A 251676-nucleotide genomic window follows, 5' to 3' on the forward strand; every position below is an offset into this window, starting at 1 on the left:
CAGTTATAATTTTGGTTCAATGAGCTAAACTGAGAGTATCATTTGCGAAACGATTTTTGCTTTTTTGTGTGTTTTTCAAAACGAAAATAAAAAGAAAAATATTTAATAGGCCGCTAAATGAAGTAAAGCAGATAGACAACATGACACCATTTTAAACGGCAAAATGTATTAAATTGCATTTCGATGGTTTTCGACGAACGAATCTCTCCGCCTCATGAATCCATTCAGCGTACCACTTAAGTGTTTCATTCACAGTAGACGCAATATCTGCTTCGACCAAGAACAAGGACACTTTTTGTTTATCTAAATCGATGATAACCAAAAAAAAGGTTTCTTTCTTCTTCTATTTATCTAAAGTAGTTTTGTGACATGTTTCTCGAACAGAAGTGGCTTTCACTAACCCTTAATAATTTCTTAGATAAAAACTAATTGATAAGTAGATGGAACATAAATTTTGAAGCATCTCATTTCCTTCATCATTTCTCTCTTCTGAAATAGAAAGACAATTTTTTTTTCGTCTTTAAAGTATTAATGTTATTAGTCGTCAACCAGCAGTAATAGTTCTTCAATAATTATACACAGACGAATCGTGTATGTGTATACTTTCTACGCGCTGCAAGAATGTAACAACTTTTAGATAAACATTTTTTTTTGTTAACACTTACAAGGAGCTTCATAAATTAAAAAAAAATTCTTTCTGACAGATAAAATAAACATTAAATCTCAACTCTTCAATTGGTTTCTGGTGCAGACAAACGTTCCATTTATTTATCTGTGACGATTACGAGAAAGAGTGTTCGTAGGATTCTTTTCCCACATGGTAAAATGCTGTTCCAGTATCACTGCTGTTGCATAGTGTAATTAAATGTTGATCAATATTTTTAATGTTGATGGTACCAACTTGCGATATCGAAGCGTGAGAACCATTATACAGTTTATTTCACGATTTTTGGGACTGAATATTTGAGTCTCAGGTAATTAGAAAAGAAAGTCAAATTACTGAATACTGTTGAAAATTTCAATCTGTCAGATAGTAAAGGATGCGTTTAATTAACCGGCGCATTAACAGATTTGAAATTTGATGGTTTTTTCCACAGCTACAGATTTCTGCATGTTAAGTTTCTTACATTTTTTGCAAATAGCATTTTAATAGTAGGAAACTTAGATTTCGTCAGAAGAATTTGCGAACGGAAAAATTTAAATTTATTTTAGTCTGAGTATTGTTCTACATCTATAATTTCTCTTAGATCGTGTCTTTATTCAAAGAAATCGATGGTGTTGTACAGCGGCTAACTGTGCAACTTCAATTAGCAGCAAAAAATCATCACGGAAAAAAAATTCAATTATTCGAAGCAAATTTAATGTTGAAAATTTGGTTCGAATATTTAAATATTTGTCACAAACATTTCAAATATTTATGAGAAATAAATTCAAAATTATTTGTGACAAATATTTTAAATTATTTGTCACAATTTTTTTAAATATTTATGACAAATAATTTTGAATTTATTTCTAATAAATTTGGAATTTATTTGTCACAAATATTTAAAATATTTATAACAAATAATTTAAAATTATTTTATATTTTATATATTTGTCACAAATAAATTGCGAATTTATTTGTTACAAATATTTACATAAGGTAAAAGCAAAATAAAATGATCGAGTCTGGTTTTTGACAATTGAAATTCAATTGTCAAACACCAGACTCGATCATTTTATTTTGCTTTCATTTTATTTGTTCCAAATATTTATATATTTGTAGAAAATAATTGTTGACAATTTTTTTTCCCTGATGCTTATTCGTGTTTCCAATATCGTCATTTCAAGTGCTGATAAAACTTCTTGTAAAAAATTTGCTAAATATATGAAGCAGACGGTCTTTCTACAGATTTGAGTATTCAAAGATTTGTTTGAATAGAAACACGATCTAAGAGAAATCATAGATGTAGAAACATACTCAGACTCAAAATAAATTTACATTTTTCCGTCCGCGAATTCTTCCTACGAAATCTAAGTTTCCTACTATTAAAATGCTATCTGCAAAAAATGTAAGAAACTTAACATGCAAAAATATGTAGCTGTGGAAAAAACCATCAAATTTCAAATCTTTTAATGCGCCGGGTAATTAAACGCATCCTTTACAATCTGACAGATTGCAATTTTGAAATGTCTCGAAATACTAAAAACTGTGCATTTCATTTTTGAACAAACAGTAACAATTTATGGCAATAATGGCTAAGCATCGTAATATCGAGCCGTAGAATAAGGTATGCTACACCCCTCAAACTGATGATGCCAAATAGTTTTCAAAAGTGGTCAACACTATTTCATTTTGCCGGAAACGTACACAAAGGGAAAGAATGGTATGGTATGTCGCTAGGACTAAAAAGGAGTATTTCTGACCCAGGTGATGAGGACGTCTAACGCTTTGAAGTAACGATAAAACAATTTTATGGCGATTGTCACTCTCATTCATTTCACACCATGAGTAACAGCAATGTTTGTGGCGTTTGCTTATAAGCCAGACTGATATTAGGAATTTCCTGCGAGTTTCTCTGACTTTGTTAGCTCATAACGTATTACAACTTCTAAAATCCTAGTGATTGAATGTTCATGTACTAAAATCTACTTTCATTTTTTACGTCAACGGTAAATGTCAATGAAATTTAGACATGAATTTGGTTCGAGAGTCTGAACCAGCTGAGCCAAATTCATGACTAAATTTCAGTGATGTCGACTGTAACAACTAAAGTGAGAATCACAATATTGTTTACTCTACCATTGTGCGTCTGGGGGTTTATATGAGACGTTACTTCATACTGTCAATGCTTTTTTGGTTTTTAGTTTTGTTGAGGAAAATGTTTCCCGTTTCTGCATGCAGGAAAATCGGAAAACTCGGGAGATTATATCTCTATTTTCAGGTCTGGATCTAAGCTGAATAATCCTGCAAATAATGTGCTGCTATTCTATCAGTTTCAGTTTCATACTTCGAAAATAAGAGCAAAATGGCTCTGTAAAAATTTTCATAGAATTACCGTAGCATTTTCATACTTGCTGATCTATCTTATCATCGTATTTTTCACTAATTACGATTACGATTGTTCATCAGTGTACAGCATATTGCCTTGTTGTGACTTCCTTTTTAGAAGTTCCACCAAATTACAAAGCAAAGTGATGTTATCGCGTCGAATATTTGTTACTGAAACTGAAACATTAATCTCCAAATCAAACTATCAGACGACCGAAAAAAAAAAATGAAATAAATTTATCCGTGATCACGTTCGTCATAGAGATATTAACGCGCTCTAATCCCCAACACTTCATACAAATTAGTTCTCAACAAAGCTGAATACAAATAAGAACCGATTTCGACAGAAAAATTATTACCATCAGGCCCCATTATTAGTTTACGTGTTTGCGTAACATGCACCAATTATGTAGCCCAAAAACAAGTTGATATTTTAGCTGCAAATAAAGTCATTCAAATTCATTATTGAACGTAGCTAATCCGGCCATGTGTTATATACGATGTCGAACAGTATTAAAGAGGACGAGATTATAAATTAGTGTGTGCTGTAAATCCATTTTGTTTGCATTGACACAATAGATAAACAATCCAATCGATTTAACGAAATTATGATATGCGTACATCACCAGCACCATGAACACATTTTGAATGGAAATACATGCGTTGTTATTGCTCTATGGTATGAGAGTATTTTATAGAGTATTGATGGAAACAATATCCACATACAAGCCCCTGTTTGAATTATCAAAATTTGTTTTGCCAAAGATATTTACAGCGAACTATCAAACAAAAACTGAAACAATTTTATTTGGCTTGCATGCACTGCACACATAATATTTGTTAGATTTTATCTTTATTTATGCTTTAAGAGACGAGTACTTGACTTATTGCATATGTTCGATTTGATCGGCCATGCGGATAAAAGTTTAAAAAAAGGGAGTGAAAATCTGTGATTCAGCTCAGAATTATCTTTATTATAGAAAATTGCCAAGATTATCCGGACAAACGAATTGTCAACTCAAAAATTGAAAGTGTTAAACAGATACAATTCCAATTCAGGTAGAGAGAAAATTGCAATGGACCAAATGTTATTCGCAAGACAGTGGTGGAGGAGATTTGGTTCTTTTTGTGGACATAATGCTAAACATTTGTCTTCTACTTGTTGTGATAGGCAGCCGACGTTTGGAGTTAAGAAGGATGTGTGATTAAAAAAAGAAGAAGAAGAAAAATTTGAAAATAATAATCAGAAACATGTTGAAACAGATGCTGGTTGAAAAAAAAAATCGAAATTTAATTTCAAATTGAACGGTCAAGTATTATATCCTCTCTTTAGACTCACACGAAGTGTCAGGATTAAAGAGTTCAAAATGAGTGATGTATGGTATGTACGTACATTCGCTTACGTGTATCCCTTGCCGACAGGGTGTAACTTTTAAGCTTTAGACGTGTAAGCGTCGAGTTCATAATGATTACTCTTTCACAGACGACAGGCTTTCGACCAGACATCGAGCCAGAGATTTATTTTGCTCGAAGTATTATCATCTTAAAGTAGGTTCTCATAGTTTCGAGTGAATAAAAGTGAATGACAAGTTTTCGATACTAGATATGTTAAGACCAAGCAAGGATAAAAAGGATATGAGAATGTCATAATCCGTAAAATGTATTTTTGGTTTTAGTAAAACGAATTGAAAAATGAAATTTTTGAAAGTCATGACTTTGTACATGTTGACTTATCCTGTGGTTTTGAATGGATTCAGCTGAATGTTATTTACTGTGATGTCAAAATATTCATGAAACATTCATTCATTGAAGCACCTGTTTCAATATCGACACAGGCTTTTATGATGAGGAAGTGTTTTGAAGGGGTTTGATTTGAACAAAGAACTCGCCGGAATTTCTCCTTCATTTGACACTCACTTCTCGCAAGTTAGAACAAAAGACATTACTTACCAATGGGGAAATTGATGAAAATGGTAACTCTTGTGTGAAATTTACCGATCGAGGCATAGCAGAGGTAAAGTTTTGGCTCGTTGAAGTAAAGTTACTTTACCTCACGTCGTTGAATAAAAGAAGATTTACTCGTCATAGTAGTCTATGGAGTAACATACTGACAGATCCATTGTGGTAGATTCGATGTTACATATTGTAGTTAATGCTACACATATCAGTGTGTAAATGGCGTAAATAATGTATTTTTGCATGAAAATAAGAATCTTTTGACCAGAATTGAGTTATTTTGTGGTGATTTTGCATTTTGACGTTACAGCAGATAGAGTCTTGTTACCAACACGTTAGTAAATGAGGAGTTTACGCACACGAACTCGCTTCGCTCGTATTGACAATCTCACATCTAGTGCGCAAAACAACCCATTTACTAACTAGTTAGTAAAATAGAAGGTTTAAAAAAAACTTATCTGAATGCTTCAAAATAATTCATTAAATCTTCCTAATAAAATGACGCCAACCAAATTTAATTGTCGATTTTGGCTCATATATAATGAAAATTATTTGATGACTTAAAACAATAATTTTCAAACAATTAGCGTCGCTATCACTTATACCACATTATTCCCTTGACTGAAAGTCAAGGGTCTTACGCCAGAAAATACCCTAAAATGTTGGTTACCACACAATGTATGAAATGTTATCAAAAACGTAATTGTTTGCTACCATTTTTTTTTGTCATCACGATAACTTGAGTAATTCTTAACCGATTTTGATGATTTTCTTTTTAATCGACGAGGAATGGGATTCCTGAGGTTAAGTTCGAAGATGGGCCATCTCGGAATAAGGTTCTGGAAATTATTCCAGAAAAACAGGATTTTACTCTGTTGATAATTGATAATTTAATGTGTTATTCTCCAGTGACTGGAGAAAATAGTGAAAAATTTAGGTTCCCAAAATTATCGATTTGACATTTGGAAGGTCAAGTTCGACGATGAACTATGTGTGAACAATTCGTCAAAAGGTTTGCCAGAAAATATAAATGCAACAAAATAATCGATTTGATAATTGATAATTAACAAGCAGCAGATACCTAAAATTACATGTACAGGGTAAGCAAATAGAATGCTGTAAATACAGCTAGGTCTTTTTTTGATTTATGTTGTGATTAATTCATGCCACACATTCAAAACTACAACGGAAGCATCATTTCGTCTAAACAACTGCAAGCAGAGATGAAACAATGTTTCATGATCAAGAGGTGCTTTATGCACGACGAGCAAATAGCAGCGGCCCAGAAGTACAGCACTGTTTGAAAGTTGACCATACTTTGACAGAGATGGCTCAATCCTACAAAGTTTTAACTTATTTGCTTACGTTTTTGTTACAATTACAAAAATCTATTGAGAAAATATCAGTCACTCAAAAGGTGCATTAGACAAAAAAATAGTTGAAGATCTGCAAATCCACACATCAAATAATTTTCCTTGGTGCTAAATCGCTTAGTTCTCTTCTTTCAATCAACTGTCTTCAATTTTTCCATAATTAGTGATCCTGATCCTTAATTAGTAATCATCCGTCCATAATTCCTTTCGCCTTCTCGCTCGTCCGTCGCCATGTAAATAAGCATCTAACACACTAACGCTAAATTAAGTTGGAAAGCCGTCCGTTGCTGCAAGTGAAATATTATATTATATTTGTAATTTGTATTTTTTTGAATAATAAAGTTCGTTAAGTTAAGTTAAGTCATCCGTCCATAATATTTAAATGATTCAAAGTTATTTGTAAGCTAAATTTTGGTAAAATAAAATTTCAAGAAAAAAAGAATAAATAATTTTTAATTATACATAAAATATGTCCTCAATTGTCCTTTCCTTCCGGACCTACTCTTACTTCACGTATTGTTAGTTAAAAATGTTATTTTAGAACAAAAGAAATGGTTAAGCTTAAAGCTTTACATCGCTATTTCATACATATTGTTGTCTAATGGATTTTTAATTAAACCAAAAATTTGTCCTTTCTAAGTACATTCGACTAAGTATTTTTTTCTCAAATTATTTGATTCACACGCAGAATGCGTCACCACAAGAGATATCAGTTACTTTGTAAGTTATAACACAAAGAGGTGCGTCACCTTCACCCCAGATTTTATATAATATTGACAATTATGACGCTTTTTTTTATTAGATAAATATTTCATGTACTGATGTTGAAAAAGATTGTTCACAGTTGAGCGCACTTGGGAACTGCCCCCAAGGCCCTGCCTGTGCCCTCTTTTCTTCCCGTAGGAATCGGCGAGGAGTTAGGTCCGAAATGTGGCAACTTTAAGGAGAGTTTGCTTATAACTGATACACAATGATCGCATAAACAGTTTCTCATTGCCTAACAAGGAGTTAGGTTAATTGATCACCTATCGAATGATCGCTAACCCGAAAGAAATTCAAAACTAATGTGAACTATATACAACGTATACCGGCGGCAATGAGTGGTAAAACAAGACACATTCGCTACACATGTATGTGCTATGCAAATGGATCAAGTAAGGACACCTATCTTACCAATACCGGCGGCAATGAGTGGTAAAACAAGACACATTCGCTACACACGTATGTGCTATGCAAATGGATCAAGTAAGGACACCTATCTTACCAGTGGAAAGTTCACATTAGATACGAATTTCTTTGTAAAATTAGCTGTTACACATCGATGGGTGACAGAGAAATGACAACAGATGGTGGTGTCCCGGCCCAGACATCCGTTATCATTTCTCTGATGGCTTACAATTGACCTAACGTAGCGTCCTATCTACCCCACCTAATGTGGCAATTTTAAGGAGAGTTTGCTTATAACTGATACACAATGATCGTATAAACAGTTTCTCATTGCCTAACAAGGAGTTAGGTTAATTGATCACCTATCGAATGATCGCTAACCCGAAAGAAATTCAAAACTAATGTGAACTATATACAACGTATACCGGCGGCAATGAGTGGTAAAACAAGACACATTCGCTACACATGTATGTGCTATGCAAATGGATCAAGTAAGGACACCTATCTTACCAATACCGGCGGCGATGAGTGGTAAAACAAGACACATTCGCTACACACGTATGTGCTATGCAAATGGATCAAGTAAGGACACCTATCTTACCAGTGGAAAGTTCACATTAGATACGAATTTCTTTGTAAAATTAGCTGTTACACATCGATGGGTGACAGAGAAATGACAACAGATGGTGGTGTCCCGGCCCAGACATCCGTTATCATTTCTCTGATGGCTTACAATTGACCTAACGTTGCGTCCTATCTACCCCACCTAATGTGGCAATTTTAAGGAGAGTTTGCTTATAACTGATACACAATGATCGTATAAACAGTTTCTCATTGCCTAACAAGGAGTTAGGTTAATTGATCACCTATCGAATGATCGCTAACCCGAAAGAAATTCAAAACTAATGTGAACTATATACAACGTATACCGGCGGCAATGAGTGGTAAAACAAGACACATTCGCTACACATGTATGTGCTATGCAAATATATCAAGTAAGGACACCTATCTTACCAATACCGGCGGCAATGAGTGGTAAAACAAGACACATTCGCTACACACTTATGTGCTATGCAAATGGATCAAGTAAGGACACCTATCTTACCAGTGGAAAGTTCACATTAGATACGAATTTCTTTGTAAAATTAGCTGTTACACATCGATGGGTGACAGAGAAATGACAACAGATGGTGGTGTCCCGGCCCAGACATCCGTTATCATTTCTCTGATGGCTTACAATTGACCTAACGTTGCGTCCTATCTACCCCACCTAATGTGGCAATTTTAAGGAGAGTTTGCTTATAACTGATACACAATGATCGTATAAACAGTTTCTCATTGCCTAACAAGGAGTTAGGTTAATTGATCACCTATCGAATGATCCCTAACCCGAAAGAAATTCAAAACTAATGTGAACTATATACAACGTATACCGGCGGCAATGAGTGGTAAAACAAGACACATTCGCTACACATGTATGTGCTATGCAAATGGATCAAGTAAGGACACCTATCTTACCAATACCGGCGGCAATGAGTGGTAAAACAAGACACATTCGCTACACACGTATGTGCTATGCAAATGGATCAAGTAAGGACACCTATCTTACCAGTGGAAAGTTCACATTAGAATCGAATTTCTTTGCAAAATTAGCTGTTACACATCGAAGGGTGACAAATTTCCCTAACGTGATGTCCTATCCTTCGCTAAATTATTCATAACGAACTAAACCCTACAAATACCCTACTCTACCCCTCTGCGTTTTCACGGGCTTGGGACCGTTAAATAGCATGTGAAGCGTGCTATTTAGCCGCATTAGTAGAGATTGCTGTCATTCAAGCGACCGACATTAAAACCTAGAGCGCAACATAAGTATGCACACAACACATATCAACTAGCATAGCAAACAATATCAGCACAACCAAACATACCACACAGTGCAACAATTCTCTTCTGTATCCTTATTATACATGAGTGGCTCTCCGGATAACAAAAACAGCAGTACTTTGCTTTGATTGGTTTACTCTTTGACAGCTTTCAATCATCGAATGAAGTAAACCATTGTTTTTCAGAGATGTTTACTCTTTGACAGCCAATCATCGACTGAAGTAATCATTGTTTTGGCAGAGATATTTACTCTTTGACAGCTAATCATCGACTGAAGTAAGCCATTGTTTTTCAGAGATGTTTACTCTTTGACAGACAATCATCGACTGAAGTATGTCCTTGTTTTGGCAGAGATGTTTACTCTTTGATAGCCAATCATCGACTTAAGTATGTTCTTGTTTTCAGAGATGTTTGCTCTTTGACAGCCAATCATCGACTGAAGTAATCATTGTTTTGGCAGAGATATTTACTCTTTGACAGCCAATCATCGACTAAAGTATGTCCTTGTTTTGGCAGAGATGTTTAGTCTTTGACAGCTGATCACCGACTAAAGTATGTCCTTGTTTTGGCAGAGATGTTTACTCTTTGACAGCCAATCATCGACTAAAGTATGTCCTTGTTTTGGCAGAGATGTTTACCCTTTGACGGCTGATCACCGACTAAAGTATGTCCTTGTTTTGGCAGAGATGTTTACTCTTTCACAGCTGATCACCGACTGTAGTATGTCCTTGTTTTGGCAGAGATGTTTACTCTTTGACAGCTAATCATCGACTGAAGTATACCATTGTTTTGGCAGAGATGTTTACTCTTTGACAGCCAATCACCGACTGAAGTATACCATTGTTTTGACAGAGATGTTTACTGTTTGACAGCCAATCATCGACTGAAGTATACTATTGTTTTGGCGGAGATGTCTACCCTTTGAGAGCCAATCATCGACTGAATGTCCTTGATTTGGCAGAGATGTTTACTCTTTGACAGCTCATCACAGATTGAAGTTAGTTTATAGCATATCAAAAACTAAATTATTGTATCGGTGATAGTGATTTAAGATGCTTAGGAAGTTTAAGAATGAAAAATAAGCTGATCAAAATTACATTGCAATAATTGTCAGTCAAGGGACCTGACCCACCCAAAAGGTGGGACCTAGTTGTTACAAAATTTTAAATTTATTTCGAACACGATTGGCGCCATTCGATAACGCAATTTCGTACAATCAATTTATTTATCTAATTTGTCGTTATTTGAAACCACCAACAATTTGAAGCAATTAAGAAGTCTATCGATGTAATCATTATCCATTTAAATCAAATTTTTGTGGAACATTTACGGAATCTCAATTTTTTGGCGACAACGTAGACGCGATAAATGTTGCACCAGATAAAATCTAGGCACAAAAACCCAACTGAATTTCGAATCAATCAAACGTGCAATATAAACAGAACGGGCATTTTAAACATTTTATTATAAATCATTTCGTTTCGATTTTATTGACAAAGTGTACGGAGTAGTTACATTTATCTCCATCGAATCGATATAATATGCTCGTTATCACACCTCAACAAGCAATTAATGGCTTCAAAAATACGGTGTATTGCCTGTGGTAAATTATACTAAATTGGTTCACCTTTTTACGATGTTACTTATTAATTTTATCCATTTGGCCATACGATATTGTAAGTGTATTTGAACGCAGCTTAGTCCAACAACACAAAAATAAACAAAGCACAAAATACCGATGAGCTATCTGTACACACTTTTCGTATATTCAGTTTGTTGTGTGTTTTTTTTCAACTCCCTATATATCAAAAGATATTGGAAATATAAATAAATTGTGACAATCGTAATCCGTATATGACTACTCTATACTTGCTGATAACTATTGTCGGTAAAATCCACCAAAAGTTACCGCTGTTTCTAATCTAACCAGCAAACGACAAATCGTTTGATGTTGAGCCGCTATCATCAGGATATCATCAGATAGTAAATTTGTTTGATGAAAGAAAATTGTAATTTTGCTAATAAATTTTGTTCTGAGTAAAATTTACTGTTTCGAGTTAATTTTCATTTTTTCCATTTATTGAAATTGGGAATCGAATTTTTTTTTGGTTTCTTTTTAAAAAGATGTATAATTTTGGTGTAAGAAATTAGATTGCGTTTTTACGTCATACTATAGAGTGAGTGACGGTGGTGAGTATAAATCGTTATCAAACACTTTTGCTTCCATTATTCCCTTGACTGACTGATATGTAATGAAAAACGGAATTGTTTGTCCCAATATTTTGCTTGTAAACACGATAACTTGAGTCATTATCAACAAATTACTAATTTTATTTTTTTAATCGACACAGAATTGAATTCCTGAGGTTAAGTTCGAAGATGGGCTATGTGGGATCAGGAGGTGATTCCAGAAAAACAGTATTTTCCACTGTTGGAAATTCAATCAATCGAAAAAGATTACTTTGATGGAATTTGATTTCGTCGGTCAGTTATATCCATCTATCACGCATAATAGCCAGCTATCACGGTGATAGTTGGCTTTAGTCAGGGATAGTCAGGTGAAAGTCAGTTATCACGGTGATAGTTGGCTATAGTCAGGGATAGTCATGTGAAAGACAGCTATCACGCATTATAGTTTTCTATAACGGTGATAGTCAGCTATCACGGGAAAAAATAGCAGATTTCACGCCGTGACATAAAATATTTATAAAATATGAAAAACCATTTTCTGAATCGTTATTCAAATGTATTGAATGACACTAAAAAACAATCAAACAGAAAACTTGAAAACTCCCACGAGTCGTGCTATTTTATTCATGATTAAAGGTTTTGTGAATGTAGTAAGTACCGGGGGGCTTCCTTTTTGTACATAAGTGTAAGCGAAGAACGTCTACCGTACTATTTTATATTGTACCAAAGTGAAAGAGTCCTCTAGTCGTTCCACATTCGCATCTTTTACTTTTGCGTTAACAATAAGACTATGAAACTGAATAATAGAAGTTTGCGTGCAGAGCGGAGCCAGGGCCGTAATTGACACGAGTCCCTGTCTATTTATGATTTATTGTTGATTAAAAATCTGGCTGCAAATTTACAATATAGAACAGAAACAGTACTTTTCCAAAGAATTTGTACTCAAGCGAAGGTTTTTATATCAGTTATTTGTGATGTTACGGAAGTTTAACAACGGAAAATAAAATGAAATTGATTAAAAATATATTGAAAAAATCGTCAGTCAAGGGACCTGACCCACCCAAAAGGTGGGGCATAGCGATAATGTGATTGTTTTAAATTGAATCATCATTTTTTGTTTGTGGTTACTGGTGCTGTGATAATTTTAACCTTACACAGACGGCATATGAAATTGTCAAATCTGTAACTTTTTCTGATCGAAATGTTTTTCAACAAATTTTAACAGATCTTTTACTTCATTGGACAAGAATTTGTGAAAAAAGGTTAATTATCCTTGTTAAACTGACAGTAATGCATTACATTAGGCGTGAGTACGAAAACAGCCTTTCTACCTAGCTCGCACAAAAATCGTATCAAGGTACTTTATCGCACTATAAGCAAGATTGTCAACCCGAGGCAAAGCTTAGGTCAATCACACATCGTGTGCGATAGAATGTACCGCTTGTATCATATGTTGCAATGAAATACGTTCATATGACATTGCACATAGATGGCGTAAGTAACGAATTTCCTCTTCGAATTACATAATAATTAGCTTCTCAACTCAGTGACGGATAGTAAAATTTTCGCTGCTAGTTTTTGTTGAGAAAAATTTTGTATGCAACTCGGTGTTTAGGCACACCCGGTGACATAATAGTTATTTTAATCAATTTATTAGTTTCTACCTGAAACCATCACTGGTGGTCCACCAATTAAATTTTGTCATTAATGACAAGAAGTAACTTTTTTTGAATCTAGTTGCAATAAGTAAAGCCTCCACTAAAAAAAAAAACCTTTGCACGTCACCCAAATCATGAAAAAGTTCACATTTCGCAACTTGTCGCATAATAGTATGTTGTGTTACAAGTATTGTAATGTTGATTTTTTCAGCACTAGACCCAATTTTCCTTACGAGCGGAGCGAGCTGCTAGTGCTGAAAAAATCAACATTACAATACGTGTAACACATCATGCTTTGTGCCAACCGAGAATTGAAATAGACAAACGCACAAAAATTCAGAATTTTCATTGTAAACAATCACTCTTCGAATTTGATCGATCACGTTGCTTTGCATTTTTTTTAAACGAATGCTGTAATAACTCATACGAATTTCATTTCAACACTGGTTTGAGTGTTGTAATAAGCCATGAAAACGGGTGTTGTAATTTTGGACATTTCAATCTAGTTATCGATATTGAAATCCGTCGTATTTCAATTCTCGGTGGCACAAATAATTATTACGCAACCGAGTGCTGTTTGTGCTAAACAAAAAGAATGACAAAGTATCATGACGTAGTTTTGTTTTTGTTTAGTTGACAACCGTATCTGTGATAATCGATTTGTTTACATAAGTCTGTGTCTTATTAGACCATAAGTTTCGATGTGATTTAATCGAAACTGATAAGAAAGGTGACTTGACCAGATTACTCTGTATTTAGCTTATATCCTTACACTGAAAAAAAAGTTTTCCGATTATTACCTGTGACAGATAATCTTTCCCCAGGTAATGTAATTTCTCATACAAAAACAGCATTACCTGTCACAGGTAATGTGATTTTTATATGAAAAATTACATTACCTGGGGACAGAACTGTCAACGTTTTTCTCAGTGTACGATGTTATTTGTGTTTATAGCTGAAGATGGATGACAAAATAACATCCGAAATATATTGAAAAGAAACAAAAAATTTTGTTTCTTTCATTCATGATCAACACTGATCCTAGCCGATCCAATCTCACAATCAACTCGAGAAAGTATTACCCGAAGACATGAAATTCTCGCTAACTATTTTGAGGTGACTGTAGTACGGAAAAGAGGGGAACAGAATCTACAACAATTTTCATCGAATTCGCTGTACAAATTGTTTGTTTCTATACCGGAACCGGATATTTAATTCATTATGAAAAATTAAACTAATAACAAAACTAATGCTCACCCGATTGGAGTCTATTTTCAAACTGTAATTCGTTCGATGACCAATATTTATAAAACATTTCAGCTCAAACAAAATTTAATTGAACTATCGCAAAAACTGACGTCCACCACCATCTCTAATATAAATATACCTTTTGATATCGTCACACCGAAAATATGGAAATAGTAAGTTGAGCCATCACTCTTGCACGAATTCCCATGTTTTAAAATTGGTTTATATTTTCTCATTATCATGCCCGCACGTTAGTAAGCGGGCGTGACGCAAGTCCACTACCAAAAATGTTTTAACCAACATTTTTTGAGGACGGCGGAGCATATTTACAGCAACTTTTTGACTTCTACCCCTTAACTCCAACGACCCCCAAACTAGGATACCTTGAATCTAGGAATCCATACGAGTTCAACGAGCTATCACACGTTACTGCAGCTTCAAAATTGGCCGAGATATTGAACTTCCAAATATTGATTTTTGTATGAAAATAAGCAAAATTTCGTTTTTTCAGATAATTGAAATCGCCTACGTTAGTTAGTTAGTTAGTTACTTAGTTCCTATGGAAATCCAGCAACTCCTAAACGTTTCTATAGATTTTCCTGAAATTTTGGTTATAGGCTAATAATGGCCCAAAAATAAGAATGGAATTTTCAAAAGTTGGAAAAAACCCATATCTTGGGAGGTGGAGCTCCCCAAAGTCTCCATACAAATGCCATATAAAAGCCAATTTGTATGTGTGTTTTGTATATTTTGGCACATGAAATGGATGGCCATGTGTGTTGTTTTGGGATGTGTTTCTTGTAGAAAATTGTGTGGATCCACTAGGTTGGTTCCTAAAATCGTGGTATGGTTGGGCAGCTGGAAAAATTTAGTCACTTTCAGTTTTGATACTTATCTCGGGAACTGTGGAAGATGGAAGGTTGGTTTCTTCGGCAAAGTCTCAGAGTTTTGGGAGTAGAATAGGGCAGTATTGGAAAAGTGTTTCAATTTTGTGTTTTTGGACTTTTTTAGAAATGTATGCTAGATGGAGAATTGGTGTCTTCGGCAAAGTCTCAGAGTTTTGGGAGTAGAATACGGGCGAAATGACCAAAACTGGAAAAGTGTTTCAATTTTAAGGTCGGTGTCTTCGACAAAGTCTCAGTGTTTTAGAATCAGAAAACAGTGGCAAATATGAAAATTATCTTGTAGTTGGATTTTCCTGTTTCAAATGTGGTTTTGGTATTATCTTTTGTGTTACGAGACATATAAAATTGCTTTCTTCGTCTCTAAAAAAAAAACTTTGGATATGTTATAACTGGCGCTTTATCCTTAAAACTTACAAAAGTACTGATATCAGTCAAAAACCCTTAAAGGGTAAATGTGACGCAAGTCCTTTATCTTACTTTTAAAATAGCTGATATCGCTGAGGGTGACGCATTGTGCGCCGTACGCAAAAAATTGACCCAAAAAATTGACCCAAAAAATTTGTGAAAGAAAGTTTTACAAAAAGAAATTTGCGTCACAAGTGTCAGATGTTGAGGAACGTATTGTTAGAAAAATAGTTAAAAATGTACTGAAAGAATTTACACGGAAGAAAGCCGAATGATTTTTTTTTTTAAATAAATATCAATTCTGGAAAAATATTCATGAAAATTGGTAAGTAGTTAACATTTGATATATGCAAATTGCCTTGGGAATAAATAGACGAAAATACATGCACAAGGAAAAAGTAGAAAAACACATTGCCTCAACAAAACTGAACATTATTATTAGCACAACGCCCCTATTCCATTTGAAATTCTTCTTTTTTTGTTCGTTGAGCTATTGAATCCACTATGTGTGTTTGTAGTGTGTGATAATTTATGCATAACACATTTTTTTAAAGCATGTGTGCCTTGTGTTACTTGATGATATTGATATTTTGGAAGCCACCCAAGCATTCAGTAGCTGGGATGTTAATAAACATACATCATCATGATGATGACATATTCCACTTTCGTGTATCAATTGGCACTTGTTGTTTGACGCAAACCTGATTACCAATTTTTCTTTATCAGGACACATGCAGCGCAGCTACAGCAATTTTACTTTTGCGTTTTATACCAGTTGATGCAAAATGGCTGACACAATTTTATACCAGGGCACAAACATTTGTCAGACAACTTTCAACAACTTTTCTGTTCTGGATAGCTCACAGTATTCCCAAGAATGTAATTCACCAACGCACTTCAAGTATGAGTGGTACTCTAAATAGGGTGCTGAAATTTGACAGTGTGTCACACATTTGTAAAACACTGTAAGAAAACCATTTCATACAAAAAAGTAATTTTTGGCAGCTGTTTGTCGACTATGATCACTTTTGCTTGAGGTGCGTTGAATTCACTAAATTCTCCATAGTTGTCGTATTGGCAGAGGTTGTTTACAATTTAAAATTCTCCAATAGAAACGAAAGTTCTGACTGACTTAAACAGGTCCATTCAAAATTCATAAAATGGTTCAGAATTATCGTTGACAGGACGATATTATCGTAGTTGACGATATTGACCGTGTACTAATGTCGCCTCTCACTCGCGACAACGGATGAATGAGTTCTTCCATGATCGAGTAAAGGATAGACTCATACCTGTGCCTCAAAGTAGAAAATGTTCAATCATATTTCAAGATATTGACTGGCATTTTTCCCTTCGATCTGAATCAATTCAATTTTTTTAACGGTCTTCTTGTGATAGTCTAGAGTATTTAATAGAGACTATCAGTTACCATTGTCCGTACTGATCGATGTTTCAGTATTCCATGAAAAGGAAAGGTTCTCAACGTGAAGGTATTGCCAAAACATTTAGCATTCATAATTGAGTGTCCAGTGACGAACGATAATTGATTATTACACGCATGATATGTACAATCCGCAAGGATAAACAGATTAAACTGTGAACAAATCTATTTCGAATGTAACCTTAAAACATTTTTAAACAAACAAACAAGCATTCAAGAGAATGTATGAACGCACATATTCGTTTTTTTTTTAAGAAAATGTGTTAAAGCATGAAAGTACACCTACGTGCACAACACTGGGTTCGCACCAATGCATCAGATGAAAAAGGAAAAAAAAAATGTTGTTCAGTCGGTACCCCTAAATATGCGAACGCAATTAAGAATTGTCAAAACATTGAGTGCAATAAAACTGTTCCTTTCCTTTATTATTTGGAGAATGTAGCTCCATGTACAGTATGCACATCAAAGCGAGACACACTTATGTTCTTTCCTTTAAAATTTCATTGCAGTTTCGTTCGGTTTATGGTATTTATTATGTGATTTTATTATTCTAAAAGATTTTTTCATCAGAAAAATTGACCCAGTCCGAAAACAGGGTTTGAGAACCCCGATGAAATCAAGTCATTTTGCTGCAGACGAGAACATACTTATTTGTTCAACAAGGGAAGAAAAGTTGGAAACTGCACTTCGAGTGTGTTGTTCGTCGCAACACGTCACCCAAGAAAATACAATTTCCAACTTTTTTCCATAATGTTTTTAACAACAAATGCTGCCGAAGTTTCAGCGGACGGTAAGAAAATGACTAATTTCTCGCCTGCGTTGTGAACAAGAATAAGTCACTACATGAAACTTATGCAAAAGGTTCGCAACACCTACCTTGTCTTCCAGTCGTGTGGCATGAGTTCTTGAACTTCAACATTCATTTTGTTGTAGGAAAAAGTAACAAGCATGTGAATACTTAACGCAATTGCACTTGCAATGGGCATGACAAATCGAAGGACAACGTTATAATGTACTATTTGCATGCGGTGCATTAGAATTAGTTAGACCATTAAACGATTCAAGGAATTGTGTACGCGTGGCTTTTAATGTTTACAAATAAATCGGCCGGGCTTTTAACTTAACGATATTCGAGGATGGAAGGAAAATGTTCCGAAAAAATGTTGTTCGGAAAGGAATATTGATAGACTGGTCGGGACACAAAATCTCCGAAGAGAACAGATTTCATCAATCGTTCTAATTTCGCATTAGAGTTAAACATTCTATACTATTGAGGGAAGGTGATTGCGATTTTAACTTATACAGTCGACGATAATTAGGGTGTTTTACTCAGCACTATGTCTTAAGAGATAGCCAGCACCCCTTTTATTTTGAGCTCAATCCACGACAGAGTAAAGTTAACTAAGGACCTGAATAATCTAGTAGCCCAACATTTTTTGCGGATAAAATTTTTCAATTTATGTCAGTGTTCATTTGAGTTCATTTTCATACAGTGTATTAGGTTCATTATTTGACATTTCGAAAATGAACCGCTCCTGCCTGGTTTATTTTACTCTTCCGTGGCTCAATCACATAAATTTTTTCAACAAAATATGTGACAGCAAAAAAGAGACCATTTATAACTATTGCGAAAGCTGTGGTAAGCCCGCACTAGCTACCAAAAGGTGCGTCGGAAGAACTGTTCAAAACGTGCATAGCCTTGGTAAAGAGCATAAATTCTACTCGGAAAAGGAGTTTCAAGTTAAATTGGCCATATACATCGGGACTTGCCCGATATGCCCATATGGCCAGTCCTGTGGTTCAACGAAGATTTAATGCCAAGTCATCAACACAAGAATGTAATTCTCAAAAAGCATGATTCTGATTTAACGATTGCGAATGACAAGGTGGTCATCGCAACTTAATAAGGTATTCATTACAATTAGTAATACAAAATAGTAATCTATTTGGCAGCTGTCACTCGAAGCACTTTTGCATGAAGTGCGTTGATATTTATCATTTCGATCTAGATTGATATGATCTCTGAAATGACGAAATATTCAAACATTAAACTAAACGATTTGGACATAATACATGTATGAACTATGTACTGCAATTCAGCAGCAAAACGAGCGAATGCATGCATATATCGGAAACCTCAAACATCCTTTCTTATTGTACAATATTGACGCAACGATATTATTGGATTGAGATGAAGCATCTTCCGGGGTTGCTAGGACATAAAAATGTGTCGTATTTCAATAATATGGCTGCTGTTAGCTCGTTGCCATGATACGGTGATGCTTCCAATTTGGTACACCCAATCCTACTTATACATCGTGAAAGTATTGTACATTGATATAATATGGTTGTGTACGGTCGTTTGCCGTTTTATCGAAATAGATTATGCAAACACAACAACGCCATGTCTTTTCTGTGCATATACTTAGATATACAAACGTTAAAGTAAATCTCTTTTCCCAACGTAATAATTTTTTCTGTGAAAATCTGCGCAGCAGTGGTTATATAGCATGGCATGTTGTCGTTTTCACTTATATCCTTCAAATATGGAGAGTTGTAAAACAATTTATTGCCGGCCTTATATGATATTTTTCTCCTGCAGAGGACAATTATTTGATTTTGTGTACAACACTAGCAAACTTTAATAGGACTCTATTCAGAGGGATAAATAGAGAGGAAGAAAAAACAAACTTTATTAACGGACACAATTGGGTTGTATAATCATTTTTTATGAGTTTGCTTTCTTCATGAATGTTTTGTGACTGGCACAGACTGAATAAGAATTTTTTTTTATGACTCCGATGACGGACAAAAAAAGGCTGTCGTGTGTCCTCTGAATATTTACTGAAAATTTACCTAATTATTACATTTTTTCAAAATAGTTTTTTTTTCGTGAAATGGATGAAGAAGAAGTAGAAACACTTTATGCTGTTTTATAGTAGCTCGTAAATGTTTTTGATTTTATTAATTTAGTGAATTTTGCTTCCAAGAACAGTTTATTACGCTCGTATTCATAATAACTTAATCATCACTGCTAATGTGACTTAGAATTTATAAATTAAAAATTGTCATTAACATAACAGGAGAGTTCTTTGAAGGAATAAAATGTTGAACAGTTCAGTTTTCTTGTGAAACTTTCCATTTTCGAACCTACAGAACGAAATTATTTGAAAACTTTAGATAATTAGGTAGTTTGTTCCAATGTCGAATTTAACCTTCCTTGGTCTTATTATATTACCGAAAGCAGATCAGAAAGTTCTTTGTCAACAAAGAAATAAATCCCAACATTTATCCCAAAAAATTCTTTCCAACAAAAAAAAATCCTGAATTCGAAGATTCGGGTCGGTCTGTAACACCCCACTTATCAAATACACAACTTGGAACCTCGGAAGTAATATACTATTAACGTGTACCACTCGGTATGTACGTTGAATTTACATCACTGATTCATCGCTATGTAAATAATCAATCACAGAACACACATTACGCCCTTTAGCCCGTAATCATTACCGGCCAGTTTATTTTGGATGGAACTTATTCGAAAATTAAATCGTTTTCACACACTGAAATTTAGTTGTTTTTCATAAATGAAACATTCAATAATCACCACTAGAGTAGCACTTTTGATTTGATAACATCATCCACTCAAGTAAACGACCTTTTAATTAAGAAAAAACAAATTCGCTGCGCTCCGCCCGCAAACTTTTGCGCTTAACGTAATCAGCCATTTACATGGTCTATGTTGTAATCTACTAATACATGCTAGTTGGGAAATTTTTATTTTGACTTGTGGGATTATAGCCCTTGCCTTCGGCATGTAATGTACTATATGCACCTATTGCCAGACTGTTATTTGACGTGTAGGCATTATGACCCACGCCTTCGGCTAGGGCAATAATGTCCTACACGTCAAAATACCAATCTTGGCAACAGGTGCATAATATATATTATCTGTCTAGAACGATAATCTCGAGCTTATCCCTCTAGGTAGTTTTTGTTTATCTCGATATATCTGTTCTCGACAGATAAAATATGATTACTCTTCTGTACGTCCGAGCGTCCTTTTTTGAAATGTTTTTTCAATCAACTATTAAGAAAATGTATGCTACGCCTATGATTGGGAACTAAATTCGAAATTATTTCCTTTACGTGTAGCGTCAGATTTTTAAATTTTTGTTTAAATGTTTCAGTCTTGATCCATTTTACTAAATAAATCTCATCTCAGCGATGCGTCCTTTTTTGATATGTTTTTCATTTAACTATTAAGAAAATGTAAGCTACGCCTATGCTTGGCAACTAAATTCGAAATTATTTCCTTTACGTGTAGCGTCAAAGCGTCCGAAACAAACAACACCCTCGAAATGAAATTTCATACTTTACTTCCCTTGGGTAACAAATATACCTATTCTTGGCCGCAAATATCTCTATCTGAAAAATACAGAAAAATTTAACTTTTCGATCATATTTTGCGTGTCGAAATCCGTCGAATTTCAGTCTTCAAGGGCAAAAAATATTTTCATGTGTCAAAAAGTTTCTTTCAAAAATATTTACACGTGACAAAATTATAGTCAAAGCGTCAAATATCAGCATGAATTTGCTTCAGCTGTTGATCGACAAACAATGAACACGGTTCATACTTATGTCATTGTGTAATGCTTTCCTTAACATAGATTGTGAGAGCAAAAATCATCGGTTTTTGAAATTACAATTTTGTCTTTACACTACAAGCATTTTGAATTCGCCAAGAAAAGACCACGATTTTTCCATTCAATTTGAAAACAGCCTCATTTCATTCCGTAATAAATAAAAAATGAAAACAAATAAATATCCAACGAACAGTCCGAATTATTCAATTAATAGTAGATTATTGAACTGGTCTACTTAACGCGTTATTAAACGAATGCTCTTATGTGTACAAGAATACAAGTGCAATATCTTGCTTAATCTGCCTAGAACGATAATCTCGATGTTATAAATCTCTGTTGGCTCGGACAGAGTTACAAAATCTACTATTAACTTGTAGGCGAAACCGTCTTTTATATCGATATCTTGTTCTGTAAAAAAATTATTACAGAACAAGATTTAAGTGTTTAATGGTTCATTTAGTGTCCTTTTACGTTGTTCTGAAATGTAGACTTTTCCGACCACCGACAAGTTAAAATGAATAATTTCGTGGACCGGGTACACACAGTATACATGTGTATGGCTGTTGAATAGCATCTCAAATCCAATAATTTATTATTCAAAAATAATATTACAATCCAAAGATGTGTGCGCAATTGAACTTGTTACCTCGACTGGTATAAATACCGTGCTGTTGTTGTTGATTCATTCATAAAATTACTGGAAGGTGTACATATTTTACAAAATGTGTTGTGGGAGTGAGTTAAAGTTTCATTCAAACTAGAATTCGAAAATGCATAACCAATTTGGTTTGGGATTTTTTTTCTCTTCTCTTCGTTTTTTTTTTGTTTGTAATGATTAACATGAATGAAATATAAATATAATTAAATAACCGTGAATCTTTTGAGTTGTCTCTAAACAAAAGAGATGTAACATGTAACAAGCCTCTGAAAGGTCATGTACGTAAATCCATTTTGAATATGATTAACCTCAGAAATAAGCAATTGTTAATGTGCTAGTGTAACTTGTTCATTGCTACATTTATTTATGAATTGATTTATTTATCATGAAAAGAGACTGAATATGAAAAATGTAACGACGAATTTTTAATACACAATAGGTGCGGTATTGTTTAATGCATGGAATACAATACACTCCGACGGCGACAAAGAATTTCTTTGAGAAAAAATACTGAGAAGTAGATAAGGTTCCCATTCATAAATAAACAGTAAAAGGGCATTTTGGCTGGAAAAGTGTTGAATGAGAAGTTAGTTAGCTAATTGGTGCACTAGGGGTAGTTGGTGACAAGTCGAAATCATTAAGAGCCTTTCGTAATGAGTCATTTGAAAAATGGTAGAACATGAAATGTCTAGATTTGGCTTTCAACAACCACACTTTGGGTGAGGGGACACATTCGCGAAAAGTTATCTCCGTGTGAATAACATTCCAGGACAGGCCTCAGAAATTGCCGCAAAGAAGAAACATGACCGGTATGAAGAAATTAAACGCAATTACCATTTCGTTGCGTTTGCAGTCGAAACGATTGGTCCATGGGCAAAGGAAACAATAAAACTTATTCAAACAATTGGGCGCAAGTTAAATGAACAAACAGGTGATAACAGATCGAGACATTTTTTCATACAGAGACTGTCTCTTGATATTCAAAGAGGAAATTATGAATCCATTTCCGGCTCACTTCTAAAATCAGAAGGTTTAAAAGAAATATTTTATATATATAATCAATACAAACGATTGTAGTATATACATTTCAAATTGTTGAATATAAACTTGGAAAAAAAAACTAAAAAGACCCCATCAACACTTCGGCCGAAATATTATCGTACACGCAAAATGCCAAATGCCCCCTGTCCATATACAGCAAATGCATTGCATTCTACAAGAAGAAATATATTTGCGTTTGAAGAAACAAATTGGAAAGTTCGTTGACTGTGGTTTGACAGCTGAGGAACTTTTGGAAACTGTGTGATTGAATTTTCCGATGTGAAAATGATTTGAATTTTATGTTTGTATTGATGATATCCTAGGATCCTAGGAGCAAGCAACACCTTTATTTTGAATAAATTTTTCTCTTTTGGGCTCGTTGATTTCTGCAAAACGATATAAAAGAACTTCGATAAAATTTGTTTAGAGATGGAATTAAGCAAGAACCTGACAAAAAAAAATGAATGATCAATTCAGCAGAATGCTATTCTTTCGTAATGTTGAAATACTACAAACAATACTTTGTGCATGTTATATCGCAATTACACCCCAGTCGCTTTGTAATATGCCTCGAGCAATTTTTAATGATAAACTTTTATTCAATTGACCATAACTCCAATCGAACATTTTTTTTTTATCAACAGTAAAAGCAGCAACGTTGCGTGTACATAATTACATAAAAGTGTTTTGACATCTCTCTGGGGTAAGCTATGCCAAGAGTGTCAAATCGATAAAAGTGTAGAATGACAGTGCAGCAAAATTACCTGGATAAATGATCAAATTGCATGATCATAGTCTCCACATGGTAATAATCAATATCTTCTTGATATATGCTTATTATTCAGATACTGGGCCAATTATAGAAAACATCACTTGCATGGAGTTTTTTAAAGCTACCTGTAGCATGTGTAGCATGTGTGTATGAAGTATTAGATTGAAAATTGAACATTGAATGGTTGTTGCAATACCCTCTTTAGCAACCTAACGTTATTCTATCATTAAAAAGGTAAAAATGCAACATAGCCTTTGCAATTTACATGATTCTACAAACAAAGAAATAAGTTATTTTGACAACGTCAAAACGAATTTTGTTTGCTTGAGAGAGTATTGGTTGCTGGTATTGCTGTTAGGATATTAACATGTTGACGATTAGGAAAGATTTTTTACAAACACTGATTTTCACTGAATTCTGTTGAATCAAAATAGTTTTCCAAATCGATAGCTAGTAATAGCAGTGGACATCGGTGAAATTGAGACGAGTTGGTATGTAACCTCTCTTGGTCTATAGTTTATTGTTATTTTCTTTTTTATTTTATTTCCCCTAATTATGTACCAACCACGGATTGTATCCAACACACCCTAGGTTAAGTGATGATAATAAATTGAATTATTAATAATAGGTAAACAAATTTGCTTCAGCTGGTCCACTGCTGTGGTAGTGATAAAACCGTGTAAAGACTTGTGAGCAGTTTTGTATGTGTGGATGTTCCTGTTCCAGATAAATTTATGTCTAAATTTCACTGACTTCGACTGTACTTTATCTCTTTTAAACTCACCACTAAAATAGAGTTGATATTCTTCAGAGCTACAAATTGATTATTGTATGAGAGATTACAATGATAATAATTCGTCACTTATGGTTTGTACAATTACCGTCTTATCACAGCATTACCCATCTGTCGTTCTTTACTGCCTTTGAGTCATCCGAAGAATCATTATTTCCTTGAACAGCACAAAAAATTACAGTAATCTGAATCTCCCTTTTAACGGTCTCACTTTTTCTAAAAATAAGGAAGTAGAAGCAAAATGTTTGACGGAAAAATTATTATTGATCTATTCACAGAACCACTTCTTACGATAAAATTTTATGAGTCAAATGTTAATCTTATAAATAAAAAATCAGAAATGAAAAAGTGGAAAAGAATTTCTTTCACTTTTACTTCTACTTTACTTCTACCATAATGATTTAACAGTTATGACAAGTTATGCTTTCAATTTTAACCGACGATGTTTTCAATTTTTTTTATTGGACTCACTACCCGATAGGGTCCAATATTTTTTTTCCTTACTTTCCAATGCCGAGTTTTACAGCACAAAAAAATGGTTCAAATTTTTGTAACTGAAGAGCTGAACCAGTTAAAAAAGGGTTAAATCGGTAAAAAAAGATTTATTGCTTGAAACAGTTAAAACTTGCCACATGCTAATTTGCCGAGAGTTTTTAAGTTCTTGTCGTCATCAGCTGAGTTTCTGTCGCACTGCTACATTTCTGCTTGGTTCATCAAATTGAACACCGCTCATGTAGCAACAATAACCAATATTCTTTCATGTCAAAGTTACGATTTTTGGCATTTCCCATTCGCGTTGATATTGCGAGTAAAATGAATGTGGAGCCTTTGATTCCCATAATAATGTAATTTGCACCGGTGAATTGGTTTTTATGACTCGGGGCATAAAAAGTTGAAATTGTTATTTTGTTTCAGTTTCCATGAAAAATACGGGAAAAAATCGGATAAATTGACAATTTCACTTTTAGTGCGCTGTCGCTGTGCGTTAAAGTGGATGTAGCGGAGAACTAATATTGATGAAAAACTGCTACGTACTGGGCGATATATTTTTCTTTCTTATAAATAGAAAAACTACGTATCAACTCACCCCACTGAAATTGTATTTCCAGATTTCTGGAATGGTAATAACAGCAAAAATTGCAAAATTAACAAGGGAATGTTATATTATTAGCGTATGGTTTTATTGATTGTCAGCCGTGAATAGGCCAACAATTCTACAAAGTTTCAATTTTTTGGGTTATTTTCCTCAATTTATTGTTAAACGAGCCGTCAGAACAGTCGGAGCGTTTGCTGCGACTGAGCCCCGTACAAACCCTAGTTCGTCCGTCGCCCTACTCTTACCGTAAGCCTACTGCGCCCGTAAACGTCGGTAAAGTAAAATTCTTATGAAATGTGTACGTCTTAAAAATTGCGCATAGCGCAATTACGAAGCCCCGTACGACGTTCCTTTCAAATGTAACACAAATTTCGAATTGACCTAAAATTAAGTAAGTATCATTTTCACCGATTTATATTGATTTTACAAAAATCCAAAATGGCAGCCGACGGCCATTTTGTTAGGAGGTGGAAAGTAGTACGGCTGCTTTAAATTCGTTAGTACCTTTCAAACAAAAAAAAAATTTGAAATTCGGTCAAAGTTTACTCGAGATATTAACAAAAAACACCACCTTCACTGTACGGCCGAGTAGTCACATATAAGCTCACTCCAAGAGACCTAGCTCACACTCCGGTGAATCGAATTTCATAAACTTTTTTTCCCCTGATTGGTACGGTCAATACCTATCTAATAAAGCAAAATCCATCTAAATACGTTCAAATTTGGCCAACCTAGAAGCAAAAACGGCTTGCCGCCCTGTACCTAGTTCACACCAAGGGGTCTAACTCACGAGTCGGTCATCCAATTTTCATAAACTTTTTTTTTGTCGATCGGTATTGTAAATACCTTTCATTTGACGTATCACTTACAAGTGTAGTGCTTAAATGTCTGGAGATATCGTCGAAAAACAGTTAGGCACTTATTGGGCCCCAGCTCCGGAAGGGTCGACCCAAAATCGCCCATTTTCGAACTTAGCCTCACTATTTTGACTATCTTTCAGGGAAAAAAAAATTTGAAATCGGATTTGATTTACTCAAGATATCGACGTGACAGACGGACGGACGGACGGACGGACAAAATTTTTATTGCGGATTCGTTATCTATGAACATAGGCAAACACTTTGCCCTTACCGTCTGCTTCGAATTCCATCAATTACACACGGCATCGTAATCCTATAAGCCCCTTCGTACTTCGTACGGGGCTAAAAAGTGTTTTGACCACGCTCTGACATCACATGACATTTAGACACATTACACCCAAAATGACAGATACCTGTTAGCTGGAATTGAACGACGAATCGAATGAGGTATAACTCAATAATATCGGGGAGACCTTGTTTAAAAAGTTGAAAATTTGTCTGACGAATTGGGGAATTGACTCTTGTGTCGGAGTAAAACTTCTCGCAGAATTGATTGGCGCGGAACTCCACATCATCGGAAGCATTTTTCGAAATATTCTCGAGAATAAAGATGAACTAACTCTGAATTCGTTACAAGAACTCATATTAAGCTAAGGGTTCGTGCATAAAGTCATCATTTTCTGTATATCGACAATTTAAAATATCTTTCAGTTGAAGAGACGCTTCGACCTCCCGACAATTCAATGGCGACTATTAATCCGACGCCGAAAACAAAGCGTCTCGACGAATTCAACGTAAAAAATCGTCAGAAAGACTTCCCAAAGATGTTTTTAAAACGTCGAGCGTGCTTGTTTCAAAAATTGAAAATTTGTCTGACGAATTGACTCGTAATAATTTAGATGCAGAATCCTTTTTAGCAAAGCGAAGTATTACATTACATAATGCGTTATCTTTATAAAAATTTAATGCTACGTTCAGATGCGTTGTTGTGGTTCAAGCTATCAAATGTGTATTTATACATATTTATATATAAATCAACTGGTCATCAATTGTAAATAATAGCTAAATTTCGTCTTTTTGAATTCAATGGCCTTCAATGTCTTAAATTCACACTAAAGTTCGTTTCAAATCCCACCTTTTTAGTACACAAATGATTTTTTTTTAAGTGTAGACACATATACTAAGGTAACATTGTCAATAGCTCCATCTACCAAAAAAACGCAAACACTTTGCTGCGGTCTACACTGTTATTTGAAAAACAACACGTGCAGTGTTCAGAGCTTTCTTCGCTTTCTCACAATATTCTCCTTCGTTTAATTTGTTGAGTGCAGATGGCATTGTAAACGACAACATGTTGTCAGTACACCAAAGAGCTGTGTTTAATAAGCTTTTTTCTGTGTTCAGTAAGCCTTTTATCCATAATGTATAGTCATTTGTGTACCTGTTTTGGACGATTGATTTTAGGCAATTTCGCGGATTGTAGGCCGAACGAAGTGAGGTCTACAAGCGAAAGTGCCTTAAATCAACCGTCCCAAACAGGTGCACATGTGAGTTTTCATGCAGAGGGCCGGAAACCCGAGAAAATTCGAAAAATTGCCCTCATTTTCGGCCCCGAAGCATGAAAATATTGTTATCAATCCATTGAGACTTTATCCGTGACTTTACATTCATCCAGGAGTAGTAAAAATCAGTCTCTTAAATACACTGTTGAAATAAGTAATATGCAGAATGAGGAACTAGCAAGAGTCACAAAAGTCACTTAGAAAGTGTCACCATCTGTAAATGAAAATCGCCTATGCAATGTATACAATTCACTTGCATTTACGACGATAAAAGTTACGGAGTGCAGGAGAGTGTAAGAAAGACGTACGGAAGAGCTTTTTTTCATAGGTAATGGTAGTTGAAATCGAACCGACTTTTGTTTCTGATTTTGATTTATCAATGTTTGAATAAAAGAAGCAGCAAAACCAACAACATCCCAATCGTCAACAATAATTTATTTGTTTTAGTTTCTTTTCACTTGGTCATGAACAATTACACTGGGCTAGGTAGGTAGGTTTTATTTTAAATTTTTAGACCCGTACGAAGTACTGGGGTCTTATGGGTTTACGCATACGTTTGTAACACGTCGAATTGGACTCCCTGAGTAAGGGGAAACCTATTGTGGTTGTCTAGAGATGCCAAATCCGCGAAAAAAAAAATGTCCGTCTGTCCGTCCGTCTGTCCGTCTGTCCGTCTGTCTGCACGATAACTTGAGTAAAACGCATCCGATTTTGAAAATTCTTTTTTTTCCCGTTTGGTAATGTCAAAAGACAGGCTAAGTTCGAAGATGAGTGATTTTGGATCGACCCCTCCCGAGCTGTGGCCCAATAAGTGCTTTACGGTTTTTCGAAGATATCTCCGGACATTTAAACGTTAAACTTGTAAGTGATACGTCAAATAAAAGGTATTTACAATACCGATCGACAAAAAAAAAGTTTATGGAAATCGGATGACCGACTCGTCAGTTAGACCCCTTGGTGTGGAACAGGCACAGGGCGGCAAGCAGTTTTTGCTTGTAGGTCGGCCACATTTGAACATATTTCGTCTGTTTTAGCTTTATTAGATAGGTATTGACCGTACCAATCAGGGAAAAAAAATTTATGAAATTATGTTCTCCGGAGCGTGAGCTAGGTCTCTTGGAGTGAGCTCTTATCTGGCTACTCGGAAGTACAGTGAACGTGGTGTATTTTGACAATATCTCGAGTAAATTTTGACCGAATTTCATGAATTTTTTTTTGTTTGAAAGGTATTAACGAATGTAAAGCGTCGGTACTATTTCCGGTCTCCTAACAAAATGGCTGCCGGCGGCCATATTGGATTTTAGTAAAATAGAAATATCTTGGGAAAAATGATACTTAGAGAGTTTCTGTTAACATGGAAATAATTTGTTATGTGTGTGGGGTTTCAGGGATTCCATATACGGACATCTATATATACCTATATACAGCTATATTGAGCTATATACAGGCATATAGAGCTATATAATAGCATATATTTATCTGTGAAATGTTTATTTATAGTGAAATATAGTTAAATATAGCGGTATATAGCTGTTTAAATAGGAATTTATGAAATTTGTCTTCGTACGGGGCTGTCTATATTGCCTCCGGCAATTTAGTTGTATATGATAACAAGGCAAAGAGTGGATAATGTAAGTGATTTTAAAGGGAGAATAGTTTTTCAGCAGAGAAGAAAATGAAGTAAGAGAAATGAAGAGTTTCACATTAAAGGCTTTTGATACGAATAGGTGTTTCGTACGGGTCGGCGTTAGCTATGTTTATTATATTCGTTGGTTGTATAATAAATTTCAAACAAAAAACGCTTGTTCGAAATGCGTCATTTGGTACATAATATGTGTAATAAACGTGCGATTCTGTAAATTACCGCGACAATTCACTTGGTGTGAATACAAAATACGAAAAAAGTCATAAAACTTTTGTACGAAATATTCAAGGTAACAGCCAAAAAGATTCTCAGAAAAAAAAATCGGAAAAAATGGTTTACGTGATGTGTTTGGTAATTGCAATTAAAAAGATCTGATATGAGTAATCGGACGCGTTTTCCTCACTCTTATTCTATTTGAATTAATAAAATGTTGTGTTATTCAGTGAACATTCCATTTTGAGCGTAAGCTCACATCGATTCATCTGCAATGAACATTATCAAAAAAGCGAACAATCTGATTTGGTTATATAATGGCCTTGGTTGCAGCATTTTTATCGTCGAAATAGCGCTACTGGGTAACAGTGGAGAGCAAATAAAAAGACTTTTGACTGTGTATGAATTTCGTTTTACATGGCTCTCGATCCTTTAGATTTGAAGAGCGACGTCGATGCAAAATGTAACATAAAGGCAACTTCGAGATTCGAAAGTGTCCATTAACCATGTCTAGAATCACGATTACCTGACTATCCGCGTCACTTCGTCGGGGAGATATTACTCTTCGAAATCGGGGAAACTTTTAGCTCCTCGACTAGATGACCGAGAACAATAATTTTTACAGCAATATTGATGGTCGACGGTCTTTACTTAAGTTCTTTTCTTCAAGCAAACCATGAAGATTTATAAACCGTCGATATGGAAGATGTATACTGAGCGAAGTGTGTCGCACAACTTTAAGACACTGTAAACAACCACTTCATACAAAATAGTACTATATTTGGCAGCTGTCGATTTTGATCACCTTTGCTTCAAATGCGTTTGTACTGAATCACATTTTTAGTAGAGGAAAACCGTTTCAAGAGGGCAATATTTAATGAACTCTATCACATCTCTTGCAGAGTGGACTTTAAAGACATAAAATCGTTATTTGTTTACCAAGGGGAGAAAATGGGAAATTCTAACAAGAGCGAAAGTTTGCGACCAGACCGAAGCGTACATGGCGTGATTAACCGTTTTTATACACGAAACATCAGTTAGTTTCAGCATTTTTCAAAGCCAAAACAAAGTGACAGTTGCAAAGAGAAAAAACGTTTGTTCGTCCCATGGGAAATGAAACGATGAGAAAATAAATAATTGAACTGTCATCAGAGATAGCTCCAACAAAACGCCATCTTCTAATAGCCATGTGGAAATTGTTATCGTCACAACCGCAAAAATCCAAGGCTGTATACTTTGGGGAGGTCACGCAGATCGCCATTTTATTAGATACGCGGGAACACACCTTTTCCATACAAACAAATTCACCAAAATTGAATTTGTATGACGTGGTGAATTTTTTGTATGAAACGTGGTGTGTAACCCGCGTATCTGCATCTGCGTGACCTCCCCAAAGTATACAGCCTTGCAAAAATCAGCGATGGCACTGCCTTTTAAGATACGAAATTTAAAAATCAAAATAATTTGTTAGGAAATTAAATTTTCGATCACATTGTCCGTGAAAATATTGTTTCATGAAGTGACAGAAGTGACCGACTTGCCGACAGCGTCAATCATTGAGAGCACGACAGAGTAAAGTTAACCAGGCAGTAGCGCTACTTTGACTAAAGACCTAAATAATCTAGTAGCCCTACATTTTGTGCGAATAAAATTTTACAATTTATGTCAGTGTTCATTTGAGTTCATTTTTATACAGTGAATTAGGTCCCTTATTTGACGTTTCGAAAATGAACCGCTCCTGTCTGGTTTATTTTACTCTGCCGTGATTGAGAGTCCTTTGAAATAGTGCTCAAGCACACAATTTATTGTTTGAGAAAATTAGGGCTATTCACGCCGCACGGATTAAATAAAACTCATTTGTACAGATTTCTCTGTTACCGGAATTTCTAATTTCACATATTATGATCTCACGAGTTACGTGGTTTTTGTTACGAAAATCTTTTTTAGCTCACGGACTTAACATCATAACATGTCCATTACATTTTACAGAACTAGCGCTTCAAATGATCTCCTTTGCAGATAAAAACACTCCATGAACCATAAAATTGTCAACGAGGCCAATTAAATTATTTCCAGTTAACAAATAAATTTAAATTTAATCTAATAACGCAACGACACACACCTCTCTCGTCTGTCTATTTGTAACAATTTTAAAACATTAATTTTTCGGTATCGTGTGGGTTTTTCCATAAATGATTTTAGCGAAAATGTGCCTACCAGTTGACAATTTTGCTACCGCATGAAAAGTAATAAAAAAGAAAGATGGAAATATAACTGTAAGATTGTAAGACGAGAGAATTAAGTGCAGTTTCTATCTATGTTATGTGGCGATAAATTATCATGAATAGATGGAATTTATACAGCAAGACCACAATAAAAACGTGTGTTGAATGATACGAGTCTTATGACACCTATTTCCTAAGGATTTTTCATTTAAAATTAATTTTTTTAAGAGCATGCTTAAAAAATTGGGACCTGAAAGCCTCCGAACGACCTCCGATATCAACATTTTTTAACGGGTGGAAACGGATTTGTTCCACAGATTTTCATACTTTATCCATCGCCGAGTTTCTATGAGCAACGAATAAAACTTTATAGAGACGATGGAGCGTAAAAAACTATGAAAAAATCCGTTTCCGCCTGATAAAAAATGTTGCCAGCGGAAATCGTCGTAGTATATGCGTTCAAAAATGCAGACCTCCGCCTCTTGCAATAGTGTTGCATGACCAGGTAACTGAGATCAAATTTTCAACAGTTAATTCAAATTGAAGCAATAGATGAAGGATCAATCTAATGCCTGAAACTGCAATTCTTTCCTGAAACTAGAGTTTTGAGCTTGGTTTTGAGTCTTCTGAAAATTTATAAAAGTCCTTCAACCATTCGCATGAATTCATTTTTTTTTCTCCAAATATTGAAATATAAACCCTATGTCCGTAATAATCTGTTGTTACATTTTACTCGCACCTTGTCAGTCTATCGTAAGTTATAATTTTCGGAAAGTTGGCAGCTGTGAGTCAGAGCAAATGACTCAGAGGTGTAGCGTGTAGGTAATTCCATTTAATCATAATTGACAACCTTCAAAAACACAACAATGATAAAGTACGATACGTGAAATTTTTGGAAATGTGCACGAAGTACCCTCTCAGCTAAAACAAAAAAATAAGATGTAATTTTAGGAAACAGTCTGCTGCCACCTCAATAATCCCAAGAGTCCAGAAGGGAATCCAAAATAATTTCATCATTCGAATCTCTCGAATTCTGGAACGGGGAAGATGTCAAACTATGTGGGGTGGGGCAAACAATTATCTGAAAAGTTTAAAAACAAACACAAAAATACTCACAATCCTTCAAATTCCTTGAATTCTAAAACTGGTAGGATGGTTATCACAAAAATCCAGAAGGGAACAAAAAAAAACTCAGAAATCCTTCAAAATCCTGAAGTTGTAGAACTGGGAAGAAGGTTTACTATCTCGCTATCACACTCAAATATGAGTGGTGGTGAACCTAAATAATTCCAAAAGCTGCAATTTTTTTATAAGAACCGATTTTGTCTTCAGTTACATGCAAAAGCCATCTCCTATCATTCTACGGCGCGTGTAAATACCCTCGATAATTGCAATAAATCTCCGAACATACTCGACCGATTTTTCCCTTTTTCGAATCGATAATTCATTCAATTTCTAACCGGCATTCCAACCAGCCATTTTTCTGATTTCTCAATAGCACATTTTGGTCGTCAAACTTATGAGACCCTACACTTCGTACGGGTCGGTTAAGAAATCAAACACCGTTTGTTTATCAAAAACGATTTTCCTCTCAACTATCTATTACCAATAACTTAAGTTTGTAAAAGTGTTAATAAAAATATCAAAAAAAAACTTTGTCAGGTGTGGGGTTCGAACCCACGCTCCCCTTCGGGAACCAGAGCTTAAATCTGGCGCCTTAGACCGCTCGGCCAACCTGACACACTAAAAATGCAAGACAAAATACACATGTAAGCACTGATGCTATTCATATACGAAAACAGTTTGAGAACCATTGGTTAAAACAATTACAGTCAAATCACACAATCTACTATATACACTACACTCATACAATTCAGTGTGTTTCGTTGGTGTGTGAAAAATTGTAGAATAGACTTGAATCGCTTGTAATAAACTAAATTGAGTATGGTTACTGCGAAATGTAGTCGAACTTATATTAGGTTTGAACAATATAAGGGCAATGTGTGGAATGTGTGGTATGGTGGTGATGTTATCGTGGAAGTAGAAATTGATTCAAATGAATCAGAAATAGTAGTTTGAATTGAATGCAAATATCGACTCTAACGCTATCTGCTAATCAATAAAAAAACTTATAAATGCAAGCTTGTACTAATGGCGTGTGGGAAGACTCAGCAATTGTCATATAGCTGTAGACCATTCAAAGGTCCTGTGATTTTTATAGTGAAAATAGGTGAGATGCTTCGTAGCGTGAGATTCTGACAAGAAATATTGTTTGAGGAAAGTACAGATGTGGCCTAGAGCTGAGGCTCCCGATTCTTTGATATGTCAGAGCTTGGGCAGCTATCGTTTATAGGGTTGAGATTATTGAAAAATATTCAGACTTGACAGAGATATCTAACTTTGATTCCTCAATCACATCCAATCGTTAAAATATTCCCATAAAACAAAAATTGAGTTTTCCGTAACAATTGGTGCATTTTGGGTAGATATATCTCTCTCTCACTCTTAATTTATTTCTTATGATTTTAAAAGGAAGTGTTATTTGACACGGATAATAAGTATAACGAACATAATGCGTTGTCATACAAAGGAACATGACTTTGATTGAGTGTTTCAAGTGAATTTCAACAAAAAAAAAAGAAGTCGTGACAGAGTGTATCGTTAACCATTTATATACGAAAATACGGTCCATGCCTTTCACAATGTAAATCGATAAACCAAATCTCTGATATCCATCTCTGCTACACTTTAAAACTCATAAATTTGAATATTAAACTTTTATAAGAGTTATATCCGAGATCTATTAGATTATTATAATAAGATTGAATCATACTTACTGGTTGGACTATGAATTGAATATTATGTATGTGTAGTGTATATATATATATACGCGCACGGCATATGTGAATAGGGAACAACATCTCCCATTACGTATAGTAGAGGAAATTCGATTTAATGTACCCAGCACGAGAGATTTTATAAAATAACTGAAATTAATCAAAAATATCGATCAAAACTAGTTTTTCCGTACCCGATGTACCCGACGTTAACGATCGTTTTATTTTTATTTTATTTTTTGTATTTTCGTTTTTAAATAAAAGGCTTGGTATTATACGGAGGTAAAACGATGCAATCGATTCGCTGTTCCTTCAATGTTACAATAGGTTAGGTACAGTAAATTGCTGGGTGTTAAACTTAACATGCAACTTATATCAACTAATTGCGGGTATAAGTTCAATGTGCTACAAAAGAAATAAGTAGTTCAAACATCTCAAAAATATGAGCAGAGCAGAGCATTGAACAAAAATTCGGTTTCATTTGTCCTCAGAAAAATCTGTCCGTTTTATTGAGCAAAGAAGGTGATTAAACTTTCGGCTCAAAAGATTCTAGGTTCAGTGGAACCATAGCACTGTTCAGTGATATGGTGAAACGTATAGTTCGTATAACTTTCAGTAAAAAAAGGCATTGAAAGAGTTATCATTCTGGTTGCAGTTCCATCGATATTCGTATCGTTTCTTGCGGAACAATTTCTTGATAGATTCTTTGGTTGTTGTGACCGTCATTTTCGCCAGGAACAATATTATCGTCCTGTGAACGATAATATCGTTTTCTAAACAGTAATAACGTTCAAACAACGAAGTTAGCGTATGGACACACCAAAACATCGACTGAACAGAGGAAACATCTGTTTAATATTGGAAAACCGATTTATGTAAATTGCCTGCTGTTCGTTGCGGTCGTGGGCTACAATAAATCTCTCTCGTGCTTTTTTTATATAAAAAATAAATTCATCAACACTTTGAACGAACCAAAATGTAAAATATTCGTTGGTCGTTCGTGTTAGTGTTTCTTCTTCTTCAGAATTTTCAATATACTTACTGCGACTGTTCGATGTGTATAATATTTTTGGTGATGGACGTTTTTATGTTTTGTTTTTGTAAGAAGGCGAAGACCACCCTGTGATTATATGGTAGTTATGTGTGTCGATTTAATAGATCATAGTTGGTTGGATCCCAATTTTTTTTTTTTAAATAAAATATTCATAAGCATTCTATAAACCGACTTATTTGAATATGGAGTGATGCATGAGTTCAATGATGTTCCACCACCACATTTTATCGACACTAACGACAAAAATAAGCTCTGTTGCTTTGGCTAGGGGTTTTTTTTTAGTGGGAGAATGAGGTTAAGTGTTTGGTATTAACACTTTACAACATTCTAAACAAATGGCAATCGGTTTACAGTTTACAGTTAATAGTGCGATATGCTTACCGTTTCAAAAAGGCTAACAAACTTGCAAAGCACTGAAGAAGGAACGAAAAATATTTAAATGATCTAAATAATTTAGGTTTTTTATTATCTTCAATTTCACAATCTTTGGCGTCGTGGTTACCGGCTACATACAGATTTTGTTTTTAAAGAAAACTTCTCTAGAACCGAAAGTTCAATTCCGCCTTCGTAAAAGTCAATCATCTTGTACACTACCATTCCTTCTTACGATTTCTTGGATTTTAATGACAGCCAATTTAGCACGCTTCGCCGCTTCAGATGCCAATACGGTGGCTTTCTGTGTGTCTTCATTCGCTTCCGCTATTATTTCTTGCAGATCGTCCATGGTCTGACCGCTAAGCTCTGACAGCAGATCACTTTCATCATAGTCGCTGTGCCTGGACAATCGAATCTTCTTACCTCCATCAACTTCCGTTTGCGGTGATAAGTTAATTTTTCGCTTTAGTGTTCTGCTGTCGACGTCACATCCACTGTCCACATTGAACAAAAAGTATTTCTTGCCATGTCTCTGAAAAAATCCGTTTGCAATACCACGGCGTAGTACATGACTCACTTCCGCTTTGACAACGTCTTGAGGTTGATCTATCAAATCGCCGATATATTTAGCTAATTCGTCAGCCGAAGCTGAACCACCCAAAGCGTCTAGTGCTAACATTATGCTTTGACCGTTAAATTTTCTGTATTGCTGTGGTGTAAATTCCGGGATATCCATTTTGTTTTTGAAAAAAAAAACTAACAAAAATAGTTGTGCGTCCGAATCGGGTTTATAAATGATTCTGTTTGTCGTTAGAATTGAAAATATGTCTACTATGGTTTACGGGTCCCTGTCGAAGGTTCACATTCTTTCTTCTAAATGGTTTAATTCATGCTTCAAACGATTTTTGACAAACCGAGCCGTAACCTCAACGCTTTTGTGAACATTTTCTCAATAATTTTTTTTTCGTTTTGTTTCTATGGATATCGTTTCGACGGCTGAAATAACCTTGGAACAGACGTAACAGACCTGTATTGACTTCTAAAACTATAAGTGAGAGTAGCAGGGTGATCCAAGAAAATGCTTTTTGCTTAGCTGGTGTGCTAGATTTCGAGTAGATTGGCATCAGAGGGAAAATGGTTGCAATGCTAGCATCGCACGCTTGCTGGTATGAAACATGTGGTATCATTCAAACACCTCACGCGTCATGTACGTCCGTACCGAAAAAAATTGTACATGCACCCAATTTGTAACTCTTGTCAGCCTCTATTATTTCCGATAATAACCACAACCGCCTCAGCAACAGTTTTCCCCTGAAAATTGACTTTGGAACGTCGTCGTAGCCAAAGTGTTTGCCAAAGTGGACGCATAGTACGTTCTTTGCATTCCTTGGCCACTTGACAAGTGGCACTTGTACATAGTATAAAACCAGTAAAGAAAGTAAAAAACTAGATAAAGGAGCCGATTCCGATAGTTCTGCATTTGAAGCCAATTTCGTTATCTGATTTTGCGCTGGTTTAAAAAACGATTTTTTATGCCGACCTTATTTTCTAGGCATGACCATTCATTGGTAGGGTGATCTGAACAAACCATTAAGAAAAAATTCATACAAATTTGGACCACCCTAGTGAGTAGCATCTTTCGGTTTATTTTCAACATATTTTGATGTGAGTTTCATAGGGTGAATTGAAAAAAGAATTTGAATAGAAAAATATTCATTCTCTATTTGTTCATAAAATGTTTATCCCCAAATGTTTTCCTGTTTCATAGACCAGATTTCAACCAGTCAGTGTCTATCATTAAACTGTAAACGATAAATCAGTATCAATAAAATTAATTGCTAATTATAGTGATTTAAACGTTGATTAAAAAAAGGAGTAGCAGCAAAAAAAATAGTCTGTGATGACCAGGCAACAATCCGGTAAAACGCATGAGAAAATAAGAAATCGACAAATAAGAATTAAAATATTCCAACAAAATAATCCTTTTCTAAAATTTATCATCATCAATGGAATTTGACAATTTTAAAATGTTGAAAATTTGGTATAAGCAACGAGCTGTTCTATTTTAATCCGCTTAAGGTAATATAAAACCTGTCACGGTTCAGCTTTAAATTAGTTATGTAAAGTTGATTCTGTCGAATGGAAAAGTTGAATAAAACTGACCTGTGTTTTGGTTTGGACATTTAACTCAACAATCGACTTAATATGGCTTTTTCCTTAACTTAAATCACTTTTCTTATAATGGTCCATTCTTCACGGAAACATAATTCAGATATGAAGAAGGCAAAGATCGTGTTAACATTATATGGACAAGCCCAAAATTCATGTGATTTCTAAAAAGTAAATTCATTTTAATGTCGTATGAGATTGAACGAAATCGCGTGACCTTTGACCCTAATGTAAAAATAAAATCGACAAAAAAACTGAAATTAATTCATCTTACATTCACATTTGGTGTAACTTACATTTCCGCAGGGCTAACGAGCGAGTCAACTCACTTAATTTGCTGGATATTGTTATATTGACCGGTAGGATTACAGCCCGAGTGTTCGGTGATAAGAGCGTGTGACTCGTCAAAAAAGAAAATACTCGAACAAGGATGTAATCTTCTGTTCGTATCTCTTGCAGAATCTGTTTTTAGGAATTTAATTCCATAAAATTCTTTAAAATTTCCTAGATTTAACCCTTTGAATATTAAGGAATTTTAAGGAATTGTTTAACGATTTTTAGGATTTTTATGCAATATGCTATCTTACCATCGTTGTATCATCGACTATTCCAAACTTTTCTACACTTATGATTTTTTCGATGCAGTTGTACACTGGGTTGAGGAACGACTTAACATAAATAACTGAAAAGAACTGTTGTGCTACGTGATTCCGTAAGCTATAATACAGAATATTGTTTGGAATGAAAAAGAGCCCATACAAGCGCTCATTAATTCTGGTCGAAATTTCCTGAATCCCAAAAACCACTATAATAGGATATGTCAAGGTGCTTCAACTAATGATGGCGTTGCAAAGCTTACCACGACTGACCATAAAAAAATTAATTCCTTTTGGTGGGGATGCACACACATTTAAAGAACTGCGTGCCCCCCGAGACGACAACAAGCGAGAATTGACGATTGCCAAGGTTATAGAAGAAGAAGAAATGAAAAAAAAAAGATTTTGGCATTCATAACTTAAACCGTAGACGTTCGGGAGTAACATCTATTCTGTTCGGCCGAGTTCGAGTATTTCGAGTATTTGCAAAGACTTTTGTGAACAAGAGACACCGTTTTCAAAATTCTCCATACAAAATGTTCTCGCGGCGGTTGTTTTGGACCGTTTTTGACAGATAAAAATAAGGTTAAAGATTCAAAGAATTTTTTTTGAATTCTGTAGAAATTGTAGAAATTTCTTGAATTTTCTAGAAACTTTTTTAAAAAATTCTGTAATTTCTATAAATTCTATAATTTATAGAAACTTTATAAAGTTTTACAGGAAGAGAAAAGTGAAATTCGACTCGACATGGTTTCTAATCTGCGAGTAGCTGTGGTTTGTAAATCTGACGAAATATAGAATCTCCTAGAAAATCTATAAATAAATAAAAAAAAAGTTTTCTAGAAAATGGTAAATCTTCGTAAATCTAGTAAATCTTCGGTCGATAACATGTCCCCCAGCAAATGTTCGGCATTCTTGGTTTAAGGTAAAAGGCACAACTTTTTTATATTCTCTATTTATTGGCTGATTTCAGTGAAATGCAAAATTAACTTCGAATAAAATATTTTAACCGTAAAAGTATCCGTAAAATAATATTGTAAAACCGGTATTCTAATAAAAAAATATCTAACAAAAACTTATCTCGCCTCCTTTTAAAACTAATTAAAATATTCAGCGTTTTTTGTTGTTAAAGTAAACATTCAAATTCAGACGAAAAAAAAATCTTTTTCTTTTCACATTCATTAATTAGCTTGAGATCCTTATCACTACAATATATATGCATTCGCGATACATTTATTTTTTGTTCATTTATATTCCTTAAAGTTAATGTCTAAAATAAGAACATAAATCATTTTGTTTAGAACACTTAGTATTCAATTGCAATGGAATTATAATATTGGAATTACAGTTTTAAAAAAATAAACAAAAGGAAGCACTTACTTCTTACGTCTACTAAAATATTTTTCATACTCCACATACTACTGCAACCTTCACTGGTTTATTTGTTAATTTTCTGATTCACACAAAAGCTGTTTTTTAGATATGTTCACTTTTTAGCCCCGTACGAAGTACGAAGGGGCTTATAGGATTACGATGCCGTGTGTAATTGATGGAATTCGAAGCAGACGGTAAGGGCAAAGTGTTTGCCTATGTTTATAGATGACGAATCCGCAATAAAAATTTGGGCCGTCTGTCCGTCTGTCCGTCACGTCGATATCTTGAGTAAATCAAATCCGATTTCAAAATTTTTTTTTTCCCTGAAAGATAGTCAAAATAGTGAGGCTAAGTTCGAAGATGGGCATATTCGGGTCGGCCCTTCGTGAGTTAGGGCCACCTAAGTGATTTAAGGTCTTTTGGTGATATTTATGGCAAAATAAACGATGGAAATGTAAATGACACGGCAAATGATAGGTATTGTCAATACCAATCCAGGAAAAAAAAGTTTTTTAAAATTGGGTGAGTGGACCGTGAGTTAGGGCCTTAGAAGTGAAAAGCTACTAGGGCCCTATGTGTATTTTACATAGAACTCAAGTAAATTTCATCCGTTTTTCGTAATTTTTGTTTCATTTGGAAGGTAATCAAATGCCGAATAGAATGTTGTTGAAAAAAAATTAAATTTGGGTCCTTGGACTAAGGCCGCTACTAGGGCCCTATGTGTATTTTACATATAACTCGAGCAAATTTCACCCGTTTTTCGTAATTTTTGTTTCATTTGGAAGGTAATCAAAGGCCGAATAGAATGTTGTTGAAAAAAAATTAAATTTGGGTCATCGGACTAAGGCCGCTACTAGGGCCCTATGTGTATTTTACATACAACTCGAGTAAATTTCATCCGTTTTTCGTAATTTTTGTTTCATTTGAAAGATAATCGAACACCGAATAGAATGTTGTTGAAAAAAAAAATTGGGTCCTTGGACTAAGGCCGCCACTAGGGCCCTATGTGTATTTTACATATAACTCGAGCAAATTTCATCCGTTTTTCGTAATTTTTGTTTCATTTGGAAGGTAATCAAAGGCCGAATAGAATGTTGTTGAAAAAAAATTAAATTTGGGTCCTCGGACTAAGGCCGCTACTAGGGCCCTATGTGTATTTTACATATAACTCGAGCAAATTTCATCCGTTTTTCGTATTTTTTGTTTCATTTGGAAGGTAATCAAAGGCCGAATAGAATGTAGTTGAAAAAAAAAATTGGATCCTCGGACTGAGGCCGATACTAGGCCCTATGTGTATTTATACTCAATAAATTAAAATTTTAGGGCTATTTGAAATTTTTGTTTTATTTGAAAGGAACGTCGTACGGGGCTTCGTAATTGCGCTATGCGCAATTTATAAGATGTACACATTACATAATAATTTTACTTTAACTACTTTAACCGGCGCATAGGCTTACGGTCAAAGTAGGGTGACAGACGCGCTAGGGTTTCGTACGCAATAGATATACGGGTTTGTACGGGGCTCAGTCGCAGCAAACGCTCCGACTGTTCTGATGGCTCGTTTCAATGTTGCTTCTGTTATTGGTGACAGTTAAGGTCTCCACGCACTTACGCCGCATAGCTCTCCATTTACGATCGAACAATGGAAGCTCCTCAAACTTTCCATTGTTAAGAACTAAACGAAGAGCTAAACGGCGTAAGTACGATTACAGCTTTAAGATCGAAAGTCGGTCTTTTACGTCTGTAAAAGTGACATTTTAAACGTCAAAACGTCATAAAATGAAGCCATAATCTCAACACTGTTAACAATGCAATTGTCAAAATAACGAAGAAAAATTGGTTGTGCTTTACCGCTATTTTTTTTTTCAATTCTATTTCAGTAATAGAACTAAGAAGAATTATGCGAAAAAAGACCGACTTGATCCCAAATTAATGTTGATGGAATTTACGCCGTAAATTTAACGGTTCTTCTGCGTCCTCCAGTGGAGGAACTCCACGTGTCTTCTCTCATTTTTGCTTATCGAAAATGTTTGTTTTAACTAGTGGGAGGATTGTTTCCACTGTTGGTCAGAGCAACAGATTTCTAAGCAAGTAAGTAAGTGTGAATTAGCCCACGATTTGAATGTACTGATAGAGATGCAATAAATTTGCACAAAAAAATCGAGAAACATTAGAAAAAAAATCCATCGCGCTTCAAACATGAGTGGCACGGCTAAGAACTGAAACTGTAGAACACTGTTGGACACTGTGCTTAATTTGACCCGAGCTCTTTGTGATATGAAGATAATTTTCAAATTCGTCGTCACGAACAACCATGACATTTACCTGTCCGCAGACAAATCTTAATTTGGAGTCTTGAATCACTTCCTCTTCTTCTGCACACATGGACTAACTAATTTTGTAAAATTTATACTTGGTCCCGTTAAATGATTATTCGAATTCCCATCTGCACATTACCGTCGCATTATATCCTCGATACTAAATCCGGTTCTTTTAGGAGGCGCAGCTGGTTGAGGTGGCTGTAAGTGTTTTGCTGGTTGGGATGATTGTTTCAACATCTCTGCTGGTTGACTTTGATGTTGAGGTATTGTCGGTGGCATCATTAGAAGTTGCTGTTGATGCTGTAGATCTTGTTGTTGTGGTGAAATTCCGATTGTGTTTCGCGAAACGTTGAGACCAATTGACGGCATTGTGTGATTGATGTGGCTTAAAATTGGTGGAATTGGTGACGGTACTGCTGCTGGTAGTAAGTCACGAGGTTTTTCGCTTGAAATTGTTGATGCTGGGATCGTATCTTCTAGTGATTTGCCCTGCAGATTCGACTGTCCCGACAAATTCAATGGATGACCAACGGGAGGTGTGTTAGGAAATGGTCGACTAAGCATTGAATGTGGTTCTAGATCGATTCCAAGCGGTCGTTTACGAATTGGAATGGAACCCAAAAAACTGGGACCAGTTTCCAGTAAGGTTGTCGGTGGTACATTTGAATTGTTGGTGGCAGTGCTGGGATTCTTGTGATGCAAGTCCCGTCGCACATGTAACATTGGTACAAATGTGTCGGATGGTTTTCCCATATGTTGTGACATATGTCTGAGCATTGAGTACTGTGACGGGTGAACTTGATGACCATACTCGTTCTGTGGCCTCATCGTATAGTGGGACTGACCACCATCGTGATGACAGTGTGTAATTTCTGGCGGTTCATTCATACCCTTTAAATCGGACTCTAATTCACTTTCGATAGGTCGGTCTGCGATATGATCTTCATTTTCAATTTCAGGTGAGTCAGGTCGCGTAACTGCTGCCAGAGAGGGTGACCTCGACCGTGCAACTGGACTTTGAACGGGAGAATCCACTTCTAATACTGTGTCCTCTTCATCACTTAAAATTCGCTCATCGTCGCCAACATCCAAAACTTCTGCTGGAATATCGCCAACCGCATGGGTGAGTGCATGGCGCCTTAGGTCGCAATTTCTACGAAAAACTTTCCCACACGCTGAACACTCATACGGTTTGTGATCGGTATGTGTGAGCAAATGTGTTTTGAGATTTGATCGCTGATTGAAACTTCGGCTGCAAACCGGACATTTGTGTGGCGATTCCTCCATATGCAAAATTTTGTGTACAGCCAATGTACGTGACTGACAGAATCCCTTGCCACATTCTGTGCATTTGAACGGCTTCTCTTTCGAATGGATGTATCTGTAACGAAGAGAACAGAAAACATTAATTTATCGAGTGCGTACAGCTTTCGCAGTTAATTTAAATAAGTAATTCGCGACGTTCAAAATTTACTTCGCGTGCGCTACATGCAAAGAAAACTTTACAGAAAATCTGAAGCGCATTAAATTCCATGGTAGAGCAATGCACTTGATATGAGACTCTGGTGACTTTACAATGCATAAACGCGATGTACATAGCAACAAAGGAACGATAAATTTAACGACAACAAAAAAAGACGGAAAAATTCAAATCTGTAAGAACCCTGTGTGGAGATAACGTATGTATAAAAACACATTCTCGAAAGAACGAATGGGTTTCGAAGCATTATATAGACCGTATACGAAGCATATAAAATACAGTTTATGTAGCACATATATGCATAATATGATCACATCTCGTATGTATATAATGTCCGAACAGAGTTGAACTTAAGAGGAGAAAAAAAAATCTTCAGATTCCATAAAAGATTTTAATCTAACCAACAAAGACCCTGAGGTATGCCTATTAAAATAATATGAATTAGGTACATTGTACACTAAAAAAAAAGAGAGGATAAAATTGTTTTACGGTGGAAGAGTTGTAAGTATTTAATGTGAGCTGCCATCGAACATATTTTAAGAGACCATTGTAGTTATAAAGCATAACACAACTATGCATTAGGGTGGTTCAAAAAGCAATTTTTACAAAATACACATTGAAGTCAATCGATTGAAATGAGTTACGATGTTAATTATCAACGCACTGCAAACATCAGTCATAATAGTGACAGCTGTCAAATAGAGTATCCATATTTTTGTACAGTGCAACCATTTGTAAGACACATTGTCCAGTTTCAGTACTCTATTTGAAATTTGTTTGATATTATCGTGTTATCGAGAAAATACTTTCATACAATACCCTCTCTAGCAACCAAACTAGGAAAATTAAGGTGGTAAAACGTTACAGTGTATTCTGTCATAGAAAATTTTACACTTTTAAAAATAAATTAAATGAAGTATGAGCAACAATTTCATTTTTTGTGTTGAAAATATTACGTCTTGATTAACCATTTCGGTGTTCGAAAATGAATAATTTGTGATTGTGACGTGTTTTTTGGTGTGCTGCTCCGTTATTTTGGTGTGCAAAAATGAAATAAAGTTTAAAGTTTGTCTTTTTCGTGCTTTAAAAAAGAGCGCGGCACGGCAACTCTATTACAAGAAAAAGTCCGTGTCACATTTGTCAAAATAAGGTGGTATTTTGACTGCGTCAAAACGAAGTTTGGTTGCTAGAGAGGGTATTGTTTCAGATCGTTCAAAGCTACTGACGTTTTCTGTATTTGACGTTTTTACCAATATAGTGAATTTATCGTTACGCACATTTCAAGTGATTTTCTGTCATAAGGGAATTCCAAAGATATTTCTTTGCAGAGCTTCTCTCTAGTTGCAATTGAGCCATCCTACTCTGCAAACCGACAACAATAAAACGGAATTCGAACGAATTGTAAGTACACACCAATATCATCGCGCAAGTTATATGACCATGACAATTGATTCGCCTTTCGTCTAACAAAAGAAAATATTGATTTTGAAGATTCGTTCAACTCCAGGAAGTAATTATTCTCACTAAGGTGAAATTGGTGTTCGGAGTCGTTTATTGCGATTTTACCTGTACGAGTATGGGTTTGCGCCTCAGAAAAGAATAGACGAGAATATGGATAAAGCATGATGTATTACGTATTAAATGCAACTGTAAACGCAATTTTGTCTAGACAATCGAGAAAAGTTACTCGGAGCGATGAATTCAAGGCAGATTCATCTACCAAGCGCACAATGATCAACTACGGTCAGTATGGAATTTTAATTAAAATAAGTATTAAAATGGACATCGAATTTTGAATAATTATGTTTAGGTCGTCAGTAAATTGTAATGTTTCTAATGAGAAAGACCATAATATGTGGGCAACTTATCAATGAAAAATGCGGGTTGAATTTTTGAAGATTCAACGTCAATAGCAAGACCAGTAACTACAAGTTTTATAATCGAATGAATTTACGTCAATAAAAAATCCTACGCCATAAACAAAACATTTTCTGAAAGATTTTTGAGATCCACTATAAATTACCGATCTTATAGTTTTATTAACAATAAATTGAATTAAATCAACATAAATAATGGCATTTAAAAAAATCGTATCTACTAACTTTAAAGACAGTCTGTCTCCCGTTAAACAGAATTTTATTATTCATCGATAAACTTATAAATTTTCGATTAAAAATTTGCATAAATTTACTGCAAAAAATATTTTTTTTTTGACTCGTACAAAGTATAAATGACTATGTCGTTTATTGTTACGTCTGTAACACCTGCAGAGCAGAGTCTTAGAGTGATATTATTTTGACACGAAAATTATGAGTAAAATTTACAATTTCGATTTAACTATTTGCAATACCGGTACGAACCGGTATTTCGTAAGTCAGTTTTACTAATTCCGGTATACCAGTAATACCGGTATTAATTTGCACATTTGTGTACATGCGATTCGGGTTCTGCGCGAATAACTTTTCTAAGCTTTAATTATTTTGTTTTCGGGACAATTAGTGTTGAACTATCCGAATCGTGCGGGTCTTCCCAGCCAGATTGTTTTGTTAATGTTAATTTAATGCTTTTCACACTATACTATAAATGCTCGTACATTTAAATCACAGTATAAATTGTGAAGAAAAAAAAGAAGAAGAAACAGAAATCATATCTCAACCCACAGACTCGTTTTGTGTGAGATAATCTTAAATGGTATATTGTAACTAAACGAAGAGGAAAAAAGACGAACAAAAAAAAACGAATCCGTAACGTGGAACAGTGACATATGTTTTTAGGTCTATTTTCTTCTAGAAAAAATACCCTATTATGGCCGGTTTGTCTGTCTGTATGTCCGTCCGTCTGTCTGTACGTCTGTCTGTCCGTCTGTCTGTTCCACAAATTTGGTAGTTTTGGTAGCTCTCAGTCGGTAGTTGGTATTTTTGGTGGTTGGTAGTTTCGAGCTGGATTAACATTCAAAATTGCAAAGCCACCATGAGCATATCGACACCAGGTAAATAATAATTATTTGTTATCTGATCACCGATAGCTCACAGTTAACATTGCAATTCGAAAATTTGGTAGTTGGTAGTTGGACTACCAAGGCTATAATTGACTGCCAAACGTAATTTTTGGGGAAGATATGTTTACTATTCGAGAGCTACGCACCGACTGACGAAATTATTCTACATGCTCGGCTATTTATAAATCGGAAATTTGGTAGTCGGTAGCTTTGGTAGTTGGTAGTTGCGAGATGGATTGATATTCAAAATTGCAAAGCCACCATGAGCATATCGACACCAGGCAAATAATAATTATTTGTTATCTGATCACCGGTAGCTCACAGTTAACATTGCAATTCGAAAATTTGGTAGTTGGACTACCAAGGCTATAATTGACTGCCAAACGTAATTTTTGGGGAAGAGATGTTTACTATTCGAGAACTACGCACCGACTGACGAAATTATTCTACATGCTCGGCTATTTATAAATCGGAAATTTGGTAGTCGGCAGCTTTGGAAGTTATGGTAGTTGCGAGTTGGATTGACATTCAAAATTGCAAAGCTACAGTGAGCATATCCACACCAGGCAAATAATAATTATTTGTTATCTGATAACCGATAGCTCAGAGTTGACACTGCAATTCAAAAATTTGGTAGTTGGTAGTACCGAGGTTATAATTGACTACTGAACGTAATTTTTGAGGGAAAGATGTTTACTATTCGAGAACTACGCACCGACTGACAAAAATATTCTAACTGCTCGCCTATTTAAAGTTTAATTTATGGTAGTTGACTACCAAACTGGTAGTTGAATTCCAAATTGGTCAAACGTTAGTGGAGATGTTTACTCTTCAACAGCTGGATATCGACTGATGAAGCTATTCTTCCGCCTTGCCTACAAAAAAAGAAAAAAGACCTCACCAGGCTTTAGCCGGTCTAGTCTTGTATTTAATTAAACACAATGTCACCGCTCAAAAATAATTATTTTGCATCAATACGAAAACCAAACTCCTTTTCACATCAAAAACGTCAAGTTTCACTGACAAGTTAATTCTTAACGAACAAAATAGGCCGTGAAGAATCTAACCTCACAGTTAACTTTGATAGATTTAACTGAGCGAAAAAAGTTAACGCCAGTGAAACAAATACAATTTCTGTGCGTCCTCAAACATTACAATTACGAAATTAGTGAAATAACAATGAAAACGATACGTCCGAAAATATGATATTAATATGATATTAATGAGCATATCGACACCAGGCAAATAATAATTATTTGTTATCTGATCACCGGTAGCTCACAGTTAACATTGCAATTCGAAAATTTGGTAGTTGGACTTGTTGGTAATGTAATTTGTATGTACTGACCGTATGGTCATATGAGTCGAGATCATTATCAGATTGAATGTAAATGAGAGAACAGACGTCAAATAAAATTTCTCTTTCTTTTAACATCTCAAGCAGTGTAGACGTGTTTTTTGTTTATCCTGTCCATCAAGTTATCGCCACAATTTCAACAGGTTATGAGGCCCAGACAACGCTCAAGAATCTTTTTGGAAGGATAATAAAACATTAGGCAACAGTTCAGCATTAATTTTAACAATCGATGGTTTGAATCGGCAAAGATTCATTCGGATTCAACGTTAATGGTTTTGAAACGAGTGACTGAAAAGAATTGCGAATCGTTTGCGAAACATCGTTGTTACACCGGACAAGAAACGCTGAAACGGGACAACAAAGAGGTGAACGTTTGGTTGGTTTGAGACGTGAAAACCACTGGAAATCGGGAACGTTTGGTTGGTTTAAGACGTGAAAACAACTGGAAATCGGAAACGTTTGGCTGGTTTAAGATGTGAAAACAGCTGAAATTACATAGAGGAAAGTGACTGAATTGGTTGATTTTTGCGAAATACAGAGAACATGGCGACTGATGAATCAGCGAATAGCAGGCAGGTCAAGAAATTAATGGGACGACAAAATTACGACACGTGGAAAATTTATGCGAAATCCTACCTTGTCATAAAAGGATTGTGGAATTGCACTCAGACAGAGTTGTCGGAAAATGCAACGAGCAAAGACAAAGAAGCAGATTTGAAAGCCTGGTCGGAAATTAATTTGCTTGTTCACGAAAGCGTCCTGCCTTACATAATCAGCACATCAACGGCACACGCAGCATGGGAAAGTCTACAGAAAGCGTTCGAAGATAGTGGATTGTGTCGAAAGGTCGAGCTGCTTAAACAGTTAGTTCAGTTGAGCCTGGAGCAGTGCGAGTCGGTAGAAGATTACATCAACAAGGTCATGATGACGTCTGCAAAGGTCAAGAGAACCGGTTTGAATTTGAATGATGAACTAGTAGCGTCGCTTATGTTAGCGGGTCTACCCACTGAATACAAGTCATTGGTTATGGCGGTAGAAAATTCTACTTCTAAACTAACTCTGGATTCGGTCAAAACGTTACTGTTGCAAGATCCAAAACTCGCTGACAAGAAAAGTACGGATGGTGCGTTCATGGTCAAATCGAAGAAACCTGGAACATTCAGATACCGGTGCCATAGGTGTAATGAGATTGGTCACATGGCGAGAGATTGTCCTGAAAATGACGGGAAGAAATCAAGTGCGAACTATTCGAGCCGAACTGCATTCTGAATTGGAACAATGGTAGAAACAGTATGCGTGTATGTTCTGATAAATGAATTATGAACGAAGAACTTTCTACGTACAGTGAATTAGATGTACAGGAATTTGAATTTTTAATGTTTTTTTTAGTGAAGAGTTTTTGACGAAAATTTTTTGTTTTCTTTGTTTATTTTTTCGGTCAGTAATTACGCATTAAGTGGGGGTGTTGGTAATGTAATTTGTATGTACTGACCGTATGGTCATATGAGTCGAGATCATTATCAGATTGAATGTAAATGAGAGAACAGACGTCAAATAAAATTTCTCTTTCTTTTAACATCTCAAGCAGTGAAGACGTGTTTTTTGTTTATCCTGTCCATCAAGTTATCGCCACAATTTCAACAGGACTACCAAGGCTATAATTGACTGCCAAACGTAATTTTTGGGGAAGAGATGTTTACTATTCGAGAACTACGCACCGACTGACGAAATTATTCTACATGCTCGGCTATTTATAAATCGGAAATTTGGTAGTCGGTAGCTTTGGTAGTTGTGAGCTGGATTGACATTCAAAATTGCAAAACCACCATGAGCATATCAACACCAGGCAAATAATAATTATCTGTTATCTGATAACCGATAGTTCACAGTTAACATTGCAATTCGAAAATGTGGTAGTTTTGGTAGGTCAAATAGTTGGTAGTTGGTAGTTTCAAACAGAAATTAGAAAAAAGACCTCACCAGGCTTTCGCCGGTCTATTCTTGTTATTATTGTCTACTAAACATTTTATATAAATAATTTATATTTTGTCGAGAGTTTTGAATATAATGGCAGCTTTTGTTGAATATATTTACTTCGCTTTTAACTCAATCACTGAATCAATTCAACTTTATTTGTTGTGTTACATGCAACTTATGCGAAAAAAATAAAGTATCACCGCAACACAAAACTGTCTGTCTGTGTTTACAACCGGAATAAGATTTTGACTTCTCATTTGTAAAACGAGTACTTTCAGCTACCTACTGCTACTTCTTGGAAATTTAATTAATTAATTTTTGTTTCGTTTTTTTTTAATGTTTATTATGTTCCAAACAGATTTATTAGTCAATTGTATTTAAATTTAACTGATTTGCTTGGTTGCGTCCGCTTATGCTCGTCCAATATTTTCAACATCAGCAAAAGAACAAACAAAAAATGTTTTGTGCGATCTTTTGTTTCTCTATCTTTTTCCCACCACTTTACATAAATTATACTGACGTGACTAGACATTGACTTTCAAGATGTATCATCTTTTCCTTGATTTTTGTTATGCATTTTACATTTCTTTTCGTTTTTACTTTTGACTTAAATATTTTACATACTGACTGTCAGAGCTGCAGGGAGTGAATATCTTATTTTATGCAGATTTTCGCCTTTATTAATGAAGAGATCTTTTTGTTCAACAAATTGAAGTTAATTCTTGCATAGCAAATGTAAGTATAAGATGTAGATGGCGTTCATCTTAACCATAAAAAAACATTGCTGAAGACAATTATTCCTCCCGTACAAGACTGTTTGTCTGTTCTTGGCAAATAAAATAGCGTATAAATCTTCTGTCCAAAGTGACTATGTCCCAAATTGTTTGCAATACTCGGGATCAAAGATGAAAAGTCTCGTTTATGGCTTAAATTTAAAAATGTCCGTAGACAATTGAGGGATTCAATCGTGATCCCAAAGAAACAATCAGATCTACATTTTCTCATTTCTGTACTTAGATCTGATAATTGCCGAAACACCCTACAAAATTACCACTGTGCTCCGCCTCGTATCAACAAAATTCACACAACCTCGACATCTCAACTTTTTACCCTAGTTATGTAAATTACTATGAAAAACGTCGCTCTGATCCCATCAAAGAGACTGATATCAGATATTTAAGTTCTACCAACATTTATAACTTTGCGCGTACTTCCCTCTCTGTCTGTTGACAGATTTTCATGAAAATCCCATCGTATACTCGTAACGAGAGAAACGAAGCTCCCAGCATTAACATAGAACATATTTGTTGGCGCTACATTTCTCTCGTTACGGAAGGACTCAAGTATTCTTGGTTAAAACACACAATAGGTTTGCTCCAAGGCTGTATGAAATGACAAATTTCATCCACATTCAATATTTATATGGAACCACAGCACTGCTCCTAGCAAGATACATGATTTCGTTGTAATAGTTAAAACACACAATACAAACAATTCAAACAATTCTAAGCTGTAGCTCTTATCACTAAAGCCTACAAATTTGACACTTGTCACTGACAAGTTGTCGGTGTTTATGTTACGAACAGTTCTGTGATGAGATCGTGTTCGTTCGGCCAGTGAAAATTCGGGATTACAGTTATTCGGAACAAAATTTATGGTACACGCATACATGCATCAAAAATTTGAGGTCTTTTGACATTTGGCTTACGAGTGTTAATGCTAGGCTAGCAGTTATATGCCAGAAGAGATACACAGACAAAGCTGTGAAATTGGTGAAACTGGCGAACTTTTTCAGTTCCAGAGTAGTTTCGTTTACCTTTTCTTTTTTCTTAAATTTTTGTGTTACTTAATTCGATCAAGAAGAAGAAGAAGAAAAACAGTAAAATGTAAATCAACTGTAACTTTAATCCTATCGTTGTATATCTCTGTATTCACTTCTTTATTTCTTTGAAACCTTTTTTTTAAGGCACATAAAAATATATTTTTTATGCAGACTGTTGACTTAAGCCCCGAGAATATTTAATTTTTCTTTCAAGACTTTTTTTGTTTTTATTTACTTTTTGCGAATTTAAAAGAGAAAAAAATCTGTTTGGTTATTTTTTACCTTTTTCTGTATAGTGTGTACACACTTGGCTATTTGGATAAACTTTAACATATTCTCGTGTTTTTTATACCTCAAAGAGCTCACTTTAATGCAGGTAGATTGAATTCCATCGCATAAACATAGCCATTGAAAGAGAGAGAGACATAGAGAGAGAGAGAGAAATAATATTTATACTTATGAGGTTGTGAATGAGGTATCAATGTAAAATATTACAGAAATTTAAAACGAAATAAAAATCCAAATAAAAAATTAAATAAAAACAACATTAATTAGAATGCTCTTGACAGATTCAACACTTAGACTCTAATGAACGCTGTAAATATGTCATTATAAAATCTTTTACTGTCGAAACTATCATCTTGTTAACACTCAACCAGTGTAGTGGAATTTCTTGTTTTATATGCCATAGCCATCTATAACGTTTAAAACCACCATTCAGACAATAAGGTGGTTCAATTTGAAAAATTTCATGATTCAATGATTAACTTTTAAAAATTGTTTACAGATTAAGTTAAAGTGAAGAAGTCTCATGTTCTGCCGTAATTTAGATTATTAGAAACCTATTAAGTGAAAAATTTAAACAAAAGAATTCTCACTAGGTTTCTAATGTAAATTACGGCAAAAACGGGATAATAGATGGATACGAGGCTGATCAAGGCCTTGGGTGAAGGACATAATCTCATACGCTATTTTACTCAACTCAATACAGCAAAGCAAAGTTGCACTGCGTTGAGTAAACGGTTTTATCGATAAGCTTAAAATACAGTCAGCAGTGAAATGCAATTTTGGTAGAAAATTTCACTTTTTTTTCGCTAGCTGCGAAATAATGAAACATAATCCATATATTTTCTGTCAAAAATTCATTTCACGACTGACTGTATATTTAGCTATGAATTAACAGGCTCTATAATAAAAGAGAGACCTAAAAAATGTCACGAGCTTTGGTTAAACTTCCAGTTTTCAAATTCACAATGACTGATCCAAGTTGGAAAAATTCCTTCAAATTGAGGCACCCTAGCATACAATCAACCTTTTCACACTTCTTGAAATGTTTCAGTAATTAAGAAAAAGTTTTTTTTTTTTGATTTTGCAAACTTAAAAAGCATTAAAATTTTCTGCATACTTAATGACGTGCATAACATTAAATTTGGTCAACGCGATAGAAATGTGTTGTTTTTTTGTTCTTTAATCAAAATTTATGGTTATAATCGATAATCTTGTGTCTTTTCGCGTACCATAATACATACCAATCATCGAAGGATGAATAAAAAAAAATTGTTTGCTTGAAACATATAAAGTATTCACATTGAATCAGCAAAATGTAAATTAATAAATTTTTTCCGTATAGCCATCATACCCTCTCTGTCTCTCTCTATCTCTCTCGTTCACCAATGTTACAATGTATCATTATCAACATCGATTAAATTTTATTGCATTTTATGTTTTAAACGTAATATAAAACCGAAGCACATAAATACATGCATAACAACTGAACAGTGATATGGTGTTTTTTTCCACCATAACACCATACCAGTTTGTAATCAAACTTTTTTTATGCACACAATCAGGATCAACACCCGCTAGGAAATTAACTCGAAGTCAAGGCATAATTTTACATATGAGAGCATAATTCGACCATGTGTGAAATATACCTCATATACCCGCAAAAAACGTACTTTAGACGTTATGCGTTTTATAGTATCTATTGTTTATTGGTGCAATGGATATTTCGTTATGGTGATCAATTCGGTTGTAAAAGCCACATCGAGTAGGAAAGTGGCTTTGTCAGTTTCACGATCGATTGATATGGAATGCTACATCCCGATCAAGTGAAACTCTGAACTTACTGAAACTAAGGGAAGGGTTCTGAACACGTAAATGGCATCGTTTCATCATAATTTTTCAATAATGCTGACAAAAAATGTTTCTCTTCATATCATCAGAAAGGCTGGACCCTAACGGATGAATGAAAATACAGCGAACGGATATAGCGAATGACCTGACGTTTGAAATAACGTGTGTACGGAGGAAAAAGTATATTGACTGAAGCTACACTATTTCAAAGTTTCCGAAGTAAAGAAAAACGATAACCGATTTTGTAAAACCTGAAATAGCGAGCGAAGCGAGCTAAATTTTTCGTTTTATCACTATTAAAGATTCAATGATCAGGCTTTCTTTTTTCCTACAAAAGATATCGATTCGCTTCCCATTGTGCACCTGTTGTCATCAAATCATTACAATTCCTGTTCACTCATTTCGCTATTTTTACGATTTTCTAGTTTTTCAATCAATTCTCGATCTACATTGCAAGGAAAGTTTTTCCGTTTTTTGTTAATTTCCAGATTTCTAGTCATTTCCCGATTTCAGTCAGTTTCCAGATTTCTAGTCGTTCCAGATTTCCTGTCATTTTCCAGCTTCTCTTCTCCTTTCCATTATTTCTCTCCGCTGGGCTGGGTTGATTTCTCGGTTTCCGTTTATTTAAAAAAAAAAAATCCTGGACACCAAGGATAAACATTATCCCTCAAACTACTGGAAATCTTTAATCTATGTAACTCAACGTAGTCCCTTTTATTGATATTGCGGGCTCATCATAATTGGCGCAACCAATGTATCTCTGCCAATTTTTTCTCTTCTTAATTACATCTCATTCAGGTTATTTTATAAAATGCGTTGCATTCACCTGCATCTTATGATTTATTGTAAAAATCTTTAGGTACTGCTGTAATTATAGAGTTATTGCGGCTGACGCCGACAGCGTTATTAGGTCTACCCGAGAACATCTTTAAACACATATTATATGAAGAAGAAAAATCAAACGAGTTTTTTCTTTTCTTATTTACTCTTTTTTCTAAAATATTTAAACAGAAAAAAAAACATTTTTTTTGTCGTTTAAATTCTTCGAAGTCGCATCTACGAGTCAAGTTTAATTTTTATCATACGAAAAACCATCAAATCTAGAATTGATGGTTTTTCGTTTTTGGTTGAAATTCAATACACAAAATTCTGTTGGGTTTTCGTGTAGGTATCATACAATTGCTTTCGTCTTCTGATCTTTGTTTAGAAGAGAAATAAAACGTCAACACGGACGACTATTTGGTATTTTAACTCGAATATCATTTCGAACCATTCAAAAAAAAAGACTGAAAATATTCATAATTTAATAAATCTATCTTTAATGATTCATTAGTTAAATCATTTTTTTTTTATTAAGCTTGAACAGACAGTGTTGACTGAGCTGTACGTACGTGAATAAAATGTTAATTTAATTGATTATTGATTGAAAGAAGCTAAATTGAAGATTTTTATTGAATAAAAAATGGTCAAAATGTTTTGCCAACATTTAATCGGACATGTTTACTGCTGCATCAATTTAGTGTTGAAATGGTACATTGGCATTTTGTTATCTTTTATTTATCAGTTTAACAATTTGCAGATTTAAACTGTTTTCTCGTTAGCAAAATGGTATGTTACGTAAAAAATATCGAAAATAAAATTTGTGGTGATAAATAAGGAAAAGTAGAGAAACGTAATCATGAAGGTTCATTCCAATACAATATTAATTGATTAAAATTTAACTTTTTCAATAATCATTTTCTCGCCTGCGTTGTTAAACAGTAATTTATGCAACGAGTTCCGAAAAGTTGTTGTTTTTTCGCTATATGTCAAGTTGTCAATCGAGCGAAGCGAGTTTGATAAACAAATCGTGTGACTTAAACGTCTAGATCCGAACAAAATGTTACTACATCTGACCATTTTAAACATTTTCGCCTCTTCTTTCTTCCCTTCCGCAAATCGCAAAGTATTAGTAACTTTCACATCTCAATGGCGTAATGGTTAACTCATCTGATTTCCATTATTCAATTGAGTTGCCAGTTTGAGGGTTGGAAACTCAACCGCAGCAGAAAAGAAAACATCGGTTGTCAGACGTGTACACAAATACGCAGCTGGCTGAATCGGTTCAAATTTGGTGTAGTTGTGTCACCTGTCACACGGCTTACCGTTCAAGACATTGTTGGTAGCTGACGGTATTCTACTCCTACTGCTGTTTAGTGGGCTACTGCTATAGGTACTTAGGCGTAATAATCAAAAAATCCTTCAGAGTGTAAAACACTTTGAAGGCGTGGTGGTTCGGAATATACGTTAAGCATGTGGTCCCTAATGTTAGGTCGTACAATACCATGTATACAAATGCCTTCATTAGCTATAGCAGCATTGTTAGCCGAACCTGTCACGTAAGTGCTGAACAATACCATACGCTAACAACTTTCACAGTAAGAGTTTCAGATGCGAAAAAATTCGTGCGCGAGCTCGACAGCAATGCATTCCAACAAATCAATTTTTTTACCTTTTTTTGAAGCTTCAATTAAATAATAAATTTCTTTAGTGAGACGTATTTGTTGATCGGAGCCGAGTTGAAGGAGAGGGTAATACTAATCAAACAAGAAACCATTTGTCCTAGTAAAATGTGACATCTTTTACTTAAAAATGAACGGTAAAATTGTGCTGCTAAAAAAGGCAGCTTTCCTTAACATTGTTGAGTTAAACTCTTCATAATATAATGTCTGGCTAGGTAAAAGCCCCAATTCAGCTAAAACTGAGTAAAATAGGATTAAATTTTTCTGTAGATCGACCGCACATATCGACATAAAGATGAAAGATTGTAAAGAAAACATTTTTTTCCTCTCAATTAATAATATTAAAAAATATTGATAAATGTTCAAGGTGAACAAACTAAATAAACTCGAATAAATAATCCAACCATTTTTACCACTATCTCAGTACACAAAAAGAATATTAATGATCATTGATCATATAAATTAAGAGAGATCGACGATTTATTCTTACATATAGAGGAAAAAAATTATTATTTTCGATCTGATTTTCCAAGTGTCATTTTATCGAAACCACAAAATATATCAGGTTATTTTACAGTGAATAGAGCCGGAGAATAGACGAATAAGAAATCAAATAATAAATCATAAAAGACTCAAAAATTAATTTATTATTAAGATTACAGCAATGTATACCATGTCTTTGTGTATGAGTAATAATCAATTGTATCAACGGGCAAGATTCTTTACGCTTTACTAGAGAAAACGAAATATTAGGGGTAAACCATTAGGATCTGTAAAGTTCGTATGTATCTGATTCGTAAGCAAAACATGTAAACGGATCGTGTGTAAAAACCAGAGCGAATTTCCATCTTTCGTCGTGTGTATGTTTTCGTAAATTTGCTACGATGACCCAATAGAACTTCAAAACACAAGTATTCGTTCATCCAACTTTTACATTTCATGATACGAACTTCGTTTTACAACATTTACGCTGCTCAAGATCTGAGTAAATATTTTTCGATTTATAAATAAATTGCTGCGATTGGTTGAATTCAAAAGCATGTGTAAAGTTCGTAGAATGCTTACGTAAAACTAATTTCACGCATATTTCTATGGGTGCATAGAGTTCGGAGTGAAATTTTACTTCACTCAACTTCGTAAATGCAGCAAAAGTAGCGTTGTAAAATAAGATAGAATTTTACGAACTTTACGAGGCGCAATGGGTTACCCTTAATATCTTTGCATAGCAGACAGCAGGGCTTATTTTAAAGTTTCTATATTTCACTGATATTTATTTGTGTGTTTCGGGTGCGATGAAAGTCGAAACTTTATCTAAAGGCTGTGCAGTATTCAAATACTACAATAAAAGTCTCACTAAAATGTAACCATAATCCCACATATTTCAGTGGTCAAATACTCGGTAACACCACTTTTCTACAAAAGAAACATTTCGCTAAGACGCTCGCTATTGGTATCGTTTACGTTTATTCCTTTTTATCAACAACAACAGCAAAAACCACATAGCGTTGTTGTTGTCTTATATTTTAAGTATAACGATTTTATGTATCTTCGTGTGTACCGTATATTGCGTGTAAATTTTTGTCTTGTTTTTTTTTTATGTATTCGAGCTCCTCCATCTTGTTCGCCTTGAGGTAAAACTTAAATTTACATGAATCTCATCGTATAAGACATCCACGCGGCTGCCAAGTGTCTGCATTTTTTCGAATAACAAAACGATGGACTGATTCTTTTTATTTATTTTCGATTTTTGTTTGGAAATCGTTTTTATCTTGCGTTTTGTCGTTCGAAGAGATGATACGTTTTAGTGTTCCTCAGTTGGTTTTGAGTTTGATTTTTTCAGTGCGTTTCAGAGAAAAGTGATCTTTACTTTATTTATTGTATAACTGAAACAGTGTCTATGCAAAAAAAAAAAAAAATTCATAAGGTCAAATTAGCGAAAAATTGAAATTGAAGCTATCAACTGAGCACGAAACAAAATGTTGAAGCTTCTGGTTGTATAGTAGGGTGTACCAATAAATAAATAAAAAGGTATTTGTTCAACAAGCAACTAAAGTATTTTGATAACAAAAGATCTCTTTTAATACAGTGGACGTCACAATGAAATTTAGATCGAAATTTGCTTCAAGTAAATTTTCCGCTGATCCTCTAATTACTAAACAAAACTGTGTATCCGTCTTTATATTGATTTGCCATTACCCGTATATCCGTTAAGTAATAAAGGATCAGTGGAAAAACAGCTGAAACAAACTTTTAACTAAATTTCACAGATGTTCACTGTATTCAACTTATGAAACATTTTTGTGGCTGCTCCCTATAATTTCTGTAATTTCCAAGCATTTTAAATTCGTATCTGATATCTAACATTAAAAGGCACATCTATAGGCGCCTCTAAAGTTATTTTTGAATTAAGTTAATTCCATTTAATTTTTAATTACGTTGCGTTGGCTTGTTGAGCATATTTCGTTATCGTTCCATGCATGTCATGGGACAGTTCAGAGAAGATGTTATTTTCATTGGGTATGTAATATTTCTGATTTGTTCACTTTACCATGGGCCGACTAAAATTCTTAGGTTGCTCGATCGTTTTAAATACCTGATTCTTTCAATTAATTTCCCATCAAATGTACAAAAAAAATCCATTACGTCCTAGAGTGTAAAAAATCAAACTCATGGTTATTAATACTTTGAACTGTACCATGTCGCTCACGTTTGAAAAAAAAAGAGAGCTGTGATTCAAGCACGATGGAGTGAAAAAAAAATGTGGCTACACAAGCTCCGAACGATTTCGTTTGGGTTAATGGATTAATGCTTCATTTAGAGCTTTGTGATCGAGTTGACAGAAGTCTTGGATATCTTAAATACCTATTTGTGCATCCGACAACTGAAATACGCCCTATTTTGCCATGATTTTTCATTAAGAAATGTCAGTTTCTTTACGATTTATAGTGCGGGAAAAGAATTACATGAATTTTTCTACAGTGAACGACATCTCAAATGTCTCACTGTCAAATTTTTCTGAGAATTTTATTGTGTCATTGCAAATTCACAATGACATTCTCTGAAAAAAATGACAGTGAGACATTTGAGATGTCGTTCACTGTATGACTATACGATTGATTAAATTTAATATGGTGAATGTGAAGTGTGTATGTTTTCAAGTAAATTGATGTCTTTTGTCTATTTCAGTTGTCCGATGGACAAAACGTTGTTCGTACCTCGACAGGAAATGGATTTTTTCAGCACATGAAAGGAAAACTTAGGACTGGTGCTGAAAAAATCGTCATTTCCTGTCTTGGTACGAAATAGTATGTTGTGTTACAAGTATTGTAATGTTGATTTTTTCAGCACTAGACCCAAGTTTTCCGTACGAGCGGAGCGAGTAAGGAAAATTGGGTCGTGTGCTGAAAAAATCTCATTACAATACGTGTAACACATCATGCTTTGTGCCAACCGAGAATTGAAATAGACAAATGCCCAAAAAATCATAATTTTCATGGTAAACAATCACTCTTCAAATTTGATCGATCACATTGCTTTGCATTTTCTAAAACGAATGTTGTAATAACTCATACAAATTCCATAACAACACTGCTTTGAGTGTTGAAATATCCCATCAAACGGGTGCTGAAATAAGTCACTTTACAACACTAAAATGAGTGCTGAAAAGAGTCGTATTTCAATTCTCGGTGGCACAATAGTATGTTGTGTTACAAGTATTGTAATGTTGATTTTTTCAGCACTAGACCCAAGTTTTCCTTACGAGCGGAGCGAGTAAGGAAAATTGGGTCGTGTGCTGAAAAAATCTCATTACAATACGTGTAACACATCATGCTTTGTGCCAACCGAGAATTGAAATAGACAAGAGCACAAAAAATCATAATTTTCATTGTAAACAATCACTCTTCAAATTTGATCGATCACATTGCTTTGCATTTTCTCAAACGAATGCTGTAACAACTCATACAAATTCCATATCAACACTGCTTTGAGTGTTGTAATATCACATCAAACGGGTGCTGAAATAAGTCACTTTACAACACTAAAATGAGTGCTGAAAAGAGTCGTATTTCAATTCTCGGTGGCACAAAATACTATTGTGCCACCAAGAATTGAAATACGACCGATTTCAATATCGATAACTAGATTGAAATGTCCAAAATTACAACACCCGTTTTCATGGCTTATTACAACACTCAAACCAGGGTTGAAATGAAATTCGTATGAGTTTCTTCAGCATTCGTTTTAGAAAATGCAAAGCAATGTGATCGATCAAATTCGAAGAGTGATTGTTTACAATGAAAATTCTGAATTTTTGTGCATTTGTCTATTTCAATTCTCGGTTGGCACAAAGCATGATGTGTTACACGTATTGTAATGTTGATTTTTTCAGCACAGGACCCAATTTTCCTTACTATTTGCTAACTAGTTAGTAAATATGGTTCTTTTGCGTACTGGCCGATACGATCAAAGCGATACTCGGAATAGAAATAAAAAGTCTCGTTATCGTGAGTTAATTGACTTCAGCTACGCCTCGGATCAACAAAATGAACACTAATACTCTTTTTTTCATCTTTTGGAAAACAAAATTTTTCAGCTTTTATCTCGAGGTTTGTTATGGATTTTACATGCTGTGGGCGTCGAAAGTTCATGAAATTCGATGAAAAGAACGATTTTTGGCGGGCAAACATGTAAAATCCATTACATAACTCGGGTTGTCTTGGGATACGATTACATGACTAGGGATAAAAGATCAAAAGTAGAATTTTCGTGTGAATTATGGTCAATAAACACACGAAAACGAGACTTTTCACTTTTATCCCGAGTTATGTAATGGATTTTACATGCTGAGGGCGTCGAAAGACGTGCTTCAAACATGAAAAATACGGGTTTCGACGAATGCAGCATGTAATAGTCATTTGTGTACCTGTTTTGGACGATTGATTTTAGGCAATTTCGCGGATTGTAGGCCGAACGAAGTGAGGTCTACAAGCGAAAGTGCCTTAAATCAACCGTCCCAAACAGGTGCACATGTGAGTTTTCATGCAGAGGGCCGGAAACCCGAGAAAATTCGAAAAATTGCCCTCATTTTCGGCCCCGAAGCATGAAAATGACTATTACATGCTTTTGTTCTTTCTAGGGTCGAAAGTGACCTTTTACACACCAAGGGAAAACAAGAAAATTGTTTTAGTCTTCAAAGAAGCGTGTAAATTCCATTTCATATCGGGTTCGCCTCGGATCAACAAAATGCACACTTTTCAAGTTCTTATCTATTATTTTGAATTATTTGTTCCGTTGAATCGAAACATCGCAAACAGTCAAACTTTTAATGCTTTAACGATCTGGACATATGCCATTCGTACGGGTCTAATAAAGTGAAGTATATATTCGACCCGGATTGGTATTTTTGATTAGTAATTCTTACAACAGAAATATATATAACGCATATAAATATCATTAACGTTGCTGTGTATCAAAAGGAGAAAAATTACCAGAAAAAAAGCAACACACGAACAATCAAAAGATCAATCTTAAATAATCATTCACGTGTTAGATCATTACAGTTAAATTAACATTGGATACGTTTTGAGATTTATGTATCTATAGGCATCGATACACAGCAAACCATCGAATATATTCCAGCCTCTAGACCATAAAATTAATTTTTAATGTAATTATAGAGTGAATCAATAATTTTTTTTTCTCCATTCATATTTTGTTCGGTTGCTCGGACGCTCAAAACGTAAGAAAATCATTTCTCTCTGTGTGAACTAACGAAAAGATAGTAATCATGTTCGACATACCTGTGATCTCGTAGATGATCTTGTCGTCTGAATGCTTTACCACAAATATCACATGAATATGGCCGCTCATCCGTATGGGTACGTTCGTGTATCAATAAATTATAAGATTTCGTAAATTGTCTATTGCAAAATTTGCATATAAATTGTTTCTTCGGTCTTGCTGCACGGCCCGGTGCACGCAATAATCGACGGTCCAAGCTATTATGCATTCCAGGTACACCTGGTGGAAATAGGCTCGCCGCATTCGGTGGAAACACAAAACTGTTCGTAGCTGTTGGTGACGGTCCAGGGCCAGACAGATACGCATTCGATGGACCATATATTCCGGACGGTCCTTGTGTTGAACTTACACCACTTCTAGGCAACAACATAGCTGCCGCTGCATCACGCAGAGCCAATTCTTTACGCTTATCAGCCATCATGGCTATTAGTTCGTAGTTTGAACCTCTTTTGCTACCGCTATCACTCTGCTCGGGTGAATCTAACAGTCCACCGTACATTGACGTTCGCATGCCACGCGATGGCAATACCGGAACGAAAGCTGACGTTTCACGATGATGATGCTGGGCCGCCTGATTTAACATTCCTGCAGCCAAATGTTGCTGATACACGAGTTGGGCTTCATAACTGTTTCCACCGTTTGATGGCGTTCTTCCCCCGGACGAATTCCTTATGGTTTGTCCCGATGACGTTGAACCAGAGGATGACGCACTATGCAGAAACTGGTCCATCCGTGATCGAACCAGAGGAAGAGCAAGCTCTTCCATTGTCGCTCCTCCTTCAGTTGGCATTTTGCTGGAAAATATAAAAAAAATCGTCAGAAAAACCAAATTAAGAAGAAGCTCGAATCTAATAAAACCATCATTGATATGGCTGAGTAGAGTTGTCAAGCACAGATTTAATCGTATCGCTACATAATATCGTTTGGAAAGAAGGCAAACATTCTTATCTGAATTTTTTTCGGGTATTTAAACATTTGGTTTGTGTAAATTGTAGATTGTAGCTGTTAAGTAAACATGTTCCTTTAACAATCTTGCACCTTTCCATCGGGTTAATAGTAAATTTTTGTTAGTGGAAATTGCTGAGTAGCACGAAATAGTTTTTATATCGTTGTCCCGTTCTTCTATAGTAGACGGACGAAATATTGTATTACTATACAAGGGGAAGGGAAGGAATTTGATATTTAGTATTCAGATTAATAAAATTGTCCGACGGCTTTAGCCCGAGGTACTTTTACTCATCGTGATACGAAATATCAAATTATATCCCGACGTATGACGTTTTCCTTTACGAAGGAAAGTCCATTTTCCCTCCCTAGTAAAGGAAAAGAAAATAATGACACAGCTCATTGTAATAGGTCGTACAGACAAAATAGGTCGTTGTTTGGAACTTTTTATTTGTACATCGCAAAATACAAAGTTCCAAACAATTGCGTAAGTTATTTTACTCATTGACTCGTTTCCCGGTGGTGATGCGAGTAAAATTACATTACGCCATGATAGTAAGTCACTGCTTTGGTTTTCCGCTTTTGTAAACTTTATTTACTTTAGAAAAAGATGACAAACGGTACGTACACCAGTAATACCATGAAGGATATTGTCAACCCAAATCAAAGCACATCAACTGAACATTTATTGTCGCAGTCGTTTTTTTTTATAATATTTGAACGACTTATTCGTTGCGGAATTTTACAACTTGTTTTCTGTTATTTCCTAGTTCGGTATTTGTCCTATACAAAAAAAGATAATCAGCTTCATTGTAAAAACAACAGCCTTTGACTGTTATGCAGCATTTTCATTTATTTATATTTGTTTGGTTGGTCCGTTTAACTGCTGTACATATTTTATCTCGAAACTATACCACATCACTTTTATTATTGTAGTCTTATCTAACATGCGTATTTCAGAAGTGTTTCGAAAACATGTGCGTTTTTTAGGCAATAATGTCAGACAAACAATAAGAGGCCAACTAATATTAGCAGTTGGCTTTTTAGGGGCCATTCACAAATTACGCACTCACCTAAGGCGTGCGAAAAATGAACCGCCCACTCTTGCGTAATGTATGGACCCCTTAACGAGTTCAATTTTTCTTGCGGAATTCTAGAGACATGCTTTTGTTGCATTGCCGCACCAAAGACAACCAAGTACCGTAAATTTTTTTGAAGCCACGTGTGGGATGCATTCCTCGCCTTCGTTTCGAAATACGACCTTCCCACACGCCCCAGCAATAAATGTCACAACAAGACAGTAATGGACTATTACTGCCTACCCCTTGCGAAAGTTGAACATTTTGTAGCAATTGCGAAAATGATCGATTACACGACATGTGGAATATTTTCGATTCATTTTTCGTGAATTTTTATGTGAAAATAAAACTGACTGCATTGATGAATGCTGGTACGTAATTCATTAATTCGGAACCAATTTTGCGATACTCGGAAACCCCCCCGTGTATTTTTGAGCAAATTGCTGTGGCAACTGTTTTTTCGGCAAGTAGAGTTAAAATATCCGAGCCGAAGGCGACAGTTACCGAAGTTTGTTGCTCAAAAACACTCTTCACCGATTAAAACCATGGCATTAACATAAACAATATTTGGAGGTTGGTTATCAGATTATGTTTTGCATTATTTTTAGACGGAAGCAACGCACTGCAAACATGACTGGGTACTATTTTGTATGAATATTTTTTACAGTTTCAGCACTCTATTCACAACACATCACGTGCGAATGCATCAAAATTTGGATGTTACAGCATATTATTTCGCAGATAAACTTCTCAAAAAGGCTGAACGGCAACAAGCGCAGTGTAGGCAACCAATTTATATTGTCAATAATAATTCAAGAAGACTAAACTTCAAAAACCGCTTCTGTTGATTGAATATTTAAAACTTGTTATACCGAATCGGTTTATTAATATACCATTTTTCAAATCATAGTCGATCGATATCTAGATATCTACGCATGAGCGCAATAATGTAATACTAGTATATTTTAGCTGCACCCAATGCCTACAACTGAATGCGAGAAGGCAGCATAGCTGCCTTAACCATCACTCTAGGTTTCATTTAGTAATTGCGTTTGTTACATTTGTTAAATTTTGCGGTCAAATTTGCCGTAGAATTTCTCATTAAAGACTAAAGGGTCATTCAAGAAATGCACGCGCAAAAAAGTATGATAATCAGACCCTTTCCCACTGTGTACAGCAAAATGTATGAAGTATACGCTTTTGTTAAATTCCTGCTCACCTATAGAGATTGAGCATACATTTCGTAAAAGGGAAAATCCGGTGAGGTTGAGCTATTTTAGAGTTTCCGCTACATTTTGTTAAAGGACAAATCCAATGAGCTGGAGGTATAAGCGTTCCCGCTACATTTTGTAAAAGGGCAATCCGTTGAGGTCGGGCTATTTTAGCGTTCTCGCTACATTTCATAAAAGGGCGAAGACAATGAGGTCGAGCTATTAGCGTTCTCGCTACATTATGTAAAAGAACAAATCCGGTAAGGTCGGTCTATTAGAGTCTTCGCTTTAATTTTGTTAAAGGACAAATCCAATGAGGTGGAGCTATAAGCGTTCCCGCTACATTTTTTAAAGGGATCCCATGTAGTCGAGCTATTTTAGAGATCCCACTAAATTTTGTTAAAGGATAAATCCGGTAAGGTCGATCTATTAGAGCCTTCGTTACATTTAGTTAAAGGACAAATCTAATGAGGTTGAGCGATTTTAGCGTTCCCGTTACATTTTGTTTAAGGGCAAATCCAATGAGGTCGGGCTATTTTAGCATTCCCGTTACACTTTGTTAAAGAACAAATCCAGTGAGGTTGTTCTATTAGTACCTTCGCTACATTTCATAAAAGGACAAAATCTATTAGGTTGATATATTAGCGTCTTTAATACATTTTGTAAAACAGCAAATCCGGCGAGGTCGATCTATTTTAGCGATTTTGCCTCATTTCGTTAAAAGATAAATCCTGTGAGGTCGATCTATTGGAGTCTTCACTACATTTTTTTAAAGGGCAGATCCCATGAGATTCCATTAGCAACTTTAATTCATTTCGTTAAAGGGACAAATCCTGTGAGCTTGATCTGTTAGCGTTATTGCTACATTTTGCAAAAAGAAAAGTCATTAGAGATTTCGCTAAAAGCCAAATCTGGTGAGATCGATCTCTTAGAGGTTAGAGTCTTCATTACATTTTGTAGAAGGAAAAATACGGTAATATCGATCTATAAACGCCTTCGCGATCTGTAAAACGTCAAATCCGGTGAGTTTGTTCTATGAGTGCTTCTGCTAAATTTTTTAAAAGGACAAATCTTGTGAGGTCGATCTATTACGGCCGAATTAAATTGCACATCAATTTCTTAATTATTAATTAATTTGACCAACATTTCGTTTGCACCCGACTCCACCCAACGCTGATTTCGGGTGAATCAGTGGATGAACAAATGAATTGAAAAATAAATTTCAACGCACTCTGATATGAAAATATCGTGAATCATTCATATCCGACGCTGCGTTTGAATTGTAGTTGCCACTTAAAGTTTTGAATTTTCAGCGAACTTATGGCGTGAATAAGTTCACCTGTACATTTGCTAACTGGCGCTATTTTATATTCAATAATGCCAGACTTGTTTCTATGTGTAAGTCAAAAAAAATATAATTTTGCTCGAGTTTGTGCAATCAACATAATACAAAAATTATTTAGACCCACCCGCAACGCACTTTTGCAACCGAATAGTTGATGAGTTTTAAACTGCCGACTGCTAATACATTTAATTTGCAAAGACAGACTCTAACGCACATTACTAAATTTAGAACGATCACACGCGATAATATGTTATTATTACACCATTCGCTTTTCGAATATTTTCGCGCTAACAAAAATACACTCGAAGCGCAATGCACGTAGTGCATTTATCTCGAGCATTGGTTTTTGTTTAAATTTTCGCGCCTACAAAAGCGTACAAACGTTGACACAGTTTGATCTAGTACCTTTGGCACTGCCGTTTGACGTCTTAAAACGAAAAACATTTTGTTGCTGTTTGCAAAAATAATAATAAAATGTCGCTTTGGAATGAAAAATTGATGAATGCAACAAACAGTGTTATGATTTATGGCAAAATGTTGTACAATCGATAGGCTTTATCAGATTTCAGGTAATTCAATTCATTAAAAGATGCAAAACAAATACTTTATTGTGGAAATCTTTTAGCAAAATATGACCCAAGACCACATAATCGCTCCAGGCAGAGGCTTCGGATATTGGATGTTTTGCCCTTATCACTGCTGTGGCGCTCACACTCTAATTATTAGTGCGCCCTATGTGCTGGAACTTCTTTCGTTGCAATATATAAATTTTTACAACGAAAATTTTTTCATTTAAGAAGCAGTGCGCCATATACTGAAGAATGTCGCAAAATTTTCGTTTACAAATCTTTTCATATCTCGGTCCAGTGACTTCGATTTGAATCCGTTTGTTCTGTGACCTATCTCAACTTTATATTTAGAAAAAATTTGCAGAAGTAACCTATAGCCTTAGACGCCATCTTGTGGACGTACTGAGATCAAAGTTGGGCCTCTGTTTCGACATTTAAACCTCAATTGCTCGGAAACGGCACCAAGGATTTTCTTGATATGGGGCTCATTTGAAAGGTCTTTTAGAGTACTTTTCATTAATAATAGCCGTTTTCAATAAAGTGGAAAATGTTGAATGGGATACGAAAAAAAACGATTTTTTGTACCCAAAAAAACAGGTTTTTTCGCATTTTGCGGCACTTTTTCCACCGTGAGGTGCCGTAAAAACTTGATTTTCGGAATCTACACCCTCGATTACCCCTTAGTAGGCACAAACCGAGCAGAAATAGATCAACCACAGCCCGTAATACGCAATTGAAAAGTGCAAAATTTTGCACTTCGGCGGCCATTTTGACAGGCAAAACGACATAAAATTTTTTTTTCTCCACCACCATCGTGTTCAGCGCATTGAATACTACCAAAATCAACGAAAAAATCGTTAGGTCCGTGTCGAAGGGCCGGACCTAAGGTAGGGCCCTACTATCAAAAATCGATTCTAACGCCTATTTAGAGTCATCCTGTGAAGTTTCAGATTTTTAGAACCACGCAAACGCCTTTTACAGGGCAAAAGCTAAAAACGGCGCTTGTGTAATAAGAGGGGTTGACTAGCCTTTGTTTCTATTAGCGATGCGGGTGATGATGATGACGATCAGATACGATTGATTATGATGATGATGATGATGATGATGATGATGATGATGATGATGATGATGATATATGATGATGATGATATATGATTGATGATGGGATATAATCTACGATGGGATATGATCTATGATGGGATATGATCTATGATGGGATATGTGCTATGATGGGATATGTGCTACGATGGGATCTGTGCTATGATGGCATATGTGCTATGATGAGATATGATTGATAATGAGATAGGTTTGATAATGAGATACGATTCATGATTTGTACAATACATAGACGATATCCGTCCACAGTAAAATATGCAAACAGAATGATCGAACCACAGTGGGAGACAGCGCTGAAGGCAGCAAAGCTGCCTTAAAAAACTGATCCTAGTTGCTGTCCGGGGGGAGTTGGGCTTCATAGTTGAGTGTTGCGTTCCATTATTTTTTTTTTGAAAAAAGAAATAAAAAAAGGTTGTATAAGGGAAAATCCTAACGGACCCTTTCATTAATTATTTTTAGTTCAATCTAAAAAAGGAAAAACTCTTTGGCTATGTTCGGTTAATTTTGTAAAAAGAACAATTCGTTTGACATTCTCTTCGCATTTTGTAAAAGGGAAAATTTGATTTCTTCCGTCATTTAGAAATTTTTCCAACATTGTCTAAATGGTTCAATTAGCGATTTTTGAGCTCATTTTGTAAAAGGAAAAATTCGATGTGATCGATCCATTAGAAATTTCGCTCACATTTTGTAAAATAAAAATTTGAAAATTGTCCCTACATTTTGTAAAAGTGAATATTGCTTGGTTTTGGGTTATTAGCGACTTTTCGGTTCATTTCGTAAAAGGAAAAATTCGAAGTTCTTCCCACATATTGTAGTAGGGAAAATTCAATCATTTTCCTGTTCATTTTGTAAAAGGAACAATTGGAAATTCTTCCCACATTCTGTAAAATGGAATATTCTTTAGCTTTGCTAAATTATTGACTTTTGGGTTCGTTTCGTAAAAGGAAAAATTCGAAATTCTCTCCACATTTTGTAGAAGGGAAAATTCAATGAATTTGTGGAATTAGCGTTTTGAGCTTATTTTGTAAAAGGGAAAATTCGTTGTGGTGGATCCATTGGAAATTCTCATCACGTTTTGTATAAGGAACTATTCCTTGATTTTGGTCAATTAGAAATTCTCTTCATATTTTCTAAAATGGAATATTCTTTGGCTTTACTAAATTAGCGACTTTTCGGTTCAATTCGTAAAAGGGAAAATTGGAAATTCTCCCAACATTTTGTAGAAGGGAAACTTACATCAATTTGTTGAATTAGCGATTTTCCTGATCAATTCAAAAATCGGAAAAATTGGAAATTCTCACAATATTTTGTAAAATGGAATATCTTTTGGCTTCGATAAATTAGCGATTTTTCGCTTCATTTCGTAAAACCAATAATTCTATGTGATCACTACATTAAAAATCTTGTCAATTTTTTCTATAGAAAAAAAAATAGAAATTTCAGTGACGAAGTGAGTGGGGGTTCCACCCCCACACCCCCGGGCCTCCGGCTATCAGATTTACATTGACGAAAGTAACGTATTGAGGGAAAATGCAACTTTTCCATTCTCAATTAGCGATTTCCGGCTCATTTTGTAAAAAGAAAATTTAATGGCTTCGTTTAAAATAAAAATTTGAAAATTCTTTCTACATTTTGTAAACAGGAATATTGCTTGGTTTTTGTTATTAGCGATTTGTCGGTTCATTTAGTAAAAGGTGAATATTATCTGCCGATTTATTTGTTGAATTTGTGAAACGGAAAAATCGATGCGATCGATTCATTGGACATTTTGTTCATTTTTTTATAAAAGGAAAAATTGGAAATTCTCCCCATATTTTCTAAAGTGGAATATTCTTTGGCTTTGCTAAATTAGCGTTTTTTGGTTCAATTCGTAAAAGGAAAAATTCGAAATTCTTTCCACACATTGTAAAAGGGAAAATTCAATGATTTTGTTGATTTTCCTGTTAAATTCAAAAATCGGAAAAAATTGGAAAATCTCACAATATTTTGTAAAATGGAATATTCTTTGGCTTCGCTAAATTAGCGATTTTTCGCTTCATTTCGTAAAACCAATATTTCTATGTGATCAATACATTAGAAATCTTGTCCATTTCTTCTAGAGAATTTTTTTTAGAAATTTCATTGTAGAAAATGACGTAGAAAGTGGGGGTTCCACCCCCACACCCCCGGGCCTCCGGCTATCGGATTTGCATTGACGAAAGTAACGTATTGAGTGAAAATTCAATTTTTCCCTTTTCCATTAGCGAATTTCCGATTCATTTTCTAATTCGATGCAATCGATCCATTACTCTATATGTGTTCTTGGATATAAGCGATATTTTTCAGTTTCATAAATGTTGGCCCGAAAATGTGAAACGTACTGCCGTTACACAGCTGTTGCCAGTGGCAACACAATAAAAAAGAAACGACCATTTCATAGTCCATGAGCGTACAAAAATTTCATTAAAAGTAACCATACCGACAATTTTCCATTGTTTCCACAGTCGATATTTGTGCGAAATGCACTTAATAAACGGTAATCATCTTAAGAAGCGTTAATCCGTCGAAACAGACCAAAAAAATCGATTCCCCGTACTCAAAATATAAAAAAGGCAAAAAAATGTATATTTGACCTCTGTGCCGGCGGCGGAGCGTCCACCACCAAAAATTTATATGCGTTCGAACGGGCTTGACTCACCCGTCAATATGAGCCATATATCAAAAAAATGCCATCCCAAATGGCCAAACGGCAATCAAAAACATTTTTGCTTCACTGTGCTTTGGAGTAGCTTCGAAGTGACCCATTTGAAGAGTGTTTGTGCGGCGGAAAACATAACCACCACGGCGTGTGAGGTGTCTAATGAAAGCTCAGGACCTGCTCTATCGAATAGAGAAAGAATCCCGTTACCACAGTTCACCTGATCCGCACAGCAAGTGCGAAAGTGTTCCCGACCCTAAGTTTCCATCTCACTTCGAAAGTGTTTTCTCCCAAAATTCAAACCGTACCATATCGTGTTTGGCATCGTTAGATAGGTCTTGAACGCACCGTCATTTTGAGCCCGCACACACCGTGCACCGACCGACGCAGCGGCTGCAACTGGTGAAAAACCAAAAGTCAACCAAAAGTGAAAAAAAGTTTTTTTTCACTTTTCTCAAAAATGTGACATGTTGATTTATTGAGTCATATATGTATCGATCGGGCCGTTCCAGTCGATTCTAAGGTGAAAATATGAAGAAAAAGTATGGAGCCATTTTTGAGCAAAAAAATTTTCACTAACGTAAAATGACCATTTTCAGTTTTTGAGTAATATCTCGCCGAAGACAAAGCCCAATGGGTCGATGTTTGGTATCTACGTGTCGGTCATGAAAATCTGCGTCGATCCATGGCATCTCCGGGTGCCGTCGCACCCATCATACCCCTACCAAAATTCGCAATGTAAGCTGTATTCTATCAAAAAACAGTCAAAAATCGTAAAAAATGATTTTTTTCAAATTTTTTTCGCCACTATCATGTCGGGCGGTTCCCGCCCGACATTTTAAGACATGGTTAAAAAAATGGAAAAAAATTTCGCGAAAAAAATATCGACCCAAATTTAGTATAAATCTCATCTCGCCCCCCCAACAAACACCCCCAGGTGCACAGCTACCACGGGGAATGTGCTCTGGCCTTCGGCCATCGCACATTAGAGGATACCTCAAACACCCATTAAGAAAGGTAACTAGCCTCTCTTTTGGCGTTTATGCTGACGAACAGATACGATTGATTATGATGATGATGATGATGATGATGATATATGATGATGATATATGATGATGATATATGATGATGATATATGATGATATATGATTGATGATGGGATATAATGTACGATGGGATATGATCTATGATGGGATATGATCTATGATGGGATATGTGCTATGATGGGATATGTGCTACGATGGGATCTGTGCTATGATGGCGTATGTGCTATGATGAGATATGATTGATAATGAGATAGGATTGATAATGAGATACGATTCATGATTAGTACAATACATAGACGATATCCGTCCACAGTAAAATATGCAAACAGAATGATCGAACCACAGTGGGAGACGGCGCTGAAGGCAGCAAAGCTGCCTTAAAAAACTGATCCTAGTTGCTGTCCGGGGGGAGTTGGGCTTCATAGTTGAGTGTTGCGTTCCGTTCTTTTTTTTGGAAAAAAGAAGTTAAAAAATGTTGTATAAGGGAAAATCCCAACGGGCCCTTTTATTAATTATTTTTAGTTCAATATAAAAAAAGGAAAAACTCTTTGGCTTTGTTCGGTTAATTTTGTAAAAGGAAGAATTCGTTGTGATCGTTCCATTTGATATTCTCCCCGCATTTTGTAAAAGGGAAAATTAAATTAATTTGTTATATTAGCGATGTCCAGCTCATTTTGTAAAAGAAAAAATTTGATTTGTTCGTTCAATTAGAAATTTTGCTCACATTTTGTAAAAATAAAAATTGGAAAATGCTTTCTACATTTTGTAAAAGGGAATATTGCTTGGTTTTTGGTTATTAGCGATTATTCGGTTCATTTAGTAAAGGGAAAAATTAGAAATTCTCCCCACATATTGTAGAAGGGAAAATTCAATGAATTTGTCGAATTAGCGATTTTCGAGCTCATTTTGTAAAAAGGAAAATTCGTTGTGGTCGTTCCATTAGAAACATTCTCATCACGTTTTGTATCAGGAATTATTCCATGATTTTGGTCAATTAGAAATTCTCTCCATATTTTCTAAAATGTAATATTCTTTGGCTTTGCTAAATTAGCGATTTTTCTGCTCATTTTGTAAAAGGAGAAATTCGAAGTTCTTCCCACATATTGTAGAAGGGAACATTCTATAAATTTGTTGAATTAGCGATTTTTTGGTTCATTTTGTAAAAGGGAAAATTCGAACTTCTCCCCATATTTTCTAAAATGGAATATTCTCTGGCCTTTCTAAATTAGCGTTTTTTTCGGTTCATTTGGTGAAAGGAAAAATTCGAAATTCTCCACACATATTGTAGAACGGAAACTTCCATAAATTTGTTAAATTAGCGATTTTAGGCTCATTTAGTAAAAGGTAAAATTCGAAATTCTAACCACATATTGTAGAAGGGAAAATTCAATGAATTTGTGGAATTGCCGGTTTTTGAACTCATTTTGTAAAATGGAAAATTCGTTGTGGTCGTTCCATTAGAAATTCTCATCACGTTTTGTATAAGGAATAATTGCATGATTTTGGTCAATTAGAAATTCTCTCCATATTTTCTAAAATGAAATATTCTTTGGCTTTGCTAAATTAGTGACTTTTCGGTTCAATTCGTAAAAGGAAAAATTCGAAATTCTTCCCACATATTGTAGAAGGGAAATTTCAATGATTTTGTTGAAATAGCGATTTTCCTGTTCAATTCAAAAATCGAAAAAAATTGGAAATTCTCTCCATATTTTATAAAATTAAATATTCTTTGGCTTCGCTAAATTAGCGATTTCTCTCTTCATTTCATAAAACCAATAATTCTATGTGATCAATACATTAGCAATCTTGTCAATTTTTTCTAGAGAAAAAAATTAGAAATTTCAGTGTAGAGAATAACGAAGTGAGTGGGGGTTCCACCCCACACCCCGGGCCTCCGGCTATCAGATTTGCATTGACGAAAGTAACGTATTGAGGAAAAGTTCAATTTTTCCCTTTTCCATTAGCGAATTTCCTATTCATTTTCTAATAGACAAAATTCGATGCGATCGATCCATTACTCTGTGTTCTTGACTTTAAGCGATATTTTTCAGTTTCATAAATGTTGGTCGGCAAATGTGAAACGTACTGCCGTTACACAGCTGTTGACAATGGCAACACAATAAAAGAGAAACGACCATTTCACATTCCATGAGCACACAAAAATTTCATTGAAAGTAACCACACCGACAATTTTCCATTGTTCCCACAGTCGATATTCGTGCGAAATGCTCTTAATAAACGCTAATCAGCTTAAAAAGCGTTAATCCGTCGAAACAGATCGAAAAAATTGAATCCCCGCACTCAAAATATCAAAAAAGCAAAAAAATGTATTTTCGACCGCTGTGCCGGCGGCGGAGCGTCCACCACCAAAAATTTATATGCGTTCGAAAGGGCTTGACCCACCCGTCAATATGAGCCATATAACAAAAAAATGCCATCAGAAATGGTCAAACGGCAAGCAAAAACATTTTTGCTTCACTGTGCTTTGGAGTAGCTTCGAAGTGACCCATTTGAAGAGTGTTTGTGCGGCGGAAAACAGAACCACCACGGCGTGTGAGGTGTCTAATGAAAGCTCAGGACCTGCTCTATCGAATAGAGAAAGAATCCCGTTACCCCAGCCCACCTGATCCGCACAGCAAGTGCGAAAGTGTTCCCGACCCTAAGTTTCCATCTCACTTCCAAAGTGTTTTCACCCAAAATTGAAACTGTACCACATCGTGTTTGGTATCGTTGGATAGGTCTTGAACGTGCCGTCATTTTAAGCCCACACACACCGTGCACTGACCGATGCACTGGCTGCAAATGGTCAAAAACCAAAAGTCGACCGAAAGTTAAAAAAAAAAATTTTTCACTTTTCTCAAAAATGTGACATATCGATTTATTGAGTCATATATGTATCGATCGGGCCGTTCCAGTCGAGGCTAAGGTGAAAATATGAAGAAAAAGTATGGAGCCATTTTTGAGCAAAAAATTTTTCACTAACGTAAAATGACCATTTTCAGTTTTTGAGTAATATCTCCTCGAAGACAAAGCCAAATGGGTCGATGTTTGGTATCTACGTGTCGCTCATGAAAATCTGCGTCGATCCATGGCACCTCCGGGTGCCGACGCACCCATCATACCCCTACCAAAATTCGCGATGTAAGCTGTATTTCATTCATTTTCACTCAAAAATCGTAAAAAATGATTTTTTTCAAATTTTTTTTGCCACTATCATGTCGGGCGGTTCCCGCCCGACATTATGAGACATAGTTAAAAAAATGGAAAAAAATTTCGCGAAAAAAATATCGACCCAAATTTAGTATAAATCTCATCTCGCCCCCCCAACAAACACCCCCAGGTGCACAGTTACCCCGGGGAATGTGCTCTGGCCTTCGGCCATCGCACATTAGAGGATACCTCAAACACCTATTAAGAAAGATAATGAATTTAGATTGTCTTTTCAAAAATTAAAAGCTGATTCCAGGAATTTAAAGTGCTCAAGCCGTAACAGTAACCTGTGTTTACACCGAAAAGCAAACGAAGACGAAGAATTACTCTTTATATTTTGTTGTTGTTGTAATACCATGGATTATGTGTATATACGGATTGAGTATGATTTACTTATGCTGCGTTGTGTTAAGAGTAATTTATTTGATCGAAACCGGTTCGATTAATGTGGTTAGGTTGAGAGCTACAGAGTTCGCTAGAGTTTTTTTTTTTCGTAAAAAAATATAATTAAATAACAGAATACATTATAGCCGTATGTTTCGATTCGTACAGTGTCGGTATCAAAGAATTTTAAAAGCTAAATGTTTCTTGTAATCTTACAAAAAAAAATGAGAAAGTCACGATACACTTATTATTAGACATGCTGGAGTGTAAAATGGTACAATGATGCACAATAGCATCGAAAATTGGCCCATACCGTAATGGAAAAGTAAGGATCGTAGTTGAATTTAAATGAAAATGTTAGGTTTCCGCAAAGACAAATATGTTTTGCGGTATATGGACCATGAGGGCAAGTACACAGTTGGTGAAAAATGTCTGAGAAATGGTTGGAAAATGAATATTGAATATCAGTTATTGGTGCTTTACCACAGACTGACCACGACTTAGGATGTTTAGTGATGAGTTGAAATTACATTTAAACTATGATTCGCTAGACTGTTTAGTGTGAAAATCGGTAAAGTGTTCAATAGAGCACTGTATCGAGCATCACCATGACCTGATGAGAAATGATATTTTTGAACTGCAAACTAAAGCAAAACGTCAAAAGGCGTAATTCAATTCTCTCTCATATCGAAACAATGATCGAATGCAAGGTTCTGAAAGAACAAGTTAAGACATTTCTGAGTTGATCACGAAGGCGATGCCACACAAATTTTGAAAAATAGAAGCTTTTTATTCAACACATTCGTTACAGATTGTTTGAAATGTGAACTTGATAAAAACTTTTTTTTTGTTAAGTTGACATTTCAAACAATCTGTAATGCCTGGTGCTCAACAACATGTATCTATTTGTCAAAATTTGTGTGCCACCCGCCTTCGTGAGTGTCTTAACCTGTTCTTTCAGAACCTTGGTCGAATGTCTTATCATCGATTCGACATTGTTCGATTGTGCCTGTCTTCACGGCACGAATTCGTTGTTGATATGATGAATGCTTAGCGTTCGATTTAACCACGTGATTGACAATTAATGTAAGTTACACAGTGACTGCACTTCGTATCTATAGAAGAATCGAAAGTCGCATGGGTTTGAAGGTTTGAAAAACCTTCAAAGGTTCTTGTACATATGTTCAAATCCCTTTTTTATTATTTCGTATGGCATTATAAACAGCTGATTATCACATCGCAAATATTAAAACAAAAAAGTTGAAGAAAAGTTTAAAAAAAAAACGAAATGAAAAGAAAAAAAAAAATTTCAACAAAGCAACAAAAAGAAATCAACGTCGGGAAAGCATACTATCGTCACACTTGAACATCCAATTGATTGAGCCATTGAATAGCGTTAGGCGTCAGTTCGTGTAATTCGACTAGGCCACCAGTGAACTTTCTTGCTGGGCAAACGTCGACAATATGATTGGTGGTTTGAACGTCTGAGTTGCAGTCGCAGTTCGGTGATGTGATCACATTCCACTTGTAAAGTAAATCGGCGCAACGGCCGTGGCCAGTCCTAAACCTGTTTAATCGACACCAGGTTTTCCGATCTGCGTCAAAACCATTGATCTTTTCTGTCGGGTCAGTGATCAGGTGTTCGTTGTGAAGATTTTCCGCACGCCAAGCTTCTCGCCACTTTTCCTTAATGTCGAATTCATAATTTTCGTCTGTGTTATAAAATGGTTCGCACCAGATTGGCTTTCTGGACTTTAACCTTGAGATGATCGGTGCAAAAATAAGGTCCTGGTGGATCGGGAGGCTTTCGTTTTTAGCGATTTTTGACCATTCTCGATGTAGTGCGGCTTCGCGACGAATAGTCGATGGGATAATGTTCGCCAGTACTGGTAACCATGCCGTTGGTGTTGAACGTATCGTTCCGGTGACAATTCGTAGAGCAGCGTTAATTTGCGTATCTACTTTGCTTGTGTGCGAGCTTCTTAACCACACAGGGCAACAATATTCCGCAGTCGGATAGACCATCGATAGAGCCGCAGTCCGCAATGTGTTGGCATCACATCCCCACGTTGAGCCTGCCAGCTTTTGGATGATATTGTTTCTCGACTTTAGTTTCTGTGCCGTTTTTTCCAGATGTGGTTTATGTGTTTGGGTTCTGTCCATGGTATAGCCAAGGTACTTCGGATTGGAGTTGAATTTCAACGTCTTTCCACAAAATTTGGCTGTCAGCTGCGTCGACGCTTCTCTGTTGTTTAAGTGGAAGTAACCAATTTCCGTTTTATCTGGATTTGGGCACAATCGCCAATCTCGATAGTACTTTTCGAGTGTTGCCAGGTCCACATTGAGAATTTGTTCAATGTACTTTGGGTTCCGGTGTTGAGCGGCTTGTGCATTGTCATCGGCGTAGCTGAACTTTCGGGAAATAGTCTGTGGCATATCGTAGATGTACAAATTGAAAAGAAGCGGCGCCAGTACAGAGCCCTGTGGTAGGTCGTTGTTCAAAAATTTAGTCTTGCTGCAGTTTCCATTCATAAATACTTTGATTTGTCTGTTCGACAACATGTTCTGCAGTAGTTGTGTGAGTACAGAGCATTTTACAACATCGACAAATTTCAATAACAGTCCATCCTTCCATACCGTATCGTATGCCGACGACAGGTCTACGAATGCAACACTGGTTTTCAGCTTTAATTCGAAACCAGATTCGATATGCGTTGACAAGGCGAGAATTTGGTCACAACAACTCCGGTCTTTCCTGAACCCGGCAAATTCTGGTGGAAGGACTTCCTCAATCGTATCGTAAATCCTGTTGTATATTAAGCGTTCCAGTGTCTTATAGCATACGCTCAAGAGTGAGATAGGACGGTAGCTGGCAGGATCGTCTTCGGGTTTGTTGGGTTTGAGTATGGCGATTACTTTACTTTTCCGAAATTCTCTGGGGATGTTCTTCCCTTGCTGGAAAATGACGTTTGAAAAGTGCTTGTAAAACCGAATCAATTTGTTGTAGGCGCTACACCCACGGTTGGTTTGAAACGAGATTATATAGGGACCGCCGACCACAAATAATTGTTTTTTTTTTCATATTTATAATAAGTGATGGACAAGAATTTCACACAGGAAAAAATCAACCCAAACCCCTGAGCCGTTTTGAGATCCAGTGTATGCGACTACAGGTACAGCCTGAGCACATATTTCAATTGGGATCGCTAGAGGGAAAAATTCTAAGATATGTAAAAATTATTGCTTTCGGTCACCTGCTCTCGGAGCAATAACAGTTGAAAGTCAAAATTTCCACATTTTTGAAGGGTAATAATATTAACCCCAGATAGAATAGAGGAAAAATTATATCCTTGACAAAGTGACCGAGCCAGCCAATTAAGATTGATTCTATACGCGGTTAATAAGCTCTTTCAAATGACGACAAAAACACTGAAAGTGTTTTTTTTTTATGTTACATTTTCAGAGAAATTACTTTTTCCGCTAGCCTCGGAGAAATTTGGACACTTCTGTACCTTTCTGGTAGCTTTATTTCAAACTAATTTGTCGCTAATTTGTAGCCTGAATACTAGTTGGCCCGCAACAATTACTGTTGATGATTCATTGAAGTCGCTCGACTCGCAAATCTAGCGCTCTTGAAAACCAACCATCTGGCAAACTCTAATCAACAAATCGTATCAATTTGCCGAAACTTTCAAAGGTGGGCATATTCGGGTCGGCCCGTCGTGAGTTAGCATAAGTATTGAGGTCTTTAGAGTATATCTACGGCAAAATAAACGGTGGAAATGTAAATGAAATGACAAACGATAGGAATTGCCCGAAGAAATCCAGTAAATTGTTCATAAATTAATGAGGGCTACTATGTAAACAATACCAACAGCACAGTAAGTTTTCTCATATTAAAGGTAACGTTCTTTTTTCTTCAAAATATCGAGTCTATGGAATAGAACATGATTATGATGACTAAAATGTACATAAATTATTGAAATGGCTAATAAATATTCATAAAATTCACATTACATTTCATAATAAAATATTGTTTTGATGTGATATCCGCGAAGTGAATGTCACTTTGACACACATTCAATATAAATATTTTAATGTTAAATTTTTTTTCAGTTTTTTTTGTGTGTTTCTTGGGCTTGTTGTGTCTTTTAGCATATTTTTTTCGAAACGTCCAAACAGTAGTTATTCCAATCGAATAATTTTTGCATATTTAATCAGACTTTTAATTAATTAATTTCGTTTTGTTCGATCGGCAGCAACGCTTAAATGTTAATTTGTCTGTATTCCATACCATTTATTGGCTTCGCCCACAAGCTTCTAACATGGTTTATCTGTACGTGTTATATGTAATGTAAATCAACATTCCGAATATGTTTACTTGAATTACGTGTAAATACCCACTCGCGTTAGATATCACATTTAATTCATTTAATTAATAACTTCCAACAAAATACCTATAGGCTTAACAACATCTCTTTCAACATTTGATTTGACTTGTCTAGGGATCAACGTGATGTCCGAACCACGCCTCGAAGTATGCAAAATAATCTTTGAGGAAAGTTAGGTGTTAATTGATATCTCGCCTTAATGTAGGCTAGACAAACACATTACAACTACCCAAAGTATGAAGCTTGAGTGAATTTTAGGACATTGCCAATGCGATATGATCGCAAGAAAAGTTCCATGTGGAATTGTCTGACACGGGAATCGAACCCGGGTCTTTTTGGTGGAAGGCTAGTGCGTACGGAAGTCTATCATACGCAGCGTTAAATCGCCCTATTCTTATATATAAGGAAGAGCTGGAACTTATTTTTCGTTTCATTTTTTATTCATTCGTTCATCCGTATATTCGTGTGTCGTGTACTTAACTTTACTTAACTGTTCGACGTATATGAGCCGCGGGCCAAAAAAAATCACTTTCCAATTGTTATATAATAGTTGTAATGAAACGGGAATCGTATGAACGTATGAAAGTATTTTCTCATGGTAAATACTCTCTTATTACTGTACTGGGGCAAAAATGTACTTGTAACATTAAAATAGTATACATTGGATGTAGTGGAAGTAATTCATTAACTCGGGATCCTAATATATTCGACTCGGATATGCGAACTCTACACTTGTGAAAATCACACTTTGGAACCTTGTTGCTAAACACACTCGTGAGTTCGGCTCGTATCACAAAATTACCCCTCATATATAAATATAGTATTTCTACCAGTTACTGCAGGGCCCACTGGTAGCCAGTGCCATGCGAAAGTTAAACATTACATGGCAATTTCCCCCCTGCGAAAATGTTTGGAAATTGTGGAACATTTTCATCTCATTTTTCGTGAATTCTATATGTGTGAATACATTGGATGATGATACGTTATTCATCACATGAGGTAACAATTTTGTCATACTCACAAACTTTTTCGTGTATTTCGCCATCGGCTCGGACATTCTACTCTACACTTGTCGTTATCGAGTCATGTAATGAATTACTTCTGCAGCATCCAATGTAGCCTACTCAAAAATATTGATAAAATTTCGATGCGAGTGTAAAGTATAGTTTTCTGCAATTGTTTTTGTATCAACATTTTCTGAGATATAAGTATTCAGATTCTATCGTCTCTTTATGTATACAATCATAGAAAGTGATTATACTTCACCTGAAATCACACAATACGACAACAACGTCCACAGATTTTATTGAATTAAAAAAAAAAATACCGAAAAAGGTAAACAATAAGTGCTTTTTTTTCGTCAATATCTCTCTTCAAATTCTAAATAAAGTAATGTTGAACGAGTAAATATTTGATAAAAGTGTGTGCTGGAGTTGAGATGTTTCTACTTTGAAATGCTGTGTCTGTTGATCATTGTCGGTATCTCTTATATTGCGTTTTGTTAAAGAAAAATCTCATTATAAAAATAAATAATACTACATCGAGTAAATAATGAAAAAGAAAAAGAATTTAAAACAAATCGCTGGAGAAGCATTCAGAATATTTTCAAGTTTTGTAGGATGTTTTGTGAAATAATTTCTTATATTTAAATACTCCAACATCCTCCATGTACTATAACGTAACGTCAAGTAATAGCTATTTTCATAATAAGGTAGTAAATGGGATTGTTTTGCGCACTAGATGTGAGATTGCCGATTCGAGCGAAGCGAGTTCGGCAACACATCGTGTGCGCAAAACCCCCATTTACTACCGTGTTAGGAACAAGGTTTTATCTCCTGTAATGTCATAATCACCATAAAAAACAAATTTAATAAATTAAACTGAAACATAAACACGCCATGACACCGTCACTCATTCATATTCCCCACAAATAAAACACACATCCAGTACACTGTCAAGAATTTGTCAATTTTAAGTGAATAAATGAGAAATTATCGAAGTTTTCCGTGAAAAAATGTGAAATTATCGAAGTTAGCCGTGCGCAAATGACCATCTATCGAAGTTTTCAGTTAATAAACGTACGCTCTGTGAATGACGTGTTTAAATCTAGCCCATTTTGATTCTAAAAGTGACACTCAAATTGTGAATATTATGACATTACAGGAGATAAATGATTTTAAAATCGAAGAACAAGTGTCGTAGAGTTCACACTGAAGAAAAATAGTTTGAATAACGCACTTCAAGCAAAAGTGGTACTCTAAATAGGGTACTGAAACTTGACAGTGCTTCATACAAAATTTTACACTGTAAAAAGAGTGGGGATAAAATTTAATACAAAATAGTACTCTATTTGGCAGCCGTCATTAATAGCACTTTTGCAGCATTTGGAGCATTTTAACGTGAAGACTGGCTCGATTTTTAGCTTTGATTTTACTTTTAAACGTCTGAAGGCAGAATGGTCCAGAGAAATATTTTTCTTACAAATTTGGTTGCCCTTGTCTCAAGCGTATAACGCTGAATTACCTTTTTGGTATGTGTGAAGTGAGTAGAGTTAATAGCCTGAGAAAATAGCTTTAAAATGACAAAAGAATGTTGGAGATCGAAATTTCTGTTTGGTGGCATAATGCTCAAAACAAACGAGGCATTGAAAACGTGTTTTGGTCCTAGTTTTCATTGACAGATGCAGCAGTCGCGATTTTGAATAGAAAAAATTGTAACTTCATTTGACAGTTTTGAAAATTTCGTCATGAAAAATAGGACCAAAACACGTTTTCAATGCCTCGTTTGTTTTGAGCATAACTCTGCTTTCATTCTCGTCTAGAATTTTTCGCACTGATATATGTAGCACTGTAGCATCCACTACAATGTGTAACATCTACTATAACGGATCTCTCAGTGTCTGTCTAAATTTACTCCATTTAGATGCAGCAACAGGGGTACAAATTATGAATATTTTGGCAATACAGTAAAGAAAAGAAATTTTTGCCTCAGACAAATCAACACAACGCTAAATTGTAGCCTATGTGCGCAAAAATAATATATTTTCGATAATAACTTGTATCAGTGTCAGTGGCCTTTCTGAAAAATTGTTAAAATGTGTTGGCTTAGCTTTGAGTAAAATTAGTCAATGTTTGTGGCGGAGTAAATTACTACGAGAAAACGCAATAGACCACGAAAATTTTCACAAATTCCGAGTTTTCTATTCTCTTCTGAGTCAACATAATAAAATAAAATAAATAAAATAAACATTTCTTGTCACAAACCGATGGTCCCCACTTTTTACGATGGATCCAATTTCGTTTCCGAATAATGTTCCTCCTCGAATAACTAGAAGCTCAATAAGTTTTCTAGCAAAACTATTTATTAAATTTAGTGGGAGTGCTTATGTGGCTGTGCCAGATATTGTTGATTTCTAGCGCTGACGTTTATATTCAACGACTGATTCTAAAAAGAATCTAAATAATAGTCACCCGTTCTCCGAAGATTTTCATTCATAATTTTGTCTGCTATTATTCAAACGACCTAAGGAAAGTAAAATTCCTTCAAAATACGTGTTCTGTATTTCAGTTGCTTCGATATATTGTTTATCACATACGCGCGATGTCAAAATTACTTAACTAGAAGAATAATTAAAAAATTACACTTCAGTTCTATGTTGTTGCCTCGTTTTCGCTTTTGTGATAAAATAGAGTACACACTTGTCACTATCAGTCTCGGCAAGCCTCGGCTTCTTCGTGACAAGTGTGTAATATATATAAAATTCAACTTTTATTTAAAAACCAAAAGATGAAAACAATTTTTATGTTTATGATAATCAGTTTGGACATTTATAACACCCATATAAATTGGGATATTATGGTAAAAAAACGTAAAATATCGAAACCGACGCAAAGAAACCAAAAACATTATTTTATCCATGGATTTGAGCCGAAGAATGTAAGAATTCCGAATAATCATGAATGAAAAACCTGATTCTGATTAGATTCTGCGCTGAGGCGGCTGAGGATAAGTAGACAAACGTTGAGAAACGATGTAAATGAAGAACCGGTCAGGAATGCGTCGTCTGTGTGGTGAATGATTTTAAGGGACAAAGGTCTACATAAAAGATCTCACAATTCCATTTAAGATTGCAGTTTTAAAAGCGGCTTGATTGCTGTAGTTTTTAGCAGTAAAACATCGGGAAATAAATGAAAGCCATGGGAATTATTTGAGCAGCATTTGTAGGCTGCAGAAAATATCATGGCTCTATGTTAGTGAAGGGCCGTGACGCAAGTCCGTTCACACTGAAAAATTTGACAAAAAATTTTTTCCGCAGGACTGAGGAACATATATACACGAACTTTTTGACTTTTCCCCTTTGCTCCTACTAACCCAAAGTATTTTATTCGTAATCTGGGCGTCCATACGAGTTCAACGAGCTATCACACGCCTTATATAAGGTTCAGATTTGGCCGAGATATTAAATTTCAAAACTTGGAAAGTAGAAATTTGTATGAAGAAATGGATTTTTATACATTTTGAAATTGATGAATTTTACCAACCTTTGTTACTTTGTCACTTTATTCCTCTGTTAACTGAAACTTTTGAATTTACCGGCGGATTTGGCTGAAATTTTCAGGGTATGTTAAGGACGTAATTCTAAGAATCTAATTTGAAGGAAATTTTATAAAAGCTTATAATTTCGGAGCTATGAGCGTGTTAAGCTATTGAGCTATAGGACCCATAACTCAGAAAATGTGGCAGATAGAAAGTTCGTTTAAAAGACAAAGTTATAGAGTTTTAGATTCTAGTCGATGCGTGTTTCGTGGTTTCCCTAAAAAGTAGCTTATTTGGGAGCTATGAGCGTTTTTGCAGATGATTCGGCTTTCTTCCGTTTGAATTCCATTCTTTAAAAGAATATATATCACAATTATGAAAATTTTCCTTCCTCAACATCTGCCACTTGTGACGCAAATTTTTTTTGTTATAAATTTCTTCCTAAAATTTTTCTGGTAAGATTTTTGTTGATAAAACTTTCGCCTACTTTCCTCATCAGCTGCCATTTGTGACGCATATCTTTTTGCGTGTCGAATCTGTAAACGTCACCTACACTGATATCAGTTCTTTTGTAAGTGGATAACAGGACTTGCGTCACACCTCCACTGTAAGTGGTTTTGGGCGATGTTAAGTTAACTATGTACGGGTCGGTTATAGGTTTCTCTATTTTATTCTTAAATGAAGTAAGTATCGGCATTTTATCCGACTATTACGAACAGTCGATCACAATAGGAAAAGAGTCGGGACACGAACAATTCACGGGTGCGTAAGTGCGTCAAATATGAGAATATCGCGAACTGGTCTAATTCAACGGTGCGTTTGTTTAGCCCTCGTAAATTTTCAAATTGATTTTTCACCGCATTTACAGTGTTTTCTCGCGACAACCGCAACGAACAGTTGAACGAATAAAAAAGAAAACTCAAGTGAAAATTGATGAAAACTTAATGAATTAGTGTGATAAATTTGGTTAGATGAGGGAGAGAAAGAGCGATGCTAATAAAGTTATGCTACTACTACTACAGAGAGGAGGATTACTTGAGACCAAATTTTCTAGTCATTTAACAAAAAATATAATTTTTAAACAGTAGCGCGATCTATAATAGTGCGCAAATGGATTTTACTAGCTGTACCATTGCATTGACACAGGGCATATTTTTGTGGATTTACATGGACCTTTCTTGCTCCTTTTGCTCCTCGCCTCGAATTGACATTTATCACATCTTTTAAGCAAAAGTAACATAAAGACACGCACGCATATTCATACTTCCATGGAAATAAGCCAATTTGTGGCCATGGAAAAATTGGTTTATTTCGATATTTATCAGATTTTTTTCAACAACGTGAGGTAATGGTACTTTTTGTGTGTAAATTTCACACAAGAAGTACCATTTCCATCATTTGTCCCATTGTTATTATTATCGCTGAAGTCGTCAAAGCAGAGGTGCTCAGTATGCAGTATAAAATCAGAAATGTTCAGTGGCATGCCGAACAATTTGATTTTTCCTCAATAAGGCCAATGTTAATACATCTCTCATATAAATTCTTGTATTCAAGTAACAATTTACCTTGTGTCTTAGCTTATCCGAGATTTATTTCGATAATCCATTTGCGTTCGTAATCCAATTCCTAATTTGTATCCGGTAAGCAATATCCATCAATGTAAATCCAAACAATGCAATTTACATTGCTATGAACATTATTCCTATTCTGTAATAGTTTCCCTTATTTCTTAGGTACAATTCAAAACGATTCGTTTGAAATAAACAAATAATTTTCACCTTAACACACAACAACCAATCACTATTTCGGCTACCACATTTATTTTGTCTAAGCTACCATTCGACCGTACTGCGTGTTTTACACTTTAGCCAATTTATAAACATAAATTCGTTTTCACCAAATAACAAAGCTGACTGTTGGCCATTTTCCTAAATTATTTTTTTTATTGTAAGTTGCATTCACTTTATCCATACACAATCGCATAACAAAATACACTAATTTACAGTACAATGAACGCAACAGTTTATTGTTAAATGCACAGCCAAATTCACAAGAAATTCGTTTGTAATAATAGAAAGGCAAATTTGAGGATTCTAAAATCCTATTTTTAAAATAACAAAAAAAAAAAAATATTCGTTTTGTAGCACAGGTGCGTAACGGCCGATAAACTCTATTAAACTAAGCCAATACTATGCGCTTGGAAGGCTTGGATGTGCGATGTAGAATAATGTTTGAAAGATAAGTTGCAAGAGAGAAAGAGCAATCGGTGCCTTTTTGTATACGTGAAAACGAGATGGATTTAAGCCGGTTTTCTACCAACTTTTTTTTTCGTTGTAAATCAAAGCTTGATAGCATTGGCGTCGTAGATATTCATTATCGCACTGACTTCACTGGTTTTAACGAAATAAATTTTGGTTTTAGTTTTAAAAAGTCAACTTGAATCGGTCCGATCAGTAGATATAAAAGTAAATTCTACTTTCGAACGTAATTCATCGATGTCATCCAAATGTCCTGCCACTGGCGAAGCAATGATCTACCTACGCCATTGTCGGCTCTCGACACTGGTAGTGGAAGGTTTGCTACCTCAGGAAGCCATGATGCTTCGTAAGCGGGATCCAAGTACTGTTTTACCTTTATATATTATTGTTCTTGTTATAAATATATATATCGAAGTTGATATAATTTTTTCTTCTTTCATATACACATAAAACACACACGCACACACACACATAGGTTAGATATAACATTGCGGTTGGAGTATGTGGCTATATTTTTTAGACATTTTTATAGCTTTAAAAGTATATATTTCTACTGCATAAAAATGTTGTTGTTATAGCATATATTATGAATATTGGTTTCATGTAGAAAATCAAACCAGTTACGAACGTAGCAGACGCTGCGACGTTAGCCTCGTAATACCCCTTAGTAATAGATTGTGGATTTGAGCAAGGTTCTGAAATAACAGGTTAAAACACCTCTGAGTTGATCACGATGGCGGTGACACACAAATTTTGACAACTGGATGCTTTTTATTGAACAGACTCGTTACAGATTGTTTGAAATGTGAACTTGATAAAAACATTTCAAACTATCTGTAATGAGGCTGTTCAACAAAATGTGTCTATTTGCCTTCGTGAATGTCTTAACCTGTTCTTCAGAACCTTGGATTTGAGCAATAATTCACAGGACCGTCAATAATTAACGCTCAACTCGAATGCAGTGCCATCGCTGATTTTTGACTAGAGGAATTTCCACAATCTTTATAGAATATATATCAAATGCAAAAAACACAGCACTGCTCCTGACATGAACACTGAATTGACAAGTGTCAAAGGAGGCTTCAAGAGGCATCATCTTCAAGACACGGTACTTTCAGACGTTTTTTCTTTCTTCTCTCATATGCATTTATTTCTAACATTTATGTAAATCAATAGTCATTTACGTCACAAGGACTGAAGTCCGAAAGTTCTTTTCCGTGTGACGTATCGAGTCATGTAGGCCTACTTGAAATGGACATGTTTACTTTCGGGTCTCTTAGCAGGCCTACAAAGTTTATTGATTGCTTTGACTATCTCAGAAAATTCTTCTTTAAGATTTTCAATATTTTCTCTGAAACTACGGAGGTTGTTGCATACTTGGAGTAGATGTTTCGATGTTTGCTCAGAATGACAGCATAATCTGCATATTGGTGAATCTTTCACTCTTTCAAGTTGTTTGTATAATACCAAGGTAAATAGCTCATATAATATATTTACCTTGTATAATACATTGTGTCATGTTTTTTTCTTCTAAAGTTGACTAACGTAGATTAATTTTCGTTAAATGTTTCGTTCATTCATTCATTGTATGAGATTTTTTTTTTAAAACGTGGATGGCATTTCAAACGGCCTTGAAAATGATCTATGTCTTAACTCATACAACGAAAACGAGTCATCTAGGACCTAATCCAGAAATGGAGTCGCTACTCTTATGTGTGTGGGACAAATAGAGCGAATACAACGAACGGTCTCTTCACGGTCAATTTTTTTTTGAACTTGACTTGACATATCCAAGTATCTTCTAAGAGAATTTTTTCGTCGTACTTCCTGCCATCTGCTTCAAATTTGATCAGTTGCAACCACACATTAAGCTCTTAGCCGTCAGTACTTCGTACGAGGCTCGAAAAAGATATTGTTCAATAAAATTTTATGCAAATATTGCAGTTTAGTTTAATGTGTTTGGGGTCTTTTTTGAACGTTAATAGAAATATTTTTTATTTTAGCATACGATTTCGGTAGGAATAACAAAGCTGCATTTATTATGCCGTTTGAGTGCATGCTTTCTAATGCATACGTAGGTATACAATTCATATAAATGTTTGTTTGTTTATTGTTGTTGAATAAACCCGAAGCGAATATTATTGAGATTGAATGTCAGAAAATGTAATTTGGAATGGTAAAATAAACAACAATTTTTTTTTAAACTTTACCTCAGAGGTCAAATATGGAAAGGTTCTCTGGTATAGACGAAAAAACGTCCAAACACAAACTCTAGGTAGATTCTGGCAACGCACTTCAAGCAAAAGTGTTAAAATGACACAGCGGCCGAATAGAGTACTATTTTGTATGAAAAAAAGTTCCAAATTTCTTCACAGAGCCAAGATTTGTTCGATACACTGTCCAGTCTTAGTGCTCTATCTAGAGTACCACTCATGCTTAAAGTGTGTTGAATCTAGGAAATTATTTTAGTGAGTTTAGTATACAATGGGATCGAAACTCTTAATTATAGTAATTTCTTCAGGCTTCCCCTGAAGTCGAAGAAGGTAGTTTGATCGTAATATACCCAAAAATTGACTATAAGACTGAGTAGAGGGGAACTGGAATCAGTGTTAGGTGATTTATTGTGATTATGAAAAGATCGATTTTTTACTGGCTGCGCCATCATTATGAGCAGTCTCTTTTGTCGCAATTAATTGAAAATAAAACCATTTATGTTGTAAGACCCACAACTTACAGTCAAGGGGGAAAAAATGGCTGGTTGTTGAAAATGAATTTCGTTTTTCTGGAGCGGGTGACTATTTTTAGTAAGCACTTAAAATTTCATATCAATAATTTTGCGCTTGCTGAGAGAAAATTCAGCTAATTTCATAATGTTTTTCATAGCCAAAATATTTATTTGTTAGCAAGTGTAACGAACGAAAAAGAAATCGAAGATGTATTTGAAGCAAAGAATCTCTATTGCACTTCAACGTTCTAACGCCGCTTGTATGACGGGAACGTTCGAAGGGGATTTGAAGAAATTAGATGAAGTCTATTATATTCTGTAATTTTTCTTTTGTATTTGTGTGAGATTAGTTTAGTTTAAGTTCGTCAAGTTATCTTTCTCCTGTTTCTCCTGAAACAGGCCAGTTTCCATGGTTCTGGATAAATAGATTAGGGTAACTTTTGTTAACAATAGAAGCCACTCCGTGGGTGGAATTTGTTTCATATTCTGATACAAATTTAGGTTTATTTCGATGTGATTCAAAAACTTTTACAAAATTGTCAAATTGGGCACTTAAACAATCAAAATTCAAACTAAAATAAAACCAATGTCCAAGTAGATGTGAAACGTCGTACTATTGAAATGAATATTCGACTGAAGTCAATTCCATTTAATTCTTCTCAGAACAACTTTCGACTTAGGCTTAGGATCCACCATTTTTATCAGTTGCTCGACGATTTCAACTTCTTCCTTACAGACAGTCAACTGTTCCGAGGGTGGACTGTCGTTTCCATCAACATGCTTTCGAAGATGTTTCCGTAACTTTTGAACAGATCTGTCGAAAAATTTGAACCGGTCATTCATAATGGAAAATTGTATGGGTTTGCATATGGACATCACCTACCCTGCATTCGTATGGTTTTATATCCAAATTGGAAAACAAATGCAACTTAACGCTGTATTTACAGCCGAAGCTTTTCGAACACATGACGCATCACACATTCTTTTCGTCGACATACCCATAATCCATGTAATTCTGTACGTAATCGGCATGGTAGATCGTGAAATGGTTTCGCAAACTACCGAGTCTCTTAAATGCTTTCCAGCAAGTCTGAATGAAAACAAATTTGCTTATTTCGTCAGCTTTGTTTTGGTAAAAGAAAGGTTCAGACCTCACAGAAGTACGGTTTAAAATTGGAATGGGTTATCATACGACTCCTCAGATGGTTTCGGGTGCTTCACACTTTTGAACAGGTGGTACATATAAAATCTTTCGTTTTTATTACCGGTTTCTATTGCAGTCTTAATGCATTCAAGGGCATCGAAGCAAAATCCTGTTTCGTCAGACCGTTCACCTTAAAGTGCGTTGGAAGATGTGTCTTCAGTTGATATTTTCGGTGAAATTATTTGGAGCAAATCTGAATGAGAAAAAAAAAACTTTTAACAATTTCTAAGCGATACAATCAGTAAGAATGCCATTTGGAAGTGGAGTGAAACTGTAGCATAACAACTGTGTAAAAAAAGCTAGTTCGTAACGTAAGTCCCTGAGTTCAATCATGGGATTCATCTAATAATTAAAAATAGGGACACTGACTGATTTTCGATTGTTTGTCACTCACCTCACAACTAGATTCCTTATGGTCCGAGTGAACGGTCATCGAAATAACGTCGAACGTACATCGCACCTGACTTTCTTTACGATAAATACGGATTATCGGCGTTTTTGGTTTTTTTTTTTGTTCGAAGAACGTTTTCCATCCAACATTGTGTGGCTCATTTTTCGAGAAACATTTCAATTTTACTGCAATCACAAAAACAACAGTGGATTTTGACATTTCCATTGGATGCACTTGATGACATAAAGAAACCATGAGCGGCCAAATGTAAATGAAATGAAGAGCCGCGTTTACTGAAATAAAATCAGATGTGGCGCAGGTCCTTTGATTCAAGATTCTGAAAGAGCAGGTTAAGACAACCACGGATGCGGGTGACACACGAATCACACGAATTTTCTATTTCAATGAATTTGTGAGGTGTGTAATTTCAGTTCAAGTATAATTTACACGCTGAATATTTACGACAGTGGTGGATATAACAATTGCCAAATGGAAATGTTTTGCACGAGTTTGGACCACTTGAAAAATCATGTTAATCAACCTCAGTGGCACGAGTATGTTCATGAACGTGCATATCTAACTCACATCTAATCAAGTTACACGATATAAAGGCATAACTCAGTGCCTCGAGGCCGAAACAGTTCTGATGTCCGGTTAGATGTGGATTAACATGAACTAGCGTTACGATTCTAGTAAAATACCTGTCGTTGGTTAGTTCATTATTCTCGGTTTGGTCAATGTTCTCGTCGCACCTTGTCTCGTGTTCACTATGGGATTTGTCTTCGGGCAAAGATCAGTATAAATACGAAGTTAAACAAGGTTCATAACTTTGCTTTGATTTGGAGTTTGATTATAAAGAATATTTATCATCAAGTTAAAGTTAAGTTTGAAGATGGGTTTGGGATTGGGTTGTGTTTGACCATGGATTCCATAAATACAGTGTATCGATGTAAAAATTTATGAAACAACATTCAGGTTCGAGATGGTTTTGTGATCATTCTGACTTAACAATCAAACCAGATCGAACGTAGTGCCCTCAAAATACAAAGCTGCTACAAAATGAAAGACCAAGATGGTGAGATTTCTTTGTCTTTATTGATAACAAATTGACTTTTCAAAAGGTCGAAAAAAGTAAAAAACAAATTCAAGGAAATATAGCAAAAAAGAGAATAAAGAAAAATGAATGATTTTAATAAAGAAATTTTTCACAAAAAAGACAAACTTAATTTTTAGTCACAAAAATTCGAAAGTTTCGGAAACGTGACATTATATTCCATTAGTTCACCTTCAACGTGAACACAAAAACAATCCGGATGTTCGCTCTGGATGTCTAGCAATTTCTTTAATCGTTCAATTTGCGTTGTATCTTGAGCCAGACGCTGTGCTGCATTTTGAACACGACAAACGAACGTGTAGCATGGAATTTTCAATTTCTCAGGAAAACGTCTTATGTTGCGTGCGTCAATATCCTCCACATAACCCCAGTCAATGAGCAAAAATTTGGAGCCATAGTTTATGGCTCTGTACCATTCCCCTTCAAACTTGACCAGACACAGTTCTTCAAGTTTGGGTTTGTAAATGTCATGCATGACATCGCCGCATTCACCAACCTTATTATGTATATCGTCCAGTTTTAAGATATTTTTCGTGGCAATAGCACTAACATACCCTAAATTAGCGGAACTATTGTCGAGAATTATCAGCTTCGCTACCTTGGGTAAAGTTTCGGTACACAGGTCAGCAAAAGATATTGGCCGGAGTGATTTTATTAGTTTTTCTGCAGCATTTGGCGAATGGATTGTTGTCGAAGCGGTTCTTTTTACAGTCGTATGACTGGGCGGTTTACCCCTTAAAGGTAATCTTCCCATGGGCAATGTGTTGACCAGCAGTTTACCAGAATTGTTGACTTTCGAGTCGTTCCCATTCGACTCACATTTCACCAGTTTTTCTATTGGTAATCCGCTCTCCTTTTCCAGTAGTCTGAAATTGCTAGCCGTTTGCCAGTCGTGTCCGTAAAATTTAATTTTGAAAACTGTTCGGTTGTTCACGAGCTTACGTAATTCGTTGAATGGCATTGACATTACTCCGGGTGGAAGGTGGTCCAATGTTACAACGAAGTTGTATCGTTTTCGTCTTTTTAATTCGTCGCTTAACTGTCGCATGTTCTTAAGAGATTTAGAAACTTTTCTGCCTGTGTCGATTAGGCCAACTACAATGTCGTCGGTTTTCTCCACATCTTGCAAAACAATGGCTCGTTGAAATCGAGCGTCAAATCGCACCAAAACCAAATCATTTTTTTGCGGCAAGGACGTCAATTTCATTCCCTTTCCGCCGTAATCATCAAAGTCTTTCGCATTCTTCTCAAATTCAATGTCACTGCTACAGGTGCGTATGTAAAACGAATTCGCATGCCGTACGTGAGTTATTATGACGTCGTCATTGTTTCGGGGATAATCACCAAAGTTGAAAACGACACGTTTTTGTGGAGTCCATCCGATCTTTTCATTTGACTCGAGAGCAGTTCGGCTTCGTTCGATTGATTCCACCCATTCGAAACGGTGTTCACCACCTCGCAGATTTTGCAATATTCGGCGATTGTCACTTTGAAATCGAATGTCGTTGAATTGCTGGTCACTGGAATCCGGCGATTTCATAATCAATTCCGGCATATCAAAGCAATAGTATTTGTGCTTATGCCAATCAACCCTTTGACACTGTTTGGAGCAGTAAAATTCACCGCACCGGCTGCATGTGTTAAAACTGCTCTTTTTGCATACCAAACACGGTCCATTTCGTTGGAATTCCTTATCACTACTTCTGTTAGCCATAAGGATGTTAAAATGTGCAAAAAGAAGTGCCGTGAAAGCAACTCGTTCAAGAAATCGTAAAACAACTCGTAATGTCAATGTATACACACACTAACCAGCTGTAGCGACCGAACCACACGAATTATGTGAATGTTTTGAAAAGCATTGTGTTTTTCGTGACGAATGTATGAGACAAGTGGGTTGGCCTGTAGAGGCGCCACATTTTTTTCATAGTACTTCATTCTCTGCGGCTTATTTTCATGTGAACCAACTTCACATTTGTCATTACAAAACAAACGTCACCATTATGAAGTTGGTTCACATGAAAATAAGTGCAATGACAGCAGTAATTTCATGACAGAATGTACTAAAATATGGGAAAACTCTATTACATTTCTTCTTAGTTTCTAAACATGATTATTATTTTTCTATAGGAAAAGAAGAAATGTAATAGAGTTTTCTCATATTTTAGAACATTCTGTCATGGAATTACTGTTATCACCGCGCTAATTTTCATGTGAACCAACTTCATATGGTGACATTTGGTCTGTAATGACAAAAGTGAAGTTGGTTCACATGAAAACAAGCCGCAGAGAATGAAGTACTATGAAAAAAATGTGGCACCTCTCCAGGCCAACCCACTTGTCACATACGTTTCTTCTGTTTACATGATAAAAGACCTTAAATCACTTAGGTGGCCCTAACTCACGAAGGGCCGACCCGAATATGCCCATCTTCGAACTTAGCCTCACTATTTCGACTATCTTTCAGGGAAAAAAAAAATTTTTGAAATCGGATTTGATTTACTCAAGATATCGACGGACAGACGGACAGACAAAATTTTTATTGCAGATTCGTCATCTATGAACATAGGCAAACACTTTGCCCTTACCGTCTGCTTCGAATTCCATCAATTACACACGGCATCGTAATCCTATAAGCCCCTTTGTACTTCGTACGGGGCTAAAAATGTGGCGCCTCTACAGGCCAACTGACTAGGCTAATTGAAGGGAGAAAATTAGGTTGATCGCACCGTATAATTTATGAATACGGTGCGATCAACCTAATTTTCTCCCTTCAATTAGCCTAGTCAGTTGGCCTGTAGAGGCGCCACATTTTTAGCCCCGTACGAAGTACAAAGGGGCTTATAGGATTACGATGCCGTGTGTAATTGATGGAATTCGAAGCAGACGGTAAGGGCAAAGTGTTTGCTAAAAATGTGGCGCCTCTACAGGCCAACTGACTAGGCTAATTGAAGGGAGAAAATTAGGTTGATCGCACCGTATAATTTATGAATACGGTGCGATCAACCTAATTTTCTCCCTTCAATTAGCCTAGTCAGTTGGCCTGTAGAGGCGCCACATTTTTAGCCCCGTACGAAGTACAAAGGGGCTTATAGGATTACGATGCCGTGTGTAATTGATGGAATTCGAAGCAGACGGTAAGGGCAAAGTGTTTGCCTATGTTCATAGATGACGAATCTGCAATAAAAATTTTGTCTGTCCGTCTGTCCGTCTGTCCGTCGATATCTTGAGTAAATCAAATCCGATTTCAAAAATTTTTTTTTTTCCCTGAAAGATAGTCGAAATAGTGAGGCTAAGTTCGAAGATGGGCATATTCGGGTCGGCCCTTCGTGAGTTAGGGCCACCTAAGTGATTTAAGGTCTTTTGGTGATATTTATGGCAAAATAAACGATGGAAATGTAAATGACACGGCAAATGATAGGTATTGTCAATACCAATCCAGGAAAAAAAAGTTTTTTAAAATCGGGTGAGTGGACCGTGAGTTAGGGCCTTAGAAGTGAAATGCTACTAGGGCCCTATGTATATTTTACATAGAACTCGAGTAAATTTCATTCGTTTTTCGTAATTTTTGTTTGATTTGGAAGGTAATCGAATGCCGAATAGAATGTTGTTGAAAAAAAAAATTAAATTTGGGTCCTTGGACTAAGGCCACTACTAGGGCCCTATGTGTATTTTACATATAACTCGAGCAAATTTCATCAGTTTTTCGCAATTTTTGTTTCATTTGGAAGGTAATCAAAGGCCGAATAGAATGTTGTTGAAAAAAAATTAAATTTGGGTCCTTGGACTAAGGCCACTACTAGGGCCCTATGTGTATTTTACATATAACTCGAGGAAATTTCATCCGTTTCTCGTAATTTTTGTTTCATGTGGGAGGTAATCAAAGGTCGAATAGAATGTAGTTGAAAAAAAATTTAAATTTGGGTTCTCGGACTGAGGCCGATACTAGGGCCCTATTTGTATTTTCAATATAACTCGAGCAAATTTCATCCGTTTTTCGTAATTTTTGTTTCATGTGGGAGGTAATCAAAGGCCGAATAGAATGTAGTTGAAAAAAATTTTTAATTTGGGTCCTCGGACTGAGGCCGATACTAGGGCCCTATTTGTATTTTCAATATAACTCGAGCAAATTTCATCCGTTTTTGGTAATTTTTGTTTCATTTGGAAGGTAATCAAAGGCCGAATAGAATGTAGTTGAAAATTTTTTTAAATTTAAGTCCTCGGACTGAGGCCGATACTAGGGCCCTATGTGTATTTTACATATAACTCGAGCAAATTTCATCCGTTTTTCGTAATTTTTGTTTCATTTGGAAGGTAATCAAAGGCCGAATAGAATGTAGTTGAAAAAAATTTAAAATTTGGGTCCTCGGACTGAGGCCGATACTAGGGCCCTATGTGTATTTTACATAGAACTCGAGTAAATTTCATTCGTTTTTCGTAATTTTTGTTTGATTTGGAAGGTAATCGAATGCCGAATAGAATGTTGTTGAAAAAAAAAATTAAATTTGGGTCCTTGGACTAAGGCCACTACTAGGGCCCTATGTGTATTTTACATATAACTCGAGCAAATTTCATCAGTTTTTCGCAATTTTTGTTTCATTTGGAAGGTAATCAAAGGCCGAATAGAATGTAGTTGAAAAAAATTTTAAATTTGGGTCCTCGGACTGAGGCCGATACTAGGGCCCTATGTGTATGTTACATATAACTCGAGCAAATTTCATCAGTTTTTCGTAATTTTTGTTTCATTTGGAAGGTAATCAAAGGCCGAATAGAATGTAGTTGAAAAAAATTTTAAATTTGGGTCCTCGGACTGAGGCCGATACTAGGGCCCTATTTGTATTTTCAATATAACTCGAGCAAATTTCATCCGTTTTTCGTAATTTTTGTTTCATGTGGGAGGTAATCAAAGGCCGAATAGAATGTAGTTGAAAAAAATTTTTAATTTGGGTCCTCGGACTGAGGCCGATACTAGGGCCCTATTTGTATTTTCAATATAACTCGAGCAAATTTCATCCGTTTTTGGTAATTTTTGTTTCATTTGGAAGGTAATCAAAGGCCGAATAGAATGTAGTTGAAAATTTTTTTAAATTTAAGTCCTCGGACTGAGGCCGATACTAGGGCCCTATGTGTATTTTACATATAACTCGAGCAAATTTCATCCGTTTTTCGTAATTTTTGTTTCATTTGGAAGGTAATCAAAGGCCGAATAGAATGTAGTTGAAAAAAATTTAAAATTTGGGTCCTCGGACTGAGGCCGATACTAGGGCCCTATGTGTATTTTACATATAACTCGAGCAAATTTCATCCGTTTTTCGTAATTTTTGTTTCATTTGGAAGGTAATCAAAGGCCGAATAGAATGTAGTTGAAAAAAATTTTAAATTTGGGTCCTCGGACTGAGGCCGATACTAGGGCCCTATGTGTATGTTACATATAACTCGAGCAAATTTCATCAGTTTTTCGTAATTTTTGTTTCATTTGGAAGGTAATCAAAGGCCGAATAGAATGTAGTTGAAAAAAATTTTAAATTTGGGTCCTCGGACTGAGGCCGATACCAGGCCCTTCAAAAAATAAAATTTTAGGGCGATTTGAAATTTTTGTTTCATTTGAAAGGAACGTCGTACGGGGCTTCGTAATTGCGCTATGCGCAATTTGTAAGATGTACACATTACATAATAATTTTACTTTAACTACATTAACCGGCGCAATAGGCTTACGGTCAAAGTAGGGTGACACTAGGGTCACGTACGCAATAGATATACGGGTTTGTACGGGGCTCAGTCGCAGCAAACGCTCCGACTGTTCTGATGGCTCGTTTTATAGTATTTTTTCGTGTAGTGAAGTTGCATTGATTCCTTCCCGTGAAATGTCACAGCAGTGAAGTTTGTTCATGAAAAAATAATTCAGTGACATCAGTCTTTTTATGAAAAAAAGTACTAAATTGTATTAGATTTTACCATTAGTTTCTAAACTCCATTCTCCTATAGGCCACGAGAAAAATGAGTTTTGATGATGATTCTCTCCATTTGTTCATTTTCTTTCAATGCATTTATACCTTACCCCTTCCCGCATAACTCAATTACTCACCCGCATAACACACTGTTACCCTCAAAACTCATATAATTCACGTATCTATCCCAGACTTAACTTTGCTCAAAATAGGTCTTTATTTTTGTGGGTTTGTTTGCTGCCATAGTTTTATTCGTTCCATACACATTCCATCACATAACAACCTTTACATTTCGTCCATTTTACATGTATGAGGGATTGCAACTACTCTATTTACGTTTCTATTGATGGAAGCACCGAAAACGATGTGTCACACGACATTTTATGCCATGACTTGTCGATTTTATCTGCAAATAATATTGAAATTTTTGGTCGAAAAATCTTCAACACTGACAGAGTTACTCTTCAGCAGTAATTGCTTCTGTTCTTAAATGCCCGTGACGTAATATCAGTCCACAATGTGGACAACCCCAGTTACTACTTACTTATCTATACTTACTTAGGCGGGCACTACAACCTACTATTGGTTTTGGCCTCCTCCAGCAATCTTTTCCAATCAGACCTATTCCGCGCCAACGTTCTCCGGTCGCTCACTCTTAGCAGATTCGATAAAAGATTTGAATAAAGTTTGAGCGGAGCAACATTCAAACTTTATTCGAATGTGAAGGGGTCGAAGAAAATGGAAAATGTGAAATTTGTAATTCTCTTACTTTAAATTTACTGGACGTAAATGTTTTAAGCCAATTAAGACAGTATGGGTTGTCTGTAGCTTGACCCTAATTAGCTACTTATATTACTTTGATAGCTACCTTTTAATTATCTTGCTAATGTAATTTTTAGGTCGAGAAAGTAACACGAATTTGTGTAATTTAGAAATTATTTTTCATTTTCAAATATTTAAATATTTACCGTTTGAGTGATCTCATAGACCAAAATTTGTAGCAAATTTCGTTACATTGACTAGTTTTTTAATGGGAGATAATTTAAAAACTCTCATAGGTAATTGTGCGTGATTAACAAATAGCAATCAAAGATCTTGATTGTTTTGGGTAATTTAGAAATTATTTCATCGTTTGAGAGATAATGATACCTAGATGAAACTAAGGTTTAATTTCTCAGACCAAAATTTGTAGTTGAAGACCAAATGTGAGATGGTGATGATGGTAGGGATAAAGATCAGACTCAGTTTACATGCTACTACACCGAAATCAAAAATCAGCCTAAGCGAACAATCAATTTTTGAATTGTTTTTTCTGTTTCGGATTCCTTGGTCAGTTGTAAGTAAAGCCTGGGGCCAGGCCTTTTAAAATAAAAACAAAATGAAAATACGACCCGTCCTACTTAGTATATTATACATTTGAGGCCTCTAGAACGAAAATGCTTTAGAAGAATTAATTAATTAATCCTGAGACAAAGACATTCACAAAGAAATTGGGATCATCAAAAGGCTTCTGGGGAACCGCGCTCTATGGACTACCTGCTACAGAAGGCAACCGAATCAGTGGCAGTTTTTCAGATAGTATAGTACGCTCTTGTGTTGTGATATTTTTGGTGTTGTCTGGAAAGTGAGCAGTTTTTTGAAAATTGTAGCTCAAAACAGAGGTACTTTAATTTCATTATTTTATTAAAATTTTACTAATTTCTGGAAAATGTAAGACCGCAATTCCAACGGTGAAAGTCCATATTACCTTTCTGAAGCATATTCGAATCATTGGAAATTGGAAATTATTGAAACTTAAGTCCCCCATTGTTTCCATTGTCGTATAATGAAACATCATGCGTACGATTTTTTTATCATTTCTTTTTAATATTCAATCAAATAAAATTGTAACACGAATTATATCTAATTATCTATTGTAAATTACATATCATCGCGACGTCGCGTCCATACATGTATATATTATATAATAACTTCAATATATAAATACTAATTTATTTTTCATTTTATTTAGAAATTTATTTTTTTAGTCTTTGTGTTTATTTGTTTTTTGAGCGTTTCATTTAATTTTTTTTTTATTTTTCTTTCCATCATTAACGTAGATTTATATATAAAAATAAGAAATCAATATCCAATCCATTTCGCACATTCGAAATCTGAGTACTAAATTCTGTCTGTTTGATGAAACTAAAAGATTTTCGATTGTAATTTAGCAAAAAAAAAACTTTCTAAAGTCCCGAATGCATGCAATAGTTTAAAGTATCTATTCGCATATAAAATCATTTGGAACATTGAATTCGCAATGACAATTGTCAAAAAATAGATCAGTGTAGCAAGTCATGTGAAACCCCATATGTGTGTTCCAAGTAACTGTAAAAATGAATTTTCTCTTGCCGAACGAACACGATTTCATCCATAGAGATCGGCTTTCAAATAAATATTGGTGAAATTATTTGACAATTCGTATGACCTTGGAACAAATCCCAGCACTGATAACCATAGTATGAAAAAGAATATCCAACTTTGATTGTCCATGCCCTCTATTTGAGTGAAGTCAAAGTCAGCTACGATGCTATGAACAAACCTATTCAAAAATTTAAATTCCCTGATACGTCAAGCTATATGCGCCACGTTTTCGAACATATAAGCTTATGCCGCATGTTTAGGATTGAAAGTGAAATAATGAAATTTTATATCCTTTGACAGAAGTCGACGACATATATATGTATGCCCAAAACAATATACCTATTTAACGCGTGGATTAAAAGAATTATGGGACAAAACTCTTTCAACAACTCTGTAGCATGGCAGAAGTCTATGTGATGGCGACTGAAGGTTTTCGAATATCAAAACTGATACTAAGCATCAGCACGTCTAACTGAACAAAATGTATAGTTATAACTGTTATAAAAAGCCAGAAAGTCAGAAAAAATGATAACAGATGACGCTGCGCCGGCCCAGCCAAATAGAATGCGTATGACGGCACTTTTCATACAATTGGTAAAATATCAAATTTACTTTGCTTTTTTATATGTCGGTCAATATGAGTCAATATGGACAATGGATTCCATTTTTTCAAAAATGTCGACATCTGGTGAGGCGGCAGCAATACCCTATGTTATCATTTCTCTGCTTTTAGTAAATGTGTATTTTACATTTTTTCAGTGAAAATTTTGGTTTTTACTTTTTTTATATCCACGCGGAATTCGTTTAGTTCGCTGAATTACCAAAAAAACCGTTGTTTGAAACACGAATCGTATGCTTCCATTTTATCGCAAAAGACGTCTTGGCAACCTCGGCTTCGCCTTATGTTGATAATAATCAACCTCTAGTGCCGTAAATTACCTTCATACGACTCATATTTCATAAATAACTATTACGTTATTACGTTATTAGTTTTACCCACCAGTTTCTAAAAAGTTAATCAGTACATTGAAACACTGCGTTTAACCTACATCACAAAGATGAAACAATTAAGCTGTGTGATGAGTATGAGTACGAATCAAAATAACTAAATTTTATTGAATTAATGCACTGCTGATTCTGATACTGTTATTGATGCAACCGAGTGATAAATACTTTTTTGGGAACACTTGATGTGTAGATTGCCACGAGACGTCACAGGCCGAGTGTGACAATATATATCCGTTACAATTTTTGACAGCTTGGTGATAAATGCTTTTTTAAGCACACACTCGTCTTATGTGGCCTCGAGTGACAACCTACACATCTACTGCCTAGAAAAGCATTGATCACTCATTCGCATAAATAACCATTTTGTTCTTCATTTTTAACAAGAATGCCTCGGGTTAAGTTTTTGCTTTTTTTTGTTTTAATGTTGATTTTAATTTTTAAATTTTTAGTTAGTTTATTACTGATTTCACTGGTGCTAACCAAATTACACTAAAGGAGTGAGTAATATGACTATAATTAAGTTCCCATTGTTATTGCTCTGTACCATTCAATTGGCGGTTTCATAGTAAACTAAACTCAAGACAAATTTTTCCTTCTTTAATGGATTATTTTATTCGTCACATAAGTGTAGTGCCCCCTTTATAGTCCAGGTCCTTGTATCAGAAAGAATGGCTCCGTTCGCCAAAAACGTACCGAAAAACTCGACTTTCCAGAAAGTAAATTTGTTCCACAACTTTTCATTCCCAATCATGCATGATAAATAAAAAGTTCGATAAACGTAAAGCGAGCGGATTGACACAAAGGACCCGAGTATTACATTTCTTTCATTCCACACATTTATAAATGTATGATTGAAACAACTCTCTTTACGTTTCTGTTGTGTTGTTGAGAACATATTGAAACCATAAACCATAAAAAGTTTATTTGAGTTTAGTTTATGCTATGGCATTTAGCCGAATCTAGTGACAACCATCTACAATGAAATCAAAGAAACAACAAAATTGTTGCTATACTGTTTACTCAACTCTGATATACTCGTTCAATGGGTTAACAATGATGACATATGCTAAAAAAAATTCTACGGTGATGTGCATGTTGTCCAACTGTTTCCATTTTTTAGCGTGGTGAATTATCTGTTTCAAGGAACTTTTGGCTCTATTTCCGCTTTACCTACAAAGTTTTCAATTTGTTGTTTGTTTTATTAGTCGTTGGCGTGTTTTGAAACACTGATAAAATGGATAGATCCGATTTATGTAATGATGAAACTGCGGGAAGTTGTGGAAAAAAAATATAGAGAAAACTAACAATTACCAATAAATCACGTTAGTCTGTGACGCAAGTCCTAATTCACTAAAAAATTCGGTACAATTTAGGAACTATTTGCTCCTATTACCCCCAAATAAATTTTGAAGTATGGCAAATAGGTGATTCTAAGAAACAAATTTACAAATTTGAAGGGATTTTCATAAAATCCGATAATTTCGGAGCCCTGAGCGTTTTAGCGTTTTAAGCTATTTGGCTATTTGACCAATATCTCGGAAAATATAGGAGATTCGGTTCGAAGGCAAATTTATAGCCGACACGTGTTTCAGGGTTTTTCACAAATATCGTTCGTTTGGAAGCTATGCCGCCCTTTTTAACAGTCTAGCTGTGTCTTTTAGCTGAGTTTAAGAGGTCGATTTTTTTTATACGATACGATACGGGTCTGCAAAAAGCTCTATGTTTACAGCGGAAGTGTAACGCAAAAGTAATGCATCCCAAATATCAGATGATGAGGAAAGTGTAAAAACTGAAAAACTAAATATAGTGCGTAACACAGTGGCAGATGATTTTGTGAATGTATTTCTTCCAGAACTGTATTAAGTTTTTTAGTTGAATACACTTTCCTCATCATCTGTCATTTGAAACGCATTACTTTCTTCGTGTCTAAGCTGTGCGCGTCACCCCAACCGATATTAGTTCATTTGTATGTGGATAAAAGGACTTGAGTCACACTTCTACTGTAAGTGGTTTTTGGGCGATTTTGTTTAGCCAAATATTATCAGTTGTCACAACGCAGTCCTTAAAAGTCAGGATTCTCAAGAATTTTACCATTTTTAATTTATTGGATTTCGCTTTTTTCTGTTTTTTCCCGCATCTTCCCCGGTGCTGAGTTGAATTCATATGGAAACGTTAGAACGCATATATGAAGTTATATGTTTTAATTTGATGGGTAGTATAGTATATGGTGAGGACAATATTACACTTTGTTTTAACGAAACATTTTCTATTTAAGTTTTGCATTTTCGGTTTTCTTTTTAAAGCTCTAACATTTATTTTTCTTTTTGTCACTTTTATTAAATTCTTTTCTTTTTTATCTTCGTCGATTTTCACTACGTCACAGTTAATATTTTTTTGTGTGTTTTTTTAGTTTCATAAATAATTTCTTATAATTATTTTCCACTTTTCTTTACGATGTTTGCATAAGACATTTTCATTTTTTACATTTAATTTCTAATTTTTTTTTCTTTTTCTTTTCTTTTTCTTTAAGTTACATTCATTTAATCTAACTCTTCCCTAATTATTTTTGGAACGATTTTTTTTGTTTAAATAATTTTTTTTACATCTTTAACAAGTACAGAACAAATTGTAAATACAATTTCACGATGTGCAGAAACATTCAAAAAATTTCAAATTCATAAATTTCAAAAATGATAAACGAACGATGTGTTCTGTGTGTGTGTGTATTTCATACAAAAAAATCTTTTCCGGATAACTTTGCACGCTAAGGACGGGGATTTCAACAAAATTTACTTTCTATCTCATAACTAAAATCTAAAATCAAAATACAATTTTATCAACTTTAATCAAACGCTTAACGGATCGATGAGTTTGTCCAGTTTATTCAATTTAACCAGCTTTCATCCATCGATCAATTGAGTATTCTAATGCTGCCAGCCATCTGAAATGGTTATTGTATTTGATAAAAGAAGTGTTTTTCGACCCAGGTCGTGAAAAAACCCTGGTGAAAAACACACCGAGTTCCGAGTAATATATTAGGGAACGTCAGATTTTCTGAACAGAAAACCTAAACGATACATTTTCTCACAGTTATCGACCTGAAAAACCTGACTGACCAAAAAGTCACATTATTTTGTAATCGTAATCGTAAATGGAATCAAATCTTATCTTGACACAACTGGGACGAAAAAGTGGGATAAAAAGTTGTTGTTTTCGGTCGATATCTGTTGAGAAAATGCGACGTTGTTGGTTCGCCTGGACATAAACAAAATTATTTTCAAAGGAGCAAATGATTCTGGGCAAAATCAAAACTTGTCTATAGAGTGTTAAAAGAAGTTTACGCATGGAAAATAGATACCGACAATGACTGTGCTATGAAGCCCTTTGGTAAGGGACACATTCACCCGAGTAAATCCATTTACCATCATAATCCCATAAGATCGTACGCCATTTTACACAACAATCAAGCGTCAAGCGTCTTTACTATGTCGTGCTAAATCATATTTACAATCGTAAAAGCACACATACCTCTTTTTATCCATTTCCGACTCGGTGCTAAAGTAATAATGCCTCAACTTCGGTTCGGGAGGAGAAATTTCGAATGCATGTTTCTTACCCGACGAATTGTTGGTTTGCTGCACTCTATATCCTTGTAAACAGGCCATACCTTAAATTATCAAAAATCGTGAATCGAAATTGCGATATTTGTGTTGAAAGACATCCTCCTACTACCGAAAGCATTTTTACTATTTCCATCGTGGTAAAAGTATAGACAGGCATCTTTCAATACGCAATATCGTTTGGACCATGCTCGCCATCGATTGCCCAATTTCATAAGATAACCAAAACAATCTGGTCGCGGAACACCTGATGAGTGTTGAGGGGGTTGTTGTGGTCATTAATTTTGGACGAATACAAATTGCGCATCGGAAACTGTCAACTTACCATTCGGTGGTAGTCTTAAATTCCTCGTGCTTATTTCTAACCATGGATCACTTTGTTTTGCCGCATGACTGGTAACGGCAATCCAGCGATTAGCCGCTTCCTCAGTATCGGCTGCTAAATACAATGGTAGACTCTCACCGGACGTTATTCGAAAAGCAAATGGACGACCAATGTCCGATGAGCAGTTCTCAACTGTATGGTTTGTAAGAAGAACCGCACCAATTGGTTGAATGTCCTAACGTGCGCAATTTTTTATTTTCACGATGTTCTACACTGGTCATCTGGTTAATTGACTCACCACATCCGTTTTATAATAGTAAAGGCAATGATCTGGACGTAAACAAAACCATCGACGAACCCACTTTTGATTATTCGCTTGGATGTGTGGTTGTCCACCTTGACGCCATAGATATCCCGAATATAATGCTGGCGTCACAGCTGTCATAAAAATTCCGTTGAAACTCAAGAACAGAAATCAAATTGAATCATGAGAACCATACCTTCTGTAACCTCAGACGATACCAAATTTGCAGTTCTTGCAACCTAAATCATACAAAAATTAACCCATTTTTTTGGACCATTTTTCTGTAGTTCAAAGATAGAAATTACTTCTAATTCCAGTATATCACTTCCAGCATGTGCTATTTTAACCACTTCCGAGTGGCTTTTATCGATTACGGATACTCCGTTTACGGATAACACGATATCACCGACTTCTAAGCCAGAAGTTTCAGCCGGAGTTTCTGGTTCGATAGCTGAAACCACTACCGGCTTGGATCCGTGAATGCGAAAACCAAATTCGCCTGATTCACGGTACACGGTGATAGTTTTGTCAGAACCTGAAGTTTTGAAAACAGTAAAGTAATTAAAACACAAGCAATGTAATGGCGTTATCAATGTAACTTGACCGAAGAAGTCTTCTAAATTTCAACTGCCTATAGCAGACATTATGATCAAATAAAAATCATACGAAAATCCGCCCAAACAACAACGTTCAGCCTTCAACTCTAGGCGCCCAGCAAACAGAAATACCACGAGTGTTCCATTTTTTAATTTTTTTCTTAATTTGTTTAATCAAATCAGAGGCCGCAAATAAAATATATCGTAACCAGAGAAGAGACAGTATAAAGAGACATTTTTCATGGCTCGGGAAGCTGCAGGAATGGACCGAGAAAACCATGTTTTTGACCATTATTTTAATATTTTCATAATTTATGATAACTCCGTCATAGATGATCAACTATGTGACTCTTCACTTTCATCAAAAAAAGGCCGTTGCTATTGACTATTGATAAATGTGTAGTATCAAAGCACTAAGTCAGCTTCGGTGCTAGACAGTGCGTTGGTAGTATTCAAAGACTATTCTTACACCGAAACTATATTTGAATGTCGACTTTTGATGACAAAATTAAAACAAGCAAAGCATCACGCTGAAACAAATTTTTGGATATTTTCGTAACGTTTTCCTTGGAAACTTTGTTGCATGGTGTTTGGTGCAAACAAGGACTTTGATTGTTTTTATTCACGCCATAAGTGCGCTTCAGAATTCGAATTTTCGATGGATGAGCCAATGAATTCAAAAGTAATTTTCAGCGCATTCTTATATGCAAATAAAGCGAGTTGACCAAACATAACGACTCCTTTAATTTGGTTGTTATTCGTTTAATTTTGAATTTATAGCGGACTCACTGTGTATATTAAGTCAGTGACAGTCTACAAAAGACATTCAAATATAAATCCGGTATAATAGTCTTTGAGTACCACCAATTCTTTTTGATTAAAGAGAAGCTTTATTCACGTTCAGCTCCACTGCAGATTCTCCAGTACTCTTCAAGTTAATGACCAAATACATTGGTGTAGTGAGCGATAACAACGATTTGTGTTGATGATGTTACCGTTGACCATTAAATAAATTTATTTTCGATTTGAAGTACAAATTTGAAATTTCAAAAATGTATTTTCGGAAAATATAAAAATAAACAAGCGAAACGTACCACTCTTTTGACCAGAAATCGTCTTCAAAGCAATGCCTTCTTTCGCCCAGACAACTAACATAAGTTTAAAAATTTCTTCTAACTTATTTCTCAGTGAGTCCGGTGATGCCGATGATGATATCATATCTGTGTTCAATTTAGTTAACAAAAAAAAAAAAAATGAAAAGAATAACGTAAGCAAAAACCCATTCTGCGACAATGAATGAAAAACATGAATTTAAAAAGAAAGCCAATAAATTACTCTCTTGAGCATCGAATGAAAATATAGCAAAGAAAATGTTTATTTGTCGCAATGTCTAATAAACTGAAAACGAACACATATACTAAAGAAAATATTTGCATAGTGCTGATAGCGCCGTCAATCTATTTTTGTTGCTATACCATTCATTTCTGCGGCTTAAAATAGAAACTAATAAAAACTCAGGAATTTTTTTCATGTTTTGCAATGCAAGTTTTTTTTAAATTAAAACTCGATCAACTGACGCAACAACGGATTTTGCTTGGATTATCGATCTATACCTATCATTTTCACTAAATTAATCTAACGGACATCAATTGCACAAAGTAGCAGAAAAATAAAAATCGAGTAGAACAACGAGTAGAAGACGAGTAGAACAATGTTACACGTTTGAATTTTCTGATTTCACTGAAAGGAAAAGTGAAATAACGATTTTCCTTTCTGAACCACTTTCGTAATTTCTGCTGTTTGATTCTAATTTTGTGTGTATGTGCGACTGTAAAACATCATTGTTTCAGTACACTAATCAAATCAGCTGTTTCGGATATAAATATTTATTTTGCATTGGGCTTTATTTCGTCTACTTTCGTGAGGAAAATGAAAGTGATGGGATGAGGAAGTGCAACAAGACGTTATGCGAAGGAATAAGTGACCTGTTTTATTAATAACAGAAACGTTTCGCTTTCAGTCTCGAGCGATGTATTTCGGATCGGAATTGTACGAACTGTAAGTCAAGCCGGCTGGGTGCATTTTCACATTTTTACATTCAACCAGTTCTCGGAAACCAATTCAATTTTTCGGGTTTGGGAGCAACAGCAATGTTTGCAAAATTTATAACAACGATTAGAGGCACTGTAATTTCAGTGAGAATTTGCTCAATTTGCAATCAAAACTGTTCATACGTATTTACTACGGTTTTACCACCCGCGTGCATCTAGCAGCTTCCAAGGCTATAGACTGTTGGGAAGGTCCATCGACATAATATACATAAGAAGAACGAAATTTCGGAAATATAGCACGCATACAAGTTACTATGAAACTGTCAAATTTGAAAAACCATCTTCTACGAAAATGTCAATTTATGTGTGTGTCACCCGCGAGACCATCTGTATCTGCGAGACCTCCCCAAAGTTTACAGCCTTGTCAGTTTAAACCGTATAAATAAGTATCAAAATATCCAGTTCACCTTGTAAAATAAAATTGAAATGATCAAAGTAAGAAAAAGAAAGGTGCGCGCAAAATATTTCTCCATTTCTAACCCTGAATCGAAGAATACTTCAGCAATGCCAAGAGACGACAACCGACGATCGTGTGGAAGAAACAATCCAAAAAGACCAGCACAATTTTTTACCTTCATATTCGATTGATCAGGAACGATATTATCGCTCAAAACACGATAATATCGCTTTAAGAACGATATATCGTCCAGAAAAACGATTATAATCGTCTAAAACACGTCTTTTTGAACGATGATATCGTTCCTCACGATATTGACAGTGTATAGTTGTCCATAGAGCCAACGCCAATACTCTGTCTTTGGTTGCTAGAGACAAATTCACTCTGTGTATATTAGCTAATCGAAAATCGAATATTTTTGACATTGATTGTTATCATTTCTGGCATTCACAATCCACAACAACAAGAACGGGGAAAAAAAATATGTTGAAATTAAGCGACAAGTGTTTGCTGTGCTTGGCTACCGTCCAAATAATGGAAACCATTTCGACAGAACACATAAATTTGGTCAGCTGAACCAAAACGTTCAAAGAGTGCAACGTGAAATGGCAGGCTATTTTTATTACCTTGCACTTGTCGACTGTTTTGCCGGTGACGAATCACGCGTTATTGATCTATTTCTGGTTACGATTCGAGATTATTCAACGATATTCGAATTTTGTAATAGAATATTAGTTATTAGTATGTTGTCTGGATTTGTTATCATCAGTATTGGAATAGGAGGGAATTCGGATCCAGAAACCGGCAAAAAAAATTGAAATATTACGAGTCTGAGGAACACTTACTGAACGAATTACTGCTTTGCCGGCGATACATTTCCACACATGACTTGCGATGAACCAGTCGATGTGTTATTGCCTGATATTTTTTACGGAAATCTTTTTCCGAGTCTGTTGATCCTCGACGTTCCGTTATTTCACGACTTCGTTCTGGCAATAACATTTATGATTTTCAAATGAGACAAAACCATCAAATTCACTACAAACCATCTACTGCACCCAAATCGTGTTTTTTCCAAACATCACGGTCAGTGATACATATCCAAATTCCTAGTCGGTAATATCCATGATAAATTCCCTGCTCGGGATCGGCTTGTTGGTCCCTTGTGTTGAATTGTCCACCGTCGGGAAGAACGACACAAGGACTAGATCCAGCCGGCCGCAGAATGGCTTTTTTATTAGCCTCATCTTTTCCACGCTCCTCGCTCTGAAAGTGAATTACGAATTTGAGATTATAAATTGACATCCGGTAACAGTTTACTGGCACAACCTTTGCACGTGCACTTTCTTGTCGAGAACGGTAGATTTTTCGGTCACCGTGCCGCTCTTCCGAACGAAAACGTTTATCCAACTTTTTGTACAGTCGCGTTGTATGGTGTGGTGTTCTCGGACCATCCGGTGAATCAGCAAAATCGGCTGGTGGCTTGACGATTGTAGGAACAATTTCGTCTTCAACGGAACCGCCAAGAGTTTCGACAGAACCAGCGGCTGTTACAATTTCTACTTGTTTCCCACAGTTGTGACAGTGTACCTAGCAAAATCACTTCGTTATTCGATCGCCGTTTTTTAAATCGACAAACTTATCAAAAGTACTCACTTGATGATCCAATATACCATCAGCTTCACTATAAAACACCGAATCCGATCCTGGTGACACGGACCGCAACGATTCGGTCGACAATGCCTTTAAGCCCTTTTCGGGAGATGAGTCCTTAGCTTTTCGAGGTGATAAACGACAGGGATGAGAGTATTTGGACGGGCTTATTTTAGTTATGGCGTCAGCAGAGGTGCACATTTCCGGACTTATGACGATCGGTGTTTTGACGCGTTTTGGAACAAAATCTTCGTTGGTGCTTCGAACTCTCGGCGATCTGGAACCAGTTTTTGTTTTCCACGTCAATTACGGCTGATAATGATTCTATTACTTACCGGCGAGTCTTAGGTCGTAGGCGTTTCGCTTTATTTGGACTTGTTCCATCTAAAATGTTCATTGCTGTTCGATCATCCGGTGATATTTGTTTGAAGATTGCTGTGGACTTTGGTATTGGCGACGTAAGCGACTTCATATTTTCTTTTTCTATATCAAGCCTCATCTTCTCCTTGCGTCGTCTACGTTCCTCTTCATTCCAGTCTCGGACGCGACGCTGTCGAGATGGTTTATTTTCTACAAAAAAAAAATCGTTTCCATATTCGTCATCCATCCATTCAACAAATTTTCGTTTACCTTCATCTTGTGGGCTCTCATAGTATCCCGAAGACGAATATCTTTTTTCGCTTTTTTCATCGTCGGACACGGACTCGGTTTTCGGTTTCGTTGGTTGAATGGGCTTAACAATATTGGTGCGTGACGGAGACGTTTTTGTTGGCTTTTTTAAACCATTGGGACAGTAACTCCCAGCTGATGAACTGCTTGTCGCAGAATGGGACGGAGACGATTTGGCCGTGTTTTGTGCTTTTGGTATCGGGGGCAGTGGAATTGTATCGTCTAAAACACCTCCGTCTTCGCATATAGCATCAACACGAGCCAAACTATACATTGAGGATGCACTTTCGAATGACGAACCATCTTGCGTAACGGTCTGTGAGGCTTGTGATGTTTGTGCAGACACTACCGATTGGAAATGAGTGATGACAATTTAAGTGTTTGTATAGTTACGATGAATTTTTTGAACATGGAACAACGCAAGATCGTACACACTGTTCACGTAAAGCCTTTACATCAACAACATCAAATACATTTAAATCTTTTCTATTTTAACAAACATCGAACACCCATATCCAATCTACAGAAAATGGGATTCGAACCTGGTACTTGTGTGGTAGATGATGAGCTTGCACTGGCCGCTTTACCTGCAACACGTCTCGAATTATCGGTACACGTGACATAATCTTCGGTATTAGTACTACATTCCGATAGATCGGTGTTGTTTTTACCCGAATCGGAACGATTTAATGAAAGCTCCGGTGTAGTTGATGGTCTGACATGTTCCGGAGATTCAGTTGGTCTGTGAAAACACAAGCGAAAGCAAACAAATATATTGAAAAGCTTTCGGAATACTGTATAATTCTGCGCTTACATGTTCGAATAGGTGTGCATAGATGGATCTATTTCTTGACCGAAAGCGCTGCGTCGTCGAATTTCTTTTCGTTTTGTGGGGCTTGATGGTCGAGATCTGCGCTGAACGGATTGTGATGGAACTTTGTGGTCTTCCATTTCGATGCTAAGAGATGGCGTTACAGCAATTAATGGCATTGGTGTTGGTGGTGGAGCTTGGGCCGTTGAAGTTTTTACAGCCGATGTGGTTTGCGTATTGGATGGGGCTTGTTTTGATGCAAACGTCGATGATGGGACAGACTGAAAATAGAAATTTTTTTAACGAGGGAAATTCATACCAGGAGAAGGAACAATTTACAATAGAACAATATTTCTTCTTAAACGTTTCCGGAGGTCTCTGATTACAGAGAACAATTTTAAGACAATCGAATTTTCATTACTTCAGGTTGTTAGAACAACAACTAAAACTTGAATCGAAACTTCGTTTCGTACAGAAAATCTCGTTCCTATCTCGTGGCTAAAGGGTTTGTGTTTTCAACTACGGTTTCATTGCGCGAGTTTTTGGTTCCATGATCTTCAATTCTCAATTTGTGATGTCACGTGCGCAGGGGAATAGCAAAATCAAGTAAATTCAATGCGTAATCATGTGGAATAAGAAATTAACTTTTCGGCCGAAAATGAGGGCAACTTTTTATTTTTTTCTCGAGTTTTCGGCCCTTTGCATGAAAACTCACATGTGTATCTGCTTTGGATGTTTGATTTTAGGCACTTTCGCTTGTAAGCCTCACTCCGTTCGGCCTACAACTCGCGAAATTGCCTAAAATGAATCGTGCAAATCAGGTACACAAATGACTATTAATTACGTAGGTAGCTTATAATGACACCCACTTCCGTTTTTGAATTTTCACTTATTACATGTTTACCGTTGACTGGTGACTCCCACAAAAAATGTTTTTCTTTTTACTTATTCAAACTCACATGCCATGAATTTAATCTTCAAGAATTTATCGACATTTTCTATTGATTTTCTTCTAAAGGTTAATCCTCATAATAACTTTAAACAATGTCGCTTCCGCCTTTTTGTATATAATACCACATAAATAAATATATTGAACGCGAGTCGCACACATTGCCCATCAGAACTGTAATCTATAATATAAAGTTTCATGTTTGTTTGTCTCTCTATAGGAGCACATGCGAAGAGTCCTGGAGACTTAAAACTTCGCATACTGACTGCTGAGGGGAAGTTAGGACGAAGTACAAAGGGGCTTATGGGATTACGATGCCGTGTTTGCATGTTTGCCTGTGTTCATAGATGACGAATCCGCAATAAAAATTTTGTCTGTTTGTCACCTCGATATCTTAGTAAATCCGATTAAAAAAAATCCCTGAAATGTAGTTGAAATAGTTGATTAAGTTCGAAGATGGTCATATTCGGGTCGGCCCTTCGTGAGTTAGGGCTGCCCAAGTGTTTTAAGGATATCTACGGCTCTCAGATGGTTTGATTCCAAACCGAAACGTTGGCTAGTTAAAAAGAAAAACCAGTTTTTCATTTGTCATTGGGCACGATAACCCTCAGCAACACAACGTCCTCCTGAATAAATTATCTGCATGTGCCAGCAAGACAACAATAACAAGACCAAAATTTTAATAATAATAATTTTACTTTACGGGCGCATAAGGCTTACAGTCAAAGTGGGGCAACAGACGCACTAGGGTCACGTATGCAATATATATATATATACGGGATAGTACGAGGCTCAATCACAGCAAACGCTCCGATTGTTCTGATGGCTCGCTTCTATGTTTGCCTGTCAAGGATGCATTCGTACGTGGACACATTTTTTAACGCTTGGAAATTTAATTTTGGCGCGTGAAAATTTATTCATATCGGGAAAATATTTTTTAAGAACACTTTAGTTTGACGCGTGAAAATATTTTTTAAAGAAAATTTGTGACGCGAGAAAATATTTAAATATTTTGTCATTAAAGTAATCCCGATCAGAGCCGGGTACTACACAATAAAGTTATATGTGCGTAGAATATAACCATCATGATTGGATATTGCGTTGGTTGTATCGCCTGGATTCGACAAATTAGAATTTGTCGAATCCAGGCGATACAACGCAATATCCAATTTCGTTCTAAATCGACAAGCAATACAACAACTATAAACCATCATTATGTTCGTCAGTTCTGCATGCATAATATCAATATTTTATGTGTAAATAATCAAAGCTCTCCGAAAATGTTTCACAATCCATGTATCACAAGCCATATTATATCTAACACTTGTGAGTTCTTCTGAGTTTTGCGGCAGTATAACCATATTTATGAGGAAAAAGGAAGTTCGTGTTATATGGTCTTGTACCGCAAACGCATATTTATGATAAATTGTTGGAGAGAAGAAAATTCAATATTCTTCAATCATTTTATATACATAACGCCTGGGGACTAAAACACACCCGTACGAATCGTAGTACACATTTTAATTGTTTAAAACAAAGTTCAGCCAGTATCTTGGTAGCCGTGCGTCGAGCTTTACTGAGCTTTAAAGCGCCAATCGTCAATTTTCCATAATTTTTTATGCAGCAAAGTAAAATCAAAGAAAAACATGAACCAAAGCAATTTTATCCTTTCTAAAACGAGTCATAAGTTCGGTTACATCGCACGGGTCTTAAGAAGAAGAATAATTCAGAAAGTTATTCAATACTTTTCGGTTAAAAATGGTTCGAAGTGAACTTTTATTGTTCTGTATTTTGATCAATGCGAAGCGTATTACCATCACGGATGAATCAATTTGTCAATACGAAAATGATTGAATTTTTCGTTTATATTGTAATTTGAGATATAATATCGAAACCGAAAGATCGATGTGAAGGCAGATCAGGTAGATCTAGCGAAAATCTAAGTACGATGCATTTGGTTCAAACGAATTTAATAGAACTGCCACCTGAATTTAGTCGAATCAAAAGCTTCAGAATTTGAATTTTAAGTGAACGAATGAGTGAACGAAAAAATGAATTTCACACTTCCTTTATGCGAAAGGTGCACTGGTGTTAAAAAGACTTTGACGTCAGTAGCGCATCGAAATTCGGTGTCAGACTCTTGAAGAAACTATGATGGTATTGTCAAACATTCGCGCGCTGCAAATCATTTTCTCTCTTTTTGATGAAAGAGAATTCGAAATTGAAACGGAAAAACCCTAATTCGTGTAATTATGTATGGGAGAGAGACAATTAAACACAGCCACAGATAAGAGCATTTTGTTTGTTTGTCAAATTGGGTCCCTTGGACTAAGGCCACTACTTGGCCCTAAGTGTTTTTTGCACATAAATCGAGTAAATCTCATCCGACTTTGCTAGATTTAGTTTTCTATGGAAGGTAATTGAATACCGAAAAGAACGTGGCTAAAAAAGTTTCAAATTTGGGCCCTTGGACTAAGGCCGCTACTCGACCCTAAGTATTTTTTGCACATAAATCGAGTAAATCTCATCCGATTTTGCTAGATTTAGTTTTCTATGGAAGGTAATATAATACAGAAAAGAACGTGGCGAAAAAGTTTCAAATTTGGGCCCTTGAACTAAGGCCGCTGCTCGGCCCTAAGTGTTTTTTGCACATAAATCGAGTATATTTCATCAGATTTTGCTATTTTTTGTTTCGTTTGACAGATAATTCAATACCGAAAGAAAATTGGGATAAAAAAAAGTTGTAAATTCGGATTCCTAAGATTACATCGTAAAATTTTGTTTTATACTTGAGAAGTACTTCGTACGGGCTTTTGTAATTGCGCTAAGCGCAATTTTAAAGATGAACGCTTACAGTTTACAATTTGCAAAAATAGACAATGATGTCAATAAGGGTTACGGGCTTATTAGGGCTATGGTTTCGGGCTAAATAGGTTTACGGGTCGTACGGGGCTCAGTCGTAGCAAACGCTCCGACTGTTCTGATGCCTTGTTTTTGATGAAAGAGAATTCGAAATTGAAACGGAAAAACCCTAATTCGTGTAATTATGTATGGGAGAGAGACAATTAAACACAGCCACAGATAAGAGCATTTTGTTTGTTGAGTGGGATATCATTGAATGGGATATGTTTTTAATTATATCACGTCTGGTCGTGAAGAAGGGAAGAAAATTCAATGCTGCTAATAGTGTAGTGCTGAAGATAGAATCGCAGTAGCCTTCGTCTTCGAAGCTCGGTTCAATTTTTGTCTCTGCTTACTTAACATTTCTTTCTTCAAACGGACGAAATGGATAAAACCATTTTCTAAACATCATTCGACTGCGATTCTAGCATGGAGCTTAATCCATACTTCACTCAGTTTATGCACCGTTTATGCGCGTGGGCCAAAATCACTTCGAGATTAATTTTAAAAATCAAATTGAATTGTATTAAGCTACAGCAATTGTTAAAAGTCTCCGATTTTGTCAAATTCTAACAAGTTTGCTAAAATAGGTCTGTTCCAAGGCCATACGAATTTTATCCACAGACAACATAACCTAAACAATTGCTCATGAAAAATGACTGCCGAAATTGGCGCGAAGCAGCTTCAATACGTAAATTTTTTTTTAAAAGCTGTGCGTGACTATAAGTAAACGGCGCCTCAAAATTTCAGCAAAAAGCAGAGGTTGTGTCGTCTTTGGATGAAATTGTCGTAGTTCGGGTTGTCAAAGTTTGGGTTTACCGTTATTTGGAACAAACCTATAGGTTTCTTCCATCGTACGGTAAAAACGAATTTTGAAAGGCCGAAAAAAACCGACCGTCATCCACAGAAGCAAACATAACCGCAACTTAAACAAATTTGTTCGGTAAAACTTCAAAGTGAGGTTGTGTTGGCTTCTCTGTGGATGACGATTGACATTTTGAATGGCCTTGGAAGAAACCTATATGTCCTTCTACTGACACTTTCATCCCTGGTCACTTCAACAAAAAATAATTGTGAATAGCTTGAATAGTGTCCCACACTTGGACACTTTCTTGTTTGAATCAATGACTTGTTCAAACATTGACTTAAAAAAAAAACAAAAACAAATTTACCTGATCACTAAAGTTATCTTCCAACTCTAATGCATCCGTATCCATAGAACTCCTTTGTTGATGTTGCAACAGTAAATTTTTGCGTTTAGCTGTGGGCGTTAGTAGTGCAGGAGTGGCACCTTGTGACCTGTTAAGATTGAAAAGCCATTTGTAGAGAAAAGTCAATATGAAGAAAAATTTAAAAAAATCAAAAACTGGTGCCAAACGCTGTAATATGTTGTAGTTGTATTTACATTAAAGCTAATGTACGGATGCTGTTCACGTATCAGCTCTGGTCTTTTCTAATGTAAAAAGATTCAAGAACAGCTTTCAAAGCCCGAGGGAGGAATTGAAAATGTAAAATAACGAATCGATCGAAAGGTAGACCAAACACAATAATAGTAACATAGACTTACGTTGATCCGGCCTGCAAAACCGTTGCTTGTGACTCGTTCCAAATTCCATCAGAGTGATCACGCGTCACATCATTCGCTAGCGAGTCAGTCGAGGGATACGTGGAATGATTTCGTACAGATTGATCATCAAGACCTGGCGATGGTGGTAGTGACTTGATGGGTGTAGATAAATTCTCGTAATCGTCAATTACCGATGGATCTTCTAAACTAATTGATCGTTTTCGGAATGCTTCTCGTTTGTTTCGCAAATCGCTCCCATCTCCTGGCAGCTTAAGTAAATTACTTTTTTCGCAGATTCCTTCATCTTTGATCGGAGCATTTCGGTACAAATATTTGTTACCATCTTTATCGTCAGATGTTTTCAGATCCTCTTCACTAGCCGAAGCCATAGCGACACCGTCGCCACCGAGTTTTCGATTTTCAAACAGTATCTCACCTTCAGACAGTGTCTTTTGGAGTCGTTTCTTCCGAGACCTCGGACTTGAATTGTTTGATATTCTCGGCTTGAAATCAATAAAAATTTCCTTCTCATGCTCCTGACGGGAATCTGATTCCGATTCGCAAGTGGAACAAAACTCATCGGAAGCCGAATTCTGATCTTCGATTGGACACGGACCTACAGACTGACGGCGAATTATATTTTGGTTTTCTGGCGACTCACATGGATACGATGGCCTCTTATAAGCGACAATATTTTCATTTGTCCCAAATGGTGATAACGCTTCGTTCAATTCTGGATGATTCGAGTCGGTCGAACTATCGCGAGATATTGACGACCGTTTCTGATTTTGTCTGCTAGCTCCGTTTATTACTTCAGCGTAGCTCACTTGCGAATACAAATCGCTGCCGTAGTTATGTTGATGAGGATCTTTGCGTGGTAAACTGTATGTATGAAATTCAGCCTTGTGATGGATGCATTTCTGACGAGGCAAACTATTGGTCTCGTAGCATTGTTCGAAATCATTTGGGAACTCCGCTATGGTGCCACGGCTATCGGATCGCGCTGCTACACTCTCCGATAAAAAATTAATGGAACTCATGTCATGTGATGCTCGTGATGTGGATACATCCAACGACTTAAATGAATTAGCACTGTCGTGAGACAAATTTCGCGAATGAGTGAAAATGTTCTGTGACGACAGGCCGTCACTCTTTGATGCTTCAGTTTCACTCTGTCTAGATGATGTCCTTGTTGGCAGTTCAAATTGGTAGTAGTTTGATTGTTTCGAATTCGGTTGGTGTGAATCAAACGGTGACCTAGGTGGCTCTTCCGATTGTGTTCGATGTAATGGTTCGTGATCGCAAGATCTGTTAAAACGAAAGATATATATCAATATCAATGACTTCTCCGACTAAACACATGGATACTGCACTTACAATTTTAATTCGTCAGTTTGGATTCCAGACTCACACAAATTTCCAACATTTGCATTTCGTGCATTCGTCATTTCAGATAAACTTTTCGTAAGTTTGCGACCATTTAATCCACCGTTTGTTTGAGCTCCTTGGGAGACCATCTTAACCTAAACATAGAATGTGAATTCCTGTTCTCAGTAAAATCAACCAAATTTGCTCGTTATTTATTACAGAATGTCGTCTGCTTAATCAACCGAAATACAAATGAAAAAGTAGAAGATTGTTTGCCATCAATCAATATAATAAAAACTCATTTATAATCTAAAAAAAATATAATTACTGGAACCAACATTCAAATTAGAAACGGTGATTTTAACCCATCCATAAAAAAACATTCGTTCACTTAAGATATGCAAAATAATCTTTCTGCCCCCGTCACTTTATAATCTAGATTAACAATCCTAAAAATCGCCTTTGTCGGAGGTTGATAGCTATAGTACTATTAAATGTTAATTCAACGGGAAAACACCAACCGCATGTTGCTGATAAACTTGATTTTTCTTGAGATTTTTTTTTTCGTAAAATTAGGGTTTTAGAAAAGGTTTGCGATGGAAACCGAAAGAAAAACTTTATTTTATACTGGCTTTTGACAGTAACTCTGAATCATCGTTAATTAAATTCCACTGAAATGAGTACGTAGAATCAAGACATTAAACAACTATGGATAATTTCACGTTGTTTATATAAGTGCAGAGACTACGATCCTTATAAAGAAAAGGACGCGAGCAAAGCAGCTCTAGTATCTTACTTACAAAATTAGGAGACCTAAAATGACTAACGTTCTTGTCGCTATACTAGTGCATTGAATACATACGGTCTAGTTGCTTTAATCGACAACTACTGTTAACTAGTGCAGGTAGATATGTAATTCCGTTCGATTTACATTATTACGAAATTTTCTTTACATATACACACGGAATTTTGAAAACCGACACATTTTCTGTTTCTGTGTTTTACTTGAGTTTCTCATTTCTCCATATCCATACATGCAAAATTCACAAAAAACCAGTAGACACGCCCCTCCTCAACAAAAAAGAACTTTTTCGGAAATGCACCCAAAAACTAAGAACGTACATCGATTCAGGGACCTATTGGGAGCTCAAAACAGCATTCAGTTAAATCGGACCAGTTCCTTCCCCATACAAAATTGTTCATTTCATGAAATTTCATACACCTCTCTGAAACCGTTTTGTCACAAAAGTTCAGTGAGTGGACATATTTTGATCGAAGCTAATTTTTTTTCTTATAGTCAGAGGTCATACCTTCCTAACGATACCCCACTCAATGTATTTCGTGTGAGATAGATCACTTTGTTGACTTGAAAATTGTTGTAAAGTCGCTAACTTGAATATAGAGTAATCAGTTTTCATTTTCATAAATTTGCCTCCTAAAAACGTTTTATTTACGTTCCTTTTATCAAGCTCAATAAAATATGAAAAGCGTGAAGACTCAATATACGTGTTCTAACTATTTAGCCTGTTTTCGAGTTGGCGACTTCTCGACAATTTTTAAGTCAACAAAGTGATTTTTCTCAAATGAAATACTGGGGTATCGTTAGAAAGGTATGCCAAAACGGTTTCGAAGGGGTGCATGAAATTTCATGAAATGAAAAATTTTGTATGAACTGGTCCGATTTTACTGAATGCTGTTTTGAGCTCCCAGTAGGTCCCTGAATCGATGTACGTTCTTAGTTTTTGGGTGCATTTCGAAAAAACTTCTTTTTTGTATAGGAGGGGCGTGTAGACAACGAAACAGAAAATGTGTCCGTTTTCAAAATTGCGCGAGTGTAGTTTTGTTTTTCCTAGGGTAGAAAGTTGAAAGGTAGAGTTTGACTTTTGTTGATCCGAGGCGAAGCCGAGGTCAATAAACACACGAAAATTAGATTTATCAACTGTTTATCCCCTGTAACTATAAGTAACTATTGTCTAATCTTGTTTGCCATAAAAAGTTGGGGGACAATTTTTTTTATGGAAACTGGAAAATCGCATTTATATAAAAATCCTAAAAGTCAAATTACTCGGGAAAAATGGCTCTATTTTCCATTAATTTTCAAGATGCATTTTTTTAAAATGGAGTTGAGCCTTTATCGATTCATGTGCGAGATTCACCATGAATTTGTGTGGTGTGCAAGATTACCATACCTCCTTCATGTCCACCATCTTCCGTCACCTCTAATTCGAGAACTACAGGTGCTAGAGGTGATTTTATTGGGTCCCTTCTGGACTTAAGTACTAAAGAAGGTAATATTAGGTCAATTCGGAAACAAAGACAGTTTTTTCACTATGTATGTGAAACGTTGCTTTCGAATGTTGTGTTTCCGGAGATATTTCATTTTTTAGGGTGTGTACATTAAATGGTTTTTCTGGCAGTAAAATCGATATTCCATTTCCCAGAAAAAAAAGTAACGGCCATAATAATATATTGATTATCTAGTTTTGAAAAATCCACTTGATCATTAAATTTAGATGAAACCACTTAAGGATAAACGCAGTTTCGGTAACACTTCATTAGCACTAACAATAGATTTTAATGGTTGCCATACTGCGATCCCTTGCACGTATAATTCACAAGGAACTGCCCTATGAATTGAATCAATTTTAATTCTGTCAATCCAACTAGTCATGGCTGTGAAAGTTTCCTGTTTGCTGACCTATGCGTAAAAGTTGTTCGCACAAATTGAAAGTCAAAGGAGGATGATGATACATGTATAAAAGTTCAGGGAGTCAACAAAATACAAACGAACGCACGAACACAAAGTTAAGACATTGAATAAAGCATGTGTGGTGTGGTGTACAATTTGAACCCTCGTCTGTCGATGTGAAAATAAAATTTAAAGAACGTTGTTATAAATATAGCCCTCATCCCTTTAATGTAATATTCAAAAAAAAATTGCACACTTGTTGTGTAAGGTGTTCCCATTATTTATCTACTCAATACCTCCGTTTGCCATCGACAACGAAAAGTATGTAGCTATACATTTACATATATGCGTGTTTTCTGCCGAAAAGGGAACTCTTACGTATTGAATTTTTCAGCGGCAGGAACAAACAGAGTGTATAAGACTCAACATATTATCACTATGTGGGCTTTACATCCAATCCCATCCAATTTTCATGCCAAACACGAAGTCTTCAATGTTAGGTAAGGTACATATTTAGTGTGTTATACGTTGGCAGATACCAGCTACTTTGACACACATTAAAACGTTGAGGATGAATATCCTCCATTATATTATAGTCGGGGCTTTGTCTGCAATAATTTCACTTTGACTTATATATTTAGCAAACGGTTCGTTGTATTCGGGTTGTACATTTCCTATTTATGTAAGTTATTAACGCAGTTCAAGCATGAGCTGTACTCTGAAACTGAAGTTACTGAACAGTGTATCATCGTTTTGACGGTAATTTTGGGATTTTAGTGCACTTTGTCAATGACATAATAGTGGGATAGACAGGAATTACGTAGACGAAATCGTGAAGCAAAAGTAAACTCTGTGTAATATACATTGGAGACACACACACACTTACACATTCCAATTAATTCGAGCCTACATTTCAAAATAAGGACGAAAATACGTAAGTACCATAAATTTAAGGTACTCTCACACACACTTGAATATTATATATATATATATATTTATTTATTTATGCAATTGTTACATTTGGTTTTACAATGTTTAGATTCAATGGATAGTGCTCAGCTAGTTTGTGGTTTAAGCTTTTCATACTGATGATGTTTCAATTGGTTTTGAATTACTATTGGCGAAATTATTTGATTTAATTTGGGCAGAAGAAAATTTTCAAAAAACTTCCAATGAATTTTGTATTTATTATTTCCTAATTTTTCGTGTTATTACTTCTATTCATATTTACATGGCTATTTACACAGGATTCAGTTGTTCAGTGAGATTTCTGATAATTGGATTTTCAGAGAAGATTAGTTTGTTTAGAAATTTTTGGGAAATTTTCGCAATTTGTTCGGTAATGGTTGGGATAGAGGCGAGTCTATGCAAGTCTGTAGTTTCATGATGATGTGGTAGATTCAGAATTATCTTTAGGCATTTGTTTTGTATAGTTTGAAGTTTTTGAATATGGCTTATGGCGCAACGTCCCCACACTGGGCATGCTGATAGTAGGCAACTTTGTATGATTGCTCTAAAGACACGAATTTTGTTGGTCGTATTTAATTTGGATCTTTTGTTCAAAATGGGGTACAATGCCCCGAGAAGTTTCAACGATTTGACCTGTACATTGTCAATGTGTGACCTGAACGTGAGTGTTTTGTCCAGGGTGACTCCCAGATACTTGAGAGAGTTTTTCCATGCAATCTCAGTATTCCGGACCGTAATACCAGTGGAAGGGAGCCACTTTTGAGCTCTTCTTCTAGTGAAGAAGATGGCATTTGTTTTGGAGTCATTCAGTTTAATTTTCCACTTGGTGGTGAATTCGGTGAGTTGTTTACTGGCCGTGTTCAGGCTTTTAACGATTTTTGCTGGAGATTTCGCGGACTTGTATAGGGCAGTGTCGTCTGCAAAGAATGCTTTTTCGCTTTTGGTGATTTTCAGGTCCGAAGTAAAGATATTGTAAAGAGTGGGGCTGAGAACGCTACCTTGGGGAACTCCAGCAAGAATTAGGAAAACATTGGATTTATGATCATTGATTGATGCGTAAAACGACCGCTTGTGTAGCAATGATTCAATGATCTTTATCAGATACAATGGAAATTTGAGAACAAACAATTTATGTATAAGACCTTTGTGCCATACACTATCGAATGCTTTTTCAATGTCGAAGGTCACCATGCCGGTCGAGTGTTTCTTCCTAAGTGCTTCTTTGATATGATTACAAACTCTGACAAGTTGGTGATTGGTCGATTGACCGGAACGAAAGCCGAATTGCTCATTTGCGAGCAAGTTATTGGCTGATATATGTGATTTCAGCCTGCTAAGTATAGTCTTCTCTAGTACTTTACTAAGAGAGTTCAGTAAGGAAATTGGTCTGTAATTACAGTCTTGGGCATGGTCTTTTCCAGGCTTTGGAATTGGAACAACTTTTGCACATTTCCAGGAAGTAGGAAAATATGATAGCCTGAGGCAAGAACGAAATATGTGCATTATCATAATGATAGCCTTTTTTGGTAATTGTTTCAGCAAAGTGTTGGTAATTGAATCGTCACCAGGACTTTTCCTATTTTTGAGTCCACGTATCAATTTAGAGATTTCCCGTGGGGTTGGTAGATTCACTTCTTTGATTTCTGGGAGCAAGAATTTGACATTATTGCTGCTTAGCATTTTTGTGACTTTCCATAATTGGCTCGAATGGCTTTTGATTTTGGATAGCTTAGCGCTCCATGTTTCATTACTGTGAGTTTTAATTCTGAATTTGATTTCCCTATTAAGAAAATTTACTTCTTTTTTCAGATTGCTTGAACCACTTCTTTGCCATTGTCTTCGTTTACAGTTTCTGAGAGAGATCAGATTTTTGGTTTCGTTGTCAAGATTTGATTTAAGATTCCGATGTTCGAAGAATGGAACGGAAATATCTTCAGCCTTCTTGATCAGTGTTGAGAGGCTTGAGATACCATCGTCAACTTTGTCCATAGAGTCAAGTTTGGACGCTGCCTGAAGATCGAGATTATTGCTTATAAAGTTTTTATACAGCTTCCAGTTAGCTTTTTCATAACATCGTCTAGAAGGGGCAGGAGCTTTGAGCTTAGAGAAAAATTCAAGCCTGAAACCGACGGGCAAATGGTCGGAAGAGAGGTCATTTGTTGTTACTATATTGGAGATGTCATTCAACCCGCTAGTCAAAAAGATGTCCACTGTGGATGGTGTGGTTCTATTTGCTTGGGGTGGGAAGAATGTGTGAGCATCCGGAAAGTGGACGGTGAAATTTCGTTTGGACATTTCTTCAAAGAGAATTTGTCCAGCTTGGTTTCTCTTTGAGCAATTCCAGAGTCTATGTTTGGAGTTCAGGTCCCCACCGATAAGGAATTTTTTGCGCAATGAAGCGATCTTTATAATGTCGGATTTGAAAGACTTCAACTTTTGTGGATTCAATTTGGATCCGGGAAAATATGCGGCGTAGATCAGTACACCTTGGATTTTAACGCCTATAGTTTCGATAATATCCAGTCCCAGATCGGGTAAAGGATTGTGTTGGATATCATTTTTTTATCGCAATAGCTACTCCACCCCCTACATTTCGTTTGTTAATGATAGTGGGAGCGCGATCCTTGCGGTAAATAGTATAGTTTGGCACTGAACAACTGTCACCTGGCTTAAGCCATGTTTCTGAAATGAGAGTTATGTCAATATTTTGAGTGTGCAAAAAATTAGTTAATTCGACAATTTTATGACGGACGCTCTGGGCATTCCATAACATGATACTTGCGTTTTTAGGGTTGGACATTGTACACGTATTTGGTGGCAATTTCGAACATAACGATTAATTGTTGCTCTTTATTTTGGCAGTGCCTTAGACCGGCTAGTAGCTCTGACATGATTGGACCAATTTCTTCCGGCTTGAATTTGTCGTTGCTGGGAGTTGGTTGGACGGTTGGGGCTGTGTTCTGTTTGAACAAACTGGACCAAGTTGTTGTGTAGGGCTTGTCGGTACTTGAAGATGTTGGTTGGGATTGCGTTGTGTAGAATCTCATAGGCTTTTGGAAATTACTGTTGACTTTTCTTTGCTCGGGTGGTGGCTTATTTGTTGATGGTTTCTTGTTGGAGGAGGCCAATCTTTTTCTCATTTCCAAAAACTCTTGACGTTTGGGGCAGTTGAGGTCAGTTGCTAGATGATCCCCTTTGCAGTTGGTGCATTTTTGTACTGGGCTGTTGCACTGATTTGGGTAATGGTCAAGCCCGCAGTTTAAGCATTTCGGTTTTAGATTACAGTTTTGCATTCCGTGTCCATAAAGCTGGCAACGTCTGCACTGGGTCACTTTATTTTTAGATGCTTGGTATATTCGCCACTTCGGAATGGTGTAATTGATTCTCGTTTTGTTCAAGCTCGGCAGTTTTACGGTGCCATGTGCAAATGAGACGATGTAGACACCTTCATCATCAAAACGTTTGTTTTTCAGTGTGATCTCTCTGATATCCACCACTTCAAGCTGGTAGGTCTTGAGTGATTCAGCGATTTCATCTGTATCCAATTTAGCGATGCCAGACAGGACGAATTTGTCATATTTTTCCGTTCTCAAGTCGTGAGAAAAGAATTCCACATTTGCTGACTTCAACTGAGATTTAAGTTTGTTGTAGTCTTTAATATCATTCAGCAGAATTTTTGTTCCAATAGAACAGTATTTGATTGCAAATTCCACGTTTGTCGTTTGGCCATTCAGTATCTGCATCGCCGATGCAAAGTTTGTTGCACCAACAACTGTGATCGGAGGAATTTTATTTTTATGTGCAGCAAGCGGTTTCGAATTGCTGTTTATTGCGGTCGTTTTTTCATATTCATTTAATATTCCAAATGAATTTTGTGTTGGAATATTATAAGGTGTTTTCGCAGTGTTGTTTTGGTTTTTTTGATTCAAACCATTCAAATCTAAAGACACGGTATGATGTCCAATTAACGTTTTTTCAAACGAATTTGGCAAGTCCAGGTTTGGGAGGCTGCCACTTAATCTCAATGTCTTTCTTACAGGTGTATAGTTCTTATCACTTTTTCCACTAGAATTTGCAGGTCTCTTGGGAGATTGAGGCGAAGAATTAGGACTGTCCGAGTCCAATTCAGCTGCTGTTCGTTTCACATTTGGTTGACCTTGGGACATGCCTTTTAAAGCACTCCCTACGTATTGTTTTTCTTTCGACCAATAAAAATTTTACACTTTTATGTAGCACGCAACAAGTAAAAAAAAAAAAAATTTGCACACTTAGCGTTTTGTTGAATAAGTATTAAACTGCTGCAGTAATTAAAAATGCGACCGTATCGTACCGAGGTGACTTGAATATTTCGTATTTACTTTTGCTTCACCGCTTGAACAAAATATTTACATAGAAGGCCTGTCTATCCCACTATTATGTCATTGCACTTTGTAGTTTAAGCATTGAACTATTTGTTTTTTTTTTTTGGTTTTGGTTTTAACCTTGTTGCTTCTCACGAAAAATACGGAAATTCCCTTTTTAAGTGGTGTATTCCACATATTCCACATGCTCTATATACATATTCCACGTACTCCACGTCCACATATTTTATATATTCCACATACAAATTCCATTACACATCTAACATAATTCAAAATGTATTAAACTGTACCCCGCACTAACTTGTTGTATGCGACATACTTAAGCGTCTCATACCCTCTGCTGTAACCAACAGTGGCATGCGAATATATGTTCGTCTGAGGCACAAGACCTTAATCGTTCATACACATCAGCATCATCGATCATAAATTACCAATAATATTTTGTGAAAGCATTTCCATTTGCTCATCAATTATGGCTTGGCGACAATATTATCTTTCAAGAAAATTTACGCTTTTCAAAATTCTATAAATGTGAGATTTACGCCTGTAAATTTAATTAAATTTTCACTTCGAAATGTTATCATTCGATCGACGGTGTAGGTAAAGTATTGTGTTGTAGATGTATACAATACATTCAGTGCTTGTTCTGAGTGCTTTTCCGTCTATTGGAAATTTCTAAAATGAACAGTGAATGTCAAATGCTGCATTAAAATGATAGCCGGATAAAAGAAATTTCTATTAACAATTTCCAATCTCTTTTTGCAATTTTATTTCTTCTTATATCACTTGTAATTTCAAGCGAAATTACATTGAGAGGCCAGCCCGTAGTCGAAACCGTTGAAATGAAAATTGTGTCTTTTATATTATAAACGTGGCGCGAATATTAATTCAATTGTCACACTTAAAAAGAAAAAAATGGAAAAAATTTTGAATATTGTTTCTATGAATGGGAGATTCTTCATTTTGTCATTCCGCTTTTGGAGGTGCTGGTGGTGGCGGTTCGGTGGTTTGTTTCGTGAATGTTTGCAATATCCTGGGTAAATTTGTCATTTTTGTTCGAAACAAATTTGAATACAAATAACTGTAATTTCGAATGATTGGTTTATTCTTTTCGTTTTGCCGAAAAAAGTAATTTGTTTTTCATCATTCAATTAATTGTGAGCTCTCGTCTGTTTTTCAGTTTAAAAAAAAGTTTTGGTAACAGAGCACAAGCTATAAGCAGTTCTTAGAGTTTAGATGGCCACATTTTTTATGTCCCGTCCCATTATTACGAATGACATTCATTAGCAATTAACTTTTCCTAAGCACTGCTCCTAGCACTGAACTGACAAATGTCAAATTTGTTGGCCTTAGTGGTAAGAGCTACCTCTTAGGATTGTTTGTGTTGTATGCTTTAACTCATACAACGAAATAGTACATTGAATGACAAGGGGCGAAAGTAAAAAAATTCAACCGTGTGCGAGAGTTGGAGCCCGCGCCGAAGGCAAGGGCTCTAATCGCACAGGTTGAATTTTTTTACTTTTGCCCCGAGTCGTTCATACTGTTATTTTTGATACCAACATTGAAAATTGATACGTATCGCAAACATCGAAACAAAATGTGGAAATAAAAAGGCATTTAGCCAGAAAATGCGGGGGTCCAGGGGGCGGCAGCCCCCTGGTATATGAAAAATTTAATAATTTAGCCATCACAACAATAACACACACAAAAATTAAGAAAAAACTAACAAATCATTCAGTAACAAAAAGTATCAACTTTGTATGCTAATTTCAATAAGAACACTGGCGCACAGTGTTTTACAATTTTGATCAAAGTATTCTGCATAATATGAGCGGATTTTGTTGACAACTCGACTCATTTCTCTCATTTTCTGTGACGTCAGTCACTTTCGCTGTTCGTTCAGTTGCGTTCGCTCTTCGTTAAGTACTTTCTCCCCGTGGGATGCATTTTTTTACTTTCGCCCCTCATATGCGGGGCGAAAGTATCATTTTTCAATGTTGGTATCAAAAAAACAAGTTTCTATGTTGACAAAAGCATCGCAGTGCCCACTGTGATTTTATCAGCCTCCGAATATTTTCTATGTTCATGCTACAAGCGGTGCTGTGTTTTTCCATATTCCAACTGTGTTCATTGTCTTATTGCTCTAAATAATAATAATAATTGTAGATTACAGTATTGCTCACGTAAACATAAGTTTTAGATAGAGTACCTTCTTAAACGTAGAGAAGACACTTTTTCGGAAGAACTTTGTAAGTAAAAGTGACAGAAGTCCTTGAGTATACTTCCAAAGCAACTAATATCAGTCAAAACACTCAAAAGAGTGACGCAAGTCCCTGTGACGCATGCTGCGCTTGTAGGCAAAAATTTGACCGAAAAAATTGTAGAAAAGAAATTTTACCACAAAAATTTTGAGTCACAAGTGCAGATGATTATCTGCCACTTGTGACGCAATTTTTTTTGGTAATTTTTGGTCTAGAGTTTTTTTGGTCAAATTTTTGTTGTTACAATTTTTGCGTACAAGTACAGAATGCCTACAACGATAATAGTTGTTTTGGAAGTATGCACAGGGACTTGTGTCACTTTTTCTCTTTTGAGTGTTTTTGACTGATTAAGTGCAAACCATTACAATGAGCACTTTGATCGATTATGATCTCGCCTTCGGCTCATTACAAACTCAACACTCGTCGAAAAGACAGTTACCGAAGCTTTTTGCTCAAAAACTCACTTGTGAGTTTGCTTTTATCACAAAATTGTACCTCATATGTAATGGACTACTTTCGCAGCGTTTCCATCGGTGACATGTTAGAGGTTTGTTAATTCCAAATAAACATTTACAATCATTGTTGAGTCCATTATCTTCGCAGTTACAGCGTAAACTAGTATTGTGTTCTTGAATGGTTATTTGTGCACAGAGTAATAGTATTTTACTGCTATGTGAGAGAAAATCGAGAATTACGTGCTTCGCTCACTTGTTATATACAATATGTACATAAGAAGTGATTCGAGATTTTTTTCCCATAGCAGTACGATATTTTATCTTCCATATGTGTGACTATTTCATACATTCAGCGTTTCTGTATATAAACTCGAAGACTTAAAAACACAACCGTCGGGTCACTGGTTTTTTCTTCAAAATAAAAAACGGAAATAAAATTTACCCTAGAAGAGTAATAAAATTATATCCCTATAAAACCAGAATAACGTATGGCTTAGAGTTTATATACAGAAACGAGTAATGTATGAAATAGTCACACATGGAAGATAAAAAAAAATTCCAGAGGTAAACACGTTTTCCACAATAAAGACTTTTGAAGTTTCAGTGGAAGGGAAAAGAAAAATTTCCCATAAAATGAACTAAAGCGCCAACTGTGCAAAAAGTCCACTCATAAGACCAGTACATGCATCACTCATAGAAATAAAATTACACTCACCCGATGTATTGTTCTGGGACTCAGCGACAAATGTTGTATTGGCATGGCCTTTCTTCCCAGACACACTTCAGTTTGTGTCGCTTGTGCTTTCATTGTTGAACGTTTTGTTTTTTCAACTACAACGATTTCTGGAACTGATGTGACATTAGTGAACGGTTGATGGATTCCAAGTGGTTGTTGATGCATTATGGAATGAGTAATTGCCGGTGGCAACGACTTTTTACCACCGATAAGGCGCTCTTGGCTTCTAGTTGTATTCATTCGGGATATAGATCGCCCGACAACAGCTTCGTCGAATGATGTTAGTGTGTGCGAACGGGCGAAACTAACGTGTTTTGCTCTGCGTGAATGAGTGAGAGAGAAACATAGTTTTAGTTTCAATTAAATTTTTTTTAGGAAATTTCGATATTTGAAACAGTTTCACATAACCAATCACTCAATCTGTTATGCCTAAAATTAACACTGATTGATTTTCCTTTTTTATTATATATGTTCCTGGTGTATCAATGTCAATACAATCAGAAAAACTGTAGCTTTAGTGGCATTTCATCTCAATCATAAATTGCTCGGAATATTATGTTGGCATTACTCAATTGGAAAACCTTTCAGATATCACATTTTCACTCTCGAAACATGATATCTACAAATTCATTTCAAGAAAATCAATATACAAATAAATAATAGACATAAATACAGACAGTATACCCAATTCTCTCAAGTTCACATAAAGTGCTTTATGGATTCAAAAGATTCGTTTCACCAAACTCTCTGTAAAATTTTTTTTTTTTACTTCACAAATTATATATTTATTTTAAATGCGACAAAAAAGACTGCTCACAATTATGGCGCAGCCGGTAAAACATCGATCTTTTCTCAAAAATTAAAAACTACAGTAAATAAATATCATCTGTAAAATTCTTTCTGCCAATGCATCCGCATGCTGAATCCCTACAGACATCAAGTATAATGTTAACTGTAATTCGGATTATTGCCAATAATACGAAATTCTTTTCTTTTTATCGGAGTGAAAAATTTGCGACCTGCATGCTATAGCGAATAAACGAGCATCAGGATGATACAACACGGTGATTCGATTGTTCTGTAGAAATTGATTCAATTGTAATTTATTATTGGAGTGCGATTAGGACGGTGTTATTTGCGTTTTCAAAACGAGTAACCCATGTGGAAAATTAATTGCAATCGATTACAAACACAGTGACAAACGTACTCCGACTTTCGAAGTTTCACGCTAGTCTCAATAAATATTGTGGATTCCAGAGAGATATGATAATTTGGCTAGTGTGACAAATTATCATCTCTCTGTCGATGCGAAGTCCCAGTTGCTAAATTATCATCCCTCTGAGTCTAGTAGAACTTGGCGGGATAACCGCAATATCAACAGAAAGAATTAATCATCTGGCCTGCTCGCTAATTACTTAAAGAATGAATTGCATTCCATCATCTCTTTTCTTTCATTAATTGTTCACCATCATTGTTAACTTGCAATTAATTAAAGCGAACCACTACTGTAGTACGCACAAGTGTATACAAAAGATTATATAATATCTTCCCTATGCTCGGTAGAACAATCAATAAGAGCCTCTTTAATACGGTACCCCTTCTGACATTAAGATCAATCATTGATTGTGGTTTTGCCAACATAATCGTTGCCCTTTGTATATTCTATCAACGCACAAACACATGAATGTAACAGAGCATTTATGAGGTGTTAATCACCAACAGAGATTGTATATATGTTAACTATAATGGAAATAAAGGTAAAATTTACTGAAACCACAAAGTAGCTACCAGGGTCGTCATTAACTTGAATTAATATATTTAGAGGTACCTTCAATGGAATTTATCTCGTCATATCTGATCATTTAATTTCTTACGGAAGCTGGGATTTTGTCACGATTCTGTGGATTTTATCATGTTTAATTTTCCAAGGTGGCGTGCCAGTTTTTATTGCATTCGGAAATAAAATACAGTCATTAACATCAATGGCAGTCCTATTATATAGAAACTTTTTCGATGTGCACGGAAGAGTTTTTTTTATTCAATTTCCGTTACTGTGATGTAAATGCATATAAATACAGAAACGAGAAAGTTAGCGCAAAAAATCGGTTAAGTTCGTTTCTATTTTTACACCCGCCAAACCATGAAAACACTGAATATCACGCGTCAAAAGTTTTTCGGAAACCACACTTTTTTAGTTCGCTCTCAGCAGACCTTGTAAACAGGTCTAGGGATCCAGGCGATGTTTTCCTTAATGGTGGAGTTTGTTTATGTTATTCGTCAAAGAGAGAAATTTGATACAAAGGCGGAGCTTACTCTCCGTATCAACGAGTAGTGTGCTCAACTCGTTCGGTTTTATATCGCGTATTTTCGGTTTCGTTTTTATTCTCATTCTTCTTCTATACATTCAAGTTCAACCTTGAACGGTGTGTATTATATTTGGTTTTATTGTTTGTGTATTTCATGGTTTGACGAGTGTAGAATTGTGTGCATCACAGGATTGAAACCACTCAATCACAGTATATGAGTGAATTCGCATACCACGAGAATAATTTTTGCGTACGTATGTATGATTCGTTTACTGTAATTTCGTGGTTTTAATCCAAGTGATGCAAATAACTATTTCTGTATCACCACTAAAGCTGTATATATTGCAAAGTTCAAAACTTTACCACAGGAACTTTCCATGCAGTTCTATTACATATATACAAAATCCTATTTCCATGTTGAATAGTTTATGAACTTTTCTGCTATGTGTGTTATACAGTCTGTGACACTCAGGCCATACCTCAGTTGTATGTTGGTTCACTGTATTCTAAATGGGTAACCCTTTTCAGTATTTTTTTTTTATATTAACTTACATGCCATGTGTAACCGTTTAGGCAAACTCTCCAAGTCGTAAATTATCGTTTAAGAAATTTTAAACATAATATGCAACGAACCGTACATTCATTATGTTCTTGAAATCCCATTTATGAAGAAAGTGATCCGGAATTATTCTTGGATGGCTTGTACCAATGTTATATAAAAAAGGGCATGTCTAGCAATTGCCCGCGGGTTTCAATTGTGATACTAGAAGTTAGACCCCGCTGAAGTAGCTACAAAAAGGCAGAGTCTCAAAAAACTGCAGTCAAGGATTTGGACTAAAAAGCTAAAGTAGTGGCAAAAGCAGTTCTCAAAGTTCTACTTCTGCAAAAGTAGTGGTAAAACTACTACTTTTGCTATTACTTCATTAGTTCATTTGTTTTGTAGGTTTGGCAACTCTTAAGTCGTAGACACGCCCTTTGTCATTACTCCCTGCTCTCAATACACTGTGATACAAATTGTCAAATATGGGATGGAATACGCAACTGATACAATAAATAAATTGTTTGGCTGTGTCGATAAAGTTTTTGTCATGATTTTGCTAATTTTGGAGGGTAAATATTACTTTTCTGACTATTCTGCTCGCTCAGTGATACAATTATTATTATCAAAGTGATTATTACCTTGGTGCGTTGTTAGTAGCATCTGATAAAACTGGAGGCGGAGGTGGGGGAGGTAATCCAATATGCGCTGGACATCGATATACTCTAGATAATCAAACGAATTTTTGGAATTAAAGAAATCGTTGAGCTGCCGATTCACTTGTACGTTTTACATACCCAGCTAAATGTTCGCTACTGTGACTTAAGTACGATCTTGGCGGATACGAGCCAACCACGTATGGTCCACGACCATCGAAATCTTCTGGACATATTGATCTACAACTTCTGCTGTTAATAAAAATTCTCATTATCAGATGAGACAAAGATTGTACTCACCTTGGTCCTTCCAAACGAACAGCTTCTTCGTCAGCTGCCATCCATGTGTATCGTTTTGCATCGCCAGTATTTAAAAAAGAAGTTGGCCTTCGCCGAAAATAGGAACTTTCTAAATCGTCATCGTCATATTGAATAAAGTCATTCGTTTGATTTGGATATCTGAAATAGTTTATTGGAAATTTGTTTCTGCGACATAGATCAGAAATCTGCAAGTGTTCTCCGAGAGTAAATGTAGTGTTCTCCCTTACAAATCGACATTATCCCTAAATTAGTGTGGAAAAATATTTTTTTTTGTTGTCAAAGTTGCAAATAATCTCCTAGCTGTGCTGTGCTGCTACATAAGATTTCTGACCCATGGGGCAAGATAGAGTGGCTAGGATATCATGATATTTAGTGCTAAAATCTAGCACGTCAAATGTTAAATTTTTGTATTTTTCGATTCTGTATTAAACAGATGTAAGATTACGCAATTGCGCACAATTTTCTTTGTTTTGTTGCTGAACCCATTCTCAACGAAGTTAATTATAACCATACTAAATGTGTTGGACTCGACGACGATAATTTTATATCGACGTATACTTATACCGAACAACAACAACAATACAAAAATAAGAAGAAAAACGAAAGTTAATGTCGGTATTTGTACCGTATTCGGGAATTGGAACACAAAAAGGTTTATAACACCTCACCTCACACATCTGAGGGTTGACACTTTGATAAGGGTCTCACATTACGACATTATGCTGAATTGTTTTGTATAATTGACACAATTCTCTTTTGCACCGAGGTATTGTTTTTGAAATAATATTGTTCAGATACTCATATACCATAAACTACATACGGGATACGGGTGTGTAGTATATGATACACGGATAAGGCGTATTATTATTTGTCAATCAAATGTTAAGATAGCTGGGAATTGCGTTTAGTGTAAAGAATAGGGACAATTTTGTAATAAATTATTCATGGCTGAGTTATTCTTACGAAGGTAGTATGGAAATGTTTATTGTAATTGTACCACCGAAAAACGACTATAGGTAACTTAAAGTTTTAGAAAAGATGTGATGTATACAGCGCTCCAGTTTCACATTTCAGTTATATTTTGATTTCGCGTCAGGGTTACCATAGTCTAGGGGCCACTGAAAAAGCTGTGTCCAAAGAGGGGTCCGGAGCATGTTAAAGTGTTTTTCGGTAGAGGTTAGCACCCTGATGAAGAAAAGTTAAGGTGCCAGGCTGTGTTCCTGGGCAATAACTTTTGGCGGCGGCTCAAAGTCCAAAAACCGTGTTTTTTCACACTTTTCGTTGAATATCAAGAGAACCCGAAAAGATAAAAAGTTGGTTTCTTCGCCAGAAACATAGAGTTCTGAATGCTGAACAACATTGCCGAATACAAAAAGTTTGTGAAAAATACAGGATGGGCCAAAAAAAATTTAGAGTTGAAATACCTGTCTTTTCGACGAAGATCAGTCACTTTAAGTTATTTTGTTCGTCTTTTTAGCTTTTTTTGCATATATTTTAACTGGGTCACGTAGATCTTCATTATCTGAACACTAACGAAGGAAACAAATTGCTTTTGGACGGTCCAAAGAAAATTATTGTGTAGGAAAATCGTATTTTCATACAAAATTAAATGATTTTGAGCTCTTTTCTTTATTTTACACCTTTCTCTGTAGAACATCTAAATATTTGGAAAGAACTTAGTGAATAATGTCTATCGAGCTTTTTTCTGAAATCTGAATTCAAAGTTAGAATGATTTGATTACTAATTTTGGAGAAATAGTAGACCAGTGAAGGAATTTGATATCTCGTATCCAGATGAAGAAGTCGAGGCTTGCCGAGACTGATAGTGACAAGTGTGTACTATATTTTATTACATAAGTGAAAACGAGACAACAACATAGACGTGAAGTGTAATTTTTGAATTATTCTTCTTGTTAAGTAGTTTTGACATCCGAACACCGCGCGTATGTGATAAAAACTCGAAGACATACAAACACAAACACCACTGAAATATTTAGTGTATGTAATGTAATACACAAGCCAATATTTTACTTGTGTACATGCTACAAGCAAAATATTGGCAACGTAACCGTAAATCTCAATGGCTAGAGCGCGTCAACTTTATGCACATGATCGTGAGTTCTATTCCTGCAACAAACATTTTTTTAAATTCTCACAACAAAAAAAAATCGGTTTTTTCACATTCTTCTATAAAATAGTTATTTGCATGACTTGGATTGAAGCCACGAAATTACAGTATACGTGTGAATTCGTATACCGAGACGAAGTCGAGACGAATCATACATACGTATGCAAAAATTATTCTCGTGGTATACGAATTTACACATATACTATGATTGAGTGGTTTCAATCCTGTGATGCACAAAATTTTACACTCGTCACACCATGAAATACACAAACAACAAAACCAAATATAATACACACCGTTCAAGGTTGAACTTGAATGTATAGAAGAAGAATGAGAATAAAAACGAAACCGAAAATACGCGATACAAAGCCGAACGAGTTGATCGTTCGATGTGCATCACACTACTCGTTGATACGGAGAGTAAGCTCCGCCTTCGTATCAAATTTCTCTCTTTGATGAATAACATAAACAAACTACACCATTAAGGAAAACATCGCCTGGATCCCTAGACCTGTTTGCAAGGTCTGCTTAGAGAGAACTAAAAAAGTGTGGTTTCCGATAACTTTTGACGCGTGATATTCAGTGTTTTCATGGTTTGGCGAGTATAAAACTTGTTAATAAATTGATCTACGGTATCGTCGGTAGATTTTCAACCGAAGGAATATCAGCAGCATTTTACAATAACCATGTTAAAAGACATTTTTTAAATCGTAGAAACTTGGCTATTACAAAATGGTGTCCATATATGCTATACACCGAGACCTTAGCTTTTTTGTCATATTGATTACACCATATTTGCAATAACACATTTCTCGGGAGATATTTGTACAATCGTAAAACTAATTACAACATTACAGAAATCCTGAGATAAAACACTACACAACGTAATATTGAATAACGAGAATCCGTTTAGTCAAAATTTGATTATTTTCGTTCTAAACAAATTATGCAAAGATAAAGGGTTCACATGACGTCTACACATACACACACGCGGCATTTTGTCGTGCATTTTACTTATGTACTTTTTTAATTGATCAGACTGCTGCAACAGACGTACTAACACATCTATGTTCATTGCTTTTATGTTCTACATACATGCGGGGTTTCATGACAACAAAACTAAGGGAGATCATGAACCTCAGTGGCCGAATCGGCTAGGGCGTCAACTTTTTATGCATGAGATCGTGAGTTCTCTTTCCGCAACAAACATTTTTTTAAAATTCATTTTATCAAAATAAATTGCAAATAAACTATGCTCATCTCTTTATCGTAAGTTGATTTTCATTCGAACGAATTTCTGCTGAGCACTGAGACCCCACGCTTTTTTACATATTTTTGCACCACATTTGCAATGGCATATATTTCTCGGCAGATATAGTTCAATCGGTATGCTGAATAATGTTAGAATTCTTGAGGTAAAACACAAAAAAATAATGAATTTTTGAATGAAGAAAGTCTGTTTAATCAAATTAAATTTGATTATTTTTCGTTCTAAACGAATGAAAAAAAACAAGATTACATATTGCTTATATACTTTATAAATTGAGTCGCACGCTGCGGCATTAGACAATCATTAGAGTATGTATACATCTAGTATGAAGACTCGGTGGTCGAATGGTTAGCGTAGCTTGTTGATATATTGGAGGTTCCCAGTTCGAATCTCCGTCGGGTCACTGGTTTTTTTCTTCAAAATAAAAAACGGAAATAAAATTTACCCTAGAAGAGTAATAAAATTAGATCCCTAGCCACAACCAGAATAACGTATGTCTTAGAGTTTACATACAGAAACGAGTAATGTATGAAATGGTCACACCTGGAAGATAATAGTACATTTCGTACCTAGGACTAAAAGTCTTTTTTAGCGTGTGAGAAGTTTCCAGACAGAGCCGAAGGCGAGGTCTAGAATCGAATACGCTAAAAAAGACTTTTAGTCCTAGATACGAATAGTATTTTTCATATTGGACGAAGAAAAAGTGCGACGAAGTCGCAATTTTCGGATCCTAGGTATGAAAAACAATTTTGTGGGCAACTCGGTCAGAGTCTGGATTTTTCTGCTAATCCAATTACTTACCTCGGATACTTGTAAAAAGGTGCATAGTCCGCTAAATTCTCATCCGATGGCGCTCGTCTACCAACACACACGCCGAGAAATGACTGTGGTGCACCTCTACCTGACCAACATCCAAAAAATCGATCTCGTCTAGGCCGTTCAATCGAACTCAACTGTCTATCAGATAGGCAATACTAAAATGTATGCCAGAAAAGAAATTTCGTTTTTTTAAAAGAAGTTGTAGCATTATAACCACATTACCAGAAAATTGAATGTAACAAATATTTCATTAATAAGAAAAATAGACAAAAGTTCGACAACATAAGTATATAACTACGAATATAAAAAGAATAAAAAAACGTTCAACTTTGCCAATCAATTGAATGGATTTATAGAGGGTGTTGTTGGCTATAAAGCTGTGTGTATATATGAACGTACTGCATGAACATTCAATGTTACATTTAAAATTGGTTATTTTGGTGTCTCGGAAGAGATTTATTTGTTGTGGTTTTAAAAGCTCGACCGGAAGAATTTAATTTCAAAATAGCCAGGCAAAGCCCGACAATAAAAAAAAGAAAGAAAAGAAACACGAAACATTTTAGTGAAAATACCTGTTCACGGATGTCCCCCTTCGAATAAACAGAAGTTTTCGGAAACAATACGGCTGAAGATGGACGGGTGTTTTTACGACCCATGTTTTCATCTTCAGAATCGTAACTGCGCCCCGAAACGTGAACGTGGTTGTTCTTTTTAGAATGAATTTTTTTCGTTATTTTATTTCAACGTTGACTTTACATTTTAGATATTATTTTGATATGAAAGTTACCTGCGTTAAAACTTCAATGTTGCCCAATGAAGCTGCGTGCTGGAGGCCTGCAAGAAATTTTTTTTATGTCGATGCGATTGGACAAATTTAAGACAATATATGATACTATAAAGTATTGCACGCGTAGTACTATCACAGACACTCGGCTAGCCTCGATGTTCCCCTTAAATGACAAATGTTTCCTCTTACTCCTCTAATGAAACGCTGCCATATAAAACATTTCGATCAAAACATACGAAATTGGCTTTCTACGAAGAGTGGAAGAGTGAAACGCAACAGACATATTCAAAATGCTTACAAAATAACTGATATCGTTATTCTGCGCCTGTACGCAAAAGTTTTATCAACACAAGATGAACTCAAAAAATTTAGAAAGAAAATTTTTCAAAAAAAAATTGCGTCACATAGTGGCAGATACTCATAGTTGAAACAGTAAATTCCAGCTGCCATTTTTTCTATTTGTCACTGTCATCTACTCCCAAAACTCTGAGACTTTGTCGAAAGAAAACAATATTCCATCTTCCGTAGGTCCAGAGATAATCCCAAAACTTAATTGAAACAGCAAATTCAAACTTTCCAACTTTTTCTTTAATGCAGCAGTGTTCTACTCTCAAAACTCTAAGAATTTGCCGAATAAACCAATATTCCATCTGCCACATGCCATGAGATAATTCTAACAACTTAATTGAAACACCAGTGTCCAACTTCCCGACTTTTTCGGGAATGCGGCCGTCTTCTACTCTCAAAACTCTGAGACTTTGCCGAAGAAACCAACGCTCCATCTACCACAATATAGCTATATAACAAAATTTCTCTGGCCATACAACAGGGGAATGCTACCAGCATTCTTGGAACACGCCCATCCAACAATCAGCTAGATGAAGTTTACAAATTATAAAATATGTAAATACTCATCACATGTAAAATGATCATGAATTTTCGGTAAAAATAAAAATAAAGAAAATATACTAACTATATATAGGTCAATATAGCCATATGTTAACTATATATAGGTCTATATAGCTATATATTAACTATATATAGGTCAATATAGCTATATACTAACTATTGAAAGGTGAATATATAGCTATATACTAACTATATATAGATACATATAGCCATATACTAACTATATATAGATACATATAGCCATATACTAACTATATATAGGTACATATAGCTATATTCAACTATCAATACACTGTAAGTGACCAAATTTTTCCCGCTGCCAGTCACAAGCCAAAGTATTACGAAAAGACTATTTGCACACGAAGAGTAAGCTTCACTCTGTTTGTTAATATTGTTTTTCGAAGAATTTTGTAAAATGAAATATCACTCCTTTATCGTAACATTTTGAAGGAGTAATACTCTTCATTGTTACATTTTGTAACTCGGTTATCGTAGCATTTTTAAAGAAGGAAGTATAACTCATTCGTTGTTACATTTTGTGAAAGAGAGTATCACTCTTTTTTCGTAGCACTTTGTAAAAGGAAGTATTCCTCCTCCCCGATGAGACCGACTGGGATACCTGTTATCCCAGCTTGCATCCCTTACATCTTTGCTGCATCTTTCACAAGATTTTGCATCCCAAAAAAATTTTTAAAAAAGAAATGAACTTATTTTGTAGAAGGATATATTACTCCTTTATCGTTACATTTTGTAGAAGGAAACATTACTCCTTTCTCTCGACATTTTGGAAAAAAAGGATCACTCCTTTAGCGTCACATTTTTTTAGAAGGAAGAATAGTCAACAACAGCTCAAAAAGTCTCGTTTTGTGACAATCTTCTTCATTCTATCCCAACGGCAAAAAATCCATCCCAGCGGCAAAAGAAATGTGAATTTGAGATTTTCGTTTGTTTACATAAAATACAATTTATAAAACGTTTTTATAAGAATTTCTCCGTTTATAATTAATTTGATAAATGTAACTATTCTTCAACATTAAAGTTATTTTCGTTCCAAAGATGGAAAAATTGACTTCTCCCAGTTATCCAAGTTTTCCTAGTTATCCTTGTTATCCCAATTATTCTAGTTACCCCAATTATCCTAGTTATCTAGGATAACGAGAATGGAATGGATTATTTGCTGTTGGGATAGAATGAGTAATAGAACGAATAGGACTGTCAAATAAGTTTTGAAGGGATAAGCAAGATTGTCACAAAAGAAGACTATATTTGAGCTGTTGTTGACTGTTGTTCCTTCTAAAAAATGTGACGCTAAAGGACTCATACAAAAAAATTTTACGTTTGTTATGATGAGACGAGTAACGAAAATCAGATGACCAAAATTTGTTTTTGTTTTTTATATGATGTGATAAGGTGATTAGCACCCAGAGATTTTTGTAGGATTTGTTATGTTTAGTCACTAGAAGAACCCTGAAGATGATTGCATGGCAATCGAAACCGTGGTCGGTTAAATAAAAATAAAGATTAGCACAATTTCAAGAAAAGTGGTTTTATTGACTCGCGAATATCAAGTATTCCAAAAAGTACCGGATGTTGGATTGTGAGATTTATTTACACACACATGTAACTTTTGCGTATCATCTATGCATTCTGCATAGACGTTTTATCATTGTAAGTTAGTTCATAAGTTGACACCGATCAATAAACATCGTTCATTGCATTACCGCTGGTTTATATTTTAACAATTCCGTATATCCAAGTTTGGGAGTCATTGGAGCCAAGGGGGGGAAGTCAAAAAGTTGCTCTATATATGCTCCTTAGTCCCCAAATTTTTTTTTTAAACTTTGTAGTAGTGGACTTGCGTCACGCCCGCTAAAAGGTTCTCAAATTGTTTTAAAAACAAAAAAAATCCTTCTAAGGCACATTTAAATTTTTTGGATAATTTGCCCACGAATTTAGTAGGGAAAAACTCACACTATCAAATATTACGTATTTCATGTCGGGACTAGAAGATTGATTGTTTTTCACTTTTCACTTTTCCTTTTTTCAATCTGCAAGGTGCAAACCTTTTGAAGTTTCTTTAAACGTAAACGTAAAGTAAATTTTCTTTTCTATTGAATTTTTCAAGCCCAAAAAGTGGCTATTATGATACAAAAGTGTCAAGAAATTTCATGTGTAAATTTGAAAAAGCCTAGAAGGCTGTAAATTTATTTTAAGTATAAAATATTTGTAAAAAACTGTAAAGAATTTTCATTTGAATAAACTAAATTGATTAAAAAAAATGTCGGGACCACAAATTTTACGTAATTCTGTTCGTAATTTCCTCTCTAGGTATGATTACTCTAAGGTTGCCGCATCAATCTTGCCCGATATACTTTCTTCTAACATTTTATTTTTATTGGATCAACGTGCAAGACCCTTTTTGAGATATTTTTTTTATGAATTTAACGTAACATCGTGATATTTTGATCACATTCTGAATTATTTTACGTTTATTTAAAATCAAAATACGTGAGAAAATCCGTTGTAAACGATTGCGTCTTGAATAATGTAAAAAATGTAAATGTAAGCAGATCATTTTTTCAAGTTTTTTGTTATCATAATGCTAAGGTATTGGTCTTGTCGTTTATCGTTGCAGATTTTTAAGCTCACTCTGCCACGAGAAATAAAGCGTTTTGTAGTATTGAAAGGAAAAGACGGTCCGTTTAGAACAACATGTTCAATAATATATACTATTTTCGCATACGCGTGAATATTTCGTACATTAAATGCTTCTGTATGTGTCGTACATTAATTTAGGCGATCTTCGTTTTACTCTGTCTTCTTATTTATTAAAAATACGTCACTAACGCTGATGAGAATCAAACCCCGATATTCTGCGTGGAAAACAGCGATGGAACCACTGGCCGAAGGATTCTTCGAATAAGAATTAAAGCTAGTGTGTTGTTGACACATATAACAATCGTGTACATTATACCACTAACCACAACTGCTACATTATAATTGTTAATAAACTTCTCTTCAATAACAATGTACAGCAGTCATACATTTCACATAGTAACTAACTGTGTCGCAAACAAATGCTAAGGAATTAATATCCTCTAAGATAAAAAAATATGAAACTTTGGCCATAAATATTGATAGCATCAAGATTTATTGGTAGTACACCACAATGAAAATTGAATGAGAAATATTCGAAATATAAAATGTTACATCCCTGATATACGAAAAAAAACCATAATTTTGAAATCGGCATTTGGATATATTTTAATATAAAAGCATGCCTGACATGGTGTTGCTTTGGAGATGTTTTTTTATACTTTGTAGATGCGTCACGAATCAGGTAGAATGACGATTTCGTTTTGTGAGAAACACCCATTGAACATTTCTTCGTATTACGTATTTTGTATGAAAAACTTATATCCGAAATATGGTGGGGCTCGACTCGGCGGTTGGAGTACAATTTTATGTTCATTATGGCATTAAAGTTCGCAATATTCATTTTTTAATAATTAAATATGTGTTTTGGTTTTTTCGATAATTTATTTTTTCCTAGCTTTCGATTACAGTCAGTAATCTTCTTCAGGGAACTAATTTTAATTAATTAACTTTTTTCTCCAATCAATTATTAGATTACCTCGCGTTCATCCAACACCAATATCGTATACGAATAATCGAAGAAAACGGACAATGATAAGTGCTGTTTTTGCACGCACAGTTCTGGGTCACGTACATATAAACGGGATGATTTATCGAATATAATATGCAACATTCATCTAGACAATCATAATACAATTACCAGACATTTTCCACATCGTTCTTATCTCATGGATTCTAATAGAAAAATATTTTCGTAAAAGAACTGGTTGGTGGCTGCTCGTCTAAATACAAACATGAATTTAATTAGATGAATAATGTACATATCTTTCCTGTTGCTCTGAAAAGTTTTTAAGTCAAATGCATTGATAAAAGATATTGAAGTGGGTGCTGTAAGTCCAGTACAATAACATACAGGCTCATTATGAATATAGATAAAGAATTAGTTTTAGGTCGAGCATGGGCTCAAATTATTCCCAAAGTTCATTCTATTTTAGTCTCAGATGAAGGAAACTGTTTGTTCCCGAAAGCTCGGAAAAATTAAATAATTTTTAACACAAAAGCACATAATCCAATTGCAGTGTGTTTATCTTTAGAAAACACGATATGACGCATAATTTGAATTCGCTGAGATGCATTCAAATTTTGCGCCAGAATATCTGGAATATTCTGAGTAATTGTTTACTTTTATTAATTTTTTATAAAGAAAAACAATATAAATCATTTAAGGTGTGACGAAATCCCGGTTTTACACACAATTGAAATGCAAACCGCTAACTGGAAACGAACGAACGGGGCCAGATGTTATATATATCTAAGTCAAGCCCAAAAATGTTTGAAAATACCTTTGCTTCTCATATGGGTTCACAAATGTTTGATATTCTACCTACCAAAAACTCTTTTCTTCCTTTTTTGTTTTGTTTTACCAACGCCCGCTATTGCATTCCGAAGGGAAATTTTCTCTCAACGTAAAAAAACAAATTAAATTAAGAACTTTTATAAGCATAAGGATACACTTCAAATACAACAATTATCAAATCATCAGAATTTCTAAAAAGAAAAAAAAAGTTGTCGGAATTGTAATCTGGTTACAGGGTTCTATTTCAATTAGACAAATTGGCTTTATTTTTGTCTGTTAATTGGAATTGGAAGAAAAGTTTTTTTTTTTTCGAAACCGCAAAGGTATCACTACTTGTCATATATTCAGGCTATTGACATTTTTTTAAATTCCCACTAGTACAGTGGCGGACTTTCAATTTTGTGCACTATTTTGATTCAGCTGTTCGACCAGCTGGTCTATGTAAACAAAGTAAGTTAATTTTATAATCAGGAGTAGATAAAAATGGCAACAGTGGTTTGTTTATTATCGTCAACAATACAACTAAAGAGAGTCTCATATGAGACGAATGTATCAGAGGGATTCTTTTGAAAATCCACCTATCAAAATCGGAGCCATTTCGTCTGGGATGGATATACACATGGTTTGAAAGGTCTTTGCCAGTAGACCTCAAAACAGGCCTCACACAGTCTCGAGCCACACCTGGTTGCTGGTGGAAGATCTCCGAAGTTGGAAAAATAGTGTTTTTCATCCGAATTTTTTGGCCGTTATAAATAATTGTTGAGGTGAGCACTGCAAATGAGGTATCAAAGGAAAGCTTAGACAATGTATGTTACGACTAGCATGTTAGGTTCACATTAAGCGTCATCAGTACCAGCCCAGATCTGTCCAAAGTTCACACAGATTTTGAAAATTTTTCTTTCAAAGTTTTGCAAACATATATCAATGAATCTAATCAAACTAGGCATGACCCGAAACTACTTAAGCTCAGCTTTCCAACGAGCCCACTCTCACCCGAAACGATTATTTATAACGGCCAAAAAATTCGGATAAAAAACACTATTTTTCCAACTTCGGAGATCTTCCACCAGCAACCAGGTGTGGCTCGAGACTGTGTGAGGCCTGTTTTGAGGTCTACTGGCAAAGACCTTTCAAACCATGTATAAATCCATCCCAGACGAAATGGGTCCGATTTTGATAGGTGGATTTTCAAAAGAATCCCTCATCACTAACATCGTGCGAACATTTGTTTCAATCCGAATTTGGTACATTAATTGTATAATGCAAATCTTTAGATTATTTAAAAACTAAAATCATTTTAGACGTAGAGTTTTACTAAAATAATTTAGATGCTGATAGAAAAATCTACGAGTAGGTGAATTCGAAAATTCAAAAACTTTCAATGCCTAAATCTGTGTTATGAAACAAATGCTCTCCAAAACGTTTGACCACCACGAGTTGTTTAATCATCGGAATTCAAAGGAAAAGTAAGAACCAATAAGAAGTTCGATGACATGAACATAAAGAGACTAGAAGGTAGATTCAAATAAAAGAATTTAATGCTATTATTCATATGATGTTCAATAAATTAGAAAATGGGTTGTCCACTCAAAATATGTTTTCCGTGCGAAACATGTTTTCCATGCGAAACATACTTTCCATACGAAAGATGCTTTTCATACGAAACATGCTTTCCATACGAAAGATGCTTTTCATACGAAACATGCTTTCCATACGAAAGATGCTTTCCATTCGAAACATGTTTTCCATTCGAAACATATTTTCCATTCGAAACATGCTTTCCATACGAAACATGCTTTCCACACGAAACATGTTTTCCTTTCGAAACATGTTTTCCTTTCGAAACATGTTTTCCATTCGAAACAGGTTTCCCATTCAAAATTGTTACTTATTTCTAAATTTAAATTTTCACATTTTGCGCCGCATCGACGTTACTTTCTACTCTTTTATATCCCTGGCATGAAATGTCAACCGACGCATCAATTTGCTATAAAAAACAACGAATACACTCTATTTAGTTGTGTTGTAAGCGATAATAAACAAACCACTGTTGCCATTTTTATCGAACTCCTGATTATAAAATTAACTGAGTTTGTTCAGTTTACATGGACCAGCTGGTCAAACAGCTGAATCAAAATTGTGCACAAAATTGAAAGTCGGCCACTGTACTGAAGCCATTTTCAACTTTATCGATATGTATCATTCATATCAACTAACGAATCTAAAATTCATTATGTTTTCGCTATTTCCATCAATTTCAAAGTCTAGTTCGCGACTATGAAAACAAAGTTTGTTTGCTAGAAAGAGTATTAGCTCTGAATCATATAATGTAACTCGATACCATTTTTCCACACAAAAAAATCACCCTCGAAAAGCACTGTATGCACAAATATACGTCAATTAAAAATAATCTGTCGAAATTCTGACCTTATTTGGAATGTAAGAAAACGCAACTTAATTTAAAGTCATTTTACATTTAAAAATATTAAGCATAATGAAAATGATATGAACGACAGATTCGTTCATGTCAGAAGAAATAAATTGTTTCCTTACAATTCTATAAGAAAATTGCGGCAAATTTCCTCTACTTAACACTGTTAGTTAGTTTGCATGTGTAGCCATTTTCCAAAGTTAATTGAAAGTGTACCACAAAACATTAGCAATAATGAAATCTTCAAGGATGATGGTGCTCTAAAACAGTACCATGAACAATTATTGATTTTGATATTTATTTTGCTCTAAAAGCAATGTGACACGCTTGTTAAATACCTATAAGAACTGTTATCTCGGCCATTATGTATTGATTTGCACTTGCCCTAAATATCTTACAATGATTTTGTAGGGAAAATGTTGCAATGTTCTGTTCAGTCTAAATCAGAATTTTGTTAATTAATATTTATCGACGCCGAACAGAGATCGTCATTTATTAATGAGCAAAATTATTGGATTTATCGTCCATAATTTTGACATTATTATTGTTGTGTGGTAGAAGGGGTATCGGTATGGTGGATATTAAAAAGAAATTAATTTCTGTGTGCGATTCGAATGCCATCAGCAAAATAATCGAAAATATCTCCAATGATTTAACTTCCAATTTAGTTTATGTATCACAAATTAATGCTTCCATTTTTCTCGTCCGTGAATCGTTGAGTGTTGTTGGAACGGTTAAACGAACAAAGTTTGTCCGATTTTTCTGAGTTAGTTCGACTCCACACGAACTTTATAATCTTTGGTAAAAGTTAGTCTACGCAATTCCATTCAAATGCATCGTCAATTATAATTATCTATGACCTGTCCAAGGTAAATATAGTGTGAGGTAATGATATATAATCGAATCAGATGTACGGTGGCACGAAAGTTCGATAGAATCGCCGTCTCAGTAGATCTACCTTGGACCTGTACCTTTCGATTACAATTAGAATGGTATGATAATTTTGTATGATATTGGTTTTTCCTGCCTTAAATGAAATATAAATTAATATTTACAGAGCATCATGGTTTTTTTATCACTTTGAGTGAAAAATTTAATACTTTTATTTTGTTCGTTTAACTATTTCGTGGTGCTCTGATGAACAGCCGAAATTCAAAAATTTGAACCCTCCATAAAAATATCGATATTGGCACCCAGGCGCAGATAGTCTTTATTACACTATTTGCACCTTAGAGTAATTATACCTGTATGTAATCGACCAATGGTACAAAACTTTATTTTACCTGGAAGCCAGACTAACTCCAGGGGTGGCGTTATCTAATATGCAGAACAATCACCAAAAGAAATAAACAAACAGAGCATAATTACTCTTTCCTTTCCCATGGATCGCGTGAAGCGAAAGTGGATATAAAATGCTGTTTCGACCTCCGGAACCAGTGGCGGTCAGAGGTTAGCGTGGTCTAACCATCTTCAGTCGTTTCCACTGGTCCGTTACACGAGACAGCAGTACACTTTCAGTTGAACGAGTTTCGAAAGTTTACAAGAGCAAGTTCATCTTCTGATGGAAAATCGGGAAATAAAGTGGAATCAACAAACAATTTCAACAAACAAACGCAATAAACGAACCCAACTAAAATAGACTCACACCAAATTTCGGATCGCCCTTTCCATGCATTGAGGCCAAGTCACATTTCATTCAATTTCCCAACCATTGGAACAAATTTCTTAATTCTTCACGCGATCCATGGGAAAGGGAAGAGTAATTATGCTCTGTTTGTTTGTTTGTTTTGGTGATTGTTCTGCATATTAGATAACGCCACCCCTGGAGTTAGTCTGGCTTCCAGGTAAAATAAAGTTTTGTACCATTGGTCGATTACAAGGTATAATTACTCTAAGATTTGCACCCTGGCCCAAAATAACGTGTTACCTCAAAGCCATCACAGGCAAATTGATTTCTCCTTCTACAATAAACCGCAAGCCTTTTTCAATAAAAGTTTATTTTTGTTATAAAAACACGATTTACCTAAAAAAAAAAAAATTGAAAAGTGTTTTTATATTTTTTTATAGAAATTAATTAGAAAAATCATTGCCATGACGAAAGATATTTTTTCACGTACGGTTTTGTTTCTTAGTGTTGGTTTTTTGGTTATTCGGTGATGAAAACCAAAATGAACACAATCAAAACAAACTGTCAACAAATAAAACATCCCAATTTGTTATTTCTTTTACGTTGGTAACAAATTAGTACTTTTTTTTCAAGCGCCAGAATTTTCGAAAATTGGAGCGGCTTCTTAAACTCAAATTAAAAATTCCAATTAACACTTTCTCAATGTCAATGTACATTTTGAGTGTTTCTTTAATGTGCTCATTGAAAAATATGGACAAAGGCTCGCAGTTTATTTATCCTAACAAATTGTTAGTAACAACTAGGTCCCACCTTTTGGGTGGGTCAGGTCCCTTGACTGATAATTTTTGCAATGTAATTTTGATCAGCTTATTTTTCATTCTTAAATTTCCTAAGCATCTTAAATCAGTATCACCGATACAATAATATAGTTTTTGATATGCTATAAACTAACTTCAATCTGTGATGAGCTGTCAAAGATTAAACATCTCTGTCAAAACAATTGTATACTTCAGTCGATGATTGACTGTCAAAAAGTAAACATCTCGTCCTAAGCAAGGACAGACTTTAGTCGGTCATTGGCTATCAAAGAGTAGACATCTCGGCCTAAACAACGGTACACTTCAGACGATGATTGGCTGTCAAAGAGTCGACAAAACAAGGACATTGTTTATTCGATGATTGGCTGTCAAAGAGTAAACATCTCTGAAAAAACAAGGAAATACTTCAGTCGATGATTGGCTGTCAAAGAGTAGACATCTCTGCCAAAACAAGGACATACTTTAGTCGATGATTAGCTGTCAAAGAGTCTGCCTAAACAATGGTATACTTAAGTCGATGATTGGCTGTCAAAGAGCAAACATCTCTGATAAAACAATGATATACTTCAGTCGATGATTGGCTGTCAAAGAGTAAACAACTGTGTCAAAACAATGGTGTACTTCAGTCGATGATTGGCTATTAAAGAGTAAACATTTCTGCCAAAACAACGGTATACTTCAGTCCATGATTTGCTGTCAAAGAGTAAACATCTTGGCCCAAACAAGGACATACTTTAGTCGGTGATTAGCTGTCAAAGCGTAAACATCTCTGTGGTATGTTTGGTTGTGCTGATTCAACGCACTGACAGTGCGTTGGCTGATATCGTTTGCTAGTTGATATTTGTTGTGTGCATACTTATATTGCGCTTAAGGTTTTAATGTCGGTCGCTTGAATGACAGCAATATTTAATAATGCGGCTAAATAGCACGCTTCACATGCTATTTAACTGTCCCAAGCCCGTGAAAAAGCAGAGGTGTAAAATAGGGTATTAGTAGGGTTTAGTTAGTTACGAATAATTTAGCGATAGATGCTTTCCTTGAAATTGCCACATTAGGTTGGAGATAGATGCGACGTTAGGGCAATTGTCACCAATCGATGTGTAACAGCTAATTTTGCAATGAAATTCGAATCTAATGTGAACTCTCCACTGGTAAGATAGGTGTCCTTACTTGATCCATTTGCATAGCACAAACATGTGCAGCGAAAGTGTCTTGTTTTACCACTCATTGCCGCCGGTATACGTTGTAGTATATAGTTCGCATTAGTTTTGAATTTCTTTCGGGTTAGCGATCATTTGACAGGTGATCAATTAACCTAACTCCTTGTAAGGCGATGAGAAACCGTTTATACGATCATTGTGTATCCGTTATAAGCAAACTCTCCTTAAAATTGCCACATTTCGGACCTAACTCCTCGCCGATTCCTACGGGAAGAAAAGAGGGCACAGGCAGGGCCTTGGGGGCAGTTCCCAAGTGCGCTCAACTGTGGACAATCTTTTTCAGCATCAGTACATGAAATATTTATCTCAAAAAAATCGTCATAATTATCAATATTATATAAAATAAGGGTAAAGGTGACGCACCTCTTTGTGTTTTAACTTACAAAGTTTGTTTGTTTGTTTGTTTGTTTGTTTGTTTAAACTTATCCATTTCTTTTGTTCTAAAATAACATTTTTAACTAACAATACCTGAAGGAAGAGTAGTTCCGGAAGGAAAGGACAATTGAGGACATATTTTATGTATAATTAAAAATTATTTATTCTTTTTTTCTTGAAATTTTATTTTACCAAAATTTAGTTTATAAATAACTTTGAATCATTTAAATAATATGGACTTAACTTAACGAACTTTATTATTCAAAAAAATACAAATTTCGAATGTAATATTTCACTTGCAGAAAGTGTTTAGCCTAAGGACGGCTTTCCAACTTAATTTGGCGTTAGTGGGTTAGTTACTTATTTACATGGCGACGGACGAGAGAGAAGGCGAAAGGAATTATGGACGGATGATTACCAATTAAGGATCACTAATTATGGACAAATTGAAGACGAGATTGAAGATAATTTATTGAAAGAAGAGAACTAAGCGATTTAGCACCAAGGAAAATTATTTGATGTGTGGACTGGACACATATTTTCTGATCTTTAACTATTTTTTTTATAGTTTGACAGTTTGACTAACCAAAATAGTTAATTGACCGAATGAGTATTTTAACTGGATAAAAAAGGTATTGAGATGCGAAATGTGTTTCAAGGTTTAAAGCCAGATTATGTCCGAAAACAATAACAATAGTGTTATGTTTATTAACTTGACGATGTATACGGACAGAGCATGCCCTAAAGAAATGACAAATTGTCATACGGATATTTGGAACAGGTATTAGATTCATACTATGAGGTTTCTGCGGACAGGTTCTTCTTTAAATACGATCCAATGCGAAAGAGTATTTTAATATTTTATCGTAAGGAACACAAAGAAACTTAAATACGTTATATTTGTTGAAATATAAAATGTATTTATTCAACATATGTTAAAATTAATCCTAAATTTGTATCTGTATATGACACAAATTCCAACCATGGAGTGGCTTCTATTCTTAACAAAAATTACCCTACTCTATTTATCCAGAACCATGGAACCTGACCTAATTCAGGAGAATCAGGGGAAAACATTAGAGTCGAAGAAATTCAGTTTTCGGGTTTTCCAAAGGTATTAATCTTATTTAACCCACACTTTATCCCACAAGAATGGAATCCACAAATTTAAATTTAGTTAACACAGCGGTCACAATGACGGCGCTGCAGTCACGATTTCAAAATGAGATGTAGGGTGGATAAACTAAATTTTGGTTTTGGCTACATTTTCGCTTGGTTTTTTACACCAGTTCATTTTAGCGATTGTATTACATTAGCCCTCTAAATTAAGAGTATCTTTATGCAATATAAACCGTTTGAGTTTGAAAAAAGATGTTTTGTATCAGTAAACGATATAGGAAAGCGTTCAGTACGTCTCAACAAACAAAACAACATAAAACATATTTGTACATTTAGCCACCCTACGTCCGTCATCGCTTCTATTGTCTTCAAAAACATATTGTGTGCTTGCCATGATATGTATCAGAAGTTTGTTTATTTATGTGTCTCATCTAAAATGCTCGCCAGCAAAATTTTGATCATTAAATTCAACGGCAAAATTGAGCTAAATGTTTAAATAATTGTGAATAATAGTGAAGTTAATGTGATTTTGTTTTCTCCTCATAAAGGAATTTGCATCAGTTCGATGTAAAGTGCGGAGCACTATTAGAAAAAAAAAACTTGTCGCGTAAGAATGATCAAAAAGTTGCTGGACGCAGTAGCTACAACTAATGCTTTGCAGGATATAGAATAAAAATTAGAGAAACACCGTCCATTTGAAATCTTCATCATCATCATTTCAACTAAAGGTTTTTTTTTAATGAAACGGAAGTTCGCTCGCAGATTCGGAACATTCTTTTTCGCCAAATTACAATTTGACATAGTAAATAAATTCAACTCTTTCTATAAGTGAAGCTCATTATTTATTGAGCTCAATCATGAAAACAGAATATGGTCAGGAATAAGATAAGAATATGAATATGACGAACTTCAAAGTTCCTGATCATACAGTTATGCTAGCTGTTTCGATTTCCAAAGATGACATGACTGTTCCAATTTAGAAATTAAGACTGTTAGTTTAACGTGGGCGCAAGCAGCATCTACAGTACCTTATTTATGAAAAATCGATTTCTGAAAAATTACCTATAGTTTTTCACATTGCGATTTCAAAATTGACGATATAAAAGCAGTATTACATTTTTCTCATGCCTTTAACATTTGACATCCATTCAACAGTTTTTAAACTCTTTTTCTCGAACATATTTTATACCAAAAAGTTTTTCACTTTTTCTGATATATAGCGGCCGTGGAGAAACTTTTAGCACCTAGATTACTTCTAAAATGAGGCACTTTCATAATAAATGTCTCTATTTCAAGACTTTTCAATACATTATTATAGAATCCGTCCACATTGGTGTTTGTTAAGTTTCGTATCCGACGTGCATACGTTAACAATAAGTTACGGATGATGGGTGTACTGCTAAAAAGTTTCTTTCTTTTTTTTTAATATTAAATTTACCAGCTGAATTTTATAAAAATTGATTTTACCACAGAGACGACAGTAAAATAACGAAAGAAAAATTGAAAGTAGAAGCAATAAGTTTTCCATTTTGCCATAGCTTTGTTGCAAAGTATTGTGAAAATAACTCCCATTGGCATTCAAAAGAAAGAAAGAACGAAATAAAACTTCGATTATTGGAATTGTCGAGACGGGGCGTCTTGAACCTATGTGTGGCTCTGTTTTTGATTATAATTTATTTGTGCTACTAATAACGTACCGAGTAAGACTTAAATAAAACTGATCTCAAAAATGACAGCCGTAACATGCTACTGTAAGGCTAAAATATTTCCAAGAAATCTTCCTAATTCTTTATCCGTCACACAACAATTAAATTCAAATCACTAAAACATAACATTCTAAGAAGCTCAAACAAAATGTATCCAACGATTTCATCCATTGCACAACAAACTTATTTTTCCTCAAACAAAACAAAATTTCAGCTGATTTCGTCGTTTACGACTCGTCAGTGCACATTTGTCGACCATGTGCATATCAGCTCTTCCAACTTTAGACTTAATCAAATCAAGTTGAACAGCAAACATTACACCAAAATTTACCGTAATTGCAGGACAATAGACTACTGTGTACACACTTTGTTCGACACTTCTAGAAAGTCGACGCTTAGTCCGCTTAGTTGTTTTTTCATAGAAAACTACAATCGTTAAATCAAACTGGTGTGCATACATTATTTTGCACCAGCTGGTCCCATTTGGAATGGTATGTGACCAGCTGGTGCAAAAAAACGTATGCACACCAGTTCGTTTTAGCGATTGTATGACCGACTAACATGCACTCGATGCAAACAATCATGCTGGATGATCTGAACCCGAGCGGTGTCGCAGTCAAATTTAAATTTCCTATTTTCTTTGAGTGCAATGACATCAACTTGTTAAATTTGAGAAGAAGATTCGTCTCAACTTTTTTCAATTTTCATTAATTAAATTCAGTCTGTGCCTTTTACTAAATATGAACGTCCACCCAAACATTCATTCACTATACTAAGATACAGTTCGTTAAAGAGTAATCATTTTACTTGCTGATTAATTTCACCATAAGTCAATTCTTCAGTAGCCAAGAATCTTTTGAAAAACTCTTGGACCGCAAGATTTCGTTCACATTTTAATAGCGTGGATCGAATATTACATTTTATTTTAAAAAGTCTAATCCCTGGTTGCATTCAGGATATTCCAGAGATTTTTTTTTTTGAAGTAATTCTTTTCATTTTTCGCATGCCTCAAGAACGTTTTTGATTTTTGAGGTTGCACTTATCATCGCTGAATGATTTCTCTGACATGTCTGAGGACATTACAATATTGGCTGGCATGTTGGAGGTTGAGGTCTCCATTTCGACAGTGTAAATCAGTAAGTTTTCCCGATCATGACTTTTTCTTCAAAATATTTCGCTTCTTTTGCGAATAAAATCGACAAATCATCACATTTAAAGACATATTTGGCATGCATGAATAGGCAATTTCATAAAAAAATCCGACAGTTGAAATTACTTTAAAAATGGCACGGGTGATTTTTTCTTTCAATATTATTTTTGATGTAAAGTCATGAACGGGAAAACTGTCAGTGTACAAATTGAGACCTCGACCTCCAACATGTTAGTGCCACTTTAAAGCTAAATTACTCAGTAATTAACTTCAATCACTAGTAATCCCAAGTAGCATTCAACGGTTAAAATTCGGTTGTACAACTGTTATCACACCGCGGTTATAAATTATTTGAAGATAACCCAAAATAACTAATTAGTTGTCACAACGTTGCTACAACGTTGCAATAACGGTTGTACAACGGTTTTTGCCCAGTTGCAAAAGTTGTAAAATTCTAGTAACTAATTGGTTGTAAAACGGTTATACAACGAATTGGTTAAAGTTGTGAAACGGTTGTATAACAGACGTAGGACTTATAAGTCACATTTGAAAATTCGATATCGTCTCACTTATTAGTTGTACTACTGTTTCACAACTTTTTCGGTTATCATGATTTTCAGATTCTAACACTTTCAAGAACACGTTTTATCTGGAAAATTGTATGAGCAATATTAGTAAATCAATTTACATTATTTACGCACTGAAAATATTATGCAAAGCAATGCGTAAATAAAGTAAGAGGCACGGTGACTTGTTCTTATTTCATTCACGGTTCGATTTTGGACAACAATTCAGTTAGTCACACATTTTTTCCACATTTTTGATAATGAGCACTGTATTTTCTTATTGCCGATTCAACAAAGTTTTATCCATCAATTTCACTTTTATTGTAAGATCCTGTTGTCGACCCGAACTCCTATCAAGAGACGTAACAAGACATAAGAAACCTAACTTCGACAACAGCGGCAAACAAAACTAGTGAAATTGATCAATAAAATGTTGATTTACAAATTGGCAATAAGCTAGAAAAATACAATTCTCACCACAAAAACACTTCAAATTTTATTGTTTCACATAGTGACCTCGTATTAAAACTGAAACACTTTATAGCATGACATCTTGATTCCAACTGACGCTAAGACTGAAAATGTACTTATTAGTTGCATAACCATTTTACGACGAATTCGTGAATGGGATTACTCCAACTTATTGGTTGTATGACGGTGGTTTGACGAATAAGTTTTCGGCAAAAATGATCGATTTACTTATTCGTTTAATAATGGTTGTACAACTAATTTGTTAAAAATTGAATGACAACGAATTAGTTGTGAAACGGGTATATAACGAATAAGTAAAGCTGAATATAACTTATTCGTTACAAAACCGTTAGACAACGAAAAAGTTTGCAACGAATAAGTCATTTTTGTAACCGCGGTTATGAAATGCTACTTGGGATGGTTACACTTCACGCGAAAATCGAAATCGTCATTGTGTCACTGGAAAAACATAAAAAAAAGGTTTTTTCATAAAACTTTCAGTGGACCACCCTGAGTACAACCAGGGCGTTTTAAAGTTTTTAAAATAAAATAATATGTAACGACTGCATCTCGTTTTATTAATGTTTAAGAAAACTAGGTCACACCTTTTGGGCGGGTCAGGTCAGTCTAAAAACGAACAAATTTTTATAGCCCTGATGATCCCTGATGAGCCCTGATATCGTAACGAAGTGCTTTTATTTATGGTTAAAGTCAAGCAACACAATCAGAAGAAGTTGATCTTATTAGAAACCAGCAACACAACAAACATTCAAATATAATTTTTACAATGTTGGCCACTAGGTAAACTCACTTTGTTAGGTTGCATCTTTATACTCAACACAAAACATTGTATGCAGAACAACACATTTCTACCAACATTAAAACGCCAAACGTCTCGCAAGCAACATAACAAGTGTTATATTCACCCGAAACTTGGATTCCGTAAAATTTGTGATCCGCTGAGCATTTGCATTACCTTCAGTATGTTTATATACTTTTTACATGCTTATGCACGGTAAAGTGCACTTTACATCACTGTTTGCGACAGGGAAAATGCACTTACCGTCCACACTGTTTGTAGTGATTTTAATAGTATATTACTTCCGAGGTATTCCCCACTTGTCAAATAAACAACTTGGAATCTCGTAAGTACAACAATGCTTTACGTGATTAGGCAATGTAAATGAAAATGAAACATGCCGTAACACGTAAAGTACTTTACCGTCACTACTAACCCTACTAGCTGTGATGGTAAAGTGAGGCCATTTTAATTTATTTGAAAGCTTTGACACCAGTGTCAAATAGCATCTACTGTGTTGTGTGGCTATTCGACACCAGTTTCAAATAGCATGCACTGTGCTGTTTGGCTATTCGACACCGGTAACAAATAGCCACACAACACAGTGCATGCTATTTGACACCGGTGCCGAATAGCATCGGCCTTTAATATATCATTCGACTGAGGTAATCCATGTTGCAATTACGCCGAACAATAATAATCTAAAATCGCAAACCGAGTTATATACGTGAGCACAGACGGAAACGTACGCCAAACCGAAATATTTTTGCATTGTCATGTTGTGTAATTGACACTTCGAATACCGGACACAATAAAATCGAAATATTAATCACATAATGTCACCCTGTAATGTTCGACAGCAATTGAAATCGGAAGTTAAATTAATTACAATTGAGTGGAAAACACAATCGATAAATTTTATTGACAGGCATTTTCTTTACCTCGAATAGTATGATGAAAATATCAGCGATTTCAGCGAAAATACATCCTTAAAAAGCGCCCTAATGTAGGCTTTACAACACAGCGTCCATTTATAGTGGACATAGCTTTTGAAATTCTCTATAAGCCTTCAGAAGAAAGTAATTTTGTAGACTTTTCTATATACAGTCTTTAACATTTCAAATGTATCACTGTCAAATTTTTCAGAGAATTTCATTGTGTCATTGCGAATTCACAATGACATTCTTTGGAAAAATGACAGTGAGACATTTGAAATGTTAAAGACTGTAGTTTATCCTTTGGAAGTGAATTGATATCTCTTCTCGTTTACGAATGCAAAATTATAGAAAAAAATGACATAACTGCCGCTCACCGGTGAACTATTGAGTTGCCGTCATTGCCCCACATCAATTTAGAATCTGAATCAGGAATCGATACGGAACAACCTAGAATTATTGTTAAAACGATTTTGTAAGATGCACGATTTTTTGCCTAAGCATGTCCTTGTCAAATTTCAATCAAAAATTTGTAATATTTTTTATGTAACCGAAAATTTGTATAAGCGAGGCAAAATCAATAAAAAGTAATTGTTCAAATAAATCGTTTGATCTGAGATTTTTTCGGTGTAGACAGACACCTATTCATCTTTTGGGAGGTGATACATCATCTTGGCTCGTTCGCTCACCAGTTGTACGAAATGGGATCGATGTTCATAATTTATTCAATTATTCATAACACAAAACCACTAAAAGCAACGATGCTCGAAATTAATTATAAATGTAACCGTGAAAATTCTATGGGTGAAAATGAAAATCAAAATGTTCCTAAATTAATAATAAAATCTACAGACAGGAAAGATTGTATGTATAACCACTTGACAGATGAATGTACGTGACTTAGCTGTGTGTTTATAATCAATTTTATGTTATCTCTTCCCATTTAAATGCAAACCGCAATATCTACACGAGTTACTCGTTTCGAATAAAGGTAATTAGTTACGCTTTATCGGATGTGGATGAATATTTCGAGTCTACCTCAATGTAACCCAACGAGTTGTATTAACGCTGTAGAAAACCTATCATTTCCACCGATTGAACTGATCTTTATGCTGGCAGAACCACCAAACAAAATGAAATAACAAATGAATTTTATGTAAATAATTTCGCATTGTAACCGCGTCGAATTGAGTTACGCACAAATAGACTTCATCCTTTTTTGCATACAAATTTGGAAATTATTAGTAGGGTAGCAGCATATTATATATCCCCACGGATTGCGTACATTCTTGTAAATACTTCAAATGTATGCAAAATCTTAGAGCTCATTACAATTTGCGGTATAAGTAAAAAGTTATGCGTGTGACTTGCACGTAAACCAATACAACAACAACATACGGTCAGAGGCAGTGTATTTTCAGCATTAATTTGCTTCAGCTGTTTATCAGCTGATCCACACATATAATCAAAACTGTTTATAGTTGTTTAGACGGTTGAAGCTGCTGCACGCACGTGCGTGGTAGTGGTAAGGACGTATAAACAGTTTTGATAGTTTATGTGAATCAGCTGAAAAACTGCTGAACGAAATTAATGCTGAAGATTCACTGCCTCTAACTGTATTAGTAAAATAGTATTTTTTTTGTTCCGCTTTCATCACGAAAGTTAACTTTACTACACGGAGCCAAAACTTTACCTCAAGTTTTTGAATAAAAGACATTACTTGGCAATTGGGTAAATGATGTAAATGGTACTTCTTGTGTGTTTACCGACCTTGGCTGCGCCTCGATCGGTAAATTTCACACAAGAAGTACCATTTCCATCATTTACCACATTGTTAAATAATGTACTATAAAATGAGATTGCACCCTGGCGGTGAGCGCAAGTATTTTGCTAACTGAATTACACGTGGCTCGTAACTACTGTAAAACTAGCTCTTATACCTCTAAATCATTTGATTTATTTCACACATTTCTCGATCGAACTACCAAATTCGATAAATCATCCCTTGTATTACGTCTGATATAAGCAGGACGCGCAAACGTTTTACAAACTAGGAACGTTCATCAGTCAACCGGAAAATTCAGAGAATATGCAAAAAGAAAATTCTTTCACAGCAATTCTGTTTTATTTATGTGAAATTTGACACAATATACCGTTACATTTATCAAGTAGCACGACCGACGACGTCGAGTTTATTTTAGTATGATGCGGGAGTTGAGAATTTGGGGGTTCTCTATGGTATTTACTATGTAGAGAAAAATTATTTCTTAAACTTGGAAAATTTATGATTATAAAATGTTTTAAGAGATGAGATGTTTCATGTTCATACTTACGGTTAGGTAAACTTAATTCAACTTCGTTCGTGACAATTTAATTAGTTTATTCAAATAATTGTCGTGTTAGTTATAACCTAACTTTCCCGAAAAAATGTAAAAAGTCAACAGCACAAAATGGAGAATTTATGACACTTTAATTGTAGTTAGAACAGTTAGAAACCCTAATTTCGAAAGATTTCAAGATCTTAAAAGAATAGCACAGGGCACTTTACTGCAGTCATATGTGCCAACAACAACAGATTACCATTGGTAAAACGGTTTTGATATATGTAACCATAAAACCTCTAACGTAGTTACGTTTCCATTTTTATTAAACCAAAGATATATTTATTCAATCCACGCCATTAGTGTGGCAACAGCTTACGCCAGATTGAGCTTTTTTCTCCTTTGTTCATATATGTCAATTTTTTGATTTGATGACTTTGTATTAGACTGAAAACTAAAAGTGTGATATTTCTGTTAGGAAAGCCGTGTAAAATTTTTTTTTTTTTCATTTTATTATTCTGCTAATGCTACTCGATTCTTATCCCTTTTTTAAACATTTTGAACCAAAAAGTAGAAGTAAACGGCTTTCCTAACAGAAATATCACACTTTTAGTTTTCATTCTCATATAAAATCATCAAATCAAAAAAACTGACAATTTTTGAACAAAGGAGAGAAAAAAGCTATCTAGCTGTTGCAAGTGATTACCTGAACTAGCCCTCAGACAACTACAAATATTGAACAGTGAACCACTTCAATATAATCTTTGATCAAATCAACGCGCTTTAAGCAAAGGTGATCTGAGTGACAGCTGTCAAATAGTACTTGCTATGAAAACATTTTCCAAAACTTTTACAGTATATTATACACTGTCCAGTTTCAGTACTCTATTTAGAATGCTACACATGTTTGCAGTCCGTTGATCAACAGCTTGTTTTAATTTCATCGTAACCTTTGATCAGTCAAATTTGACAACAGCTATACAAATTATAACGTGTCAACCCACTTCATGAGTTGAAACCTTATAAGTATTTTTAATAGGCGTCATATCATATATCGAAAAGCGACCTGTAGTTAAGTTTAGAATAAGAACCTCATTATAACGTTTACGGGGAGTTTTAGTGCGCTATGACGCTTTCTCCTTAGAAAAAATAAATAAAAATAAACAAGAAAATTCAAAATAATAAAAGAAAAGACAAGCGACCATAGTTTAAGGTATTAGATATAAGCCTCAATAATTCAAATTAAGCTCGAATAATGTTTAAGTGAACGAAATTTGTTAAAACTCGATAGAGCTTTGACCGCTTTGACTGACCGAGTTATATTCACCACCAAAACCGGATAGAGAGAGAGGTTAAAAGGGTTATATATACTGGTACAGTCACTGATTTCGGTCTCTTACCCGTTGCACCATCGTCAAATTAACTAAGAGTGATCAAGAATTTTAAATATAAAATCGCGTGAAATAATTTTCTCATATAAAGTCAATTTTCGTTTTATATTAAAATTTCTCAGTCGATAAGACAAATTTAGTCCAACTGTTTTCCCAGCGAATAGGGACAAGTGCATTTATTAACATTTGTTGCCGAAGTATATTGCAAGGTTAACAGTTCCAATAGAAATTATAAAAAAAAAAAAGTGAAATAAATTGCGAAGAACGATAACTGAATATCGCACGATATTATTACGTAACATAGAGACGATTTTGGGTGGCATGGTCTTCGAACATGGATGGACACAAATTCATCAATTGCAGTAAGGTACCCATCGTGAGTTTTTTTTTATTCTATTTGCGCATTTAGAAATTTTAGGCTTAAGAATAAATGATAATTAAGAAGTGAAAAATTGAAATTAAATATTAGTTTTAAGGAAACAAGAGGAATCTGAATAAAAATATTTTCTTTTTGTACGGTCGCTAATTCGGTTTGTTTAATTTATCAAGTGATTGACGCCAGAAGTTTCTATTGCAAAACTATAACGTTCTAATTGTTCATGAGCCGAAAATTTCTCTTGGACGGCAAGAGTGATTTTCGGGAGCAATTGGAAAGGTTATAACCTCAACCGGGATACTCTTTGTCGAGTAGAATTTGCTTAAAATTTTTATTCGATAAACTAGGCGTCGAGCAGAAAATTTACGAAATTTAAATTGGATAATTGCATGAATAGGTTGATTAGCTCTTTTAGTTAAAAATTGATAAAAAAAAAAAAAAAAAAAAAAAATAATAAATAAAGAAGAAAAATTTATTCGAAATTTGCCGCGCATTCTAAATTGAATTCTTTATGGATTTATGACTAATTCTCACTAAAAACCTAAAAAGAGAAATTATTGCATAAAAAGATTTTTTTATTGACGAACAAAAGTTGAACGTTCATCATTTATATACTCAAACAAAACACATATCTACACTCGTACCTACTGAAAAAAAAAGACGATTTCATGCGTTTGCTTTGCACGCTCTTTCTACCTCCATTCGTTTATACACCAGAGTGTTTATCAGATTCGATTATTATTTCTATTCCACATACTTTTACACGTGAATGTGGCATTCTAAGAAATGTTTGACCGATGTCGTTGCACATAAAAATTTCGAATTTGTTGGCTGATGTAAATTTTTGCGCCGATCGGATGATTGTTCTGTAAACGAAATATCATATACCGAGCATCGATTATATTTTATATACTCCTCTTTCAAAATCAGTTTATGAGTGGATGTGCAAATAATTTTTTTTTTTACATAAATTCTCATGTACCGCTGTTGGTCTGCAAGTGATTTAAGTTGTATCAGAGGATCAACGATTGTTTTTTTTAGAGTCATATGAGAAGGTATAATCAAGTTTACGGCGTGCAAACATAATTTCATTTTTTTATTCGGAAAGTAAACACATGAGTAAATTACACAGCTTGAGCTTTCGTGACGACATCGTATTGCCTTTTGTATATAGAGTTAATATCTATCCTAACCGTCGTTGTGTAGCCACTTTGATCTGTGACGATATCCGTAGAGCTGATTTCATTTTATTCACTGAAGCTCCTTTTGGATCCGATTTATTTCAACGGCATGTCGAAAGATATTAAATTGTATGTTAGAAATTGTGAGATTTGCCGAATGACTAAACATGATAATTTAAAACCTCCCGGAATGATGGGAAAGTTTAGAAAGGCCCGTTCTCCCTGGCAAATGGTTTCCATGGATTTACTCGGCCCTTTTCCCCGATCAAAAAGAGGAAACACTTCATTGTTAGTTGTGAGCGACTGGATCACAAAATACCCGTGTCTGATTCCCTTAAGGTCAGCTGTGGCCAGAAATGTGGTCAATAATGTTGAGAAGAAAGTATTCCTGGAATTTGGCGTGCCTGAAACTGTCATCATGGACAATGGTCCCCAGTTTTCTCGTAGCAAGGAGGTTAAAGCGATGCTTAAGAAATATGGAATTTCAAGATTATGGAGTAATTGCATTTACCACCCTCAAAGTAACTTTACTGAACGCCACAACAAAAACATTAATGCCGCTCTTCGAGCCTATATTAAAGATAATCATCGATCCTGGGATGAAAAATTGCCGGAAATTTCATTAGCCCTCAAAACTGCCGTTCACGCGGTCACTAAGTACTCGCCATTCTTCCTAAATCATGGAAGAGAATACGCTTTTCACGCTAATGATTACTCTCTACTCGATAATATAGACATTGATGAAGACCCCATAGAATGCCGGTCTAAATTTCTCTTGCAATTTCAAGCAATTTTTAAAGATATTCATTCTCGTATCAAAGCTTCCTATGAACGTAATAAAAAAATTTATGATCGCAAACGATCTGAATTGTCATTTAAAGCTGGCGAAAAAATATTTTATCGTAATCACGTGAAGTCAGACGCGGAAAAGAGTTTCACAAAGAAATTAGCCCCCGTATATTTGCCCGGCATGGTATCCGAAGTCGTGTCAAAGGTCGCTTATCTGATAAATGATGAAAGTGGAAAGGAAGTAGGCAAATTCCATGTGCAGGATTTGCGTCCTTACTCCTTTTCCAACAACTGAATCGTCCTATAATCCACGCGGTAACTCCATGCTCTTTAATCGTTTCTCATTAATTCTCGCGAAAGTTTCCATAACTCAAAGGTATGATCGACAATAGCTGAAATAAGCTATGAATGTTTACCATGAGAACGATTTTTAAAGTTTACATCACTTTAACAGAGAGCAAAAACAACCGCCTAAATGAAACTATAAGCTATGACGAATTTCTGGCCTGAAATTCAACCATTTCACTCTAACGACAGCGATAAGAAGTATGTGCCACTAGGTTAAGTTAGATTTAAGTAATTCAAAGGAGAGAAAAAAAAATGGTTTTTTTTTTTGCCGTTATTTTCATTTTTAAGAAAATTAATTTTAAGAAATCCTAGAGCTGCTATTAATGCATAATTTAATTCTTCTATTATCTACTTTTCTTCTTTTCCAATCTTTTGCCAATGTCTTTCTCGATGGTTAAAGAATCGATCTTCTTCCCTTTACATCCATTCATTATTTTTTTTTGCATTAAGCATTGGGCGCTCTACGACAACAAATCAACGTCGCACCATACGTTGGAAAGTAGTAGATTAACTTATTCAATTGTGCCATTCAAGTAACTTATGATCAAAGTTTGGTGAAAACCAAATTTCTTTAATGATTTTAACGAGAACTCCTCACTTTTCCCACCAGGTGAATACTGTATGGTCTGTAGAAATAAGACGTTTTCCGTTATTCTCATGCAATAGTTCATTGATCCGGAAGTTATGCTAAGGCAAATAGCCTTGATTGAGGAGATAAATTTCATTTGAATCAGTGTGTATCCATGAATGATGCAAGGGATATAGCAATATTCATGTATATACAGATCAGCTGATAGATTGAAGTTTAAATAGTCCCGATCAAAGGAAAGAAGTTCTAATTCAAACAATTGTTCATAAAAATTTCATCTTAACTGCCATGTCAGTTACATAGATATTTAAAAAAAAAAACAAACGTATTAAATGCGAACTCGCTGCTACGAATAAAACGTAACGTCTTTGAAGTCACTGGACGTCTCAATTCATTTAATTTCCGATAGAATGGTAACATTCACAAAGCACTACAACAGATAAACAAAGAAAAGTCTTACGAATTCATCTTACGATTTCTGAAAGTTCATCAGAACTGTTAATAGCGTTGATTAGGCAGAATTTAACATTCTGTAATGTTTGCACACAAATGAATTTGATTATAACCGTCCGCCATACTATCCGAGACAGTTATCGAATGAGAAGCCAATAAATTCGAAATATCAACGAAAAGCCTAAATATGAATGAATTTATGTGAATAGATTAATTGATCCTTAGTTTAATTCTCATGAATTATAGATTCACGTCCTTAGGAGTCGCAATGCCATTACAATAGAGGCCATCCGACTCACCGTTAATAACCGTAGAGACAAGGTTACAATATTGAATGCGCGACGAATATTTTCAGCAACTCGTTCATTGAATTTGTGAGATTAAAGTAACGTACAATGCAATAGCCAACAACGATTCTCCATAACGTAAATGTAACTTCGAGTGTGCTGGGCGATCAAGCTAGCATTGCCGCTTAGTCCAAGTAAGAAGACTAAAGAGGGTTGGAATTAACAATTTTCTTCAAAGCACTTCGAAGTTTAGGTTAAACACTCACCTGTAAATAATGAATTATTCTAATAAAAATTCGCATAGCGAAAAAGATATTTAGGTATGGCCTCTAGCCAACCCTAAACATCTTAGCTCACGTCTAGGGGTTTATAACGTGTCAACCCACTTCATGAGTTGAAACCTTATAAGTATTTTTAATAGGCGTCATATCATATATCGAAAAGCGACCTGTAGTTAAGTTTAGAATAAGAACCTCATTATAACGTTTACGGGGAGTTTTAGTGCGCTATGACGCTTTCTCCTTAGAAAAAATAAATAAAAATAAACAAGAAAATTCAAAATAATAAAAGAAAAGACAAGCGACCATAGTTTAAGGTATTAGATATAAGCCTCAATAATTCAAATTAAGCTCGAATAATGTTTAAGTGAACGAAATTTGTTAAAACTCGATAGAGCTTTGACCGCTTTGACTGACCGAGTTATATTCACCACCAAAACCGGATAGAGAGAGAGGTTAAAAGGGTTATATATACTGGTACAGTCACTGATTTCGGTCTCTTACCCGTTGCACCATCGTCAAATTAACTAAGAGTGATCAAGAATTTTAAATATAAAATCGCGTGAAATAATTTTCTCATATAAAGTCAATTTTCGTTTTATATTAAAATTTCTCAGTCGATAAGACAAATTTAGTCCAACTGTTTTCCCAGCGAATAGGGACAAGTGCATTTATTAACATTTGTTGCCGAAGTATATTGCAAGGTTAACAGTTCCAATAGAAATTATAAAAAAAAAAAAGTGAAATAAATTGCGAAGAACGATAACTGAATATCGCACGATATTATTACGTAACATAGAGACGATTTTGGGTGGCATGGTCTTCGAACATGGATGGACACAAATTCATCAATTGCAGTAAGGTACCCATCGTGAGTTTTTTTTTATTCTATTTGCGCATTTAGAAATTTTAGGCTTAAGAATAAATGATAATTAAGAAGTGAAAAATTGAAATTAAATATTAGTTTTAAGGAAACAAGAGGAATCTGAATAAAAATATTTTCTTTTTGTACGGTCGCTAATTCGGTTTGTTTAATTTATCAAGTGATTGACGCCAGAAGTTTCTATTGCAAAACTATAACGTTCTAATTGTTCATGAGCCGAAAATTTCTCTTGGACGGCAAGAGTGATTTTCGGGAGCAATTGGAAAGGTTATAAAATCAGTATGAGAAAAATTAAATTTTGCTACTTCCTCATTGATTTTGCAATCCAAATTAGGCATGGGCGATAATGAAAATGATTATCGATAATTATCGGTCCGAAAATCCGATATTTATCGATATATTCCGATATATCGGTATATTATCATGAATTTTCAGATAAATATCAAAATATCGATATTTTGATAATTATCGAATTTCGATATTTTGATAATTATCGATAATTATTAAATTATCGATAACGATATGATTAATCGATTATCGATAATTTCTTTTGATTGATATTATCGATAATTTTGAACGCCTCCCATCCCTAATCCAAATCGATCGAATGAATGAGTTTTCGCCGATAAAATGTACCGATGTAAGTGTTATCAGTTGAAATCTCATTGGGGTACCATTGTCTACTATTATCTGTACTCAGTAACATTGATATCAGTAGTTTAGTATTTCTTTATAAGTAAAGTTTAATTTTTCCCCAAATTTTGTTGATAACGAGTTTAAATACGAAAAGAGTTGCACGCAAAACAAGAGTTGCAAATTACGGATTAGGGTCCGAATTCAATTAAATCCTAGTCGAACTACACTTTCCCTATTAATTTCTTAATCATCATCATCATCATCATCATCATCAACATCATCATTTTATGTGAAGCTATTAATCTCCATTAACTGTTTATGATTCCAATAAATAATTTGCTAATAAATTTGATTTTTAATTCAATTTTGGGGTCTTCGTGATATACTTTTTGCTCTGTTGTGTCCTTTCTTAACAGCTAACCTTTCGAGCTTTTTATTGTTATGGTTAGGTGTTACTGTTGTCTGGAATTGAAAATGCTCGATTTGGATTGTATTTTAGATATATAGTGGTTATATCCCTCTCTATGTCCCTTCAACGTGTACATGTACATTGATTTGCTAACATAAATTGCTTGTGGTATAGGCTCCACTACGACTACGACATACACTTGATACGTCCGATGTTGATAACTGCAATTCAAATGACTGTTTTGTGTGTGAGATCCGATTGAGATTGAATTTGGGGGGATTCACATTAAAAATCAAAGGAACGTCCATAACTAGCCATCATAGCTACGCTCAAACATCGTCTACAGAAGTTATAGAAGCTGACGACCTGTGTAGAGTGCTGTGACGTTAGTGAGAGTTTTTGAACCACTGATCGGTCCGTAATGTTTTTTCGTCGTATGTTGCGAGACGGGAGAAAAATGATTGGGAAATGTCATTTTCACATTCAATATACGGACACAATATCGCCTGAACGTTGCTTCATCGTCGGAATTGGTACACAAGTTTTAAGAACGCTAAAACTAACCATCTCACCTCCGTAGGCATTATGAAGAGATTCCATTCTATGCACAGAGACAAATTACAGAGTGAAAGGAAAGCAAAATTTTCTCGTTTAAATGGGATATAAATATTGAATGAAATGCCTCTATAGCATTTATCTACTGTAAGTTGAAAAAATTCATAATTTTGAGCATGAATCTAGTTAGCAAAGACAGTCAATTTACACACTAATATTTCCGTGCGCATTTAGTTATATGCTTCATGACAGAATCCTATTACGCTCATGTGTAGCAGGATTTTGTGTTGATGTGTTTTGCTTGAATATTATGAATATTTCAACTAACAGTAGATAAAATCCTGTTGCTAACACGTTAGTAAAAGGGGTTTTGCGCACACGATGTGCGCAAAACAAGCCTATTTACTAACTAGTTAGCAAAATAGCTATATTCATATCGTCTTATGGTAACATATTAAACACACTCATACACAACATGATGTGAGTGCTATATGCGCCCATATAGATTTGTTATAACTGTCTTTGACTGTTAAAAGCTCGTTCAGTTATCAAAGGAGTAGCAAAAGTTTGATGAACCCTTTTTATTTTCATCCAGATCAATCTCAAAGCTTGCAAGAGAAGTAAGAATTTGCCAAACAAACATGAAAGTATGCTCGTTAATGTGTGTTATGTTGCTAAACACATCCTCCAGCGGTGTACATATATATATTACATGGTAAATGTTTAATACTCAAAAACAATTCGAAACCTCTACAAGTAGAAGTAGAATAACACTTGTGATCTACAATCAGTACTGAAGCATTTTTTTTATTCATTTCGTTAGAACTGTATTTGAACGTTCATTTTTAGTAGGTCAACATCGTTCCATTTTTCAAACGTAAAGTATATCCTTTGTTGTTTGAAATGTTTTTTTTTTGTGGAATCGTTCAAGGGGCTGTTGAATATTCATTCAAAATATGTCTTTGGTTTGCTTTGAGTTTATATGATACTGCATTAAATTTATTTGAATCTAATCAAATAAGAAAAACTAATGTTCAGATTGTCGCTTAGAATTTTTAGACCTGTACCCGTGAGAAGTACAGTGGTCTTGTAGGCATACTATCATGTTTGTAGTTCGAGTCCTTGAGTAAGAGAAAACCAGCTGTGGCTGTCCCTAGACACTAGATCGGTGTTGTCATCCGATAAAATAAAATCTCCTACTTTTTTCCACAACGCCTTTTGCAATAAAGGCTCCCGAAGTTTCAGTTGAGATAAAAAAATTCTCATCCATTCACACTCTAACTTGACCAATGGTAGCAAACTTTTGAGTCGCTAAATTGCCGACAGTCACCATATTGGATTTTAGTGTAAATGAAAATGATTCTGTAAAGACCATATATATACTTGCTCTAATTTTTCTTTTGTTCTTCTGTCGAGTTTGACAATATAACAAAAGAAAAGTTTGAATTATGTCTCTTTTGCATCTCTATGTGTAGCTGCAGTTAGAGAATATTTTTGGTTGATTTGTGATTTACCGTAAGACCACTTATAATAGAGTGTTCCATTTCGGAGATGGTTCAAGTTTGTCCCACGGCATCTTCATATAAAAAATACCGAAAGTGAACACGTAACTCATTTTTTGTATGATGTCCCACGGCATAAAAGTGAACTATATCCGAAATGGAACGCCCTATATTAAAAGTTGTGGTTGGTTACTAAAACACCTTTAATTTGGTCTTACAAAGTTTTTTATTAGCATAGGATGCATTTCGGCTTTATGCCATCATCAGCTTCTACGTAACTAAATACATTTCATCTGTTGTGCTGAATTTATACGATTCCTTATTTACTATTATTGATTTATAAAACATAAATAAATCTTGTCAAGTGTACTGGACTACATACATTCAAGTGAATGTTGATTAAATGAACTATGATAGACTAGAAAGAGCGCAAATACATTAGTATTGCACGTTAACTTGAAGAACATTTACACTTAAATTGTTAGATTTTTCTTTGTTTTATAAAATTGAACAAGGATGACGATATCGGACCATATACATTGTTCATGATTTTCGTCTTATTTTTATGTATTGCTATGGACTCTAATATATCTAGTTGTTTAACTGAGCGGGATTGTGGTATTAATTTGAGATTATTTAGGTTTGATGGTGTGATGTTTACATGTAGGTTTTGTAATGCATGTTCGACTACAGCTGATTTAGAAGGACGGTTGAATTTAATGTGGCTACAATGTTCCTTGTATCGTGTCAATAACTTTCGACGGGTTTGGCCTATATAAATTTTATCGCAAAAATCGCATGAAATTTTGTATATTCCGCTCTTGTGGTGGTCATCGCATTTGTCTTTTGGGTTTCCTAATGCATTTTTTATTTTGTTGTTGTTCGCGAATACTAGTTGTATGCCATATTGATTGAAAATTGGTTTTAAGTGATTTGTAATTGTATGGTTGAAGCTAAAAGGTACTCGACTTTTAGTTGTTTGGCTTTTGTCTTGTTGGAAAAGTGTGGACATAGATTTCTTCCTGATGTTTCGTGAATGTTTTGTTACGAGCCTATCAGTTTCGTTAGCGGTGTAGCCATTGACGTCAGCGATTTCTTTGATAAGTTTAAGTTCATTGATGTAACTGTTGATAGAAAAAGGCAATTTACACATTCTATAGATCATGCAATATGAATCTCGTGTGATGAATCGGTGTGTGTGAGTTGGTTTACGCATCTATTCATGTCGATTTTATTTTTGTTTCTGGTTAACATTAGATCTAGGAACGTCAGTTTTCCATTTACTTCGGTTTCAGATGTGAATTAGATTGTTTTATACGGATGTTCATTGGAGTGCACTTCTAAGGGTCGGAAGATCTTTTTGTTTTATGATTGCAAATACATCGTCCACATATCGGATCCATGTTTTCGGTAAACGGCCTTGTCGATTTAGTTCAGTTTCTAATTTTCCCATCAGAATGTCGGCTATAAAACAGCTTAACGGGTTACCCATATTGGCGCCGAAAGTTTGTTTATAGAATGTTCCGTTGTATTGGAAAAAATTCTGTTCCATGCAAAGTTTTGTTGCTCGATATAAGATATCAGCTTCTTTTTCCGATATCTCACTATCGAATAGCCATTCGTTTAGTACAGCTAAAGCTTCGGGTATCGGTACATTTGGGTACAGCGATACTACGTCAAATGATACTAAGATGTCGTCGGGCTCCAATGTTATTTGTTGTACAAGTTCAGCAAATTTATAAACATTCTTAACACTTCGTGTTGGTGGTGGTTGAACTCATCAACTAGCCATTGAGCTATTTTATAGGTAGGTGAAGTATAGCTTGCAATTACGGGTCTCATTTTGTCGCCTGATTTATGGATTTTCGGTTGGCCATATAACAAAGGTAGCATGGGATTATGTACTTTAAGTTTCCATTTTTCTGCTCCAATAATAGCGTGTATTTCATCGATCATTTCAGTAGCTTTTGTCGTCATGCCTCCCAGTGGATTTCGGGTCAAAGGTTTGAATGTACTTTCGTCAATTAGCAGTTACATGCGTCGACGATATTCTGTTTTGTCCATGATAACCATTCTGTTGCCTTTGTCTGCTTTTAGGTAGAAAACGTCTTTCTTTTTGAGATAAGTTGTGATGGCTAAAGATTTTATGGGTAGGCGTCGTTTTGGCGCTAACGTAGCGTTTTATATTGCCGGTTTAACCGCTTTTCGGATGATTTCTTTGTCTACGTCTCTGAAGTATTTTATCGCCGTCTCAATGTCAATTATCGCACTTTCGATGTCTGGTTCTTTCGGAGCTGGGGTGAAATTAAGTCCTTTGTTAGAGAGTTGCTGTCAAAAGGTGATATTTAGTTGTTTATTGATGTTATATTATTCGTAACTTAAGACAGGACCATATGCAATTTTAATCGGAGATAGGTTTCTTCCGAGGTGAAATTAAATGTCAAACCGTCATCCATAGGGCCATAAACCTCAACATTATTTACAATGAAAATGTCAAAATAACAAAGGAAAAAGGTTGTGGTTATGGTTCTATAGATGACATCGGTTCGTGCGAAGTATATAAACACTGAATGTAATGCAGACCCTCAGCGGAGAAATTAGAAATCAAAGAAATTACTGATCCAAACTTTCAGGTGAATTCATTTTCGTATGTTGTCTAAGTTAGACTTGTGCAACATGACGGTCCTAAATCCTTCCAATTCAGCACTAAATACAACTTGACGCAAACGAATTTTATATGTGTGCAACATGGCGGAGCTAAAATTCACCTGAAAGTTTGGATCCATGTGTAACTGTGGATTTGCATTACCTTCAGTGTTTATATACTTTGGGTTCGTGTTCGTCTAGTCAAAGTTCGTTTTTACAGTACGATGGAAGAAACCTTTACAAGGGGTAAATCATTATGGTTCGTAAAGTTCGTAAAAATGGCAATTTCGTGAACTTTTGATATTTCTTCCATATATTTTATGTCAAAAGTCTAGGAACTCGCAATACCTAGGAACTTTACGAACCATAATGATTTACCCACACAATTTTATATTTAAGAAGAGGGAACGATTATCCGTAAAAAAAATTGTTCTAGTCCTTGGTTGAGTGCTATGTTTCCAGATATATATGACTTTTATATGACCTATTGCGTACACTATTCGTACGGGTCCGGTCCATTTTCTTGCGTTTTTTTCTTAAATAGCTATTATATACTGTTCATGGCACACTGTACAGTATGACGTTTCTCTTGATAAATACTGTGAAAGATTAGGTAAGTATTATGATACGCTAAAATTTTCGCTTCGAAAACCTTAAGGGCAAACACATTACAAATTTATTGTCTGTTAATCTTCCCATATTAAAAGTTTTCTTTCGTTTATCGCTAATTCTGTTGAAGTCATCAGAGCGCAATATCGAAATTTTAGAATATCTTAAATTGTTGGGGTCGTTGTTGTTTTCAGAAGTAACATTAAAAGTCATGAAAGATATGAAAATATTATGAGCAACTTTTAATAGTTATTTGGATCACAAGGGACGAAAGTAAAGAAATTCAGCCGTGTGCGAGAGTTGCTGCCCGCGCCGAAGGCAAGGGCCGCAATCGCACAGGTTGAATTTCTTTACGTCGTCCCGTGTGATCCACATAACTTTTTATCACGAGAACTACGAAAGTTGTAATTGAGGCAAATAAACTCGAAGAAATGCGTTATCGTATGATGAATTAAACCAAAATATGCTGACATTTGCGGGGGTACAGGGGGCGGCAGTAATATTATCAACCATCACAACAATCAGACGTAAAAACAACAACAATATCCTTTGAATTATTCGTCATCAACTTTGTATGTTAACATTAATCAGAGCACTGGCGCACGGATTGTTCAATATTGATCAAAGTAAACATCTTGACAAGATTTGACTTTCGCATTATGTACATCGACTTTCGCATTATGTACATAGACTTTCGTATTATGCATTAACCGATTTCGATACATAACTTGCATTTTTTTACTTTCGCTTCCCGTTTAGGAACCGAAAATTACAATTTTCGTAGTTCGTGTGATGAAAAGTATATTTAAATTTATTTATTTATTGTCCGTTAGAAACAGTTAGTCGATTTCATAGAAGACAATAATGGTAGATTATATTGGGCCCTTGTAATATAATTCATTACATCAAGGGATCAATTTTGTGATACGAGCCGAACTCACGAGTGTGTTGTTAAGCGTAAAGGTTCGCCCTCTGACTTGTACACCACCTTGGTCTAATACACTTGTCAAATAACAGGTTTTTTTCAAACCTTGGCGCTTAACAACACAAAAATTTATCCCGATATTATGCATTATATTAGAGGGCCCAATGTATACTCTTTTATTGCAAAGTCATCCGTAATTATTCCCTTGACTGAAAGTCAGGGTCTTATGAAAGAAAATACCCTTAAATGTCCGTAACGCTAAGTTCACTATGATATTTTGAAAATGTTCTACATTGGCAAAAAACGTTAAATACAGAAAACGTCCGTACACTTGTTCCCTCGATAACTCGAGTAATTCTTAACCGATTTGCAAAATTTTGGTTTTAATCGACGGAGAATGAAAATCATGAGGTTAAGTTCGTAGATGGGCAATATTGGGATAATGAGATGGGAGTAATTCTCAAGAGAATTTTATTCCTTGTTACCGCGATAACTTCCCTAATTCTTATCAGATTTTCAAATTTTTTGTGTTATTCGACGAAGATTGAAATTCTTGAGGTTGAGTTTGCAGATGGATAATGTTAGAACAACAAGATGGGAGAAAATTCTACACCGACGCTTTTCCTTGTGGACTCGATAGCTCGAGTAATTCTTTACCGATTTGCAAAATTTTGGTTTTAATCGACGGAGAATGAAAATCATGAGGTTAAGTTCGTAGATGGGCAATATTGGAGTAATGAGATGTGAGTAATTCTCAAGAGATTTTTTTACTTGTTACCGCGATAACTTCCATAATTCTTATCCGATTTTCAAAGATTTTGTCTTAATCGACGAAGATTGAAACTCTTGAGGCTGAGTTTGCTGATGGATAATATTCGAACAACGAGATGGGAGATATTCTACACAGACGCTTTTTCTTGTTACCGCGCGATAACTTGAGTAATTTTTACCCGATTTTCAAATTTTTTGTTTTAATTGACAGAGAATGACATATTGGAGTAGTGAGTTTGGAGTAATTGTAAACATAACTTGTTTACCACGACATTTTTGCAACGGATTTCCAGAAAAATTTCTTATTTGACGAGTAGTGAATTTCTGGATTTCTGGTCTAACAATTAAGAAGTACTTCCCAAAAGAGTTTTTGCTTGCTTGAGAAACCGATAGCTCGAGTAATTCTCAGAGGCTTCAAAAATCAATTTCGACCAGTAGCGTAATTCATGTGGTTAAACTCGAACATTGGAATTTAATTGGACTAGTAATCTGGGATATACGACAATTTTTGCGTGAAATCCGTATTCTTAAAAGAATTTTTTTCGTTCCTAAAATGTTTGAACGAGTGTGAACTTTGTGGCCAGAGCGAAGCGAGGGCCGTAATTCACACGAGTTATATTTTTTCAAGAGGTAGGCAGGAAATACGCCAAATTATACTCAGACGCTTTTCCTTGTTATCGTGATCACTTAAGTAATTTTTACCCGATTTTAAGTTCGTAGATGGATAATATTGGAGTAGTGAGGTTCCAGAAAAAATTCGACGAGTAAGTGAATCTGGATTTCTGGTCGAACAATCTAGAAGTCTAGAACAATCTTGCTTGCTTGATAACACGATAACTCGAGTAATTCTCAGAGGCTTCGAAAATCGCAGATTTGAAAATATTAAGTGTTTTCGACCAGTATCGTAATTCATGTGGTTAAATTCGAACATTGGACTTTATTGGACTGGTAATCTGCGATATACGACAATTTTTGCGTGAAATCGCGTTCTTAAAAGAAATTTTTCGTTCCTAAAGTGTTTGCACGAGTGTGAATTTTGTCAGAGCCGTAATTCACATGAGTTTTTTTTTCAAGAGGTAAGCAAGAAATGCGCCACCTGTTCAGCGCTTTTAGTAGACTATATAGGAGACTCAACTTAGGAGTAAGACATCGCTCGCTGGACCTTCAACTCATAGCTCTTTTTGTTTCTTCGGGAAATTAAATAAATATGAGTAAAATGAAGCATGTGATGACTGCTGTTTTCTGAATAAAAGAGACATCACCTTTTCATGTGACTTTAATTTTGTGATCTCAAAAACACCACCTCATTTAAAAATGGTTAGAAAACTAAGGCTGGAATTATAGAAAAAAAATAGCCAGTCAAGGGATCTGACCCACCCAAGAGGTGGGGCCTAGTATCATTACATGTATTTTAATCCACAACAGCTAGAAAACGAAAAACGATGATTTCATAACGCCACACCATTTTCCTAGGTTTTTTTCATACAAAAAAATCGGCTCACACTACACACTGTGTGTCAATGATAGAAATATGGTATCAAATGTGACATCTGGTAATTTATGTGTGATCACAGCGAAAATTATAGGTTTGTAAACACGAACTTTGACAACCCGAACTACGATGATTTGATCCATAGCAACGTCGCCTACGAGATGTTCCATATTGCATGAAAATGCAGCATTTTTATTCACTTTGTGTTGTGCTTCAGTCCAAGGCTGTATACTTTGGGGAGGTCACGCGGATACAGATACGCGGGTTACACACCACAGTTGATGATAAAATGGCCGATTTCATACAAAAATTCACCTACTCTGATGATTCTCGTCGTCTTGATGATGTGGTGAAATTTTTTACATGTAAAATCATCCGAAGTGGTGTGTTCTCGCGTATCTAATAAAATGGCGGTCTGCGTGACCTCCCCAAAGTATACAGCCTTGCTTCAGTCGGCGGTGTACTGTGTCCGTTTTGTTCTCGGTTGCTTTGTGAAAAAAATGTCGGATGATGCAAATTCAAACGATTCGATTCAAATCGAGTCGACATCGAAAAGTATGCGACACTGATGGCGATGTTGAAACAAAATTTGCATGGATATGAACCTAAGCAAGCAAAGACTTTCACGTAACCCGAGGCACAACAATTTCTCGACAATGCACCTGATGGCCGTAAAGGTAACCTCACTTTTTTTTTAATTTTTATTTCTTCTCTTATTCATTTGTTCACAATGTTGCTTTGGTTTTCGTAATATGCGGATGCTGTCTGTCCCATGAGCTACCATCGATCCAAATGGAATATATCAAACGCTATGATGACATGTACTACGTGGAGATACCTAAAACAAACACTAAAACTGCGAATTCATATCGATTCGTATTCTTAAAAATGTAAACATTCGTTTTTCCAGTGCAATAAAAGGCACAACCTGTTCTAAATTCGATTATATTACTTTCAGCAAAGTAACACTCATTAAAGGCCTTGGAAAGTAATGGAGTCATTACTTATACGTATTACTTCACATAAAATATCCCGAAATACCCTACATGTAATAGCAGCTATTACAGTGTGGGAAAAATACATGTTGGTATAATTACGGATGAGTTTGCAATAAAAGTATTATTCATTCATTCTCTATGAACACAATTGTCCCATCAATTGATGTAATCAAAAAAAGCATTCCGTTTTGCATAAACTGTTGACTGTTTGCGTAAACCACGCCTCTTTCTTATTGTTAAAAACGTTCTGTCAAGTAAACGGGGCCAAATAGTCCAGGTGCTTGTGTCATAAAAAACGGTTCCGCTCTACGAAAAAGTAGGACAAAAGTCGATTTTCAAAGTAGCAAAATTCTTTCATAGTTTTTCGTTTCCAATATAATTCAAGATTCTGAAAGAACCTTGGAAAGAACAGGTTAAGACAACCATGAGTTGATCACGAAGGCGGTGACACACAATTGCGTCAACGGCTGCGAAGTTTATATGTAAAATGCAACTTAACAAAAACAAAATTCTGAATTTTCGAGAAAAATATTTTCTTCAAGTTGATGTCACCCGCCTTCGTGCTTGTCTTAACCTGTTCTTTCAGAACTTTGATATAATTGGCTAAATGAAAATCTCGAACAACGCAAGGCAAGCAGATTGACACAATCACCTGGACTAAGAACGAAGGCAAAACGGGATCCATTTTTTGACTGAGATTGCTGCTTTCCTATTCAACATCGGTAAGGTAGAAAAAATAGAGTCAATTTTGTTAAAGTTCTGAAAGAACAGGTTAAGACAACCACGAAGGCGGGTGACACCAAAGTATATAAACACTGAAGGTAATGCAGACCCTCAGCGGATCAGAGAAATTACGGATCCAAACTTTCAGGTGAATTTATTTTCGTATGTTGTCTAAGTTAGACTTGTGCAACATGACGGTCCTAAATCCTTCCAATTCAGCACTAAATACAACTTGACGCAAACGAATTTTATATGTGTGCAACGTACCGCCGCTAAATCGTTCCAAATTCACCACAAGATGCAACTTGACGCAAACGAATTCAATACGTGTGCAACATGGCGGATCTAAAATTCACCTGAAAGTTTAGATCCATGTGTAACTGTGGATTTGCATTACCTTCAGTGTTTATATACTTTGGGTGACAACAAATTTTATAAACAGATAGTGGAGAAATTAACTTGAAGAAAATATTTTTCTCAATTTTGTTTTTGTTAAGTTCCATTTTACATATAAAATTCGAAGCCGTTGACTCAATTGTGTGTCACCGCCTTCGTGATCAACTCAGAGTTGTCTTAAGCTGTTCTTTCAGAATTATCATCGAATTATACAGTCGTTTCAATAATGGAATTACTGCAATATTGAATAGAGATGGGTGAACGGATGATTGAGAATAACTTAATTTAAACGCGCATAAACAGACGGAATATTAAAATGAAAATTATGTTGGTGAGTTGCTACCGTCTACGGTAAACTCCATTCCCTAAACTCATCGATATACACGCACGGAATTTTGAAAACCGACACATTTTCTGTTTCTGTGTTTTACTTGAATTTCTGATTTCTCCATATAAAAACAAATGCAATATTCACAAAAAACTAGTAAACCACAAAACAGAGAATGTGTCGGTTTTTAAAATTCCGTGAGTGTAAGATACCAGATATTAGCGACCCAATGGCGTAATGGTTAGCACGTTTGCTTTCCAATATTCGATTGAGTTGTCAGTGTCGGTGGTTCGAGCCTTAACCAGGCCAGGAAAAAAAAAATCGGTTGTCAGACGTGTACACAAATACACAGCTGGTTGAATCGATTCATAAAAAATCTGGTATGGTTGTGTGTGTAGAGCTGTCACACGGCTTACCGGTCAAGACAGTGTTGAGAGCTACCGGTATTCTACTCCTACTGCGCTTTAGTGGGTTTAGCACTGCTATAGGTACTGAGGCGGAATATTCAAAAATCCTTCACAGTGTAAAATACTTAGAAGGCGTGGTTCGGAATTCACGTTAAGCATGTGGTCCCTAGTGTTAGGTCATTACAATACCATGTAAAAGTGCCCTTCACTAGCTATAGCAGCAAATGGTAGCCGAATCTGTCACTTAAAATCTGTCCTCCCGGCTGAACAATAACCATACGCGATTATTATTATTACCGGATATTAAAGTTACAAAACTGTACTGTCCAATATTGTTGACCATTTTGCTCTCTAGCTGTTATCAGAAAAAGTACTTGATTGCAGTTTGTTGCATGATTGTAAATGTTTGAAACTAGCTTTAAGCTCATCGATTCTTCAATATTGAATTAAAATTAAATTAAATTTACATTGAATTAAAAATTCAAAAATTATTTATGAGGGCCAGTCTAGCAAGAAGTAAGATGGTTGCATTTGATCCATATATGGTACGGATATTAAACTTTAATTCTTGAAGAAAGAACTCAATAATAAATCTGCCATTAAAGAAAAACGTTACGGTAGAGCCCTCATATCTAACGATTTCAATTCGGTTTATAACACAATTTTATGCTTCCGCTGTTGTAGTTGACGAATTTTTCCTTCATTTCCATATCTCTTATACCATCACAGTCAGCACTAAGCCATCACTCATGAGATAATAGAGTGATAGTCTAAAAAGCAACATCACTTTCATCAATCTTATTGAAACGAATGTTTTTGAAATGAAATGAAATTAAATGTTTCATTTCCTAACATCAACGTGATTGTATGGATTTTACACAGAAATTGAGGAAAGTTCATAATTGAAAAGAAAGTTAAATCAGGATGGAGATATTTTATTAAAATGATTGGTAGTATGTAGGTTTCTTTCTACTTTTATATTTGACGCGGTGATTCACGAAAAACATGCTAAAGCTTCACTTTTTTTTACCAAAACAAATTTTGGCAGTAAAATTAGTATTGTGGCAGCTGCCATAGTAAGAAATACCAAACGATGTCGAGTCGACAGTGTCGACAGAAAAAAAATTGTAGTTTTATACACTGAATGTGTTCACTGATCTACATTTTCGCCCAAAATACGCTGAAAGTGTTCACTGATCTACATTTTCGCCCAAAATACACTGAAAGTGTGCATTTATCTAATTTTTTAATTGATCTAATTGAACCTGTTCGGTCAGGGCTCTGGTTGATCTGAAATTTGTAGAAATTTTCATACAACATCGATATTATTGTTAATAAAAATGTGTCAAGTATATGATTCCAATTCACAATAAAATTTATGTCAGAGGCCGTTACCATATGTGTTCTTCCTCCGAATTAAGACACAACATCGAATAATAAAAGTTTGATTATGGTCAGCAGCCCGATATATATGCGATAAAACCATTGTTAACGGTCAAACTTGAAACGAAAAGATGTTAGGTTTAATATACGGCTTGGTACAGCGTGCGAATTCTGTTGACGATGCTGAAATAACGTCTAAATATAAACGACCTTTTTTTCATCGATAACTCTGCTCTGTCTATTTTTATACAAATTAAAAACACATCTGCCTTGTTGAAACAAAAAACAAAAATAATGTTCGCATAACCATCATTTTAGGAACACTTTTTCAGTCACAAACAGAAGGACCATATTACGAACGAACGAACGAAATTCTAAAATTACCCGATGGATTATGATCGAATAAATAATTCGACAAGCTCAAAAGATTATATATATAACCGAAATCTGGATCGGATTCATATTTTATTCAATTAATTTTTGGGATTAATTTCGAATTAGGAAATGCCATTGTTTTCATTCAAGTCACATATTTGTATATTATATACACCGAGGCCACCACTCCCCAATCCCTTCATGCTGTATGCTAAAAGGTGGAACATCATTCATTCATTCATTAATTTATTGAAGATGTTGATATATGCATTGTGAGGCGAGCACACCATAAAATAATTAATTTATTAGTTACATCATAAAATGCTTATGCGTTTACGGTTTACGATTTATTATTTATGTATGACGATGATGTCTAGAGGCTATTATTTATATATTAAAACAGAAGTGTTGTTAATATAGCAGTGACAGTCTTACTCAGTTGATTACAATATTATGCACTTGTCTGATAAGATGAGCAGGAAGGGTATCCAATGAATCGATTGATGCTCAAGAATCGTTGTGGTAAGTTTTATATTTGAAATTGCAACTGAACTTTTACTGCAATATTTTGTAACACGTAAAAATTACATTTTCTTCGTGAACATTTTATTAAAAAAAAAAAAATCACTGCATTTCACTGCACACTGAAACACGATGCAATGGTCCACATACACTATGTGCATTATTATATACTCAAGTTCACACGAAGAAAATCTTCTTCTGAAAATTCAATCAAATAAAAGTTTCACAGGATCCCTTCAAACACAATTAATACGCTGATGTGATTGATAAAATTTCTCGTGCCAACCGAAAACATTTTTCCAAACTCAAATTTAATCCATTTTGACCTACACACTAATCCAGATACAATGGAAAAACCAACAAAAATTTATATTTTCAAAGTAAAGGGAGAAAATATTTCCCAAATCATTTTGCACCGACATAGGTGACGTCACAAAGTGAACTAAACACTGAACATGCAACCAGCATCCCTCTATTCAGTCAAATACATTGGATGGCACATAATGACGAAAATTCTCTCTGAAACGTTTTTTTCGCTGTATATAGATAATACCTCTAGATTTACATGTACATATTGAACGGTTGGATGGAACACACACAGCTATCGAACGAGCGCAGATTCGAATAAAAGAGCATTATGGAATTTCCACTGTGTTAGAGCTTGTTGATGAGCAATATTCGCTCAACCAGTCTGGATATACTCGGCGCTTTCTGCGCTACAAAGATATTTATATGTTGCTGGGGTTGGTGGTGATGGTGTATGCGATGGGCGGTTTTTAGCCCGGTACGAAGTACATAGGAGCTTTTAGGTTTACGGTGCCGTGTGTAATTGATGGAATTTGAAGCAGACGGTAAGGGCAAAGTGTTAAGTGCCTATATTCATAGATAACGAATCCGCAATACAAAATTTGTCTGTCCATCTGTGTGTAACGTCGATATCTTGAGTAAATCAAATCCGATTTCAAAATTTTTTCCCCTAAAAGGCAGTTGAAATAGTGAGACTTAAGTTCGAAGATGGACATATTCGGGTCGGCTATTCGTGAGTCATGGCCGCCTAAGTGTTTTAAGGTCTTTGCGGATACCTACGGCAAAATAAACGATGGAAATGTAAATGAAACGTCAGGAAAGAAAAGTTTATTAAAATCGAGTGAGTGCACCGTGAGTGTATTTTGCATATAACTCGAGTAAATTTCATCCGATTTTTCTATTTTTTTAGGTAATTGAACGCCGAATCGAATATTTTTTTTACAAAATTATAATATTGGGTCCTTGGCCGCCACTAGGTGTATTTATACTCAATAAATTAAAATTTTTGGTCAATTTGAAATTTGTGTTACATTTGTGCGCAATTTGTACTAGGTGTACGCATTTCATAATAATTTTACTTTAACATGTTTTTACGGGCGCATTAGGCTTACGGTAAAAGTGGGGCGACAGACGCAATAGGATCGCGTACGCAATAGATATACGGGTTCGTACGGGGCTCAGCCGCGGCAAACGCTCTCCGACTGTTCTAATAGCTCGTTTTTTCTCGAAATAATGTGTGATGTTGTAGAGTTGAATAGACTGTTTACAGAAATTGTATATAGAACAAGCCAAATAGTAACAGTGGTGGAAGCTACGGAATGGAATAGATAAAACGAAATGTTTGTTAGGATCTCATGTCACAAGTTAGAAATTATTGAAGAGTTGGAGTAATAAAAAGCGACATTATTAAATGTGTATGCTTTTATTGGTTTGGTCTAAAGATTTAGTAGTTGTAACTTATGACGATATTGACTCTGTATGTCGAGTATCTAATAGATCGATTCACATTAACATTAATTTGACGACCAAATATTTTGACAATTTTATTCGATTACAAGAATTCTACTCACACAATTATTCGAATATTTAAATGTGTCACTGACGGTCGTTGAACATATGATTAATTGGAAGAATTCTTTTCATTTCTTTGCTGAATATATACTAAGCAATAATTGCATAGCTCACAATGCCTAAAGAGAGATTACGACATCAATTCTCTTTCCTCTATTCTATGTCAACTCTTACGATAAGGTACGATTCACTATTCTACTGATTTTTTTTTTCAAAATGATTCATTTATTTACAAACAATAATTTACAGAAAAATACTACAATGAAAAAACTTCATTCAATTTTTCCGTTTGTGGCATTGTATTCAAAGGTGAGGCGACATAACTACACGGTCAATATCGTCAGGAACGATATTATCGTTTTTTAGGCGATAGTATCGTCTAAAAAACGATAGTATCGTTTTTTGGACGATAGTATCGTTTTTTAGACGATAGTACGTCTAAAAAACGATAATATCGTCTAAAAAATTTCAGCCAGGACGATAATATCGTCTAAAATTATAAATTTTAAAATATTTTCAGGACGATATTATCGTTTTCTTGACGATATTATCGTTTAAAAAAACGATAATATCGTTTTTAAACGATAATATCGTTTTTTGGACGATACTATCGTTTTTTTGGACGATACTATCGTTTTTTTGATGATACTATCGTCTAAAAAACGATATTATCGTTCAAATAACGATAATATCGTTTTTTTGACGATAATATCGTCCTGGATGAAAATATCCGCTGGACGATATTATCGTTATTTTCTTTTTCTGAACAAATTTATCGTTATTTTGGACGATATTATCGTCCTGGTCGATAATTTTTGGGACGATAATATCGTTCTGGACGATAGTATCGTCCAAAACGATAATATCGTTTTTAATTTATTAATTTTTTTTAAATTTGAGACGATAATATCGTCCAGGACGATAATATCGTTTTTAATTTATTTAAAATAAAAATTCTAGACGATAATATCGTCCTGGGCGATATTATCGTTCTGGATGGTTGTTGAAGACGAAACACAAAATCTTGTAGATAAACACCTTTTTATAGACGGCAAATATATATTAAAAATTGGTTCATTTGGTTCCGTAAATTTAAATTTTATAATAGAAAAATTACACAGACTAATTATGAGACGATGCGAGAAAAAAAAATTAACTCCTAAGTTCCGACACCGTTCTGGCGCCCGGCTCGCATTGCGGCCCTCCGCTTCGCTTCGGGGCAATGGGCCGGATCGCTCGGCGTGTTAAAACGCTTTTTATGTACAATCTAAGTTGGTATTCATTTCGTAAAAAGATGAATTATTTAGGGACGAACTAAACGCCTTTTTTAAACACTGATGTGTAGGTGATTTCCTCTGACAATTGTTTTTTGATATTTTGGAAGAGAATTCGGTTCTTGCTGCACCTCTGAGTAAAATTAAGTCCTGGACAATATTACCACCCAAAACTAAACGATAATATCGTCCTGGGCGATATTATAGTTTTTTTAAACGATAGTATCGTGCTGGACGATATTATCATTTAAGAAAACGATAATATCGCCCAGGACGATATTATCGTTTTGGACGATATTATCGTACAGAAAACGAAAATATCCATTAGATTTTCTAGAACGGTAATATCGTCCAGAAAACGAGGATACTATCGTCCAGACAATATTTTAGAATTTTCCAATTTAGACGATATTATCGTCCTGGATGAAAATTTTTTGGACGATAGTATCGTTTTTTAGATGATAGTATCGTCCAAAAAAACGATAATATCGTTCCTGACGATATTGACGGTGTCGAAATGTCCCGCCACCGTATTCAAAATACTGGTTGCGTTTCATCATTTCCTCATCTGCTGAAAGACGTCGCTACAACAAAGTCAATGACAACAGAAAAATGCAGCTGCCGATGTAAAAAAAACGGTTACACTTTGAGCACTGCAGTAGAACAATTTTCTATTTTTAATGACCAAGCACTAGACTTTGAGGAACAATATAAAATAAACAGTTCGGTGCGTAGATTCTAATGCCGTTCGTAACTTGACACTTCTTATGGGATTTTATGCACGCAACAGACCGTGTGCGATTTTGAGAAAAAAGTTTCATTTTTCAATAAAAAGAAGATTTACCATGAAAACCATTGAAAAAAATATTTAATTTTTTTTATAGAAATTATTGAAAAATATTTTTGCCATCCCGATGCCATCCCACTTATTAGAATCTTAGTAAGAATCCAATTAGAATGAATTAGAATGGTTCGGATATCCTTTTAGTTTCATTCAAATTACAGCTTTCAAAGTGAGATATAAAATCAAGCAGACGCTTTTCAGATATTCTGTACACACATTTGTTCTACAGAATAATAATCTACATGAATTAAAAATAATTTTTTTATACTTCACACGGTCTACTGTCAAGTTACGAATACCAGGAGTTACGAAAATACGAGAATCGTCGTCCAGGCATGCTATAGAACAATTTTTGGCTCAAAATGAAGAGTTCCATCAATTAAAAATAGTAAAATACGAATGCAAATTTTTCGTCCTGACTGCTTTCTATAAAAATCAAGTTCGCTGGGCAGAGCGTAGCGGCTTTTATCGTTCTCAGAGATGAGCGTTTTCTATAAAAATTTTATATTAAAATAAATTGAAATAGCAAAACCAGTCTATTCACGCCGTAAGTGTGCCTAAAATTCAAATTTCAAGTGAACGATTCAATGAAAAAGTGAACTAAAAAGTACGTTTCAACGCTCACTTGTATGAAAATGATGCTACGTTAAAAAGACGTCCGCACTTTGCATTTTGAATATCGACCGCACTTACGGCGTGAATTGATGAGACCAGTTCTCTGTTCCGCACTACTTAAATAAATAATGAGTGATGTTATGATCCTATTTAATAAAGTCTGTAACGCCAAAAATCTCACTATTATTTACAGATTGTGACATTCTTCTAGTTCTTTGTACTATACAAAATTTATTAATAAATATGCAATAGATCTGCGCACCATAAATTCATACAATAGGAAACTATTTTCATGCCAATTCAATTCCAGCAAAAGTTTTCCGTTTTATCTAAGAAGTGGTGGAAGCATAAAATGGTAACGCGTTTCCATTCAAATATGCACATTATAATTACGAACGAAACGTTTTTCTTCTCTTTGCCTGTTTTTCTCAAAATGTTTCAATGTTGGAGGTACACTTTTTATAACGAAAATCTAGCACAGTAAAGATCTATGAAAGTTATAAAATTTTGTATTTTATTTAAGACTTTTAAACTTTGAGTTGAAATCGGTGAGAGTGAGCATTGACTTATTGATGTGACTTTTAAAAGAAACGTCTGGTGTAACCAGATCTGCTCTACACAACACAAGCATTTATAAACATATGTGTACCTCGCATCAAATCTTTTCATGTATATATAACTAGTAGAGTATCTGGTATTACTCTATTGACAAAATATTTTTTCGCAACAAGTGACGAAAAAAGGACTTTCCTTTGCCTTTTTTGCGAAAAACGTTGTATACAACCAAGGCTGTAAACTTTGGAAAGGTCACACAGACCGCCATTTTATTAGATACGCGGGAACACACCACGTCTGACGATTTTATATACAAGAAAATTCACCACATCATCACTGCGATGATTGTCATCACAGTAGGTGAATTTTTGTATGAAATCCGCCATGTTATCATCAAGTGTGGTGTGTAACCCGCGTATCTCTATCTGCGTGACCTCCCCAAAGGTTAGAAACATACTGAAGGTAATGCAAATGCTCAGCGGATCACAAATTTTACGGAACCCAAGTTTCGGGTAAATATAAGATTTGTTATATTGCTTGCGTGATGGTTGGCGTATTAATGTTGGTAGAAATGTGTTGCTCTGCGTACAATTTTTTGTGTTGAGTATAAATATGTAACCTAACAAAGTGAATTTAACTAGTGGCCAACATTGTAAAAATTATATTCACCCGAAAGTAGAGTGTTTGTGGATTTGCATTACCTTCAGTATGTTTATATACTTTGAAGGTTACAGCTTTGGTATACAACTCGATCATAATAGCTATTTTCATAATAAGGTAGTAAATGGGAGCACTAGATGTGAGGTTGCCGATACGAGCAAAGCGAGTTCGGCAACACATCGTGTGCGCAAAACCCCCATTTAATACCGTGTTAGGAACAAGATTTTATCTACTGTAATGTCATAATCACAATTAAAAACTAATTTAAAAAATCGAACTGAAACATCAACACGCCAATAGATCTCTTCGTTTGGTGAAACTGATGACGGAAACGTGAGGAATGGTGGGGAAAAGTGTGCAAACTAATTGAAAGCAACTTCACAATTTCACATAGTAATGAATAAGTGAATACGTCCAATTCTTTGAAATGAATGTAAATGAACTTAATACGGGGAATTCCCTTAGAAGCAAAGTCATTAGTTTGCACCACGGGTTGTTCACTTGCATCTCCGATATAATTTTAAAGATGGCAGAACGAAGTAAACTTTGAAATCAGAAATGTCACCTATTGCGCCTATTGCTAACTTCAAGTTAGACATGTTTCTTTTGGCATTTTTAAATTCAAAATATTTTTTCCAAACTAACCGTGAATTTTTGCTATTTTATATTTAAAACAAGATTTTTATCACATTTCATTAAATCAAATCAGAGTAATTAGAGGTTTTAGAAACTTAATTGTGGTAAATTATAAACTGATATATCAAATTTAGATGGTCATTCATTGCTTCGTTCCGGAATGCAAATCATTTGGAACAAATGGATTCCATTCCTTCCCAATTGATCGGGCACGTCGGCTGAAATGGATGAAAGCTACGAAATCAACGCACTTGGGCCCGACAGAATATCAAAAAGTCTGTCGGAAACATTTCAAGGAGTCTGATTTGGTAACTGACGTTGATGGAAAAAAGCGATTGGTTGCAAATGCAGTACCAAGCCTGTTTTTGCCAGAGTCTTTAATATTAGATGGGGATCACAATTACGCATTGGTGTGTTAGTTGTGAGACAGTGTATTAACTTAAGTGCTAACTCGTAAATATTTTCAGACTCATCAAAACATTCCACAAGGTCGAAATTTCAAGCGTCCAAAACGACCAAAAACAGAAGATTCATTGATAGTAAGTTATAATGTGGATGCTTCCACAAAACGTTTATTTATGTGTTGATTTCATATTTCAGAGGTCCGACCTAATTGATGTTGGTGACGAAGTAGAAGTCTCTGTCGGTCGAGCGGAAGAAAGACAACTTTCTCATTTGGGCCAGTATCTAAATATCGATTACGTCAAGTCGTTAGAGGAGAAACTGCTTAAAAGCAATAAGGTTGGTCCTTGCAATCAATTTGCCGAGTGCAACCAAAAATTCTGAAACATTTTTTCATCTATATTAGGAAAAGCAGATCCTTTCGACAAAGTTCCGGAATGCCAAAAACCAAGTCAAAAGACTTCAGAGCAAAAGAAAAAATTTCAAAATTGATGACGATAAAGTCTTGGAGTATCTTCGTAACAAAAAAAAGTACAGCAGTGCTCAACTTCAATTTCAAAAAATGCAGCTGAGAAACGCAGGTAGAAAACCGCACGGGCGTCGCTACTTACCAAAAGAAAAGAGTTTGTGCCTTGCACTTTACAAAAGCGGTCCGAGATCATACCGTTTTCAAGAACGTTTCGTGGCACTTCCGACATTAAGCACATTAGGACGTCATAGTGCAAATCTAATGTTCAGCGCGGGAATCAGTCCAAAACTATTCGCTTTCATAAAAGAGAAAGTCAAGAATTGGTCTGAAAAAGAACTGGCCTGTACATTAGGGTTTGATGAAACATCATTGAAAACACGAACAGAATACAACAATTCAACTGATGAGATCGATGGCTTCGTAGAATTGGCTGGTATAAGGAAGCCAGTTTTTGCCACTCATGCTCTAGTTTTTATGGTGCGTGGAATATGTAAACCATTTAAACAGGCGGTAGCGTTTTATTACACACATGGACTCAAATCGTTCGAGTTAGCTGAACTCTTAACATTGGTTATAGAGGCGGTGCTAACTACAGGTACTTTTTATAATCAAATGGGAAGCTATTAAAACAACGAACGAAATCTATGTGAATCCAATTCTATATTTTAGGTCTCAATGTAATCGGTACAGTTTCAGACCAGGTCAAAATAAACGAATCGACCATTCACTGTCTCATGGATCGAGATTTCGTTAGATCTCCTGGTGGATTACTACAGTTTAAAGTTCAGGGCAAAACAATTATACATTGTTATGATGTACCGCATTTGCTGAAAGTTCAGCGTAACAACTTGCAAATCAAAAACATGACACACTGCATACAAAAACGTTGGGAAATTTCTGGCTGTAATGATGTTGGTACAACACAAGTAGCTTCCTGGAAAGACGTAGCAGTTCTTTTCGGAAAAGATAAATTTGCATTTCCCCGACGTCTGCCGAATATAAAAGATGAGCACATAAATCCTATAAAACTAAAAATGAAGGTGTGCGTTGCTACGCAAGTTTTTAGTCAAACTTTCGGTACCGTGATGCTGGAATCTGTAGAGAAAAAGCACCTGGATGCAGAGGCTGTTGGTACGGCCCAAATCCTGCTTTTTTTCAACGATTTGTTCGACTCAATGAACGGTGGTGGCCCAGTTCAGCCCGGAAGCTTGAAAGGATCAATAAACAAGGATTCTGTGCATTTTGTATATTGGGAGTACGCACTGAAAATGTTGTCGAAAATGAGTTTTGTAAGTATTGACACAGGAGTAGTCAATACAAGATCATTGGTCATCAATAGATTCATGTCAACAATACGAGGTTATCAAGAAATTACGCGACTTTGCTTAAACATGAATATAGAAGAAGTCTCTTTGAGGTATTTTCTTATTTGCACAAATAAACTTTGGGAGAACGATGGGGTAGATGTGATTTTGTCCGAATTAGTATTGTTGATGTCAACACCTCAACTATTCGATCAGGTTGTAAGTGGTTCCGAGTCCCAGATACAGAACGATATGTACGAAAACAGGAAAATGCGAAAAACTGCTCATTCCATTTAAGACTCATTTATTGTTTTACATGTCCGTGTTTACTGTTAAGGTTTTTAATGTTCAATACGTGCCGTCATTTTGTGTGCTAACAATGTGTTATGTTCCTCAAAACATTTTTAAATTCGAAACTAACAACTCAACCTTGATTTGTGATCGTTGACAATTTTGTGTGCTAACTGAAACTATTTTTTGATTCCAATTCTTAGGAACTGTGACTCGGATGGTCTTGAAAATCTTTTCGGTTGCATAAAATCTTGTTGCCAGATTTCTTGTACACCGACACTGAGACAATTTCGAAGTGGCTACACAACCATGACTCTGAATAATCTTTCAGGCGCCAGGCCTCTCTCAACGAACTGTGAACAGGATCCTTCTGTCGCACTGTTGGATAATATTCACGATCTAATCGTTGAATTCAATTCGAAAGAAAATCCCGCAACAGACGAAGCCCAAGAAAATGAATTATACGACGACATTATTTGTGATCCTCAATTCACAAAATCGGAATTAAGCATTTTTGAGAAGGAGTCGTTGTCACACAGTTCCAATTTAATTTGCGGTCAAATTATTAAAGGAACTTATTGTGAGAATTGTCGATCGTCACTTCGATCGAGTGTTAACCTGCCAGAACTAAGCGAATGTCCTTCTGCAAAATTCAAAGAGCAATGTGAAAAAATCTTTCGGCACACTTCGCAGGTAATACCACTATTTTGCTCAGAAAAACACCTTCAAAAGGTCGTGATTGAAGAAGTAAAAAAAAATATCGCTGAAACGAACCAAGGTGGATTTGACTTGGGTTGTACAAAGCACAGGCCTGAAATTGTCAACAAGCTATACGAGTCCACTGTTGATTATGCCCTTACAATGTTTTGTAAAAACTTAAATGACATTCTCACTGGCAAAGTCAAATCACTTCCAGAAGAACCTAATCAAATGCAAGAACAGGCACGATCTTTCCTTACTAAAAATGCTCGCATCGGAAAATATTCCGACATTTTTCAACAGTCATAAGAACAGTTCCCTTTTAATAATTTTCAATTCATTTTATTTCGCCATAACAATATAATTTTAAATACAAAAAATTTTTGAAGTAAAATTTGAACAGAAGACATAATTCAAGTTCAATTGAAAATGTTGTTTGGCCTGTAGTCATTTTATTATTGTAAACACACACATCATGTAAAAATGAAATTCGATTTTAGGCCGTGTGAATGTATTGATCTTAATTGTTATTTAATTTTTTATGATTGAAGATTGTAAATAAAAACTTTTTCTTAAACTAAAAAATTTTGCTCTTCTTATCCAGGAAGAAAGATTGAACTCAGTTCACAAAATCGGAATTAAGCATTTTAAAAAAGGTGTACACGACAGCTTCTCATGCCGTCGGAAAATAAATAACAAGCACCACAGAGACATCTTTTTATACCAATGCTTCCATCATCGTCAGTCGATAAGCTAGAATATTTTTTTAGGTTTCAAATCTGGTTTTCTTTCTAAGTAATTAACTAAAATAAATAACCCATTCACTCTTGCAACAACAAATCTAGTGTTTATGTGAGATATTATTAAAACAAGGATTTGCAAATAATGTATGATGCATCAGTCCTACATTTACATATTAAACCAAATGTGTTGAAGCAAGTACTTCAAATCATACACATTCCGATCAATTATCAATATAATCACATTCATAGAAACAAAGGCTAAACTATTTAGTTGACCTAGACGTAGATTACTCTCACAACACAATTTTTACTGTGCCACTGATAACCACAACAACACAAATTTTGTAATTGCAACAATGAACTGTTAATTATATGTTTTCTTTATAGATAATTAATATATTTACCGGAGCTGTTTCAAAAAACTAATATTTCCTTGTACTTCAACCAGTTTTCAAAAACAAATAAAATTACGTGGAGAGGTTATGTGGCGGTTTTGACAAACGTCAAAAATATTCTATTGCAACTAACTTAACTACGGGGTAGTTCAATATTTTTACTTTTGTAAATGTAACAGCGCTGACGTACCCGTGGTTTGCACACAAAACCGAACCGTCGATCGTCACGCCAGCGGTCATTTTAGTGATCTATCTCAGATCTAGTACACTGTCAAGTACCTGCCAATTTTCAGTGAATAAATGTAAAATTATTGAAGTTAGCCGTGCGCAAATGAAACATTATCGAAATTTTCAGCTCATAAATTGACATTCTGAGAACGACGTGTTTAAATCTAGCTCATTTTGATTCTAAAAGTGTCACCAAATTGTGAATATTATGACATTACAGTAGATAAATGCTTTTTTAGGCACACGATGTGTATCCTAAAAAAGCATTTACCACTCGGTTGTATTAATTTTCGTTGGTTCGGATAGCAATTCAAAAGGCTATCGATGCATTGATCCAGCCACAAAAAATCTCGTAATCAGCCGTGACGTTATATTTATGGCGAAGGTAAGAGATTCAATCACACAGTCAACTGAGGAATTTTTTTCAGTGAGGGTCAATCGCGACAGTGAGGGCGAATTGTCTGAAGAAGAATTGGATTCTGATCAATCAGTTGCTACCATTAGAAATTTATCGAACGATCAAAGCCACATTACATCGGATGAGGAGGATCAATCGTTTGACGATGAATTGCGAGACCCGGACTATGAGCCAGACAACAGTGAACTAAACGATACGACGATGTATGTGCGTCAAGAACAATTCGACCGGAACATTTGTTCGTTGACAGGTCAACCACCTGGTGTAGAGCCTGTGACACTTTGTGATGCAATTTCAAGCAACGATTCGGATTGAACGATAACAACACCTGGAAATTGGTAGACCTTCCGCCAGATCGAAAACCGGTAAAGACAAAATGGGTTTTCAAACTCAAGAAAGATGAATCTGGTAATGTCGTTCGTCACAAGGCACGATTAGTTGCAAAAGGATGTTCGCAACGCTACGGCGTTGATTATCTGGAAACATATTCACCTGTTGTCCGTTACACGTCGCTACGATTTCTTGTTGCGTTGGCAGTGAAAAATGGGTTACGCAAAGACCAAATGGATGCAGTAACTGCGTTTATGCAAGGCGATTTAACGGAAGAAATTTATTTGGAACAACCGGAGGGTTTCAACGACGGTTCAAGCCGATTGAATAAAGCGATAAATGGCCTAAAACAATCTGGAAGAGTTTGGAACATTAAGCTCGTCAACGCGCTAAAATCATTTGGGCTGAAGCAGTCGAAAATGGATCCTTGTGTTTTTTACACAGAAGCGTTCAATTTGTTGCTGGCAATTTGGGTTCACGATAATTTCATTTTTTGGAAGGACGAATCGATTTTGAAACAGTTGAAAGATTCTTTATGTTCAACGTTCAAAATGAAAGATTTGGGTCGAGCAACGAATTGCGTGGGAATCCGAGTAACATACAATCAAAACAGCATTTGTTTGGACCATTCAACATACATCGCTGAAGTTCTCAAACGATTTGGTATGGCGGATAGCAAACCTGTGTCAACACCGAGCGATGTGAATCAAAAATTGTCGATGAATGCAACATCCAACAATGAGGAGGATGAGAATATTACTGGAAAGGTACCATATCAGGAGCTTGTCGGATGTTTATTGTTTATCGTCCAAGGCACGAGACCGGATATAGCATTCGCTGTCAACGATGTTAGTCGTTTCAATCAAAATCATCGTTCCATACATTGGAAAGCGGTCAAACGAATTTTGCGCTACCTCCAAGGAACAATTGGATGTAAGCTTCGATATTCTAAAAATGGAAATCAAGATTTAGTTGGTTACACCGATTCGGACTGGGCATCAGACATTGATAAGAGACGTTCGTGTAGCGGAAATTTTTTCAAACTTTCCGGTGGTGCTGTTTCATGGTACAGTAAACGTCAGCAAACAGTAGCACTGTCAACGACCGAAGCGGAATATATGGCATTGGCGTCGAGCGTTCACGAATCGATTTGGTTGAAACAATTTGGCTACGAGTTGGACAAAAGTTTTGGTGGGTTAGTCACATTGTTTTGCGACAACCAAAGTGCAATCGATTTAGCAAATTCTGATGGATACCGACAACGCACAAAACATATCGATATTCGTCATCATTATTTGCGTGAAAAAGTTGCTGATCGTACAGTGATCATCAAGTACCGTGCAATCGGAAAGTTGTCGAACATGTGAACAAAAGGGTAATAAAATACCAAACAATAGAACAATAGAATCTCTTCTATTGGTATATTGTTTGTGATTCTATTGTTCTATTATTCACATGTTCGACAACTTTCTGACTGCACGGTACATTTCGACTGATAATATGGCTGCAGATAATCTCACCAAAGCGGTTAGTAAAGAAAAACATAATTTTTGCTCTCAGAGGAAATGTAGTTGTGGTTTTAAGATTTGCTAACTGATTTCCAGTCTAATTTCGTTTACATTTAATTTTTTAAATTCAGTTTAGTAATTTGCTGATAAATTTATTTTTCTAATTATTTTGCCTAAATTTTGAATTACGCTTTGAACTAAAATTGCTACCTGAAATCTAATTAACAATCATAAACAATCATAAAAATTGAGGGTGTTGAGAGCAACCCGACTACTTATATTCACCGCCTAATGTAACACGTAGATACATTGTAATTAGGATGAGAACTCTTTGAATAAAGTTTAGTTCTGATTGTAAACTCAATACGACAAGTCGCATTTATTATTTCCATCGCTAATAGTCTGCCATCATTTCAACTACCAGTAGATAAAATCTTGTTGATAACACAAACACTTTAGTAAATGGGGTTTTGCGCACACGATGTGTTGCCAATACGAGCGGAGCACACCTAGTGCTCAAAACAAGCCCATTTACTAACTAGTTAGCAAAATAGCTATTGTCTACTTAACTGAAAAGAACTTTGTTAATTTCAACTGTTACTGTAAACCATATGCTTACAATTTCCGACATAAACTAGGTCCCACCTTTTGGGTGGGTCAGGTCACTTGACTGACAATTATTGCAATGTAATTTTGATCAGCTTATTTTTCATTCTTAAACTTCCTAAGCATCTTAAATCACTATCACCGATACAATAATTTAGTTTTTGATATGCTATAAACTAACTTCAGTCTGTGATGAGCTGTCAAAGAGTAAACATCTCTGCCAAATCAAGGACATTCAGTCGATGATTGGCTCTCAAAGAGTAGACATCTCCACCAAAACAATAGTATACTTCAGTCGATGATTGGCTGTCAAACAGTAAACATCTCTGTCAAAACAATGGTATACTTCAGTCGATGACTGGCTGTCAAAGAGTAAACATCTCTGCCAAAACAAGGACATACTTTAGTCGGTGATTGGCTGTCAAAGAGAAAACAACTCTGCCAAAACAAGGACATACTTTAGTCGGTGATCAGCTGTCAAAGAGTAAACATCTCTGTCAAAACAAGGACATACTTTAGTCGATGATTGGCTGTCAAAGAGTAAACATCTCTGCCAAAACAAGGACATACTTTAGTCGATGATTGGCTGTCAAAGAGTAAACATCTCTGCCAAAACAAGGACATACTTCAGTCGATGATTGTCTGTCAAAGAGTAAACATCTCTGCCAAAACAATGGTATACTTCAGTCGATGATTGGCTGTCAAAGAGTAAACATCTCTGAAAAACAATGGTTTACTTCAGTCGATGATTGGCTGTCAAAGAGTAAATATCTCTTCCAAAACAAGGACATACTTCAGTCGATGATTGGGTTTCTTCTCTTCTTCTTTTTCAGCCTGTTTCTGTCCACTGCTGGACGTAGGCCTCCCCAATTCTTTTCCATTCCGAACGATTATTTGCCACTTGTTGCCAATTTGCGCCTGCAATTCTCTTTATACCATTACTCCATCTCTCTGTTGGTCTACCTCTAGGTCGTGTTTTAGGTGGTCTCCAGTTCATGATCTTTTTGGTCCAACGTTCGTCCGTCCTTCTTGCAATATGTCCCGCCCAGCTCCACTTTAAAGATGCTATTCTTTCCATGACATCAACGACTTTTGTTTGTTGTCGAATCCATTGATTTGTCATTCTATCTCTGAGCGTAATTCCAAGCATACTTCGTTCCATAGCTCTTTGTGCCACTCTTAATTTATTTTCGGAAGCTTTTGTTAACGTTAACGTTTCCGCTCCATATGTGAGCACAGGAAGGACACACGTATCGAACACTTTACGTTTCAGACTATTGTTCATTTTGCTTTGGAAAATTAGCCTGAGTTTTCCGAACGCTGCCCATGCAAGACCAATTCTACGTTTTATTTCTGCAGTTTGGTTGTCTAGACCCAACTTCAATTTGATGATTGGCTATCAAAGAGTAAACATCTCTGCCAAAACAAGGACATACTTCAGTCGATGATTGGCTGTCAAAGAGTAAATATCTCTGCCAAAACAAGGACATACTTTAGTCGATGATTTTCTGTCAAAGAGAAAAATCTCTGCCAAAACAATGATTACTTCAGTCGATGATTAGCTGTCAAAGAGTAAACATCTCTGAAAACAAGGACATACTTTAGTCGATGATTGTCTGTCAAAGAGTAAACATCTCTACCAAAACAATGGTATACTTCAGTCGATGATTAGCTGTCAAAGAGTAAATATCTGCCAAAAACAAGGACATACTTTAGTCGATGATTTTCTGTCAAAGAGAAAACATCTCTACCAAAACAATGGTATACTTCAGTCGATGATTGGCTGTCAAAGAGTAAACATCTCTGCCGAAACAAGGGCATACTAGTCGGTGATCAGCTGTCAAAGAGTAAACCAATCAAAGCAAAGTACTGCTGTTTTTGTTATCCGGAGAGCCACTCATGTATAATAAGGATACAGAAGAGAATTGTTGCACTGTGTGGTATGTTTGGTTGTGCTGATATTGTTTGCTATGCTAGTTGATATGTGTTGTGTGCATACTTATATTGCGCTCTAGGTTTTAATGTCGGTCGCTTGAATGACAGCAATATCTACTAATGCGGCTAAATAGCACGCTTCACATGCTATTTAACGGTCCCAAGCCCGTGAAAACGCAGAGGGTAGAGTAGGGTATTTGTAGGGTTTAGTTAGTTATGAATAATTTAGCGAAGGATAGGACATCACGTTAGGGAAATTTGTCACCCTTCGATGTGTAACAGCTAATTTTGCAAAGAAATTCGATTCTAATGTGAACTTTCCACTGGTAAGATAGGTGTCCTTACTTGATCCATTTGCATAGCACATACATGTGTAGCGAATGTGTCTTGTTTTACCACTCATTGCCGCCGGTATACGTTGTATATAGTTCACATTAGTTTTGAATTTCTTTCGGGTTAGCGATCATTCGATAGGTGATCAATTAACCTAACTCCTTGTTAGGCAATGAGAAACTGTTTATACGATCATTGTGTATCAGTTATAAGCAAACTCTCCTTAAAATTGCCACATTAGGTGGGGTAGATAGGACGCAACGTTAGGTCAATTGTAAGCCATCAGAGAAATGATAACGGATGTCTGGGCCGGGACAACACCATCTGTTGTCATTTCTCTGTCACCCATCGATGTGTAACAGCTAATTTTACAAAGAAATTCGTAGTTAATGTGAACTTTCCACTGGTAAGATAGGTGTCCTTACTTGATCCATTTGCATAGCACATACATGTGTAGCGAATGTGTCTTGTTTTACCACTCATTGCCGCCGGTATTGGTAAGATAGGTGTCCTTACTTGATCCATTTGCATAGCACATACATGTGTAGCGAATGTGTCTTGTTTTACCACTCATTGCCGCCGGTATACGTTGTATATAGTTCACATTAGTTTTGAATTTCTTTCGGGTTAGCGATCATTCGATAGGTGATCAATTAACCTAACTCCTTGTTAGGCAATGAGAAACTGTTTATACGATCATTGTGTATCAGTTATAAGCAAACTCTCCTTAAAATTGCCACATTAGGTGGGGTAGATAGGACGCAACGTTAGGTCAATTGTAAGCCATCAGAGAAATGATAACGGATGCCTGGGCCGGGGCAACACCATCTGCTGTCATTTCTCTGTCACCCATCGATGTGTAACAGCTAATTTTACAAAGAAATTCGTAGTTAATGTGAACTTCCCACTGGTAAGATAGGTGTCCTTACTTGATCCATTTGCATAGCACATACATGTGTAGCGAATGTGTCTTGTTTTACCACTCATTGCCGCCGGTATTGGTAAGATAGGTGTCCTTACTTGATCCATTTGCATAGCACATACATGTGTAGCAAATGTGTCTTGTTTTACCACTCATTGCCGCCGGTATACGTTGTATATAGTTCACATTAGTTTTGAATTTCTTTCGGGTTAGCGATCATTCGATAGGTGATCAATTAACCTAACTCCTTGTTAGGCAATGAGAAACTGTTTATACGATCATTGTGTATCAGTTATAAGCAAACTCTCCTTAAAATTGCCACATTAGGTGGGGTAGATAGGACGCAACGTTAGGTCAATTGTAAGCCATCAGAGAAATGATAACGGATGTCTGGGCCGGGACAACACCATCTGCTGTCATTTCTCTGTCACCCATCGATGTGTAACAGCTAATTTTACAAAGAAATTCGTAGTTAATGTGAACTTCCCACTGGTAAGATAGGTGTCCTTACTTGATCCATTTGCATAGCACATACATGTGTAGCGAATGTGTCTTGTTTTACCACTCATTGCCGCCGGTATTGGTAAGATAGGTGTCCTTACTTGATCCATTTGCATAGCACATACATGTGTAGCAAATGTGTCTTGTTTTACCACTCATTGCCGCCGGTATACGTTGTATATAGTTCACATTAGTTTTGAATTTCGTTCGGGTTAGCGATCATTCGATAGGTGATCAATTAATCTAACTCCTTGTTAGGCAATGAGAAACTGTTTATACGATCATTGTGTATCAGTTATAAGCAAACTCTCCTTAAAATTGCCACATTAGATGGGGTAGATAGGACGCAACGTTAGGTCAATTGTAAGCCATCAGAGAAATGATAACGGATGTCTGGGCCGGGACAACACCATCTGTTGTCATTTCTCTGTCATCCATCGATGTGTAACAGCTAATTTTACAAAGAAATTCGTATCTAATGTGAACTTTCCACTGGTAAGATAGGTGTCCTTACTTGATCCATTTGCATAGCACATACATGTGTAGCGAATGTGTCTTGTTTTACCACTCATTGCCGCCGGTATTGGTAAGATAGGTGTCCTTACTTGATCCATTTGCATAGCACATACATGTGTAGCAAATGTGTCTTGTTTTACCACTCATTGCCGCCGGTATACGTTGTATATAGTTCACATTAGTTTTGAATTTCGTTCGGGTTAGCGATCATTCGATAGGTGATCAATTAATCTAACTCCTTGTTAGGCAATGAGAAACTGTTTATACGATCATTGTGTATCAGTTATAAGCAAACTCTCCTTAAAATTGCCACATTAGATGGGGTAGATAGGACGCAACGTTAGGTCAATTGTAAGCCATCAGAGAAATGATAACGGATGTCTGGGCCGGGACAACACCATCTGTTGTCATTTCTCTGTCATCCATCGATGTGTAACAGCTAATTTTACAAAGAAATTCGTATCTAATGTGAACTTTCCACTGGTAAGATAGGTGTCCTTACTTGATCCATTTGCATAGCACATACGTGTGTAGCGAATGTGTCTTGTTTTACCACTCATTGCCGCCGGTATTGGTAAGATAGGTGTCCTTACTTGATCCATTTGCATAGCACATACATGTGTAGCGAATGTGTCTTGTTTTACCACTCATTGCCGCCGGTATACGTTGTATATAGTTCACATTAGTTTTGAATTTCTTTCGGGTTAGCGATCATTCGATAGGTGATCAATTAACCTAACTCCTTGTTAGGCAATGAGAAACTGTTTATACGATCATTGTGTATCAGTTATAAGCAAACTCTCCTTAAAGTTGCTACATTTCGGACCTAACTCCTCGCCGATTCCTACGGGAAGAAAAGAGGGCACAGGCAGGGCCTTGGGGGCAGTTCCCAAGTGCGCTCAACTGTGAATAATCTTTTTCAACATCAGTACATGAAATATTTATCTAATAAAAAAAGCGTCATAATTGTCAATATTATATAAAATCAGGGTGAAGGTGACGCACCTCTTTGTGTTATAACTTACAAAGTAACTGATATCTCTTGTGGTGACGCATTCTGCGTGTGAATCAAATAATTTGAGAAAAAAATACTTAGTCGAATGTACTTAGAAAGGACAAATTTTTGGTTTAATTAAAAATCCATTAGACAACAATATGTATGAAATAGTGATGTAAAGCTTTAAGCTTAACCATTTCTTTTGTTCTAAAATAACATTTTTAACTAACAATACGTGAAGTAAGAGTAGGTCCGGAAGGAAAGGACAATTGAGGACATATTTTATGTATAATTAAAAATTATTTATTCTTTTTTTCTTGAAATTTTATTTTACCAAAATTTAGCTTACAAATAACTTTGAATCATTTAAATATTATGGACGGATGACTTAACTTAACTTAACGAACTTTATTATTCAAAAAAATACAAATTACAAATATAATATAATATTTCACTTGCAGCAACGGACGGCTTTCCAACTTAATTTAGCGTTAGTGTGTTAGATGCTTATTTACATGGCGACGGACGAGCGAGAAGGCGAAAGGAAGGAATTATGGACGGATGATTACTAATTAAGGATCAGGATCACTAATTATGGACAAATTGAAGACAGTTGATTGAAAGAAGAGAACTAAGCGATTTAGCACCAAGGAAAATTATTTGATGTGTGGACACAAATTTGCAGATCTTCAACTATTTTTTTTGTCTAATGCACCTTTTGAGTGACTGATATTTTCTCAATAGATTTTTGTAATTGTAACAAAAACGTCAGCAATTAAGTTAAAACTTTGTAGGATTGAGCCATCTCTCTTAAAATTTCGTATTTTTGAGATATTTTCGGCTATACGGCATGTAGATAGTTGGGACAAAGTGTCACTTGTACAGTTTCGATTGCGAAAAACTTTTTTTAAGAAAACACAATTTTCGATCATTTATCAGAGTTTTAATGTCCATCGACGCACCCAGTGCATTAAGTGATTTCCAGTGTTTGATAACTTGGCGCAAAATATCATAAGTGGAAACAACTTAATTGACTGGGAACATCGATGACTGTTAAAATTCGAAAATGTCTCAAAATGTTCCGCACCAAAAAAAGCCCACTGTAATTGTACGGTATGTAGACTTAAGATAAATTGTCAGTTGTACAGCTTGCTTAACTCTATGTATTACCCAAAACTTCCAAAACAACTGATATCCCACAAAAACCTCAAAGAGGAAAAGGTGACGCTAGTGTAGTAAAAATCAAACTTCCAAAACATTTGATATCAGTTTTGGTGACGCATTCTGCGCCTCAACGTAATCAATTTTTACCAAGAAAATTTTAACAAGGAAATATGTCAACGAGAAGTTTACCGATGAGATTTTACAACGAAAGCTTTACAAAAAAAAATGCGTCACAAAGTGGCAGATGATTATTGTCGTATGAGGGGTTTCCTCAGCATCTGTCGCTTGTGACGCATTTTTTTTGTAAAGCTTTCGTTGTAAAATCTCATCGGTAAACTTCTAGTCGACATATTTTCTTGTTAAAATTTGCTTGGTGAAAACTGATTACGTTGAGGCGCAGAATGCGTCACCAAAACTGATATCAAATGTTTTGGAAGTTTGATTTTTACTACACTAGCGTCACCTTTTCCTCTTTGTGGTTTTTGTGGGATTATATACAGACTAAATTGAGGATATTAGATAATGTAAATGTGTCTTTGGCAATATGTCTCAAGGGTTGATAAAACAATCCATATTAGCTATGCTAAAATGAAAATATAATAACTAAAATGATTTAAGTGGTTGTAAATTGACAATAAATTACCGATCATAATGTTATCGTATCTAATGTCAAGAGATGTGTTAACTGTTCAAACTTTGCAGCCAGATTTTAAGCGAATTAAAACGATTCAACTGTTTATGAGGTCTAAGATTTACCAAAATTTAAATTCGTTAAAATGTTTCGTTCGAAAAACCTTAAGCACTGTTTTTAACTGTGCACTGTTTTTACTTAGTTCTTCTTCTTTTTTATCTTGTTACGAGCATTGTTCGTATCTGAACAAATTTACATTCACATTCACATTCATGGAGCTCTTTTTTGCGATAAGATTTCTCATTTCTCTTAAGGTTTGCAGGATGAAAGATATTTCACCGACATGTGCATTTAAAATATTAATAAAAAAAGCGAAACAAAAATGCCAAGTCTTTTAAATTCTGATTCACATTCGTTTTATCGCGATAGAAACTAATTGATTACAATGAAAGTATAAAGAATGTTCCAATGTCGTCCTGGAGGACTGAACGGTTTTGTAAATGCATTCATTTGTATACATAGAATGGACCAATTAGACATACCTGTTTTACACTTTCATTGCTTAGCATGACTCAATCATACACTTCCATATATGTAAAATTTGCATTAATGTTTACCTGTACAGGAAAAATAAGAATTATCAAAATCTGTTACTTTGGTTTTACTTAAAGTTACAGTGTTCACGTTCACAGATGGACATTTTTTTCCCTTACAATACGTCTCTCCTTACTCAGGGACCTCAACGTCTAACTCAGAAAAATCGAAAGAAACTAAAAAACTTTACGCTATCTACATTACCTCTCTTCACTTCGATTCCTATCCTCTGGATAAAAAAAAGAGTTCGAAAAAGGACATGAAAATTGTTTTCCGATCCTATTTCGGTTCGGCACTTGATGTAAGAAAATACAAATTGACAAAATTCTAGACTTGCGTCCGATTAAGATTTAGATATAGCGACCAAGTGTCATCTTATTTTTTCCCCTTTTGTTTCTGCTTTTCATTTTGTTTTCTCTTTTTTTCGCCATTCGTACACATTTAATATGTTGCCATTTTCATAAAAATACATGTTGGAGCATACTATACTTATGCCACAAGCTAAAATATCTTTTGCGAGGGTGAATGTTATACGTATGTACAATATAAAAACCCTAAAAATTTGCCAAGAGATAAAATTCCAAGACATCGAATATATTGCGTAAATACCGAGATGATGTTTTGGCCTTTTACTAGAACTTTTATGTCCTACTATGTACATCAAAGTCCAATGTTATTATCCTCCGATACACAAATAATAATAATAATTAAATGTAATTACATTTGGGCGGAGAGGTAATTATGACTTAACGTCTTTAATAGCAGAAGTGGTTTCTGACGTAAGCTGACGCCAAATATTTTTTAAAACGCAACGCGTACATCCGACCTCTAGGAATGTTATTTAGTGAGAGCTATTTCTAAGAGAGCTGCATTTCTTGTACGAATCTAAATTTCTTGTACGATTTCTTGAAGACTGAATATTGCTTCATTTCATTTCATATAATTTGTACAAAAAGAATCCCAAAACGTTTAGTTAGACATCGATTCCAACGATTGATGGTTAATGGCCCCTCTTCGAAAAACAAAACTGTCTCGATTGTTATGTCGTTCGTAATTTAACAGTTCTTATGGAATTTTGTACATGAAACTGTCAAGTTAAGAATATTATAAGTTCCGAAATTACGAGAATCGTCGCCTTGGGCAATAATATCATCTTCTTGGCGATAACATCATTATCTGGGCGATAATATCGCTAATATATTCTTGGTGTATACAATCGCCAAGAGGTTTATATAAACTTATTAACACACCCCCAACGAAGTTCAAATGGTACTTCTCTGCAATTTTCATCAATAATCACGCGAATGATGACTAACCAATAATTCAGAACCATTGACACATTCGACAAAATAATAATCACATATTACAATCCTCAATTCATCATAAATAAATTATGTGGTTGGTATCGAAATAAACATACAAAACGAATCGCTGTTGTGTGCAGCAAACAGTTTTTCCTAGCCATCAGTTTCAACAACAAAAAACTGAGTTTCCTTTATCGTACCCTCATGATGTAAATTCTCTACTACCACGTGGCTATGTATGTATGCTATTTAAAGGATAAAGAACCATTATTGGGAATTCAAAGAAAGAAAGAAAAGAAAAAAACGTAAAATCGAACCATAACATCCCAACAAAGAGAAAAAGTAAAACCTTAAAATAAAAAGTGCGTGGCTCTTCAAAAATGTTCCTTTTTCTTCTGCCTAACTTTTCGTGTTTCCTTTATTTCCATCAAAGGATCTAATTTTGGTAGTAATAAAATCCTATCGTAAAACCAAATAATGTTTCAAGGCTTATTATACTTGGGCAATTTAATGTATGCCTCTAATATGACCAGACCATAGTCGAGCCCACCATAATAAAAAGGACGCAAAGATTTTTATTTGATCTTTGAACCTATAAAACATTTTCTCTTCGGTGTACGTTACATTCGCCAGCAAGTAAATCTTTTAGCTTATATTTAAGGGCGGCTAATATGTGTGATGACAATATTATCACCTTTTTGAGTATGAAGCTAAGAAATCTGAAAGGCAAACGTCAGTTTCTTTATTGCAGATAATTTATTGTTAACGACAATTTTTTATAAGATTTTTAACTTGCAGGAAAATGTATAGAAATGTCGGTAAATTTTTCTGTTCAAGAGGCGACCAAATGAGCAAACAGGGGCTTTGCAGAAATTTTCTCAGGTTTTCGGCCTCTTATATGAAAAGTTGTATACGAATCTGTTGCGGATGGTTTATTTTAGGCACTTTAGCGAAATTGCTATAATATACCGTCCACAACAGATACGTAAATAACTATTCTAGATGAGACCACACTCTCAAAACAGAAAACATGTCGACTTTCACTTTTGTCTTCCCGTATATAACAAATTCATCGTAATACGCTTGCCGTCTATAAAATGTTAAGCGATTAGCTATTTCCAAAATATCCGCATTAGATTTGAATGTTTTGGAATTAGGGTTTGGGAAGCACAAGTTTTTGGCCGACGTAACGGCGAGCGTAACGCTTCGTCCAAATTGATAAAATAAAATCATGTAAGGGTTCTATTTTAGCAATACAAATACACACATGCAGCGCACACATACGCTACTAAAATAATATTATTTCTGTTCCGAAAAGGTAGCTATAAAGCCGTTGTAACGTACATACCACACACAGTGAACAAATAATCAATTTCCACTATAGTTACAACTCGCAATATATATAGTCTAATTATGTTTTGCTTTCAGCATAATATTGTGATCTTTTTGGGGTAATTAGGTCATTAGAGCGAGTTTTGTGTTGTTTAGGGATTAATTCATAGTTAAGTGTGTGCTCATTCGGGTTTCATTGTTCGTCGGTATTCGTAATTCAAAATTGAGTTGAATCTGAAACTATCAATCTATATGCGATGCCATGACAGCCGTTTTGACCTTATATAAAAAAAACTTTTTACGCTAACCTACAACGATTGTAGAAGACTATATCATTTATCTGCTTTTGATCAGTTGTCTCTTCGATACAGGAAGGACGAATTGATTATTACTTTGTTTACTATGGGATTTGTTTCGGGCTAAACCGAGCTCTCACGTCTTCTCCATTTGGGTGTAAATATGTATTCCACAAAAACCTCAAAAGAGGAAGAGGTGACGCTAGTACTGTAAAAGTTAAACTTTCAAAACATTTGATATCAGTTTTGGTGACGCATACTGCGCCTCAACGTAATCAATTTTGACCAAGAAAATTTTAACAAGAAAATATGTCAACGAGAAGTTTACCGGTGAGATTTTACAACGAAAGGTTTACACAAAAAAAATGCGTCACAAAGTGATTATTGTCGTATGAGGGGTTTCGTCAGCATTTGCCACTTGTGAAGCGTTTTTTGTAAAACTTTCGTTGTAAAATCTCATCGGTAAACTTCTCGTTGACATATTTTCTTGTTAAAATTTTCTTAGTCAAAATTGATTACGTTGAGGCGCTGAAACTGATATCTTGTTTTTTTTTTTGAAGTTTTGAGCAATGCTTAGAGTTAAGCAAGCTCTACAAGTGACACGTTGTCCCATTTCTCTACATGCCCTATAGCCGTAAATATCTCACAAATACGAAATTTCAAAATGGCCGTCATTTTCTTTAAATATAGAAAAAAATTCCAACAACGAGACTGTACAATTGACACTTTATCTCAACTCTCTACATGTTCAAAATATCTCAAAAATACAAAATTTCAAGATGGCCGCCATTTTCTTGAAATGTCGATACAAGTTTTCCGCAATCGAAACTGTACAAGCGACATTTTATCCCAACTCACTACATGTCGTACAGCCTGGGACAGTCAAAAAAGTGTATTTTTATTCTATACGTGCTTCATCGATTTCAGCTGTTTTGCCATTGTAATTTGTATTGTTAAAACAGCTGAAATCGATAAACACGAAAATCATAAAAATGCACTTTTTTGACTGTCCTTGGCTGTATAGCGAAATATGTCTCAAAAATACTAAATTTCAAGATGGCCGCTATTTTCTTGAAATGTCGATAAAAATTTTCCGCAATCGAAAATGTACAATCGACACTTTATCCCAACTATGTACATGGCGTTTAGCCGAAAATATCTCAAAAATACGAAATTTCAAGATGGCCGCTATTTTCTTGAAATGTCGAAAAACGTTTTACGCAATTGAAACTGTACAAGTAACACTTTATCCCAACTCTCTACATGCCCTATACTATAGGGCCTATAGCCGAAAATATCTCAAAAATACGAAATTTCAAGATGGCCGCCATTTTCTTGAAATGTCGATCCATATAAAGTTTGACATTCGACCATACCTTGTGTTGACGTTCATTGATCAAACCCACATGAAACATTTCTATTAACTCGACTATGGTGAAAAAGCTGAAAATGTGAGAAGGTGCTTCAATTTCAAGTAGTTTGAACATTATTTTTTGATCCGGTTCAGTATGGGAAAGTTAAAATGTTCACCTCAATGAATTTATATACTGATAGAAGGTGGATATCGAACAAGAAATGCGAGATCAACACCTCGCGAGATTTTTGACATTAGGCGAGAATAATCGGCAATGGTAGCCCGGTTTGTCTGTTTTGGTTGTCCACATTTTTAAAATTTTAGCACACTCTGGTTAAGAATGTATGAAAGTCGCGCTCCGTAAAATGATATAAAATAAAATAAAAGAGAGAAAAATAATAAACATTTTCGGGATTCTGTTATTTTTGATTGAATAATAATATTTATGCACTGTAGTGCGCAAATATTCATTTTGCGTGCGTAAATACGCATTCGATGAAGTGTAAAATTGCTACAGTACATAAAATCTTGTTGCTAACTTGCGCCTAAACTGGAATTTTGCGCATACAATGTGTTGTCAACCTCGGCTTCGCCTCGGGTTGACAATTGTCACATCTATTGCGCAAAATTTCCATTTAGGCACATGTTAGCAAAATAGCTATTAATTTTCCTTTCTACAACTGCTCGATATGAATTTTGACGATTTAACGCGCGAATGGAAAGTCTCAGTTCCGTAATTTGGGGTGAATGGGAACATTTGTTACTTTCTGATCTTCGAAATTGTTGCTAATTTCTATATTTTTATGAGTTTCTACGTCGAATAATATGAGTTAGAGCATTAACTTACTAAAATCGACTGGTTTTCAAGGATATTCTTACCTTTCCTCATACTTTTCTTTTAATGCGTAAAGAAACCAACTAGACACATTAGTGGGGTGAAATGAAACAAACAAAATGTTTGCGTTAGAAACGTTAAATATTCAATCGATATTTGACATCTAGGGATGAAAACAATTTTTTGTGGACTACGCCAGTCTCGGTCCCTTACCCATCGCACACCCCTATCATAACACTAAGAAGACGGCAATTAAGAACGAAAAAAGTGAGAAACAAATTTGAAACCAATGAAACAAAAACAATAAAAAAATGGGTGGTATTGGTTCAAAAATCTAGTAGTAATTCTCAAAAGAAGCCTTTTCTGCCCTTTGCTGATAAGTTATTTGCTATTAGCAATATTTGATTATAATAACAAATAACAATAGGTTTAGCAATTCTCAACCGATTTAAAAACAAGGCATCAGAACAGTCGGAGCGTTTGCTGCGACCTAGCCCCGTACAACCCGTAATCCTATTTCGTCCGCAACCATAATACGTCCGTAGCCCTAATAAGCCCGGAACCCTAATACATCTACAACCCTCTAATGCGTCTGTTACCAAAATGCAAGTCAAGTTGGGCATTGTCAAATTTACTGAAACTGTTCATTTTTAAAATTGCGCATAGCGCAATTACGAAAGCCCGTACGAAGTACCTTTCAAATAAAACCAACAATTTACGACATTATTTTAGAAACCCAAAATTTTTTGCCAATTTTCCATTGGGTATTCAATTACCTCTCAAATGAAACAAAAACTAGCAAAATCGGTTGAGATTTACTCGATTTATGTGCAAAAAACACTTAGGGCCGAGTAACGACCTTTGAGCCCTCCCAACAAGCCCACGTTGCATCTTACCCAAAAACAATGTTCAGCAACTTTGTTCTACTCGTCAATACCTTTCATTTGATATATCACAAGCAGCTATTGCGTGCGTATTTCGGTAGATATCGTCGAAAGACTGAAAAACACTTATAGGGCCCTAGCTCTGGAGGGGCCGACCCTACCATGCCCATTTTCGAACTTGACCTTACTTTTGTCGATACCAATCGGGGAAAAAAAGAATTTTGAAAAAAGGTTGTGATTTACTCAAGCTAGAGGGGTCACGGACGGACGGACGGACGGACGGATGGACGGACGGACGGACGGACGGACGGACGGACATTTTTTTTATATCGGATTCGTCATCTATGAACATAACCAAATGCTTTGCCCTTACTGTCTGCTTCCAATTCGACGTGTTACAAACGGCATATTAATCTTATAAGCCCCCAGTACTTCGTACGGGGCTAAAAATATTTGATGCATAATCGAATTCCTAGAGCTAAGTAACACCTTAATAACGAAGTAAACACAAATTGGCGCGAATTGACCTACGCTGATGCACAGTTCATCGAAACCTCATTTTTGTTCATTTACTCTGATTTACTAGACATTTAATGGAGTGAGTCCCCCCTCGGTTTGTAAGGTAATTCAGTCAATTAGGCCGTGGAAGGTAAATATAGACTTATATTTATAATATTACCGCTTCGAAGATCTTCAGTGAAAGTAAACGTAATATATTTGAAATAAATTACTAAATCATTTAAAAAAATACAAAACTAACACTTTTACAGCAAGAGGCAGTGAAATTTCAGCAAGAATTTGCTTCAGGTGTTTATACTGTTTTACCACTACCATGCGTGTTCGTATATCAGCTTCCTTAAACTAGTTTTGATTGAATGTGTGGATTAGCTGAAAAACAGCTGCAGCAAATTCATGGTGAAATTTCACTGCCTCTTACTACAATTGTAACTTACAACTAGTCAGAGCATATAGAAATTGACTGGGTACTTACCGACTGATTTCATTGTTTTTGAATTGCTGAAGCACTAAATTGTACCTCTGAAACGAAAGAAAAATTGTTTCATTTGTTATGTAAATAATAACGAGTTGTATTATTAGTGTATCATTGCTAGATTGATGATTAATTAGCGAAATAAAATTAATTAAATTATCAATCTATTGGACAAAACAGCAAAAATGTACAAGAGGCTCGTTGATTTCACTTCTACCGACTTCTACTATTGATAAATTTTTCGAAATTGAGGTACCGATCCTGATTTAGGATGTGTCATAGTTTTGAATTGGTTCCACGACAACTTCATTTGACAAATGAAAGTCTAGATTGTTGTTTTCTGTCTGTTTTCTACGATACACTGCGTGCAACGAAATGTTGTTTTTGAGGTCAACTCTTTTTTGTATTATATGTGACATTGTACTACCAAATAGCAGTGTTAGTGTTCAGTCAATCGGCTGCCCGGCCGTTCAGTGAATGTAGCGTTTCTTGCATCGATCTTAAATTAACATTTTTCCGATTTTATTGATTTTTTATTTGAAAGGTAGCGAAGATCATGTACTATTTTCAGTTGCCTATAAAAATGACAGCCGGCCGCCATATTGGATTTTAATAAAAATGGAACATCTGTAAAGAGGGAGATGATTGGTTATGTGTTGCACGTGCTTCCGACATTTCATTCATATATCCATATACAGCTAATTGAGCTATATTTAGGTGTAAAATGTTCATTTTACCGCTCTATTGTATGTAACAACGAAAAGAAGTAATGTGATTTTATCAGCCTCCGAAGATTTTCTATTTTCATTGATAAAGACCAAAGAATAAAATGTAATTACCAAAATCATATTTTCATACAAGGTTTGTCGTATGAAATGTTTAAATAACATTTCAGAATTTACCACGGATAGCAGGTCCTTCACCTCTCTTTCAGATGGTGTCCGAAACGTTCGACAACGCTGATACTGATGACATCACTGAGCCTACTGGTTGTCATCTTGACAATTGTGCGGAAGTATAATATTACGAAAGTTGCTCTTGATAGATGCGCTTGTGCGCTTTCAATTAATCTAAAGTTTGCAATCCATTTTTACGTTTTTATTAATTCAAAATTTATTCTGTGTTAAACAATCAGTAAGGTGTTTCGTGCGTTGTTTTCATTAATTGGCAACGATTGCCTATGTAAGTTGCGATGATTACGGATGTTTTTTCTCAAGTAATTTCAATCGAGGTTTCTTTTCATTGTTTAGACATCAAGTCAGGTGTTCAAGCTCGGTTTTCGAATTTGGAATTTGCTAATTCGTCCAGTACGAATAAGTAAGATTTTACTGTTCTTTGAGTTAGTCGTGGATGTTTACAATTTCTTTTCTTAATTCAAAGGATTCGAATGATTGAGTCGCACAGATGAAACACGTTTTACTGATTATTTTGGTTTGGTCTGAAAGTACTAAAAGTAAGAAGTTTGATGTAAAATAATGATTTTCTCTTTTGACCGGATCTTAAATTTAATTTACAGAATTTGAAGCTAACTATTTTCCTGTAAAATAAAACTCTGACAAACAAATTGAGTTCTTTGCTTTCAATCGTCGGACCAATCGCCGTAACACGGACATTCTTCAAATTTTTTATTTGATGACGTAAGCAATATGGCGTCGAACGAGAGGACCGTTTACAAATACTCAAGCTGCCAGTGTTGTGATGCATTGGACACAGATGAAATGGTGCAATGCGACGTTTGTGACAGATGGTTTCATTATGCGTGTGTTGGTGTTGATGACTCTGTTGCGTTTCGTGAATGGAAATGTGATCGGTGTTTTTACGCTTTTCCGACAACAACAAAAATGACAACAAAAACGACAAATGTTTTACCGTCAGCGGATAAGGAAAATCAATCGCCGAATGTTCATTGGCGGAAATCAAGAAGTTTTTCTACGATAACATCAATTTCATCAACTAAAGAAAAAGACCTGGCTATACAGCGAATAGAAGAAGAACGGCAGTTGTGTGAAAAGCGGGATCGAGAATATATTCGGAAAAAATATTCAGTGCTTGAAGGATCGGTTCACGAGTTAATGGAACTTGGTGAACACGAGCATAATGTTGATGAGGAGAAATCATCGTACGAGAACACATTAAAATGGGCGCAAAACATTCAAGATCTTACGGACGATTTAGCTAACAAGTTTACGGTGGACAATGTCTCAATTTCCATGAGCGAAGCCGAAAAATTTACTTTGAATCAAAAGTTTCTACCGCAAGCATCGTCGTCGGCAGCAGTCCGGCAAAAATCGTCTGGATCCAAGCAGCAATTTAGCTCACTTAATCCGTTCCGTATATATGAGGATAGTCCGGTGAATTCGTATCGTCCGATAAATGACAACGTTCGATTCGAAAAGACAGAGGTTCTGAAGCAGCCATTGCAGTCAAAGGCCGGCGACAAGTTTAACTCTACTTATGTGAAAGAGTTGAGACCGACGAAAGGGCGGATTATTCAACCAGCACGACTTCAGTTTCCTGAGACAACATTGGGACAAAATAAGGCGTTCACTAACTACAATGCAAAGTCAAATTTCGATCCACAAGCAACAGAATTTCAAATGGGTCAAGAAACGAAGAAGCCTAAGTTTAGTGAATTTTATTCATCAACATTTACGAACGCTCCACCGAAGATGGACTATGATCAGTTTGGATTATCGACTAAACGTCCGCAAACGACTGAGCAAATGTCAAATAAGTTGATGCGGCCATTTTATTTTGGTCCACAAACAACAAGTCAAACACCTATGAATCAAACGCAAGTGAATGAGCCAGCAATTGATCAATCAGGTGTCCATAATTCTCCTGAAAATCAGTTACCAGAGAATAACCAGGTCATCATTCAACCGCCAATACAAAATCCTTGTGGTCGTATGGTCGATTATAAGAAACTATGCAAATCATCGGTCAATTTGACACGAAGTCAGATAGCGTCTCGTCATACAATGAACAAAAGTTATCCTGCATATTCTGGCGAGCCCACGAAGTGGCAAATGTTCGAGAGTGCATTTGTGAATGCTACAATTTCATGCGGGCTCACCAATGCCAAAAATTTGTCACGCCTTCTAGAATGTTTGAAAGGTGACGCATTAAACGCTGTTCAAGGATTATTGCTACATCCAGAATCAGTTCCTGGGCTTATGGAAACATTACGACTTATGTTTGGTCGACCTGAATTGATAATTCAAACGCTATTGGATGAAATCAACGAAACGACTCCACCGAAATCTGATGATTTGAAATCGCTAGTCAAATTTGCGATTTCTGTTCAGAATTTATGTTCGACAATAAAAGCATTTAATTCTGTCGAACATCTGCGAAACCCGTCAATGTTGAAGGATCTAGTCGAAAAACTGCCTACGCAAGTTAAGCTCAATTGGGCATTTTATAAACAAACCGTTGTTGATGTCAATTTGTCAACACTGGCGGATTGGTTGTACGCTTTGGCTACGGTTGCCAGTGACGTCGTTACAACAGTTCCTGATTCACAAGCTGATAAGAAAATACGAAAGGATGATAACAAGACAGCGAATTCAACAAATTCGCTCCAGCCCGTGATGCAAGTTTCATCAAATTCTGGTGCAGTGACAAAAAACCAAAAGAAGTGTCCTGCGTGCAATCGAAATGTCTGCAAAAAATTGGCTTTTTGTGAAAAGTTCAAGAAGATGACTCGACAAGAAAGGTGGAGACTGATAAAAAGCAACAATATTTGCGGTTGTTGCTTAGGCAATCATCGATACTTTAATTGCAATCAAAAAGTTACGTGTGGTGTTGCTGGCTGTGATTTTTTTCATCACGTTTTACTGCACAATGATTCCAAAGCAAAGGAGAAGGTGGAATTAGCGGCTGCTACAAGTGAAGTGGTTCAAAAGAAAGTCTGCAATTCGATGAATGGAATTGCTTCAACTTTGACTTATCCAGAAATATTTCGGATTGTTCCGGTTAAGTTATATTTCAACGACAAGTGGATACGCATTTACGCATATTTTGATGATGGATCCAATTTAACAACTTTGGAATTTCCTATTGCTCAGAAACTTGGTCTGCAAGGCACCCGAGAAAGTTTATGTGTAAAATGGTCATTTGGTGAAACGCAATTGGAAACAGATTCTAGTCGAATTTCGTTACAAATCAGTGGTGTACATGACGGCGCTGAAAAGTTTCTACTCGACGATGTGCGCACTGTCAAGAATCTAAAGTTGCCAACACAATCAATACCCAAAGATTGGCTTGCAAAATATCCATATTTCGATGGCATTCCGATCACTCCATACAATAATGCGACTCCGCAAATGATCATAGGTCTGCGATATTCAAAATTGATGGTGTCATTGAAGACAATCGAGGGCACCTGGGAACAACCGATTGCTTGTAAAACACGGCTTGGATGGGTCGTTCAAGGACCGAATGATAGAAGAATTTTAAATTCAAACAAATTCAGCCTGAATATGTGCGATTGCCAGCGATCGTATCACGGTCTTCATCAGTTGGTAAAGGATTTTTTTTCATTGGAGGCATTTGGTGTGCAAGTCACAGATTCCGTCGTTGAATCAAAAACAATTATGAGAGCCCGAAGCATTATGGATGCATCAACTGTGAAGATCGATCAGCACTACGAGACAGCTTTATTGTGGAAGGCAAACGATATCACATTGCCAAAGAGTTACGAAATGGCTCTTCGTCGATTGGAGTGTGTCGAATCGAAGATGAAGAAAAATCCAATTTTGTCGGACCGTATAATCAACTACTTCAAAGATTTTCTCGATAAAGGATATATCCGGAAGCTATCGTTCGAAGAGCAACAGTTGCAAGGCCCACGCACTTGGTATTTGCCAGTTTTTCCTGTCTTTAATCCCAAGAAACCCGAAAAGTTACGTTTGGTATGGGACGGTGCTGCAAAAGTCAATGGGGTGTCGCTAAATTCGCAATTGTTACCTGGACCTGATCAATTGGTTCCCCTTCCGGACATTCTGCGTCGTTTTCGTGAAGCAAGGATTGGTCTAAGTACGGACATTATTGAAATGTTTCATCGCGTCTTTGTGAATTCAAAGGATCAAGACGCACAGCGATTTTTGTGGAGAGATGGCGACGTATCGAAGAAACCCGATGTGTTTGTTGTGAAAGTTTTACCGTTTGGTTTAACATGCTCGCCGGCTATTGCGCAATACGTGAAGAACAAAAATGCTGAGTCGTTTCAACAACGATATCCAAAGGCTGTCGAGGCTATAGTGAAAAATCATTACGTGGACGACATGATTGAACGAGCTCACGACGTAGATTCTGCGGTTCAGCTGATCAAAGACGTACAATTTATTCACCGACATGCAAATTTTGATTTACGCAATTTGATATCAAATGATCGTGAAGTATTGGAGGTGATTAATGGAAGTCCTGAATTCAATGACAAAATTTTGGTTGACAAGCTGGACATCAATGTTGAAAGAATTTTGGGAATGTATTGGAATACGAATACAGACACATTCACGTATTCACTTCGGTTCCTGAAAGTGCAAGACTTGACAGATGGATATCGTCCAACGAAACGAGATGTGCTTCGAACTTTAATGTCAGTTTTTGATCCGTTGGGTTTTCTGACACATTTGCTGATACATGCCAAAGTGATTTTGCAAGAGATTTGGATTACAAACATCACATGGGACGAACAGATTCCTGAAGCATTAGCAATAAAGTGGTTACGTTGGCTCGAATATTTGAAGCAAGTGGAATCTCTACACATTTCTCGTTTGTACTCACCACGTATGTCACCTAACAAACCGACTTCGATTCAATTACATGTTTTTGTTGACGCAAGCCTGGAGGCATATGCATCAGTTGCATATTTTCGAGTTGAAGATGCCAATGGAGTTGACAGTTGCCTGATTGGTGCAAAGTCACGAGTCGCTCCGATTAAGCCAATTTCTGTTCCGCGTTTGGAATTACAAGGTGGAATTCTTGGTAAACGATTTGCCGAGAGCATTTTACACAGCCATTCGGATTTGGAGGTTGAACAGACAACGATATGGTGCGATTCGAAAACTGTTTTATATTGGTTGTCAACGGAACCACGACGTTATTCGCAGTTTGTTGCATTCCGTATTGGAGAGATTTTGGAGACGAAAATTAATGCTCAATGGCGCTGGATTCCTTCCGAATTTAATGTTGCTGACGATGCGACTAAAACTAAGGATTTGCCAGAGTTACGTTCCACATCTCGCTGGTTTCGTGGTCCCGAATTTTTGCGACATTCGAATTCCAATTTTTCGTTTGAATTGGACGAACCTGATTTCACGACAAATGAAGAAGTTCGGCCGTATTATTTGTTGACACATGTGGAAGTTCCAGTAAACAAGTTCATTGAATACGAACGATTTTCTAATTGGCAACGGTTGGTCCGGACTATGGCATATGTTTTGCGGTTTGTTTCAAATGTCAAGACGAAACAATCAGAACGCCGTCTTGGTGTACTGTCAAGTGATGAATTGCTGTCAGCAGAATGTCGTTTGTTTGCTCAAGTTCAATACGACTGTTTTCGAGAGGAAATCTCTATAATTCGTTGGAATCAAACCGTCTCCATGGATAAATACAAACAGCTTGACAAAACGAGTCCAATTCGTATGTGCTCACCGTATTTGGACGATTCTGGTGTTCTTCGTGTCATGGGTCGGCTAGACAAAGCGCATACGATTTCTGAATCGGTTCGGCGACCGATAATTTTGATTAAAGATCATTATGTAACGCATTTGGTTGTCGATTGGTATCACCGCAAGTATCTTCATTTGCATCATCAGACGGTGCTTAACGAAATAAGGCAAAAATTTTGGATTCCAAAGTTACGAGTTCTTTTGAAAGTTATACGGAACAATTGCCAAAAGTGCAAGAATGATGCATCAGTTCCTCGTGTTCCGGAAATGGGATCAATTCCACGCGAACGATTTGCAGTTTTCACTCGACCATTCACATATGTCGGAATCGATTATTTTGGACCGATAAAAGTTGTTGTTAATCGCAGTAACCCGAAACGTTGGGGTGCTCTTTTTACCTGCTTGACGACTCGTGCTATTCATCTGGAAGTTGCTCATTCTATGGACACAAGTTCCTGCATTATGTGCATTCGCAACTTTATTGGACGTAGGGGTACGCCCAAGAAGATTCATGTCGACAATGGTAGCAATTTTCATGGTGCCAATAACACTCTACGGGACGAGATAGATAAGTTGGATCGGACAAAGATACAAGAAGATTTTGCTACGGATCACATTGAATGGTCTTTCAATCCTCCCACCGCAGCACATATGGGTGGCATTTGGGAACGAATGGTCGGCATTGTCAAGACGTGTTTGGATGAAGTTCTTACTGTTCGTTATCCTACTGACGAAATGCTGTTAAGCTTGTTCATCGAAATCGAAAATATGGTCAATTCGCGTCCTTTGACTTACGTTTCATTGGATTCACCGCACGATGAAGTTTTGACGCCCAATCATTTTCTACTTGGGTCGTCCAATGGCAGTAAACCGCCGGGGCAATTTGTTGATGCTGATTTGTTGCGTAATAATTGGAAAGCTGTTCAAGCCATGACCGACAAATTTTGGAGGAAGTTCGTCGACGAATATATTCCTACGTTGGTTACACGGACAAAATGGTTGAACAAGGTCACACCTTTGCAAGTTGGTGATTTCGTTTTGCTTGCTGATCCTAATTTTCAACGCAATACTTGGCTCAAGGGAATTGTTATTGAAACGTTCAACGATTCGGGTCAAGTTCGAAGTGCTCGAGTTCGCACTGCTACTGGTGCGATATTTCGACGACCAGTCTCTCATTTGGTGGTTTTGGATGTGGCGGAACCGCGACAAGTTAAGATGAATTCTCCGAATCATTTAACGGGGTCCAGAATGTCCGAAACGTTCGACAACGCTGATACTGATGACATCACTGAGCCTACTGGTTGTCATCTTGACAATTGTGCGGAAGTATAATATTACGAAAGTTGCTCTTGATAGATGCGCTTGTGCGCTTTCAATTAATCTAAAGTTTGCAATCCATTTTTACGTTTTTATTAATTCAAAATTTATTCTGTGTTAAACAATCAGTAAGGTGTTTCGTGCGTTGTTTTCATTAATTGGCAACGATTGCCTATGTAAGTTGCGATAATTACGGATGTTTTTTCTCAAGTAATTTCAATCGAGGTTTCTTTTCATTGTTTAGACATCAAGTCAGGTGTTCAAGCTCGGTTTTCGAATTTGGAATTTGCTAATTCGTCCAGTACGAATAAGTAAGATTTTACTGTTCTTTGAGTTAGTCGTGGATGTTTACAATTTCTTTTCTTAATTCAAAGGATTCGAATGATTGAGTCGCACAGATGAAACACGTTTTACTGATTATTTTGGTTTGGTCTGAAAGTACTAAAAGTAAGAAGTTTGATGTAAAATAATGATTTTCTCTTTTGACCGGATCTTAAATTTAATTTACAGAATTTGAAGCTAACTATTTTCCTGTAAAATAAAACTCTGACAAACAAATTGAGTTCTTTGCTTTCAATCGTCGGACCAATCGCCGTAACACGGACAGATGGTCGTACTAAATAATTTTGTAATCTTTTACCTTCGTCCATTATATCGTCAGCAACATGCCTTTCAATCTTCTTAGACGTGACTGTCTGTGTCAATTTTCGTCTCAAACAATTTTCCACCTCTGACCTGGTATATAGCAAATAAATTATCCAATAATGGGTCATGCACCGGATTACAATATACGGCATGGTCGTGAAGGCTATCAAAATCGTTTGTCAACACCATATATGGGTATTAGTAGAGTAAGAATATAGAGCTGACCGAAATGAATAAATGAAAATTCCGCTTTGAATAGATCCCTTTCATGTTAATGTCGAACGATGATTTACCGGCCAAAGATATCGCCGGATGGTATGGACGGTTTTTGAAAAATGAAAAAACATATTTTCGATGTTGATAAATTGCGGTGAACACAAACAATAGAGTCAAGAAGAAGAACAGCATTTTCGAAACTCTATTCTTGGTGTTTGTTTTCTGTGAATAAAGGAAATGGAAAATCATTTTCAGTTCGAGTGCCCTAAAAAGACGAGAAAAACATTCAGGGCAACAGTAGGAAAATGTACGGAAATATTAGATTTTATATTTACAAAAGAAATATCTTTTTGATGTTTTTATGGAAATGGAATATTACTTTTATGCGGCATATGAGTGTGGAATAAGGATATCAAAATGATTCTCTACATTTTTATTTCATTCAAGAAGCGGTTGTATCAGCGATGAATGAGATTACACCACTCACAGAGAAATGAAATGAAATACATTCGTCTGTAATTGTTTCCATATCGTCGCTTAGAATGTGTTTATTGCGTAGGTGGAAGCACGGGTTTTCAGATGGTACAACCAAAGTATATAAACACTGAAGGTATCGCAGATCCGCAAAAACGTTGGCCACAAGCAAAATCGAGTAAAATTCACTTTGTTAGTGTTGTAAACGCGCCCTAATTTGATTAATTATGTCACCACTGAGCTGCTGTAATTTTTTTCTCATATTTTTAGCCCCGTACGAAGTACTGAAGGCTTATAAGATTAATATGCCGTTTGTAACACGTCGAATTGGAAGCAGACAGTAAGGGCAAAGCATTTGGTTATGTTCATAGATGACGAATCCGCAATAAAAAAAATGTCCGTCCGTCCGTCCGTCTGTGACCCCTCTAGCTTAAGCAAATCACAACCTTTTTTCAAAATTCTTTTTTTCCCCGATTGGTATCGACAAAAGTAAGGTCAAGTTCGAAAATGGGCATGGTAGGGTCGGCCCTTCCAGAGCTAGGGCCCTTTAGGTGTTTTTCAGTCTTTCGACGATATCTATCGAAATACGCACGCAATAGTTGCTTGTGATATATCAAATGAAAGGTATTGACGAGTAGAACAAAGTTGCTGAACATTGTTTTTGGGTAAGATGCAACGTGGGCTTGTTGGGAGGGCTCAAAGGTCGTTACTCGGCCATAAGTGTTTTTTGCACATAAATCGAGTAAATCTCATCCGATTTTGCTAGATTTAGTTTTTTATGGAAGGTAATTGAATACTGAAAAGAACGTGGCGAAAAAAGTTTCAAATTAGGGCCCTTGGACTAAGGCCGCTACTCGGCCCTAAGTATTTTTTGCACATAAATCGAGTAAATCTCATCCGATTTTGTTAGTTTTTGTTTCGTTTGAGAGATAATTGAATGCCGAATAGAATGATGGCAAAAAAAGTTTTAAATTTGGGTCCTTGGACTAAGGCCGCTACTCGGCCCTAAGTGCTTTTTGCACATAAATCGAGTAAATCTCATCCGATTTTGTTAGTTTTTGTTTCGTTTGAGAGATAATTGAATACCGAAAAGAACGTGGCGAAAAAAGTTTCAAATTTGGGCCCTTAGACTAAGGCCGCTACTCGGCCCTAAGTGCTTTTTGCACATAAATCGAGTAAATCTCAACCGATTTTCCTAGTTTTTGTTTCATTTGAGAGGTAATTAAATACCCAATGCAAAGTTGGCAAAAAATTTTGGGTTTCTAAAATAATGTCGTAAATTGTTGGTTTTATTTGAAAGGTACTTCGTACGGGCTTTCGTAATTGCGCTATGCGCAATTTTAAAAATGAACAGTTTCAGTAAATTTGACAATGGCCAACTTGACTTGCATTTTGGTAACAGACGCATTACAGGGTTATAGACGTATTAGGGTTCCGGGCTTATTAGGGCTACGAACGTATTATGGTTGCGGACGAAATAGGATTACGGGTCGTACGGGGCTAAGTCGCAGCAAACGTTCCGACTGTTCTGATGCCTTGTTTTTCATTAGTTAAGTTGTCATGCTTGAGTGACCTAAATGAATTCCCGGAAGCCTTTATAAACAAAGAGTTCAGTTTTTATCAATATCGCGTCAATGTCGCATCATCTGTCGCGAGTAGATTTTAAATTTGCAAATAATTTGATTCATCGGCAATAAAATTTGCCAAAAATTGTAAATTAGGATCGCGGTTGTGTGTGCTACAGTAGACAAATATTTATTTCAAGTTTCGGACATAGATCTAACGTTTGTTTTCGAAATAAGGTAAATTCACGTTGCTCAGATAATAAAACCAGCAATTTGTACAATTCGATCCCATGATCTGTGTGCATTGATCAGAAATGATCACCCTAACTGATTAAATCTTAAAAAAATCCCTTTACGCCCTCAGCATGCTAAACACATGAAAAGTACAGTTTTCGACACATGTAACATGCAAATTAAGTTACACCGAAGATTTGCACCACCCTAAGTAAATTCATAAGTTTTCTTTAGACGCCTGAACCTCTAAACACTACTCCAGGTTTTTCATCATTTCGTTTTCACAATTTTTTTTTGCATATATAGGTGTCATCACGGTATCTGTATCACCGAAAAACAAATTTAACACCTTTTTTGCGCTTCTTATTCATTATACCTATACAGTTACAGATGTACTTGTTCCCAGTCATGAATGACGTATTCCAAAAATGTTTTTTTACAAAAAAAAATCTGGCAATACAAACTACACAACGGCAATATACGTATACGTAACCACATACTCCGAGTTTCAAAAAACATATTTCATCTCATGAGCACGAATTACATTTTCCCCACTTTATAACAATGCGTCGGTATCATTTTTCACGATTTCCTTACGGGGAACAAAATTTTTCACATTGCATAATAATGAAAATCGTACGCAGACCTAACGATATTGTAGCACAGAATATTTTCTTTTCATTTTATTACTCAGACTATCAAAATATCTCAAATCAAGAATAAATTTCCGTGCTCATCGTGTTTTACGCGTACATCCGTTACATCCATTGACTTCTTTTACTATCATTCAATTTCTTCTTCATTAAATCGCATTTGTCGTAACATTTAATTCCCTTGACTGAAAGTCAGGGTCTTACACCAGAAAATACCGAAAAAAATTTCTGAGAATTTTATTGTGTCATTGCAAATTCACAATGACATTCTCTGAAAAAAATGACAGTGAGACATTTGAGATGTCGTTCACTGTACTATCAAGTTGTTTGTCATTTATCAAGTAGGTAGTTTTTTACTCCCTTTACAACCACATCTTACGCCAGGAAAATGCCTGTTATCAAATAAGCACACTTTGATTAAAAAGTGTAAGAAATTATAATAAAAAAGTTACATTTTTGCAGGTAATATAAGATGAATTATCTCAACTAATTTCTGAAGATTTTTTGAAAAACATGGAATTAAGTGAATCAAAGAGAATATTGTCCGATATATCGGTATATTATCATGAATTTTCAGATAAATATCAAAATATCGATATTTTGATAATTATCGATAATTATTAAATTATCGATAACGATATGATTAATCGATTATCGATAATTTCTTTCGATTGATATTATCGATAATTTTGAGCGCCTCCCATCCCTACATTTATCGCACTTTTTTATTTTGTGAAAAAGTCCTCGTTCCACATTCATAAAACAAACATCGCATCACTCTGATGTAACAAAAAAGCAATCAAACAGAATAATAGACAGCTCATACGAGTGGGAAGTCTACACGAGTCATATTTTAATTATGATTTGAGGTTGAAAAAAATCTTGAAAATTGAAAATTTATAAGAAAATTGAGAGCTCAAAAAGTGGTCTAAAATCATTCCACCTTACGCTCGATGGTTTCCAATCATTCTGTTTCTGTTTCTGGCATTTGCGTGGAGTCATTGCTATAGTAAATATATTATGTATTAAATGTGACAAGTTTTTATAAATACGTCAAAAATACATTTAGAAAAGTGTTAGTCAAGGGACCTGACCCGCCCAAAAGGTGGGACCTAGTTTTAAGGCTTTAAATCTTAGATTAGCTTTCTACAGACATTTTACCAAAAATAAATTCTTTGGCTTTTACATGGAAACGATGGCGAAATGGAATCGGTCAACTTTTAAAGCAAAAAGTATTTTTCTACAGGAAAGGGCAATCCAGTCGAAAGCTTCAGCTGATTCACTCATACAAACAAAATTTATATGGCTATAACACCACCATACGCATGCAGGTACTGTTAAAACGGTATATAAACAATCATAACCACTTTTTTTGTATGAGTGAATCAGCTGAAGCTAATTAAGGCTGAAATTTGATTACCCTTTATAGTAAGAACAACAAATACTTATCTAGCTTACACTGTCAATTTAAATTGTTGGATCCGACCGTACTGTACAAAAATATCAATTGCCATCCATAAATTCATCTGCTCAAGTTTGTTTTAATAAAATGATGTTCGATACCAACAATAGGAAAAAAGATATAATCACAACATGAAGACTCTTGACTATGTCTTTGCTTGAACAATTTGTTGTGCCATCAGTGGTATTAATCCAGTCGAACACGTAAGCAACACTGCTGTAAACATCGGGAGACTTCGAGTCGTAAAATTCGTTTCCAAAAGACACAATACCACAAAGCTCATTTTTGCAATAAAGTGGGCCTCCCGAGTCGCCACAACCAGCATTTTCGTTATTAGTTCGTCCAGCACACAACATCTGCTCGGGCGAGAAATGAATACCAAACTCTTTTGCGCATACTTCTGGTGGATCTATGGTTATTCTGGCAAATTGCAGGTCATTCGGTATTCTTATTTTCATATCCTCTTGTACATCGCCCCAGCCACTGAGGTAACAGATCGTGCCTGGCGTTGGATTTTGTGTAGCTAATGCAATCGCCGCTACTCGTTCGGATAGTCTGAAGTCAAAAAGTCCATTGATAAAAACGACAGCGTAATCATATTGGACGGTACGGTGATCGAATTTCGGGTGAATGGAAATTTGTTTTAACAGAAACAAATAAATCGGTTTCTCAACATTCAGTTTGGTAGTTCCGGCCAATATGGCAAATAAGGCCGTAGGTATCCTGGCTCCATTTTCATCGGTCACACAATGACCAGCTGTTAACACTTTCACATCAGAAATAATGGATCCCCCACAGAGGTGCTTTCTGTGTTTTTGCAGCGATACTTGATAGGGAAATTGGAGCTCATCGGCTGTGATTCCATGTAATATACGAATATCGGCTTCACTATTTGAATCGGTGGGACATCGGCAAGGTATTGCGAGAAAAAGTAGAGAAAGGCAAATTACTTTCGAGACATACTTCAATGTCAGAAGAAACATTTTGCGATGGAATTATCGTCAGTAAACTACGATTGTATTAACGACATTATGGTGTTTTTTTTTAAATTTCAAGCAGAGCTTCACGACTCAACTGTAGATGTTCCAAATCATAAGGTAAAGTATCGCGGTTCGACAAGAATTTTGAAAATCTGAGTTTCAACTCGATTGTTTCCGTTTCTTGGAAGATATGTATGCGGAAATTGTTTTAGACTATGGGAACCATTAATTTTCTACGAAACTAGCCTAATTATGTTAATTTTAATGTTAATTTCAGTTAATTATTAAGGTTTTAATAGAAATCCGGCTTCGACATTTTGGATCGCGGTTCGACAGTACGGCAAAAATCGCGGTTCGACATGTCATGTTGTTAGAGGCTTAAAAACAAAATATGAAAATCACGAATTGGTATTAAAAATGCTTTTTTATAGGCTGAAAACTCACGAAAATTGCTTATTTTCATCAAAAATCGGCTTTCCATGCAAAATTCAAAGAATATTAAATTTCGATGAATTTTGCATGCACAAACCAAATCTTCCTTGATTAAGTGCTTCCGAGCGTACGCTGAAATTGTAGCCTACATTTCTGCGTTTCGAAATTTTTGATCGCTGATATCTTTTTACGAGAGGCCTTTTTGAAAAATGTACGACCACATTTTCGAGTAAAAATATGTCAGCTTTGAATAAAAAATAAAATTGTCTGTGAAAGTTTCATGTGCTTTGAGAAAACTGTACCGATGCCCCAAATTTGCATCAAAGGTACACTTTTCTCAAAGTACATGGAACTTTCACAGACAATTTTATTTTTTATTCAAAGCTGACATATTTTTACTCGAAAATGTGGTCGTACATTTTTCAAAAAGGGCTCTCGTAAAAAGATATCAGCGATCAAAAATTTCGAAACGCAGAAATGTAGGCTACAATTTCAGCGTACGCTCGGAAGCTCTTAAACTGTTCAGTACCAATAATTTCACTAATGTCGACTCTTATAATGCAAAGAAACTAAAATTTCCCGATAAAATCGTGGAAGTTGAGTCACAACAATCACTGTCGAACCGAGATTTTTTCCGTTTCGAACCGCGAACCATATTTACTACACATAATTCCACATAAATAATCACTTTCTACACTTGTTTAGAATTAATTTCATAAAAGTAAACATTATTAATGCTAGTAATGTGATTCCTAAGATCTTACAATCGCTAAAACGAACTGGTGGGCATACGTTATTTTGCACCAGCTGGTCACATACAACTCCAAATGGGACCAGCTGGTGCAAAATAACGTATGCACACCAGTTCGTTTTAGCGATTGTATGTTAATTAGTTGTTGAACAATCTTCAGCCAAAAATCACGAAAATTAATGCGAAAAAGTCACTGTTTCTTGTGTCAACATCCCGGGCTATTTAAAATATGAAAACACATTCAATTTTGATTAGATTTTACCGATTCACTTCGAAAAACATTTAAATTAATTAGAAAAATTAGATTTTCCACTAAATTATTTGGTTTTCATTCACTTTTTCACATACTAAAGACGCTCAACACGAAGTGTCGGAAAACGAACCGTTTTTGACATGTCGAACCGCGATACTTAACCTTATACAGGTCTCAAAGTAATAGTGATTACGAACGAAGAATGTTTTCAGAACCTAGAGTTATCGCTCTTACCTCGGACGGGCTTTTAACAGTAAGTAAGTGGGAAATAATTTGAAGAGAAATTTAAATGAGAGATTTAAGGTCTCCGCGCACTTCAACGTGTTGGATCTCCGTTTTAATAATGCGCCTCAGACTTTTTGAGAGTTTCATGCAATATTGGGACAGCTTTCATTCATAATTCATAATTCATTCATTTGCGCGTTCAGTTTCGGCGCGTGAGCTGCCGCTAGAATTGGACAACCAACTAGCTATTGAATTTGAATTTCAAATTTCAACGTTTCCTTATATGAGAATGGGATGATTCAACGCTGCGTTGCACTTTCCGTTAGAGCCATGTTAGTGTGCAAACAATTTTACCTTATGTAATACTGTTTTGTGGTATTTCATCATTACATTAAGGACTGGCGTCACGACCTGTTACTAATTTATCAAATGAATAATATGGAAATGCGTTGCAGCTGTGTGTGTGTGTTGCTCATAGAGTTTTAAAGCTGTGGTGTTGCTCGTATAATAGCTACATGAACCCAGCAGATCCATATTCATTTGTTACCCATTAATATTAAATGAAAATTGAAGAAGGCTGAAGTTAAAGAAGCAATGAAAATATCCATTTGCTGAACACAACGTGAAACATTTCTATAAACCTTTTTGTGAGGAAAAAAGGTAATGGTACAGAAACCTTCGTTTCCTTAATATTAAATTAGCACCTACAATTGAATATTAATTTGAGTATGAGATCGTACCTACTGTTTACTGGCCTCGATGAAATTAAACATTTCAGAATAGTGAACGAAAGATGACATTAAAAACATATTTTTCTGTTGATAAACTTTCGCGATTAATTTAAGTCTCTTCTTTGCCCACTTGAATAATTTAGAAGTAAAAGTTAAAGAACATTTGATCATAGCAGCATATTGGGTGGTAGGAAGTTTCATTTCTTAGAATTGTTCCATAACTTATGCTTCCAGAAGTATTGATACGAATTAATAGTAGAGTAATGAACATGTCTTTTAACAGACTCATTAAATAAACGTTTGTCTCATATACGATAATACAATACAAGCAAAAATGTATATTCCGAGCACTAGCAACACTACCCAGTGCCGCCTTTTCCATATGGGCAACATGGGCAAATGCCCGTGGCGCCCAAATAAGTTTGGCGCCCGATTCGAGAAAAACAAAAAAAAATGTTTCACTCTAGCTAATATAGTGATATGACAGTCTTAGCACAATCATCAGTTGAAATATTTGATGTGAGGCGCAGTGTGATTGAATTGTGAGTTTTTGCTTGGTGATTTTGAGACAAAAAACTCGAAAACAGAAATCTTCTGTAGGATGAAGCAGGAAAGAAAAGGTCTTATCGCTAGGCAGATATTGATCAAATTTAAAAACTGGCAGTTTGTTTGACCGAAATCCGTCCAGTGGAAATTCAATTTTTTACGGATGACAGAGTCGATCTCTTAAACTTTTATTTTTTTTTATATTTTAATCTTGAAATTAAAAAATTAACTTCGGTTAGAATACTCTTGTTTTGATAGAATCTAATTGGAAACTAATATTTGTTTTTTTTTGTAACCGACCAAAATTTTCTTAGATTAGTCCCTGGAAAAACATTGTTTAAATAACGAAATAAAAAGCTCGCTCCGGTTTCGAAAAAAACTATGGGTTAGATGAAGAAAACTTCTCATTCAGAACCCACTTCTCAACGTTGACTTTAAAGATGTTTCGCTCGCTCCGCTCGAGAAATTTCGACTACTGCATCAATCTGAACAGTTACTAGTGGCCATACAAGCCAAGGTATATTTGGGCATTGATCATCGTACGGTAAAAACTATTTTTGACAGGCCAAAAACGAACGAGAGCATCTACAGAGTCATAACATCAATGCTTTTACGAACAATTTGTCAACAATCATATTTTGGCTATGGCTTAAGCACAAAACCAAAATGTATGGATGACGCGTTGACAGCTCCAATAACCTTGGAACTGACTTATTCTATAGCCGTTTAGTTCAATCCAATTAAGGTTGTGCCGTATTATTCTAGTCGCGAAAAAAACAAAAACAATTTCTTTCCATTTTTTTGTAAAAAAAAGTGATAATTGAAGAAAATATGATACCTTGGCGCATTTTTCCAAGTGCCCGTGGCGCCCGAAAGGCAAAAAGCGGCACTGACACTACCAAATCAAAGAACTCTTCAATTATATTTGATTTTCTTTCCTGCGAGTATTTGGGTGTCTCTCAAAACGTCACACAATTTTTTGTATTGTAAAATTCTGACAGGTATAGTAACCCCTTACCTCAGCTCTGTGAATTTTTCACCCCACGAAAGGCGAAATTATAATTATTTAAACTCAAGAAAACCATTCAAACATTTGTTTCTATTTTTAAACGTGAACAAAGTGCCTGCTCATTGAAACTGCACCTAGTTTCAAGTTAGGTTGTCTGTGGATGATTTTTGAATTTTCGAATGATCTTGGACTCGACCTAATCAAGGATATATTAGTATTAAGGGAGCGCGAGTGGAGCGAAAGAGTGTCTTGTATTATAGAAAGTCATTAGTTCAATCCGCAATTTTACTTAAAAAAGAAGTTTCACCAATTTATGCCTAAGAAGGCAAATTCTGAAATAAAAAGTGGGTATGTGCTTGGAGTTTAAGAAACTTAGGATGAAAAAACACCCACTGAACTGTTATAAAAATATTGTTGTTCCAATTCTTCGAAAAGATTATAACATTTGAGCGGGTGTTTCGTCATAATTAATCTCAACTCCCAAGCGCATCCCAATTTTTATTTCAGAATATTACTTTTTGGCCACTCATACTCTACATATAAATCGGTACATAGAGGTCTGCGGCCCTGGAAGCTCGTTTTGAAAAAGGGGACAAAAGAGTACATTTTATGAAAAAGTGATGTTCTTGGAATTATTACGAAAGAGAGGACGACTGGCATTCCTACAATGGATACTCTGCTGAAATTGTAGCCTACTTTTGTGCGGTATTTTATTTCCGATGAATCATCTTTGAAAATTGTAAAACCGCAATAACGACCACAAATGTGTTTGTGACACTTTAAATAGTTCAGAAAATATAATAGGCGATCTACAATTGCCCTGAACACTAGCATTAGTTCACTTTTATTGACCAAGCCACAGCACTGCTCCTAGCATGAACACTGAATTGACATGTGTTCAATTTGGAGGGTGCATCTGATAAACTATCGTTGCGAACATTTCGCTTTAAATTTACTTATCAAATAGTCCATTTCTATTATCGTTCTAATGAACCATTTGAAACTAAAACAAAGAAATGATTCTATTTGAAATGATGATTCATTCATCGTTGTAGTCATGAAAAAGCTGCTCGTGTCTATTCGCCTAGTCGGTTGGCCTGTAGAGGCATCACATTTTTTTATAGTATACTTCAATCTCACTGGACTATTATTTTGTGTAGCAACTTCACATTGATTCATTCCCATGGAATGTCACAGCAGTGAAGTTTGTTCATGAAAAAATAATTCAGTGACAGCAGTTTTTTTATGAACAAAAGTACTAAATTGTATTAGATTTTACCCTTAGTATCTAAACTCCATTCGCCTATTAGGCGACGTATTTCTACCAATAATTTGATGAGATTAATAGGCAATGCTTTTTGTTGGAAAATTAGATACTATGTATGTATGACTTGCAATATTTTGTGTTACTCCGACGCGAAAACTATGTTATTCCACTTACCCCACTGAGCAATGAATATAGTCTCCTGAATGAATATCCTTTGTAAGTAAATCCAAACGACAAACAATATTAAATCAATGCGATACTTAATTCCTTATTAAATTAGGCACAATAATTGAACCACACACTATTTTCACTTCTGCTCTGTTATCATCATCGCAAAAATTTTCTTTCTTCGTCGCGACGTTACAGAAAACACCCCGTCTGTGTAAAAGGAAAAGGTAAATTATGCAACGTATGCGAAGTTGAGCACAATTTTTGGAAAATATTGTTCGTTGAATGGAATCGTTTTTCAACAATAAATTTACAATCGAAAACTGGTACACCAAATGAACGATTTTCTTTCATTTATATAACCAAGTAAATAGAATTAAAGTTCATTTTTCTGTTGCTGTTACAAGATAGAAAGTTTTAGACGAGAAAGTAGGGCAGTGTGCCCGACCAAACGATCCACACAACTGACAGACGTCTTTGTAAACTGGGGCTCGATTGATGCAGGGATACGGATCGATTTCGAACATCCGTTTTTTGTGTGTGTTCTTACCCCAAAAGACAATATTACTTGCAATTTTTACAAATTTCCATGCCATTCGTTGACACCATTTTCAATTGATTGCAATATGCACTTAAAACATCAAAAATCTTACTAAAAATATGGAATTAAAGTGGTGTTCGAACACTCAATTTTTCGATTACTTTCAGTGTATCCCCCACGAAAATTTTCATCTCCGGAAAGCAATCGTCATCTTCGCTCACAATCATGTTGAGCACCAGTATCCATGGCAACCATCAGCCGTGTGTATACCAGAAAACATTCTATATACACATTTTGGGCTTGTGAAAAGTCAACATAACGCACACACTGCAGCATTGAAAAATAAAAGCTCTCGATAATATTATTTTTGGTATGTGGCATTTTTTTTTGTTTTACCTAAGTGTAGGTATGTAATGTCAGAAATGTGACTCATGTATACACATATTTTGGAAGTAGGCGTGATGGCACATTGTTTTAGTCAGAGATACTTGCCTATGAGATAATTCACGGTTATAAGTTTGAAAATTTTAGACAGAACGGAGACATTGTAATGAATACCGACCGAAAAACCTGATATTTATTGCCTCCAACCTCCAACAACAACAACAACAGCATTTTTCTCTCCGTAACAACGACAAATTAATTTTGAGCGTGGAATGAGAGAGGAGAAAGTATTTTCTTTCTTTCACTGCTTGTAGAGTTGTATCTTTTTCTAAGGACTAACTAAAAAAAATCGTATAAAATTGGTGATGGAATTTGTGATGATGATTGTTGTCTGAGAGGATGACGGAAAAATATACACTCGTAATTCATTGTCATGAAAACTTTGAGATAATTTGAGGTTGTTGTTTTTAGTCATAAAAATTATTCCTGGTTGGTAAATTTTACAAAATCCGAATAATTTTTTTGCGCCTCGGGTGCACAGATAGCTTTTATTTTCACCATCAGAAGATTATGTCACCTCTGTGCGATATGTTTGTTTTGACGATTTAGAAGACATGTACGTGTACACAATCATAGCACTGTCAAGCACCGAAGCTGACTTTGACGTCACTCAATTAGAATGTCAAAATAACATCGAGTTGGCTATTCTTTTTAATTTTTTGACAACCATTGTGTGAAAAAGAATAGCCAACTTTGATTGCTGTGCTTGACAGTGCTTTGACACATACAAATCGTCGAAATAGTTATTCCCTTGACTGTAAGTCAGGGTCTTATGCAGGCCTCCCACTAAATTTTGCCCTGTCCGAAATTCGGGCATTTCGGACAATTTGTATAAAATTTCGGACATTTCCTGAAAAAATTTCGGGCAAATGTTTTCCAGTTTTCACTAAAGAATCGCAATAGGAATACTCTGTGAGACATTTAAAATCATTCCCTCACCAAATTTCAACGTTTTATATATCAGCAGAATTTGGTGACAAATTCTAAACTCAAAAATTTGTTTGGAGTATATTTTGACGTGACATGAATTGATCATTAACCGGCATATAGGACTTGAAAAATGTTTTACTAAAAGTATTGTTAAATTTGAGGGTTAACTGAAACCTGGCTGAAAATATTTAAAAAAGAAAGAAAAAGTTTTAGAACGGCTTTCGTCATATAAAACTAGTTGAACTTCCAGGCAACATACCTTTTTACCGCAGACGACCCTCAACTTCAATTCCAAAAATTTTGTACTAATGCTTAGAAATGTATTTACTAGTGAGGAAATGTAGCCTTTCTCTTACTAGTGAAAACCATTTCCCTCGCTCGTAAAGTAAAACGCTATACTATTCACTGGTATAGTAATGTACTATTGTTCGCTCGTTCGCACTTCAAATTTGTGCTTGATGCCTAATACGTCGACCTTCAAAACATCAGTCGTATTTTTACTTTTCGAAGTTCGATACGCCACACAGTGTTCCAAAACGTTACTGCCACATTCATAAATCTATTTTTGACATCAGTACGTCACTTTGCGACCCCTTTATGTCCGGAATTACCCTACAGTAACAGTAGACTTTCGAAAAACCAAGAAAAAATTTTGTTGGTTTCTTGGGTTTTGGAGCCCATTTTCCCCGTGAGGGGTTTGTAAATTTTCCATGTTAAATATAAAAATCCTAAGGACGTTGCAACTTGCATTGAGACACCTCAAGCATACTCCTTATGGTATTTTCTATGTTCCCGAACCTACCTGCTCACCACAGACAGGCAAATTTTCTATTTAGTTCCAAGTAACTTAAAAAAATTCTACAATACTGATAGTTCCCTTATATTGATATGAACGGAATTGTTTAATGTCATACTGACTAAAAAATCTTTAAAAATTTGTCAATATGGGATGCATGAGTTTTTTGAATTTGACTGCCTTCAGAAGTTAAAGTTATCCTGAAGAAACCAGGAGAGTGTGTCTATCTCATCGATTACTCACAGACGTATCTCTAATCGAAGAAAATTGAAAATAATATTTTCGATTTTTTCAGTTTTAAAGGAAGAAATATGTGTTAAAAATACCGATTATTTTTCGATATTTGCTAGCTTCCCGTGACATTATCTCACAATCTACGACTTCGATCAAATTGATTCTTTCACATTTATTTATGAATCGAAGCAGCGCGTTCGGGCTTACCCGTCGTTTGAAAATCAAAGAGAATTTTCCTTAATTTTTTCAGTTTAAAAGGAAGAAATATGTGTTATGTGTTATGGCCAAAAAAGTAAAATTAAAAATTTTTTGTCTCAGAATCGCATGAAATTTTGGATACATGGTTTGATTAGCATTTCATACATACAGTTAAATTTTCATGGAATTTGGAGATTTTTTTTTTAATAATGCCATTTTTTGGTCATAATGTATGGCCAAAAAAGTAAAATTAAAAATTTTTTGTCTCAGAACCGCATGAAATGTTGGATATATGGTTTGATTAGCATTTCATACATACAGTTAAAATTTCATGGAATTTGGAGAGAATTTTTTGTAATAATGCCATTTTTTGGTCATAATGTATGGCCAAAAAAGTAAAATTAAAAATTTTTTGTCTCAGAACCGCATGAAATTTTGGATATATGGTTTGAATAGCATTTCATACATACAGTTAAAATTTCATGGAATTTGGAGAGAATTTTTTTTAATAATGCCATTTTTTGGTCATGTATGGCCAAAAAAGTAAAATTCAAAAGTTTTTGTCTCAGAATCGCATGAAATTTTGGATATATGGTTTGACTAGCATTTCATACATACAGTTAAAATTTCATGGAATTTGGAGAGAATTTTTTTTAATAATGCCATTTTTTGGTCATGTATGGCCAAAAAAGTAAAATTAAAAATTTTTTGTCTCAGAACCGCATGAAATTTTGGATATATGGTTTGATTAGCATTTCATACATACAGTTAAAATTTCATGGAATTTGGAGATTTTTTTTTTTAATAATGCCATTTTTTGGTCATAATGTATGGCCAAAAAAGTAAAATTAAAAATTTATTGTCTCAGAATCGCATGAAATTTTGGATATATGGTTTGATTAGCATTTCATACATACAGTTAAAATTTCATGGAATTTGGAGAGAATTTTTTTTAATAATGCCATTTTTTGGTCATAATGTATGGTCAAAAAAGTAAAATTAAAACTTTTTTGTCTCAGAACCGCATGAAATGTTGGATATATGGTTTGATTAGCATTTCATACATACAGTTAAAATTTCATGGAATTTGGAGAGAATTTTTTGTAATAATGCCATTTTTTGGTCATAATGTATGGCCAAAAAAGTAAAATTAAAAAATTTTTGTCTCAGAATCGCATGAAATTTTGGATATATGGTTTGATTAGCATTTCATACATACAGTTAAAATTTCATGGAATTTGGAGAGAATTTTTTGTAATAATGCCATTTTTTGGTCATAATGTATGGTCAAAAAAGTAAAATTAAAACTTTTTTGTCTCAGAACCGCATGAAATGTTGGATATATGGTTTGATTAGCATTTCATACATACAGTTAAAATTTCATGGAATTTGGAGATTTTTTTTTTAATAATACCATTTTTTGGTCATAATGTATGGCCAAAAAAGTAAAATTAAAAAATTTTTGTCTCAGAATCGCATGAAATTTTGGATATATGGTTTGATTAGCATTTCATACATACAGTTAAAATTTCATGGAATTTGGAGAGAATTTTTTGTAATAATGCCATTTTTTGGTCATAATGTATGGCCAAAAAAGTAAAATTAAAACTTTTTTGTCTCAGAACCGCATGAAATTTTGGATATCTGGTTTGATTAGCATTTCATACATACAGTTAAAATTTCATGGAATTTGGAGAGAATTTTTTGTAATAATGCCATTTTTTGGTCATAATGTATGGCCAAAAAAGTAAAATTAAAAATTTTTTGTCTCAGAATCGCATGAAATTTTGGATATATGGTTTGATTAGCATTTCATACATACAGTTAAAATTTCATGGAATTTGGAGAGAATTTTTTTTAATAATGCCATTTTTTGGTCATAATGTATGGCCAAAAAAGTAAAATTAAAAATTTTTTGTCTCAGAACCGCATGAAATGTTGGATATATGGTTTGATTAGCATTTCATACATACAGTTAAAATTTCATGGAATTTGGAGAGAATTTTTTGTAATAATGCCATTTTTTGGTCATAATGTATGGCCAAAAAAGTAAAATTAAAAATTTTTTGTCTCAGAACCGCATGAAATTTTGGATATATGGTTTGATTAGCATTTCATACATACAGTTAAAATTTCATGGAATTTGGAGAGAATTTTTTGTAATAATGCCATTTTTTGGTCATAATGTATGGCCAAAAAAGTAAAATTAAAAATTTTTTGTCTCAGAATCGCATGAAATTTTGGATATATGGTTTGATTAGCATTTCATACATACAGTTAAAATTTCATGGAATTTGGAGAGAATTTTTTTTAATAATGCCATTTTTTGGTCATAATGTATGGCCAAAAAAGTAAAATTAAAAATTTTTTGTCTCAGAACCGCATGAAATGTTGGATATATGGTTTGATTAGCATTTCATACATACAGTTAAAATTTCATGGAATTTGGAGAGAATTTTTTGTAATAATGCCATTTTTTGGTCATAATGTATGGCCAAAAAAGTAAAATTAAAAATTTTTTGTCTCAGAACCGCATGAAATTTTGGATATATGGTTTGAATAGCATTTCATACATACAGTTAAAATTTCATGGAATTTGGAGAGAATTTTTTTTAATAATGCCATTTTTTGGTCATGTATGGCCAAAAAAGTAAAATTCAAAATTTTTTGTCTCAGAATCGCATGAAATTTTGGATATATGGTTTGACTAGCATTTCATACATACAGTTAAAATTTCATGGAATTTGGAGAGAATTTTTTTTAATAATGCCATTTTTTGGTCATGTATGGCCAAAAAAGTAAAATTAAAATTTTTTTGTCTCAGAACCGCATGAAATTTTGGATATATGGTTTGATTAGCATTTCATACATACAGTTAAAATTTCATGGAATTTGGAGAGAATTTTTTGTAATAATGCCATTTTTTGGTCATAATGTAGGGCCAAAAAAGTAAAATTAAAAATTTTTTGTCTCAGAATCGCATGAAATTTTGGATATATGGTTTGATTAGCATTTCATACATACAGTTAAAATTTCATGGAATTTGGAGAGAATTTTTTGTAATAATGCCATTTTTTGGTCATAATGTATGGCCAAAAAAGTAAAATTAAAGTATTTTTCGACATTTTTTAGGGAATAGCCGCCACAGAGAAAATAAAATTGAAAAAAATCTTGATTGAAGATCCTTTGAAGTTCAAACGTTGCGCGTATACCGCAATTGACGACATAAAATCGAATTTCCAAGCGATAGCTTTGATCACTGTCAGTAGAATTTCAAATGTCGATACAGAGGTTGTATAGATCATTGTCAAGTGCAATTGATATTATGCATTTAACTGTCATTTTCACAAAGCTAACTGAAACCTAAAGGCGTTTGGTCGATCTTAGGGAATTCATCCTTTTACGAAATGTAATATAGATGCGTTTTGCGCCATCCTAGGGAATTCCTCCTTTTACGAAATGAAAGGTAAAGGCGTTTTGTCGATCCTAGGGAATTCATCCTTTTACGAAATGTAATATAGATGCGTTTTGCGCCATCCTAGAGAATTCCTCCTTTTACGAAGAGAAACGTAAAGGCGTTTGGTCGATCCTAGGGAATTCATCCTTTTACGAAATGTAACATAGAGGCGTTTTGCGCCATCCTAGGGAATTCCTCCTTTTACGAAGAGAAACGTAAAGGCGTTTGGTCGATCCTAGGGAATTCATCCTTTTACGAAATGAAACGTGAAGGCGTTTTGCTCGAAGTAAAAAAATCATATTAGATCGCCCCACATTTAGCGTTGCACTTTATAAAAGGAAAAAATCCTATGAGAGCGTTACATCAGCGATTACATTACATTTTGTAAAAGAGAAGAATCTTGTGGGATCGTTCCATTAATTTACATTTTGCACGAATAAATTTAAAATTTTGCAAACAACTGGCACCACTACCCACCTATAATCACAGTGATCGCACTTTATGACAACAATGTTGATTGTCATCGTGGAAAATGAAGTCTTTGCGAAAAGAGAAAAAAATAATAATTAATTTTCGACTCGAATGATTCGGGCTAAACAAAATGTAATAAAGTGGTAATTTGTTGATTCGAATTAGTCGATTCGAAAATTAATTATTTCATGTTATGAAAACATTTCAGCCCGGCGTCACGTTCAATTTTTTTATTTTTTTATTTTTCTCGAAATTTAGAACTTGGCCGACAATATGGCGGCGACAGGAAAAAAAACTTGCTTTTTGGCAAGCTTTTTGAGGGTGGGGTTGGGGCCTGTTTTTTTGCTCCGTCGTTTTTTGACTATTACGTTCTTAATTTTACGAATTAATTATCGTGTGATAGGTCATTCGAAGCGTCTAACGAAACTCTACAATTATATAGGAATATAAAAGGACAAAGGACCCATCTTCAGTTTGAAATCAATGAAATAAATTTGAAGCTTCACGATTTTCCTTTAAATTGTTGCTGGTCCTCGTAGATCGAGTGTTGCGATCTGAAATTGATAGGATAGATAGCTTATTGTATTCTGCATTAAATAAGCAAAACTTGTAGAGGTTCAAAATCCAATCTTCAGTGTGGAATCAATGAAAGAAGTTTGAAGCAAAAATTGGGACGCTTTAAACTTATTTCGTTGTTTTGACACTGAAGATGGGTTTTTCTTCTTCTACAAGTTTGGCTTATTAAACGTAGAATTCAATAAGCAATCTGACCATACCAATTTCAGCTCACAAGACTCCATCTCCGAAGAGCTGGGCGTACACCGCACACGCTTGACGACATGAAATTGAATTTCCAAGCGATAGCTTTGATCATTTCTTTTTTTGGCTCCTTCGCAAAGTGACTATTACGTTGGTAATTTTGAGAATTAATTAGGACAAAAAGACAAAAGTACCATTTTTAGTGTCAAATAAATGAAAGAAGGTTGAAGCTTCCCAATTATTTTACTAAAACTAACTTTAAATGGCTGCAGCTTTTCCAAAATCGCGTCTTGCGATCTGAAATTTGTCGACGGGATAGCTTATTCAATTCGGCTATCTTTAACTTAAAATTTTAGTTAGATAATTGGGAAGTTTGAAACTTATTTGATTGATTAGACATTGAAGCTGTGACTTTTGTCTTCTACAAGTTAATTATAATTACAACGGAAACAAAATCCAACAAGCTAAAAGCGACAATAAAGCAAACCCACAGCCAACGCACTTCAAGCGTGAGTGGTACCAACGCACTTCTAAAAAGTGTCCTAGTTGATAGCTGCCAAATAGAGTACTATTTTGTACTTTTTGTTGAGTGTAATGGAAACTTAACGCTCAGGAAACCGAAAAATATCTCTCCTTTTGCAAATTTATTTAAAACAATTAACTTTGGAGTATGACGTTAGATGGCAGTGACCGTCATTTTCCGTTAAAATTGACTAACCCCAGTTCTACCGAAGATTGTTCATATAGAACTTTCAACATTCGGTTAAGTATGCATATCAACATATCAAGTTGAATGACGATTGGCACGATATGCCGAAATGTTGATGCTTCTAATATGTTCAAGAACGCAACTGTTCTAGTTGATTTCGTACTGAGCGTCATTAAAATTTCTCTAAAGCTATGTCTGCCTGTTACTTCTCCTTGATCGAAAAATCTAGTAAAACCCTACACTTCATTTAAAACAACATAAACATAAGTATTTTTCGACATTTTTTAGGGAATAGCCGCCACAGAGAAAATAAAATTGGAAAAAATCTTGATTGAAGATCCTTTGAAGTTCAAACGTTGCGCGTATACCGCAATTGACGACATAAAATTGAATTTCCAAGCGATAGCTTTGATCACTGTCAGTAGAATTTCAAATGTCGATACAGAGGTTGTATAGATCATTGTCAAGTGCAATTGATATTATGCATTTAACTGTCATTTTCACAAAGCTAACTGAAACCTAAAGGCGTTTGGTCGATCTTAGGGAATTCATCCTTTTACGAAATGTAATATAGATGCGTTTTGCGCCATCCTAGGGAATTCCTCCTTTTACGAAATGAAAGGTAAAGGCGTTTTGTCGATCCTAGGGAATTCATCCTTTTACGAAATGTAATATAGATGCGTTTTGCGCCATCCTAGAGAATTCCTCCTTTTACGAAGAGAAACGTAAAGGCGTTTGGTCGATCCTAGGGAATTCATCCTTTTACGAAATGTAACATAGAGGCGTTTTGCGCCATCCTAGGGAATTCCTCCTTTTACGAAGAGAAACGTAAAGGCGTTTGGTCGATCCTAGGGAATTCATCCTTTTACGAAATGAAACGTGAAGGCGTTTTGCTCGAAGTAAAAAAATCATATTAGATCGCCCCACATTTAGCGTTGCACTTTATAAAAGGAAAAAATCCTATGAGAGCGTTACATCAGCGATTACATTACATTTTGTAAAAGAGAAGAATCTTGTGGGATCGTTCCATTAATTTACATTTTGCACGAATAAATTTAAAATTTTGCAAACAACTGGCACCACTACCCACCTATAATCACAGTGATCGCACTTTATGACAACAATGTTGATTGTCATCGTGGAAAATGAAGTCTTTGCGAAAAGAGAAAAAAATAATAATTAATTTTCGACTCGAATGATTCGGGCTAAACAAAATGTAATAAAGTGGTAATTTGTTGATTCGAATTAGTCGATTCGAAAATTAATTATTTCATGTTATGAAAACATTTCAGCCCGGCGTCACGTTCAATTTTTTTATTTTTTTATTTTTCTCGAAATTTAGAACTTGGCCGACAATATGGCGGCGACAGGAAAAAAAACTTGCTTTTTGGCAAGCTTTTTGAGGGTGGGGTTGGGGCCTGTTTTTTTGCTCCGTCGTTTTTTGACTATTACGTTCTTAATTTTACGAATTAATTATCGTGTGATAGGTCATTCGAAGCGTCTAACGAAACTCTACAATTATATAGGAATATAAAAGGACAAAGGACCCATCTTCAGTTTGAAATCAATGAAATAAATTTGAAGCTTCACGATTTTCCTTTAAATTGTTGCTGGTCCTCGTAGATCGAGTGTTGCGATCTGAAATTGATAGGATAGATAGCTTATTGTATTCTGCATTAAATAAGCAAAACTTGTAGAGGTTCAAAATCCAATCTTCAGTGTGGAATCAATGAAAGAAGTTTGAAGCAAAAATTGGGACGCTTTAAACTTATTTCGTTGTTTTGACACTGAAGATGGGTTTTTCTTCTTCTACAAGTTTGGCTTATTAAACGTAGAATTCAATAAGCAATCTGACCATACCAATTTCAGCTCACAAGACTCCATCTCCGAAGAGCTGGGCGTACACCGCACACGCTTGACGACATGAAATTGAATTTCCAAGCGATAGCTTTGATCATTTCTTTTTTTGGCTCCTTCGCAAAGTGACTATTACGTTGGTAATTTTGAGAATTAATTAGGACAAAAAGACAAAAGTACCATTTTTAGTGTCAAATAAATGAAAGAAGGTTGAAGCTTCCCAATTATTTTACTAAAACTAACTTTAAATGGCTGCAGCTTTTCCAAAATCGCGTCTTGCGATCTGAAATTTGTCGGCGGGATAGCTTATTCAATTCGGCTATCTTTAACTTAAAATTTTAGTTAGATAATTGGGAAGTTTGAAACTTATTTGATTGATTAGACATTGAAGCTGTGACTTTTGTCTTCTACAAGTTAATTATAATTACAACGGAAACAAAATCCAACAAGCTAAAAGCGACAATAAAGCAAACCCACAGCCAACGCACTTCAAGGGTGAGTGGTACCAACGCACTTCTAAAAAGTGTCCTAGTTGATAGCTGCCAAATAGAGTACTATTTTGTACTTTTTGTTGAGTGTAATGGAAACTTAACGCTCAGGAAACCGAAAAATATCTCTCCTTTTGCAAATTTATTTAAAACAATTAACTTTGGAGTATGACGTTAGATGGCAGTGACCGTCATTTTCCGTTAAAATTGACTAACCCCAGTTCTACCGAAGATTGTTCATATAGAACTTTCAACATTCGGTTAAGTATGCATATCAACATATCAAGTTGAATGACGATTGGCACGATATGCCGAAATGTTGATGCTTCTAATATGTTCAAGAACGCAACTGTTCTAGTTGATTTCGTACTGAGCGTCATTAAAATTTCTCTAAAGCTATGTCTGCCTGTTACTTCTCCTTGATCGAAAAATCTAGTAAAACCCTACACTTCATTTAAAACAACATAAACATAAGTATTTTTCGACATTTTTTAGGGAATAGCCGCCACAGAGAAAATAAAATTGGAAAAAATCTTGATTGAAGATCCTTTGAAGTTCAAACGTTGCGCGTATACCGCAATTGACGACATAAAATTGAATTTCCAAGCGATAGCTTTGATCACTGTCAGTAGAATTTCAAATGTCGATACAGAGGTTGTATAGATCATTGTCAAGTGCAATTGATATTATGCATTTAACTGTCATTTTCACAAAGCTAACTGAAACCTAAAGGCGTTTGGTCGATCTTAGGGAATTCATCCTTTTACGAAATGTAATATAGATGCGTTTTGCGCCATCCTAGAGAATTCCTCCTTTTACGAAATGAAAGGTAAAGGCGTTTTGTCGATCCTAGGGAATTCATCCTTTTACGAAATGTAATATAGATGCGTTTTGCGCCATCCTAGAGAATTCCTCCTTTTACGAAGAGAGACGTAAAGGCGTTTGGTCGATCCTAGGGAATTCATCCTTTTACGAAATGTAACATAGAGGCGTTTTGCGCCATCCTAGGGAATTCCTCCTTTTGCGAAGAGAAACGTAAAGGCGTTTGGTCGATCCTAGGGAATTCATCCTTTTACGAAATGAAACGTGAAGGCGTTTTGCTCGAAGTAAAAAAATCATATTAGATCGCCCCACATTTAGCGTTGCACTTTATAAAAGGAAAAAATCCTATGAGAGCGTTACATCAGCGATTACATTACATTTTGTAAAAGAGAAGAATCTTGTGGGATCGTTCCATTAATTTACATTTTGCACGAATAAATTTAAAATTTTGCAAACAACTGGCACCACTACCCACCTATAATCACAGTGATCGCACTTTATGACAACAATGTTGATTGTCATCGTGGAAAATGAAGTCTTTGCGAAAAGAGAAAAAAATAATAATTAATTTTCGACTCGAATGATTCGGGCTAAACAAAATGTAATAAAGTGGTAATTTGTTGATTCGAATTAGTCGATTCGAAAATTAATTATTTCATGTTATGAAAACATTTCAGCCCGGCGTCACGTTCAATTTTTTTATTTTTTTATTTTTCTCGAAATTTAGAACTTGGCCGACAATATGGCGGCGACAGGAAAAAAAACTTGCTTTTTGGCAAGCTTTTTGAGGGTGGGGTTGGGGCCTGTTTTTTTGCTCCGTCGTTTTTTGACTATTACGTTCTTAATTTTACGAATTAATTATCGTGTGATAGGTCATTCGAAGCGTCTAACGAAACTCTACAATTATATAGGAATATAAAAGGACAAAGGACCCATCTTCAGTTTGAAATCAATGAAATAAATTTGAAGCTTCACGATTTTCCTTTAAATTGTTGCTGGTCCTCGTAGATCGAGTGTTGCGATCTGAAATTGATAGGATAGACAGCTTATTGTATTCTGCATTAAATAAGCAAAACTTGTAGAGGTTCAAAATCCAATCTTCAGTGTGGAATCAATGAAAGAAGTTTGAAGCAAAAATTGGGACGCTTTAAACTTATTTCGTTGTTTTGACACTGAAGATGGGTTTTTCTTCTTCTACAAGTTTGGCTTATTAAACGTAGAATTCAATAAGCTATCTGACCATACCAATTTCAGCTCACAAGACTCCATCTCCGAAGAGCTGGGCGTACACCGCACACGCTTGACGACATGAAATTGAATTTCCAAGCGATAGCTTTGATCATTTCTTTTTTTGGCTCCTTCGCAAAGTGACTATTACGTTGGTAATTTTGAGAATTAATTAGGACAAAAAGACAAAAGTACCATTTTTAGTGTCAAATAAATGAAAGAAGGTTGAAGCTTCCCAATTATTTTACTAAAACTAACTTTAAATGGCTGCAGCTTTTCCAAAATCGCGTCTTGCGATCTGAAATTTGTCGGCGGGATAGCTTATTCAATTCGGCTATCTTTAACTTAAAATTTTAGTTAGATAATTGGGAAGTTTGAAACTTATTTGATTGATTAGACATTGAAGCTGTGACTTTTGTCTTCTACAAGTTAATTATAATTACAACGGAAACAAAATCCAACAAGCTAAAAGCGACAATAAAGCAAACCCACAGCCAACGCACTTCAAGCGTGAGTGGTACCAACGCACTTCTAAAAAGTGTCCTAGTTGATAGCTGCCAAATAGAGTACTATTTTGTACTTTTTGTTGAGTGTAATGGAAACTTAACGCTCAGGAAACCGAAAAATATCTCTCCTTTTGCAAATTTATTTAAAACAATTAACTTTGGAGTATGACGTTAGATGGCAGTGACCGAAGATTGTTCATATAGAACTTTCAACATTCGGTTAAGTATGCATATCAACATATCAAGTTGAATGACGATTGGCACGATATGCCGAAATGTTGATGCTTCTAATATGTTCAAGAACGCAACTGTTCTAGTTGATTTCGTACTGAGCGTCATTAAAATTTCTCTAAAGCTATGTCTGCCTGTTACTTCTCCTTGATCGAAAAATCTAGTAAAACCCTACACTTCATTTAAAACAACATAAACATAAGTATTTTTCGACATTTTTTAGGGAATAGCCGCCACAGAGAAAATAAAATTGGAAAAAATCTTGATTGAAGATCCTTTGAAGTTCAAACGTTGCGCGTATACCGCAATTGACGACATAAAATTGAATTTCCAAGCGATAGCTTTGATCACTGTCAGTAGAATTTCAAATGTCGATACAGAGGTTGTATAGATCATTGTCAAGTGCAATTGATATTATGCATTTAACTGTCATTTTCACAAAGCTAACTGAAACCTAAAGGCGTTTGGTCGATCTTAGGGAATTCATCCTTTTACGAAATGTAATATAGATGCGTTTTGCGCCATCCTAGGGAATTCCTCCTTTTACGAAATGAAAGGTAAAGGCGTTTTGTCGATCCTAGGGAATTCATCCTTTTACGAAATGTAATATAGATGCGTTTTGCGCCATCCTAGAGAATTCCTCCTTTTACGAAGAGAAACGTAAAGGCGTTTGGTCGATCCTAGGGAATTCATCCTTTTACGAAATGTAACATAGAGGCGTTTTGCGCCATCCTAGGGAATTCCTCCTTTTACGAAGAGAAACGTAAAGGCGTTTGGTCGATCCTAGGGAATTCATCCTTTTACGAAATGAAACGTGAAGGCGTTTTGCTCGAAGTAAAAAAATCATATTAGATCGCCCCACATTTAGCGTTGCACTTTATAAAAGGAAAAAATCCTATGAGAGCGTTACATCAGCGATTACATTACATTTTGTAAAAGAGAAGAATCTTGTGGGATCGTTCCATTAATTTACATTTTGCACGAATAAATTTAAAATTTTGCAAACAACTGGCACCACTACCCACCTATAATCACAGTGATCGCACTTTATGACAACAATGTTGATTGTCATCGTGGAAAATGAAGTCTTTGCGAAAAGAGAAAAAAATAATAATTAATTTTCGACTCGAATGATTCGGGCTAAACAAAATGTAATAAAGTGGTAATTTGTTGATTCGAATTAGTCGATTCGAAAATTAATTATTTCATGTTATGAAAACATTTCAGCCCGGCGTCACGTTCAATTTTTTTATTTTTTTATTTTTCTCGAAATTTAGAACTTGGCCGACAATATGGCGGCGACAGGAAAAAAAACTTGCTTTTTGGCAAGCTTTTTGAGGGTGGGGTTGGGGCCTGTTTTTTTGCTCCGTCGTTTTTTGACTATTACGTTCTTAATTTTACGAATTAATTATCGTGTGATAGGTCATTCGAAGCGTCTAACGAAACTCTACAATTATATAGGAATATAAAAGGACAAAGGACCCATCTTCAGTTTGAAATCAATGAAATAAATTTGAAGCTTCACGATTTTCCTTTAAATTGTTGCTGGTCCTCGTAGATCGAGTGTTGCGATCTGAAATTGATAGGATAGATAGCTTATTGTATTCTGCATTAAATAAGCAAAACTTGTAGAGGTTCAAAATCCAATCTTCAGTGTGGAATCAATGAAAGAAGTTTGAAGCAAAAATTGGGACGCTTTAAACTTATTTCGTTGTTTTGACACTGAAGATGGGTTTTTCTTCTTCTACAAGTTTGGCTTATTAAACGTAGAATTCAATAAGCAATCTGACCATACCAATTTCAGCTCACAAGACTCCATCTCCGAAGAGCTGGGCGTACACCGCACACGCTTGACGACATGAAATTGAATTTCCAAGCGATAGCTTTGATCATTTCTTTTTTTGGCTCCTTCGCAAAGTGACTATTACGTTGGTAATTTTGAGAATTAATTAGGACAAAAAGACAAAAGTACCATTTTTAGTGTCAAATAAATGAAAGAAGGTTGAAGCTTCCCAATTATTTTACTAAAACTAACTTTAAATGGCTGCAGCTTTTCCAAAATCGCGTCTTGCGATCTGAAATTTGTCGACGGGATAGCTTATTCAATTCGGCTATCTTTAACTTAAAATTTTAGTTAGATAATTGGGAAGTTTGAAACTTATTTGATTGATTAGACATTGAAGCTGTGACTTTTGTCTTCTACAAGTTAATTATAATTACAACGGAAACAAAATCCAACAAGCTAAAAGCGACAATAAAGCAAACCCACAGCCAACGCACTTCAAGCGTGAGTGGTACCAACGCACTTCTAAAAAGTGTCCTAGTTGATAGCTGCCAAATAGAGTACTATTTTGTACTTTTTGTTGAGTGTAATGGAAACTTAACGCTCAGGAAACCGAAAAATATCTCTCCTTTTGCAAATTTATTTAAAACAATTAACTTTGGAGTATGACGTTAGATGGCAGTGACCGTCATTTTCCGTTAAAATTGACTAACCCCAGTTCTACCGAAGATTGTTCATATAGAACTTTCAACATTCGGTTAAGTATGCATATCAACATATCAAGTTGAATGACGATTGGCACGATATGCCGAAATGTTGATGCTTCTAATATGTTCAAGAACGCAACTGTTCTAGTTGATTTCGTACTGAGCGTCATTAAAATTTCTCTAAAGCTATGTCTGCCTGTTACTTCTCCTTGATCGAAAAATCTAGTAAAACCCTACACTTCATTTAAAACAACATAAACATAAGTATTTTTCGACATTTTTTAGGGAATAGCCGCCACAGAGAAAATAAAATTGGAAAAAATCTTGATTGAAGATCCTTTGAAGTTCAAACGTTGCGCGTATACCGCAATTGACGACATAAAATTGAATTTCCAAGCGATAGCTTTGATCACTGTCAGTAGAATTTCAAATGTCGATACAGAGGTTGTATAGATCATTGTCAAGTGCAATTGATATTATGCATTTAACTGTCATTTTCACAAAGCTAACTGAAACCTAAAGGCGTTTGGTCGATCTTAGGGAATTCATCCTTTTACGAAATGTAATATAGATGCGTTTTGCGCCATCCTAGGGAATTCCTCCTTTTACGAAATGAAAGGTAAAGGCGTTTTGTCGATCCTAGGGAATTCATCCTTTTACGAAATGTAATATAGATGCGTTTTGCGCCATCCTAGAGAATTCCTCCTTTTACGAAGAGAAACGTAAAGGCGTTTGGTCGATCCTAGGGAATTCATCCTTTTACGAAATGTAACATAGAGGCGTTTTGCGCCATCCTAGGGAATTCCTCCTTTTACGAAGAGAAACGTAAAGGCGTTTGGTCGATCCTAGGGAATTCATCCTTTTACGAAATGAAACGTGAAGGCGTTTTGCTCGAAGTAAAAAAATCATATTAGATCGCCCCACATTTAGCGTTGCACTTTATAAAAGGAAAAAATCCTATGAGAGCGTTACATCAGCGATTACATTACATTTTGTAAAAGAGAAGAATCTTGTGGGATCGTTCCATTAATTTACATTTTGCACGAATAAATTTAAAATTTTGCAAACAACTGGCACCACTACCCACCTATAATCACAGTGATCGCACTTTATGACAACAATGTTGATTGTCATCGTGGAAAATGAAGTCTTTGCGAAAAGAGAAAAAAATAATAATTAATTTTCGACTCGAATGATTCGGGCTAAACAAAATGTAATAAAGTGGTAATTTGTTGATTCGAATTAGTCGATTCGAAAATTAATTATTTCATGTTATGAAAACATTTCAGCCCGGCGTCACGTTCAATTTTTTTATTTTTTTATTTTTCTCGAAATTTAGAACTTGGCCGACAATATGGCGGCGACAGGAAAAAAAACTTGCTTTTTGGCAAGCTTTTTGAGGGTGGGGTTGGGGCCTGTTTTTTTGCTCCGTCGTTTTTTGACTATTACGTTCTTAATTTTACGAATTAATTATCGTGTGATAGGTCATTCGAAGCGTCTAACGAAACTCTACAATTATATAGGAATATAAAAGGACAAAGGACCCATCTTCAGTTTGAAATCAATGAAATAAATTTGAAGCTTCACGATTTTCCTTTAAATTGTTGCTGGTCCTCGTAGATCGAGTGTTGCGATCTGAAATTGATAGGATAGATAGCTTATTGTATTCTGCATTAAATAAGCAAAACTTGTAGAGGTTCAAAATCCAATCTTCAGTGTGGAATCAATGAAAGAAGTTTGAAGCAAAAATTGGGACGCTTTAAACTTATTTCGTTGTTTTGACACTGAAGATGGGTTTTTCTTCTTCTACAAGTTTGGCTTATTAAACGTAGAATTCAATAAGCAATCTGACCATACCAATTTCAGCTCACAAGACTCCATCTCCGAAGAGCTGGGCGTACACCGCACACGCTTGACGACATGAAATTGAATTTCCAAGCGATAGCTTTGATCATTTCTTTTTTTGGCTCCTTCGCAAAGTGACTATTACGTTGGTAATTTTGAGAATTAATTAGGACAAAAAGACAAAAGTACCATTTTTAGTGTCAAATAAATGAAAGAAGGTTGAAGCTTCCCAATTATTTTACTAAAACTAACTTTAAATGGCTGCAGCTTTTCCAAAATCGCGTCTTGCGATCTGAAATTTGTCGGCGGGATAGCTTATTCAATTCGGCTATCTTTAACTTAAAATTTTAGTTAGATAATTGGGAAGTTTGAAACTTATTTGATTGATTAGACATTGAAGCTGTGACTTTTGTCTTCTACAAGTTAATTATAATTACAACGGAAACAAAATCCAACAAGCTAAAAGCGACAATAAAGCAAACCCACAGCCAACGCACTTCAAGGGTGAGTGGTACCAACGCACTTCTAAAAAGTGTCCTAGTTGATAGCTGCCAAATAGAGTACTATTTTGTACTTTTTGTTGAGTGTAATGGAAACTTAACGCTCAGGAAACCGAAAAATATCTCTCCTTTTGCAAATTTATTTAAAACAATTAACTTTGGAGTATGACGTTAGATGGCAGTGACCGTCATTTTCCGTTAAAATTGACTAACCCCAGTTCTACCGAAGATTGTTCATATAGAACTTTCAACATTCGGTTAAGTATGCATATCAACATATCAAGTTGAATGACGATTGGCACGATATGCCGAAATGTTGATGCTTCTAATATGTTCAAGAACGCAACTGTTCTAGTTGATTTCGTACTGAGCGTCATTAAAATTTCTCTAAAGCTATGTCTGCCTGTTACTTCTCCTTGATCGAAAAATCTAGTAAAACCCTACACTTCATTTAAAACAACATAAACATAAGTATTTTTCGACATTTTTTAGGGAATAGCCGCCACAGAGAAAATAAAATTGGAAAAAATCTTGATTGAAGATCCTTTGAAGTTCAAACGTTGCGCGTATACCGCAATTGACGACATAAAATTGAATTTCCAAGCGATAGCTTTGATCACTGTCAGTAGAATTTCAAATGTCGATACAGAGGTTGTATAGATCATTGTCAAGTGCAATTGATATTATGCATTTAACTGTCATTTTCACAAAGCTAACTGAAACCTAAAGGCGTTTGGTCGATCTTAGGGAATTCATCCTTTTACGAAATGTAATATAGATGCGTTTTGCGCCATCCTAGAGAATTCCTCCTTTTACGAAATGAAAGGTAAAGGCGTTTTGTCGATCCTAGGGAATTCATCCTTTTACGAAATGTAATATAGATGCGTTTTGCGCCATCCTAGAGAATTCCTCCTTTTACGAAGAGAGACGTAAAGGCGTTTGGTCGATCCTAGGGAATTCATCCTTTTACGAAATGTAACATAGAGGCGTTTTGCGCCATCCTAGGGAATTCCTCCTTTTGCGAAGAGAAACGTAAAGGCGTTTGGTCGATCCTAGGGAATTCATCCTTTTACGAAATGAAACGTGAAGGCGTTTTGCTCGAAGTAAAAAAATCATATTAGATCGCCCCCACATTTAGCGTTGCACTTTATAAAAGGAAAAAATCCTATGAGAGCGTTACATCAGCGATTACATTACATTTTGTAAAAGAGAAGAATCTTGTGGGATCGTTCCATTAATTTACATTTTGCACGAATAAATTTAAAATTTTGCAAACAACTGGCACCACTACCCACCTATAATCACAGTGATCGCACTTTATGACAACAATGTTGATTGTCATCGTGGAAAATGAAGTCTTTGCGAAAAGAGAAAAAAATAATAATTAATTTTCGACTCGAATGATTCGGGCTAAACAAAATGTAATAAAGTGGTAATTTGTTGATTCGAATTAGTCGATTCGAAAATTAATTATTTCATGTTATGAAAACATTTCAGCCCGGCGTCACGTTCAATTTTTTTTATTTTTTTATTTTTCTCGAAATTTAGAACTTGGCCGACAATATGGCGGCGACAGGAAAAAAAACTTGCTTTTTGGCAAGCTTTTTGAGGGTGGGGTTGGGGCCTGTTTTTTGCTCCGTCGTTTTTTTGACTATTACGTTCTTAATTTTACGAATTAATTATCGTGTGATAGGTCATTCGAAGCGGTCTAACGAAACTCTACAATTATATAGGAATATAAAAGGACAAAGGACCCATCTTCAGTTTGAAATCAATGAAATAAATTTGAAGCTTCACGATTTTCCTTTAAATTGTTGCTGGTCCTCGTAGATCGAGTGTTGCGATCTGAAATTGATAGGATAGACAGCTTATTGTATTCTGCATTAAATAAGCAAAACTTGTAGAGGTTCAAAATCCAATCTTCAGTGTGGAATCAATGAAAGAAGTTTGAAGCAAAAATTGGGACGCTTTAAACTTATTTCGTTGTTTTGACACTGAAGATGGGTTTTTCTTCTTCTACAAGTTTGGCTTATTAAACGTAGAATTCAATAAGCAATCTGACCATACCAATTTCAGCTCACAAGACTCCATCTCCGAAGAGCTGGGCGTACACCGCACACGCTTGACGACATGAAATTGAATTTCCAAGCGATAGCTTTGATCATTTCTTTTTTTGGCTCCTTCGCAAAGTGACTATTACGTTGGTAATTTTGAGAATTAATTAGGACAAAAAGACAAAAGTACCATTTTTAGTGTCAAATAAATGAAAGAAGGT

General features: G+C 35.4%; 5 protein-coding genes, 5 long non-coding RNA genes and 1 other non-coding gene across 15 annotated transcripts; 2 read left to right on the plus strand and 9 right to left on the minus strand.

Annotated features, from left to right (window-relative positions):
• Window positions 1-21961: 21961 nt before the first annotated feature.
• On the minus strand, window positions 21962-34491 carry LOC119084698. The gene is made up of 3 exons (XR_005089119.1): window positions 34427-34491; window positions 32387-32399; window positions 21962-21975 (listed from the first exon to the last, which is right to left on the minus strand). It is a non-coding gene; the product is annotated as an uncharacterized LOC119084698 (long non-coding RNA).
• Window positions 34429-34512, minus strand: Trnal-uaa. Its single transcript has one exon. It is a non-coding gene; the product is annotated as a tRNA-Leu (tRNA).
• Window positions 34513-42665: 8153 nt separating this feature from the next.
• On the minus strand, window positions 42666-88280 carry LOC119084691 (protein bowel). The gene is made up of 3 exons (XM_037194771.1): window positions 87646-88280; window positions 63571-64365; window positions 42666-44879 (listed from the first exon to the last, which is right to left on the minus strand). The coding sequence occupies exons 2-3, from the start codon at window positions 64359-64361 to the stop codon at window positions 43631-43633; spliced, it is 2040 nt and encodes a 679-aa protein (XP_037050666.1). The 5' UTR covers window positions 64362-64365; window positions 87646-88280; the 3' UTR covers window positions 42666-43630.
• A 3290-nt stretch (window positions 88281-91570) lies between these two features.
• On the minus strand, window positions 91571-92868 carry LOC119084696. Its single transcript, XR_005089117.1, has 4 exons — window positions 92662-92868; window positions 92215-92460; window positions 91947-92153; window positions 91571-91877 (listed from the first exon to the last, which is right to left on the minus strand). It is a non-coding gene; the product is annotated as an uncharacterized LOC119084696 (long non-coding RNA).
• Window positions 92869-93737: 869 nt separating this feature from the next.
• Window positions 93738-95606, minus strand: LOC119084692 (protein vreteno-like). The gene has a single exon (XM_037194772.1). The coding sequence runs from the start codon at window positions 95484-95486 to the stop codon at window positions 93888-93890; it is 1599 nt and encodes a 532-aa protein (XP_037050667.1). The 5' UTR covers window positions 95487-95606; the 3' UTR covers window positions 93738-93887.
• A 10408-nt stretch (window positions 95607-106014) lies between these two features.
• LOC119084673 lies at window positions 106015-231680 on the minus strand. Its single transcript, XM_037194751.1, has 28 exons — window positions 230903-231680; window positions 211292-211338; window positions 140696-140742; window positions 140481-140615; window positions 139891-140063; window positions 135671-135829; window positions 135512-135610; window positions 135356-135439; window positions 131850-132189; window positions 120409-120554; window positions 119032-120339; window positions 118637-118763; window positions 113618-113895; window positions 113391-113545; window positions 112765-113148; window positions 112470-112704; window positions 112138-112411; window positions 111811-112071; window positions 111528-111747; window positions 111327-111470; window positions 109068-109193; window positions 107683-107912; window positions 107574-107616; window positions 107372-107511; window positions 107074-107308; window positions 106861-106995; window positions 106657-106795; window positions 106015-106069 (listed from the first exon to the last, which is right to left on the minus strand). Exons 2-28 carry the CDS (start codon window positions 211302-211304, stop codon window positions 106018-106020), a joined length of 5682 nt encoding a protein of 1893 aa, XP_037050646.1. The 5' UTR covers window positions 211305-211338; window positions 230903-231680; the 3' UTR covers window positions 106015-106017.
• On the minus strand, window positions 148122-157144 carry LOC119084686. Its single transcript, XR_005089112.1, has 3 exons — window positions 157132-157144; window positions 155585-155586; window positions 148122-148241 (listed from the first exon to the last, which is right to left on the minus strand). It is a non-coding gene; the product is annotated as an uncharacterized LOC119084686 (long non-coding RNA).
• On the plus strand, window positions 169972-196647 carry LOC119084685. Its single transcript, XR_005089111.1, has 3 exons — window positions 169972-170153; window positions 178637-178645; window positions 196601-196647. It is a non-coding gene; the product is annotated as an uncharacterized LOC119084685 (long non-coding RNA).
• LOC119084687 lies at window positions 196259-208932 on the minus strand. Its single transcript, XR_005089113.1, has 3 exons — window positions 208758-208932; window positions 197790-197791; window positions 196259-196269 (listed from the first exon to the last, which is right to left on the minus strand). It is a non-coding gene; the product is annotated as an uncharacterized LOC119084687 (long non-coding RNA).
• LOC119084683 lies at window positions 214860-219892 on the plus strand. 5 transcript variants are annotated; one of them, XM_037194766.1, is made up of 4 exons: window positions 214860-219461; window positions 219530-219596; window positions 219660-219732; window positions 219796-219892. In XM_037194766.1, the coding sequence occupies exon 1, from the start codon at window positions 214885-214887 to the stop codon at window positions 219298-219300; it is 4416 nt and encodes a 1471-aa protein (XP_037050661.1). In that variant the 5' UTR covers window positions 214860-214884; the 3' UTR covers window positions 219301-219461; window positions 219530-219596; window positions 219660-219732; window positions 219796-219892. The 5 variants fall into 5 exon arrangements, with proteins under 5 accessions (XP_037050661.1, XP_037050659.1, XP_037050660.1 ...); XM_037194764.1 differs by having other exon boundaries at window positions 219660-219891; XM_037194765.1 differs by having other exon boundaries at window positions 214860-219732.
• Window positions 224451-225517, minus strand: LOC119084674 (trypsin iota-like). The gene has a single exon (XM_037194752.1). The coding sequence runs from the start codon at window positions 225515-225517 to the stop codon at window positions 224603-224605; it is 915 nt and encodes a 304-aa protein (XP_037050647.1). The 3' UTR covers window positions 224451-224602.
• Window positions 231681-251676: the final 19996 nt, after the last annotated feature.

This window comes from Bradysia coprophila, unplaced genomic scaffold (genome assembly GCF_014529535.1).
Source record: "Bradysia coprophila strain Holo2 unplaced genomic scaffold, BU_Bcop_v1 contig_87, whole genome shotgun sequence".
Lineage (NCBI taxonomy): Eukaryota > Metazoa > Arthropoda > Insecta > Diptera > Sciaridae > Bradysia > Bradysia coprophila.

What these genes read in the sequence shown, in the direction of transcription:
- LOC119084691 (XM_037194771.1), bottom strand. Translation starts at nt 64,361, where the DNA reads ATGCCAACTGAAGGAGGAGCGACAATGGAAGAGCTTGCTCTTCCTCTG. An exon ending in GATCATCTACGAGATCACAG is followed by an intron (nt 44,880 to 63,570) that starts GTATGTCGAACA and finishes TCTTCGTTACAG; the next exon opens with ATACATCCATTCGAAAGAGA.
- LOC119084692 (XM_037194772.1), bottom strand. Translation starts at nt 95,486, where the DNA reads ATGGCTAACAGAAGTAGTGATAAGGAATTCCAACGAAATGGACCGTGT.
- LOC119084673 (XM_037194751.1), bottom strand. An exon ending in ATGCACACCTATTCGAACAT is followed by an intron (nt 113,546 to 113,617) that starts GTAAGCGCAGAA and finishes GTGTTTTCACAG; the next exon opens with ACCAACTGAATCTCCGGAAC. An exon ending in TAATTCGAGACGTGTTGCAG is followed by an intron (nt 113,149 to 113,390) that starts GTAAAGCGGCCA and finishes TCCAATCGGTAG; the next exon opens with TGTCTGCACAAACATCACAA.
- LOC119084683 (XM_037194765.1), top strand. Translation starts at nt 214,885, where the DNA reads ATGCAAGTTTCATCAAATTCTGGTGCAGTGACAAAAAACCAAAAGAAG.
- LOC119084674 (XM_037194752.1), bottom strand. Translation starts at nt 225,517, where the DNA reads ATGTTTCTTCTGACATTGAAGTATGTCTCGAAAGTAATTTGCCTTTCT.